Source organism: Thunnus thynnus, chromosome 19 (genome assembly GCF_963924715.1).
Source record: "Thunnus thynnus chromosome 19, fThuThy2.1, whole genome shotgun sequence".
NCBI classification, from domain to species: domain Eukaryota; kingdom Metazoa; phylum Chordata; class Actinopteri; order Scombriformes; family Scombridae; genus Thunnus; species Thunnus thynnus.
Window position 1 is genome coordinate 26,103,773 of NC_089535.1, and position 288,358 is coordinate 26,392,130.

At 38.8% G+C, this 288,358-nt stretch overlaps 12 protein-coding genes and 1 non-coding gene across 16 annotated transcripts; 9 read left to right on the forward strand and 4 right to left on the reverse strand.

Moving 5' to 3' along the window:
* Window positions 1-2,246: 2,246 nt before the first annotated feature.
* Window positions 2,247-4,985, reverse strand: LOC137171172 (tripartite motif-containing protein 16-like). The gene has a single exon (XM_067574960.1). The coding sequence runs from the start codon at window positions 4,835-4,837 to the stop codon at window positions 3,170-3,172; it is 1,668 nt and encodes a 555-aa protein (XP_067431061.1). The 5' UTR covers window positions 4,838-4,985; the 3' UTR covers window positions 2,247-3,169.
* Window positions 4,986-8,716: 3,731 nt separating this feature from the next.
* On the reverse strand, window positions 8,717-46,595 carry atp8b1 (ATPase phospholipid transporting 8B1). The gene is made up of 30 exons (XM_067574471.1): window positions 46,404-46,595; window positions 32,957-33,138; window positions 32,462-32,559; window positions 29,448-29,561; window positions 29,046-29,144; window positions 28,244-28,305; window positions 27,801-27,873; window positions 27,111-27,181; window positions 26,359-26,441; window positions 24,928-25,086; window positions 24,077-24,165; window positions 23,597-23,787; window positions 22,698-22,782; window positions 21,635-21,758; window positions 20,016-20,059; window positions 19,629-19,785; window positions 19,146-19,334; window positions 17,975-18,087; window positions 17,647-17,811; window positions 16,274-16,385; window positions 15,760-15,835; window positions 14,973-15,105; window positions 14,608-14,736; window positions 14,322-14,478; window positions 13,993-14,216; window positions 13,172-13,255; window positions 12,407-12,652; window positions 12,001-12,139; window positions 11,320-11,450; window positions 8,717-10,523 (listed from the first exon to the last, which is right to left on the reverse strand). Exons 2-30 carry the CDS (start codon window positions 33,117-33,119, stop codon window positions 10,290-10,292), a joined length of 3,744 nt encoding a protein of 1,247 aa, XP_067430572.1. The 5' UTR covers window positions 33,120-33,138; window positions 46,404-46,595; the 3' UTR covers window positions 8,717-10,289.
* Window positions 46,596-48,733: 2,138 nt separating this feature from the next.
* txnl1 (thioredoxin-like 1) lies at window positions 48,734-54,492 on the forward strand. Its single transcript, XM_067574555.1, has 8 exons — window positions 48,734-48,972; window positions 51,201-51,297; window positions 52,530-52,703; window positions 52,854-52,976; window positions 53,427-53,496; window positions 53,681-53,853; window positions 54,017-54,121; window positions 54,212-54,492. The coding sequence occupies exons 1-8, from the start codon at window positions 48,875-48,877 to the stop codon at window positions 54,239-54,241; spliced, it is 870 nt and encodes a 289-aa protein (XP_067430656.1). The 5' UTR covers window positions 48,734-48,874; the 3' UTR covers window positions 54,242-54,492.
* Window positions 54,493-55,377: 885 nt separating this feature from the next.
* On the forward strand, window positions 55,378-55,459 carry trnas-uga (transfer RNA serine (anticodon UGA)). The gene has a single exon. It is a non-coding gene; the product is annotated as a tRNA-Ser (tRNA).
* A 6,703-nt stretch (window positions 55,460-62,162) lies between these two features.
* Window positions 62,163-69,070, forward strand: LOC137170893 (micronuclear linker histone polyprotein-like). 2 transcript variants are annotated; one of them, XM_067574521.1, is made up of 8 exons: window positions 62,163-63,035; window positions 63,233-64,789; window positions 66,189-66,283; window positions 66,394-66,441; window positions 66,553-66,759; window positions 67,527-67,704; window positions 67,816-67,998; window positions 68,299-69,070. In XM_067574521.1, the coding sequence occupies exons 1-8, from the start codon at window positions 62,984-62,986 to the stop codon at window positions 68,388-68,390; spliced, it is 2,412 nt and encodes an 803-aa protein (XP_067430622.1). In that variant the 5' UTR covers window positions 62,163-62,983; the 3' UTR covers window positions 68,391-69,070. The 2 variants fall into 2 exon arrangements, with proteins under 2 accessions (XP_067430622.1, XP_067430623.1); XM_067574522.1 differs by having other exon boundaries at window positions 63,242-64,789.
* Window positions 69,071-72,162: 3,092 nt separating this feature from the next.
* LOC137170895 (serine/threonine-protein kinase pim-2-like) lies at window positions 72,163-79,695 on the forward strand. Its single transcript, XM_067574526.1, has 7 exons — window positions 72,163-72,246; window positions 72,501-72,553; window positions 72,840-73,046; window positions 73,147-73,324; window positions 73,436-73,618; window positions 76,906-76,946; window positions 79,478-79,695. Exons 3-7 carry the CDS (start codon window positions 72,870-72,872, stop codon window positions 79,508-79,510), a joined length of 612 nt encoding a protein of 203 aa, XP_067430627.1. The 5' UTR covers window positions 72,163-72,246; window positions 72,501-72,553; window positions 72,840-72,869; the 3' UTR covers window positions 79,511-79,695.
* On the forward strand, window positions 76,509-79,790 carry LOC137170894 (uncharacterized). Of its 2 annotated transcripts, none has more exons than XM_067574524.1 (8): window positions 76,509-76,613; window positions 76,772-76,922; window positions 77,216-77,251; window positions 77,529-77,735; window positions 77,834-78,011; window positions 78,123-78,305; window positions 78,849-79,402; window positions 79,702-79,790. In XM_067574524.1, the coding sequence occupies exons 3-7, from the start codon at window positions 77,216-77,218 to the stop codon at window positions 79,259-79,261; spliced, it is 1,017 nt and encodes a 338-aa protein (XP_067430625.1). In that variant the 5' UTR covers window positions 76,509-76,613; window positions 76,772-76,922; the 3' UTR covers window positions 79,262-79,402; window positions 79,702-79,790. The 2 variants fall into 2 exon arrangements, with proteins under 2 accessions (XP_067430625.1, XP_067430624.1); XM_067574523.1 differs by lacking the exon at window positions 76,509-76,613 and adding an exon at window positions 76,947-76,997 and having other exon boundaries at window positions 76,628-76,845; window positions 77,171-77,251.
* Window positions 79,791-85,851: 6,061 nt separating this feature from the next.
* On the forward strand, window positions 85,852-88,847 carry LOC137171227 (tripartite motif-containing protein 16-like). Its single transcript, XM_067575077.1, has one exon. The coding sequence runs from the start codon at window positions 86,150-86,152 to the stop codon at window positions 87,833-87,835; it is 1,686 nt and encodes a 561-aa protein (XP_067431178.1). The 5' UTR covers window positions 85,852-86,149; the 3' UTR covers window positions 87,836-88,847.
* Window positions 88,848-89,084: 237 nt separating this feature from the next.
* On the forward strand, window positions 89,085-92,754 carry LOC137171229 (E3 ubiquitin/ISG15 ligase TRIM25-like). Its single transcript, XM_067575080.1, has one exon. The coding sequence runs from the start codon at window positions 90,339-90,341 to the stop codon at window positions 91,971-91,973; it is 1,635 nt and encodes a 544-aa protein (XP_067431181.1). The 5' UTR covers window positions 89,085-90,338; the 3' UTR covers window positions 91,974-92,754.
* A 3,039-nt stretch (window positions 92,755-95,793) lies between these two features.
* On the forward strand, window positions 95,794-107,677 carry nars1 (asparaginyl-tRNA synthetase 1). Of its 2 annotated transcripts, none has more exons than XM_067575078.1 (15): window positions 95,794-95,988; window positions 99,115-99,197; window positions 99,397-99,462; window positions 99,798-99,890; window positions 100,054-100,143; window positions 100,359-100,437; window positions 100,538-100,608; window positions 101,408-101,494; window positions 102,376-102,597; window positions 103,289-103,488; window positions 104,823-104,958; window positions 105,213-105,326; window positions 105,654-105,785; window positions 106,031-106,162; window positions 106,459-107,677. In XM_067575078.1, exons 1-15 carry the CDS (start codon window positions 95,946-95,948, stop codon window positions 106,588-106,590), a joined length of 1,680 nt encoding a protein of 559 aa, XP_067431179.1. In that variant the 5' UTR covers window positions 95,794-95,945; the 3' UTR covers window positions 106,591-107,677. The 2 variants fall into 2 exon arrangements, with proteins under 2 accessions (XP_067431179.1, XP_067431180.1); XM_067575079.1 differs by having other exon boundaries at window positions 95,794-95,967.
* Window positions 107,678-111,144: 3,467 nt separating this feature from the next.
* Window positions 111,145-133,728, forward strand: fech (ferrochelatase). Its single transcript, XM_067575401.1, has 11 exons — window positions 111,145-111,384; window positions 113,127-113,217; window positions 116,941-117,060; window positions 119,384-119,532; window positions 120,147-120,281; window positions 121,877-121,983; window positions 123,536-123,634; window positions 124,635-124,742; window positions 125,800-125,964; window positions 127,368-127,427; window positions 129,389-133,728. The coding sequence occupies exons 1-11, from the start codon at window positions 111,345-111,347 to the stop codon at window positions 129,524-129,526; spliced, it is 1,212 nt and encodes a 403-aa protein (XP_067431502.1). The 5' UTR covers window positions 111,145-111,344; the 3' UTR covers window positions 129,527-133,728.
* Window positions 133,729-158,588: 24,860 nt separating this feature from the next.
* onecut2 (one cut homeobox 2) lies at window positions 158,589-191,754 on the reverse strand. The gene is made up of 2 exons (XM_067575014.1): window positions 190,266-191,754; window positions 158,589-158,878 (listed from the first exon to the last, which is right to left on the reverse strand). The coding sequence occupies exons 1-2, from the start codon at window positions 191,473-191,475 to the stop codon at window positions 158,589-158,591; spliced, it is 1,500 nt and encodes a 499-aa protein (XP_067431115.1). The 5' UTR covers window positions 191,476-191,754.
* An 18,597-nt stretch (window positions 191,755-210,351) lies between these two features.
* On the reverse strand, window positions 210,352-232,109 carry st8sia3 (ST8 alpha-N-acetyl-neuraminide alpha-2,8-sialyltransferase 3). Its single transcript, XM_067574533.1, has 4 exons — window positions 231,053-232,109; window positions 221,824-221,943; window positions 219,326-219,883; window positions 210,352-217,648 (listed from the first exon to the last, which is right to left on the reverse strand). The coding sequence occupies exons 1-4, from the start codon at window positions 231,310-231,312 to the stop codon at window positions 217,366-217,368; spliced, it is 1,221 nt and encodes a 406-aa protein (XP_067430634.1). The 5' UTR covers window positions 231,313-232,109; the 3' UTR covers window positions 210,352-217,365.
* Window positions 232,110-288,358: the final 56,249 nt, after the last annotated feature.

Consider the following 288,358-nt stretch of genomic DNA (forward strand, 5'->3'; position numbering starts at 1 on the left):
CTACCAGTAGTTTCAGACGATTTTCATTCCCAAGCAAAATATGGCATTATTTTTCTTGTTAATTTAATTTGAGGGAATTGTTCAAGCTGTTTTTATGTTTGCTGATACATATCACATAGTGCTATTCAACACAGACTAGTAGTTGCTAAGAAGGGTGAGGCTTCTACTCATTCCAAAGCAAAAATATCATTGTTTCAGTTTTTAATTAAGGGAATTGTTTGGATTATTTCTGTGTTGAGTTGTCCATGATGCTGAAAGTGCACATAATGTATTTGGGTTGAAGTCTGAAAATATACCATTATTGAGGAAAACCATCTTGAATCCTCACTTTTTTTCTCTTTCTTATTTGCTGATTCATTCTTTGCTGTGCCATTTCACCTCTCAGACAGCAAATGTCAAATAGTTTCACTTTCTCATACAAGAAAAAAGCTGATCCAGATCTCCTATTCTCATGTCCACTTGCTGACATGCACTGAATGCATATCAGCACGTCATAGCACGTTGGTTACACCAACCTGTAAACTTGCAGATCTGTGAGGTCACATGAAGGAGGAAACGTGGACTGAATGAGGCTGACTGTATGTGAAAGCAGATAGAAGAGGGAGGAGTTATCTAGCTCAGATACATTACAGGAAGAGAAGCTCTTTGAGCAAGTCAGCATGTTTTTATAGCCCCGATTTACAACATGAATTAATAGCTAGCAAATAATACAGATCCTGCTCTACAACAGGATTCCAGGACAATTTCAAAGTCCAGTTTCAATGCTTTTCCTTGCATTCATTGCTCTTGGTTAAAGACCCCCTCCAGACATGTTTTAAAACGTATATAAAATACTCTACTTATACAAATAATAAATTGTGTCTAGTATGTTTTTTCCACAAAAAAGTTCAATTATCTTGTTAAAATCCTTAAAATGACAACTCCTTCTCCTTATTAAAAAATCCATAATCTATAAATATGTAAATATATTTCATTTCAAAAGTTTTCCTGCTGGACAAAGATTTCTTCTAATTCAAAGTGCATTCTCAGTGTTTGTGCACTGGAGTTTCCACATCACACTTATGTAAGTTGAATACTGGACCCGGATTGGCTCCAAACTAGTTGTGATGTCACAAATCATGCTCATGGGCCTGCACCTTAAAATCTGATTTTCAGTGAGCATAGAAACTTTCCAATTTCAGCAGATCAATTTGAAAACAGCCTTCTAGTGTCAAACTCTGCACATCATTTTGCACAAACATACAGCTGTAGGAACAAGAAGAAAAACACATTTTTGAGTGGAGTGGAACTTTAAGAAATTTGTCTTTGTCTAACTATACAGATGGACCTTTCTATGGAATATTGATTTATTTGTGGCAATTACACTTTTCTGTATGTTGTTTCCTTTGACTTGTACATACATTTCCAGTATTGAATCATTTCTTGCACCTGTGCAGCTCACCATCAGGCACATATAAAGACGTGATACTGAAGGAAACATTTTTTGACTTGCCCTTTTGTTTTCTCCTCATTTGCTGCTTAACACTCAGGTATTCTGAGTATCAGCAGAACTTTCTGTTACCACTTTTGAACCCTGAGGCCCTGAATAAATAAACCAATATACTGTAGTGTTTGTTGTGCACTGAGCTAAATGAATGACTATTTGTGTATCTCTTCTCAGTTTAGCTGACTAAAATAGTTGAAACAGATTCATGTTGCTCTGTTATCAGTGGTGATAAAGTTGGCCCTATTGGAAATGTTTTTATAGTGAGTACAGGGAGTGTTGCCTTCACAACAGTCTCCACTGGAGTGTTGTGAAATTTAAAGGTAGACTTTGTACTTTCTACCCATTTTATCTTCATTTCAACTCATGATGTGACCTAATGAAGTCTGGTGTTGGTTTAAACATGCAGCCTAGGTTTCCATTTCAAACATGAAATACTGTAAATGCTAATTAAGTATGTTCCTTCAGCTGGAATCTCTCTCTGAAGGCTTTTGACTCCATGAAAAGTCTACAAATAAAAGCCTCCACACAGCAGCTCAGTCTTCTGTCATCCTACTGAGAGGATGGGCTGCAATTGTGATCATGTCTGTGACAATCTGACTGTGAACTACAGTTATTTGTTCTGAAGTTTCTTCTTCAAGACAGTCAACACCACATTATGCACCACTGAATCAAATTTGTTGTCATATTGTCTCTGTGTTACAACTGAACAAAACTTAAGACATTTTATGCAAATGAATGATTTAATGAATACTTCCTGGTTTTTAGGCTTTTCAATCTTGAGTGAGAAACCCTGTTTATTAAACAAGTGCACAAACTTGCTGTTCAGCAGCTCTGATAGTCTTAGTCCAGTATATTAACCACTGTGGACAATCTAATCAGTGCTATAATGATTATCACAATGATAATACAACTTTACAACACATATTAAAAATATGATCAACTATGATAATAATGTGACTTGTATTGCTGCTCCATTAAGGTCCATGCAGTGGAACAGAAAATATTGCAGCACCAATGCAAATATACATCAAACAGAAAAACTATAGACCTCATGCCAGGTTACAATTTCCAACATGAAAAAAAATGTTTCTACAGAGTCTGTTTTTTCAAAGAAATCGAAAAAATCATATAAGTTGTAAAATTTTGGGTTACATTTCAGTAAAATTGAGGTAATATATATACATGCATACATACATACATATATGTAGTGAGAGAAAGAGAGGGAGAGAGAAAGAGAGAGATGCACATTTTTAGTATCATTCTTTGTTTTCATACTTTCACCCTAAAAGATAAACCTGTACACTGTTAACACACATTTTATGTTTTAAATATTTCATACTATACTTACATTTTCTGAAAAATTATTAAAGTTCTTTATTATTATGTCACTTAACAGAGGAAAACATACAATCATTACATCCTGTTACTTTTTCGCTCACATAGATTTTTCTTGTTCTTCTTATCTATTTAATTGAACTTTTTTAACATATTTTTTTATACCTACAGAAACTCAACATCTCAGCCCTGCTGTTTGACTGACAGGTGACCTTCAGGAAGGGCAGTGCAGAAACATCACAACAAAGCGAGCTGAGCAACAATGATGGAGACAAAAATTTTGTTTGTAAATTTCAATTTACAAACCGAAAACTGATTCTCACCCATCACCTTGTTTATAATAACTGTCTATTTGAGCTCACACATTTCAACAGAGTGATTAAAGCCATAAATCCTGAATCCAGCATAGAGTGGCTTAGTGAATGTGGTCTGGACTCTGTGGAGGAGAGTCATGGTGTCAGAGACGCTGTAGAAGGACAGAATACCTGCTCTATGATCCAGGTACACTCCGACTCTGGAGGACTGAGGGCCTGAGATATAAGTTCTGACTTTATTATGAATGAATTCATAACTCTCCTCTGAACACTGTAATGCCCAAGACCTATCATTTTCTCCAAATCTACTTTCACCTCCTGTTCTGCTAATATCCTTGTATGTGACTGCTACTCTAGTTTCGAATTCTCCCTTCTCCACCTCCCAATAACAACGTCCCATCAGACTGTCTCTACCCAGGACCTGCTGCTGTTGGGTGAATCTGTTAATGTGATAAGGATATAACTGTTTCTCTGTCATCACTGTTGTTTTTTTGTTCCCCTCAGACAATAACAGCTGTACATGTACTGTGTTTGGATCCAGTTCGATTTGACAAGTGTATTGTAAGAACTCCTCTCTGGTCTTGGGCTCTGCTTGTGGAAGTAAAACATCCGTTGATATCTCTGTCAGTAAGATCTTAGTCCATTCCTCAGTAAAAATGTCCTGTAGTTTATCTCTGACTTGCGACACAGCCACAGTCACACCATCAAAGTACCGCAGTGGACAGAGTTCGATGCTGGGTGGGTTTATGGATTCACTGAGATGTGACAGTGAGGGGTAATTGTGTAAAAAATGGATGTGATCACCTGTGTGTGAAAGCTGTTTCAGTTCAGCATCTTTCCTCCTCAGACCAGTGATCTCCTGCTGCAGTTTCCTCTGAAGCTCTTTGGCTTGACTCACTTTAATTTTCTGCCTTGATCTGATCTGTTGTTTCATATCTGAGCTTTTTTGCTCAATGAGACAGATCAACTCATTGAAGATCTTCTCGCTGTCCCTCACTGCTTGATCAGCAGAATGATTGATGGTCTCTACCTCCTGCTGAAGTATCTTCACATCATTTTCTCTGTCCTGGATTCTCTGCTGGAATTTTTGCTGACTAATCTTTACGTCTTTCCGCTTCTCATTCCTTTCCTCTGAAGCTAAGACAGTGTCATGGTCTTTATGTTCATCCATGGAGCAGAGATAACAGATACAGTGCTGATCAGTGCGGCAGAAAATCTTTATCACCTCACCATGATGAGAGCAGATGTTCTCCTGAAGCTTCTTGGAGGGGTCGACCAGCTTGTGTTTTTCAAAGGCAGGAGATTCATAGTGAGGCTGGAGGTGTTGCTCACAGTAAGAGACTTGACACACCAGACAGGACTTGAGAGCTTTCAGTTTTCTCCCAGTGCAGACATCACAGGCCATGTCATCAGGTCCGGCATAGCAGTGATCAGCCAGAGCAACTTGGAGTTCTGTCTTCTTCAGCTCCTCCACTAAATCTGCTAACATGGTGTTTTTCACCAGGACAGGCTTCGGTCTGAAAATCTTTCTGCACTGAGGACAGCTGCAGATTTTCTTCTGATCGTCTCCATCCCAGTAGCTTTTAATACAGTTCATGCAGTAGTTGTGTCCACAGGGAATAGTCACTGGATCCTTCAGTAGATCCAAACAGATTGAACAGGAGAGTTTTTCCCGGCCCATCTTAATTTCATTCTGAGCCATTTCACCTCTCAGACAGCAAATGTCAAATAGTTTCACTTTCTCATACAAGAGAAAAGCTGATCCAGATCACCTATTCTCATGTCCACTTGCTGACATGCACTGAATACATATCAGCACGTCATAGCATGTTGGTTACACCCATCTGTAAACTTGCAGATCTGTCAGGTCACATGAAGGAGGAAACGTGGACTGAATGAGACTTTTAGCAGGTAGAAGAGGGAGGAGTTATCTAGCTCAGATACATTCCAGGAAGAGAGCAAGTCAGCATGTTTTTATAGCCCCGATTTACAACATGAAGTAAGTTTGGGACATCAAACTTTCCGAATTCCACCTAAAAATACATTCTGTTCTCAATACACAACCTAAGCTTACCCTGCTAAGATAATAAGTCACATTTTAGGTCAGTGTGTGAACCTTGTCCTCTCAGCATTTCAATCATTTTGTTCTAAATGGTCATGATTAAACAAATATGTTCCCTACACCAATATCATTACCTTTGAATAATAATATTGTATCATTCTAATAATATTATATATTAATAATATTGTTTATTATCATTAATAACTGACAAATAATACAGATCAGGACAACTTCAAAGTCCAGTTTTAATGATTTCCCCTGGATCCAGTGTTCTTGGTGAAGAGAAATTTGTCTTTGTCTGACTACACAAATTAACCTTTCTATAGAGTATTGATTTATTTGTGGCAATTACATTTTTTTTTTTGTATGTTGTTTCCTTTAACTTTTACATACATTTCCAGTATTTAATCATTTCTTGCACTTGTGCAGCTCACCAGCAGGCAGGTATAAAGGCACAGTAGTGATACTGAAGGAAAATTTTTTTTTGGATTTCACTGTCAGGCAGATTTATGATGTGCCCTTTCGTTTTCTCCTTATTAGCTGCTTAACACTCAGGTATTCTAAGTATCAGCAGAACTTTCTGTTACCACTTTTGGACTCTGAGGCCCTGAATAAATAAACCAATATACTGTAATGTTTGTTGTGCACTAAGTCAAAGTTAATTTTCAGACTACTTTTGTAATTCTTCCCAGTTTAGCTGAAACTGTTGCAACAGATTTATGTAGCTCTGCTATCAGTTGTGATAAGATTGATTATATTGGAATAGTTTTTTTATAGGGAGTGTTGCCTCCACAGCAGTCTCCACTGGAATGTTGTGTAGGTGTACTTTCTAGTCATTTGATCTTAATTTTTGACTTTCTATTAAAAGTCAGCTTGTTACAATCTTGGGTGTTAGTTTAAACATGTAACCTAGGTTTCCACCCAGGGAATACAAGTGGAAATTACAAGGAGCTTCTAGTTTTATTAGCTGAGATATATATTTGTTTAGCACCATCTCTACCAAATACAACAGCCTAGTCAAACAGGAAATACTGCAAATTCAAACCTAAGTATCCTCCTTCAGCTGAAATCATTACTCTAGGCTTTTAACTCCATGAAATGTCTACAGACAACAGTTTCCAGACAGCAGCTTAGGCCTCTGTTATCCTACTGAGAGGGTGAGCTATAAAGGATCTAGGGAATAGTCACTAGATCCTTTAGTGAGATCAAACAGTTGAGTTTTTGTATGTCTGAACTAAAATATCTGGACCAAATTAGACTCAATGCATTAAAGAACATTAAACAGAGGACTTATCAGTCTTTCATTCCTGGAAGAGGAGTAGTTTGAACTTTGACTGTGCATCTTAACTGTCCCTGACTAAAACATCAATTAAAAATGAAATAACCTTTATGATCATCTCACTGGTCTTTTTTTCTTTTTAGCCCATATGGAATAGGAAAAAATGTTATGGTAGTATTATCCTTTAATACTACACCTGAAAGCTAACAGATGTTTTGTTTCTGCTTTTCATTTGGGTTTCTATTTTCATTTCCATACCTTTGGGCCCCTACTTAGCAACTTTCTCAAACTTTCCCTAGCTCCTTCCTCCATGTGCTCAGGGACTATATGACCCTACAGTCAGCTTGTTATTATGATATTATTCCTATTTTGCTTCATTATCATTAGTAGACCTATTGCTATTATAGTTATTAGTGGTTTTGTTTGTTTAAACTAATGACAGATCGACTAGGATACACATCCAGTTTAGAGAGTAGCTTTCCAGACTGGCTGTGAAGCAATTCCTTCATAGCGTGACTACTCTGTAAAAAATGGGGGACAAAATCAACTGTCCTCGTTCTGTGCAAAGATGCATTCTTAAGTTCAGTCAGAGGCTTCAACAGTGTGAGCAAGTTTCTTTCCTGATAGTTGCATTTCCAGGACAGCAATAACGACTACCAGAATGCAGGTATCCACTCAATTTGGACTTGAATTGACACTGCTTAGGCTTTGGCTGTACTTTTGAATGCATGTTTACACAAAACATGGAAGGGTGTGGATTTTGTCCCCTATTTCCTTTGCTTTAGTCACGCCAAAAAGGAATCGCTTCACAGACAGTAGGAATGATTACAGTAACTAACCTTTCAACACATATATGGCATATGAATACTATATTTGGATCAGCTTGGAAAAAATCTGAATACTGAACAGCAGTTTTTCCTGATCCATCTGAACTCCTTGCTGTGCCATTTCAACTCAGAGACAGTGGATGTCTGAATTGAAAGGCAGTTAATAGTGTCATTAGGTCAGTCTTTGATTTATCGCTGGAAGTGTTTACAGTCACCATACAGCAAAGATAATTTTGTACATAAAACTGGATGAGAAAGTGAAACATCAGAAACATTTATTTCTCACAGTGTTTAACTGGAAACTTACCGCAAAGATGAATATTGCTATCATGTCCACACCCAGTTCTCTCAGCAACACAGGTTCGTCTGCTTGGAAAAGTTGAGTGACTTAATCGGATTAAAGTTATCTATGCTGCAGGAGACGCCAGTCAAGTTCTTAATAATCATGATTTCATCAAATTTGATGTTCTGTTTGGTGAGCATGACTGCTTGAAGAATTTAGTGTCCTTTACTTAGTGTTCCTAATGAATTTAGTGTCCTTAAAGTAAAACCACTGCTGTAACATTTATACAGCAGCAGTAATGATATATGTGACTCTCAGTTAAGCGCTGTGCACAGTTTACCCACACACAAGAGTAACTTCACTAATTATTTGTGCTTCTGTTGAAGTAAATAATTATTCAGGTGCATGAATCAACAGAATATCATGTTACACGGTCACATTTGACAGTGTGTGTATGTGGCACCTTGATAAGACTGTCAGGACATTAACAAAATAAATGAGCAAAAAACGATTCAGTCATGTTAAGGAGATTATTACAGGGAGTTTCCAGTGCCTGCATTATTGTGCACACTAAGACATACCCTTATACTGAATGCAACCTCTCTAGACTAGACTCTCTAGAAGTTAAGTGAACAGATAAGTTATATGAGTAATAATTATTAACCCCCTCATGTAATAAATGGCATTAAATGAATTTAGCAGTGACATCTCTTTCCAGAAAGTGTCTCTGTTACTCTGTATAATCCATAGAATAGACCTTACAGTTTTCATAGGAAACAGATTAGTGAGATCTGTGGGAATTCGGTTTACTCCCAATGTATTAATACTTATCTTGCTTTACTTTTTATTTCACTAGATATTGCAGATTTAATTTTAAATATAGTCTTCTTTTACACAGATTTTGCTTGGTCATTGTTTGTTTAGCTTATGTTGTCAAACAAAAGGGAGTATTTTTGTGGAAATACAGGCTTATATGCACCAAAATAAATTATGGATAAATGTATCATTTGGCCATCATAATAAAACTCTATTATAAGTTATATTATAACATTAATTATTATTATCCAAACCTTATGTTAAATTTAAAATCACCACAGTCTGACCAAAATGTGAGGTATGACACACCACAATAAAATAAACACTGGCTTTTATTAACAACCATATGATAAAATACCATCATAGACAGAGACCAAAATATCTGCTGGTACAGTCAACAGTCCTGATCTACTACCTCCATTCATTCAGTAATAAAGACATTATCTGTATACAGTAACATTAGTGTAAAGGGGATACAGTAACAGTCAGAACAGGAATGTGCTAGTTTTGGTTTAGCACTGTTTATCAGATATTCTAAATCTGGTTATAGGATCCGAAAAACACAAACATCTTCTCTGAGTTCATTGTAAACAATCAATGACACACACACACAGAAAAAGTCATTATTTTTGACAACTTAAGGAACAGGTGATTTAACATCCAACGGGGAAAAAAACCCCCAATAATCAAATTAGTCAAATGAAAATAAACTTGTGATTCTTTTCCCCATTAGAAGATGTACTTAAGAAACACCTGGATTTACTTTCTGCAAATTGTAAAAGCTTGAAAAGATGTTGTGACACTGCTGTTCAAGAAAGACAACTACAGCTCCTTACAAGTTCCCTACAGAGTGATAAAAAGGTGAGGTATTGTACAAGTGATACTAGAGTCCAGCATTGAAAGAGGTATTTAAAACATTTTAAGGCTGAAACAAAGTTGAAGTCTATAAAAATTAGTTATTACAGCACCCATCTGTAAGGACACTTGGGACACAGCAGAGGAAAAAGATCACTATTCACAATTTATTTTTAAATTAAGACACACTTTATAACATCCTACCACCTTGCATAGCCTGGCATAGTAACATCCAACTATTATTTATATTAAAACATTAAAAGAGGATACCATGACATATTAAGTTTTAGCCCATTGTTTTGAACATGAGGGAAAATGTTTGAGTTGTCATCTCAACGGACAAAAATAAAACTATAGAGGTTGCGGTCTGATTTCATGTAGCTTACACTGGTGAAAACACTAATATATCAAGTGCTCTGCCAACACTGGGCTAAAACTGAATGTCAAAAAGTATCACATTAAACGATGTTACAGCCAGGGGGACAAACTGACTAAAAATAAAGCTTTATTTTAAAAATCCTGAGTTAAATGACATTGTCAGTCACACTGTCGCTGTATGACCTCAAACCCCCGGTAACGGCGGTCGTCTCTTCGGTGAGCTTTGTGTTTATTTGCATTTTAACAGAGAGTCTGTGCATAAGAACTGGAGGCTGTGGAGACGGAGTCGCTGACTGGAGCAGAAATGCAGTACATTCAGTAGCGCTTCATGTAACTTTCTGCACATTGGCTGTACCTACTGTTTTACCTGGATTTACCTTGAATCATCAGTAAAAACTGGTAAACCAAGCTCTGCATTTCAATCATTTTCATCAAAAAGTTGAGGAGCGCTAGTTGTGTTGCAGCACCTTCTACAGCACTTAAATACACCAAAGGAAACTCCCAACAAACTGTTGATTCTGTGCTGAGCTTCTGATGTTGACCATTTCAGCAGCGTCTCCACAGATAAAGATGACAAACCAAGCGCTCCTTGCACTTTTCAAATATTTACAACCGCTCCTGCTACAGTCTTGCCCCGTCTTCCGCTCAGCCCCATCAGATATTTTCAGCCTCTCTCTGGGGAAACTCCCTGATGCTGTCCTGGGGTCCACCACGGGCCTGTGGCCGCCGCCTAATGCTCCGCCCAGACGAGATGAGGTCGGCATAGCCTCGGGAGTGAGAGAAGGCGTAGGCGGAGCGGCGGGAGCGCCGACCACGCTGGAAGGCTGGTGTCTTTTTCTTCTCCTCCTCCTCCATCTCCATCTCATACTTCTTCCTGTTTCTCTGAATCTAAGGGAGGATGGGAAACAAGCAGGTAACATTACAGAAACAATGTTTTGTCATTTTTTCATTTTGTGGGAAAGGAAAGGTGCTGGATTGCCTCTATTTAGCTAATTACATTTTATGACTGACTTCCATTCTCATCCTGTCCATATCTTAATTTGATCAGGTAATTCTGATACTTCCATAAAATGTAACAACTTCAGAAAGACACAGCAGACAGTACAGTCACAGTAAAGACTCTTTTTTTTTTGGTTTAATAGCCTTCAGCCTTGTCTGGTTTTGCCTATACAATCATTTGATTACAATTACTATACAATCTCCCTCTCCCTGTATGGAAGCCCATTTATGCAACTTGAAAAAAACCAAAAAAACATTCACATTCCACATTTTGTTTTGTTTCTTGTTTGAGATGATAATAATAATAATAATAATAATAATAATAATAATAATAATAATAATAATAATAATAATAATAATAGATAGAGACAATTTTTGATTATAGTTAACAGCCATTTAGGGAGATTCCTTCTAATATAAATTATGCATTTGCATATATGGAAAATTCTCCTCTATGATAAAAGTTTATTCACCAACAACTGCTGTTACTCCTATAATAAATATACAATAATAATTAGCCCTTTTTAAAATTGTTGACATACCGTATGTATATATATATATATATATATATATATATTTGTTCTGATCCGTTGGGTAAAGTATATAAAAATATAGTATGTACTATTTCAAGAAGTCAAATCAACATTTCCGTGCAGGCTGGTAGCTTGACTCCCAGAGGTCTTACCTTGTCTCCTACAGAGGGCCAGATGGTTTTATGGAGGAACTGGATGCAAATGACGGGCAGCAGGCTGATGCCCACTGTCAGGATGATGGTTAACCACAGGTAAGGCTGACGCAGTGCGTTCGACGCTGCACCTATAAACACAAAATATGCACGTTAAGAGAGTAGTGAAGAGGTTTGATGTGGTGTTTAGCGGCCCACAAAGACAGACCAACTTTTAATGGGAAGTCAACTATCAGTCCCAAAGAGCACTGCTTTAAGAAACATCCAATCAGAGATCTTCAAATTCTGTTGGTGGACAACTAATGGGAGAGTTGAGCTTGGCAGAACTTGGATAAATTAGATAGTTTGGATTTTAGATCAATTCAACAACAAAGCAATATTTTCTTTATCATAGAAACAGCTTATGGGTAGTGTTGTATTTGAAGCCATTCCAAAGACCAAACTGAGAAACCAAGGAAAAAATATGATTCGTCAGGAAGGAAGTAACATTTCTAACTAATGGCTAGTTGTCCAGGAGACTCTTTGGTTTCCGTGTTTGGGAACACTGAAGTTTTCAATAAAAATGAAACTGTAAAAAATTTTTAAAAAGATGCAAATTTACAGTGAGAACCTTGAGGTTTCAGGAAATGTGTTGATTTCTAATCAACTGTGCCACACTGTGGTGAATGGTTGGTGACTGACCGGTGAAGGTGAATGCTGAGGGGAAGATGACGTGGATCCCAGCACTGTGGATGTCAAACATGATGCCAAAGTAGATCGCTATGCTGCCCAAAACTGCAAAGCAGTTGACAAAGGTCCAGTAGGAGGTATCCAGAGATATCTGACAAACAAGAAGTGAAGTAGACAACAAAGGTCAGCAGGATATTTACATTAAAAAAAATCCATACTGTGAGGGTACCATATATGTATTGTGGATTTGATTCATATCATCTTACTGAATCTGAGCTGAATTACTTGTAAATCGCAGGTGAATCCAATCAGCTAATATTGGAATGCTGACATAAATGTTACAAGTCAAATGTCAGCATGTTATCATCAAAATATTTTTAAACATGCCTAACAGAGTTGTTAGAAATCTGCCCCTTACCTGCAGGTTGACGGTAAAAATCAGCGACGAAGCGGTGACAACGGCGAAGGACTGGTAGTCGGAGGGGGCTTCTCCATCTTGCCCCATGGTCTGCAGGAACGCTCCGTAAGGGATGAAGAAGATGATGAGTGAGACGAAGATGCCGTGGAACAAGCTGATGAAGAAGTTTCGGTAGTTGAACAACACCCCCTGCTGGCCAGGCAGGTAGAGTTTGGGGAATTTCAGGCTCAGCTTGTCGTTAACATCCTGCAGAGGATGAGGAGGAGGGGATCAGTTAACAGAGTTCAGGTTGTCACTTATTGAGCAGAAGAGAACGGAACAGATTTCCAAACTTTTATAACAATGCATTGTGAATTTCAAATCTTTGGTATTTATCACAACAATATATGGTAGGCTTTGAAAAAGCAAGATCATAATGATGGCCAGAGATAAATAAAAGCAATGCTTTACTTTTAGGAAAAGTAAGTTTTATTTATTTCAGGTATTTAAAGACAGTAAATGTGATCAACTCATTAATCCCAATATGTGATATGAACCTGAGAAAAGCCAAATGTCTTTATTATTATCAAATCTCAGCACATTAACATGTGTCTTAGCTTATATCTTATGTATTAACTGTCGGATCAACCAGTACAATTTTAACTGTACTTTGCCATGAATTTGGACATGAATTTTGGATTGACATTACGCTAAAACTGTAAATGCAAAACCAACAACAAGCTTTTTCTGTACTGTGTTTGTGTCCATAACAAAGCCTGTTTTTACCTGGTCGAGAAGTCCAACTAGTAGAACAGGTAAGCTGCTGTAACAGAGATTGTAGAGAGTGATGAACCAGTCCTCATAGGCGACCTGCACAGAGGGAAACAATCATTCAGCATTTCTGGAGATCACGCTACGCCATCAGCATCAAGAATTTTCTTGCCTTCTCTAACATAGTTTGACAACTTCTACAGTGTGTTCTGTGACGCTGACCAATAGGAGCACAGAGAGCTCTTCCACACACAACTGTAAACACTGAGAAGCGAAGGAAGAATGATGTTGTTGGAGCTGTCAAGTTGAACAGTGAAGTCGGTCCCTGGCACCTAACTAATCAACTTTTTACATTACGCAAGACAGCAAGCTATGGTTGGTTGGGGTCCAGCATGCAGTCTGTCATGTCCTACAGCCAAGTCACTGCAAGAAATTATGACCCTATGATTGCCTGATACCTTAATGGCATTAAACCATAGTCAAAATCAAAACTAATTAGTGTTTAAATGTTAATTTAAATATTACTTGACGTGATCTAACTCCTCTTGGGTTTTGGTGTTGGAAACTACTGGCAAGATCGCCATGAAATGTGCTTTGAATATTCATGGTCCTCATAAGATGCATTCAAATTATTTTAATGACCACATAACCTTTCTTCCAGCACCGCCTAGAGGCCAAAATTTAAAGTTACACACAAGAAATATAATAATCTAATGGTCAGGTTGCACTTCATGTGATTCTGTCCACCTGGATCATGTAGAAAAGTCTAATTATTTTGGCCTTAGATCACATGACTTGGATCATAGGTCAAACAAACTTGATGCTGTGCTGCTGACCTGTGACGAGTATCCGCTGAAGAAGGAGTACCAGAAGTGGACCAGCGTGAAGGCAAAGTTCTTGAAAAAGAAGAAACGGAGGAACTTGCACATTCGGATGTAGGACCAGCGTCCGTGCACCAGCAGGAGGCGCTGCAGGTAACGGAACTGGGCGAAAGCGTAATCGCTGGACATGACGGCCTGCATCCCCTCCTGACCACTGATACCAACACCAATGTCTGCAGCTGGAGGGACAGAGAGAGAGCTTAGATTCAATTCACTAAAACATTGCATGCAAAAGAAAATATTATATGTCTTTCAATGTGAACAGAATCTATTCATGAGCTTACTCTTGATCATGTTGACATCGTTGGCTCCGTCTCCAATGGACAGCGTCACAGCCTTCTTGTACTTCTTCACCAAACTCACCACATTGGCTTTCTGCTTTGGCGTGACACGACAGCAGATGACTGCTTCGCACTCGCAGGCCATGTCCACAAAGTCAATCTGTAGAGGAAAAAAAGACATTCCACTGTGTTTGTGATCATGTAAACCATCATGAGATGCGTTGTCCATTTAAATATTTAGCATGCAATCATGTTCCACTTTTACACTTTTGAATTTATTAAGCTGTACCTGTCTCATCTCCTTCTCCCAGTCGTTCATTGGCTGTCCATCCTGAGGGCTGCTGGGAGGCAATCGCTTTCCCAGGCGATGAAGACGTAGACGACGACGTTTCTTCTTCTTTTCATACAGAATCTCATTCTGAAATATATGTAGAACAAATAAGCATGTAAAAGTTACACCAGGCAGACAAGATGATTTTGGACAAAATACACAGTCAAATGATTTGCAGCCAACACAATGAATTATGGGAAAATGAGAAAAAAAAATCCTACGGAGTTTGGGACACTAGCTGCATTTCTAAATATTATAAAAAGCACTAAAATTACTCATTTATCATCATTTTAAAATGAGTGTTCATTGTGAATTTAACTCACCAGCCATCCTCCGGTGATGATGAGAGCGTTTTTGCCTGGCTGGGGGAAGAACAGATCTGCAGGTGTCTTTTTGCCTCGACGGTAAGTTGGAGGCTCATTTCTCCTGTTGGCCTGACGAATCCTCAGCTTCTGACTGGAGATACAGAAACAACAAACTGTGTCATTCACCACATTGTGACAACCTGAGACCCTCATGAGCTGTTAAGGCTGTCTTCTATTGAGATACAGTGTGTTTACATCTTATTTTGATTGATTATTTTTTGGCAGTTTGCCTTTATTCAATAGTGATAGTAAAGACACAACCAGGAAAAATACAGGGAGAGGGGAATAACAGGCAACAAAGGTCCTCGATTAGAATTGAAATGGGGATGTTATAGCTACCGTGTATGTTATGCACTCTTGTGATAAATCCATTAAAATGTTGAAATCTATGACACATGTAAACATAACAAATATTGATTACACAGCCTTGCCTGGATACCTTGCCTTAAATAAGCTCATGTTACCTTCAAACCCAACAAGTAAAACTAGTTTTGAAAGTCAAGTGTGCCAAATTGATGGTCATGTTTCATTGCTTATACATTCAGCTTCTTTTTTTCATTAATATTTTTTATTAAAACAAAAATACATGGGCTTTAATAAAATAAATCTTCACCTGGGTGCCTCATAAATACTCAGCTTAATGACAATCTCAAAAACTCTGATCACTGGAGGAAAAAAAAAAAAGGCTAGCATGCACCATGAACTCTAGTTAATTTAATAGCTTTCAAGGATTGGATTGACTCACTTGACGTCTTCTCCGTAGTGGATCTGCATGTCGTCTGTCAGAAGTGAACAGGAATATCCGATGTTCTCTGCCGTTTCTGGGGAAAAGATAAAACAGTAAAGAAAAAAAACAGGAAAAAATATGGCACATGTCCTTTCAGTCTTAATCTTTACTAGCAACAGACACAGATGCTTATGGCTGTTACAGCTGCATGACAGTGGTCTGATCAGATGATTCTATTGATTCAATGTGACCCAAAAGGGAAACTTTTTCAGTCACTTTTTAAATCATATTCCCTATGCATCAAATTAAAGAAGAAGCAGCATCTAAACCCTGTATCATAAAACTGACAAGGATTTAATTTTATCAAATTGCTGTCAATCCAGTTTAATGTGTGTTTGTTAAGAAGGCTGGTTCACTCAAAACTATACTGTAACCATTGTTATTTTTTCATTGAGACATGAAGCTATATTGTTTTTTGATCGACTAACATTATGACTCCACCTCTCTGCTCTGTAATCTGAGGTGACTGTACCTTTCTTATCTCCTGTCAGGACCCAGATCTTGATGTCGGCCTTGGCCAGTTTGGCAATGGTCTCTGGCACTCCGTCCTGCAGCTTGTCCTCGATCGCTGTTGCCCCAATCAGCTGAACAGAGGGACATTGCTGGTTAAAAATGGCTCTGCCTCCTCATTTTTAACTTTCATAGATTTGCATCAAAAAATGCCACAGAGTTTCAGTGACTTTTTCAGCAGGATTTTTTGAAAAGTGGCTCCTGTCAGAAGACACTTCACAAAGTTTGCAGGCTTCTCTGCTTTTTTTGTTGTACCTCTCTCCTCTGCTGCGCTCTGCTGTCTTGCTCTGTGACATGGATGTATAAATAGCTGCAGGTCTGTGTGTCTGGTGTAGCTGAACTTTGGCTCAAAAACAGGATTGTTACGCCTACTTCCACTTTTATTCGAAAACAAATACAAATAATTTTGCTTCCTCAACAAATACAGATACAAATAAAAATTCTGGGCTCTCTGCACATCCCGAACAGTGACACTGTTTGGATCTCTGGGAGTGAGGTCGAGTGAGGTCCAAAACCACACCTGCAATTACTGCTTAATGGTTCCGGCAAATAGAATGAAATGGAGATCTTCAAGTTGCCACTTTAAACTACAGTCCAACAGATTAGCTTTCTTTTCCAAATGAAAAACAAAAATAAGCCCTTACAGTAATGATTTCCATACCCCCAAATGTACACACTACCTAATCTGTTGAAATTGTCAGCAGAATTTGTTTACTAAACCCTACAATTCTTTGTACGCCTTACCTGGTCTGGTATGACCAGTAGCTTATGGTGGCTAATGTAATACAAACTTCAGGCAGACATTGTTGTATAGCTGAGTCAGTTCGCTGACTTTGACTCTTTGCTACTTGTACAACTGTAATGTTATGTTTTAGCATTTAAGATGATCCCATAGTTGTCTGTTGGGGCTACAATTGCAGCGGCTCAACAAAAGTTCCATAGTCTTATTTACTAAGAGTTTAACGCACTTAAACATTTGTCAGAGTGTGTGGGTGTGATGTGATCAGATTTGATTGAGAGTGGCCTTGCAAGAGAAGCAAACAACCTCACAACCATCTTCAGATTTTGATTCAAATATTACTAAATCCTGATTGGTGCACAGAAATAGTTAGAGGAGTCCCACCCCAATGAAAAGAGCACAGACACAAAAAGTACAGAAAATCTGTCATCTGTTTTGAATGAAAAGCAAAGTACAGCTACTGAATTCACATTTCAACTAAGCAAACTTCCTCAGCTGACCATGTGAGATGGTTAAACACACTGGAAAAAAGCTAGTAAGTGGACCTTGAGTTGGGATTTATCTGTCAAACTAAAGCTTAGTTGTTTTCGTCTCACCAACAGGTTGTTCTCGATCTGCTCGTACACGCGATCAAGGGCAGCTTCTCGGTCACCCAGGGACAACTGGGCATCTTTGTGCTTCCTGGACCAGGCTTCGTACTCGTCTATGCTGATGTCTTTGTAGCACAAGCACAGCGTCCGCAAGGTCTCGTTGGCAAAGGTCTGTAGCACAAAACGTGTTCATCCACAGAAATGAGAAAAAATAAGCTAGGTGTAAGCATGTCTCAACATGTACTGTATGTCAACTTTTCCACATATTTCTGCTGTTCAGTGATATACAGCGATGGAATACACTGGTGGAAATGAGAAAGCCATATGAACTCACATCCAGAGCAGTCTGAGTAGTGTCCTTGTGTCTGGAGTTGGGGGAAAGTCGCTCATAGATGACTGTGTCAGCTCCTTTACAGTAGAGACGAATACGACCATCAGGGAACCTCACTGAGAGAGAAGAGAGATGGTAGGAGGAGGATAGAGGATTAGAGGTAGGGCAAAGTCATTTTTTTTTGCAAGTCTATAGGAGTAAAAATTTGGAACCAAGGGTACTCCAGAGGGTACCTCTGCCACTGCTAGGAGATAAATGGAAAGATTGTGGACCAACTAAACTCATTTGGAAAAATAGAATTCATGATTTGATTTAAAAAATATATCCATATATTTGTGTTGAGGATGAAAATAACCATCAAAACTGGTGTAATGTTGATCTTTAGTAAATGTATCATCACAATAACCAGTGAGCTACCAACTATAACAGGCTGACTGCACAGTACACACCTGTCAGTTACAACACCTTAAAGCTACGTGTTGCTATTGAGCATGCATGAAAACTAATTGGCAATCTAGCAGAGAAGTCAAAATAGATAGATAAAAGTAATGGATAAATGGTTTAAATAGTTAGCAAGGAACACAATAATTAGCCAAAAGTAGTCAATAAGCATTTGAAATAATTAGCTAAAATTATTAGCTAATAGCTAAAAGTAACTTTAACAATTGAAATAGTTGGCTAAAAGTAATGGATAAACTGTTTAAATAGAAAGCTAAAACTAATGGCTAAACAACTGAAATAGTTTGCTAAAAGTAATGAATAAATAGTTAAAAAGGTTTCTAGCTTCTGACACTCCAAGTGGTTATTAGGAATGCAAACCTGACCAAACCGACCTCATTGTTGGTTTTGGTCTTTTCATGGGATTTGTTGACAATAAGAAAAATATAGAATATCAACACGCTTATCCTTTATCCACTAACATGGCAGTTTTAAGATTTTTTTTTTTTTTACTGTCAGCTTTCATGTGAATACTACACCTGCCTTGTTGTATGTACGCTATTGTACAGTCATGCTAGTTAGCGGGTTTTTGGAGAAGCTAGCATGTCACTACCTAGTATTACTATTATTTTAAGTTCAACAACAGACGTGTGTGTATATTATATATATATATATATATATATATATATATATATATATATTATTCACAAGTGTGTGTGTGTGTGTACACTCGTACAGATGATAGACATCCGCTTGCGGTCGGAGTTGAAGTCGAGCAGTGCCAACATTTCGTAGGTGGCCTCCTCCTCCATCTCCCTGATGGTGATGGTGTCCTGGGTACGAGACAGAAACACGTAACCGAAGTTCCTGGCTGCTGTCACTAGGGCGCCCTCATCAGGAGATGCTGCCTGATACACCAGTTCACCTGAGAGAAAGATATAAAGCATGCATGAGGAAGTCATGTCTGATGCAATACATGTCTATAACTCTATATTTCATAGTAATATTGTCATATTGTAAAATAAATGCAATATAATATAAAAAACAACATAAAAAATATATTGCTTAATGCAGCTTTAAGGACAACTCCTCTTTAGGGCATGTTAGGGTTGATTGACAGGAGCTGCAGCCTATCACAGCCAAAGTGTTTGCTTCTTACTCGTCCCACCTTCGCTCCAAGGCTTCTTCCCCTTTGACCAAATTAAGATTTTAGGATTACCATCTTGGTTCTCCGCCATGACAGTGTGGCAGAGGGAGAGCAGTTTGAAGAACTCTGTAGCGTCTTTATCCTTCCTGGATCGAACATAGGCGACCAAGGAGTGATCCATGAATTGAAACTTTTTGTCAGCGTCCCGGTTCCAGCTCCAGTCCACCGGCTGACGGGAGACAGGAAAATGGTTTTGAAAACTACAAATGCAGATTATCATCCATCATATGCTTCAGTATTGTGCACTTAGTACTTCATTAGTATCTGAAAAACTGCTTTGTTGAACAATATTAACTTATAGTTTGGCTAATTCATATTTTCACTTGCAAATGAAGCATTCGATGATGCTCAAACTAATATCCAAACATTTCTTCTAATGTGAGTATTATGATGTTTTACCCTTCCTCTGTCCAGCTGCACTCCCTCGGCAGTTGTCGGGTCACCTGTGGAGAGGAGAGCATAAACTTGAAATGACAAAACCGCAGATTTTCAATACTATGATTGAATTCTGGGAGTTATAACCCCGGCATTTCCTGGGATTTCTCTCCAAACACTTTTGGCATGAGACACCCACTTTCAGCCACTGTCTCAAGCCTACCCTGCCTAACATAAACTTATGACTATGGAAAAAAAAAAAAAAAACATCTGATCATCTAAAATGATTTTTATTCTACAGTTTTGTGGTTAAAATCTAATTTTATTTATGTAGAGAGGTCCTGGGAATCCAATGACATATTCCCAGGAATCATTTTATTAGTGATTATAATAATGATAATATCATTTAAATCATGGAAAATCCTTCAACCCTATAAAATGCAACAATGGATAACTGTAAAAACAAATAAGTTCATAGATTGCCATTATTAAGCAGACTACTAGAAATCTTGGTTTATTTTTTGATGCAGATCTCTGTTTTGATGACCAAGTGAAGAATACTGTCCATTCATGTTTTTTTTTTTTTTTTTTACCTAACTCATGAACATCTGATTTACAGTACATAAAGTCATACATGCTTTTATTTTTTTCCCCACAGACATGCTTTCCCTGTTCTAGACAACTTCCACTGGCTACCTTTTAATTTAAAATTTTGCTGACTTTCGAGGCATTAATTGGCCTTACTCAAAATATACTGCATCACTTTTTATTGACTCCTTATATGCCTTGTTCTGCTGGTTATTCCCAGATCTCACCCAGAGTTGAACAAGGAAGTACAGTGCCTATTGAGATCAGACAGACCACAACTGTTAAATCACTTCCATAAATATTGTTTTATACTTTTGAGGATATTTATTTTTTCTTCAAGTTTCACAAGTCTTTATTTGCTATTTTATTTATTATATTTTTTATTTATTTATTTTAAGTTTATTTTCTCTCTACTTTAACATAACATTACATCACAGTTTGTAAAACAGTAAAATCATTTGCAAACATATGCTCTTTGTATCTTTTACAACCATTACTCAACGATCTGTTTGTTCTGCTCTTATCTATAGTCCCACTCCTTCCTGTAACAGCCAGCCAGTTTCCCTAAAGGGATCATTACAGGCCCATTTCTCATCTTTCTGATAACACATTAATGTCAGCAGGTGCAGGCAGGGAACATACAAACCCTATATTCACAGCATAAACTTGATGCATGTGTGTAACATCAACTTATGTTAAAAAACAGAATCCTGCATATCCAGGTGCACTGCAAAAAGACAGTTGTCATTGCAATAATGAGCACCAGGTGTCCCTCTCTCACTTTCAGATCTCCTTTCTTCCTTCTCTGTTTACCTACACAACTACACCTCCCTGGGTTTACTGTATCTTTCCATTCTTCCTTCTCAGGTTTAATTCACTGACACTGCTTGGGTTAGTGTGGGAATTCCCTTGAGCAAGGCCACATTTAGAGATCAATATCTCTGAGTCAAGCACCAATACTGCCAGCATTAGAGGCAGAGTTCTCACTGGTTCACCGCTTTTAAGGTCTTTTGAGGAATTAATTTATGTTGGATTGATATAAAGCTAGACAGTACCGTAGCTGCGTCCGGCGATGGTGCACTTCTTGAACTGCATGACGTTCTGTGTCAGAGTTCCCGTCTTGTCGGAGAAGATGTACTCGATCTGTCCGAGCTGCTCGTTCAGGGTGGTGGTTCGAGCCTGCACAAGGGTCAAGAATTGATTTAATGAGAGGTTTATCCAAATGATGCAGAGGGAAAAGGTAGCACTGCTGACCTGCTGCTGCTACAAGTCCTACTTTTTACTTGGAGTGCTGCAGTTTGGCTCTGTATTGTTTAGACAGGTAAACAAAACCTAAGTGTGAAGAGTCATTCTTGACCTTGGGAAAAGTAGTTTGACAAAATAATGGTCACTCAGGGTCCACTTAGTAGCTTTTTCTGAAAAAAGCTTTTTCTGAAAAGCTAGTAGGAGGACCTTGAGTAAAGATAATGTTGTCATAAAAGGTTTGGCTCTCTTAAGCAAGAAGTTACATTATTAGAAAATAGATTACTAAAACTGATTCATAATATTCAATTTCAATAGGAAGAAGAATAAGAATAAGAAGAAGAAGAAAATTTTTTTTAAAGATATACTGATTTTTTTATTATTAATGTATGTTATGTGCAGTAAAAAATACATGAATATGAACTTTTACAATGATGACTCATACTCTCTTGCATAAATGATTAGTAAAGTTTCAGGAAAATAGAACATAAAACTAAGTATGTTAATTATCACTATATACTTAAAATCCATTCAACTAAAAATAAATAATTTGCAATATATTGTGCTACAGCCTACAGATGAAGCCACAGCTAGCCGAGTCCACTCAGAACATGTCTCTAATGTGTTATTTGCTGCTAACATGTTCATATCAATAAACACCTTTTTTGCTACTGTCCACAATTTTTTGTTACAGCACAACAGTTCAGGAAGATTATTATATAAACAATTTCAAAAAAAAGTTCTTATACATCAGAAAGTCTCACAGGAAAATAAAATAGTCCATGTGCAGGATGTGATGTGTTTGACATTTGGAATAAAGTCCGGATGAAATACCAGGAAGTTAAAACTGCAGTGATAAAAGCAGTGATAATGTACCTTAGCTGGCGTGTCTTTCTCTGCAAAATACATCTGCAGGTCCCAGTTAATGAACTTACTCTGGCCCAAACGAATCACCTCCACACTAAACACAAAACAGAAACAGAGATTTACACACTGGACTGTTGTCAGTTCAACAATTATTTCTAAATAATAAGATCTGAATGTGATTATCTGAGGTATCATCTTTTGTGTCTCTGCTAGTCTACATTGACATTCCTACTTTTCCCTCCTACATTGACAACATTATTGTCAAAATATATGCCTTGTCAGCAAAATGAAGAAATGTTCAGGACTTGATTCTGACTGGAGTCCACATCATGTGACTAGAGTCTACAATCCTTGTCAAAACTCAGTAAGTGTGGCCTGGAATCAATTGCTTTTCTTGCCAAGTAACAGACTGACACTCAGTGAAAAAGTGATGAGGACAGAGAGGAGTAAACAATAGTTCTGTCAGAATGTGGCCTCTATCTGATCTTCAGGCTACTGCTGCTCCATCTATATTTGTGTTGGTAATGTGAAGTTAAAGTTTGCACTTAGTAAAATCCTTAGAGAGAGAATGTGCTTTTTTAAACAACTAGAAGAACAATACATTTAAGTACTTTTGGGTGCAATTTTATTACTATGAGGAGCCAGAGTCACAAATTGTCAAATCCTTTTCCATTTCCACTAAATTTAACAGCCAGCTAATGGCACTTTTGTGAAATTCATCTCGATAACTATCAAGTATTCGTTGATTACCATTAACCAGTCACACAATTGTATATAACGTGAATCTCCTCTCTGGATCTTTGCTGCCATGGTCATAAATGAAAATAATTGTTTTTGGTGACATTAAGCAAAGTTACTCTCTGAAAGATTGTAGTTATCAGAGAGTATAGCACAGTGTATTTGCTAACCTGACATATAGTGAAATGGGCACCATGGTATTGAGGACAATGATGTATCCCCAGAAGCTGAGGAAGCCTCTGTAGGAGGCGTCCTGGTTTTTGCCGTCGTACAGATACCAGGCCTTGGAGCCGATCTCCTCGTACCAGAAGGTGTGACCGATGGCCAGACCTGCCGCCAACAGAATCAGCAGCACAAAGATCTACAGGGCAAACAGACACACAGGTACACAATGAGCAACTATTACAAAGACCAAGTAATATGAATAAAACAAAAAATCTATTTATGTAACCTGTTGTTTTAAAAAGTGAATTCATGGTCAGAAAGAGACAGCATGCAAGGTAAAATGCATCAAGTAGAATCCAACAGAGAAAAGTCTCTAGAACATGTAGCTGCTAGGTCTAAATGATAACAGACGATAAAAGCAGCCAAATGATGAAACTGAACATTTGTACTGATGGTGATGAATGTCACATCTGATTGAGACTTACAGTATAAACCATGTAGTTCATCAGCTCGTCAATTTTTGTCCTCTTGAACCTTGTCTTCCCGCCGTTCCTCATGATTTTGGTGTCGGCACCTTCAGGAAAATAAAACAGTGACATGTTGTTTTTATTTATCTCTCATCACTCATGAATTATTCACAATCACCATCAAATGTAATTCGCTGCGACTGAACACTTAATGTGGATTGGGGCTGCAATTAATGATTATTTTAAATTTTCTCAACTAATCTATAAATCATTTAGTCCATAAAATGTTAGAAAATAGTGAAAAAATCTCAGGGTCCACAGTGATGTCTTCAAATGTTTTGTCCCACCAACCGTCCAAAACACAAAGATACTCAATTTACTATGACATTAAACAAAGAAAAGCACCAAATCTTAGCAATGGAGAAGCTGGAACTAAATCATTTTTGGCACTTTTGCTCAAATTATTTAATTGATTATCAAACTGTTGCTGATTAATCTTCTGTTCATCAACAACTGATGAATGCACTAATCATTTCAGCCCAAATGTGGATTTTTTTTCTTGCATTAGGAAAAAATTATCTGAACCAACAGACTACATTTAAGGGTTATTTGATCCAATAATCGACTTTCAATCAAATTTGAAAATTATGTGCTATAATGTTTGTTTAAAAATAAAATTAATGTGATTACTTTGCTATCAACTAAATAAAAGCTCAACTTTACTTTGCACAACAAAAATGCTATATCCACATCTTCAGACTGCTCTGTCTACCAAAATTTCCTTTTCCCTCATTTTGAGTTCTGCTGTGATTTCCAATGAAGATCAGGAATGACATTGCCTCAACAGAAATGTGGTGGAGTGTTCATACCTGCAAAGATGACCACTCCATGGGATTCCTCAGTGTTTCTGATCTTGCAGCCTCGGAGCAGCATGTTGTCCAGATCCAGAGGGTAGCGCTCCCTGTTCCAAAGCATCGTCCCTGTGAACTTGTCCAGACGGTTGTTTGGTTCCTCGCACTCGATCAAAGCTTTGGGGGAGACAAGAGGAGGGTTAGTCTGAACAAAAGACTAAAACTACTAAAATCAAGAGGGTTCATCCTCTGGGGAGCATGAATTAGTTCAGTAAATGGAGATATCTTCATCTGGATCCAAGTGTTGGGCAGATTGACAATATCAGCGGTAATGGGGCAAAAATTACCTAAAACGACCAAAAACATGGACAAAAAAAAAAAAAATTTTATCTGCAGGGTGAAAGGAATTAAGAAAAAGTCTTTTTCATAAATCCAACAGATAGAGAGCAACATTAGCATTCATTTGGAATCGTCTTTTCTGGCCACCTGATGAATTTAAGTCCAACGTGCGTGTTCCTTTTAACTGTTTGGTCTCCAAAAACTCCTGAAAAAATATCTGTCTCTTTAGCTGCTGGATGTTCCACTATGTTCATCAGCTAGTAGCTAGCTTTGTCTGCTGGGCAGGAAGTGTACAGGGGGTTTATCAGAGTGTGTTTGGTGATAACAGTTGCTTTCTGCTACGACAGCACAGTTCAGAAGTTGAACAGTTGCAGTGAAGCTCAGACACCCATTGAAGGAACAAGAAGACAAGCACATTTTGAGTGGAGTAGATTTTACTATAAAAGTATTGATTTGAGTACCTTTAAGTTAGTTGAGAACTCATTGGAAAAACTACCCGTTCTAAATAAATACTGAAAAAGCACCCCTATTTTTTATTAAAAAACAAAAAATTAAACATAAACACCAGACATTGAGTAAAAACTTGCTTAAACTAAATTTAAAACTAAACAATGTACACTTATAGTATATCAAGAAGGATATAAACACAATAACACTACTTTTGAGAATCTCTTACATAAAATACACACTGCATATTGCAAACAGAAACAGACGTAATCTCAATTCTTATCTGTCTCTACTGTGCTTATCACTCTGTGTGTTTTAATGAAATTTCTATTTATTCATTGGTACTTAAACAAAAAAAGTCCTGCTATTCCTTTTTCAGGTTGTGGTAGATGGAAAAAATGTAGATATGTTTAAAGATATTAATTAATTGTTATTATAATTATTCCTCTCAATTCACCAAGTATAATAACTTTAAGATGTATATTATATCTTCACAATAATTTCTATTCTAAATTTATTCCATTTTTATTTTTTCAATTTAAAATAAAAAATGAGCTTCTTGTTCTCAGTCAAATGTTTGAGTGACTAAAAGCTGTTTAAATCTGGTTTGTAGTTTTGATCCATGCAGTTGTTAAAATCTATATATTACACAGAGGTGTTTACCATTAAACTCAGCCAGCTGACGCTCCTCCTGCAGTCTCTCATCAGTCACTCGAAGTCCCATCTTAAACTTCAGGTTCGTCTCTCTGCAAAGGAAAAAGACAACATACACAAAGGACTGAAAACTAACCTCAGAGGAAGGCAGAATGACATTTAACCAGAGCTGGATTCAAATTCATAAAATTTGGATCAAGATGGATACAGTCTGGGAAAGGTCTAAAGTCTATTTCTCTGCATGTTGTTGGGGATACCTAATAGCAAGCTTCCTTTATGAAAATGTATTGGTTTATAATGAATTACCTGGTGCAGTTTTCATGCTACAAAGCTCTGAAATACTGATGTCTGTGTTTTGTTACCATGTACTGGAAAATGTCCCATTAGAGACACCTGAGCAGGTCCGGTTTTATTGGTTTGTTTGATTTAAAGGCGTTTCTCACTCAGTCGCAGAATATAGGTCACACTGGCCATGGGGCCAAGCTTGGCGGAGGCTGTCCAGCAAAAGCTCTTTAAACATTTAGTCTTATCTTATCGGTGGGTAATTAGTTGAGAGAGCACTTGAAAAAAACGACATATCAAACAAAAACTTATTGAAGAAAAGAATACTGCCCAAGTAGTCACCACGTAAAAATATACTGTATTGTGTTTTACTGAATATAACACTCTAATACTGGTATTACTGTTCAAAACTATGTGCATAACTGTGTTCTTTCTTACTTTTTTAATGACAGAGAAGTTAAATTTAAAAAGTGACTTACCCGTCGAGCTCGGCTGTTTCTACGTAGCACAGGCTGTTTGGGTTGGAGCTGGATAACAGGAGGATATCAGCCTGAAAAGAAATAATGTGAAATGTATCAAGAATTCTGAAGACTTAACACTCAAATCTGACTACACATCTGCTGTGTGTGTTCCTGTCGTTAAACATGCCGTTGTCACACCACTTGTCAAAATCTACCATCCCCACCTCATGTTTAAATTACCATTCCTGTCTCAAATCATTGACAAAAACTGTTGCAAATCAGCTGATCTAATAACTACATTATACTAAGATTTTGTATGATTTTATATCTGACTGTACTAACAAAAGTACAGAAGCAGCTCATAAATATATTTCTGCGACCAAATGCAGGTAGTTAGTTTTAATCCAACTGGATCTTGGCAGAGTGCACCATCAAATGTAATTAAATCATGACAGGTGAGGTTCAGTGTCACTGTGTCTACATTTTAATGGTTCCAATTCTACATTTTAAAAATGTACCTTTTTGGTTAAAATACATGATTTTATCAATTCATCTCATCATATTGCTTATGGAGTGACTCAAGGTTCAATTTGAGGTCCTAAACTTTTTAGGCACGCTAGTGTATGGCAATGTTGGTCACTTGGTCAGTCAGGTATACAGGCACTGTTACACAGTCCTGCAAAAATTAGGCAGGCTAAATCATCCTACCGGAATAAAGTCGTTTTTCCTCAGACGAACCACATCTCCGACCTGGACGTTCATCCACTTTGACTCTTGAAACCTGAAGCAGAGAAGATTTATCATCATTTTTATATGTTGTCATCACCCACGTAATCATATACAAAAACAAAACAAAAAAAATGGCAACATTCACTTAAAAAGGACCAAACCTCACATAGAACACGAAACCTAACAGACATTTTATCCCTGTAGTTTTATAAGTTGTTCAAGCGTTTCATATTCCCAAATGCTTCATATCATCAGATTTTGGGGAACAAGAGTTATTGGTTCATCATTGGTTCAGTATTCAAATGTGTTGTCAAACAAGGACTTGAACTATTGCCATTTCTCAGAAACTGTAGGGGTCCATTTTTAAAGATGGTGGACATTTACATTAAATGCATAAATCAAAACTAATGGCAGGTTCTGACCTGCCATCCAGCAGGACCTCACACTTCCTGTTGTTGATCTCCTTGTCCATCCTGTGCCGGGCCTGAAACAAAAAAAGAAACCAATATTAAATACTTAATATCACATGGAAATACACTGTAGCTTTAATGTAGTCAAGATTTTTTGTTTGAAAAGTTGTGTTTTTTTCCATCCATCTTGGCATTAAGAAGTTGATGTCGCTGGCCAACAAAAGACAATTCATTGATTTACCCCCAACTCTAACAAGAACTAAAAAAAAACCCTGAACAAACCTCACAACTAAATAAATATTTGTATTTTGGTCATGTTGAGGATCAGAATGACCTTTCTCAGGGATTGTACTGTAGAACTGCAACATTTGTTGATTAATCAATTGACAGAAAATTAATCAGCAAGTAATTTGATGTTCAACTAATCACGCAAAATGTCAAACATTAGCTGGATCTGGCTTCTCAATTGTGATGATTTGTATATTGAATATCTTTGGGGTTCTGGACTGTTTGTCAAATAAAAAAAACAAGCTATTTTTGTACATTTTTAACATTTATACACAAAACTACTAATTTGCGGATCAATAATGAAAATAATCATTAGTTGTAGCCCTACTCCAAATTAAGACTTGAGCAAGGCACTAAAAGATGAATCATACAAATTTTATATAGAAAGGCACTAAACCAATATTATTGGCCAATTATATCTTATCACAGATATATCCTATATATATATATACTATGTTGGCCAATAAATAACAAGAAACATCAGTACAGAGTACAGTGTGTGCATTTCTAAAAGGAGAAGTCTTACAAGATCGTCCACCAGGTCTTTGATGGCAGTGACTCCCAGCACCACGACCAGAGGAATCAGTGTTGTGTACCAGGGCAGAGTGGAAATGTCTGGAATAACCTAAAAAACAAACATACATTTGATGGCATTTGTGGGTCCTTGTCTGGATATATTTTTAATCTACATGGCAAAAATCTCATTTTTGTGGTGGGATGTTTTCAGCCAACTTGCAATATTGAGGGTTATAGACCAGTACCAGAGGCACAATATACAGTACATTGATCCAAACATCAACAAAATTGGTATGTTAGGCTCAAAGTCTATTCTATTTTATAAAACACAAATGATACACACACAAACACTGAATTTTTGAGGCATCAGAGGACTGTAGACAGACGGTTGGTTAATTTTTTTTAGATGTACCTGTAAGATGAGCAGAGCCAAGAAGTAGAGGTTGGCAACTCTCCTAAACTGCTCGTACAGGTTGAGGGGGATGAAGGTGAGAAAGTTGTACTTGTATGTCTTGATGGCGTTTCCCTGCAGAGAACAAACATACAGCAGACAGAGTGATGAGCCAGTTAGTATTTTGTTCTTTGCTGTTAACTACAGAAAATATATTTCTCAAAGAAGGGCATTCCATCATTTTTACACATGAAAATCAGTTTACTGGCCAACGGGAGAACTGCTCAGCCTGTGAAAACAGTTGCATAATGACGTCTGGAGCTCTGGAGCTCCTTCTGAGGAGCCCTGATGATGTCATAGCAATGTCATCAGGGTTATCTTAGCTTGGGCTTAGAGACTAGAAATTTATACAAACTTTAGGTGTGGAGTTTGAATGAAATGGATGTTTTTGACCTTTGACCCATACTAAAAGACTAAACATCGACCCCAATCATTTTTTCATTTTTGCAACCCAATTTCAAAATCAGTTCGGATTTTAAAACTCCTGTAGTCTGAGCCCAGCTTTAGGGTGAAATTGCTGCAGCTATCAGTCCAGTTATCGTGATGTCAGTACTGAGGCGGTGCTGTGTTTCAGCAGAAGAGCCTTCTGAGCTCTGTCCATTACAGACTGGTTTCCCCTTGGCAGCATAGTCTTCCCTGCTGAAGTGTCCCTGAGCAAGACACTGAAGCCCAACCAGGTCAAGGTCTGTTCTGAGAGTTTGATATTACTGATATTGGGTGATGAGGTCTGGCTTGCAGTTTGGGTTCCAGTTCATCCGAAAGGTGTTGGATGGGGTTGAGGTCTGGTTAAGTTCTTCCAAACCAAATAGGGAAAACCATTTCTTTATGGAGCTGGCTTTGTGTACGTGTCTGAAATATCATTTAGTGCTGTAGCATTAACATTTTACTTCATTAGAACCGAGAGGCCAAGCCCAAACCATGACTCAAAAAGTAGTCAAAAGTGTGTGGACAGGGGTTAGGGTATTGCTTTACTGATATTCCTTCCCTACAACCAAAGGACTCATGAGAATACCTGGCTTCCAACTTAGCAGTCAGTGTCCTGGTTGACTGTGCAGGCAGAGGCCCAGTTTTTGGGGCTGGCAATAATAAGACAGAGGTGCATTTCATTACAGATAATCATCTGGTTCACCTGAAGGTCAAACAGGGATGGTCAAAAACATTCATCAGCTTATTAAAATATTTTCTCTCCACCAATGTATGGTTAGATTTAGTACTCCAATGTGAAGAAGATAAATATTTTAGTTGTTGAAAACATGTTCTGGCTTCAGTCTGTCTGGGTCTTGATGTGTCTAATGTGTCTATTAGGGAGACACACTTCAGCTCAGCTGGACGATCAGGTTTCAGGCTCCACAAAGACTGACGACACAGAGCTTCAGACACAAAAACATTTCAGCAGCTGCTTAAAAAAACACTGTCACACCAGCAAGTTTCAGCAGTTTAAAGTTAGCTGGAGCTTTAAATTAAAGAAAGTAATCCAAATTATAGTTTTCCACAAGTAGAGAGAAGTAAGTTAACAAAAGGAACTGGATGATAAACCAAAAAGTTACAGAAAACAAAGAAAACCAATAGTCTTTGCTGATTTGGGTATGAGAGCGCTCCCCTAAATCAAGTTCTACTCAGTCATCATTCGGTCAAATCCTTCCACCTCATCTCCCTTTCATCTACATCTTCATTTAAAACAATAGAGCATACAAAGCAACAGTATTGTCAAAGCATAAATAGCATATTTAAAACTTGACCTTTCAGCAGATCAGGGAGCCTTCATGGAGTCAGAAATGGCTCAGCAGAAATAAAGATGAGACATCAGGAGGAAGCAAGAGACAGACACGAGGAAAACTACCAAATCAACATAGCAGGCTTCCTTGTTGCTGTTGTACATCATGTTCATTCATTAACCTGGTAATCATGTGAGAGAGAGAACTCAAAGCTTTACCAGTCATGCAAAAATATTTGCATTTTTACTACTACTACTTACTTTTCTTTGGGAATGATGTCAAATAATGTACTTAGACCTGGTTAAAGTCCCTCACAGAAATGTACAGCATGAGTTCAACTATTGCTTACGATTCCCATCTCACATATGATTTAGTTTGTTTAGTTAAAGTTAAATACATTTCTGTTAAAGTACAGAGTTATAACCAACATACATTTTGGTATATTTACATTTTGTTGTAAAAATGACACTAATAATGCTATAAAGATATTTTTCATACCATTGTTGACTTTTTTTGTTACGAGACAGTAAATGATTGCTTTCATGAGAAACTTCTCTTTTTGTAACATAACATCACTTTATCTTGTTATATCACAAAATTTTCTCATTACTTTAATCCCACTTTGTCATGGTTGCAGCAATACTCTGCTGCAACCTTGTGGTTTTGGGGTTTTTTATGGTGGTGGTGGGGGGGCTCTCAGTTTTACACCTGTGCAGTACTCTACCAATGGTTGATCATTTTCCAAATCATCTATCATGTTCTGTCAGGTTGATGTGCTTCCCTTTGGGCAGTCATTAGTTTTAGTTGATTTCTAAGTTAATCTTGAAACTCTCTGAAAGTAGATACTCAATCACAATGAACAACAGGGTGCCTTTTTAAAAAAAAAAAAATCAATGTTGCATTATCATGTGATAATGTAGTTGAAAGTAAGGACTGTTTTTAAACTCGGGATAAGACTTAGCATTTGCTTAGTGTTTGTCTTGCAGGTTTGAATTTTTACCAGCATGACTTGTCAATGCAATGCTTTTCTCCAATCTCCAAATATCAGACTGAAGACAATAATCTCTGCCTGGGAAGTCAGTTGGGTAAATACATGAACAGTTCAAGGGCTACGACATGCAAAACACCTACTTGTCCTGCTCTTTGTCCAGGGTGTGCCAACCCTGCTCAGCTCTACAGTATATGCTCAGGGTTATATTTCTACCGGGACCAACAAGGACAGGAGGATAAAGGCGAGTAAATAGCTTTATATGAACTTACAGAGTATTTGCTCTTCTTAAAGCACAAGAAGACTTTTTTCTGAAACTCTGGCAGGTGGTGGTAAGGTCGGTCATTGGCTTTCACCTTCCAGTTGATCTCTGAAAAATAAAGTGTTAAACATAAAATAAACAGTTTCTTTAACATAAATTTAACATGTAAACTACTGAATAAAAAATGGTTTTGCGATTTATTTAAGTTATGCTCAATAAACAATGTAAATCAGTCAGCTTTTGGAGCTGTTCGAAGATATATTTTGCCTCTTTAGACGGCGCTTGGCTAACAGTTTCCCCCTGCTTCCAGTCTTTGTGCTAAGACTAAAACACATTTTGGACCTCTCCCTGTGCTGGACGCACAGAAATGAAATGGACATCCATGTTTTATCGTGTCTGTAAGAACAATGGTCTGACAAAAGGGATTTCCTAAAATATAGCTGAGGTTAGAATAAATAAAACTGAAATAAAGTTATTATCATTAGAAATCTCTGTAGTGCCTCACCGCTGGCTCTAGCGTCCACTGGGGGGTGCAAGGCTCCTGGTGTGTCCTCTGCTTCCCCGTCACTGCTCTGTGCCAATTCGTCATCCGTCTCGTCGTCACTGTACGGCATGACCTCATCGTCAGGCCGCATGGAAGCCTGGGAGTCTACCCGCGGCCGACTCATCTTAACACCTCAGGTATCTCTGAGAAAGAAGAAGAGATTCAGTCGATCAATAAATGTAATGTGAAATAATTCATATCCTCACAGGCGTTTTTGACAATTTTTGTAACAAATGTTTGGACGGTTTGATGGCAAAGATTAAACAAATGTATCAACCTCAGGCCTCAGATGCTCAATGATGGAAAAAGAGTGAGGAAATGCTGATAAAGATAAAAGACAGGAGGAAGAAGATAATTTCTAACAGCTTATGAATCTCATAAGCTCATGTCTGCTTCAGAAATGTTAAATTATTTTACAGCATTTAAATTTTAGAAGAAATTCATGTCACAACAACAGAACACCCACCTCGATCTGTTGAGTCATTCCAACCATCAATACTCAGTGAACAGATGCAGAAATAAAGAGCTGCAGTTCAGGTTTACTTTCTTATTTAACAGGCTGGTGTCTGCTAAATCCCCTGATGTAATGTGACGAGTGTGTGATGATGTTGCAATGTGTGTTTGGGTGTCCTGTAATTAATGAATATCTATAAATATGCGATTGAGGAATGTGACTACACCCTCTTGTGCGTTGTCATTGTGTACTCAGGACTCATTACAGTTCAGGGTGTTTACATGAGTTTTATTCAGCTGATTTGCTGTCTGTAGCAGAAACATGACACAAGATATGTTAGCATGAACAGGAAACCAGGTGTTTTGTTTCAGGTTAAAGGACTGAGAAAAAACCCAGTGAACACTAGTACATGAGATGGCGAGACCTCATGACCATGTAACCTGTGATCAGGTTTGTCAAAGTTTTAGTTTCTGGGAAAGTGTGACTGGAAGAGCAGGATGAAGCACCATGACAATAAAGACCACAATTCAGGATTTGTAAGCAGTCATTCAAAACATGTAGAAATGGACAGAAAAAAATCTAGAAGAAAGGCAGAATTTGGCTTTTTAAAGGGTGATATTCTATATTTTTGTGATTATATGATTATATTTGTGACTATATTTTATTGTCAACAAATCCTATGAAAAGATCAAAACCAACAATGAATTCATCCTACTAACAAGAATTATGTATTCCTTCATTACTATGAACAGACAGTGTCGTTTATTTTGACTTAAGTCAACACACTCCAGTAGGGCTGTAGTCTCTTGGTTGACTGGTCGATTAGTTGGTCGATATGCTCTTGTTTGACTAAATTCTTATTGGTCGTGCTACATCAATAGCTTTCCAGGATTAATCCATTATTTCCTGTGGTGGTAGGAACAAACTAACAAACTACCTGGTAAAAAATGAGGGTGTATTCAAAACAGCCCCGTTGTTTTCACAACTTTGAACGCGGCCAACCTAATGGAGACTGCTGGGTCTAACTGTACTCAACGTTTATTGAGTGTTTACTGAATCAGTGTTTCTCCTATAATTATAACAACGAGAACCCCTGACAGGCCAAAAAAACATTTTTAATGTCAAAAATAATGCCAAATAGCCATTCATTAGGAAATCAATAGTGTTTGGAAGCCTCTGTGCAGTGCTGTTCCAATACGTAAGTCAACCTCTGTGTTGTTGTCTGGGAAACTGTTGGTAGCGTAACTCCGTTAAGGAATACAGGATTGCGTAATATGTTTGTGAAGCGGGTGGGGAAAGAGCGATCGGCAGAAAAATGACAGTGAATGTGAGCGGAGCAGAGGAGAGGAAAGGTTAGCAGTAAGTTGTCGGTCTTGCAGTAAATGAACAGTACAAACTACAGTGTGTCAGTTAATAAATGCTGCAATTTGTCAAGACCCCCAAGTGCTGGAAAAGTAAAGGGGGTTAGCTCCAAAGTTAGCAACAATGGGTTAGCCTAACCTGAAGACATTAAACAGAGAAATAGAGAACGGAGAACTGTGTGGCTGCTGAATTCACAGTTCACTCTGTCCCGTAACATCCAATAATAACAAATTTCCATAAATTGTGAGTTGACTAAGACACTGACAACAGATCAGTTGGGTTGGTTGGCAGCTGTGATTCACATTATTTTGTCCATTTTGAAATGTAGGCGTTTAATATACAAGTCAGGTTAAATAGTGTCTGTTTTGCAGATATAAATGACTGACTTGATGATTTTTGATGTCCGCCTCGACCAACAATGTAATGAACCCACTTTCTCATGGGAAATCCCCGCGACATCCGCCTAACTGTTCCTGGTTAGCGGGTGCCAAGTTTGGACTGGCACTGACAGGCTGCTGAATGTTTAATGATGTAAAGGAGTCCATTAGCACAGCTGATAAGATTCATTAGCCCGGTTTCCAAGAATAAACACGCTAAAAAGCACTGAATGGGGCCAGACAGGAACCATGGCAGGATTCAAATTTGTGAAGTGTAGTGTTTAAATGGAAAGAAGGGGTCGTTCATGCAAACTGATATTTCTATTTCTGGAGTTAACGAAATCTTTTTCCCTTCCAGATCAGTTTGAGATTCATCACTGTTCAGTTTAAGCTTTCTTGGTTAGTAGACTTTATATTTTTTCTTAAAAATGCCGTGTTTATTACCTAGATACGGGACCATGAGAGGCAGAACTTTACACAGTCTCTTTACAACAGTCTTTGAGTACTCCGAGCTGATTTTATTTTTATATCAGCTTTTTCTGTGTGTATTTTTAATTGTATTTCTTTATCTACCTTTGCATGCATTTGACTGGCCAATGCACTGGATTGCGACTAAAATGTTTCACCACAGTGGTCTCAAAGGATGTGCTCTAAAACCCAGACCATCACAGTGCTGGTTTGAGCCGTTTGGCGTTAATTCCACTCAATTTTTGTTCGTCACTTATGCCAACAATACATAGACATACGACGATACAGACTAAACATATTTTTTATGGCTCGTCATGGATAAATTCAACTGAAAAAGGTACTTTAATTTCTGTTGGCAGAGAAATTTGAGTTCACCATGGCATCTCCACCAGCTGCTGGACATACAGTGCCAAGCCTGCTGCCTGATCAGCTGCATACATTCCATCCTAACAGGTTTTTCAACCTTTGCCACTACTGAAGTAGTACGTCAGCACGGCAAATGACTGAAGGGGCAGATGTCAGTCTGAACAGGAACTCTATGGATAAAAGGCTCATTTTGTTTGAATGTGTGTGTGTGTGTGTTTGTGTGCATCTGTCTCACTGACAGTATTTCGCAACATTAATGAACAGTTGCAGGTAAGTTTCCATCAGTGGTTTCATGCTATATCTTACAGTGACACAGAAACATGCTTAACACTCCACTACTTCAACAAGTGTTAGAAACAACACACTGTGTCCATGTTATCTTACAGTTAACGCACAATACAATTTAAACACCACATTCTTGCATTTTGTTGCCATTTTTTTTATTTGTTTGGAATCTTTGGAATATCACTGTTGTCAACAAGTTGCATCTGTCTAGACTGATGAAGACATGACGCGTGTTATCCTCTAACTATCAATGTCAACTGCAAAATATCACTACTCAAATATATGCCAACTCTTTGATAATAAAAGGAATAAAGGATAAATTCCAAACGTTTTTGCATATGTTGAAAAAAGAAAAGGAATCATGGGCGTGATCAGATGTTGTTGTTCTTCTACAGGATGGGAGTGTTTAGGGCGGGTTTGGCAAGGCAAGGCATGAATAACCACCAGTAGTGGTGTTTTCTGCTCACTCATGCAACATCATCAGGTTTATTCAGGCTCTTCCTCCTTGCCCAAATGAAGAACTCCTGGCTTCAGAAACAAACAAATAACACTTTACCACAGCAAGAACAGCCCACAACCTGCTGTTTCACCTAACCTGAACTTTTAAGAGCCTTGTGAGACTCTGATATTAGTGCCTTTCTTGTGTTTCCACTGTATTTTACAAACAGGGAAGTTTCAGATATATGCCATTAAAGAAGTGATAGCGGGGCTGAATACTTCATTTTTATGAGATATTGGGTAGGCGAGGGAAGCAAGCAGTGTGGGACAACAACAAGAGAAGTGGTGCTGATATTCCTGTTGATTGTCTTAAATAGTTCTGTTAATGGAGAATCCAGGGTAGAGGTGTGGCCTCCACCAGCTGGTAGGACATCCAGTGCATTTAACCACTTTGCAGTTTATGAGTGTTGTGATCATTAAAGGGGACATATTATGCTTTTTGTGTTTTTTTGTTATTTATATACAGTTACGATGTCAGATATCTATGTTAAACATGGTCAAAGTTCCAAAACATGAGGTTAACGCATATAAAAATGCTCCCTGTACATCAAAAGTCATGGCTTAAACCAGCTTAACAAGACTAGCAATCTCACCAAGCATTCAGTGCCCTTATGCAATTAATTACTAGGTAGATTAACACACAATACTGCAAACACATCTTGGTCAGTACTTACAAAGATTGGAGGTCCAATTCCATAGATGTAAGGTAACAATACACTCAAACTCCAGGCTTCAAAAATGTCCCCTCTGAAACCTGAAGTATGGCCAAATGTTTTTTACTAGGTTCAACTGGGATCTATTTATTTAGCCACCTTGAACTCCGGTCAAGTTCAAATCAAATCTGAGCAGAACAACCGATAAAACCAGACCAGTGGATGCTCCTCTACACAGTTTTAAAGGACTAGTGTGTAGGATTTAGTGGCATCTAGCGGTGAGGTTGCTATTGCAACCAACTGAATACCCCTCCCATTCCACTCCCCCTCCCCTTCCAAGCGTGTAGGAGAACCTATGGTGGCTGTGAAAGGCCCTCTCTAGAGCCAGTGTTTGGTTTATCCATTCTGGGCTACTGTAGAAATATTGCGGTGCAACATGGCAGCCTCCGTGGAAGGGGACCGGCTCTCTATGTAGATATGAAAGGCTAATTCTAAGGCAATGAAAATAACAATTCTTATTTTCATAGGATTATACACTAATTGAAACATACTTATGAATATTATATTCCATTTCTGCACAGTCTGTTCCATTAGATGCCACTAAATTCTACACACAGCACCTTTAAAGCAAACACTGCATCCAAAGGAACTGTGTTGTAATGAATGAGCTCTGCCTGGTCATACAAGTCTGCACATGCAAACTGAGTGGGAGGGGGGTGGGGGCAAAGAGTTTGAAAGACAGAATGGAATGAATGAGAGAAGGAATGAAACTTGGAGTGGAGAGTAAATAAGATGACTCAATCAAATAAGTCAACTCTCAGTAGGTAATTTAAATAAGTATTACAGGTATAATTCTACATTAAAAACCACAAATGATGTTTTCCTGTGTTTTTGGTTTGATTATTCTTGATGACAGTTCAGATGGAAATTAACTGTCTTTGAAACATATTTTCGACAGAAAAATGAACTTAAAAAAAAGCACAAAACTAAGTTTCTTCCCAAAGAAAGAACCTATCCAAACTTCCAATACTAACAGTAGTTGTCTTGACAGGAGTCCAGAAGGAGTGTTTTTAAAAGGGTTTCTGTCTGGATTTTCAGTTTGAGTCAAGATGGAAAAAAGATTAAATATCTTCATAAAGAGATAAATGTTACTACGAAGTGTGTCTTTTGTCATCCAAACTGCCATCATTATCAAGGTAAAAAACGTGCCACACCAAAGGAATATACAACAAAAGCACAAAAGCCCTGAGTCATGCCCGCACACTGCTTTAGAAACCTGTCATCACAGAAGGCATGCACGCTATTAATATAACTTCTTCCTTGACTGTGAAACAGACGAAAGTAAAGTGCCTATCATTTTTGCAGTGGACTAACTAGAAACCTAAGACCTTCATGCTGCATGCCTCAATACACAAGACATTGTGTCCCATCTTTCTTCATCGCAATTATTAGATGCTTTGTATCGTCACACCCCAATCGCTTAAGATTAGTCATTAATTGGATGATGCAGTTGTCTAGGGAGAAAACTGCATTTTTTTGAAGTTTCAGAGCTCCTGTGTACCAGAGAAGCTGCTGTTTAGAGTTTAGATTCACTTTTAGGTTTCTATTTAGACCTTCAGTTAACAGACAGCAGTATCACCGTTTTCTGATTTGCTCTCTCTTTTGCTGTGCTGCCGGAACATTAATCCATCACAACGTTCATCTACTGACAATACATCCCCAAAACATCTTGCAGCTGCTTGATATTAAAAGTTTTCCAACTGCAACCTGCTTTAGGGGCTTTTATTATGAAGCGGTCACAGGAAACACCGCTTCAAGTCACCACAGTTAACATCTGCCAACTGTAGGCCGAATTAAAAGAATATACCTACACACGTAGAAAAAGCACCAAGATACTGCTCCATCTGTGCACACAGATATTCTGGGCCAAGAATATTCTGAAAGCATAAATTCTGAAAAAACAGAGGCTCTTCAGTTGTTGGAAGTTTGCAGACATCCATTCTCTCACGGCTGCTAGACATACCAGATAGGACAGATCAGAAAGATTATTGGGCTTTACAGGGAGATATAACCGCATATGTGAATGTAACAATTCAATGCAACACCATTTTTACATAGTGTAGCCAAGGAGAAGCACATATAACAGTATAACAGTAATGGTCCTAAAACTGAACCCTGAGGGACTCCGCATGTTGTAGGTGCTACAGAGGAAACATCAACTGAAAGAAAAAAAAAACCTGTGAAAACCACTGTTGTGCCAGTTATACCAACCCAGACATACCAACCCACTGCTTATCAAGATTTAAGGATCTACAGTAGATAAAATGTTTTGTCCTTTGTTATTTCCGTGTATTGAGGGAGAATAGCAAACGAAATTCAACAAAAACATCAGTCAAATCTAAAATATGAAGACATCTATTAATGGCATGTCAAGAGAAACATGCATGGAAAGAAGCAGTTGATATTTTAAATAAAGTTATTTTATTGAATTTCAGCTTGGCTTATTGTCTAGCTGTTTCCCTAAAATTATTAAATGTTTGATAAAAATCAATTCTGTATACACAGGAGTGGGGGAGGATGGATATTTTCTCATGCTTTGCAATGAAAGAATACATTTGAGAAGCACTGTTATTAGCAGTAAACAATAATAGACAAAAGAAACTGCAGCCTCAAGTGAACTGAGGATATTAAAGAGGAAAGACTGTCTAAGTTTTCAATTGAAGTAGTAAATTAATTGCAATTTTTGCAACACTGCCTAATAGACACATGACCTGTTGACAGACATCAGTTCACTTCTCATCAGGCAGCATGAGCATAAACAAACTACATAAATAAATATATTTTTCCACTTTCAGATGAAGAAAAAACACGTTGACATCAACCAAGCCTGGAAACAGCCTCATCAAAAAGAAGAAATTCATCCATTTTCCTCCTCAATACTCGCTGCTCCGCCAAAAAACAACCAATTGGAGGCTCAGCAGCAATAGCAATGTGTTGATTGCCCGTGTCAGAAAACAGGTTTTGGTGTCTGCCCCTGGGTGTCACTATAGCAACAACAAAGAGGGAGGAGGGGGGAGGTGTTCACGGAGTAGGACAGAGGAGAGCATACGTACCTGGGCAACGACAGTGAAACCTGAGAGGGGAGGGGGTCAGCTCTTGCTCAGACAGCTGGGTTGAGGAGGATTTAGAAAAATGAAACAAAAAGCAAGGAGACTTTCTTTCTCTACTTGTGAACAAAACAATGAAAACCACATCATTGATCTGTAGGTGTTCATTTCTTTTTCTCCCTATGTAACTGACTCCTACAGTTTCAGGCTCTAGCGCTCTGACAAATTGACTGAGAATGTATTTTGAGTTCTTTGATGAGGTTTATCTTTCTATAATTCTTTTAAAGAGGAGGAAGAAAAGGAGTTTTCATTTTGATTTTTGGACTACTTGGGAGCAGTGGGAACAAATTGTGAGCACAACACTTACATATCAGCACCTTTTAAGTTGATAAGTTGAACCTGTTAGCAAACATTTGCCTACTTATACTTCTGATAGTTACAAAGCAACGCTATCATTCATTTGGAGTCGTTTTTCTGTCCACCTAATGAAAGTAAGTCCAATATTCACTCTCTTTTAGCTGTTTTTGCTCTCTACCAACTCCTGAGGGAAATATCTGGCACTTTAACTGCTAATTGTTCCACTATGTTCACCAGCTAGTCTACAGCTAACCATGTCAGTTTGTCGTTTCGTGCTGAGCAAGTAGTGAACAATGGGTTTTTAAGAGTTTTTTCTTTGAAAAACAGCTGCCTGCTGCAGCCAAAAACGTTACAGAATGCTAAGAGTGAACCAAAACAGTGAAGTTGCAGCCGGACAGCTAAACAATGAGCTGAAACTCACTATAAAGCCAAGGAGAGCTGCAGAGTTGCTGATAATTCTCTGCAGGTTCATCACTACGAGCCACGCACAACACATTGTCATTTGATACACTGTTGTAAAAATATTGATTGTAGATACTTTAAGGGGACAGGTCTGTGACAAAAACGTATGACCATATGTTTAAATTTCATTTAACCAACAGATGAAATGACATTAAATTTTGCAAGAATGTTTCTGTCAATTTGAATACCAACATTAAAGTTTACTGTAAATCTCTCTCTTGCAGACTCCTCCAATAACAATACAAACTACCTTATTGTTATTGAATGCAAATAGATTGAATGGCCATTACAGAAAAACAGCCAGTACCAACACAGTGGATTGCTTCTGATATTTATCTACAGCAGGTGGTATGTGTGGTATATGTAGGTTTGGAGAAGGCCTTTATCTTCAGTACATGACCACAAAAGCTCACACACATAAAAGTCACTAGAGGGTCCCCAAAGGCAATTTTGTAGGAAACAGTGGCAGACTTTGGTTAGGTTACCTGAGAAATTTGTGTGTTCTGACAATTCCCGTCAAACAGGGAATAAGAGAGAGGGATAAGAGAATTTGTCATCGAGTTATTAGAAAAAAAGACACTCAATTCAATATGCTCTGTACCAATGATAAGATGACATTTGCAGATGGAAAAAAGTAACAGGAAATTTACAAATTTAAGCAAATTATGTTGAACCAGTGCAGTCCAGGACAAAAAGATTTTTGTACTGAACCTGTTTTATAAATGGCCACAAGATTGATCTACTGGGTTGCGATCCACCAAATCTAATCAGTTATTTCTTGGATGTTGGACAAACCAAATTTCATCAAAATCTTTGAGGTACTTTTTTTAGATTCCCTGGTGACAATCTTACAAATATTTAAGACTTCCTGGAGTGAGCAGGTACTGTAGCAAGAGCTGGTAAGTCTAAGTTTGAAAGATATTTTACTTATTCATTATCAGGATTAGTTCCTGATGTGACAGAGGTCTGTCTGGACTGCAGTTGAGGGAATTTAAAGTATTTGTGTCTGCGACTGACCGTCCAGGCTGGGCGAGAACAGACACTGCATTATCAGTCAGATTAAAGCAGAGTCGGGTTTCTGCAGCACCTGAGGGGAATCTGTTTGAGCCGGTGTGTGTAATAAACAGGTGAAAAACAAAAAGGAACAATGGATGCCTGTTTTTTGCTGGATTCCCACTTAATACAGTGACTCTGCACACACAGCAGAACAAACCACAAACTATCTACCACCCTCCTCTTTTATTTACCGACATCTACCAGTCATGGCTTTTTAAGTGATAATAATTATATACACGTAAATAAGTGTAAAAGCACCAGGCTGTGTTCAGTTTGATATGAAAACTGTGTCCAAAAAAATCCTCATCATTCATTTCACTGCATGAGTACATTAGGGGCTGAACTTTTCTCACAAATAATACTGCGTCTGGTAAACCTTAAACGTCATACAGATGATTTTTTACTCAAATTGAACATCCTGGATCATATTTAATCTTTTTTTCACCTGTTCCTGAATCTTAGGGACTTTCCATAAATATATCAACATGTTCATGTGGGTGAACTGAACGTGAGCTGAGGAGTATGTCACGTAATTATAAAATATGACACTGCTGTTGTTAAGGCTGTGTAAGACATATTGTATACTATAACATTATCATCACCAGTCAGAGCGTGTGCCAATAAACTATTTTAGAAAGTTACAGATAAACACTCAACACACACCTCATATTTAAAATGTTCAGTTTGCACAAAAACTGACACTAAGTATGTTAATCTTATACTATCCTGATTATTAACGGACTGATTTTGTATTTACTAACAACACAGCAGGTGATGTGTGAATTGGTTAGCCTATAAAATGTCAGAAATATCAACTTACATCGTGGTTAACAGAAAACACAAATCCTCACATGGAGAATATGGACATATGCTTTATAAATAGAATAAACAATCAATTATCAAAATCATTTAATTGTATGCCAATCAACTTATTAATGAATCTACTAATCAGTACAAGTAAATATAGAAGCATCGTCACCTTCACTCAAATGCTATGCGTGTGTGTGTGTGTGCATGTGTTGGCTGTTATTGGAGCTTAATGAAGGATAATGAGTCGAGACCTAATTGAGATTCTTCAGTATTTTACTCACAGCAGGAGTCCAGGTAATGAAATCCATTCACTGACAGTCAGTCCACAGAGACAACAGATGCTAACTGCACACAACATGTGACCTCACACTGCCAGGGCCCCTGAGCAAGGTATTAATACTGCCAGAGTTAAAGATTCGATTCTTTTGTAGATGATGAGGATGGTCTCTAGATTTCTACTTTCCTTTGTTTAGGAGTTTTCTCCACCGAGTCTAAATTCACAGTCGTTATTTTTCACCACAGCAGACATCATTTAGACTTCACTTACACAGTGAAATCGTGCAGGCTTACTCCATCTACAAATACTCAAACTAACATCGTCCCTATGTAGTCAAATTGTATTTGACTCCTACTTTGCCTGTGTTGTATTTGTGGCATTTGACTTTGAACCTCTGCAGGGTTCAAGCTTGTCAAGTGAAAAATGTGTCTGACAGAAGTTATTTTGGCTGGATTAAAGGTGGATCAATGTGTTGAAATTCGGGTCTCTGTTTAGTTTATATCTCGCACTCTACTCATTATGAAACAAAAATTTCTTTAAAAAAAATCATAATGAATCCCTCAAAACCTTAAACTAGCCAGAAATCCCCTCATTTGAAATTGGTGAAAGCCAAACTCCTTAAAAAACACCTTAAATTGGGCGCAACGTCAAATATATTCCAGCTGAATATATATTCCCCTCTTTGTTGCCCATCAACCATTGCAAGATTAACCTACTGAAGGGCACCAGAACAAAATTGTGTTGTTGGGCCTCTATTGGCCCCCTAGATTTTGACACAGGGACCCTATACAAGAGCAGAGCCACATGATAAGGTCACGATGCAGCACCCATCTTTGTTAATATTGTACTTTAGCGGTGCAAACCCCTGATGAAATTTGCAATTGTTTCTAACAACCAAAAAATGCAATTGACAGTGAATTTGGGGCTTTTGAGGCCCCTAGGGGTCTGGGGGGGGGGGGGGGGGGGGGGGGGGGGGGGGGGGGGCATCAACTGTGTTAAACAGATTCCCCCTTAATATATACATTAATGTGAAATATTTGACAAATCCTGTCCAATCTAATCTTCACGTTACTCCATAGTTGGTGGACGTGATGCTCAAGCTAAAGGCGAGGAGGAAGAAGAAGACTGCTATGTTTTCAAGGGGCAGGACAGGAAATCATGTGAAACGACCCAAACTGACACGCTGACAGAGAGCTTCAGTCCCAAACAGATCCAGGAACTGAACCAGTCACACTGTCCATATGGGAATTATACAGAAAACCTAAGACAGCTGCCACAATGCCCTTACCTTAGCTAAACCTTTAATCCATTTCCCTCTCAAGTCACAATTCAAATTCTCTGTCAGTGTCTTCAAGGTTGACCATTTCCATAAGAGACTAACATTTCCCTATTCAAAGGACTGAAACTTGCTTTGTCTGCTGAAGAAGAGGCGCATTGCTTGTTTATGGAAAAACAGCCAGACTGGTTGGACGCATGTGTCCAGCAACCTCTCTCTGTGTTCAGACAACACCAGCTACAACTGAGACTGTGTTCAGAGCGTTAAAGTGGTTCAACAAGTGCAAATTCAGGTATTTCGATTTGTTTGAGAGCAGACCTTGAAGTCTTAATGGCTTCTGTTTTCTGTTAACACATTCATGTTGTGACAAGGTAAAGTGATACTACACCCAAAATCTCTCCTTTTACCATCAAAGATTTACCTCCTGTAGACTAAAAGGCGGCTTTAAAAGGTTTGTAGTTTGCTTTGATTCATGTACAGCCTGGATTATCAAATGTTAAAGACTCCTTCCAGACATGTAACATTTCAAAAATACGCTCTTGTAACAATAATAATAATAATAATAATAATAATAATAATAATAATATGGATTTCCCACAAAGTCCAATTACCTTGTTAAAATCTTTCAAAACATCTTCACTTGGCACCAATGAAATAATGAGGCTCAATACTACTTCAAACTTTCTACTCAAGGACGCATGATCAGAAATGATCCTGAAGCTGTGAGATTTTAGTTTGAAAAGGATTATCAAAGAGTTATTTTAGAGCAAAATTTGGGGGGGGTTATAAGAAACAGACTAGTCAGTCTTTTCCTGATTGTGACTCTTTTTTATTGCCACCAGTTGCTGGTTGTTTCATCACTGTATATCACTACTTTTATATGTACACTCAGCTGCCAGTTTATGAGGTATGCCATGCTAAAACTAATATAGTCAAATACAACAGTGCTGCCATAAATGCTGCGTTCACGAACATTAAAATGTTCAGTTGTGTCTGAATCTGTTTTAGAGAGGTGTTGATTCAACTGCTTCTTTATTGACAGCCTTTGAACAGGTTGGACGAAATATTAGAAACTATTAGAAATGATAACCCAACTTTGGCAACATGTTTTTCAATCCATGTGTCATATAAAGCCTCACTACATTTAAACCAATTGAGAGAGATTAAGAGAGTCAATCATTGTATATTTTTCTTCTCTATGATCAATTATGTGTATAATATTCCTTTAAAATGTCTGCAAAGTTCAAGAGAGTGACTTTTTCTTTTGAGCCTTACAGGAAGTCCAAGAGGTTTTGTCGGATCTGATAGGATTTAATCGGGAAATCCAAAAACCCTACAATACTATATGACTATAGATCATATTGAAAAAGTCAGAGTCTGCACCCAAAGGAGGTAGAAATTACCAGCAACTACAACACAAGTTGTACAGTGAACCTTTTCAGCTCCCAAAACAGCATAGGCTCTCGGCAGAAGAAAGGTGAGTTGAGCAGCAGCCGCCCAGGTAAAACCCTGAACCTGATCTCGGTGTATTTAAGCCCAAAAACTCAAAGCAAAACACTCCAACACATACAGGTACATTTAAATATTTAACTGGACTTACTCTGTGTCCTTTGAAGATTGATATAAAAACGTGAATCCTGTTGAATCCTCAGTCGGTGTCCGGGCGTTTTGTCACCGCACCATGTTTTCCTCTTCTTCCTGCTTGTAGAGAGCTCCGGCTGCGGCTCCCCGCCCTTCTTCCCCCCGCAGCCTCACCTGTTCTGCCCGCACAAACCCGTCGGACCGGTCCGACACGCCAAACGCTTAAAACAACAATAAATAGCCTCTTAAAAACAACGGCGTGGCATTCAGGGACTATGCAGCTGCGGAAGTGGGCGCGTTGGTACTCTGGTCACGTGACGTACAGGTAAAGGTGTGTAATTGAATTCTTAATTAAACCAGGTGTTTTGTTTTATTTTTTACAAAGGAGCTGCTGCGTGCTTCCTGTTGCTGTCGAACATGTCATTTTGTGGTTTTTACTAAGGCCTATTTTTGACTTTTTTAATTATATCAGATAGGTTAGAGGCTGACATGAAAGTGAATTAACAATAGTGCTCTGTGGGGACATAATCCCTTAATATTAACCTTAATACCTTTTTATCTTTCATTAAAACCACTTCACGTATGGGAGCAATTTAAACACATAAAGCTAGTGAATCAGAAAACATCTAACTGACCATAAATGTCAATTAATTGATCATGACAGTAAAAGCCCCAATTAACATTAATAACTAGCAACTTTTATGTAGTTGTTGTCTACTGTTAGTCTCCGTAATAAAAGACCTGTCAGTCAAATCAGGATTTATCCTGCATGTGTGGTTGTACCTTACCTTTTTTTTTTCCAGTGTGAGCTGCAAACAGGAATGATGTGTACACTGTTGTATATATATATTGTCATATATGAGCACAATTATTTGTCTGCAGCCAGCTGACTGATTTCTTTTCATGTGAGTCTTTACATCTTGATCTGGTGACATTTCATTTTTGTTACTTGCCAGCAACATGTTTGGTCAGTTCTCATGGACTCTGCTCCATTTACTGACCTGCAGTGCCACCTAAAGTGAATCCTGGTCAACAACTAGTGAAACATCATTTACATGTTCGAGTGAAACCTCATGTCAACACAGACCTGTAATGTTGTTTCTGATCGTCACTTTGTTTTGCTGCTGCTGTGGATCCTCTGAGGGCCCCGGTGAGTCACTGTGAGTCTCAGTTTAGTCCCTAGATGCACTGGGGAGACATGTACTTCCTAGCCCTGTCTACTAAATAGCCCTGATGATGTCATCAGTCAGCACAAACTCAGATTATCTTTGCCTCTGCTGCTTTCATTTTTAGCACTCTTTTTAAAATCTTTTTTAAATGAAAGTGCAATACTAAATTGATGGAGTGCCCTGTTTATTTCAACCAGAGATATAAAAGCATTACTAATTACAACAATACTTTCAAATAAAATCTGCACACCACCAGTGCTATATGGGCATTCTGCTTTGATCTGCAGATCACAGTAATACACGTAGACACAGGAGATCCAAAGCTCAACTGGACCTTATTAATGACATTTTCACTGTTCTGTTAGAGTTGGGAAGATGAACTGTGATATGAGTTTATCTTGGGTTCCTGGGCATCATGGCATGCTGAGGTTGAGGGAACAGAAAAAGCACATTTATTAGAAAATTAACTTTAAAGAAAGAAGAAATAGATGAGAGAGAGGCAGGAGAAAATGAGACAAGACAAGGACGTTACCTCTGCATTCAAGCTCTGATCAAAAAAGTAATGTGTTGCTCAGAGACTTGAAGGGATGTAATTAAGAGCCATGTGTTGAATAAATGTTTGCAGATTACAGGAAAACATGTTATGCTAAAGTGGTACTTCATGTAGTTTTAGCATGTTTTGCTAAAATGTGGGAAATACAATACTGAAAGGAGTGTATTGTTTAAGAGATTTTTAGTTTATCTAAAGATGGTAATATTGGTAATAATGGTAATAATAATAATAATAATAATAATAATAATAATAATAATAATAATAATAATAATAATAATAATTGCACACAGCATATACTGTTAACTCCTGGTCTATTTAAAATTTAAACCTAGCAACTCTTCTCACCTAGAATATATTTTACATATGTTTTATTGTAAATTCTTTCCTTTTTATATTATTTAGGACTACTTAATTTTGTGTCAATTTTTGACAGTTATGCACCACAAGAACACCAAGATAAATTGCTTGTATGTACAAATCCTACTTGGCAATAAAACTGATCATGAACCATTCTTTATCCTATGGAGGGCAGTAAAAGGTTTAGAAGCGTCTAAACTGCCAAAAAAAAACCTCAGAAGAAGATGAAACTTCAAGCCCCACCTTTCCGGTTGTTTGTCGACCAATGAGAAGTCCACATCCTGAATCAGAACCAGGACAGCTAGTGACAGAAAGCTGCAAACACAACACGTTTTATTTATCAAGTTGTTCAGTTTCCTGCCTTGAATATCACCGGGTAACCAGTTTACACCACAGCCCCAAAACTGTACCATGGTCGGTGTTAAAGTGATCGGGAGCGACCCGGACTTCCAGCCGGAGCTAGCGGCCGCCGGCTCCAGGCTCGCAGTGGTGAAGTTCACAATGGCCGGGTAAGATCGCCACCCGGCTCCGAGGCCGCGCGGCTACCACGTTAATGTCTTCTGTTAATGTAAGACGGGGGAAAATATTCTGAGCTCGTCGTTTAACTGTTTTGTGGAGCTGACATGAGCTGAATAGAACGGTTATCTTACTGGAGCTGCTTTCATTGCGAGGAAGACTAGGTTAGCATGCTGCCGTTAGCGCACTAGCTCTGTTGCTTACAATGACATAGCACTATTACAGTAACTTGGCTGTCGAGGGGTCCTGAGATTTAAACATATGTTGGTTTATTAAAGGGAGAGTTAGCTATCACCTCTAGTTTGTTATCATCAGCAGGAAAAGCAGCAACTTTGCCACCAACTTAATGTTAAACAGAGATCTGCTATATTTTACTCCAAACAGCAGCCAGTCTGTGTCTTCACACTTAAACTGTCAATCACCTGTGTTGATTTCTGTACATAGATATGTTGACTGTACTTACAGAACAAATATCTTTAAATTCATCCACTAAAAAAACACAAAAAACTTGTTGCAGTGCTCATATAGTTCTCACTTATTGTTATTATAATCTACTTTTTTCTATTTTATGAGTTATTTGTTACTTATCTGTATGTATATTCATTCTATGTACGTACCTTTTTTTTTTGTTGTTTTCAGTTCACACTTTCTTTGGCAATATAAACACCCCATGCCAGTTGAAATGAATTGGAATTCTGATAGTTGGACAGGTGAAGTAAACAATTTCAAGATATCACTGTGAACTCAGCTAAGCTGTGATGGGCGTTTATCTAAAAATTATGCATTTAAATGAAGCATAAATGTATTTAGTAATATACAGTATATAGTAATCAGCTGCTGAACGTAAACATTAAAGGACAGGTTCACAATTTTTCAATTCTGTTTTAAAACAACAGTCAGGTGAAAGAGGTTTTCCTCCCTGTAATCATTCCTCCTGTTCATACTGGCTATTAAAAGATCCCCTTCAAATACAATTCCAATGTAAGTGATGGAATCCAAAATCCACAGTGTGTCTACACTGTCATTTTGTGCAAAAAATGCATTTGAAATTTGATCTAAAGCTTATATGACGCTTCAGCAGAGTTAGTCATATCAAGTGGATATCTGACACATTTACAGTCTTTTTAGCATCAAATTCCCTCTTTATGTTTCCTCAGACAGTGTTTCCCTGTTGAGCTGTGGTGGAAGTATAGTAACAAAAAGAGGAACTTTGGCACTAAAAAGACTGTAACATTGAAAGATATCTACTTGATTTGACTCATTTGGACGACTGAAGCTTCATATTAGCTTCAGATAAACTTTTAAATGCATTTTTGCACTGAAGGAGGATTTTGCCCCCCGTCACTTACATTGTAAGTAAATTATGAAGGGATCTTCTAATAGTATGAACAGGCCAATGATTACAACAAGAAAAACATGTTTCAATGTTCATTTAAGCACCTGAGTATTGTTTTGAGACAGACTTGAAAAATCGCGAACTTGTCCTTTTAATACTTCCAGCAGCTGCTTACTATCAGGTTTTGCCGCTGTGAGTGAGGAAGAAATAAAGTAATACTAGAGAAGATGACACAAAGTACAGCTGTGGGTCCCGAGGAGTTTTTGAAGATTTGAACCTATGAATCGTTGGAGTCGATATCAGCTTGTCACAGATGTGACAGTCTGTATCTGTATCAGCAAACATGTTAGCTGATAAGTAACAAGAGATGTCATCAGAATCAGGGTCTTCATAGTCTGTCCACCAAAGAACACTGATAAGTTGATTTTTCAAATGTCCCACTCAGTTCACAATTCCTTTAAAAAAGGGATATCTAAAATATTGGACTATGTTATATGTTGATGGTTTTTTTTAAAGGAGATGATATAATGATTATCAGAATTTTAAAAAACTATGCCTGAAAAACCCACTTTCTGTTGAGCTATAGTCAGAGCTCTTTGGGAAATGACCAGTTTGCAATAAATCACTCCAATAGTGCAGAAACCCAAAATTATTCAGATTAAATTATTACTCAAATTATTACTACAATATTAAACAAGGATAAGCAGAGAATCCTGACATTTGGAGCTTAAACTAGCTAAAGTTTAGCTTTTTACTTGATAGATAACTGAAACATTTCAATGAGTATTAAAATTGATGTCAGTTTCTTTTTGATTAATTGAGTGTTTCCAGCACTACATGGAAAACCGGAGCAGATCAATAACGTACTCTCCTTTGCCTCCACAGGTGTCGGCCCTGCGTTAGAATAGCTCCAGCTTTCAACATGTTGAGTAACAAGTACCCACAGGTCGTCTTCCTTGAAGTAGATGTTCATGTCTGTCAGGTATGTCTGATCCTCCACGTACAGTACACTCACCCCTCCAACACAGCTGGAGAAAACATGAAACAAAAACAATGATATATTATTGAATCATTTTCTCTGAAAACCCAGATGTAGCATTGATATTAACATATATTATATTATTATTTTATGACTGTTCAAATCATGTCAGATAATGAATCAACAACAAAATACAACCTTCACTCCCTTTCTGTGTAATCGAAACAAGTTGGACAAGAAGCATCACAGAATCCCCCAAAGATAATTTCATCAGCAATCATCTCATGACATTTTGACTAAGTTGATCAATGGATGAGCAGCAGCATAATATTTGAAACGTCAGTTACATGTATCTGACACATTCCGTGTCTGTATTCTTATATCTGACTTGCTTCAAATACTGAAGGTCCACATTCAAAACTATAAGGTTGATCAGATTAAAATCCTGATATGATATGAATCAAAGATCAAAGTTTAACTGGAAAATTGTTTATGAGGTGATAATTTTTCTAGTGTGTTAGTCCATCTCCGTGGCTCTCATCTCCAAGCCTGCTGGTTCCTACTCAGGATGTAAATCTATAAAACCTGCGCACAAATGTAGTTTAATATTCAAACTACCCTGTGTGTGTTCATGGTAATGAAAGAACATGTCACCCAGTGAAACAGTGAGGCTCACTGACGGGTTTAAGAGTTTTTGGACAGCAGAGAGGAATAAAATATATCAGACTTACTTGTTTGTAGATCAATTCATTGATGTTTTGGTCTTTTCATGTGATTTGTTCACAGCAAGAAAAATATAGAATATACCCAGCACTTAATCCCTTAATTTGTCATTGTGCAGGAAGTCTCTACTTTAACCAGGGACCAGGTATCATTTGGGATGAAAATAAAACAGCTGGTTGGCTGCTTAAACAGTGACTGGTCCACAATTTCCGCAACTTACCGGCGACAAAGACATTCATTTCCTGTCTTGTGAAGCACTGCAGATTGAGTCAAACCTAAAGAAACTGATCTTCATGCTGATATAGAGATGTAGAATGAACACAAGTCACCAGACAGATGCTGATAGAGAATGAGAAACAAAGCTGCACGCAGGGAGAATCAGCATAACTTTAGACCAACAGTCAGTTTTAGACAAGGTTTCAGTGATTATGGTCTCAGATGTTACTATTAAAGAAAACTTGTAGATGGATGAGAGGCAAGTTTTACCAACCCGTCTCTTTTTTTCCTCTCAGGCGACAGCAGCAGCCAACAACATCTCAGCAACACCGACGTTCTTGTTCTTCAGGAACAGGGTTCGGGTGGATCAGTATCAGGGGGCGGACGCTGCAGGTCTGGAGGAGAAAATCAAACAGCACACAGAGAACGACCCAGGAAACAATGAGGACTCCGACATTCCAAAGGGATACGTGAGTAGACAATGCTCCAGACACCTTTCATCATTCTGTAGAAAAACTGCTCAGTTGGGAAGGTTTTGGTTGGCCATCAACATTTTGTAAGTTAAGTAAAAGCTGAAATAGACCCAGAGGTTGAGTTTGTCTTGTCTGGTTTGTTTTCAGATGGATCTCATGCCTTTTGTCAACAAAGCCGGCTGCGAGTGCCTCAACGAGAGCGACGACTGTGGCTTCGATAACTGCTTAATCAAAGACTCCTCCTACCTGGAGTCTGACTGTGATGAACAGGTAGGAGCTGTTAACTCTAACAACCTTTACCAGCTGTAATAACTATTGTCACTGGCAGATTTTATTAGTTGTAGGCCTGCAATTAACGATTATTTTCATTATTGATTAATTGATTAGTTGTTTGGTCCATAAAATGTCAGAAAATGGTGAAAAATGTTGATCATCATTTCTGTTGTTGGTCTGAATGCAGCCTTAAGTGCCTACCGTGTAACCACAGCATCTATGTTTTGAATCCAAACCAGGACCATTGTCATATATCAACCCTCTATCTCCCCATATTTCCTGTTTCTCCCTCCTGTGAACTGTCAAATGAAAGCAAAAATGTCACAAAACTAATCTTAAAAGAAGACTTTTCAGCCCTATTTTAGTTGATTGTGCTCTCTGTTTGCCTATTTAATCAGTTGAATTTGGTAACTTGTCTAATATGTTGCTGTTTCATATCTTGCTCAGTTGCTGATAACTATCGCCTTCAACCAGCCTGTGAAGCTCTTCTCTATGAAGCTACAGTCTTCAGATTTTGGTAAGTTCTCTTCTGCTGCTCTTTTCTTCAGTCATTAATCTGTATCTCTCATCTGAAGATATTGCAATGAAAATAATTGCAGTTCCCCAATAACTAACATCCTCTGTCCCTCCCTCCCTCTTTTCACCTTTCTTTCCCTCTCCTTTCCTCCCTGGCTTCATTTATCCTTCATTCTCTGTATCAGCCCAAGCTCCTAAGGTGGTGAAGGTGTTCATCAATCTCCCTCGATCGATGGGTTTCGATGACGCTGAACGGAGTGAAGCCACTCAGACTCTGGATCTGTCTGAGGAAGACTACAAAGACGATGGGTTGATTCCTCTGCGCTACGTCAAGTTTCAGAACGTACAGAGTGTTACGGTAAGGGCCAGATCACCAGCATTACGGCTGAAACGTTAACATGAACAAGCTTGAGACAAAATGGCTTTCTTTGTATGAGTTTGTGCTATGTATTACCTTAAAATTCTGCATATTGGTATTTAATTTCATGTTATTGACAGTGTGTCTTTTTTTTTCTCACCAGTTGTTTATCAAGTCAAACCAAGGAGACGAGGAGACGACAAAAATCAACTACCTGACATTCATAGGCACTCCAGTGCAGGCCACCAATATGAATGACTTCAAAAGGGTATGGACCAGTCACAGTGACCTGAATTGATTTTAGTTTAGGTGTGTTTGTTTTACTCATGGATGGTGGTTTTATTTTGTTGCCACGCAGGTTGTGGGAAAGAAAGGAGAGAGTCACTGAGCAGGAGAACGAATGGCGAGGAAGAGAAGAGGAAGAGGAAGAGGAGGAAAAGGAGGCTGCAGATACATCCAAGGACTTACCCTCAGCCAAAGCTGCCACACACACTCTACTGTCAGATACACACACAGCCTCCAGCAGCCCTCCTCAAGCTCGGAATGAATTCTCTCTATGGAGACTCTCAGTCTATAAATCATTTGTATTGTAATTCTGATGAAAGTCACTGTAAATAAAACAATCCTTTTTCAAAGGCATGTGTGTCGTGCCTGCTTTCTGTGGGAACCACAGCAGGTACAGGAGAAGTAGTAGAACTAGTAGTGGTACTGTCGTAACAGCCGTGAAAGTAGCACAGGGAACAGCTAGTACTGCAGTACAAACAGTAGCAGGGGTGGTTGTAGTATGTGCAGCTGTAACAGCTGTAGCAACAAGAGCGGCAGTGGCAGTAATACTTGTAACACAAAAGCTGTCATATTAACAGTAAAACATTTCAGTCAGCGGCGCGTTTGCTCAATAATCTGCAAGGTATGAGTATCATGGAAAGCCAGTTTGGCAACATTGTGTTTTGTTTATCTTGGCACTTAAAGTTCCTTGGCGTAGTCAATTTGGTAACCAATATGTCAGTTTACATCACACATGGTGGAAAGTAACTACAACTACTCAAGTCATGTTCTTTAGTCACAATTTTGAAGTACTTGCTTTACTTGTGTTTTTCCATTTCATGCTACTCTATGTTTATACTCCACTACAGTTCAGTTGTACTTTTTCCTCTACTACATTTATTTGACAACTTTTGTTATTAGTTACTTTCCAAGTTAAGATTTACATAAAAAACATGTTAAGTTTAAAATACAGTGCATTGTTTAAGATTAAACCATTAGCTCCCAACCTTTTTGGCTTGTGATGTGTGAAAAAAAAGTGTCTAGTTAACCCTATCCCCACCAAAGAGACATTCCCCCTCTTAACTTCTTAAATGTTCTTTTCAAGGCCTTAATACCTTCAAGGCTTGTGGTTTATACTGTAGTCCGGCTGTCTAATCAATCACATGATCATGTGAAGAGTCTATGGTACTTGCAGGTAACTGGCCAATGAGTGATTGTATCAATGACATGAAAGATATTAAGATATATTACAGGAAAAGAGCTGTGATGGCCGAGTGGTTAAGGCGTTGGACTTGAAATCCAATGGGGTTTCCCTGCGCAGTTTCAAATCCTGCTCACAGCGCTGTGCAACAGGCAGGTCCATAAGGCTGTCTTTGTTTAGCAGAACTAGAGTATTAGGTTGAGGAACTGTTATATGAGAAGTTCTGGTCAAAGGTAAAAATGCAACCATGAAGAGAAAGTTGGGGCCAATTTAAAATTGGAAGTTGGTTTTCTCTTGGTCGAATCAGTTAATGAGTTGGTCATCTTTCCCGATGATTTGATTTCTTTTCATACAGAAAAAAATTCAAGCAGAACAAAATGCATCACTAAAGGCATGTTCATCGGTTAGATCTGAGGCAGGAGCAACAAAGTAAACACAAGAAGAAGTGCGTGAAGAAGCTCCTATCTGCCAAAATATCTAGAAAATATACATTCTCCATTGCTAGTCCAGGTCAGACCTCCACTCATCCTTTAGCTAGCTGCTAGCAACTGTTGATTTCCCTCATCTGCATTCTAGCATGAAAAGTGCATCTGGCTTCAAGAGCCGTTTAGCTCAAACTTGTAGAGTATGCCTTGTAGTTGAGTGGATCAAGGTCAGATCTAGATCTTCAATGATTAGCCAAATAATCAATTAATTCCCAACTATTAAATTATTCACAGACTATTTTGATAATGTAGTCATTGTTTTGAGTCATTTTTCAAGATAACAATTTCCAATTTTTCTGATTCCAGCTTCTCAAATGTAAATATTTTCTGGTTTCTATAGTCCTCTATGAGAGTAAACTGAATATCTTTGGATTGTGGACTGTTGATCAGGACAAATAAAGACAAATGAGGACGTCACCTAGAGCTTTGAAACATTGATAGAAATTTTTCACAATTTTCTAACATTTTATAGGCCAAACAACTAATCGATTAATCAGTTATTAGTCAGTTGAAACAGGAAGTTGGCATTGGTTTCAAGGTGGTCTCGAACCGTGCTCTCTGCTGATTTCCAACTTGCTGCCAAGAAACTTACTAACCATCCGCCAACCCCTCCTCCTCCTAAAAGGAAAGTCAGCTCATATAGATCGCATGTGAATTACATCACTTTAGAAATGCTGCGATGATACGTTTTGTTGACATTTTAATATGATACGTATTGTTGAAATGTTAATACACTACGTGTTACACGTGTTGAAACATAGATATTCAATGTTTCTGTGGTTTGCAGAAACGTACAATGCCAACGTTTTATTTTGGCGACCAGGCTGCCTAGTCGGATCATGTTCCCACCAAAAATGGACCCTTGCAGAATCATTTGGGACCAGCCCAAGACCACTTCCCCAAAGGGTCTTGGTGCAGTTGTTTTGGTCCACAATCAGTGATAAAGACAAATTTTGCCATAGTTAGACAATAACAATCCTTTCTCTGTTTAATGGCTTTACTTTTCCCCATTACAGTAAACTTAGAGCTGTACAACCACTATGTCAGTTTACACTAAAGAAACACCAAATACATATAGCTTTAAACTGTGATGGAAAGTACATTTACTCAACTACTGTACTTAAATCACATTTTTGAGGTACTTGAACATTACTTGTGTTTCCATTTTATGCTATTTTATATTTCTTCTCAACTACATTACAGAAAAAAATATTGTACTTTTTCCTCCACTACATTTAATTAACAGCTACTATTACTAGTTACTTTGCAGGTTAAGATTTCACTTTTTTAAACATATGATCAGCTTATAAAATACAGTGCAGAAGATTCAACCAGTGGCTCCCAACCTTTTTGACTTGTGACCCTTGTAAAAAAGGATCACGTTAGTTAGTTGGGGCTCCCTGTGACATGTCAGATGTTTTAGTGTAGTCCAGCTGTCTATTCAATCACATGCTCATCTGAACATATCAGTCAACATATATGGAGGCTGGTCCATAGAGACAGAGGAGGTTGCTCCTCCTCTATTTTTGAGAGGCAAGAGGGAGATCAAAGTATAAGAAAGAATATTTGGTTGAAATAAACCATTACTAAATCTCAGTATTTTTTTTTTTTTTCTCTTTTTTGGAAAAAATCCGACGCCAATGACGCGACACCAATGGCGCGAATATGCAAAATTCATGTATTCATGTATGAAAATATTCAACTTCAGTGAAAATTTCACGTGTATCATGGGGCTGGACCGGGGGATTCAGCCACGGCTTGCCGACAGACAGCTGCTGAGAGGCGGCCAGCTCTGGAGGAGAGAACCGGGGAGCACATTGGTGGTGCTGCTGCTGATTTCTGGAGGGATAAACACACACCACCACACAAGTCGCACCGGATTCTGATGTAATCCTGAGCTGTTTACCGGCGGGAGGAGTTTATTTTTTTAATTTTTAAACTAATTTATCTTTTTGCATTATCACTTTCGCATCTCAACCTAACCGGAGCTAACACCAGAGTCACACACCCCCCTCGGCTGCTGTCATCAGTAACAACCTAAATGCCTGTGACTTCACATAATTTTAAATTTAAACTTGTAGATATCTGTGTTTAAACGTGTCACTGCTGTATTAGATGACATTATTTTGTGTGGATGGAGCAGCTACAATGTTAGCATAGCTCTGATTGATCCGAACTCCATTCAGAAAATAAGTATTTTAAAAGTTGTTTGCTTATTGTCTTGTGGACAGACCAGACAGGATGAATTCAGACTTTTTACAAATTGGCATCATGTTGTAGTTATTTCGCCATCCTTTTGATTTGTTTATTGCAATTAAATCATAGCAAAATCTAAGTTTATTTTGGGTTCATACCACTTTAAGGTCTGTAGTTGTTGTCTGGGAAGTGCAGCAAATAAACAAATTTTGGGGGGGGGGAGTTTTGTGGGTTAATGCAGTTTATCACAGCAAAACGAACAGAGAAGAGTTGATGTATTTGATGTATTTCTCAGTGTTTACAGAAAAGTTGGTGTGAATGTTGTTAGCAGGAGGACTGAGCAACAACCAAATTTCCTTTTTTCAGATTTAGAGGTTACGTTTCACTTCTTTTATCGAGTAGTAGATAGCTGCTTTCCTTAGCCAACAGTTAGCTTGTTGTAGCAGCCCTGAAGGACTGTTAAGGACTGTTGTTAAGCTAACTAGAGGATGGATTTGGACTGGACAGCGCAGCAGCGGCAGGACGCCACCGGGAGCAGCTGGGGAGAGAACCAACTGGAGAAACAACCAGGAGAGTTAGCTTGTTTGTCATCGTTGCTAATGATATCAGACTGGTTAACCAGCAGCCACAAAGTTCTGTTAACTAACAAACAAGATGACCAACAGCTACAAATGGATGTTATGACATGAATACTTCATCTCCATGAAAGAAAGAAGAAGACATCAGATAATTTGAGTCACATACAGCTTCTCTCTCTCTGTCTCTTGGGTCACTAATTTCATCTCTGATGGTTAAATGTCTTGTGGCTGTTGTGTGAATTTATCTCCTTCTGCTGCTTGTTGTAACAATATCTTCAGTTCGTTTTCAAGCTGAGTCGTATATTGAGTAATAAGCTTAAAGTTACTAGAATAACAAGGGTTAACGTGTCAGCTTTGTAGACTATATTTTGTATGTTGTGCATATAGATAAGAGTGTGTAAGTCATGTATTTGATACATGCATTAATACTTTCTGATGTGAACCTACACTTTTAGATCTGTGAATGTTTTAAGAGGTCAATCTTTCTAGTGTTCAGCACTGATCTGAACCTGTATCACATTATAAGCTTTGTGGTACTTCATATATTTCTGCATACTAAGAAAATGCATAGGAAACGTGTAAATCATGTGAGATGTTGTCTGTTTTCGATGAGAACATAAATCTGTTGTCACAATAAAACAATACTATAAATTTGAATTTCACTTTGTTGGTAAAATGACACATCCTGAACCACTCCACGGCTAAAATGAGCACTTCTTTGTTTAGAGACAATATGTATATGCTAAATGTATTTAAAGAAGCAGCCTTTTCACCACTCAAGGGTTTTTATTTTTGAAAGCAAATTGTTTTATTGGCATATAAAATTGCCCCCTCTGATTTCATCAGGTGGGGGACAATTATATAGTATGATGGGGTTTGTTGTAAGATTCCATGTTGGTTTTCCTCCTGTCCTCCCCAATGTTTTCAGTCACCAGCTGCCACTACATATATATATATATATATATATATACAGCACCTACTCATTCAAGGTTTTTTTCTTCATTTTTACTATTTTCTACATTGTAGAACAAAACTTAAGACATCAAAACTATGAAATAACATATATGGAATCATGTAGTAAACAAAAAAGTGTTAAGCAAACCAAAATATCTTTTATATTTTAGATTCCTCAAAGTAACCACTGTTTGCTTTGATGACAGCCTTGCACACACTTGGCATTCTTCAACCAGCTTCATGAGGTCGTCACCTGCAATGGTTTTCAATTAACAGGTGTGCCTCGTCAAAGTTAATTGGTGGGATTTCTTTCCTTTTTAATGTGTTTGAGACCATTGGTTGTGTTGTGCTGAGGTAGTGATGGTATACAGCAAATAACCCTATTTGACTGCTGTAGTAATCCATATTATGGAAAGAACTGCTCAACTAAGTAAAGAGAAATGACAGTCCATCATTATTTTAAAGACATGAAGTGCAGTCAATCCAGAAAATCTCAAGAACTTTGGTTTAAACTTAAGGTTTCTTCAATTACAGTTGCAAAAACCATCAAACACGATGTTGAAACTGGCTCTCATGAGGACTGCCCAAGGACAGGAAGACCAAGAGTTACCTCTGCTGCAGAGGATAAGTTCATTAGTTACCAGCGTCAGAAATCACCAATTAACTAGCATGACTACCACACCATTCTGCAACAACACGCCATCCCATCTGTTTTGCGTTTAGTGGGACCATCTTTTTTTTTCAACATGACAATGACCCAAAACACACCTCCAGTCTCTGTAAGGGCTATTTGACCAAGAAGGAGAGTGATGGAGCGCTGCATCAGATGACCTGGCCTCCACAATAACCCAACCTGAACCGAGAGTACTTTTCATTACACTAACATGTCTCTTTCCCTCACTGGCGTCTCTTCCTCACGTCTTAGCTCCAGCGAGGATGAGAGAGGAGGACACGAGGACAGAGGAATTTAATTCACCAAACGGGACGGACGTCCTCGCTCACTCCAGTGTCATTTTGAGGAGACGACAACTACTCATGACGCACAGCACCTCAACTGTCGGATATGTAGATGTCAGCTATTAATATGTAGAACTTAGTAAGTAACAGTTTAAACTCTAAAGTTTCAGCTTAAAAGTTATTCATATAATTAATTAATACTTTACACTGTTATTTAATAATTTATACATAGTGATTGCTGCAAGAGAATATGTCTAAATAAAATGATGCTTATTTAGTTTGTGAAAGTCTGATGTGCTTTTCAGGCTCAGGATGATTTTATAGGAGACGCAGCTGTGCAGCCTCATATTTTCCTGAAGGAGCTCAGACGCACTGAAACGTAGAAGGAGAAGCCTTTTGGCTTATGAAGAAAAAATATGTAAAGTTACAAGTGTTTTTTGTGATTGATTCACGATTCAATACTTTTCATTTTATGACTAAATATGATCAGATGCTGTTGGTGCTTTCTTTCCTGTTCCACAGGTAGTTTTGCTGATCTGCTGTATTACAACAGCCCGACTGTTTACTGTCCTGTCAGATGACCAATCAATAAACACAAATCTGGTCTGAGTGATCGGATCTCAATGTGTCTTCACACCTGTACTTAGAGCTGTCCACTTGTGAACGGATCACCCGAGACAGATGTTAATACCAGGTGTAAACAGGACCTCAGACCACATTCAGAGGTGGTCTGGGCCGCATGTGGCCACATTGATTTGGCAATGTAAACACAACGTGTCCTGGGCCACATTGTGGGACTGCCTATTCAACTGATGTCCTTTATTTTCCGACAGACTAGACACGGGACTTGCATTACTGCTTCCTGGTCCAAAGCTGTGTTCAACTTGTTTGATAACAGGATAAAGAAGTCCATTATTTTGTTTTTCCGTTTCTCATGTCAATTAAAAAAATTGTAATCCACCTCCTGTTTTTTCCTGTTTTCCCCGTTCCCCTATCTCGTTTTCATCTTCAAAGTTTTTCACTTGTCTGTCTAAAAACATATTTCAGAAGCTGAACATCGCTGGATAGTTTCCTCTGTCCTGTCAAGTTAACTACAGTTTTTAGTTTTGCTGCGCTGCTAATGGAGCTCAGTATTTATCAGGAGGACAGCTGCTTTACTCCAAACAGTATGAACCTGGACTGTGTGTGTAACAGCTGACCTATTGGATGTGTAGAAGAACACAGAACATTAATTAACATTTATATGCATATGCATATTACTTATCTGCTGCTGCTACCTACCTTATCTCACGCCTGGTGCAAAGGGGCAGCAAGTGCAATGCAAGTGTCTTTGCTAGTTTAACCGACGCAGTTGTCAATTTCCTGTCTAGCGCGTTGTTTAAATGGCAATTGTACTCGCGCCCATGGACTTGTTGGTCTTAAAGTGAGGTGTGGTCAGTTGCATCGTTGGCGCATTGCTGTTTTGAGGCAGCAGAGAGCGATTGCGGGATCGACGTACAAAAACCTGGTCTGAAGTCAATGGCGCAGTGTTTCAGTGTTACATTACACAATACATTACATTGCACATTATCAAGATAATAATATGCACCTACATAGGCGGGTGACCAACGCACGTAACTCTGCTTGTTACACACACACACAGACGCGCAGCAGCACACAGACGCGCAGCAGCGCACAAACAAGCAAAACATTACAAATAAAGGGATTACAATGTGAAAGATTATTATTGTGCACATCAACATATTTCATAGTCATAATGGTTAGGCATAACATTTATCAGAATTAAGTAATTGCACTAATGATGGATGAAATTGTCTAATTATTTGACAAAATCATGGCAATACACATCAGTATTTAAACAGACTGGTCAGGTTGAGGGTGTCTGTCAAGACCCAGCAAACGGATATTGACAAAGGATCAGACATGGATCGACTTTACTGCTACATCAGTACATGAGGACATGAGGAACACATGGAGAATTAAATGAGGTGAAAACAATGATTAAACTTAGTATGAAGAGAAAAGTATAACATATTGTTACATATTAGCATATGTAACAACTTTTTCAAAACCCAATCCAAAATATCCCTGCCATGATTAATCTGCAACTGGAATATTGGTTTGTGTGTGTTTCTACATGCACTTGTATACAGCACTGGACGACACTATCTGATGTCACCAATGTTTGTTTTTTTTAAATCAATATTTCATTTAAATTTAATTTAAAATTTAAATGATGCCCTACTTGTGTGTATCAATATGTAGATAATGTAAGAAATATGTGTATATTTAATGATGACTATATTCTATGAGTTTGGTGGAAGTGACCACATTCCATCTGTGATGCAACAAAGGAACTCTAGTCATCACATTCTGAGGCACAGTTAACCTAAAGGACAAACACACACAGAGACTGTTGACTAGATCTACACAAGCTCTGGATTTCACAGTGACTTTGTTTGTCAAAATATCCTGTTTGAAACTACTTCAACCATATGATGGCGTCTACGTACTCTCATGAACCTCTGCGCCTTGCGAGAGATCAAGGTGAGTGTGAAATCCAAAGTAAAGATGCAGTCTCCATTAAATGATAATCCATGATGTGGATTTATATGGGAGTTATAGCTCACATTCCTGTTTTCCTACTGTTTTTTAATCTTTAAAATATTTTTGTTTTCTAATGGGTTATCTATGGGTTGTGACTTGTAATTTACATGTAACAATGTCATCAACTAACATTTCAGTCTCTGCAGACACTCAGGGCAGTATTCAGAGTACCAGCCCCAGCAGCAGCAGTAGCAGCAGCAGCAGCAGCAGTAGCAGCAGCAGCACCAGGAGCAGCAGCACCAGTAACAGCAGTAGCAGTCCCAGCAGCAGCAGCAGCACCAGTAGCAGCAGCAGCCCCAGCAGCAGCACCAGTAGCAGCCCCTGCAGCAGCACCAGTAGCAGTCCCAGCAGCAGCACCAGTAGCAGTGGCAGCCCCGGCAGCAGCCCCAGCAGCAGCAGCAGCCCCAGCAGCAGCAGTACCAGGAGCTGGTGCTCCCGGTGCAGAGAAGGCAAGAGAAAAGCCAGCACTGAACGAGAGATCCAGAAGAAGAGGTACAGGGCCAGTACCAGCGACAGCACCAGGAGCAGCAGCCCCAGCAGCAGCCCCTGCAGCAGCACCAGTAGCAGTGGCAGCCCCGGCAGCAGCACCAGTAGCAGCAGCAGCCCCAGCAGCAGCAGCACCAGGAGCTGGTGCTCCCGGTGCAGAGAAGGCAAGAGAAAAGCCAGCACTGAACGAGAGATCCAGAAGAAGAGGTACAGGGCCAGTACCAGCGACAGCACCAGGAGCAGCAGCCCCAGCAGCAGCCCCTGCAGCAGCACCAGTAGCAGCAGCAGCCCCAGCAGCAGCACCAGTAGCAGCCCCTGCAGCAGCACCAGTAGCAGCCCCAGCAGCAGCACCAGTAGCAGTGGCAGCCCCGGCAGCAGCCCCAGCAGCAGCAGCAGCCCCAGCAGCAGCAGTACCAGGAGCTGGTGCTCCCGGTGCAGAGAAGGCAAGAGAAAAGCCAGCACTGAACGAGAGATCCAGAAGAAGAGGTACAGGACCAGTGGCAGCACCAGGAGCAGCAGCAGTAGCAGCAGCACCAGGAGCAGCAGCCCCAGGAGCAGCATCTGTAGCAGCCCCAGTAGCAGTCCCAGCAGCAGAAGCCCCAGTAGCAGCAGCACCAGGAGCTTGTGCTCCCAGTGCTCCTGGTACTCCTGGTGCTCCTGGTGCATAGAAGACAAAAGAAAAGCCAGCACTGAACGAGAGATCCAGAAGAAGAGGTACAGGACCAGTGGCAGCACCAGGAGCAGCAGCCCCAGGAGCAGCATCTGTAGCAGCCCCAGTAGCAGTCCCAGCAGCAGAAGCCCCAGTAGCAGCAGCACCAGGAGCTTGTGCTCCCAGTGCTCCTGGTACTCCTGGTGCTCCTGGTGCATAGAAGACAAGAGAAAAGCCAGCACTGAACGAGAGATCCAGAAGAAGAGGTACAGGACCAGTGGCAGCACCAGGAGCAGCAGCAGTAGCAGCAGCCCCAGGAGCAGCAGCCCCAGGAGCAGCATCTGTAGCAGCCCCAGCAGCAGCACTTGTAGCAGTAAACGCAAGGAAGTGTCTGCAGAGGATGTCCAGGAGCTTCTAACGAGGAAGAGGAAGGCCAGCACTTGTGAGGAGACGCCCAGAAAGAGGCAGAAGAGCTCTGAGCTCAACCAGAGCTCCTGCAGCTCTTCATTCTCACAAGGGAAGAATGGAAGCACACTCCCTAGAGTGATCACAAGCAGAGGTGAGTGAGTTAGACAAGTAAAGTTAGTATCTTTCTAAACTTTTGTCTTTTTAGTACCACATTCCCTCATTTCAGGCCAGTAAAGACAAAGACTACAGTCACCAGTGACCCTTTCAGTGTGTGCATGTGGATTATGTATAATGACAGACTTGAAAATAATCTGAAGCTCTCCTTTAAAGGAATAGTTTGAGGTCTATTCACTCTCTTGCCAAGAGTTAAATGAGAAAATTAATACCACTATGTAGCTGGAGTCAGGAGGTAATTAGCCTAGTTTAGCACAGAACTAGTGACAAAAAGACTACCAAAATCCCATTAATTAACGCACTGTACCCTCCTGTTTTTTGAGGGGGAGTTACAGCTACTTCCCAGTGAACAACATTTTGTTCATCTGCCCACCTGAACAACATCTCCTGGCAAGCTTGCAGCAATGACAAGAATCCAGGAAGTTATTGTGCCTAGCTGTTGTTTGACAAGAAACACTTTGAGCATGAAACTCTCCATAAAACCACACACTGTTTTTTACGTTTACATTTAAGTACAGACTGAGCAAACAAGATCCATGCAATACGTATGTTAGTGAGCTTTAGAAGGAGGAATTTTGTACCAGGCTAGCTGTTTCCTCCTGGTTGATGTCTTCATGCATAGCTAATTGCCTCCTAGCTCTAGCTACTTAAAACTCTATTGTTTTTTTTTTCTCTCTCTTTGGCCAGTTGGGGGAAGCACAACAAGCTGTAACCACAACACTGACAAATTATCACCTTATAAAATTGTTATGGTTAATATGTTAGCAAACAGTTGCCTATTTACACATACAGCAGAAACATTATCATTCAATTGGAGTCAGGTGTCTGTTGATCTGATGAACTTGAGTCCATTATTCACTCCTGTTAGCTCTGGTTTGTGTCCACCAACTTCTGAGAAAAGTATCTGCCTCTTTAGCTGCTAAATGCTCAAGTATTCTCCCCAGCTAATTTCAGTCTGCTGTTTGATGCTAGGCTATAAACTCAAAACAGTGAGCTGAAAGCTACTAAACAAGTCCATCATGTTGCTAAAGCTAGGTGCTAATTCTCCATGAATTCGTCACTATGAGCAACCCCTTTCACTAGTCGTAGTAATTTTTCTCTGTTGTTAATATAAAAATATTGATTAGTGCAGCTTTAACACACAGACATGAGAGGGGTGTCAGTCTTCTAACTTTCAACAAAACAGCAAAGAAGTGCATTTTACAAAACGTTGAACTATTCCTTCAAGGTTAAGAATACATTTATAATTAGTCTAAATATAAGAAGGCTTACAATTACAAGTAGTGTTATTAGTAATAAATTAGTTGTAGTATTTGCAGTATACATTTCTCAAAGCTACTGTATAGCATAATCAATATCTGTGTGTCTTTGTGCAGCTGATTTTGAGGAGCGGTATATGCAGTTCCGCCAGATCGGAGAAGATGTCTGTGGACCTGTGTATGCTGGTGTCCGATCAATTGATTATGTACCAGTAAGCATCACATACATGTTCCCTCTCCCATACACACACATACAAACACAATGAATCATTCTCCACGTCCTCAGAGTATAAACCAAAGTACTTGTGTTTTTGTCTTATAGGTAGCTATCAAATATGTTAAGGGGCCACATGTACCGTATGAAATGAACGTGAGTAAATTGATCTCTGTCCCATCAGCAGCACTATCATCTGAATGTTGAACTGCTCTTTATCATGGATTAGGACAACAACCAATCTTTTTTTTTATATGGGTCTCTCAGGCGTACAAGATCCCTGTAGAAGTGGCCCTCATGCACAAAGTTGCGGGCGGACCAGAGTCAGTCGGGAATTTTTCCACCGTCTCCCTCTTGGACTGGTACTATCTGGACCAGCAGCTCATCTTAATCACAGAAAGACCAGTTCCCTCTCAAAACCTCACGACGTACCTTGATTCCCAAGGAGGTGTCATTGAGGAACAAGAGGCTAAGGTACTGAAGCTGTGTGTGTGTGTGTGTGTGTGCATGTGTTTGTGTGTGTGCAATCTTAAAAAATGTTGGACCAGCCACCAAAATAAGTTAAATGTTATTTTTCCACATTTTCTATGTTAATTTAACTGCTGAAATATGTGTTCTGAAAATTTCAACTCCCTACATGATACATGTCTAAATGCTGTTTTAAAGCCAGGCTTTTAAAAATCCCAAATTCCCTGAAACAATACTAAGGACATGTCCTCAGTGACAGCAATGACCTTGCTTAAACATAAAGGACACATGGATTCACAATTAGCAATTGGCATATTATTGTAGTAATTTACATTATTGGGTCATCATCGAATAATATGAGTCTAAAGTTAATTTTATTATGCGGTGCTTACTCAGCATGAGGAACTGCTGGCTTTCAACAATCAATTAATTAAAACTTAAACTAACACAGAGCCTCTATGTTTCCAAAATAAGGTCGAGGTAGGGGAGAAATCTGATTAATGACATGGTGTATGTTTACTCAGATTTACAGTAACCAGGTTACTCTAAATGTGTTCTCGAAATACCTATGTAACCTGGTGTCTTGTATGCATGTGAACATACTGAGTGGGATCTGTTGGTACCAGCAGTGTCACATGTCTTTGTTCTTACTTGTCCAAACAGCCACAGAAGCCACATTGTCTACAACAGTCTGAATTTTGTTTTAAGGGAAATTTTTACAGCCCCCCCCCCCCACTTACCAGCTCATCTGTTTCTCTCTGTTTCTATCTCAGACCTTCCTGAATCAGTTGGTGGATGCAACTGATGAAATGCACCGTAAAGGTGTGTTTCACCGGGACATAAAATCAGAAAACATCCTGGTTGAAATTGGCTCCAGTGTCCCGCGTGTCCGCCTGATGAACTTTGGATGTGGCAGTTTTGTTCAGGAGAGACCCCACCATACTTTCTCTGGTATGATATCTGGCTTTTGCTTTTGCTATTCACTCATTGGCCAGTTTCTGGTATAATTACTTTCTTGTTTGAAGAAAGCTCCTCTTCATTCTGTCTCTCTGTGTATTCCAGGTACCCTTGCATGTGCCCCTCCAGAGTGGTATGTACGTGGGGAATACAAAGCTGGTCCCACTACAGTATGGCAGCTGGGTGCACTGCTATACCGTTTGCTGCATGGTTTCAGAAACAGCACCATGGGCATACTGTGCGGCAAAATGCAACTCAGCAGGGACTCAGCAACACAGCTATCCCAAGGTAAGTCATATGGTTTCTGTATGAGAGAGCAGCAATGCTAATGCTGCTATATTTCTGTTGACCAGACAGGACTGATGGCTAACAACCCTCTCAATTAGATTTGATGACTTACGGTTTATCTGCATACAATGTAAATGTGTTAAATCTGTCTTTAATTGAACTTACATAGAATTTGTGTTGACATCCGCCATGTCTGCATTCTAAAACAAGCCGACAGACACAAGTCTATCACTTAGTTATCCCATGGATCACTTCAGCAGTCATTATCATCTTTAATTTGTTTTCTCTACTTCATTCCAGACTGCCTCGACTTCTTGCAACTGTGTCTGAAGAAAAACCCTGACGAGCGCGCCACTCTGCAGCAGCTACAGCTCCACCCCTGGCTTAACTAATTCCACCAACACCGAAACCAGGCCTCTTCCTCACGTTGGACTCTTTTTTTTCCACTCATCCTCTAACTACCTCAAAACGTACCCCATCCTGTTCCCTACCCTTATCCCATCCTTTCCCCACTCATTACCCATTTTGCACCCCTCATCACCTCTTTCCCCATCTCCAACCTAATCCTACCTTTTCACATAATTATCAATCAGGACCCTTTTGATATTGGACTTGTTCCCAACAGCACCTCCTGTTGCACCCCCAGCCGTCCGAGGAGAGGGGATCTCTCTTTGAATTGCCTCTCCCGAGGTTTCTTCCAATAGCCTTATGGTTATTGAGGAGTTTTTCCTCGTCTTCATAGAGAGCTTTGGGCTGGGTCAGGAACTGTTGCTGTTGTGGCCTATTAAGACACTCTATATAATATTAAGCTATACAAATACAATTGAGTCAAAATTACTTCCAGTTTGTAGTCTTGATTAAAGCTTATATATGAATATATACATACATATATATATGTATATATAATATATGAACAAGAACTATGGACTTCAGTGTCTATATAAAGGAATCTTTGTCTATGTATGTATGTTTTTCCTTTGTATTTTTCAAGAACCTTTCATCCGATCTACTTCACACTTGGTGGGTGTATTGTTGGGGACACAAGGGAGTGTAATTTAATGCAATTTGGACACGCAACATTCAGTATTAATTAACTTGGAATAAACAACTGATCAGGAAGCCGCTCAGTTCTGCAGCAGCAGGGCAGGGCTTCTGGGCTCTGCATGTCAGGATCAGAGCTGCACCATCCTGCCATGAGAGATAGGAGAGGAGGACATCTATTTTTGTTTGATAATTAGGCCAGTCAGGCTTTGTTGTGGGTGTCCACTCTCATTTTAAAAAAGATGAGAGAAAAAATTGGGGGGGGGGGATAGTGAGCTGAGAGCATGAGCATGAATGACAGAAATACGTTATTTTCTGATTGTTTCACAGCTGTTACTTTCTAAAGCACAAATGAACAACCATCAAACACTCAACAGGTGATTTACTGTGGAGACAGATGTTCTTTTGGTGTAAGTTGGACACACGACACGTTTAATATTAATAAGCTCTGAATAAACAAGTGAACAGCGAGCTGTTCAGCTCCGTGTTTAAGGGGGCTGTTTGATATAACACTGTCACATCACAGCGGGGTGGGGCTTGTGGGCTCCGATTTGCTGAGCGGGACAAAGGCACGCGGCCTTGCTCAGTTAAACTGCCTGAGAGAGAAGGAGAAAAAAACAGTAGACACATTTGATTGGCAGCAGAATCAACCAATGGAAGGCCATAAACTGCTTTTCTGAACAGGCACGTTTTGAACGGGCACTGCACAAGTGACTATAATGCTAGTAGCTAACAACCGAAAAAAATGCTAATAACTGAAATTACATTTGTCAACACTTTGGTTCTATGTACAAGGCTGTCAGGTTGAACTGGAGCCTTTGTAACTCTTAAAGTAGTATTATCTGACTCCAGCGCAGATTTCTTTAACATTGTACAATATTTTGATACCTATAATGTTAGCTTTAAATGGCATTTGTAATCTTACATTATTATTTTACTAGGCTTTAAAAGATTCAAGCAATAGACATTTTGGGAAATACTCTCCTTTGCTTCTTGTCTGGAGTTTGATAAGATGGATCCCAATATCTATGGATATTTAGAAGCTGAAATGACAGTTACCAGTCACTTTGTTTGATTGGTGACACAATACAGAGCTCTGTTTCTTGTTGTTTCTTCCCCTTCAGGGATGTGAAACGTTAAAAACCTTTAAAGCTGTAGGACAAAAGGCTGAAAGTGGGCAATAGTCTTTGTAACAGCAAGGTTATATTTACTCAGGAACGGGCTCCATGCTGGTCTTATTTAACACAAATCAACTGCCACAGAATCTCAACCAAAACAACCGAACCATTGATCGATCCACACATCTCTCACAGCGGCATCTGTCGTCCTTTCCTTCATACAGAAAATATAACACTATATTTTACGAGAGGACTAATAACAGAACATCTATTATCTTGGAAGGAACAGCTTACATGCAAAGTGTGTACAGCAAACATGTCCCCACTGACCCAAGGCTTTGTGAACATGCAAATCAAACAAGTGACTGATCTGAAAACGAACACTTTGGCTGTTGGAAAGAATGTCCTGAATGTGAGTTGGATCCAGAGTGGTCCAGTGTGTGTGCCTCTTTCAGCTCTCGGCATCAAAATGATATGCATCATTCCTCTTTTACTTAGATTTCATGTTTAGATTCATTTGTATCTTCTTAACACAATAGGATAGTTTGAACTACATGACACTACTCCTCTTTAGGTAGCTGGACAACAGTGTTACATGGCAGTTTCTGAATCACAGTTATTTCAAAAAAATACACTTTAACTGCCTGATTTTCTAGGATGTAAGTTCTCTATGCTTTGCAGCCCTAACAATCAGTCAACTTGCACATTTACCAGTTGTTTACGTTTAGTTGGTCATCATGTAAATACATAAAAACTGGACCAATAATAAAGTCACTACAGGGTGTAAATGATGGATACCTTTGTCGTACAATCTCCACTGTTTTTGTTTGTTGCTCATTACAGGGTGCTGAAAGTTACATGAACACATTTATTTATTTATTTTCATTATTGATTAATCTGCTGGTTATTCTCTCGAATGATCCATTAATGATTTAGTCTTAAAATGTCAGGAAACTGAAGAATTTCTGACACAATTTCCTAAAGCCAAGGTTAATTTTTTTTGTCCAACCAACTCCCAACACATCATCTTGACTTTGCATGTAAATAAGGCTGTCACTGACCACTTTACATCATTTGGTTATTTAGATCATGATCTTATCCAGATAACTTGTGATAAACATCTCCCTGAAAGGGTCGATTGAAAGCCTTTTCTCACTCACCTCTGTTAGTGTCTAGTCATGCAGATAGTATTGATTTTATTTTTCCAGGTTTTGAGATATCTGTATGAGATTTCTGCCACCGACACAATGCAGTGGAGGTGAATCATTATTTAGTTTGTGGTGCTTACAACACTGAAAAATGTCCTTTAAAAACTCAACAGACCTTGTAGTTTACAGGATATTATAACTTAATTCTGCTGAAAACTGTTGACAATGGGCCTCATGCAAGAACATCTTCCTCATCTAAATCTCTGTTTTTTCTCTGTGAGATTTGTTCACACAAGTGTTCCAACAAACTCTCTTAACATCATAAATTTGCTATAAATTTCTGGTTTCAGCCTGATGAATGTCACCTGTTCATGACGAGCTGAACGTTCCTGAGATTTCATCATTAGCATCATCGATGCCCCTAAAATGTCCATTTTTAGGGGGTGACCTGTTCAACTCTGTTTGTGGGCAAGTTTCATTCACAAAAATGTTCCCAAAGAGTGAAAAGAAGAATCAGAAACCAGCAGACAGATTCTCATCTTGCAGGTGACGTTCGGTTGAGAGTTGTTGTCTTCATTATTAAACAGCCAGCTTCTTTGGGTTAGAATTACTTAAGTGTTCATCGTTAAGGATGTTTTTACTGGGTGGTGAATTATCCGCATAGGTCTCCTCCTCTCCAGAACAAACAGAGCCAGTGTTTAAAACAGGAAAAAACACTGAGTAAAGCAGTTTTCACATAAAAAAAATCAGTGCTTTTCTGACAATGTTCACCAGGTACAGTATGTCTGGTAGAGGCTGTTAGCTGAGCTGCTGCTAACGTTTGCTCAGCTTGTTTCTGTGGTAACTCAAGATCCAGACGTTCAGCAGGGATTTACCGGGAGCTGAATTATCCACAGAGGTGTCCTCTTCTCCGAAACAAACAGACCCAGTGATTAAAACAGGTAAAAACACTAAATAAAGCAGTTTCACGTAAAAAGTCAGTGTTTCTTTGATGCCTTTCAGTTGGCACGGGATGTCTGGTAGGGGCTGTTAGCTGAGCTGCTGCTAACGTTTGCTCAGCTAGTTTCTGGAAGCTGAATTGTCCACAGAGGTCCCCCCTTTTCTCCGAAACAAACAGACCCAGTGATTTAAACAGGTAAAAACACTAAATAAAGCAGTTTCACATAAAAAATCAGTGTTTCTTTTGTCTTTTTAGAAGATGTCTGTGGACCTGTGTATACTGGATTCCGATTAATAGATTATGTACCAGTAAGTATCACATACACGTTCCCTCTCCTATAAACACACATACAAACACAATGAATCATTCTCCACGTCCTCAGAGTATAAACCAAAGAACTTGTGTTTTTGTCTTATAGGTAGCTATTAAATATGTTAAAGGGCCACATGTGGCAATGTACCATATGAAATGAACGTGAGTAAATTGATCTCTGTCCCATCAGCAGCACTATCATCGGAATGTTGAATTGCTCTTCATCATGGATGAGGTCAACAACCAATCTTTTTTTTTTTTTTTCTTGTTTGGGTCTCTCAGATCTACAAGATCCCTGTAGAAGTGGCACTCATGCACAAAGCTGCAGGCGGACCGGAGTCAGTCGGGAAGTTTGCCGCTGTCTCCCTCTTAGACTGGTACTATCTGGACCAGGATCTTATCTTAGTCACAGAAAGACCAGTTCCCTCTGAAGTCCTCACAACGTACCTTGATTCCCAAGGAGGCATTATTGAGGAACAAGAGGCTAAGGTACTGACGCTCTGTGTGTGTGTGAGAGATTCACAATTAGAAGTTGTGAATCCTGCCCCCCCCCTACCATCTCATCTGTTCCTCTCTGTTTCTATCTCAGACCGTCCTGAATCAGTTGGTGGATGCAACTGATGAAATGCACCGTAAAGGTGTGTTTCACCGGGACATAAAATCAGACAATGTCCTGGTTGAAATTGGCTCCAGTGTCCTGTGTGTCCGCCTGGTGAACTTTGGATGTGGCAGTTTTGTTCAGGAGAGACCCCACCATACTTTCTCTGGTATGATATCTGGCTTTTGCTTTTGCTATTCACTCATTGGCCAGTTTCTGGTATAATTACTTTCTTGTCTGAACAAAGCTCCTCTTCATTCTGTCTCTCTGTGTATTCCAGGTACCCTTGCATGTGCCCCTCCAGAGTGGTATGTACGTGGGGAATACAAAGCTGGTCCCACTACAGTATGGCAGCTGGGTGCACTGCTATACCGTTTGCTGCATGGTTTCAGAAACAGCACCATGGGCATACTGTGCAGCAAAATGCAACTCAGCAGGGACTCAGCAACACAGCTATCCCAAGGTAAGTCATATGGTCTCTGTATGAGAGAGCAGCAATGCTAATGCTACTATATTTCTGTTGACCAGACAGGACTGATGGCTAACAACCCTCTCAATTAGATTTGATGACTTACGGTTTATCTGCATACAATGTAAATGTGTTAAATCTGTCTTTAATTGAACTTACATAGAATTTGTGTTGACATCCGCCATGTCTGCATTCTAAAACAAGCCGAAAGACACAAGTCTATCACTTTGTTATCCCATGGATCACTTCAGCAGTCATTATCATCTTTAATCTGTTTTCTCTTCTTCATTCCAGACTGCCTCGACTTCTTGCAACTGTGTCTGAAGAAAAACCCTGAGGAGTGCGCCACTCTGTAGCAGCTACAGCTAAACCCCTGGCTTAACTAATTCTACCAACACTGTGACCAGGCCTCTTCCTCACTTTGGACTTTTTTTCCCCCACTCATCCTCTAACTACCTCAAAACGTACCCCACCATGTTCTCTACCCTTACCCCATCCTTTCCCCACTCATTACCCATTTTGCACCCCTCGTCACCTCTTTTCCCATCTCCAACCTAATCCTACCTTTTTACATAATTATCAATTAGGACTGTTTTCATATTGGACTTGTTCCCAACAGCACGTCCTGTTGTACCCTCAGCCGTCCGAGGAGAGGGGATCTCTCTTTGAATTGCCTCTCCCGAGGTTTCTTCCAATTGCCTTATGGTTATTGAGTTTTTCCTTGTCTTCATAGAGAGCTTTGGGCTGGGTCAGGAACTGTTGCTGGCCTATTAAGACACTCTATATCATATTGAGCTATACAAATACAATTGAGTCAAAATTACTTCCAGATTGTAGTCTTGATTAAACCTTAAAAATATATGAGCAAGAATAATGAACTTCATTGTTTCATCTTCAAACATAAACTTTAAGTCCTCCTAGTGATAAACGTTAGCTAATTCTAAATGCTCAAGTACAATGACTATAATGCTGGTAGCTAAGAACTGAAAAAAATGCTAATAGCTGAAGAGTGAAAAGAAGAATCAGAAACCAGCAGACAGATTCTCATCTTGCAGATGACGTTCGGTTGAGAGTTGTTGTCTTCATTATTAAACAGCCAGCTCGTTTGGGTTAGAATTACTTAAGTGTTCATTGTTGAGGATGTTTTTACTGGGTGGTGAATTATCCGCATAGGTCTCCTCCTCTCCAGAACAAACAGAGCCAGTGTTTAAAACAGGAAAAAACACTGAGTAAAGCAGTTTTCACATAAAAAAAATCAGTGCTTTTCTGACAGTGTTCACCAGGTACAGTATGTCTGGTAGAGGCTGTTAGCTGAGCTGCTGCTAACGTTTGCTCAGCTTGTTTCTCTGATAATTTAAGATCCAGACATTCAGCGGGCTTTTACTGGGAACTGAATTATCCACAGAGACCTCCTCCTCTCCGAAACAAACAGACCCAGTGATTAAAACAGGTAAAAACACTAAGTAAAGCAGTTTCACATAAAAAATCAGTGTTTCTTTGATGCTGTTCAGTGGGCACGGGATGTCTGGTAGGGGCTATTAGCTGAGCTGCTGCTAACGTTTGCTCAACTTGTTTCTGTGGTAATTTAAGATCGAGACGTTCAGCAGGGATTTACCGGGAGCTGAATTATCCACAGAGGTCTCCTCTTCTCCGAAACAAACAGACCCAGTGATTAAAACAGGTAAAAACACTAAATAAAGCAGTTTCACATAAAAAATCAGTGTTTCTTTTGTCTTTTTAGAAGATGTCTGTGGACCTGTGTATGCTGGTTTCCGATTAATGGATTATGTACCAGTAAGTATCACATACACGTTCCCTCTCCTATACACACACATACAAACACAATGAATCATTCTCCACATCCTCAGAGTATAAACCAAAGTACTTGTGTTTTTGTCTTATAGGTAGCTATCAAATATGTTAAGGGGCCACATGTGGCAATGTAGCATATGAAATGAACGTGAGTAAATTGATCTCTGTCCCATCAGCAGCACTATCATCGGAATGTTGAACTGCTCTTCATCATGGATGAGGTTGACAACCAATCTTTTTTTTTTTTTTCTGGTTTGGGTCTCTCAGATCTATAAGATCCCTGTAGAAGTGGCCCTCATGCATTAAGCTGCAGGCGGACCGGAGTCAGTCGGGAAGTCCCTCTTAGACTGGTACTATCTGGACCAGGATCTTATCTTAGTCACAGAAAGACCAGTTCCCTCTGAAGTCCTCACAACGTACCTTGATTCCCAAGGAGGCATTATTGAGGAACAAGAGGCTAAGGTACTGAAGCTGTGTGTATGTGTGTGTGTGTGTGTGTGTGTGTGTGAGATTCACAATTAGAAGTTGTGGATCCTGCCCCCCCCTTACCATCTCATCTGTTCCTCTCTGTTTCTATCTCAGACCTTCCTGAATCAGTTGGTGGATGCAACTGATGAAATGCACCATAAAGGTGTGTTTCACCGGGACATAAAATCAGACAATGTCCTGGTTGAAATTGGCTCCAGTGTCCTGTGTATCCACCTGGTGAACTTTGGATGTGGCAGTTTTGTTCAGGAGAGACCCCACCATACTTTCTCTGGTATGATATCTGGCTTTTGCTTTTGCTATTCACTCATTGGCCAGTTTCTGGTATAATTATTTTCTTGTCTGAACAAAGCTCCTCTTCATTCTGTCTCTCTGTGTATTCCAGGTACCCTTGCATGTGCCCCTCCAGAGTGGTATGTACGTGGGGAATATAAAGCTGGTCCCACTACAGTATGGCAGCTGGGTGCACTGCTATACTGTTTACTGCATGGTTTCGGAAACAGCACCATGGGCATACTGTGCGGCAAAATGCAACTCAGCAGGGACTCAGCAACACAGCTATCCCAAGGTTTGCTCAGCTTGTTTCTGTGATAACTAAAGATCCAGACGTTCAGCAGGGATTTACCGGGAGCTGAATTATCCACAGAGATCTCCTCTTCTCCGAAACAAACAGACCCAGTGATTAAAACAGGTAAAAACACTAAATAAAGCAGTTTCACGTAAAAAAATCAGTGTTTCTTTGATGCTGTTCAGTGGGCACGGGATGTCTGGTAAGGGCTATTAGCTGAGCTGCTGCTAACGTTTGCTCAGCTTGTTTCTGTGATAACTAAAGATCCAGACGTTCAGCAGGGATTTACCGGGAGCTGAATTATCCACAGAGGTCTCCTCTTCTCCGAAATAAACAGACCCAGTGATTAAAACAGGTAAAAACACTAAATAAAGCAGTTTCACATAAAAAATCAGTGTTTCTTTTGTCTTTTTAGAAGATGTCTGTGGACCTGTGTACCAAATTCCCTCATTTCAGGCCAGTAAAGACAAAGACTACAGTGACCAGTGACCCTTTCAGTGTGTGCATGTGGGTGATGTATTATGACAGATTTGAAAATAATCTGAAGCTCTCCTTTAAAGGAATAGTTTGAGGTCTATTCACTCTTGCCAAGAGCATTCATTTGGAGTCAGGTTTCTGAGCAATATACATTTCTCAAAGCTAATGTATAGTATAATCAATATCTGTGTGCCTTTGTGCAGCTGATTTTGAGGAGAGGTATATGCAGTTCCGCCAGATCGGAGAAGATGTCTGCTGGTTTCCGATCAATTGATTACACACCAGTAAGTATCACATACACGTTCCCTCTCTCATACACACACATACAAACACAATGAATCATTCTCCACGTCCTCAGAGTATAAACCAAAGTACTTGTGTTTTTGTCTTATAGGTAGCTATTAAATATGTTAAAGGGCCACATGTACCGTATGAAATGAACGTGAGTAAATTGATCTCTGTCCCATCAGCAGCACTATCATCGGAATGTTGAATTGCTCTTCATCATGGATGAGGTCAACAACCAATCTTTTTTTTTTTTTTCTTGTTTGGGTCTCTCAGATCTACAAGATCCCTGTAGAAGTGGCACTCATGCACAAAGCTGCAGGCGGACCGGAGTCAGTCGGGAAGTTTGCCGCTGTCTCCCTCTTAGACTGGTACTATCTGGACCAGGACCTTATCTTAGTCACAGAAAGACCAGTTCCCTCTGAAGTCCTCACAACGTACCTTGATTCCCAAGGAGGCATTATTGAGGAACAAGAGGCTAAGGTACTGACGCTCTGTGTGTGTGTGAGGGTCACAATTAGAAGTTGTGAATCCTGCCCCCCCCTTACCATCTCATCTATTTCTCTCTGTTTCTATCTCAGACCTTCCTTAATCAGTTGGTGGATGCAACTGATGAAATGCACCATAAAGTTGTGTTTCACCGGGACATAAAATCAGACAACATCCTGGTTGAAATTGGCTCCAGTGTCCTGTGTGTCCGCCTGGTGAACTTTGGATGTGGCAGTTTTGTTCAGGAGAGACCCCACCATACTTTCTCTGGTATGATATCTGGCTTTTGCTTTTGCTATTCACTCATTGGCCAGTTTCTGGTATAATTACTTTCTTGTTTGAAAAAAGCTCCTCTTCATTCTGTCTCTCTGTGTATTCCAGGTACCCTTGCATGTGCCCCTCCAGAGTGGTATGTACGTGGGGAATATAAAGCTGGTCCCACTACAGTATGGCAGCTGGGTGCACTGCTATACCGTTTGCTGCATGGTTTCAGAAACAGCACCATGGGCATACTGTGCGGCAAAATGCAACTCAGCAGGGACTCAGCAACACAGCTATCCCAAGGTAAGTCATATGGTTTCTGTATGAGAGAGCAGCAATGCTAATGCTGCTATATTTCTGTTGACCAGACAGGACTGATGGCTAACAACCCTCTCAATTAGATTTGATGACTTACGGTTTATCTGCATACAATGTAAATGTGTTAAATCTGTCTTTAATTGAACTTACATAGAATTTGTGTTGACACCCGCCATATCTGCATTCTAAAACAAGCCGACAGACACAAGTCTATCACTTCGTTATCCCATGGATCACTTCAGCAGTCATTATCATTTCAGTCCCCTCATTTCATAACATTTCAGTCCCTGCAGACACTCAGGGCAGTATTCAGAGTATTAAGTTTTTGTTTTGTCTTGCGCTTCAAGTCAGTGCTGACCTCCTGAATTTTCAACCAGAGGTTTTTTAGAAACAATCTCTACATTTGGTTGAGATGAATGGATCTGCCACTTTAATACCAGTGGCCAATATGTGCCAGTATAGTTAACACAATAAGAATAAATGCAACCAAGAATTAAATGATTTTCACTAGGTTCTTCTTATATCTAGAAAACAAAAGCAAAAGCACTGAGTCAGGCAGTGTGAGCAGAAAAAGAAAAGCCAGTATTGACCTGGAGGCTCCAGAGAAGAGGTACAAGCATAGCTGCAAAACCACTAACACCAGTGAACCCAGCTACATGTTGTTTGAGGAGGTCAGCACAAGAGGAGGCAAAAGAGAAGCACTGAACAAGAGCTTCCTGGGAAGAGATACAAGGCCAGTACCAGTAGCAGCACCAGCAGCGGCACCAGTAGCAGCAGTCCCAGCAGTACCAGGAGCTGCTGCTACTGGTGTAGAGGAGGCAAAAGAAAAGCCAACACTGAACGAGAGATCCCCAAGAAGAGATACAGGGCCAGTACCAATAGCAGCACAAGCAGCAGCAAATGCAAAGAAGTGTCTGCAGAGGATGTCCAGGAGCTACTAACTAGGAAGAGGAAGGCCAGCACTTGTGAGGAGACGCCCAGAAAAATGCAGAAGAGCTCTGAGCTCAACCAGAGCTCCTGCAGCTCTTCATCTTCACAAGGGAAGAATGGAAGCACACTCCCTAGAGTGATCACAAGTAGAGGTGAGTGAGTTAGACAAGTAAAGTTGGTATTTTTCTTAAGTTTTGTCTTTTTAGTACCAAATTCCCTCATTTCAGACCAGTAAAGACAAAGACTACAGTGACCAGTGACCCTTTCAGTGTGTGCATGTGGGTGATGTATTATGACAGATTTGAAAATAATCTGAAGCTCTCCTTTAAAGGAATAGTTTGAGGTCTATTCACTCTTGCCAAGAGAATTCATTTGGAGTCAGGTTTCTGAGCAATACACAATTCTCAAAGCTACTGTATAGCATAATCAATAACTGTGTGTCTTTGTGCAGCTGATTTTGAGGAGCGGTATATGCCAGATCGGAGAAGATGTCTGTGGACCTGTGTATGCTGGTTTCCGATCAATTGATTACACACCAGTAAGTATCACATACACGTTCCCTCTCCCATACACACACATACAAACACAATGAATCATTCTCCACGTCCTCAGAGTATAAATCAAAGTACTTGTGTTTTTGTCTTATAGGTACCTATTAAATATGTTAAAGGGCCACATGTGGCAATGTATCATATAAAATGAACGTGAGTAAATTGATCTCTGTTCCATCAGCAGCACTATCATCGGAATGTTGAATTGCTCTTCATCATGGATGAGGTCAACAACCAATCTTTTTTTTTCTTGTTTGGGTCTCTCAGATCTACAAGATCCCTGTAGAAGTGGCCCTCATGCATTAAGCTGCAGACGGACCGGAGTCAGTCGGGAAGTTTGCCGCCGTCTCCCTCTTAGACTGGTACTATCTGGACCAGGACCTTATCTTAGTCACAGAAAGACCAGTTCCCTCTGAAGTCCTCACAATGTACCTTGATTCCCAAGGAGGCATTATTGAGGAACAAGAGGCTAAGGTACTGAAGCTGTGTGTGTGTGAGGGTCACAATTAGAGGTTGTGAATCCTGCCCCTCCTCCCCCTTACCATCTCATCTGTTCCTCTCTGTTTCGATCTCAGAATTTCCTGAATCAGTTGGTGGATGCAACTGATGAAATGCACCATAAAGGTGTGTTTCACCGGGACATAAAATCAGAAAACATCTTGGTTGAAATTGGCTCCAGTGTCCCGTGTGTCTGCTTGGTGAACTTTGGATGTGGCAGTTTTGTTTAGGAGAGACCCCACCATACTTTCTCTGGTATGATATCTGGCTTTTGCTTTTGCTATTCACTCATTGGCCAGTTTCTGGTATAATTACTTTCTTGTCTGAACAAAGCTCCTCTTCATTCTGTCTCTCTGTGTATTCCAGGTACCCTTGCATGTGCCCCTCCAGAGTGGTATGTACATGGGGAATAAAAAGCTGGTCCCACTACAGTATGGCAGCTGGGTGCACTGCTATACCGTTTGCTGCTTTCTTAAGTTTTGTCTTTTTAGTACCAAATTCCCTCATTTTAGGCCAGTAAAGACAAAGACTACAGTGACCAGTGACCCTTTCAGTGTGTGTATGTACAGCCTCCACTGCGTTCTAGTGAAATGTCAATCAAAGGTGCATTTAAAGACTTCTAAATTATTTATAGTGATGAATTCAAGTCATTATTTCTCCATATCAATAATCTTTCCATTTTATTCTAAATTGTTTGTAACATCTGTTTCAGTATGAGTGCTATAAAATTAATCATTGATCATCCTTCTGATGTTTAATAATGATGACTGAGATATCACTGCGATGATGGTTTATTTAATCTTTAAGTTAGATTATTGTATTGTTTTAAATCTGTAGCTGTGTGTAATGGTTGTGTGTAACATTAATGACAGCTGTTCTCGTGCTGTTGGAGAAAATCGATGAAATAAATTGCACTTCTTCTTTGACATTCTCCTGTTCCCTATATCTCATGTCATTATTACACTGTAATAATAATAATATGACACTTTGTGGGCCACATTTTATATAGCTAAGCAAGGCATCACAACCACATTTGTGTTGTATAGACGATGTGGATGCAACTGGGAGCTGTGGGAGGAAGATACTTAGACGTCTTCGTGGTTTTAGCTGTCTTTGTGGCTTTCTTCAGGGAGCTTACTTGCTTTACTGCCGGTGTTTTTCAACCACTTCAGCATTTTTTGACCACTGGCTTTTTACTACATCAGGAGTTAACTGGGTATCCCAGAAAGCATTTAAACCAACAGGTGATACACCGAATATGGTGAGCCTTTAGATTCTGTGATCTGCAGTGTGGGTTAGGTTGGTTTAGGCATGAGGACTGAGATGAATATCATGGAAAGTCACAGAATGTGATGGGTCACCAAATACGGTAAAACACCTGCAGCGATAACATCATGGTGGAGATTAAATTGTGTCAGGCTAAAAGCTGTTAAATGTTTGCTGTTAATATGTCACTTCATTAACCATTTTTTCAGGCAAGAAAGTAACCATTTAGATTCCCATATGTGGTCAGTTTATCCAAATAACTCCTATTTTGAAATTTGTTCAAGTGTTTTCTCTACTGTCCCAGACTTCGTATCATTGTGTCCCAAGCACGGATGTTTATAGAGAACTGGAGACCGCGTCAGGGCCCCATTCATTCCTATGAAAGTTGCTCAGTGGCACATGAAGCCAAAAAAGTTCAGCTTCTTCTGCATTGATTCCTCATCTGTGGGGGAGCAAGCACCCTAGTGATTTTCACCAACCAAGCCAGCTACTTCCAGTTTAGCCCTCCAGCTAACTTGAATGGGGATATAACAATTCAATCGTACAGCTCGTCTAGACTTTCAAAATGTGATTGGACCAAATGGATCAAATTATGATTATGATATAATATGATTATGATGATTTACAGATGTCTCTTTCACAATGTAAGTCCATGGGAAAAAGTATTTTTGGGCCAGTGCGCATCACATGACATTGTAATTACACAGTTTGGCCGCTATATCAAATTTGTTTCAAAGCCTGGTGATGTTCCTCTATCCAGTTCTCTTTATATATCCATGGTCCCGGGCGCTATTTTTACTGTCTCTGGGACAACAGCTCCTCCTCCTTCACTCCTGGAGCCAGAGCCACTGTTGCCACAGCCTCCTCCTCCTCCTCGTCTTCTCACCTCCTGAACAAGCCACTGGTGGCTGTGGCAGCAGCCTCCACCTTCACTCCTGGAGCAAGAGGCACTGCTGCTGTAGCTAGTCCCACAGAGAAAACCCATCACCCACAGAGTATCAGGTGTAGCCAAGCTTCAGGCATATGGTTTCAGCGCCAAAACGCAGAAAAAGTGAAAAGTATTCTATAGAGACTTTTTTTTATTAAGTTGCACTTATTGCTATTTAATCCTGGTGCTGTTTGTTTGATGTTTTTTTTCTGTTAAATGATAAGAGGCTCACTTAAGACAAAACATTGTTTTGGTGTTATAATAAGAAAAAGCACTGGAGATTTTTTTTAAAGATGCACTTATTGTCATTTAATCCTGGTGCTGTTTGTTTGCTGTTGTTTTTTTTCTGTTAATTGATAAGAGGCTCACTTGAAACAAAAACATTGTGTCAGGGTAGTGGGTGAATGGAACAGGTGGACCCAAATGCAGAGACAGCAGGCAGGTTGGATACGATGCTGAATATTTAATGAATGAACTCAAAAATCACAGGAGAAACTGGGACCAGGAAAAAACACAGAAAAAAACACAGAACATAAGCAGAACAAAAGCAGACGACTTGACAAAGAGCAAACTGAAAATTGGACTATAAATACACAGGGTGTGATTGCAAACTAGACACAGGTGAGGGAAACGAGACACGGGTTAAACACGAGGTAATCGAACACAGGAAGTAAAGGTGACAAGACACAAGGAGAAAATATTTCAAAATAAAACAGGAACTAAAGTAAACAGACAACAGATTACACAACACACGGGCAGACTGGGAGCAGATAAACTGGGGAAGACACAAGGAGCAGGGCTGGGCTATACAGGGTGATGCAGGGCAGGTGAGAGGAGGTGCACATAAACACAGGAGGAACACACAAGGGAAACAGAGAAAAAACTAAAACCAGGCAGCATAAATGCAACACTGAAACTCAAGAGAACAAAATACACAAAGAGTCTGAAGACTGCAGACTGAAACTGCTCTATGATTTCAACAACAACAACAACAAAAAAACAGTGTCATGAAATTACCAGACAGTCAATATTACAGTAGAGTTGACTTAATGTTGGATCTGAGTTGGTTTTCCAGAAAATAGTCATATAAGCCTGACTGATAATCAGGCTGGGAATCTATATGTTACTATTCAGAATGCTATGATTAGATAGCAAAATAAGTTTCAATACGTTTGATGCACATTCATTTTTGACTTTCATACTTTATTTCATGTATGACCATATTCAATATTTTGATATCCATTTTGTTGTTTGTTTGTTGTTTTATTCGCCCAGGACTCAATGGAAAGCAGTACTGATAATAAGTGGATTATCTCTGAATCGAATCTTGACATAATAAAATCAGTGCAGTTGAAATCTTTGCATATGATCCGCTTATTTTTTAGCAAGCTGTTTCCTTGTCACTCATTTTCTTTGTTTCACCCACACTGCAGCTGCCAAACACAGTTTACATGTCTATCAGAGAGACTAAATGATACATTATCTATGCATGTATGCAATGAGACAAGTTGCAGCACCAGGCTGACCACAATCCTGCTTGGTCTCAACATGGTTAAAAAGCTGCAGACACTGCTCAGGACTATATTTTCATCAAAAAAAAAAACAACAAAAAAACAAAACCATTCAGTCTATAAAGTATATACACATAATAAAACAAACACATTCTGACCAGACACCATGACTATCATAAATAATGGTCAATGTTTATCAAATTTCTGTAGGAGAAAGTCTTTTATTTTCTTCCAGCTATGGCAGTGCTTCATGCTGTACATTCTGTTGGGAAACTGGTCAGATATTTGCTATAATGAAGGTGCAAGTTGATCACAAGCAGCAAAAGTAAACAAACACAATGTGATACATTTCCTCTTCAGGTGTAGACAGGAAGTTAAAGGACAAAACATCAGAGACTGAGCAACTGCTGAAATGCATAAGGTACTTCCATATTTTCCCTCTAGCCTCAATTACTTCCAAATTGTGTTCTGCTGTTTTGTTTCAGGCTTTGTCTTCTTATTCTGCCTGCCTAAGTAGTTTTTAACCTTGGCCTGTTTTGGGACTGAGCCTTTACATCTCAGTCAAATGTGTATCTGTGAGGATAAACATACCCATCTCTGCAGATGGGATTTAGTGAAAAGTGCTTTAGGTAACTGCAGGTTGCAGAGGAGCAGACATGGACACACATCAACCAAGTTTGAAACAGACATATTGTCTTAAAAACCAAAATCATACAAAACCAATAATGCTAATGCCTCTATATAATACTAGCACACCTTTGCTTACGTATATATCCCAGCCTATTTAAGATTTTGGACATGTGCACGCCAGCTCTGCAGGCCTCTCTGGCTTACAGCTTCCAGTATAATTTGAGTTTGGCTGATCCAACTTCCTGTCAGGAGTTGGGTTTGATACATAGGCCTATATATGACAGCCGCGGTGGTCGGTGTCACCGGTGTTACACAGTGTGGGGACATATACCGATTACATTACTTGCCCAACGCCCATACCGTAGGTTTGCTTTTTATATAGAAACAAACCCATTGATGTCATTTTCGCGTATCAGCGCCCACGTTCATCATATAAAAAAACTCCAATTTGTAAAGTATCAAGCGTGTTATCAATACTTAGTCGGACGATGTGCAGCAGCATCAGCAGCAGCAGAAAGTAGCAGAATGAGACGTCTGTTCTCCATCCTGCTGCTGTAACGTAACAAACGTAACGTAACAAGCCGTTACGAGTAGCTGCTCTCATGTCCCTCCGGTTCCCGGTGCTTGTTTTCGGCAGCAACTCTCCCGCTCTCTGCTTGCTCAGCCTGCTCTCAGTTTGTCTGTCTCCGGATGGCAGGCGGTTCTAAGCGGCGGTCGTCCTCTAGCTCATCCCCGTCTGTATATGCCGCAACCCGGCTGTATGCGGAGGACGACCCGCTGGCAACAGCCTGAAGCCCGCTGTCACTAACTCTCATATAAGGGGAAGATCCACACTAAAAATCTAATGTTAAAGATCAAAGTAAGCGCTCTACGGATGAGCATCATTGACGAATATCTTATTTTGTAAAATGTCAACATCGGTGTTGTTACGTGTTTATTAGTCGGTGGGAAAATGTCCTCACCGTGGCATACCTAGTGTGTGACAGTTGTCTTAACCTGTTTATGTTGTTTATATTTTATTTTACAACAATGATTCAGTGCTGCCCTCCTGGCCAAGTCGTTCTTGAAAATGAAATTTTAAGCTCAACAAGTATAACAACAAATAAAAGGAAAATTTTAAAAAATGCATTGCTGTAGTCTACATAAATGCTCATTTAGTTTTATGTCTCACACTCCTCACTTTATCTTGTTAGTGGGGCTGAAAAACCTTGTTTTGCAGAAACCACTCCTCTTCCTGGGAGGAAACCAAATGTAAACACCCTCCCTCTGTTTCCTGCTGTCAAGTTCAGCCAGTCCCGTTCAGTTGAGTTGTTTCCTGCTTCCTGCCCCAATCGCAGATCTACCAGTGTACAGATGTGTATAACCGACATGCTGTGGAGTGCCATAACTGATGATCCCCATTCACTACAGATCAGCAAGTGAAAATGGAGCAAAGGAACTGAGATTTGGTTGGTTTGGATCATTTATCGCGAAGTGAAACTATTTGGCACTCACTGTCTCACTGCCTGAGGTGAAATGGCGCAGCAAAGAATGGACCAAGAAAAACTCTGCTGTTCGATCTGTTTGGATTTACTAAAGGACCCAGTGACTATTCCCTGTGGACACAACTACTGCATGAACTGTATTAAAAGCTACTGGGATGGAGACGATCAGAAGAAAATCTGCAGCTGTCCTCAGTGCAGAAACACCTTCAGACCGAGGCCTGTCCTGGTGAAAAACACCATGTTAGCAGAGTTGGTGGAGGAGCTGAAGAAGACAGGACTCCAAGCTGCTCCACCTGATCACTGCTATGCCGGACCTGAAGATGTTGCCTGTGATTTCTGCACTGGGAGAAAACTGAAAGCTCTCAAGTCCTGTCTGCAGTGTCTGGTCTCTTACTGTGAGCAACACCTCCAGCCTCACTATGAATCTCCTGCCTTTGAAAAACACAAGCTGGTCGACCCCTCCAAGACGCTTCATGAGAACATCTGCTCTCATCATGGTAAAATTATGAAGATTTTCTGCCGCACTGATCAAAAATGTATCTGTTATCTGTGCTCAATGGATGAACATAAAGGCCATGACACAGTTTCTGCTGCAGCAGGGAGGAATGAGAAGCAGAAAGAGTTAAAGGCTAGTCAGCAAAAAATCAAGAAGAGAATCCAGGACAGAGAAAAAGATGTGAAGATGCTTCAGCAGGAGGTGGAGACCATCAATAATTCTGCTGATCAAGCAGTGAGGGACAGCGAGAATATCTTCAATGAGTTGATCCGTCTGATTGAGAAAAGAAGCTCTGATGTGAAGCAGCAGATCAGATCCCAGCAGAGAACTGAAGTGAGTCGGGCCAAAGAGCTTCAGAAGAAGCTGCAGCAGGAGATCACTGATCTGAGGAGGAAAGATGCTGAACTGGTGCAGCTCTCACACACAGGAGATCACACTCAGTTTCTCCAAAAGTACGCCTCACTGTCACAAATCAGTAAATCTACAGACTCACCCAGAATCCATAACCGTCCTCTGAGCTACTTTGAGAATGTGGCTGCGGCTGTGTCTGGGGTCAGAGATAAGCTAGAGGGCATTCTTAGTGAGGTATGGACCAAGATCTCATCAACAGAGATTGAAGTGGATGTTTTACTGCCACAGTCAGAGTTCAGAACCAGAGGTGAATTCCTACAATATTCACAACAGATCACGATGGATCCAAGCACAGCAAACACAGAGTTGATATTATCTGAAGGGAACAGAAAAGTAACAGTAAAGGAACTAACATTATCAACTGCAGTGGGTTGGGTAATAAAGTCATTTGTTAATCAGCCAGAAACATCTGCTTTTCAGAAGCTACAGGTCCTGAGTAGAGAGAGTCTGAGTGAACGTTGTTACTGGGAGGTTGAGTGGAGCGGAGAAGAAGTTTCAATCGCAGTCACATACAATAATATTAGAAGAACACAAGAAGAAAGTGAATTTGGACAAAATGACAAGTCTTGGGCATTACATTGTGTCAACAAAAAATATACATTGAGACATGACAAAAGAAACGCTTATATTGTCTGTCGGCCCTCCAGAGTAGGAGTGTACCTGGATCAAAGAGCAGGTATTCTGTCCTTCTACAGCGTCTCTGACACCATGACTCTCCTCCACAGAGTCCAGACCACATTCACTCAGCCGCTCTATGCTGGGTTAAAGCTTGTTTATGATGCCACAGTTGAGTTGTGTGAGTTTGAGTAGACAAGAATTATTATTGAACAGGCGATGGGTGAGATTCTCTTTTTACTTTTAGAGTGGGTTTTGTTCCCATTTTCATTGTTTAACTCTCTTCGCAGTGTTGTTTTTGTGCTATAGTTTCAAGAGATCTCCTGCACAATAGTGTAGGCATGACTACCACTTCTGTTTCTGATTTTCTATTGATGCAGTGTGGCAATTTAGTCTCTGTCTTTTTAGCCACGGTAGCTATCACTTCTCATGACAACTTCAGGTTTGCTTGTATGTTGCTGACATTTTGTTAATATTTTTTCATTTTGTTGTTTTTTTTTGTAAAAGGAGTGAAAGTTGCACAGGAAACAAAACAAAATGAACAAAATAAGGGGAAATAATATAAATTTTCAATAATGGCTAAAACAAACAAAATACAAATGGATAACAAAAATAATGTAATGATGTAAATAAAATGTGATGTAAAATGAATAAATAAATGATGGAAATAAATGATGTAATAATGTAATGATGATTTAAAAAACACTTATCATTTTAGGAATTACCTTTTTAATCTGTGCAGTGAGATAATAATAAGGAACAATGTTTTTCAGCAAACTGAAGAGTGACCTTTGATTACTAAAGGTAATAGCAGCAAAAAGGAATTTCAGTGCTTTTCATGTACAATATTTAGCATGAATATATTGTATAGGCAAATAACCAGACTTTTTACCAATCTTAATTTCATTTTTGTTATGTAAGCTATAACCTGCTCTTTGGTCAATGTAGGTCTCCTGCTTGTTGTTTATTTGTATAGTTGTTGTAATATTTCTGCTGTCTCTGTTTCTCTTCATGGGCCTTAATGGAGCTGCAGTGCAAACATTCCTTTAATTACAGCTGAAAAGTTGATCATATGAAGATTTTATTCCTGTCAATTTTGAAGTTTTCCTCCACAGTGTTAACATACTGCTTTAACAGGCTGATATGTGTGAATATGGATATGACTGCACATGTGAACAAAGTCAATGAATAAAGCTTTTTTTTTTTTTTCAAGAAAAGTATTATAAATGCTGTATGTGCAAATGTATAGAGTAATGGTGTTCTGTTGGTAAAACTATTTCATTTATCTAAAAATAAATGTGATTTTGGCCACAGCCTCTGTAAGTGGTCAGCGACAACTCACGCACACCAGTGAACATGGAGGATGTCTGATGCATCATTTTGAAGTGATGTAGGGGACGTTTTACTTCAACTGGTAGTCATTAAATTTGGACAGCAGGCGGTGCTGCTGCAAAAGCAGTGACCTGAGAGCTGAGCTACATGTATTCAAGTGGTCATTCAGAACACATTAATGTTAGACTGTGATATAGTTCTAAACAAACTGACACGGATCTTCTCACTTACTCTGGATAATTAGACGTCTGCTCAGGTCTGTGTGGATGTGTAAAACAGTGATTGACTTTCTGGCGTGTGCTGTATTGTCACATCTGTAGGCTAGTAGCTTTTCTCTATAATGATGTAAGCACTTGGGCCCACAAGAGGGGCACCACAGAATAATCAGTTGCATGTTTTAGACAGCACAGAACCCATTGAATAATTTTATAGGTTTTATAGGTCACCAGGAGTACATTGTACATATGGGCCCTGATAAGGGAGACATTGATTCCCTAAATTCCTTGCTGTTTGTCACGGATCACGGATGGGCACTTTCCTCTTCTTCATTGGAACTATCTTCACGGTCACCCTCATCGGCCGCCTCATGACTGCTGTCTCTACTGATGATGGTCTCAAGATCAATATGGCTGTCATCAAAATATGCTTTGCTAAAATCTGTCATCAACTCAAAATATGTCATATCATTACTATACTATCATTACTATAAAAATTAAACCTTTCTGTTTAGTTAACAGTAATGAATCCTGGAAGATAAAAGGAGCTCTGCCAATGAACAGGACACACATTTTCTGCATGAGACACTGTTCACTTTTCTATAGTGATGAATTATTGATGAATGGAACAGATTTGTCTGAATCATGATTATTTAGAACATTGAACAGTGTCTCCTGCACCACAAATAATCTGAGCCCATCCCAGGAAAATGCCAGTTCACCGGTGCAACACTGTATGACACAAAAAAAGAGTCCATCTTTGTAGGGTTGATTTCAAATGTGTATTGTAAGCAAAACCTGTTTTTACATCGACCTTGTCCATTTTTGTCCTGTACCCTTCATTGCATGTAGTAAACTATGCGATGGCTAAAAACACACACTGCCTTGTTGAAATCGCTCCTCTCCCTAGAAGGAGTCAAACCCTGATAACCCCTCCCTCTTCTTCCTGCTCTCAAACAAAGCTAGACCACGTGTTGCTTGCTTACTTCCGCCTCCACAGATCTGGCACTGTACAGATGGGTGTAACCAACATGCTGCTATGTGCAAGAGCTGGCAAGCCCCATACACTGCAGATCAGCAAGCGTATATGAATTAACTGAGTTTTAGTTTGGATCAGAGGGCAACATTTATCACTGTCTCTGAGAGGTAAAATGGCGCATCAAAAAATGGACCAGGAAAAACTCTGCTGTTCGATCTGTTTGGATCTACTGAAGGATCCAGTGACTATTCCCTGTGGACACAGCTACTGTATGAACTGTATTAAAAGCTACTGGGATGAAGAGAATCAGATGGAAATCTGCAGCTGTCCTCAGTGCAGACAAATTTTCAGACCGAGGCCTGTCCTGGTGAAAAACACCATGTTAGCAGATTTAGTGGAGGAGCTGAAGAAGACAAGACTCCAAGCTGCTCCACCTGATCACTGCTATGCCGGACCTGAAGACATGACATGTGATGTCTGTACTGGGAGAAAACTGAAAGCTCTCAAGTCCTGTCTGCAGTGTCTGGTCTCTTACTGTGAGCAACACCTCCAGCCTCACTTTGAATCTCCTGCCTTTGCAAAACACAAGCTGGTCGACCCCTCCAAGAAGCTTCAGGAGAACATCTGCTCTCGTCACAATGAGGTGATGAAGATTTTCTGCCGCACTGATCAAAAATGTATCTGTTATCTGTGCTCAATGGATGAACATAAAGGCCATGACACAGTTTCTGCTGCAGCAGAGATGACTGAGAAGCAAAGAGAGCTTGGGGTGAGTCAGAAAAAAATCCAGCAGAGAATCCATGACAGAGAGAAAGTCGTGAAGATGCTTCAGCAGGAGGTGGAGAATATCAATTGCTCTGCTGATAAAGCCGTGAGAGACAGTGAGAAGATCTGCACAGATGTGAAGCAGCAGATCAGATCTCGTCTGAAAACTGAAGTGACTCATGTCAACAAGCTTCAGGTTGAGCTGGAGCAAGAGATCGCTGAGCTGAGGAGGAAATACATGGAGTTGAAGCAGCTGTCACACACAGAGGATCACACTCAGTTTCTACGCATTTACACCTTGCTGGCACGTCTTAGTGAATCTACAGACTCAGCCAGCATCAATATCCGTCCTCTGAGGTACACTGAGGTCATGACAGCAGCTGTCTCAGAGGTCAGAGATAAACTAGAGGGCATTCTTAGTGAGAGATGGACCAAGATCTCACTCACAGAGATTGAAGTGGATGCTTTACTGCCACAGCCAGAGCCCAGAACCAGAGCAGAATTCCTGAAGTATTCATGTGAAATCACCCTGGATCGAAACACTACACACAGATGCTTAAGTGTCGATGATATAAGAACAGTATCTTTGAGGCACTATAACGGTCCCTTATCTTTGACTCTGTTTCACCCAGACAGATTCACTGACTGGTTTCAGGTTTTGTGTAGAGAAAGTCTGACTGGACGTTGTTACTGGGAGGTGAAGAGTCATGGACAAGTTTTTGTAGCAGTTGCATACAAGAATATTAGCAGAACAGGATATGAAAGTATATTTGGACAAAATGATCATTCTTGGGCAATACAATGTTCAGATGATAGTTATGAATTCAGACATAACAAAATCAGAACTTCCATCTCAGGCCCTCAGTCATCCAGAGTAGGAGTGTACCTGGATCACAGAGCAGGTCTTCTGTCCTTCTACAGCGTCTCTGAAACCATGACTCTCCTCCACAGAGTCCAGACCACATTCACTCAGCCGCTCTGTCCTGGACTCGGTTTGTATGGTGATAGAGCCTCAGCTGAAATCTGTATCACAGATACATAGACATCACAGACCCGTATCAAAGTTTAAAAGCTACAGAGACAAACCACCACACATACGACAACTTATTTAGACATTCTATATGTAGTGATCTTTCTCTTTTCAGCCATGGTGTCAATCATTGCTCATGATGATTTAAGAGTTTTCATCTTTTTTCTTTTTCTTGTTTTATTAATTACTCTTTAGACTAAAACTTGTTATACTTGGTAAACAGTTGCACAGGAATCAACAGAACTGAAAAATACAAGTAGATAACCTGAAAAACATGTCAGGGATAATGATGAAGGAAGTTAAAAATTAGGTACGTTAAGTCTTGTTTTAAATCCATGTGGATCCAAGGATTGTGAGGCCTCTGTTATTTGAAGGAAAGCAGTACGGGATTAAAAATCATATATTTAGAACTGGCAAGGATAAATACAATATGAAAACTGACTTGTCTGACTTTGTTGGATTATTGGGTATTTGTTGGAAAATAATTTGATCCCAATTGATATGATCATATAGATTTCTTTGAAATAACACTTGCCTGTTGTAACAATTTTGGTTTCACCATTTAACCTAAAACATGTTGTATGAATAAAATTGTTTTTCTGTTGTCTGATATACATTTGTATAGTTCCTGTAATATTTTCTGTTGCCATTTTTCTGCATGTGACTTAATGGATCAGCACCATACTGTAAGTCTTCTCTTCATCACAACTGAAAAGCTGATCATATGTTGAGTTTGATCCTGTTACTTTGTAAATGTGTTCATAAAGATGTAATAAAGTAAATCATTATTGTACATTATTGTCCCAGAAAGAACTACTGTCATTAGTACTATTAATTAATTCCAATTCATTTTAATTGATAAGGTGACCTACGGAGTTCTTCAGTCTATGCAGCACAGGTCAGCTGGGCATGCAAAAATGTAAATTTGTCTACAGACAAGCACAGACTTCAACATATATGAAATTATATAAATATGTTATTAATATATGCAAATTTCCAACTGTAGTTGAAATATGAAGAAATAAAAGTGAGCAGTTCTTTGAAGAAAATCCTCTGGAAATCAACAATTGCTAAACTGAAAACAGCTAAACTCTTACCAAAATATCTCTTTGTTTCTTTACCTGTAAAATGAAATGTTGTAAATTTTGAGGGTCAGTGTAACACACTTTGCATTAAAGAACAAATTTCATGAATGCTACACCAAATTTTCAGGTTTGGGGCTGCTATGACAAAACTGAGTATGGTAGGTGATATAGAATGTTTTGGCATCAAAGCAGAGGAAGTATCTTAAACTTGTTGGGTTTTTTTTTTAATTCACCATTTGCAGTTTCCATGAAAATGACCTTTTTTGAGCGAGGTTCATTTTATAAATTGTTTAAAGTCATTATCAAATCCTGTTTAGGGTCCCTCAATGGGTTAGACCACCACTGACTGAGTTATGTTTTCATCTCTTTCAGACTAATACTTTTAGGTATGTGACATGGTCACAGGCCTCTAACTATCTCACCTGCTGCTGACAAATTACTGACTTTTTGTTTTCAGATCTGAAGTTCAGTCTCACAATGGAAGAGACCAAGTCCTCATAACTCTGATTCAAGTCCATAGCTCTATACTACTTTGCTGCTGCTATATTTACTCACTTAATATGTACTATAAGTGCTACATATTATTACTAAATTCAAATCATTTTGATTGTCAAAGCATGTTGTGCAGGGTTTACAATGTAAGCATGATAATTCTGAATGTATCTAAAACATCAAATGGTATGCATCTTATTAAATAATACAGTATACACTATACAACAATACATAACCTTACACTATACAACTATTTTAATATATTACATAGTATACCCAATGTAAGGGAGAATAAATTGTCACAAACTAATTATTTGGAAAAGAAAAGAATATATATGATATGAGATACAATGTAATGTAATGAGAACCAGAAAATCAAAAAGTGGAGTCTGAATTTGAATAATTTCATTACCATTTCATGTGTTACTCTAATAGTTTTCCCTCAGGATGTGACATGCCTACATATAATATATATGACATTTATATATTGTATATTACTGTTCATTGCTCAACAGTTGAATAAACACTGATCCAAATGTTTTTCCTTGGATTGAGGTTATCATTTGCATTTTATACAAAGGTTTTTTGCCAGCACTGTATTTTTAGTGTTTGTGTGTCGTGTATCAGTGTAAAACTGAATATGTTTTGCAAGTCTCTTTTGAAAGAAGTAGGCCTACATAAATTCAAAAGATAAAGGAGTGAAGAGGAGTCATTCCTAGTAATCTACAGTTCTGTCTGTTTGAATAAAATATAATCATTCACTTCAACAGATAATGAAACAATACATTTCTGCATTTGTAACACCTCACTTCCACATTCCTTTTTTTTGTTGTTTAGCTTAAAAACAGATTTGTCTGAAGTGCCAATTGATTTGATTGAGCATTTTTTTTAATTGACTGGGGCATACCCATGTTTTTACTGTCATGGAAGAAAACCAATGGGATTTGGATATGGAGGGATGGAGTTGCAAAATGGAGAATGAACATGGGAAATGGAAGGTGAGAGCCTCAGGGAAGAAAAAGAAACAGAAAGTTGATTCATCGAGTCATAGTGAGAATGAACATGAAAAAGAAACCTATATGGTTGGAATGAGGATTCGGGGTTTGAAAGAAAGTGCTGGATGTGGAGCTTTGTCAGAAAAGCACACTGTGGCAAGATGGATTAAGCAAAGTTAAACTTGATAGTCGTTGAATGTATGTCAAAGACACAGATGGAAAAAGCCTTGAATATCTTGATGTTGGCTTCTGGGATGGATATGTACCCAGTAGCATGTCAGCCTGGTCGCCAGGATAAAACGTTGGCATTGTATGTTTCTGCAATCCACAGAAACGTTGAATATCTACGTTTCAACACGTGAAATACGTAGCATATTAACGTTTCAACAATACGTATCATATCAACATTTCCACAAAAAGTAGCATATTAACATTTCAACAATACGTATCATATGAAAATGTCAATAAAACGTATTATGTCAACATTTCAACAAAACGTATTATTATCAACATTTCCAAAATACGTATCATCTCAACATTTCTAATGTGACGTAATTCACATGCAATCTATATGAGCTCACTTTCCTACTAGGAGGAAGAGGGGCAGGTGGATGGCTAGTAAGTTTGACCACCTCGAAACCGAAACCAATGTCCGCTTTCCGTTTCAACCGACAAAAGCGGGTGTTCTTATCGAGACGTCACGACTTTTGCAGCCGTTTTTCTGGCGAGAAAACCGGCTTTTTTTAGTGAGACATCGGCTCAATCATCGGCATGTTCAATGTTTCTTAGGTTTGCAGCAACGTTCAATGCCAACGTTTTCCTCTGGCGACTGGGTTGAACATGTTTTCCGCTCAGCAAGAAAGCACCAATAAAAAGTGTTGTTGATGGAGTCTCTCACAGAGTTGATGCAAGGAGATTTAAAGAGAAGAGAGAAAATTGAAAGGAGATTTCTGGGTGTTGTGGGAGTTTCTGGAGAGGGTGTGAGGCAGCTGTTGAGAAAAGCTCAACAAACACCAGAAATATAGCTAGAGAAATTACAGCAGAGTGGGAAATGGGTGGGAAGTGGTTATCATTATTTCATTTGGAGATTTTAGATTAATCCAGTAGATGGCGGTAATGCGATATTTTGCACGCCAACCGCCACCAAGTAAGAAAAAGAAGAACCAATGGGATTCGCTCTTGAGGAAGTGACGTTTCCATACCAGCCAATCAGCGCTGGTGATCTACCATGCGAGTCACCGCCTCCTCTTATGCGGTTCACGGTGTTCACGTCCAGATCATTGAAAAAGGGCTGATGCAAGTCTGCGTGTCCGAGTCCAAATATACAGCACCGGCAGACGCATCTTGGGTTTAATACCTAGGTTTGAATCAAAGTCTCAAGTCTACCCTGCGCAGCGGCACCTGGACTGATAATGGCGACGGATATAACTAAAGGTGTGGAACAAGTCTCAGTTGGTAAGGAAGAAATGAATTAAAGCCAGCTAGCTTTAGCTCAGCTAGCTGTAACGTTAGCTCCCAAAGACATGTGTGTCTCGCATATTGCATCAGTTGCAGGGACGATGTTAGCATGCGAGCTAACACTGGGTTGTGACGCTGGGTAGATATCCATTCATTTGGAGCAGATTTAGACAGGCACTAAATTTACGTGCGACTTTGAATGAAAGTCAAAAGTAAAAATGTGAGCCATGAAAAGAGAACTGTAGGCTAAGATTTATCTTCGACAGCTGTCAGTCGAAGGGCTGCGTCATTCAGTGAACCCGGTCTATGAAACCGACCTCGTTTTATGATTTTAGTGTTTTTAGAGAAACAGATCACGTCAAATAGGCAGCACGGTCACATCCTGTAACCGAGATTTCTATCATTTGTCATCCGTTAGGAAAAGCGGAAAGTGGTTTCACTTTCGTCTCTCGACTTGGCCCCATGTGTAAGATCAAAGTAGTCTGGATCCACCCAGAGACACCAATTGGGTATATTTAATCAATATCTAACGACTGGCCGGGGTATATTTTGATTATATTACAGCTAAGGGGCGTTTTTCCAACTTAAAGCTGAAATGCGACGAGCTTCAGTTTTTCAAATGTCTGATAGGTGCTGCCTCCCTAAAACTCTGACTGCAATGAACAAAAATGCAAAACAAATTAACTTTGATTCAGTAGCTATTATTAAAGTTTCTGCTAATATTGGTGATTTTGTGGTGTCTTTACAAAGACCTTAAGATTTACAGAGGGATACACTCTATGGCCAAAAATATGTGGACACGTTTGCTTACATACTTACAGATTATCAGCAGCAGATTGTTAACTGAAATGTATGTTTGCACTCCCACAGACATTTACAGTCTTCCTAGAATAATGTTTTCTTAGGAAGAAACCAGTGGTTACATCCAATATTTCTTCAAAGTGTGCCTGCCATAACTAGCACAGCAAAGAAGAAGAGCACAGTGGAGTCTGCGAAAATGTTGATATCCATTCATATACGGAGCAGGTTTAGACAGCCACTAAACTTATGTGTGACTTTGAATGAAAGTCAAAAATAAAAATGTGAGCCATGAGAAGAGAACTGTAGGCTTATATTTAGCTATGACAGCTGTCAGTTAAGGGGCTATGTCATTCAGTTTCATTGGTGTATGAAACAAATGTTTTCTGATTTCAGTGTTTATTCAGAAACTGACCATATAAAATAGGCAGCAGGGCCACACCCTGTAATCAATCAATGTTATATAAGCAGAAGGTGGTTTCACTTTTGTTTAATGTGGACACATATGTAAGGTCAAGATAGTCCAGCAATTATTAAAGTTTCTGCTAATATTGGTGGTGATTTAATGATGTCTTTACAAAGATCTTAAGATTTAAAGAGGGGTACACTCTATGACCAAAAATTGTGGGCATCTTTGCCTACGTACTTTTGCTTATTCCTCACTGATTTGGTTTTCCTAGGAGGAAACCAGTGTTTAGATCCAGAATTTCTGATAAATAGTGAGTATGTGGAAATGTTGATTTTAAACATTAGTTTCACCCCAAGCAAACATTTTTCAGCCTTTGCTGGATAACTGGGTGGAAAAAAAATACTCCCTGTAGGGTTTTTCAGATGGGATTTGGAGATTCTAATGCTAAGGCATACAATAATATGTTAGATAACAGTGTGCTTTGTGGAAATTGTTTTGGGAAGGTCCTTTCCTGCCTCAGTTCAACAACGCCCCAGTGCACAAAGCCAGCTCCATAAAGTAATGGTAAAATACGCCACACTACCTGTCTACATAGTTTTGAATGTGTAGTTTATGTTTTTGGGTGTGTTTGCCTTGATTGACCGGTGTAACCTTTTGGCACTTTGAAAAAATGTGGAGTTTTTGGCTCCAACAGCAGACAGAAATGGTAATGAGCAGTAAACTCAAACTTTCACCTTCAAGCGTTCCCTGCTGAAACCTGTGGGTGTCATCGCCAACACCACATTGATGTTAAGTTAAGCTATATTTATGTCTATCTATGTCTAGTCCGGTCACACTGCAGATGATGATGAGAAAGCACTTCAGTAGGCAAAACAGAGTTCAAAACCACACTCAAATGGAGAAATGGAAATTTCTGGACTTTTACTTTCACTTGTCTTGCCACTATGCCCATCAAGAGTGACCTTACGGGAACCGTTTTCTACCAAAACCAACAATGTGTTAGTCTGTCTCTTCAATCAATCAATCAGTCAATCAATTTTATTTAAAATGCCGAATCACCATGCAGTATGGTCCCAATACACTTTACAATTAGAAATAATACATAGGACAAAATATACAGCAAGCAAATAAAATAATTAAAATCAAACAACCGCATTTAAAAACTTCCAACCAGTGATGTTAAAGGGATGGTAAAAAACTGACTAAGGTCTAGCATAGGCTGTAATGAAGTGACTAAAGGTAGGTTTTCAGTCTTGATTTTAAATTAAAAATCAACAATAATTAGTAAATCATTGACTACTCTGATCAAGGCAGTTTCTTAACACTGTCGATGACACTCAGCACCAAACCCATTGGTTGCTACTGGAGGCGTGAATCTTTTTGAAAACGGCTCACAAATATTTTGAAAAGGCTCAATAATTTTCTAAAACAGTTGGAAATCGGTCTGTCCTGATAATTACGTTATTGATTTATCGTACGATATACGGACATGACCTCAATTGTTTTGCTGACCTCGGTATTGCCCATTGTCTTTACATAAGAATGTCGCTAACAGGATGACAGAATAAACAGCGTAATTTATTGTGTGTCTATCTATGGGAGGCAAATAATCTGTCTTCCTGTTTTTAATCACCACGCTGATTCCTGAATCTATATTTAATATTTACACTGAGTTATAAAATATATAATAACAACTAGCAGCTAACAGTTAGCCTGGGAACTTATTCTAGGACAATATATCGTCCAACAAAAGTAGATATCATGACGGACCTAGCTGGAAACGGTAGTTTTTCACGAACATTACTTAGTAACTTATCAAACGTATCAATAGTAAATACTCAAAATCCAGGGTTCCCACACATATTTTGTACATGCTGGGAGGGATTGCTGCATCTCACTGAGCTTCTGTTTCTCAGGTGAGCTCTATGTTTCGGAGAAATGTGGCAGCGACCAGGATGGAGACGGCTCGCAGCAGAAACCCTTCAAAACTGCCCTCAAGGTGAGCGGTCATGTTGCTTAAAGTACCTCTGTTGTTTTACTTTAATCATATTCAAGCATATCTTGTTCAAAATGTTTTGCGCTACAGGACTCATTGTTAGTAGTTGAAATAGTAGCAGGGATATAATTGATATTTGCTCCATTGGTTGATCCAGTCGCACTGAAATGTCTGTCTTGTGTTTACGATCAAATCTTTACAGGCTCTGGTGTTCGCTGGGAAGGAGCCGTTCCCCACCATCTATGTAGACTCACCGAACGAAGGAGAGGTTAGTTAAAATCTTTTTTACTTTCATATTCATCATATTTCATTCCTTTATACGCAGGAAATTAGCTCGTCAAGCTTCAGGATCTGTTTTCACTTATTAGTTTATCATCTCACAGTGGTCAGCTGCTGCAGTACAAACCTGCAGAATCGGGTGCTCGATACAGTAGAAAACGTTGACTGATAAATAAAAAAAAACGATGACTTGACTCTGGATGCCCGAGAAAAAACAGACACTCTGTCAGGTCAGAACCTGGTTAACATTTTGTCTTCATATAACATGAATTCACCTGATTTGTCTTTTGTCTCTTCGTATTTGCTCGTCTTTCTCTTCATCAGCGTTGGGCAGTGATCTCTAAGACGCAGATGAAGAACACAAAGAAGGCCTTTAACCGCGAGCAGATGAAGACTGATTCCAAGGACAAAAGGGAGGTGTGTGTGTCTCACTGTCTGTTTTTCTTGAGTCATCAAAACTCACTCCAGGATGTTTGAATTTTACAGTATGTTCTAGTTCAGCTCAGTTTCATAAGTCTGTATGACAAAGAGGGCAGTTGTAGTGTTTTTTTAAAATGTTTGCTCCATGTTTGTTGTGCAGGCAGAGGACATCGAGAGGAGAGAGAAGAACCTGGAAGAAGCCAAGAAGATCATCATTGAGAAGGACCTCAGCCTGCCTGAACCTAAACCGGTCTGTCTCTCACATCTTTCATTGTTTCTACCAGCAAAGTAGTCTTGACACACTCATTGCATGTTTCTTCAAATAACCAATAAAACTTTTCATAGCTTTGTATGGCTTAGCGTAGGAATGGAGACAGTTTTGAGCTGTAAGAAGCTCCGAAGGGCATCTTTATTACAAGGGTGGGTTTGTCTGACTGATGTGAAGTGTTGACTGTGTTCATACAGGTTAAAATCCATGAACTGGCATCAAAGAGAGGTCAGAGAGTCAAAGTGTTCGGATGGGTTCATCGCCTCAGAAGACAGGGTGAGGAGTCTGATACGGAAAAATAAAACTTAATTATTTTTTTTTTATCCACAGAAATGTTAACTCTTATTTTTGAACACTATATATTTTCTGTCTGCAGGGAAGAATCTGATGTTCCTTGTTTTGAGAGATGGAACTGGTTTCCTCCAGTGTGTCCTGTCTGATAAACTGGTACAGTTTTATAACTTTATCATTAATCTGACTGTTACAACTATTGCTGTGCTGTTATTTTTAGTCTCTAGTCATGCTATATAAAAATTAAGCTGTGAGAACTAGGCCTGCAACTAACTGTTATTTTCATCATCGATTAATCTGTTTTCTTGATTAATCGATTAGTTGCTTGGTCCAGAAAATGGTGAAAAATGTCCATCACTGTCTCCTGTGGTTAAGGTTAAGGTTCAAATGTCTTGTTTTGACCATAATCCAAAGATACTCAGTGTCCTATCATAGAAATAAACCAGAATATTTTAACATTTGAGAAGCTGGAATCAGAGCACGTTGGCATTTTTTTTTCTTACAAAAAAATTAAGTTATTAATCGATCATGGTGATTAATTAAATAGTTGGCAACTAATTGACTAATAGTTGCAGCTCTAAGTGTATATATGTGAAGGTATAAATAAGTTTTAAATTTTCAGTTTTTTTTAATTTTATAAAACAACTCAAAGCTTCTGAGTAATTTTATTCTGAAGTACTGACAGGAAAAGCAATTCAGTTTTTGTTGTGTATTCCACTCATGAGTTGAGTGTGGAGCACTTTAAGTCCCAGTGAAACGGAAGTTAGCGTCTTCAGCTTCTGTACTGTGACATATTGTCCAGTGAAACGGAATATCTGAGTGATGTACAGCTACAAGAGGGAATCACATCTGTTGAAGTTGAAATTGTCGATCATACAAAGACAAATGTAACGGTCGCATTCTTTCCGATGCTACGTACAGTACCACTGACTTCTTTTCTTGTTCTTGTCCTCAGTGCCAGTGCTACAATGGCATGGTGTTGTCCACGGAGAGTACCGTAGGTCTGTACGGGACTGTTACTGAGGTTCCTGAGGGAAAACAGGTAAACACACCTGCGGTACATGTACATGCAAACAAGAAACCAAGTTCCTCCAAGAAATCAGACATGTTTACAGACATTGAAGTAACCTGCTTATTGTAAAATCCATGTATACATGCAGCAGCTCAGAAATAATTTCTCACTTAAATGATGTTATTTGAACCACGGCTAACGATTTATATGATGTATTTTAGTGATACAAGTTATTATATGGCAAATAAATGTGTTAGAATTTTATAAATCTTTGAATTTAATGACATCAAGCGGCAACCTCCGGGGCTGAAAAAATGAAGCCGATGCGGAAGTGCCAAGAACTGCAGTTCCATGAATGGCCACTTGAGGCTCCAAAAGCGAGTCAATCCCCATAGACCTCCATGTTGATTTCCCCTTTCATAACAACTGTACGGGGGTGAATTTTTTTATAACTCACCCGTTTATATTTTATGAAGCCGTAAAGTTATGCATAATGAAGGACATGGCTGCTTTGAGTGACAGGTCCGCCAGCCGCTAGGTGGCTTGTTTCAGCCATTCGGCCCGCCTCTTTGCCTGTTTTTGATTGGCTGGGAGTTAGGCAGAGTCACGTACTGGCGACGGCTGGAGCGGCTGACGCCAAGCAACGGGTGACGTCACGGTAACCGCGTCCATATTTTTATACAGTCTGTGGAGAGCTGATTAGAAACTTGGTTACACGTATACATGACCAAGAAATCTGTGTTCTCCTGCAGAAACTTAGCTGGAGAAATCAGGTTTCTCTAATCTTCTAACGTGATCACAGAAACAAAGTTTCATCTTTGCTCCACATTTAAGAAACAATATTACAGCAGAAATTGGACAGCAACCCGTTAATGGATCTAACAGCACATGTTCTCGTCTTCCTCTCGCAGGCGCCCGGAGGCCACGAGCTGAACTGTGACTTCTGGGAGCTGGTTGGCTTAGCTCCAGCAGGCGGCGCCGACAACCTGGTGAACGAAGAGTCCGACGTCGACGTCCAGCTGAACAACCGACACATGATGATCAGAGGAGAGAACGTCTCCAAGATCCTCAGAGTGCGATCCACTGTGACGCAGTGCTTCAGAGACCACCTCTTCGCCCGTGGATACTATGAGGTGAAGCACTTTCAGCCCTCAGTGATTTGCAGATTTATTGTGAATATTGTTTTTAACTTTAGAGAGAAAGGGAAAAAAAGTCGTTGTTGGGGTTTGGTTCCATGTTGGATACGCTAAGCTCATCTATGTTTGTAGTCTTGAGCTTATCGTCTCATCTGATGTCTTTGAAAGAGTAAACAATAGTAAATATCAAACCTGAACCTATGACCAGATCTGCTTATAAAAGCTAAATCCCTTATAGAACATATCTAGGTAAAAGTTAGTTATTAATTCTCAGGATTTCGGTCGCAGTTGATAGCGTGGTAACAGGAAGTTGGGTTTAATACCACAACAAACGTTCTGTAAGCTTCACAATAGAATCCACACCCTGTTTTCCGGCGGAATGCTATCAATGTCCGGCAGAAGGAAGTGTTTCCTGTAACTTATCAGCCAATGGTGTCCTTGCATCAAAAGTTGAGAGCTGATGAAGTTTAATTTGAAAGTGAAAGTAAAGATAGCCGACTTAAAGCCTGCAAATCATTAGGAGGGATAAGAGATTAGATAAGAAGATTCGTTAGAGTTGAGGGTAAGTATTTTACCAACTATAGAACCCAAAGGTTGAATCTGATTGCAGACACACACAATGTTGTCCTCACAGGCCCTCTAACCCAGCTTTTTGGGGTTTTTTTTGTTTGTTTTTTTCCGGATGTAGATCACTCCTCCGACCCTGGTGCAGACTCAGGTGGAGGGCGGCTCCACGCTGTTTAACCTCAACTACTTTGGGGAACAGGCATACCTGACGCAGTCCTCCCAGCTTTACCTGGAGACCTGCATACCTGCACTGGGTGACACCTTCAGCATTGCACAGTCGTACCGGGCTGAGCAGTCCCGCACCCGCAGGCACCTGTCTGAGTGAGCATGCTATTCTACTCTTAGGTTTTTAGCTCTTGTGATGTCCCAGTGTGGTTTAACTAGCAGAGAAGCAGCAGAGAAACCTCACTTCAGGCATCAGTGAAAGTTGACAAATATAGTTAAACCCAGAGGAAAATTCTTCTTATTTAATAGTGTGATATTAAGGAAATTCAGGCCAAAATATCTGCGTTTTTTTTTTTTTTTTTTAAACGTACCCAACCTGAATCTGATGACAGTGGCGAAGATGCTAGAAGCTAGCATGACTTTGTGTGGATCACTGGCAAATAAAATATTGGAACTGTTCTATAACTGTTAGTTTGATCAGGTCCAAATGTTGTTTAATATTGTAATTAATGGGATTAGCACACACACCACTGTCAGTACATCACTACAAAACTTTACAGAGGACAGAACAGACGTAGTTGTCAATCGGGTCAGCTATGCTCTGGGTAAACTGGTGGGACTGGTAATCATGTTTAGAGGCACCCATCAGGTTTTACTACACTATATAATTAGTGGTTGGAGGTGATCACTGTGTTTCAGTGTGGACGGCAATGACCTGAATATGCACTTAGGACATTGTTTTACACACAGTGTTCTATACTGAAGCAGTGCAACACACACACACACACACACACACACACACACACACCCGCGGTGGAGCGCGAACTAGGTGAAGTGAAAAAATGTTAAACATTTTCCTCGATTTGACTACAACTGTGCTCATTACTGTAAGTGTAATAAATCCTGTGTGAGTAAAAATCCAACAAGTACTGAATCAAAACATCAGGAAAGTGATATTTTCACCTGCTTTGTAAAGAACAGTGCGGGAAGCAGTGATAGAGAAATATAATACGATCTGGCAACATCAATGTATTTTACTGCATCTTAGCTTTTATGTCTTTATAATCTTGTGACCTTACTATGATCATAAACTTTCTCCTCACTTAATCTTGACCTGATTCAGATTAATAAGTGATACATTGATGTGCTTGTAGCACAGAGCGACAAAAGGAAATTTCCCTTTTGACCGTTGCGGGCGGGTTCATTCGCTACACATGTATCATACCGACATTTAGAAAATTTCTAAATATTGGGGGAAATTGGGGTTTAATATATGAAAAGGTTTAGCAGCATATTAAATTACAAGTAGTACAGTAATGTTTGGCCAAATCTATTATAATTTTCTTATTAAAGATGGAGGCAGATTCCGCTGCTGGTTGAGACAGCTCTACACTGCCCCCCCCCTTTATCTCCTGAAACCTGAACATGTAACCCTCCCACATTCTGATAATTATTTATTGATGTCTAATGAATTAATTGTCTGTGTTCAGGTACACTCACATCGAGGCCGAGTGTCCCTTCATTAGTTTTGATGATCTGCTGAACAGACTGGAGGACCTGGTGTGTGACGTGGTGGACAGAGTGCTCAAATCTCCCGCCGCTGAGCTGCTGTATGACATCAACCCCGTACGTCACACTTGATTTGTTTCACAGAACAGACAGTTTGGTGTGTCTGGGTGTCTTTACATTTTTTTTTTTTAATGATTGATAAACGCAAGCTTTTAAGTTCATTCTTGACCGTGGAAACAGCAGTTGATTAAACCATCTCTTCTCATGGTCCGTTGTGTATCTATTCTGAAGCCTTTGATTACATGATCTTCACTAGGAGTAGATATTTTATATTTGATAGTTAATATTTTCTTTTTAATGTATTTTTCCAGACCTTCAAACCTCCCAAGAGGCCATTCAAGAGGATGAACTACACCGATGCCATCGAGTGGCTCAAAGCGCACAACATCAAGAAGGAGGACGGCACCTTCTACGAGTTTGGAGAGGTGACGACTGAACGAGACACATCCATCAGAATATCTAAAAACACACGTTCTCCAGAGCTCTCGACTCCTTACTGAACCGGCAGCCCACAGTTCACCTCCATTGAATATGCTGTCCGGTCCAGATTGCATCCAATTTAAAGGAGCATTTACAATGGAGAAGGAGAGGACGTCTGCAAGCTCCCCAAATCTTTATTGCTCAACCTATAAAATTGGTTTTATGTTTTTATTTTTTTTAATCCATGAACTCCCCTTTTAATTATTGTCCTCAGTTTGATAGTTAATTCTGTTTTTACATATATTTTTTTTTCTGGTTTCTTGTTGTCTCAGGACATTCCTGAGGCTCCGGAGAGGCTGATGACCGACACCATCAACGAGACCATCCTGCTGTGTCGTTTCCCCGCTGAGATCAAATCCTTCTACATGCAGCGCTGCCCCGAGGACAAACGCCTCACCGAGTCGGTACGAACCTCAAAGATCAAACTTGAATCTAGTTCAACTTTGGCCACAAAATCAGAAGGTATATTATTGGCTTAGTGGAGTGCGGCCATGTATTTTGGATGGATTATCACTTAAAAGCCGTGCAGGAAGCCCTGAGGTTGTTATCTGAATAACTGACTGACATTAACTCGCTGCCTTGGTGTGTGAGTGTGAGGCTAACTGACCGACCTCGGCTGGTGTGTGTGTGTGTGTGTGTGTGTCTGCAGGTCGACGTGCTGATGCCAAATGTCGGTGAGATCGTCGGAGGCTCAATGCGTATCTGGGACGCTGAGGAGCTGCTGGATGGTTACAAGAGAGAGGGAATTGACTCAACCCCGTACTACTGGTATACTGACCAGGTAACAGACCAGCAAGTCTTCTTTTTCATCTCCTTTTTAAGAATGACATATGTCGCGATGTACAGATGATGATATAGAGATGAGCTGTACAAGTTGCCTGAGTGAGGTGTTGAAATGAAAATATGAAAAATTGAAAAAAGATGCAGACAATGTTTGAATCTTTAACAGCGGGACGTCGAAGAGACCCTGCTGACCTGTGGATTCATGGATGAGAACTTGGCCTTGATGTGTTGCTGTGTTTGTGTAGTGGTGTGTATTAACAGGCGGCTCTGTGTGTGTGTTTGTGTGTGTTTCAGAGGAAATACGGCACATGCCCTCACGGTGGTTACGGTCTGGGTCTGGAGCGTTTCCTCACCTGGCTGCTGAACAGACATCACATCAGAGACGTCTGCCTGTACCCAAGATTCATCCAGCGCTGCCGACCCTGAACACACACCCATGCTATCAGCACATCTGGACCTGACATGTGGCAGCGCTCTTTGAGCCATCATATATTTCAAAATAAAAGAAATAGAAAACTACAATATGAAATCATATAACCCTTAATTCAATATTGCTACCTTTCGCAGCTTCATTTACTGTAATAGACTTCAATTCTGAAGCTCAGCTCCTGTCCCACTCACTCGTTCTGTCGCTTCAAAACTAAATCTGATCATTTCCACCTCTGCTCGTGCTCTTAATAATCTAACCAGTAATAAAAACACTGCAGTATCCTGTTATGAAAAATATAAGAATGTCTCAAATGTGGTCTTACATGCTGTTCAATAACCTTTTCCACCTTAAATTAAAAGTCTCTTTTTTTCCCAGTGTATTGTTTATTATATTCAAATTGTCCATAGGAATTGGTAGACAATACCCTAGAAATATAGTTAACACATGGAAAATTATAGAACATACAATTAAACAAAAATAAATAAGTTGAATGAAAAAAAATCTTGCTACACTGTCTGGCAGCCACATTAAATATATACCACTACTTCAATATTTGTTTGTTTTTTTCCCAGTAATTGGCATTTCTTCTCGTCATTAGCTTTTAAAAGATCATAGTCATGATTATAGTAAAAAAAAAAAATGCAGTGCCAAAGTTGTATCGACAAATCACACAAGCACAAGTTTCAACATGTTCTGCTCTGTATCATGATTAAAACAGCGCTGCCACACAGATACTCTCTTCACTGTACTGTATGACCATCATTCTAACTCTCGAGGCGGCTGGCTAAAGCTTATTTCTGTCAATGTTTGGATCAAACTCCAATCACAAAAACAACAATGCCGCTTTTGTGCACTTTTCATGTATTCTGGAATATGTAACTTCTTTCATAAAAGGAAAAAGAGTTGGCTCAGGAAATCAAAGATGGATACAAAAACGTGGGCAGCGGTCTGTCCATCAGATGGTCGTCATCGGTGGTTTAGAACTATGATGTGTAGGCTCTGATTCTCATCTGGTTGTTCCGCTGTGTCTTCTGAAAAAACTTCTCAACTCAAGCTGCACTTAAATAAAACCTGATTCAAACAGATGGTTGTCGGAGGGTTTTTCTTCAGGTTGGGTGTTTTACATCTTTGTTCCAAACATTTGCTTTTCCTTTTAATCATTTAGTGTGGGTGTTTTACAAAAGTAGAGAACAAGTCAGTTTTATAAAGTTGTACTCAAGTTAATGTAATGCAGGAATGAACAGTTTAGAAAAATATTCTTAAATGTATCTAAAAGTATATTTTTAAATAGCATACTTTCAATTAGTATACTTAAGTGTGCCGTACATAAAGTTGAAGTGAACATGTCATAATCAGCCCGTAAAACATTAAATACACTAATAAACAATGTTTTTAACAGTACTTAAGTTAACCAATATTTTTATTTATGTATTAATACAGGTACATATAATTAAAATGGTTAAATACAATTTATGTTGACTTGTAAATGTGCTTTGCAAAAATTTGAATACTATTATATGACTATTATTAGCTCTTCTCGCTTTGCTTCTACAATTTGCATTGTCAGCTAATAGATTGCATTGACCAAAATTTGTTTCACATCGTTATGACTTAGTATCTCATAACTGCAAGAAAGTAAATAATATATTTCATAATTGATGAATATGAATGATATGCTACCATAAAAGTATAAAATTAGTACGGAAAAACAATTTTTATTTTGGTAATAAAAGAGAAATTAATAATATTTATAGGGGAATTACAGGAAAAAATGATACATTTATTCCTGAATCATGTTAGTGTTATTATCATTCGTCTTTAAAAACTGATGAGGTTACACAGCTAGCTGTTAGCTCTTGGCTGTATTATCATTACCAGCAGTGACCAATCAGCACCTGAGTACTCAGCTGCAGCTCCTCTATTGGCCACTAGACGGTGCTCTAAGAACACTGACTGAGGCAACATTAATGGGAAACCCCCATCCCCTCAACCACAGACACAATGGAACCACACTGTCGGTGCAGTGAATTTTAGTGTTGGGTGTTTGAGCCAAAAATGAAACCAAAAAACTGTGTTCAATCTGTAAAATTATTATAATATTTGTTTTATAGTAGTAAAATAATAGTAGACAGTAGTAAAGTACATATGATAGACATACTGGGATACGTGCCAGAGTTTTGTCATTCAAGTGCAGTAGTTTGTGAGAAAATCTTACATTTTTGTACATTTTTATACTTATTATGTATTTTTTTTAAATTTCCAAATGAACACTAAAAGTTAAAGCATGTGTTCTTTTGGCTCATGGCCAAACTTTTCTCCAAATGTCATTGAAACCTGGTCCTCAAATTTACATATAAACACTTTTACTTTCACATATTTTCTTTGCTTCTGGTAATTTGTGTGTGTGTGTGTGTGTGTGTGTGTGTGTGTGTGTGTGTGTGTGTGTGTGTGTGCTACATATATTTCCTGGTTCCTCTTTGGCTTTATTCTTTCAAAATGAGTTTAAAAGGAAGAAGGAAAGGCATCTAGAATAACTGGTACCATTTAAAAGAAATGTGAGCAGTTTAAAAACAACACCCATTGTAAAGAAACTGCGTGAACAAATGTTTTCCAGGAAGACTCACAATGTCTTTTTTCAAAGAAGCTGTTTTGTGAACTCAGACAGTCACATGGGTGAATTGAAGTCCTGAAGTACTGCTTTATTTTCAGAAAGTCATCAGCCTGCTTGCCAACATCATACAGTATTTTTTAATTTTTTTTTATTTGAGCAAACATTGTCATATATACAATATTAGTATAGCTTCAGTAGTGTTTTAAAATCTGCCCAAAAGGGGCTGGATTAGTTAATTTATATCTAATTTAATTTAATTTAATTTTATCTTCCTTTACACTTTGAATTCTTATCAGAATCAGAATCATCTTTGTTGGCCGAGTATGTCAGAGTCAGATTCCTTTTATGTGTAATAAAAGGAATCTGACTCGGTTTTGTGGCTCTCAATGTACTTACACAGAATAACAACACAACAATCTTCAGAAATATATACAAGGAATGACTATATACAGCACAGTATATACAGCCTGTTCACATATACAGTAGTGAGTTAAATTTATTGCACATTTTGTATTTTAGACCACCATAAATATATATAATTTGTGGGTAGAGTGGGGTATTATAGTGTTAATTCATTTAGTTAATCTGATCTAATCTGATTACTTGCAGGTAGTTTCCTTTTAGAGCCAGATTTGAGGTAAGGAGGTAACACATCGCTAAAGCCGGAGGTAAACAGTGTATGCTTGTAACAGTATTACCGATAAAGTACTTTATCTATGAACACACACACACGCGCGCACACACACACACACACACACACACGCAGTCTCCGGTGTGGGCGTGTCCAGCACGGACGGGGGCGGGGTTATCGTCCGTTTTAGACCATCGTAGTTGTGACGTCATACTGAGATAACGCTGTGCGTCAAGCGAACCACAATCATCAAGTAGCATACCGGAAATGTGGCAATATTGTCTCTACAATAAAAGCATGTAAGCAATCAGTCATGTTCCCAATAAATCAAAGATGCGTATAAAAACACAAATGAATCTGAGGGATGTTCAGCAGAATAATCGGATTAAAGGTACAGGAAAACTGTAAGTGTAATACATTTTTGACAGGTCTATTGTAAATAAAGCACATTACTGGTATGTATTAGCCTCCATGACACTGATTAAACTGTCAGTGCTGTCACACTACTGTAAGCTTAGAAAATATTAGAAATATACCTCATATTTGTAGTAAGTGTTATTTTAGCTTAAAGGACTAGTTTGTAGGATTTAGTGGCATCTAGTGTTAAGGTTGCAGATTGAAACCAACTGAATATCCCTCCCCTTCTCCTTCCAAGCATGTAGAAGAACCTACGATGGCCACGATACTTGTGAAAAACGCAAAGGCCCTCTCTAGAGCCAGTGTTTGGTTTGTCCACTCTTGGCTGCTGTAGAAACATGGCAGTATAACATCGCGTGCTACGTGGAAGAGGACCCACTCCTTATGTAGATATAAAGGGCTCATTCTAAGGTAACAAAAACATGATGATTCTTATTTTCAGGTGATTATACACCTATGAAAACATACTTATGAATATTATATTCCATTTCTGCCAAGTCCATTCTGCTAGATGCCACTAAATTCTACACACCGGTCCTTTCAGACACATACATACACATATATACACCTAGATAGAAATTTGGAAACATGTATGTACATAGACCATTCAGAATACTTCCTATCCTAATAGATTCCCAACTGATATCAAATAAATTGTCAATGTGGTCTTTACAGTTTTATTTGTAAAATTGTATTTTTACTGTTATTTGTGTTTTATTGGAGCATTTTATTTTTCATTTTCCATTCCATTTATACTTAAACCATCATGCTATAATGTTTGCTTTTGTATTAATCTTCCAGCGAGAATCATTAGGTTTAAATCAATCTACACCTGCTCTGAAATGTTGCATCATACCTTCATTTTGACATCGCCAACCGGAAGTATTGCAGTTGAAGCGCGCGAGCTTAACAGTAGTCACTGACACAGCCAGCTGGTGTGGTGGCTGAAGGAATCTGGCTGACACATCGGTCAGAGACTCACTCAGCGCGGAGAAACACTCGTGGTTCTAGTCGCTGAGAGCAGAAGTATCCAACCTATATTTCAGCGGGGAGAGAGACTTTATTTTCGGCGGTGAAAACAGGAAACTACCATGATGGCAGTCCTGGGCAGCGCCGGTCGCTTGATCCAATGTGAGTGTGACTGTGCAGCTAAGTTAGCCTGATTAAAGCTGTGCACGGAAACCGTCAAGTTTCATTTTTTAACTCCGAATGTTGTGTCACGTATTCAACATTGCTACCCTGGTTGTTTGTCGCAGTTTAAATGCAGTTTCGAGTGATGGAGCGGCGTGGTGTAAACTCAGCAACACGCCGGTGACATTGGTATCATCATTTCGTAAATGGTTGTTAAGCTAGCAAACGGAAGTATGTTTTCCAGTCAGGATTTTCACAATAAAATCACCGCTGTAACCGTAACGCGCGCGCCCCTGCAGTATTATTCGTAATATTACATCGCTATCTCTTCTTGATTATTCCTAAAACTCCAGTATTGTGTTCCGTGAAACTGTTTGTCATCTGGGTGATTCTGAATCCTAATGTTCGCTGAACGGTGATTGTTGATGTGCTTTTATTTGACAGAGAAACTGCAGTGTTTCCGCTGCCAGCCAGTTGCTAACTCCCGTTAATTTGACGCAGTCGAACATTACTGTAGGTTACTGTTTAATATTATTGTTACATAATGGACTTATCTCGTACTTGTGCTGCATTTAGTAACAGCAAGGTGATCCGTAAATACTACTCGAGTGACGGTTTACGTTTTAATGTCGAGTGAGCGGAACATTTACTCGGAGTTACACAACTCAAGCATTGTGAACTTGCGTAATCTCAGAAGGCCTCCTGGCGGCGCTTCAGGGTACTGCAGCTGGGGTTATGAAGGCACAGTTTAGTGAATAGAGACCTTCTATTAGGAATGTGTATTTACATAAATCAGAAGAAATGTGTTTCTCGTCAGCTTGCAGCATATTATCTGATATATTTGTTATTTCACACACTGTTGTTGATTGCAGTGGTGCTTAAGTGTGTTTAGAATCATTTAGTGTGAGAGCAAAACAACTCGCAGTTTATGTAATTTCCCACATTCAAACCTATTTTCTCTGTGAGGCAAACTTTCATTATTTAAACAAAATCAACACTGCTGGAAACACATTATTTAACTTTACCTTTTGACATCCATTATTACAAGCTTGTGTTTATTGGTCTAATAATGTTCAGACTCTCAGCTTTATACGAAATCCTGGTGGAGATCCCAGAATCCAAAGATACCAAATGTGTCAGACCGAGTTTTGGTGTAAAACAATGCACATGACATCTAGAACATTTTTATTAGACAAAACTGTGCAGTTTGTAGACATAATCAAGTGAACCAAACTCAGACCTGACACCAATTCTTGTATGTATGTGGAGTATGTAGTGTCTTCACGCTGTAAAGTGACACAATAAAGTATACTTTTTTTTAGCCATGCTGCTAGTTGGCTGAAAAAAGTCTTGGGTTTGAATAATTCATTCAGTGTAAACATCATAATGCATCTATGGAGACTGGAACAAGATACTACAAAGTATACATGTGGTAGTGTCAGTGCAGATTTCGTTTCTCAAAACATCACAACAAACGTCAGTGGTTTAGGAGGTGTTATACACATTTGTGGTATTAATAACAAATAATGTGGTTTATAATAATCTGTAACAATTACTGTTCATTTGTTGTTAATAGTAAAAAAGTGAGAACCTGTTTGGTTCTACACTGGAAGTCTCGGAGGCTGACAGTTTTCAAGGCAGGAAATGTATGAATGTATGTTCAGCAATATTTATGTAACCTGGATAAAAGAATGTGTGTGAGTGACAGATGAATGAACAACTGGTTTCTTCTTCCTCTTCAGTTGCCAGGAGCAGCGTCAGTCTGAGTGTGAGGAGACGCTCCACTGCTGCTGCTTTAGCCCAAACTATGACTCCAGAAACACAGGAGAATAGGTGAGATACAAACACACACACACTCTTTTATTTTAAACTTGTAGAAATCATATGGGACTTCCAGTTGTACAGTAAGTGGATAAAGCATTGGGCTTTTTCTTTAATTCTACAAGCAGAACACTACAGTCTGATAACACCATAGCAAGTCAAAGCAGAACATAACAGATCTAGTTGTATCATTTCATCAGACATATTCTGTGTATTTCAAGAATGTGACAACGTGTCGTCACAGTGATGTGGAAATGGTTCAAAAAGAAGAGATCCATTGGAAACAGAGCAGGAATTATACAACGGCCAAACGGCCAGTGCCATGGATGCCCTGGAGTGTGGCCGTAATACCCCTTCTAAAATTAACTACCCACATGGTCAGTTTGGCATGCCCTGTTTTGAACTGGCTATTGTGCCCTTAAGAGAAAGATGCAGATTTACTCATGTAAAACTACATGCGACGCAGCAAATAAACAGACTCAATGTTTCCCAGTGTCTCTGTCATCACGCAGGACATCAACAGTAGTGCGAGATTTCTCCCACTCCTGCAAATATATGTGTAACGTTCACATAAACAGCTTAAATCTGATTGTACAAATACCGATCCATCATGGTTAAGTGACCTGTGTTGATGCATATATCAGAGTTCAGCAATGCAGTGTAGCTCACAGCAGGTCTTATTCAACATGACACACTCAGACACAATTTTTAAACTTCCCCCCTCTGATAAAACACAACAATAACAACAAGCAACTGCTTAAAAATCTATTTCTACAGTATATTACTACTATGAAAACGCTACAACTGACAGTCTCTTTAAACCTCTACCCACTAAGAAATCACACCCTATAATATTCAGCCAAACAGCAAACAGCTGCTTGATAAATTCAAATGGACTCACTGGTTTGTCTTGATGTGAGAGGAACAGACTCTCCAAAACTTGATCAGTGTTGCTGTTGATCCATCAGTAACAAAATCTCCAAAACGTCACAAAACAGCCTGCAAAGAACACAACCTCCAAATCTAAAGAGGGAGACATGAAAGTTGTTGTCAGTTGAAGAGAAAGAGGTGAAAGTAGTTGAACTGTCAGTTGAAGAGTAAGAGATGAAGTAGTTGAACTGCGAGTTGAAGCAAAAGAGATGAAAGCAGTTGAACTATCAGTTGAAGAGAAAGAGGTGAAAGCAGTTGTTGTGTAACAGCTTAAAAAGTAACGAGAAGCCAGCAAGTGTAAAACTGAATTTTTGTTGAATCTCCTAGAACAATCTGAAGAAGATCATGTTGATGATGGGAGGTGTTGCTTGTCATGGTCCTGACCCAACAGGCGGGGAACCATTCAATTAATATTTCGCTATTAAGATATTTAATTCAATTAATGACCAGATGTTACATTTATAAAGTGTAAAAGTGATAACAAATGTCCGTCAGCCGTTTCAAGACCCCGGTTTGAACACTAGCAAGCAGACAATGTTTGATAGAGTTTGTATAAAATCTCCTAAAGAAACTGCTTGCAGAATTCACACAGTTGAGCAGTTGGTGGACAGATGCCAGTCAATCCTGATTTAACCTGTCGGTGTTTATTAGAAAACTGTGGATTCTCGCCAGCTGTCTGTGGGCGATGTCTGCTTCCTGATGACGTCTTTTCACACAATCCCTCTCTGCCCTCATGTTTTTTGGCTTTCATCTGTCCTTCGAAGTTGAAGCCAAGCTGTAATTATGACTCAGACACCAGATTCTTCAGGGGCATTCAAAACTCAAGAGGTGTATAAAGAAGTTGAAGTGAGAGCTGTGCATGTGAGTGTTCATACAGTAAAGCCTGCAGTACTTAGTATCAGAGAGGATAAGATGCCAGATTTTGAACCTCTTGAAACCAGTTTGTACAAAACCTTCAAAAACACCAGTAGACAGATCATGGCAAACCTGTAATATATCTTCATAGGATACTCAAGATAATCATTGATGTGAAAGAATGATCTTTGTACCCATAATCATTGAAAGACAACAGTAATGTAGCATATACCTTACAGTACTGCAGCACTCACTGACAAGCTAATATTAGCTGGTGGTGCTAAAGTTTTTTTCACAAGCTGATATAACAAGCTAACAAGCTAATATTGGTGCTATGCATGTATTCGTTACTTGTTTTTATCAGAAACATAATGTTAAAGACTCCAGGGCTGTTTTTAGTGTTTTAGATCAAGTCAAGTCTTTAGAGGGCAAGTCTAAGTCAAGTCTCAAGTCTCTTAAGGCAGGTATATACTGTGTGATTATGGGCTGTCCCAGAAGAAAGATGACCAGTGTGAAAGAAATGTGGTGATATCTTTGGTCTTGGCTCCAAAACGGTGGTCCTATGTTGCACTGTGGGAGAGACTCAAAGATGGCCGTTGTCACAGTCTTGCGACCAAAGATAGCCTGGGACAAAATTCTAACAGTGTCAGAAATTTAGGGTAACCATCTCACAATGTGATTGCTACTATGACCTACATCTACTCACCAACCAATAGGAATACAGCATGAAATTACGCACTGATCAACGCGACACTGGCGCTAAACCCAATGATGGAAGTAAAATGTACAAAACGAAATGTTTGGGATTCCAACAAAGAGGAAAATTTTGTTGAGTTGTGGCAGCAGAAGCCTTGTTTAAACCTATTAGATTTCTGAAATCTCACAGTCTGTAGGTGCCATTAGCCCAAGTCAAGTCTTTTGGAACAAGTTTAAGTCAAGTCTCAAGTCTTTTTCATCAAGTCTATGTTAAGTTTCAAGTCTTTGTGGGAAAGTTGTAGATAAGTCTCAAGTCTTGAGGACCAAGTCAAAGTTGAGTCTCAAGTTTTGAGGACCAAGTTTTAGTCAAGTGTCAAGTTGAAGACAAGTCTTAGCGAAGTCTGAAGTCTTGAAGACCAAGTCTAATCCCATACACTAGAAGACTTTGAGAAGACTAAAGTTTTACACCCTCTCACATTTAAAGACAATGTGTCATAAGTTACTGAATTTTTAGTCACAGACTAAGATTTGCAAAAACTGGGGATCTTGCAGGGTCACTATTTGCAAGACTACAACTAGATTCCTTTTAAGATTATTTTCCAAACTGCTCCAGGTGGAAATTTTCAAGAAGAAAAACTGTTGAACAATGGAGCAGAAACAGAAGCTGCTTTTGGCCACAGCTGCCCTTGTGTGTACAGTGGTTTGTTCTGAAAAACCAGTCAAAAGAAAATGTAAATTAATTAATTAATTTAGTTGTAACTGAACAACAGCTGTGGGGAAACAACAGAACATGATAGTGTTTATTATACATAACTGTTCTTGGTTTTGATTTTTGACACATCTCTGCTTGGTCACATTAAAACCATGCTCGGTGATCCTGAGTGTCACTACTAACAGCTCAGCAAAAGCTGTAATAACCTTAGTAAGCAGCTTTATAAGGGATTAGAAACTCCTTTTATTAGAGACAAAATAAGCATAACTGGAAGTTAAGCTTGAGTAGCTGCTCTTGTCAGTACAACTAAACAATAAACGTCATTTAGAGTTTGTTTAAGTTCAGTCAAATTGGCGGGCTACTGTATGTTTAATATTAAAACTGATGAACACATTAGTAGACTTTGATAATCAGTGTACTGTAAAATTTCCTAGAAAGACCAAGCATGTAAACACTGTTAATAAAAAATAAGCCATGCATATCTTTGAGGGGGGTTGAGACATTGTTTGATATGAATCACTGATTATGAATCTTTTGTTCAGGAAACCTAAGACGGGCATCCTGATGCTGAACATGGGAGGTCCCGAGAAACTAGAAGACGTTCATGACTTCCTGCTGCGGCTCTTCATGGACACTGACCTGATGAAACTCCCAGTACAGAAGTATGCACTCTGGACACACACACACACACACACACACACGCACACACAGATACTGAAGGGACCTGTTGAGGAAGGTTGTTGTGTCACAGCGGTCTGCTGTGTCTCTGTTTGTTCACCATCAGTTGTTATGAAACACACATAGTGTTTCTTGTTTCTGCTGAGAAGTTCTTCATTTTTACATTTAATTTCTGAGAAACACTGATGCTTTTAAAGCAGTTGTTCCTGAGCCCTTTGGCTTGTGACTCCTCGAACTGAAGCAATATCTACTTGTGACCCAACATGGTTATGGTTTTAGCGTGGGTGTAAGTTATGAGCAGTTCAATCAAAGAGTGAATCTTATATTGTTTCATCTGATGTAGATGTATGCAGCATTTCACAAGAAAAAAGAGCTAAATTTGACTATAGAAAATATAACTTATCCCTTTAATCATGTTGTGGTGTCCAGGTGAGGAACCACTGTATTAAAGCACTGTATGTCTGGGCGCAGGTGACTTTGGTTTCAAGACTTGATCAGTCTTCAGTCACATGATACCATGCCTGTACTCAACCAAATAATTAGGAGGGTTTTTTTTTTCTTTTCTTTTAATTTTTTTGTTGATGTTACAGGAACAATCTATTTGTTCAAATTCACTTCTGTGTTTGAAACCAGCTATACAAAGAAGTTGTTTTGGTGTAGCAGTCCAGAAATATCATGTCAAATATTGGATGGGTTGCCATTAAAATTTTTCACAGATGTTCATGGTCCCCAGAGGATAAGTCCTAATGACGTTCCCATCAGCCTCAGCTGTACTTTGTATTTAGTGCTAATTAGTAAATGTAAATACATGTTAACTCACTAAACTAAGATGGTGAACAATTAGTGTTATGGAATTTTCCGTCTTTATGGGTTACAAATTGGGTTACATTGGGTCAAGCCTGGGCCTTCAGGTCACACTGTAATTCTTAAGCAGGATGGAGGCATCCTCTCCTCTCCTTGAGACTCCAGCTGTCTGTGATGTTTTGGGGAAACCAGAAACCTCTCTGCTAAAGGGTAAATCAGCATTGTCATGGTTAGCAAGGTCAGAGAGGGCCTTCCTAGACAACACAGATGGGTGGAATGCGTAGCCAGAATGTGCTGACAGTGACCTGAAGTTCCGTACAACGTGACCTGAACTGACACGGGTAAAACGCAGTTCCTTGTTTAGAAACTAGTGAACCAGTTAGACTAATTTTTCATATTGTAGGCTGAGGTTAAAGACTAAGGGTCAAACCTTCAGGGGGCAGATCGGAAAGAGACAGCATCCGAGTTGCAGAAGACTTCGATGTTCACTATTTCAGTTCTCCTTGATCAAGTACTTCAATAAACATTTTCAGCTTTAAGACATCAAAGGCTCGTGTCCGCTTTTCTTCACTGAGGTGCTGACCATCAATTAGGAAACATTATACCCGCCAATCATCTGCATGTTGACATTTTTATTGTGAGCCCGAGTCCAGCTTCACAGAATGGCCAGCGTGGCTGTAGACTGTAGACTTCTGCACAGTTATGTTGCAAAACATCCTGTCCTTATAGGACCAATAATGAGCTGTCAATGTGGAGCTGAACCAAAACCTGTTTTAAAAGTTTTGTGACTATTTGGATGGAAAATTTTGACTTTACCTCTGTTGACAGTATTTTTTAGCCATTTTATCTTATCGCTTAACCTTTCTAGCAGTGTGGTTGTGGGGACGGCAGTGATGGTCCGCTGGTGCAACACTCAAATCCAGAGTGAAATATCTCAAGAACAATTGGTTGCAGTATCATTAAATTTAGTTCAGAGATTCGTGTTTGCCAGAGGATTAATCCTAACGACTCTGGTGATCTCCAGACTTTTTAGTGCCACCAGCAGGTTGAAATTTTCACTTGTCAAACCCTGAAAATAAAGCCACCGTTGTTCTTTGAGATTAATGCAATACATGTTGTGCATGTTAGTATACTTATATGCCAACATCACTACCACTCTACTAGGCGTGGCTGTAGACTTGTTTAGTCCTGTTTTGATTGTTCTGGTCAGGCACTATAAAATGTTTTTACTTCCTGAGTTTTGCTGAAGCTTTTGATCAACATGCATGTCACATCATCTTACACTCTTTTAAAAAATGAATATTTGACTTTAATGAAACTTTGGGAAATAATGTGTCTCAGTGTTTTGTTTTCACTTTCTCAAAAGGACACTGGTCCAAGTGGGAAAAGTAGTTACAGGTCAATTTGTCTGTTGTTTGTGTTGTTTTATGTGTATATTAATGCAGTGTAATAAAGTCTATGGGCGTGGAAGTCGTAACTCTGTGATCTGTCTCTGCTCTGCAGTAAGCTCGGCCCTTTCATTGCAAAGCGTCGCACGCCAAAGATCCAGGAGCAGTACAGTAAGATCGGCGGAGGCTCACCCATCAAACACTGGACATCCATGCAGGGAGAGGGCATGGTGAAGCTGCTGGACGAGATGAGCCCTGAGACAGGTGAGCATCTACACCGCTACCAAACGGACAGACTCATCCCCGTCCCGCCTGTCAGAGGCCTCACTGCTTCTAAACTCATTTCACTCACAGTAAAGTGGAGAGTTTGAGTGTCCTGTACGCTTTAGAAAGTCCTAGTTTAGCAAAAGTATTCATTTTTGGGCCCTTATAGATTGATTTGAGAGCTCCTACTTAGATGGAGCATCAGGGAAGACACATCAGCGTAAACAGTGGTTTCATATTTGAAAAGTAAGCAGAGCTGCTGTCTTTCCTGCTGGTGGACCCAGTTAGCAGCAGGGTTTGTGTGTGTGTGAAGTGGAGATAGTGATGCAGTGAAGGAGTGGCTCTTCACACGCCTGCAACACACCTCACTGATAACCACACAACGCTGAGCAGTGGTCTGAAAAGTGACCATGTCCTGTGGTATACAAGCCTGATACACTTCAATAACATGTTTGACAAAAGCTTGTTCTCCATGACACCTGTCCTTCACGTTCCTGACAGTATTCATGACATTATTCAGCTGCAGGTTGTTTCCCAGGAGAATCTGAATAGAAATAAACAAATGAATAAAATGAATTCATTGGCAGCGATTGACTCTGTCTCTCTGTCATCAGCCCCTCACAAGTTCTACATCGGTTTCCGGTACGTTAACCCGCTGACGGAGGAAGCCATCGAGGAGATGGAGAAAGACGGGGTGGAGAGAGCTGTGGCCTTCACACAGTATCCTCAGTACAGCTGCTCCACCACAGGTAACAGTCTCATACTGAACAGATACAGAAAATGAGGGCTGCAACTGAGTTATTGTTATTACAGTTTTAATGTGTTGATGAATTAGTAGAAATGATTAAAAATAGTCATCATAATGTTTCCAGAGGCCAAGATGATGTCTTCAAATGTCTTATTTTGTCTGACAAACAGTCTAAAATAAAAAAAATCAGTAAATTAAATACTTAATGAATAATCCATATTTCTATAAATAATTGTCTATATTGTACATAGAGGAATAGATCAAATACATTTCAAAACACATAATATCCTCAGTGCAGCTGATGCAAAGTTCTTGCACCAGCGCTGTTCAGATGTAAGACACATTGTGCACACATGTTTTCTAAAGATCTGAAGAAGATGGAAAAAAAGATAAAGGAAAAATAAGTAAGATAAAAAAAGATGGCCGTTAGTGTCACCACACCCAGAATGTCACCCGCCCTGTTAGCCTCTGATAAATACACACACACACAAATATTCACACATACCAGTAAACTCTATTTAAATCAAATTCAAAAAGATTTTTAACCTGATTCTCAAGTTGCGACTGTTTTCTCTTCAGAGAGCCAACGACTGCCATCTTTGCATGGGTTAGAAAAGTTGTAACTTGGGAAAGAGATTAAAAATGTTTTCTTGTCATGTAGCAGATGAAGGTTTTTCATCCAGATAGTTAGAAGAGTCTGTGAGGATTCTTGAAATACCTTCAGAACAGCAGTAATTGTTGTTAAACGACCTTCAAACATGGACAAGGTCATTATTTTTTAGATAAACTGATGCTTAACTGTGTGACTTGAATGTAACACCAATTCATGAGATCCAAAAAGTCCAGAGGGTAGAAATTCAGATTCAGCCATAAATTTGTACTAAAAGGTAAATAAATGATATGCAGCCATATCAAATCACATGACACTGACGACCAATCCTCTTCAAATGTTTTAGTTTAGGATGAGATGAAAGAAGTTGTGGATACTTCTGAGAGGATCACCACTCTCCTGACACAATGATTAAACGCCAAAAAGATTCAATCTTGAGAAACATTTGCAGGTATTTAAATCAAAAAGCCAAACCCTTCATCTGGGCAAATATTTGACAAAAGGGAACCTCAGATCTTATAATACCACCACATAGAGCACACATGCTCTTTCATGCAAGTAATCATGGGACATGCAGTTCCCAGACTTGGAGGGTAAATCAGCACAGGAAGCAGAATGAAGTTGATGGAAAACAGTTCTGTCATCCTGTACACACCACAGCCAACAGCCACATTTGGTACTTCTTATTGCTCATGAGGTCATTGTACTGTGTGGGTGTGACAAACTGGATTTATTTGGAGTTCACCATCAGATTTAGACACGAAACTTCCATTTGAAAATCTATAAGATTCTTTGTTCACTTGCCTTTGACTACACCTACGGACATCAGGTGTGATTACTTTGGGAAATCCAACAAGCCCCAACTGACAAATAAAATATTTCCTTTCCCTAACAGTTTGACTGACAGAGGACTGCGGTTGTTCTGTAATAGAACATATTAATATTATTAATTAATGTGTTTGTTTGTGTGTTTGTTGTGTACACAGGAAGCAGTCTGAATGCCATCTACCGTTACTATACCAACAGAGGCTCCAGGCCGAAAATGCGCTGGAGTGTCATCGACCGTTGGCCCACACACCCTCTGTTGGTGGAGGTCAGACACACACACACACACACACACACACACACACACACACACACACATCAGACAGCAGACAGCTTCTCCTCCTCTCACAGAAAACTCAAGGCAAATGTTGGAAAGGAAATTGATTGGGGCAGTTTGTCGTCATAGCAACTTATGAGCTGGAAGTGGCCATGGTTGGTAATCATAGCAACTAACAAGCCTGAGTGTATATTTAGGTATGTATTATCCAGAATTGCAGAAAGCATATTGTTCAGAATCTGTGTACCTTCATCTCAATCGACTTCCTATTCTGAAACGAAAAGGGAAAATGAAAAACAGGGCTTTTTTAAAAAAATGGTTTTGTCACTCGATTTAAAAAAAGAAGGATATCAAAGCATTTTCTGACATGATATAGAAGTTATAGAAAATTTAAAAGAGATCATAGGAGCAGTCACAAAAATAAAACAAATAAAACACTTTTCACACGTTAAACATTAAACACTGATAAGAAACTTCTCAAGAATAGACTTGGATGAGAGCTAAGAGTCAAGTAACAGCTGACAGACTCTTCCTGATCTGTCTTAACTGTGGCTGTTTCTACTTACAGAGATATGGATGTGTATGTGTTAATGTCGCATTGTGCTGAAAAAGTTTTACTTTTTTTTTTTTAACTTGACATGGACATCACATTAGCAATGGAACACCAGATGCGCTGTGTTTGTAGCGAAACACTAAATTACAACACCTGTCTACAGGAGGCTTTTCTTATCTTTTCTGTTTTAAAGGTTGGAATATAAAAGTTAAAATGTAAAGAAGAAAAAAGAAAGATGAGAGGAAAAACAAGAATACATACACACATACATACATAAAAATCAGGTGTGTCTATACAGGGGTATTAGGTGTGAGAACAATGTTGTTTCTCTTTTAGCTGTGATTTAACACCTCTGTTTAAAACATTGAATTAAATAACACTATGCACCAATATCCTGGTAAACTTTAAAACATAATGTGTACTAATAGTTACACTGTACAGTGTTTAGCTGCTTCTGCTTATCACATAACGTTAATTGTTAGCTAATGTTAGTTAACGGGTTAGCTGTTAATTTTTACATGAACGGTACACATATATTTTCGGGAGTGGGAGAAATCTACTGTTGATGTCCAGCATGAGACACTGGGAAACGTGGAGTCTGTTTATTTTTGAATCACATGTAGTTTTAAATAAGGAAATCTGCAACTTTCTCTTCAGGGCACAATGGCCAGTTCAAAACAGGGCATGCCAGTTTGCCCTTTGGGCAGTTAATTTTAGAAGGGGCATTACGTCCACACTCTGGGGTATCCATGGCACTGGCCATTTGGCCGTGGTATAATTCCTGCCCTGGTGTAATCAGGGCGTCCTTGTAAAAGAGAGCTTGCTCTCAATGGCCCTCCCTGTTTAAATAAAGCTTCTGCATGTCTCTCCCATGGAGGGAAACAGTGATCAATCAGAAACTTCTTTATCAGTTGAGGAAAACAATTTCAACATTTAAATAAGAAATAAAATGGTCTGTGTGTGTGTGTGTGTGTGTGTGTGTGTGCGCAGTGTTTTGCAGACCACATCAATAACGAGCTGCTGAAGTTTCCAGAAGAGAAGAGAGACGACGTCGTCATTCTGTTCTCAGCACACTCGCTCCCTATGGCTGTAAGTAGCATGAAGCTTTACTGCTGATAATAACAGTAAAACTACGGCTGCTCCTTCTCCTGCTGATACTGATGATACTGATAGTACTGAGAGATGCTGCTGATAGTCCTACTGATACAAGTTCTAATAGTTCTACTTTTGTTGTTGTGTATTTTTAATGTGACTTTTAATACTGCTCATCAGTGTTTTATCAATACTTCTCATTGCTTCCTTTTGATTACCATGCACAAAAGAAAAGAAAAAAATCTAAACAGAACAGTTGGCTAGATAGATAGTTAGTTAGTTAGCTTTCATTTTTAGCTTGTTAGTAACAATTTACCTGCAGCCTAACAAGCTCCATATAACTGTGTAAAACACGCTGTCTGTGGATGAATTTGGGATTGGGAGTTTACTGCTGGCACAGTACTCAAAGACATCACATTTCTGCGAGTTTATTTTGATTTATTGATTGAGACAGTGTGCAGTTTTAAACATTAAAGATGCACCGGAGTTAGCTTGAAGCTAATTTGCTTCCATAGTCCCCCACAATCAAAACATACAACAGCACAACAACAAACAGTACAAAGCAAAAAATAAACCCACACAGAACACACCATACAAAATACAAAGCTACACACAACAGCACATCACATACACACACACACAATATCAATTAGAAATTAATAATGTAAACTTGTCAAATTAAAAGCAAGACTACCTGCGCTAATGAGAAGACCATAGATGGAGTTTAGACTCAGTGGTCACACAGTTGTTCTTATTCAACAGGTGTTTGATCAATTGCTCGTACCCTTACACTACTGCTGTAACTTCTAGTTTAACATGCAAACTCAAAGTAGCAGAAATAGAGGTGAATGGAGTGAATGACATCCTGTCAGGCCTCTAGTGTTTGAGTCTGTATATGTGAGCAGGGGTTACCTCTACTTGCTACACTACTACTGATACAGATACTAGCACTAGTACTACCATCACTGACAGCGCTACTGTATTGTAACCTGTGCAGGTTGTAAACAGAGGCGACCCATATCCTCAGGAAGTAGGAGCCACAGTTCAGAGAGTCATGGAGACACTGGGACACTGTAACCCTTACAGACTGGTGTGGCAGTCCAGGGTGAGTATACACACACACACACACACACATACACAAAAGAGAGACTGTAAACTGTCATATCAGTGTCATAAATAATCCAGTGGAACCATCTAGTGGCTGTTTACTGAAGGTACACTTCAGCGTCAACTGTTCAAATAAATAATGGACACATGAAACTGAACAGCAGTGATACAGACAACCAGAAGCGCTTTAACAGCCAGTTTGTGTGACGTCGGTTTAGCTTCTCAACCATTCTTTTACTTTTTTTTTAACTTATAAAGATCTAACAGCAATACTTTTGTTGTTTCTCACTCTGATATGATTCTCCAACATCACTCTGATCTCTTAAAGAAACTGTACAGTGTTTTTTTTATTACATTGGTGGACAGGTATAAGACAGAAATGATTTTATTTGTTCGTTTTTTCACCATTCATAATTATCTTCACAGTCACACGCTCAAGCTGTACGTCACTGATTGAGAGCAGAAACCTCTGCAGCATTAAAACCTTTTAATGCTGCAGAGGTTTTGTGTTGTTTTTTTTAAAAAAAAATTTATATAACTATAACTATATACAGTATTACTATACTGCTATGAATGGACATGTTGTCCTGCGATGACAGAATGTTTCTTTTTTTCTCACCACAAGATGGAGCCACTTGTCTATCTAATACTGCAGCTATATTAGCGCAGGAAACCTCACAGCTCTCGGTCCACAAGTCACAGTGGCTGACCGGTCACAAAATTTAAACACCACATGAAGCGTTCCCTCGCCCAATCAGCTGCTCACAATAGAGGAGGACTGGAAGTGTTGCTGGCTTCCTAGAGAGCAGAATAACTAACCAGACATGAGCTTTAGTACAGAAATGCACACACTGTCCAAAGCATACACAATGATTCAGAAGATATACCTTTGGTCTCAGAGTCTAAATTTGATATTGCCTCTTTAATATGTACATATCTTACCACACTTAAGTGTAATTTAAAACATATATATAACTGAAAATGGACAGAAGCAGTGTGAATTCTGAAGGCAGTTCATGGCTTAGCTGTATCATGTCTTGTGTTTGGTCTCTCAGGTGGGGCCCATGCCGTGGCTCGGCCCCCAGACGGATGAGGTGATCAAAGGTCTTTGTGAACGGGGGAAGAAGAACATCCTGCTGGTGCCGATTGCCTTCACCTCCGACCACATAGAGACTTTACATGAACTGGACATCGAGTACGGACAAGTGCTGGGAGAGGAGGTAAGGAAGAGGGAAACTCCTCGTTCACTTTCCCAGCAGCTGCAGGTGTTTCCTCTCTGCTCTGTCGATGTCGGTCTGCACAGTCTAGCGGGAGAAAAAAAGCCTTTGCACATGCTGGTGTTTAGGTGAGGAGAGACCGAATGTTGCCTAAAATGTGCAGGAGAGAAGACTTTGTTGGGTAAATGACCATACAAGTGATTGTGAATTGTGTTTATTTGATCATTTTCCAAATCACCCATCAGCTTTTTCTCGGATGTTTTTGTCCAGGCAGCTTTGGTTTCAGTTTGATGTAAATCTCATAAGCACTGATAAATGAAGGCAATGTTAAAAAAAAGTGGGGAATACTCTGATTTATAGCTCAAATCAGATAAATGGAGAAGTAGAATTGGTTGTCTAGTGGATGAAAACAGTATTTGTGTTAAAAAATAGAATCTGACTTCTTCAGTGGGTTAGTGTTGGAGTGTGATTTGGGATCAGGAGTATGATTAGAATTTGTACTGGGATCAAGTAAAGATAGTTGATCCTGATGCACAATAGATTTAATGTAGCATGTAGACTGTGTGTTAGGACAATTGTGTGTCAGATGTGTCACCAGCAGCCCAGTGTCCTGTCTGTCTGAAGGCACCAGCGAGGTGACCACAAATCAATGTGACTGGTGCCACAAAGACACACACACACACACTTCTATACTTGTGAAGACCATCACACAATTCATAAATCATTCCCTAACCTTACCTAAAAAAAAAAAAATTGTAAAATGACCCCACTTTCCAAAACATCTTCACTCTCTAGGTTTAAAACACAACCAGGTCTTCACAAAGATAGAAGTACCAGATAGCACACACACACCGTCTGGACCACTTCAGCATGTCAGTCAAGAGGAGTTTCACTCCAAATTGAAACCTGCTGTTAAAAATAATTGGAAACTCAGAACAAAACACTTTTATTTCTTGAAGTCCTCCACGGGCAAAATGAAAACACTTTTTCCCACATGGTCACTACCTGAAATGTTGAACTTCATTTTATGATATTTTTCAGTATGGGTATACAGTGTTTCTAATGCAGACGGTCAGTCGGTCCAACGCTTTGGCCTAGACTGAAATATCTCAACAATTAGATGGAAAAAGCATGAAGTCAACGTCATGGTGGCGCTAGCTGAAAAGTCAGGGAATCATCATAGTCAGTTGGATTCATCCTCTGGGGACCATGATTGTCTCTACACAATTTCATGGAAATCCATCCAATAGTTGTTGAGATATTCTGGTCTGCACCAAAGTGGTGGACTGACTGATTGACAGACCTTGGCATCCTAGCAGTGTTGCTGAAAACACAGGAGGGAGGTTTTGGCTTTTCAAACATGGTATAAACATGTTTGACAGCTTTTTCTTCCTTTCTTTCTTCAGTGTGGAGTGGAGAACATCAGGAGAGCAGAGTCGTTGAATGGGAACCCTCTTTTCATGAAGGTACGATTCACACACGCATCTTTAATTACATTTAAAATAGAAAAAGTAGGCAAGGATCATGTCTGTATTATACAAACTAGAACAGGCTTTCAGCTTGAAGAGAGATGAAGAGAGGGAAAAGGAGAAATGATAAAGAAGCAAATAGGAAATACATTTAAGATTGAATGATGGAGGGAACACAGAAAGCAAGCAGGGCTCTAATAATAGAAAAGGAGACCGCAGCAGAAGGTTCTGTGAAGTAAGTGAACTCCAGGCAGGAGATGGTCAATAAATGGATTCCTCCTTCCTTCCTTCCTTCCTTCCTTCTGTCCTTCCTTCCTTCCCTCTTTTTCTGCCTCGTTTCCTTTCCTCCTTCCACCCCGAGTGCCTTCCTGTCTCACCTCCCTCCTTCCCTTCATCTTCTGCCCTGCAACCTTTCTCACAACAGCCAACTCCTCCAGCTGTAACAGTTGTGTGTGTGTGTGTGTGTGTGTGTGTGTGTGTGTGTGTGTGTGTGTATAGGGTTTATTAAAGGAAGGGGGCAGATCAATGGGAACCTTTAGAGCTGACTACAGTAGAACTGAACCGCCCGGCTGGCTGGCTGGTCAAACCTGCCGCGCTCAGAGACCCCTCGCCAAGTCTGAGTGTGTGTGTGAGTGTGTGTGTGCGAGTGTATAAATCAATATCCAGAGGATGATTAGTTGGTAGTTACTGAAGGATGGTTTCCTTGGTGTGGTTTTAGTTTCTCAGTGAGCTGCATCAGCCTGCTGCCGTCTGCAAGCAGCAGCAGCAGCAGCAGCTGAAAAATCAAGAAAAAATGCGTTGATCAGATATTTTAACTGCAGAAGCCGGTTGTGTCAGGGGTTCATTTTTTGATAAATCCTCCCTCAAGTGACTAATTTGTACAATCAGTTAACTTAAGTCACTCCCAATTTGAATGACTACTTTCATACTCTCAGATTTGAATTGTCCCCCTCTCATCCTCACGTTGTGGAAGGCAGCAGCTGTTAAAGATAACACAACCTGTATAAAAAGCAGAAACCTGATGTACAGTATATCCACATACAATGAATTATCAAATAAAAGCTGCATTCAAATAATAGTCAAGACCAGCACAAATAAATGCAGGACATGTTCTAATAAAGGATGGGTAAAAAACAGTTCACATAGTAAATTTAGTATAATGAATATTTTTACATCAGTACAACACAAGGTCATGTCATGCTCACTGCTCTTTTTCAAGGAAATGTGCTTATTCGCTTTCTTCCTGAGAGTTTGATTAGAAGATCGATAGCTTTCTCATATGAAGCTGGTTAGCTTAGCATAGTGTAAGGCTTGGAAACTGGTGGAAACAGATAGCCTGGCTCTCTGAGAAGCTTTAAAAAAAATCTGCCTACCAGACTTCCTGCACTCCATGAAGTTGTTGGACAGAGCCAGTCTTGCTGCTTGCAGTCTATAAGCTAAGCTAACAGTCTCCTGGCTCCTGGGCTAATATATGAGTGGTATCATTTTTCTCACCTTAATCTGTGCATTTCACAAAAAAAACTATTCCTTTAACAGAAACACTGTTTTAATTTAATTATTATTTTTAATTACTCCCCCTTTGCAGTTTTTCAGAGTGCTGTTAAATTTCTGTAAATGAAACTCAATGCTCCCTGCAGATATTTCAAATTAAAAGCCTACCAGGAAACTGAGGGATTATGCCCTTTGAGTCACTGGAAGACTTTTAATTATCTGTGTAGGAAGTGTTGGGTATTATTTACTGTAGCTTTACATAGGTGGAAAATCTTCAAAGTAGAAGCTACGTGAAGTAATATGAGTGAAAACAGTATAAGTCAGTGTAAAACTTTTAAATCAAGGAGTTAATTAACCTAATAAGTCTGACAGCCAGAAACACAACCAGGTATTCTCAGAGCTGAAGAACAGAGGCTCTCGCTCTGTCGCTCTCTCTGTATTGACTTTATGTCGTTGGTCCTGTCCAGGCGCTGGCAGACCTGGTCCAGTCCCACTTGAAGACCAACGAGCCCTGTTCCCGACAGCTGACCCTGCGCTGCCCGCTGTGCACCAACCCCACCTGTGGAGAAACCAAGGCCTTCTTCGCCAACCAGAAACTCTCATAGAAACGTGCTCCACTCACACACACACACACACACACACACACTGATGCCCTTCCTGCTGTGAAGAAACATATGGCCTCCTTCAATTAAGAGAAGCATCGTGCACGCACACATAAACACACACTGTCTGTCCAGCAAGAGTGTCAGTTACATAGAAAACGTAACACGAAGAACAGATCAAACGGTCTCTGCAAATCCATTCTGAAGTTTTGTAAACTAAATTTGAGTAGACGAGAGAACTGACACTCCGCAGAAACCGCTCATATCACATCAAAACTACAAGAAAAAGCCTTGCACTAGTTTTTTTTTGTGTGTGTCTTTTTTATTACAGTTCCCTCGCTTACATTCCATTTGCTTGGCCCTGCAAACCTCAGTCAGAGACCCTGTTTCTCTTCTCGCTGGTGCTAGATAAATAAGTCAGCCGTTACAATGACACCACACACAAGGGATTTGGTTGGTTAGCTGTTTCTCTCCCGAGCCTTATCACCTGTTGCTTCACACACACACACCAGTCAGTAACCCCGCCCATCCTGCTGAAATCCCTGCAATGTGATTGGAGGAGGTGGGTGCTGCTCAAAATGCTGTTACCTGATGACCGTTTTAATATCCAGGTAAACGCCAGTCGGCTTAAGAGATAAAAAAAGGGCAAATTAGTAGGAATTGCGCAACTCTTTAGGAATTCAAGAGATTTAACTTTTGCTGTCTCGCATTTTTCACATCATTTATTTTAAAACTTAAACCTCCCTTTAAGTTTTAAAAAATGATGTGATTTGAAGCGTTGGTTATTGTATTAATCCTGTTTCTATTCCATGTTGGTGCTGTATAGAGCTAACAAAGAGCTTATAAACAACATTGCATGATTTCTACAATAAACCAGAGTGTGGCTGTAGTCAAGTTAAATTAAGAGAAATCAAGTGTCAGGGGTAAGGATCTCTCAGGGTATCATGAAATAATATTGAGGGATAGTGTGAGATGACTTCCGAGCAAGAAGAAATCTGTTGTAACAATACAAATTAAGTAATATGTTTACTTTTATATTCTTCAGAAAATATTGACAGTTTTGAGCCTCTCTGCCTCCGCTGATAACAAATTACGAAAACAAAAATTTAAATGTTCACCTCTTAATATGTGCAGCCTCTGGGGCAGTTGTTGCTTCATTTTAAGAGCCATCTGCTAGTTCTTCATTTTGAGAGAGACTGGCTCAGTAAATCAATAAACACAGCTGATTGAAGAGAAGAAGGTAAATTAGCTGGCGAGTTAAAACCAACTCAGTTATGTTTTTGCAGTTTTTGTTACCAAAAGTACAGGTGAACAATCATCAGAATGTGAAACAGGAAGTAGGTTTAACATAATAAACGATGCAGGTCCCAGTTTAGGTTCTCACACTGCAGAAATGTGCCACTGTATTGTAGCTTCAGGAGAGAGAAGTCACCAGTAATTTTTATGAGAATTCTGTCCATCAGGCCATGACTTTGGGAAGAACACATATTAATGGTTTTGAAATCTGTGTAAATGCTACAGTAGTTTTTTTTTCCCCAAATGAATTCCCAACATTGATTACTTATTTTTAGGTTGTGTATGGACTTCACAACCTGACAGCATGTGTGTCCTCAAAAATGTATTTTTCTTGCCCTATGATCCCTATTTCATCTTTGAATCCTCTCACTGATTACTTAATAAGTCACTGAATTTAATTATGTGCAGGTTCTACTTTTCATTACCAATTCTGATCTATCAATCTATCAGTATCAAAATTGATGTTTGATTTTGTAACATATTTAGCATTAAGCAAAGGCTTTTTTCTGTTCTGTTACTGTGAGCAAAATGTGTAGGCTGTACAGTTTCAGATAAAGGTGATAAGACAAAATGTTTTTATATTTGATTCATATAATATTGTACCAGGTGTGATGAGAGCAGAAAATGAATTGACTTGTGAGGCACTGCAGAAGAAGCATAAAAGAGAACTTCAATGAAACTGGACTTGTCCTTTTAATAACAGAATGCAGTGTTTACATTTTAAACATACAGTGTAAAGAAGTAGCACAGATGTGTCTAAATTTACATACGTTGAGTGTTAGTTTCATTTCAAGGTCGATTGACTTTGACCTCTGTCAGCTTAAAGCTCAATGCACTACATTATTATGTAACCCCCCTCCCCCCTCACATGATTAGCTAGAGTGCAGTAAACTAAATGTGGAAGCCTAATTTCATTAGTTAGGTTGAATATCTTTTGTTTTAATTCACTGTCAGAGGCTGCAATTCCAGAAAAAATCCTGAAGGTTGCAAGTCTGATCCCATCTGCTGTCCTGTTAGCTCGGTATGAGAATCTCCACTAATGTCAAAAATAACACCTGACACTTTATATGGGCGATAACTTGACCTTTGAGCGCTAACCCTGTTCCTCCTCTGCTATTTTTGTCCTGTTATGCCATGATAACGTGCCTTTTACACTGGCTTACTATAGACTGGACTTGTGCTTTATGTAAATTTTACATGTTAACCAAAATGCTGACTGGAAAAATCCACCCTGAAATCTGAATTCACATGTTCCTGCTGTGATCTGGGCCATCGACAGCTCCATGCCCATGCTGAAATCCAGAAAAAAGATCACGATTGAGGCGTTTGAACTCTGAGCTAGGCAATTTAGCGCTTTAATCTGCTAATAGCAACCTAAAGAGGTACAGGGGGAGCTAGTGAGTTAAGTAGTGCTTGTCAGTGGCGTGGTGGGCTTTCTTTTCACCAAGTACATTGTGGTTCATGCCTTCTGTAACCTGAGCGAGGCTGCTTTGTTGATAGAAGGAAAGATAGTGGGAATTTCTGACAGCTATGATATTTCCCAGTTGCTGAAAAGAACCACAAAATTGAACAAGGTGATGGCAAAATGGCTGCAAAACCTCCATCACTGGCAGTTGCATATAAATAACATGCAATAGTAAAAGTAATACAGTCAATTGAGCTAACTGAAAAGCAGCTACACACTGTTTGTATCTGGTTTCACTTCTTAACAAACCACTACGAATGTGATACATGATAAAAAAATAGCTAATGTAGGCTATTCATATTTTGTGAGTACAAGGCTAACAGCGGTGGTAACTATTTTGGAATAGTGCTTGAACGTTTCCAAGTCGGCAAGAATACAGCACTAAACATGAACAATGACAGCACTCGCTTGGTAGCTTATTAGCTCTCTTGCTAGTTAGCTACATAACTCACTTACCATCTAGTTAGCTAAATAGCTCAGTGACTTGTACAAGTGCAGCCATTCTGGAGATGAAAAACCACAATGATGTCAAACTGTCTCCATGAACTCTTGAGAGTTTTAATGAGTTCTTTCATTCAGTAGCTGTTCGAGTGACTCAACTTTTTGATAGTCCTTAAGAGTTTGACTTTAGAGCTTGTCACTAACACTCAGATTGGCCTTTTTCCAGTGAGTATAGATGGTGAACACAATACTTGCCACTCATGGTGGCCATTGGTTACCAACCATAGGTCGCCATGTTGGAAGGGAGATGTTAAAATTCTTGAGTCTTTTTCTCTCTAATGTGTAGCTTAACCTCCTACCAGCACCCAAAATTCCCAACTTTGACTTTTTCACTTTTCCAACATGGCAGCATGTTGTAACCGCTGGTAAACACCTAAATTACTGGCATGAATTGTACAGTTGTTTTGGTTGGTCCATTTCTCTGCTTCCACTGTGTAATACATACAGAAATAAAACACATCGTTACTTTGTGCTTTCAGTGCGCTTCCAAAAAACATCACTTTAATACAAATCAGTAAACTGGAAAAAGTTCAACTTATGCAGAAATAGTCACATTTTCAGGTCACAGCAGGACGACATGCTAATGCCTGTGAGGGGCAGATTTTTCCACCCACCTACATATTTTCTTATTTATTTTGATTTATTCTGTGAGTCAGTTTTGAAAACTCTGTCATGTTAAGTTTTGCTGTGTGTGTGTTAATCTGAAAAGTGCATTGAGCAGAGTTTGCGTTGTACATAGAACAGATGCTACAACTTTGTTACGTTTGGATTTATTTATTTGTTTTTGTTTTGTTGTGTTACAGAGCACACGAAGCATCTGTCTCCACTGTTTGAACATGTTTTTTTTATATATATATATGTGAGAGACATGGTAGTAACAGTGTGACCATACATAATGACAAGTCTTCCTTTAAAATAAAATACAAACTGGCTACAGGTTTAAGATGAAGTGTTTGTGTGGTTTCTTCATGTAAGGTCCCTATACACTGCAGTTTTGGGCTATCTCAGATGAAAGTTGATGATTGTGAGAGAAGACACATCCACAGACGTCCAATGAAAAGCTTTGGAGACCATAGGCAGAAATTTAGGACCAAATAGAGAGCCCAAGTTCTGACATCACTTCCTGGGCTAGCCACTGTCCTGCTAGCTTCTGTAACTCAATCCAATCTCTCATTCAGCATTTCTTTCATCTTTTGTTCTGGAAAAAAAAGGATGTTCCTGTTGTTCTGTTCAGACCAAATGCAAAGCAAATTTTTCATGCGGCATGATTACATACAAAGTCAACGCAAAGAAACGAATAAACGCGAATATGCGTACACGTGAGTTGGAAATGTTTCAACTTGAGTGAAAAATTTGCATGTATTGTGGAGCTTTGTCAGTGTACTTCATGGATGTACAGAGAGGATGGAGGGAAAGGAGAGAGACTGGAGGGAAACAACAGAAAGAAATGGAGTCTCTGGTGAGTTCTGAGTTCAGTCAGAGGCTGAACTGAACACAGACACATAGACATGCTCCCTCAGACTCGGTCAGTGCCTGCCGTTGCTAGCTAGCTTACAGCTAATGTACAGTAATGCATTTTGGCTGTTGTGGGCAAACAAACACAAATGGTCCAACGGTAAAACTTGCACGAGGCGAAAATTTGCTTCACGTTTGATGTGAACACATAAGACAACTTGGCATCCAATACAGCACTTGCTCTTAGAAGTTGAAATCTTCACGATTTTAATTGTTTAAGTTAACAAGTAGGATTTTAGAGTACAAAAAACTGGAGTTCATATGAAAATTTATCAGTGTGGCAGCTTGGGTACTTGCGTCATCGTAACTTGATTTTGGTAATAGGCTATCCATAGTATTCATAAACACGCGTCTGAAGTCAATTGTCCAACTTATTAGCTGTAATCTCTGCTGTCTAAAAATGTCTACACTAACATGTCTGAATCAACCACTGCCTCTTTTCTCCTCAACGGGCTAAATCCTAATCTAAATATATGGTGTGAACAACTTGACATATTATTGGTAAAAGTTATGTTCCGAGGTTATTGGTGTTATTACAAATGTCAATGGGATTTTATATGAGGTCTTTTTATAGAGTCACAACCTATGTTTACACCAACCCTTTCACCAGACCACACTGAATGCTAATGTTGGATGATTCGACAAAAACTTTCTTACTTACTCTCAATGACAGTGACTTTTAACGTTCACTGCCAACATTAAACACTCACCTCCACATCCGTACAGTCCATCTTACTACATAAAGTGCACACTTACATCCTGCATTAGCAATGAACATTTGCTTCTGGACAAATCATGCAGTGGAATAATAGTGGAACTTTTAAAGGCAATGACCAGTGTTGTAGTTTAGTTATGAGGACTTGTACTGTTCACTAGACATTTGCAGCACAATCAGACCTGCCTGAAAGGGACAGATAACAGTCTGACACAGACTGACACTAAGATTATCACAGACCCTCCTCACACAGTGTGACATGCAAGATCCTACAGAGCCAACCTGTATCTACTGTTCTTATCCTCTTTCTTAGTTTGCCCCCCCCATTTTTATTTCTTTCCCTCTTTCATTTATCATTTCTTCTTTCCTTTCTTTTTTCCTTTTACTTCTTGTTTGCCATTTTGTTTTCTCCTTGCTTCCTTTAATCTGCTTTCTTTCTATTGTTCATTTCCCTCTTGTTTTCTTTCTTTACCTCCCTCCATGTTTTCCTCACTCTTTCCTTCCTCTCTTCCCCTTTCTCTAAATCTCTCGCTTTCCACCTCCATCTTTTCTGTCTTTCTCTCCTTCACATATTCCTGTCTCTTTCTTTCTTTTTCTCTCCTTTCATTTATCTCTCATTCCTCCTCTTGTTTCCACTGTTTCTATCTTTTTCTACCTTTTCCTGCTTTTCTATCCTTGCCATCATCCTTTCTCTTCCTGTATCCCTTCTTTCCATCCCTCTATTACCTCTTTATCTCTTCGCTTCTTTTTTCCTCTTTCCTTCCCTCCACCTTTCCATCTCTCTTATACCTGTTTCTCCATAATTTTCCCACCTCTTCGTTTAACCTCCCCTTGCATCTTCTCTTTCTCTCCCCCCTCCCATGCTCCTCTTCCTTTTCTCCCTCTTATCTTTTTCAATCTTCCTCCTGTCCCTCCTCCCCCTCTCTCCCCGTCCTCTCCCCCATTTTTCCTCCTTTTCCAATCTTTTCCTCATCTTCCAGCTCCCCCTCCTTCCCCTGCCCTCCACACCTTTCCATTCATTCCTATCATGTTCTCCCCCTCCTCCCCTCTCCTCCCCCCCTCCCTCCATATTTTTTCCTAGCAGTCCCCTGCGGTGTTGCAATCACCTCTGCTGCTGTTGATTAAGCTGAGAGAGATTGGCTGTCCACGACCCAATAACCCCTGAGGGCGCCGGGCTGGGTGCCTCCTCCCCTTTTCTCCCCCCTACTACCGTTTGTTCCCTCCTCCCCCTCTCTGAGCCGGCTACTGTCTCTCCTTTCTTTTCATTTAGTTCTTTTTTTTTTTCTCCTCACCTTCTCTTTCCTCCTGTCCTCCTCCCTGACCTCCTTCTCATCTCTCTCTCTTGTCTTCTTGCCTCCTCTCCTCTTTTTTTTCTCTTCAAATTGGGTTTTCACTTTTCCATCTCCTCTTTCCTTCTGTCCTTGTTTCCTCGCCTCTCTCCTGCTCTTTTTTTTTTCTTGTCTCCTCTCTTCTCCTTCCTTGCCTAACCTTTCTGTTTTCTCTTCTGTTCTTGTCTTGTAGCCTCGTCTCTTTTCTCTGACCTCTTGTCTTTTCTTCTTTTATCTTCTTTCCTTGTCTTCTTTTCTTCTCTGTCTTGTTTCCTCTTCCCTACTGTCCTTGTTTCTTTTCCTCTTCTTTCCTCCTCTTTTCATTTATCCTCATTTCTTTTTTCTATTCTCCTCATGTCGCTCCTCTTCTCCATTATTACCTTTTTCTCCTGCCTCCTCTCCTCTTCTTTTCTTTCCTCCCCTGCTCACAATTCCTCTCCTATTCCCTCTCTCCTCCATTTCTCTTCTCTCTTCATCTCACGTCTCTTTTTTCCTTTCATATTCTTCATTCTCATACTGCTCTTCTTTCAGTCTCCTTGTCTTCTCTCCTCATTTCTTCTGCTCCCCTTCCCTCGACTCCTCTCCTCTTCCTCCTCCTCTCTGGTTTTCTCTAACCTTTTGTTCCCTCATCTTTTCCTTCTTTTTCTTTTCTCCTCTTTGAGGTCTCCTATCTTAGCCTCTTGCATCTCTTGATATCTTCTTTTCTCCTCCTTCCTTCTGTCCTTGTCTCCTTTCCTTTTCTGTTCTGTTTACTGATTCTGTTTTGTTTTCATTTAATGTCATATATATTCACCATTTCAGCTGACGTTTGATATGATACAGTATGTCCACTCATAAGGAGCCAAATGTACATTAGAGGCAGCACTATTGTACGTTAAACTCACTGAGAAAACATCAGTTTTAGACAAACCGATTTGACAAGAACAGTCACTAGATTTCAACTCTGAGACCAATTTTTTTATCTTCCAAAAGAAATGATATCACATTTTCAAAATGCCATGGAGACATCAGTGCCTTGCTCAGCATCCTCCCTGGGTCGACAGGATGCTGAGTGTATGTGCCTGTTGAGCAAGCAGGTCACATCTCCAAAAACATGGATTTGTTGGTGGTTTGTTTTATTTTTGATGAACAGACCACATATTTGAAATCCAAATGGTTTATTTCTTATCTGAAAAAAATCTCAGTTGCAGAAGAAAAATGATAACAACTATGTGCCTATCTCATATCCCCTGTCACTGCAACAGGCGTCCTCAATAAAACATGCAGTAAGAACACCTCCAGTCATTTGGAACTAAATGATGACTCTGAATAGTTACTCTGGTCGTGACTGATGATGTTTCACAAGTCCACAAGAACACAAGCATATATAAGAGAGCACACACTAAGAAAGGCTTCTCCTGCTTTTCTCCTCCTGTCTCCTCCTTCTTCAGATATACTATCAACTACTCACTTCAGCTCTTTGGCACAGACTGGCACCTGTCCTGGTGGAGGACATACAGTGGTGCTTACTGTATCTTCTGCTGGCAGTAGCAGGGCTAGATTTGGTGGTTTTCCATCCACCTGCAATCTTAAAATATTGCAAAAATTTTTTTTACTTTTGCTGAGGTGGAAAACTTGGTGTATAGATGAAAACGTATCTGCAACAGAAACAGACTTAGCCAATAAATCATGACATGCGTGAAGCATGTGACTTAAACATCACTCAAGCTTCTACTGAAGACATGAAAACATCAGGTCTGTGTGGAGCGTTGAGGAGTCTGTGAGGTTCCTCAAATTATTAAATAAAACAGAAACAAATTCCATATGTCCATCATATTTTCTACATTGTTTCTTATTGTCTGTGGTTTGACTGGTGCTCTTTTAATTGGATCATCTCACTGCGTCCTCTTCTTCTGAAATGGTTTGATAACATACAACTGGAGAATTATTGCCACTAACTGTTTATCTTGACAAACCACCTCCTACTATTCACATAACAACTGTTGATGGAAACGCACAATAATTCATGTTTTCTTTTGCTGATTTTCTGGAATTCAGTAGAAATTTGCACTAAATTTAGATGGAAACCTGACTTGACATCTCATCTAGGATTCTGGCCTTCTGATGTGGCAACATTACTGGTATCTTTGCACACTATGTACATATGACCCATCCAACAGAAACTTACTTCCCTAATAAACATAGTTATACATATTCTTTTTGCTTATTGTATATTATTGTTTAATGTTTAGAAGTATTTACAACAGTGTTACTACGCTTTTCTGTTATCCCTCTACTACAGGTATCTAATCTTATTTTTCTATTTTATTGCTATCCTATTTCACCATTTTGCTGCCCTGACACCGGCACCAAAACAAATTCATTGTACACATGTTCTTGGTGAATAAAGTCTGATTCTGATTCAGTCTGCAAATGGCAAAGAAAAGTTGGCTGCTCCCCAGAAAAGTTGGCCATCTGGTTAAACAGCTGCTGCCACTGCAATCAGATGGACCTGACTGGTTTGACTCAAGTCAGCGTTCCAGACTCCTAAAGCCACATAGTCTAACACCATTACACCTAAGACCTCTAAAACAGCTTCCTTGAGACTGCGGCCCTGTCCTCTGCTGGTCTCCACTCATATCTGCGGGAGGATGGCTGTTAATCGGGCCATTTAATAAAACTTCTGTTGATCTGCTGTTTTTATCTCTTCAATAAGGATAATTCTCTTTTTCTTGCTCCTACCTCTTCTAGTTTACCTGTCTCGTTTTCTTCTCCTGGCCTTGTTTCCTCTCCTTTCTCTCCTCCTTTCATGTCCTCTCAGGAACTCCTCATCTGCTTTCTTCTCTTCATTCTTTTCCTTCTTGTTTCCTCCTGTATGTCCTTGATTCTGAATTCCTGTATCTCTCTTTTTCTCTGTCTGTTCAACACTGTTGTTGTTTTATTTTGAATTCTTCTCTCTTTGCTGTGTTCTCTCTTTATGTTGGCCCGGCAGGTCAGGTGGAGAGGCTTTTCGGGATGAAAGGTGTGTGCGTGTGTGTGTGTGTGTGTGTGTGTGTGTGTGTGTGTGTGTTGCGGTAACTGCAGGCTGCTAGTAATTGAAAAGCTGGGACGCCAGCGCCTGCAACCCTGTGACCTCCTATTGAGAGAATGACCATTGATTTCTACAGAGGAAGCAAGAGAGGGAGGGAGTGAGGAATAAAGTTTAAAAAAAAAAGAAGAAAAAATTTGGAGGAGAGAGAGGAAGGATAAGGAAAGAGGACAGGAAGGAGTGAATGAGAGGTGTATAAAAACTAAAGGAACTTAATAGAAGTAAAATGTTAAGAATGAATGGAGGAGAGAGAAGGGTGGATGGAGACAAAGGAATGGAAGAGGCAGACAAACAGAAGGAGAGAGAGCGAATAAATTACTGATGAACTAAAATGAAAGAGAGCAGGAAGAAGAGATGATAGAAGAGGGAGGAAAGAGAAGGATGGAACTAAATAAAAAATAATAATTATACACTAACTGACATAGCTATCAAACACCTCACTGAAAATCATTATAACACTAACAAGACCTATTTTTCAATCTGAATTGATCATAGAGCCAAATTGTTACAGGAACTGAATCAGCCATAAACATTAACACACAGTAGGACTGAGCTGTATTACCTTAAACCTTACCTTACCTTCAAGTGATTTTTTTCTTGCCTTCCTCTGCGCAAAAACATCAATGTTAATAAAATCCAAGGCTGAATCATTTTCCACATGACTTTCCTGGGACATCAAGTTGAAAAACAAACGCTCCTTAACAGTTTGAGTGGACAGTTACTATTTTAACACTCATTGCCAATTCCTCCTCTTTTCCACTCTGCCTGTTTATACAAATTTTGCAGAAAAGCACTTTCTGTTGGCTTGCAGTCCATAAGGCATCGGCCCAGTTCAACATCAGTGCTGCTCACAGAGAAAACTTGGCGGGAAATAGGGCTCTCTTCCATTCCTGAGGCTCGATCAACATAGGTTCATGACATTGAGAAGCTTATGAGCCGTAGTAAAATGTCCTGGTGTTTTGGTACTTGGGCAGACACAGCAGTGTTGTGGGGGAGTCTGTATTAGAGGACATTTGAAATTGAAGCTTTCTCAACTTTCCCATGTTGCACCACTTTTTTTATCTTTGAGTAGTGGCAGTCACAGCCAGCATTGTTTTTTAAGGTTGAGTTTACATCAAGTCCCATCCCCAGTGTTTGAGTCTGAAGTTTTGGATGGGGCGTAAAGGATTCTAGGATATTTGTAAGAGTATGCCATAGAATTAGCATTGCACTACAATAAGATTGTCACTCACGATGGATGGTTTAAGAAAAAAATTATTAAAATTGATGCAGCAGAACCAGAGATATTGTCTTTTTTCATTCCCCGCACTTTTCTTCCTCTCAAAACCTGGCGCCTACATTACCCACAACGCAACTCAACCACTGGTAGGTCAGTTAAAGATTCAGGTGTGTTATGCTAGTAGCAGCTAATGTAGCCTGGAGCTGCTAGCCTCAAGCAGACATGAGGAGCTGGCTGCAGATGTCTGCTAACCTCACTTCTTTCTATCTGCACATCCCCAGATTTTTTTCATTTTCAAATTTGTAGTCTTCAGCTCCAACTGTCGCTGACCCAAGGGACATCACATGAGTGGGCTCTCGTACAATCTGATGCACCAACAGCAGCCTTGACATTCCAGGACAACGTAGAGGGCTGAATCAACTATTCTCTGATGGTGTCGACTATAATGTAGCTTTCTAAGCTTCACAAAGACGAGATTTATTGCAGGTCTGCTGTATGTGTGAGGACGTTTATGTCCCTGCTGATTTTTTATGAGTGTACTTATAGCAGTGAGAGTAATATATTATTTTCCACAGTAAACATTTGTCCCTGCAGGCTGTTGTGTCACTGCAGGTTGGGCTAATGAAGACCAACATTTTATAAACGTTCAAAGTGAGTCGTTCTTTGGTTTGCCATGCTTTGTCCTCTTTATCAGGCATCTGACCCACAGGTAATAAAAAGTCATTGTCAGCAGATTAACAGCTACAGAATGGACTGCTGTTTCCCTGGCAACAGAGAGAGGAAGAGGAGCAGGAGGATTGGATAGAGTGATTAAAACAGGAGAGCGGGAGGAGGAGGATTTTAAAGGAGAGAGTGACGAGGTAGATTGATGAGAGGAGATGGATGCTGGGATGATTACACAGAGGGAAAACAAGAGTAGAGAGACAAGAGTGACAGAGAGAAGAAAAGAATGAAGGGGCAAGAGATGTAGAAAGAGACAGAGGAGGTGATAGTCATTAAAGACAGAGAACAAAATAGACGGATTGATGGATGGAGTGGTTTAAATGGACTGGAGTGGTCTCCATCAAAGGCAGAAAAAAAAGAGGGAAGGGAAAAAGAGACTGACATGAGTTATGAAAGAAACTATTGGCTCAGATGAAACTTTAAATGAAAATAAGGAAAAGCAGATAATAAACAAACATGTTGCCCCTGGAGAATGATGCAACCAGGAAGTGGTAGCACCACTGTGCCCAAAGTAGGCCACATAATCATTTTTAACATTTGGAAACATGTAAAGTTGGAGTGATAACTTTTAAGTGCAGCTATAGCTTTGTCAAAAACCTCTTTGGCAACATCAAATATGGCCATTTTAATTCAAAGTGCGTAATACAAGTCCTCATACGTAAAAGGATAAAATAGGTATTTTGTCAGTGTCTTTCAAAACAGCCTATATGACCATTACAAAAACTTGTGATCAAAGTTTTTTAAGTTATAAGTCTTCAGAGCAAACGATAGACAAAAAATCTAGACTTGCAAGCAGATAAACCAGGGTCCAAGCAACAGATACAGTTTAGAACCACAGGAGGAACATGGTGACCAGGCAGCCAAAACAAAGAGATAAATATATCGTTGTAATGGTTCAAAGAGACCTCCATTAACTGTCGGTAGGAGATGGGATGTGAATTGTAATCCCTGCTGTCAGACATTTTACACAAATTGTTGCAAGTGTGGTGCTGTGAGCAAAATATTCCACTGTTGTGGTGTCTACAAATTCAAAAGCAGTGATCGTGGATGAGAGCAGTTGAGAAATATAACAAAGTACATTTACTCAAATACTCAACTTAAATACAATTTTGAGGTACTTTAGCTGAGTATTAGTATTATGTTAATTTATATTTCTTCTCCACTACTTTTCAGAGGGAAATATGTGTCTATAAAACCCAAAATATAAACATATGAATCTGCAGTTGTGTTTCTTATTAGGAGTTATTTTAAAAGAGAAAAAATAACAGGAGGGTCAGTTGTACATGGATAAGACCATTGTGATTTCTTTATTGATTTTTTTTTCTTCTTTTATACATAGAGTGGAACAACATTAATTCTCCAAATATCTCCTTCATGTTTGATCATCGTTTTATTCCACACCACAAGTTTTCAGTCACTTCTCTTTTTCTGTTCCAACCAAATGTAGAAAATAAAAATGCATCATTTGATTTTTGATTACTGTATGACAACTATGAAAGAAAATGGTAAAAACAACAACAGAAAAACAGACAAGAAAAAGAAAAGAGAAAAAAGGGTCAGTAAACAGAAAGGTATGGAATATTTTTTTGGGTTAGATTAAGTTTTGGCGGGAAAGCGTGTGATTGGATGATTTGGTCAAACTTGATGTTTGGGGAGGAAGCTGCTGTTGACATGTTTAGCTCAGGAGTGACCTGCTGTGACGCCATGAGATGCCTGCTGTAACGTAAAAACTGGACTGATTTTGATTTTGTTCAAAAACTGACTTCTTGGATCTGCCATTTTGACCTTTGACCCTTCACTAGAGGTGTTGCAGATTTTGGAATTAAAATGTTTTCTTGTGTTGTTCTGATTGTAACTCTGTCCACATGAGAAACACATCAAAATGCATCTGATTTGTTTAGTACAGAAAGATGATATCCTTTTATCTTGTTATTCAAATGATTCATCTTGTTTTTCATACAAATTATTAATGAGTGTGAACAAGATCCGAATTTTGTGCAAACAAGAAAAAAATATCATACATTATGGACTTCAGAGTTTCCGTAGCTGAGCGGCTTTAAAAGCATGTTTACGCAAGACTGTGATGTCATCAGATATATTTCAATTGCAGGCCTGTGGATTATCTAAATTTGAATATTAAGATACAATAATTTGATAACAAAGAGGTTCTTTAAATGAAACTTCTAAAATAAAAAAAAATGTTTTAAGTGTGTTTGTGTTGTCAAATAGCTGAATCCTTATCAACAGCAGTACACAGAAAAAGTGCACAATTTTTGAGTATTTAGCCCATGAAGCTTTGTGCTAAAATTCACCTGCAAGTCTAAACTTCATCACCATTCTCAAAAGAACATAACAAACAAAAACAACTCAAGCCCATATGACATTGCCATACTATATTACAAATCAGGAAAAAAACCCAATAAGGTTTCCTAAAGTCAGATTCAAATACTCTGAAGCTGATCAAAAATGGAAGACAAGTAGGGCTGGAAGTGCTCTGAAGTGTATTTTGGTTTTCTTTTAACTAACAGAGTTAAAGAGTTAATACTTGTTACAGTTTGATGTTCCTGTTTCTTTCAAACACTGAAGTAACTAAAGCATTAATTTCATTTAGGTGAGTCAACTGAGTTAGTGAGGTTGATTTGTGATTTTTCTTTGTTGATCTTGTCAATAAAAATGTTCTAATCTTCTGGTTGGTTGCTGGAGTAACAATCTGGATGAGATGCCTTTTTTTTTTTTTTTAGATTTTCATTTTTAATTTTGTTCATTGGCCCATTTGTTCTCTTACTCTTGCTGTGTTGTTCAGAGATGGGGTTCAAGAAAATATCAGCAACTTGTTTCAGCTGTGACTGCAGAGAAGCTGCATATTAAATTTAAAATAGTTTAAAAATTGTTGCTGCCCTCAGTTTCTGCCCTCCAGTGGCTAACAGTTTGAACTTTTGACAGCAAGCATGAATAAACCCAGAAAGTATAATTCATCAGTCCACTTTGGACTAAAATCTACCTGGAAGCAGTAACTCTCACTCAACTCTCTGGCGCCTAAGGGTTCCTCTTAATGAAAGTACAGGGCTTGTACATTTTTGATTGGACACTTGGTTTAAAATCAATCTTATTATTTTGCTAAGCCACAGGAAAAAATCAAATATATGAACATAAATAAATAACATCCCGCAAAATTATTCTTTGGGGATTTTTCATATTTGGGAGCTGGTACGTACAGGAGTGAACCTCGCTAAAGCTTGAACAGGCAAAAATAAATAAAGCAGGTTCATCTCAGAGCTGAACTAAGCTGCAGCTGCTGAGGGCCTGCCGTCACTGTCAGATGTAAACTAACGAGCTTTTCTCTTCTCACTTACAATTCAGTCAAAGCAGTCTGTTCGTCCCAGTCATTATGTTGCATTTAATTGTCACTGTCACAGGAACAGCTGGTGTCCAAATTAGCTGACAAACTTAACCGGAAACTATCGGAAGCTGAATGGAAAACCTCATGATCCCTTCTCAGTGTAGACACTGATGCGTCACTTTCTGAAACAGATTTAAATGTAAACATGTTTGCAAGTTTTATATCAGCAGGTCAAAGGTCATACTAATGCAAGATGCAAAGCAAGTTCTGTGTGTATGGCATACAGTGTTGTAAATGAAATGAGAAGATGATGATCATAAGGTTAATAATAAGAATCACAATGCATTACACAGCTAGCTAATCGTAAATATACTCATGCATAAAATCTGGGCTATAGCACTGCTATGGATGGTGTAACTGTGATGCTAGCATTATAACACAGGAAAGAAAGGACAACCGAAATAAGAGTTTAAAAAATGATGCATAAAAATAAATTTAACGTGGTTGGATGTAAAACAAAATCAGTGGATCAAAGAAGCCGGTATTATTCTGGGCTGAAACAAGTAAATTCTGGCATCATTTCAACAATGTTCCCAATCCCAAAAATATGCACACGAGGGGACAATGACCCCTTCAAAAGAACAAGAGACCAAAAAATGAATTAAAATTTAAAATAATAAACCCCTCAATCCTAGTCAGATGGGACAGAGAGAAAACGGTAATACATCAACAAGAAAGAGAGCATAGAAGAAGACAAGCATTTTTCATTTTTGGTTTTAGCGCACCTTTTTAACTATTACAAAAAAAGATCACAACTTAAAAACGTATAAAGCTTTTTCCCCACATTTGTTTCGTTTAAAGTTACAGTTACCAAAAAAAAAAGGAAGAAGAGCAAGTGAATAATTTATGACATACGCTATTATAACATCATCATCCTAACACTAGTGTCTATGAGGTATATCTGCAACAGTTTGGTAAAGAGAGCACGGTCTGCGCACAACGCTCACAAGTTTGTTCCTCTGTTTTCTTATCATTTAAAGCTTTACAACCATTTGAAAAAAGAGAAGGAGGTCAGTGAAATGGAATGAGCTGCATTTCCAACGAAGCTGGGTTCATTTATTTGTGTTAAATACTTAATGTTTGTTTTGATGGTCTTGCAATACGGGATGATACTGCAGTAAGCCTGAGAGGACATTCCTTTTTCACGTTTGTGAATTTAACATCTCAGACGAACAAGCTTTTTCTCTTGTGATCATGAATTTCATGATCTCAGAATCTTGCTTGTCAGCATCACATCATCATCATGGAGTCAACAAGATTTGACTTCCTGTGATCAGAAAATAATTATGTGATCCCAAAAAATATTCTAACATTATGTTGAGATAATAAAATAGTTATTTATTGTAATAAAAATCAAGACATAATAATTTCCATGATCGTTATAATGAGTTGAAAAAAATTGTCAGTGATCATGAGACAACTGGTTTGACAGCACATTATGTCAAGCTCACAAAATAATTATTTGTTACAGTGATCATGGCATAGGTTGCTGTTTTCTTCTGATCACAGAACAAGTATTTCATAATTTTGTGATGTAGAGAAAACAAGCAATTCATGTAGAATCATTTAACAAAAAAACAAAACTATTTAATTTCAATGTCCTTTTTGGTCTTCCGTATATACGGAAAGCTGCAATGTCATCATCTCAGACCTGTGTACATACGGAAGGATAATCACATTTAAGAGTTAAAAAAACAGATCTGTAATGTGGAAACCCAGCTCAGAAAGAAAGAGAGAAAGAAAAGAAGAGGGGAGAGTCACAGAGAAGAGTCAGACAGAACAGGAAACCTTTGGTATTTTCTCTGAATTTCTTTGCGTTGATTGCATTGCAAAGCACCAGAGAGCAGAGAGGAAACTCAGGCGCTGGAGCCGAGCAGTGGTGGCAGCGCTGAGGTATTTATTTTTCACAGGAATATTAAGTTTATAACACAACAGAGAGGTCTAGACTTCGCTTTGGTTCAAGCAAGGCACTCGTCCAAGGTTATCTCATACTTCGCAACAAAAGCGCTCTCTACGTCTTTGTTTTTGAGGTGGCCCGGTTTGGAAAAGCAAAGTGCAATAGCAGGAATCTGAACCCTCAACTCTAAGTGCCATTTGGCCTCCCTGGTTGATTTTTAAGTCCAATGCTCATAAAAAGGGAATCAAAATGGCACAGCTGGAGGTATAGATCCTTCTTGCATATTACTGTTATGAAAAAAAATGCTGATTTACCAATTGAATCAAATAAGTTTAATAGATAATTACATGCCTTTTAAGAGTCATGTCTATGACCTTTGAAATATGGGCTTATATGCAGATAATGTGACTCCTCAAGCCTTTATTCTCCATGCTCATAAAAACATCAGCCAACTTGGAGTTCTTGTCCGTCACTCTCCTGCATGATTTCAGTATGCTTTGCTTTTCCAACCAGGCGTGTGTGATCAGTATAAGGTCCATGGAGTATTTTAGTATCATAATCTATCACAGGGTTGTGATTTTAGTCTTGTGGATGCAGTCTAGGGCCCACAGAGCAGAATCAAGAAGGTTGACAACAACTCACATTCGATTTCTTGAGGTTTTTGTTATTTGTGTTTTGAGATGATGCTGATGTTTTGCACTGAAGCAGCTGAGGATTATTGTGGCTTTTTTGGGATGTTGTGTTAAATGTCAGCTTTTTGTGTGTGTGCATCTGTCTCCAGATGTCTATGGTCTTTGTTATCCTGTCTGTGACGTATAGAATGTAAGTCATATTCGTCTTCACTAAGGTGGCTGTATTTGTGCTTTTTCAGTATAAACGTCAATCAGAATGACTGCTGCTAGAACGGTGGGTTTTGGGATGTGAATGTCAGCAGGTCAGTTGGTTGGTTAGTTGGTCCACCACTTTGGTTCCACTTACTGTCTTTGTAAAAACTATTGGATGGACTGCTGTGAATTCTGGTGCAGACATCCAACAGATATTCTAAAAACTTGGGGAAACCCCTGACTTTCCATTTTGTGCCACCAAGAGGTAAGACTTTGCATGTTTAAATATCTCTACCTCTGTCTGATAGATTGGCACAAAATTTGGTGCAGACATACATGGCTCCCAAACAAAGAATTGTAATGACATCCCAGGTTTTCATCTAGCGCCACCAGCAGATTGTCAAGATTTGTCTCAGAGTAAAATATCTACAGATCTATTGAATTGCCATGAAATTTTGTCTAGATATTAGAGGTCCCTACAAGTTAAATTGTAATCGTTTTAGTGATCCCCTGACTTTTAGTGTGGGGCCATCATCAAGTCAAAATTGTTATTTGACCAATACTTTGGCTTGCTGTATGACAAGTAAGCCAAAAATAATAACCTGCAAAAATAATAACATTCCCATCAGCCTTTGCTGTGTTTGCTGTGTTTAATGCTAATTAGCAAATGTTAGCATGCTAACACGCTAAACAAAGATGGTTAAAATGGTAAACATTACCTGCTAAACAGCAGCACGTTAACATATATCACAGAGCTGCTAGCATGTCTGTAACTTCTAAGTCTAGTTTAATGAGACTTTCTCATGACCCTCATAAACTGTAGGAGTTTGAGGTCTGGTTATGTGAGATCTTTTTTTCCATTTTTAAGTTCTTTTTAAGAAAGCAGGGTTAGCGACAGGAGAACAGTTTCTGGAGGGACTCATTAATGTTGACAGTCCCTTTTTTTCCATTTGATTTGACAGACTAAGACAAGTATAAGGATCACAAAGTTGTTTGTTAGGCTCCCTACCATTCAAACAAAAAGCCTTGAGCCTTGAGCTCAAAGGGTCAGAGCAGCATTGCATCATTCTGGTTGCTATGCAGCACAAAGTTGGTAACAACAAGCCATCTAATTACTCAGCCTGGTCGCCAGAATAAAACGTTGGCAATTTATGTTTCTGTAAACCACAGAAACTTTGAATATTTATGTTTCAACACATGTAATACATAGCATATTAACATTTCAACAAAACATATCATCTTAACATTTCAACAAAATGTATCATCTCAACATTTCTAAAGTGACGTAGTTCACATGCGATCTATATGAGCTCTATATGAGGAGGAGGGGTTGTGGATGGTTAGTAAGTTTCTTGGCAGCAAGTTGGAAATCAGCAGAGAGCACATTTTGAGACCACCTCGAAATCAATGCCTGCTTCCCGTTTCAACCGCCAAAAGCAAGACATCAGAACATTTGCAGCTGTTTTTCTGGTGAGAAACCGGGTATTTTTAGTGAAACATCGGCCGTTTTTATTTTATTTTTTATTTTATTTTAACCCAAACCATGATCTTTCGCTAACCCTAACCAAGTGGTCTTTGTGCCTAAACATAACCAGACCTTAACCACATAGAACATCATTAGGGTAGAAATGTAAATATGCTATGTTTGTAGAAATGTTGATATGATACGTATTACACGTGTTTAAACATATATATTCAACGTTTCTATGGTTTGCAGAAATGTTCAATGCCAACGTTTTGTTCTGGCAATTGGGTTGAATTGCTGCAAGATAAGGTAAAATAGCAAAAGGGGGGATTGTTGTTGAAAATAAAAATAGCCCGGAGAAAGCTTGCTGTTGATTAAGAAACATTATGACAGGACCATAAAACTTCAGCTATCAATGAGGCTCCATGAATCTGCAGCTTTTGTATTTCAGTGCAAAACAGCATTTTTGTTTTCATTTTGCATGTACGTCTGCTTCGCTATGTCATACAACCTAGTTTGTTTGAAGCATACTGGGGCCAAAGCACTTTCCACTGGGCCCATCTTTGATCGTTATTGGTAACTTCATTTGGAAATGTATTTACCTGTTACATACATATTCTGTAGAACATTATGTGTCATTATGTATTGGTTTATAACGTCTACGTTTGTGGCTTCTTCTTAGTGTCCAGCTGTCTTTTTGTTTGTTATATTGCTGTTTGTTATATTTGAAATCAAAACTTGGCACTCATTGCCCAAAATGGCACGGGCCAGTAAATTATTTGAAGGCAAATGTCCATACTGTTGATTAAACATACTATTAATCAATTGCTATTGCATATTATTGATCAATTACTAAAATGTAAGTAATTGTGTTTTTTCTGCCTGTACTCCCTGGAATTCAGCATCCAACCGGACCCTACGCTATGCCTGCCTCTTTTCACTTCACACTTATTCTTTTTGAGGAAAAGAGACAAAACAAGGATAAGAGAGAATGAGGGAAAAGGAGAGAAAGAGAAATTGGAAAACAAAGAGGAAAGTAGAAACAGGACAAAATGTGGCATCATTGTGGAAAAGAGAAAGCACAAAAGCATGGAGCTGAGCGCAGACCGTACTGAAGAGGAAAAAAATCTTTGGTTTCTTTGGTTTCATCAACACGATTAAAAGGACAAATGGAAAGTCAGTGAGGTAGCCTCTCTGGTTCTCACTATTGAAATAGAAAGGTTTTTTTTTTCTTTTTACACACCTACAAAGTCAGTCTTGGAAGCAGCTAGCTTTAAGGGACTCCTCAGTTTTCCTTCCTAACGAGTGAAACAAGTCAGTGTGTTTGCATTCACACAGTCACACACACTGAAATCCTTATAACAAAGGGGAAACACAGCAGGTATTTAACTGTAGAGGTGGTGTATGTTAGCATCACATCCTGTTCACGATAACCTGGATAAGCTCTTATATCAACACGGAGAATCATAGAAAAAGTTGGAAATGAACAGATTATTGAACACCACATGTCATGCTTTATGTTGTTCCTCCAAAGCTTTTTTTTTTTTTTTTTTTTACAGAATATTGAAGAGGACATGCTTAAGAATACATGTATGTTTTGTTTTCTTGTGACCACAAAATAATTGTTTAGTTCAGACAGCTTGAGATAACAAAACCTTTTTTCTCTCGATTACAAACTAATTCTTTGGTCATCATCAAGATGACAATTTGACAATTTGTAAAGTCGAACAGAGCCCCTAAATGCGCACCAGATGGCAAACTGCCTTGGTTGTGCCCTAAAAACTATCAAGTTTATTCACCAGAAACTAGAAAGTTCAAGTTTATGGTGATCAGCAGACAGTATCTGATGCACATGGGACACTATCTGGTGTGTACCAGAAACTTGGGGGGACTCAGCGGGTTGTGATCACAAAATAAGTGAGTTTTTCTTTGTCATCAAATGATTAAAATGATCTTTACTCATGTCCTCTTTATCTTTCCATAGACTTCATAAGAGTATTTTAGATGTTTTAATTTTGTTAGGCAGATGTTTAAGACATGACATGCAGCTAAAATCTGTTTTATTCTAAAGAGTTGCTGTTGTGCAAGAAAATGCCCTTAAAAACCACTTCACTAAGAAACCACATAGAGCTTGGTTTACATGTGCAGTGATCTTATTTTGGGGGCACTTTTGAAAATGAGTATACTGTATAATTTTTGAAAGTACATGTACGAATAAGACCTTAACCAGGGTATGAGCTGCGTGGATGTAAACACACACAGTTTATTGGCCTCTCAAGGATTCCAGTTATCTTTGGTGAGTCTGTTTATATCAACGTGTGGCCCTTACTTCACCTGATCAAGTGTCACTAGAACATCAGTCTGAAATTCATTGCTTGTTCAACAATGGTCAGCAGGTTGCAAACAAATTAAAAACAAAACAACCAATAAATTAGCCACAAAAATCACAGGGAGGAAAAGAAAAACAGATGCAGTGCTCATCATTTGGTAGGCTATTATTTGTCAAAAAGAGATTGTTTTCATTTTCAAAAAAGAAAAATCATTACCAGGACAAAAAAACTAGATTGGCTAAAGAGTGAGAGCAAGTGTTGACATTCAGAAGTGTGTAAGTCTACTCTGACATTCCTACATTGTTCTGTCATTAAGTCTAAACATTCATAAAACAACATTTCATTTGCTTCTTAAAGTAAAGCTAACTAAGAATAAATTAACAGGCCTGGCATAAGCACTGCATCTTTGATGCAACTAACATTCTTAAATACTCATAAATATTCATCAAAAAACAATTACATCTAATTAAATAACATTAAATTATTATTAAGTACAAAACTAGTGTGTTCTAAAACACCTCATAAATAAATACAGCATCGAACAGAAAGAAAAGGGAACATACATGTAAACTTTGGCAAAGCTAATCATCAAGGGTAAAAGGGTTCAGAGGGAGATTTGGCAACAAAATTTGTTCGCTTAAATTAATTCACAATTAAAAAGAAAACATAAATTACATTAAATAAAAAAATCACATATTGCAAAAACCTAGGAAGGAACATAGTGGTAGTAATAGTAGACACATAAGTATTGGCAAATAATTTTTAAGTACTTAAAAACAAACAAGCAATGGAAAACCTCTTTGGGATGGTTTTTGGTTTCATACCCATTTTTGGGGGGGTTGGCAGGTTTAGCCTGTGTTACATCCAGACAGAATTGCAAGTGGGAATGGAAAATGGCCGCCACCCCCTAAGCCACAGGCCACGCCCCTCAATTGGGCATGGTCAACAGGATGGGTGGATCAGGTGGGCGGAGGATTTCTTTGGACTAGAAGCTTTACATACAGAAAGAGAGAGAGAAAACTAAGGATAAAGCTATTTGACCGATATTTTAGCAGTTTCTCTCAGCGGGTTTTGTTTTTTGGTTTTGTTTCATTTATTGTTGTTGTATATATGGAGCAGCAGCAGCGTTGTTCCTCCCCCCTAAAGAGCAAGCTAATGTGGGTCTGTTAAGCTACATACAGTTAGCATGTGCTGTAAGGGTCCTCCTCCAGCATCGCGATGTGGGCTACAAACAAATATTGTGTAATAAGTAGGTAGGTTGGTATATCATTTTGAAACTTTTCCACCCAAGCCAGCAGTGCTTTTTTTCGTTAGCCAAAACTCAACTAAACAGATTTTTGTTCCATGAATTGTTTCCAGTCCACTAATTTCTTGGTCTGGTACTACTATCTAGATTAGATTGGATTGGATGATTGGAATTGTTGTGACCCTATTTTCAAATTCATATTATCTTCATTTGTCTTTAAGTCTCACACAACACATCTCAAAAAAGAAAAGTGGGAAGACTATGTTTGATGACAAGTTTGCTTGTTTTTCAGTAGTATTTGGTTTGGTAAATTGTCTAAATCCTACCCAGGTCCCTCTGGTTCAGCTGGCTACTACTGGATTTGGGTAGAAAAGTAAAAAACTCAGAGGCAGTGAGCCAACAACACTATGAGTGACTTTATGTAAAGAAATTGATTGATCTAGATCACAGATTCAGTATCTGTTCCAGACCATACAAGGGGTATGGAGAAAAGAAAAGGTATCAGTGTGCTACTGCTTGTACAGCAGAAAATCTTTGGTATGTACTGTACGTTTCACATAGCATCACATTGTCACTCTCTCCGCAGTAGGAAGCATGCCAGACAGCAGTCAGCTTCTACATGAAGAGGTGGCCGGTTTGAATCCCCAGACTGAGTGGAAGCAAAAATGGAAGAGGGAAGCATTTCAGTAACAGACAACAACTACTGTTGAAGTTTTTTATCTTGACCTGCTTCCAGCTTGAATAAGTCAAACTGTATGAATATGAAGCTGGGAAAGATAAACCGTCCCTGTGCTGTTGTCTGGCAGCTTTTGTTACTACTGCTGGAGATTGTTGGAGGTAGACTGTGCCCTGTGGAGCAGGTAATGACTTGTGGCACAAAAAACCCACAAACAGCAGCAGCAGCCATCTGACGAACTCTTGAGTTTTACAAACTCCTATAAATTTTTTCTCTATTTGAGAAGTAGAAGTTGTGGTAACGTGTGGTCTTGGTCAAGTTTGTGGGTGTGAAGGATTTACTACAATGATGGCTGCATGTGTTGACGCCATGCTGTAGGAATGCCCATTCAAAAAAACAGATGTACACATTTTAGCTTTGAAAGATAAATATTGTACAGACTTACATGAGTGTCTGCTGTGGGAAATTAAGCTAGATACTCACTAGCTAGCTATCTAGCTTGCGAGCAGAATACTAGCAATTCTGAAAAAAACATCCTGGCTAAGTTTGTCGATTTTAATAAGGGTAAAAGGATGAAGGAAATGCTGCTAGCTTGAAAGTTAAATGACAAACAAGCTTGATTAGCCTAAATGCAAACCCAGAAACTTTTCATACAAAGATGTAGTAGAACAATATTTAGTCGAAAATATTGAAAACCCACAGCACACCACTCCCAGCATGGATGCTCATCATGCTACAGGTGTATACATGCTGATTAGCGAAAGTCGAGATTTTCCTTTTCGAGGGGAGGAGAACTGCTACTGGAGTTAACGGTGAATCTTTGGTTTGTTAGCTGATGAGGTTTCTGTTGTTCTTTTAACCATTTTTTTACTTTGAAAAACTGCATAGGCACACGTTAAAGACACTCTTCAACCGTGAGAGACACATTAATGTTCTGCCTTTTTGGGGGTCGGAGGGAAGAAGATTGTTGACGGCGTCCTCCGTTCATTCCTTCCCTCCTTCCCATGTGGTTTTACCCTTTTCAGTACCCAACTTGCTTCCCCTTAAAGATGGCCTGACGCAACATCAGGCAGAACAAAGCTACTTCTCCACTCCCATGATGTCATCCTTTCATCTATCCTCCTTCTTCGATCCTCCTTCTCCTCGATGTCGTCCTCCTCCATCTGCGACATCATCGCCACCACTCTTTTTTTTCTTTTTTTTTTGGTAATAATTCTCTTCCATCTTCAGTTAGTTTTTTTCCGTTTGTTGGAACAGTTAGGTGCAGAAAAAGGTTTTCTTTGGTTTCGATTTGTCAATAAATAGAAAAAGTCTCAAGTGTCCATTTTTTATTTTAAATCGTTCTTAGAGCCTTTGGCTTGCCTCTAACCAGGCTGGGACTCAGCCTGGGGTTTCTAAGGAGCAGGGGCTGCTGACTGACGCCTTTCCTTTGGTTTTGTTTCTTTTTTTGGTTTGATAGCTTGAGCGAGAGATGATTGATGAGGTGATTGCAGATGGTGAAGGCTGTTAAAACACAGTAGGAGGTGGTGGTCATTGAGGTTTTTGGGTGCATTAGTATTTACATCATGTGTAAAGGCTGTACAGTGTGACGGTATCAAAGTAAAATGAGTGTTGTGATAATTGGTATCAGTGGATGCTCAGTGAAGTTTGTATGGACACAAAGACAGTCAGAGTCAGATCTGTCTGTCTCTGTCTCAGTCCATCTGTTTGTCTGCTGCCCATCTTTTTCACCAAGCATCCAACTCTCCTACGCTGCAAACAAATTCCGTCTTACAGCTGATCTCTCCACTGTCAACAAGGAGCATTTTCTTATCTTGATAGTGTAAATTGACACAGTTTGAAGTCTGAATATACGACTTAAGACTTTATTAAAATCATTTGTTTGCAGCGTTAAGACCTGTCTTTTTGTTTTCCAGCCCACTGACCCTCTAGAAGAGACGGACCTGCCAGGCATCGTCTTTAGATTGTCCTCTTTAACTATTACAAAGGCCCTGATCCGCCTAGACAGTTCGTCCCCCGTGGGGTTCAGATGGTTCACTGGTTTTGCTGTTGTGTATGTGCATTTGTGGTTTGTTTTTGGGGGTTTCTGTGATGGCAGCTGGGGGTGTCCAAAAAGCATCTTAGTTCTACAGCTGGATTTACACCAAAAGGTAAAATCTGGTTTGTAAGTCTCTAAGCAAGTTTCAACCAAGAATCTCTTCAGCAGTGATCACCAATATGGTCAAAAATTTGTGAAATAAGCACAAATGTGGACAACAAAAGATTTTGTTGAACTTCAAAGATTATATTTTAGTTAAGGTGAAGATTTAGGTATTGATTAATATTAGCTAAAAACTAGATAGTGGTCATGTAAAAATGAAAACATCTTATTCCCAATGGGCCATATGCTTCAAATGAAATCCTCTTTCCAGTACAGGAATAAGAAGGAGCTGAGAATCAGACAATCATGGCCACTTAATGCAGCAATTGACCAGGTGTGCAAAGGTGTGAAAGTATACAGGGTTTTGATGTTTCTATCTTGAGCACTTTTTTTGGTTTTTCACACATCTACTTCCATCCCTTTCCATGCATACAAGAGAATGCAACGCCATGAATGTCTTTGAGGAGAGACTGTCTGAAAGTGTGCACCATTATCCCCATTTGCATGATTAGAGAGGGATGAGATGGACATCTCATCAATCTCTATAATGTGGCAAATGTGGCCATTTGGAAAGAGTATAAAGATTTTTGCCTTAAGACGTAGTTGAATGATACATTAGAAGCATACTAAGTGTCAAACTACCTCCTGTTATGTGCTTTTTGTACTCATTTCACAAAACTTTGGCAGAAAGAGTTCGAGAAACTAATATGTGTGTGACCATGTTTTGTAGCTTCTGCTGATTTATTGAAAGCCCAAGAGCTCTTAAAGCACAACACGTTCTTGATTTAATATGGAATTTAACTTTCAGTGATCTGTAATGTGAGCATCAAAAACACGCTTAATTCTTTCCATTTCCGTTTGAAATGATGGGAAACGAGAGTGCCATTAAGGCGATGCAGAATCTTTTTATAATTCTTGAAGGATTGTTAATTTTCTCTGGATGCTTTGGTTGTTCTCTATCCAAACTAATTTTATTTGTATGTGAACAGAAACTTTCTCCATGTGTAAGAAATGAATTTCAGGATTTTATACCCATCTAAATATGGAGAGGTCATAGAAAAAGCCTTTTGTCTTGTGTAAATCCAGACTGCATTTGGCGTTTTGTCTCTCAAAGAGAGCTGTAGCTGTAGAGAAGATGCATGTATGAGTTTTGTTTTAAAAATGATGCCTCAAATTTCAATTCTACCTTTAGTTACACTTTTGGGACCATAGATATGGCTGAGTCCAATTAAAATTTCAGTTACAGCTCTTGTCATTAAAATGCGACAAATGCCACCGGTTTTCAGCGGTGTAAATAGCATCTTTGTTCTACTCGAGAACAAAGATTGTGCTAATGCCAAGATGCTAGAAGGAAAGCGCTGCCCTGATGGATGAATTACCATGGTAACACAAATGATGGGTGGGTGAAGCCAGGGTAAACTGGAGCTTATTGGTTTAGCTGACAATGGGTCGGTCAGGGTGGAAATTCTGGGAAACATTCGGGAAATGACTCTTTTGTGTGTGTGTGTGTTTGTGTGTTTTATGTTAAGCAAGTGCATTTGCTTGGCGGCAACAGTGTGTGTCTGTATGTGTGTTTGTACATTCATGCATTATAGTGTGTGACGACAAACGCAGAGTGGATTTCAGCCACTGTTTAGAAAAATGGCATCCTGAGTTTTCTAAGATGTGAAGACCACTCGGCTTGGCAGAGAGCCCCGGTTCTATTGCAAAGAAAATGTGCTTCAAGATTGTGCTCACATACATTGTATATATTCATATATAATACACTAATACTCAACCCAACGCTAAGTATGCTGAGAAAGCTTGTAATTCTACATGTCGGCTCAACTTATGAGGAAAGTTGCATGTGCCTTGGTGGATGTTTGTGTATGTGTGTGTAGGTGTGTGTGTTTGTGCTTGCATATTTTGCCATTTCCTAACTTTAAGAATCCTCACTGCCCCATTTAAAGAGTCGAATCATTACATGTTCTCTGTCTTTGGTAAAATTTGAGAGAGTCTTGTCCAAAAGTAAGTTTTGTCATGGTCTAAGAAAATTATTATCCTTCCACAACCTGGATCATATATATATTCCAGAGAACTTCAGGTACGTATTTCCCTTTTAAAATGGATATAAAAACATTTTGGAAGCCAACTCTTCAATTCTGATCTCAGGGGGAAAACAGACTTTGAAGATGGAGGCTGCAAGGCCAAAATAACACAGATGCTAGACTGTTTTTTGTCAATCACCCAGCTATTAACTGGCAGATATATAAAATGACCAGTTTCTTGGGCAAAATATTGCAACCTCAATCTGGTGAGTCAGATGAATAAATCATTCTTTGTTTGACAAAATAATCTTAACACCTCTTAGCACACTTCTGACTCCTTCCAAGCTAACAAGTGGACCTTAATGTATTAAGATTATTTTGTTTCCATGGTCAAAAAGAACTTTGAAGTTCAATCACTGTCAGGTTTTGTCTTGACTGAGAAATCTCTCTGTGTCCCCTCCAACATCTTTGGTTTAGCAAAAAAAAAAAAAAATCTACAGTCTGACCCTTGGCCACACAAATTGACCTCCATTTGTTTCAAAATCCCAACACATCTATGACAGCTTTCTAAATTTGGCAGTGCAATCTCCAAAACCTGACTTCTAGATTAGAGTCTTCAACTCTGCCCCAAACGGATGTGTTATTGTCGTCTTTGGCCATTTGAAGGTAATAATTTCCACTTATCCCAGAGCTTCTAGCACATTCTGCAGTCATAAAGCTTTCATTGGTTATTTGGTTGGTTGGATCCTAGCTTATATTGCATAATAGAAAACATACATGGTCTTCTAGTCTTTGGTATTTGGGCTAGTGTGTCAGCTTATTGTCCCAGAGGAGACATCAGCAGTGAAAGTCTATGATTCAAAGGTTTTTCCTTTAGTTTGTCCCTCTCCCCCAGTGAGGTTTGTATGTGTTAAAGATGAGCTTACCCTTCAGCTTCTTTATGGATTTATGATGGATTTGAAAAAGGCGGTTTGGCTACAAACAAGTCGTCGCAGTGAGCAGCCCCTCTCTCAGTTTGTCACCCTCGACAAAAGCAAAACAGACAAACAAACAAAAAATGTAAAAAGTTTGGTTTTCCTCCTCGCTTCGACCGGACGAAACCTCGACCCGCGCCCTCAACCCCTCCATCCCTCCCCGAGTTAATCGCCCCATGTCTCCATCGCCCCTCCCCCACCCCAAGACGACCCTTCCCTGTTGCTTCCCTCCCCTCCCCCCTCCTCGACATCTATTATCACGCTTTGGTACAAGTGCTGGACGCTGAAGATTGGGCGCCGGGGCTACTTCCGTCGTCTGTCCATTTGTCCAGGCTCCGGCGGCGGGCGTTCATGAAGAAGTTGCTGACGGTGGTGAGTTCGAGGCCCAGCTGCTGCGAGATGGTGAGCTGCATCTCCTTGGACGGCCGCTTGTTCTCCTTGAAGATAGCCAGCAGGGTGCGCCGCTGCAGGTCGGTGAAGACCAGCCGCGACTTCTTCGGCGTGCTGTTTCGCTCCTTCGCCGTGTCCTGCTCCTTCCGTTTGCAAGCTGCAAGGAGGAGGGGAGGCAAGAAAGTCGGAGGAGAGAAGACAATGAGAGAGAAATGAGAGAGAAGGAAAGGAGGTGAGGTGGGGTGAAGGGAAGAGGAGACAGAAAATAAAAGTGTTAGCGTTGTTTGTATTATTATTATTTGAGTAACAGTTATATAGGAGGATTCAGCAGCATCTCTCATATGAAACACAAACAGGTCTTGTTGACAGAAGTTTATGCTCCTGTGCACATCTGCTATCTATTTACCTGCTGTCTTCCTGAGTCTTCTATTGTGCCATTACTAAACCACCAATACACTTCAGGCATTTCACAGATTAGAATTCAAAAGAATCATATGAGAAGTGAAAAACATTGTGAAATTTTGAGATGCAGAGTGAAGCTTAATGATGAACATTTAGTAACTCGGTGTGCTTTCACCCCAAACCTCCTTGGTTTGGATCAAACAAACAAATGGTGCATTTTCTTGTTTGGTTTAGGCAGTGAGATACAGCACTTATAATTGGGTGCTGACCAAAACAACCCAGTTATATTCTTGGTGGATGTGGTGGAGCAGTTAAGTTGGGCAACTGCCCCCCTGGTGCACCCAAGGCCAAAAAAATACTGCAGTGCCCTCTATGTTGCCCACACAAAGGAGAAAACATGCCAAAGTTCTGTAATAATTATCTAGTTATGGGTAAATCAGGATGAAATGCCCCATAAAGGGCCTTTATATGTGACAATCTGGAATTAAGTGCCCTCACGGTGCCCTTTCAGTGGAAGAAAATGTGATAGTGCCGTGTAAAGAACATGATATGCCCTTTAAATGAAGAGGTTGTAATGCGGTGTCCTATGATGCTGTGTAATGGGGTGAGCTGTAGGTTCTTGGTGCCCTTCCAGTGAAGAAAAAAAAAATGGAAAAAGCGCAATTTAGTGTTCCCCTAAGTCTAACATACTGTGCAGAATTGGGTGCCCTTTCAATGAAAAAAGGTGCCCTATAGGGTGCACTGTATGGGAGAAAACACTGTGAAGTGGGGGCCTATTGAATGTATCAGGTGCCCTTTATATTCTTTCACCCCTGCTCCTGAGACAGCCTGAGTCCACCACTGCTGCCCGTAACCGAGTGTGCTTTGCATGCTAGGGTGGGGATGAGCGGAATCAGCAGTTGCTAGCAGCTAGCTGGAACATTAATCAAGGTCCAACCTGGACTATAAACAAAGTTGCCTGCTTGATATTTGGGCAGACAGGACCTTCTTCCTGTGTTTCCTCTAGTGAACTTCCTCATATGACTTTTAGTGATGCATTTTGGATCACTTGAATTTTTTTCTGTGTGAAAAGAAACCGAACCAAGAAGACTGACTTCAAAAGATTTTTAGAAAATGCAAATAGTAAATTTGATTCAAGGCCAACGCCTGTCTTGAGCCCAGAACTCTATGGGTTCATCAGTTAGGCTTTAACCTTCACGCTGACGGATGCTTCACCTCTGCTGTCTGTATTTTCATTCCAGGCTCTGACAGGACAGGTGTGTCAGCTATATCACAATCTAATATTTCAGTCTTGATCTATCAAGCTCCTTCTTCTTCTTCGTCTTGAGCTCGACAGGATGAGGAAGAGAAGCTCTGTGATCTCAAATAATCCGTTCCCTCACTGTTCATCTATCTCCAACCAATAACATCCGTATCCTGTCTCTAATCACAGAAAATCCCTTTCAGTGTAATAACATCTAAAACGTGTCTGTCGGTGTGTTTGGCAGCATATATGTTTGTGTACACCTGTGTGTTTCTCAGTCTGTCTCTACAGTACAGTACAGTATATAGTATACTGTAGTACAGTACTACAGTATGCTGTATTTCTTATTGTATTTCTCTCTTCTCACTTTTTAGATGTTTGATGCTTCAGAAGACACAATCGTACATGAGTCAAATTTGTGGCCTCACTGTGATGTTTCAACTGTGGTTTTAGTAAAACATGGTGAGGGATTATTACACTGTAGTTGCATTATAGTTGATTTTTTACTTCTTTTTTTAATTAGTGAGGCCATCATTGTGGCGCTTTTTGATGCCTTTGGCAAAAACAAGTAATTTAACAAAGAATTCCAACTGACCTTGGAATCTTTCTTAAATATACTATTATTAACCGTTTTACAATTTTCTTCCTTTGCACCCTGCACTATGCCTATAAAATAGCCCACACGGCTGTCACTTCTTATTCTAAATTCAAACTGCCAGTCAAACGTGGGAAAAATTAAATTAATAAATCTGTAATAAGATGTCAGAATTTTAAAATTTACGGAGTATAACCACACCAGGCCATGTTAGTACTCCACAAGCAACGTCCATAAGTCTTTTTTACAACTGACATTTTAACTTGTCATAGTATGAAAAGCACAGGTGTTACTAATCACATTAACAATGGCTCTGCTCAATTCAAGTGTCCCAGTAAATCATGAGTGACAGTGAGCCAGCATGTGTAATACCAGGACCCTGAAAATGAAGCCGCTAAATGGAATTCAGCCATCATTCATTTTATTATTTATACCTGAGCTTTTCCTACTGTGACAAGTCAACATGACAGTGGAAAACGGCCTCTTCTACAGCGTAGTTTAGGATTACGCTGTTACGCGAGTTGCATTTAAATTAATTCAAACATCACATCTTTCAAACTTGATTTCAAACATGGCTATTATTATACAATTTATTACTTTAAATTGTTTAACAAAGTAGATAAAATAATCAACAGTATTTCATCCCTTTATTTATTTAGTACTACAGTAGGTCTATAGAACATGTGATGTATGAAGTCTATCCAAAATGCTGAGTTATTCATGCTTTCTCGGACACTTTGATGATTCTGAGCTTGAAAAAAAAAATTGAACACACACACACACACACAAACCCACACAACGACAATAACAATAAGAATAACAGCCCCTCTAATGTGTCTGCTGTTGTATCTCAGTCAGTCGAGGGGGAGGAGGAGGAGGTCTGGGTGCGTTTGATTTGATTACCTCCCTGAATTAAGTATGCACGAGTCAGAGCCCGGCTGATCAATACGAATCAGGTTAAGGACTCAATTCAGTAACAAAACTATTATGTAAGGGGAAACTCGCTGTAAACACACACACACACACACACACACACACACACACACACACACACACACACACACACACACACATACACACAGTGAAATCCCTTCTCCTGTCTCCTCTCAGCTTCTTATCAGTGCTAAGCGACCTGACGACAGATGCAAATGTAAGATAGCAGCTTTTTGTTTCGCTGCTGCTCTTTGTCTCATGAGAGCTGGTTGGGGAGTCTTTGAGTCTGATAGTTTATATTACACTGAGTGACTCCATGGCTATTACTATTCCATCAAATGGATTTGCGCATCATTTTTACACACATTTCAAAATCAAGTGTTACATGTTATGTTATATACTTGAAAATATTGGGATCTCCACTAGAATTTAAATAAAGTTCTGAGGGCTTGATGACCGCTTGTGTGCACAATATGAATTTTTAAAGCTAGATCTGATAAAAAAACACTGTGGGGGTGGAAAAGTAAGAAATATACAAACATCTGCTGGCCATAAAGAGAGAGAGTCAAGTTAACTACGACTTCTTGGCCTGAATTTAAGGAGCTTCAGAATACAGTGTGTATACATGACCTGCTTTAAAATTTTCTTGTGTTTTTTTTTCCAAGCAACTAGCCACTTTAATATGAACCCTTTCAAGGGTAAATGTCCCTTTTGTTTATAATGTAGGAAGTGGTTCTTTTGTTCTCTGGGTAAATTTGTGAAATTTTGTGGAGTGTCAGGGATCACGCCTGTGGTTGTAGTTACAGTTTGTCACTGAGAGGTGGCACTATTGATCTGTGAATATGGAGAACACTGAGACACACACAGAGAGAGAGATAGAGAGAGAGAGAGAGAGCAAGACAAGTCTGTTTTGAATCATCTTAACTTCGAAATCGAAACACATCAAACATGACACATAAAATTACAAGAAATTGTAACAAAACTGAAATAATACTAGTCTAATAATAATAACAGCACCAGAATCAGCCCCATCTTTTAAAATCACATATAAAACCTGCTTTATGATGCACCTGGTCTACATGTTACACCATTTATTTGAACCTCCTCATTAAACCTAATAAATAGATTTTATTTATTTATTATCGATTTATGATTTTACTATTTTCTTTTTCATCTCATGTTGTTCGCAATTTTATTTCAGAGCACTGGTTTGTATTTATTATTACAGGATTTCAGGTCTAACTGTCCAACTCATGTTTGTAGTAGATGATACATGAGCCAAAAAATGTGTCAGTTTTGCTTTTGTTTATTTAACATCTAAACTGGAGACAAATCTTGGACTCTGGACCTGACTATTTACTGGATGGTCTGTGTGAGACTGTGTTTTAGCTGACGGGCTGACAGCTGAAGTGTGTTTAGATCCAACTGACGTGTTAATAACTGTTATTAACGGCTTCCCCATTGTTCTGTTTCTGTGTGCAGTGTTGATTCCATGTTCCGCTAAAATGTCAACTTCTTTTTTCTCTGAAAGCCGAATATTTCTTAAGTAACTGTGAACGAGCTGTTTAACATGACAGACAGACGGCTGTTATGTTCAGTTCAACTTTTATTTAAACAAGGACAAAAAACATCAAACTGAAACGTTGGTGGCATCTGTCCTGCTGAAGTGCCTCTGAGCACCATTCTGAAAACTAATACTGAAAGCCACAATACATGTAAAACTGCAGCTTTCTTCTGCCTCCACAGTGAGCTTTACTACCACTGTTACCAAAGTGCCTAAACACTCCATTAGGTACGCTTTTCCTGTGAAATTCAAGCTGTTTCGACACTAACTTGTCAAATGTGTTCCTTCAATTATGATGACATGAGGAAAGCCTTTTCTTCAGCTTCATAATAATAAAATGATGAGGGTAATAATGAAATAAAACAAAATAAAAATAAATTAAGATAATAAAACTATAAGCAAAGGCAAATGCAGACAACAGCAATGTTAAAACAAGAGCTGAATGGTAAAACCAGCATTCTTACAAAATAATGTTTTAATAATAATAATAATGTTTTTTAAATATAATAAAAATGATTTGGTGGTTTTTAGGTCAAAACACATCTAGGCATCTGGGTTCAAACTGGGCTTAATTTGATTGATAAACAAATGATTTTTATACATATACATATATACACATTTACATATGAATATTGTTTCAATAGTATTTTAATGACTGATTTTCCAGGGTGTATTTTGGACCTGCTTCACATTGAAATATAATGACTGAAATGCTGTTGAAATAATGATTATGTGTAACATATGGCTGCATACTGAACATCAATGCTTTTTGGTGGTAACTGACATGTATCTATTACACCACGTAAACCAAAACTGTCAAGTCCTGAAAGTTGGTATTGAATATTTGGTCAGATTCATTTCCATATTTAGACAAAGTTCTTGTCCTGCTGCTTGTATTCAGACAATATTGTATCAGTATTGTATCAATATTGAAGTAAGGTATCAAAAAAGTATTATGGTCTGGTCTGATGTTTGTTCAGGGGGGGTTTTCTCGCCTCTTTTTCCTGCACAGCAAAGTGAAAATATCATTTCTATCAACTGATCTGACATAAGAATAATCTCCTCAGCAACTTCAAATTGTTTCATTCACAGATCAGTTTATTCAACGGATTTTATTTTCTTTGTGTATAAATAATGTCAAATCATTCAATTCAGACTCTAACTGTTGTCACATTTACATAACGAGGTGCATGTCTGAAATACATACACACCTAAAAACAAACAGTAAATATGTGTTTAAAATAGGGCAACAAACATTGAAATAATGAAATCATATTTAAAATAGTGTAAATAGATTTAAATTGTACTCTCTCTCTCTCTCTCTCTCTCTCTCTCTCTCTCTCTCTCTCTCTCTCTCTCTCTCTGTATCTATCTCTCTCTACCCTGTTTTCTTGCTTACTGTAGCTCAATGAAAAGCAGCTCAGCAGCAGTTCACCCCAGACAAGGTTTTTTTTTTTTTTTTTAAGTGCAGACACATGTATGTGTAAAAAGGAAGCAATCAAATTGCCCACCCACACACACAAAGTCTGCCGTCAATGGAGAAAGCGCACGCTTGAGTGATTCAGTCAGGCTTTTTTTTTTTACTCTGGTCGAGGTTACAGTACAGTACAGGATCAAATACGCAATTATATTATTCAAAAGGGGTTTACCGGTTTGAGGAGGGGAGGAGGAGGGGCGAGAGTAAAGAGGTTGGTGAGAGTAAGGGGGAGGGGGGTGTATTCTTTAAAGGTAAGGGTTGAATCAATAGGATCAATAAAGCAGGGTTCCTCTGTCTTTCATCAGCTCTCTCAGTCTCTATCGTAAACATCAGTGAGCTGCTAAATGCGTCTCCAACTGCAAACGAGATCAGCAGAAAATACAGAGAATCTTTTTTCACTCTGTGTGAGTCAGCTGTCGTGTTGCTCTGTCACAGTTTGCCTCCCTCATCTTTATTATTATACACATCATGGAAATTAAACCTACAATCACAGTCATCATAATTATTCCCCCCATCAGCACAGTCATCATTACATTATCATTATCTGTATAACCATTATTAGAATCTACATAAAAGCATCTTACTTATTTAAGATATTTAACATGATACTAATTATCGTCTCAATAATTAGTATCTTAATTTGGACTTTGAATTAAACCACAGTACTTTTTTGGTACTGACCAAAATGTGTCAAAATTGTTCCTGATTAAAATGATAATTTTGCTAGTTTTATACTCTTATTATTATATAACTATTATTACTATTATTGAGGCAAAGTTCTTGCTCAGATCATTGTGTTTAGATACTTCACATTGGAGAGCTTTATCTTATCTTTATAGAGTTGCTGCACACAGCTTTAGAGGTGTTGGTAGGTGTATTTTTAAACTTTGGACAGACTCAGGCCAGCTGCTTGCAGTCTTTATGCTAAGCTAGGCTAACCCCCTCCTGACTCCATCTCTGTACTTAACACACAGACATAAAATTTGAAATCGATCTTCTCACTCTCAGAAAGAAAACGAGCAAAGTTATCCCCCAAAATGCTGAACTATTTCTTTGACAACTTCATCAGCATCATTTTCTTTGTGCTCAAAGTCATCACCAGTGTAATCACTCACAACACAATAACTGCTGTTATCATCAGCTTCAAAATCATCCTCATCACATCACAGAAATTCTCATTACAGATAAGGTCACTCTCGTCATCATCATCATCTACCTCATTATCATCCCAGCTATCTGCCAGTCACAATCACTCTTTGTCACATGACAAGAATACGTCCAGTCACTGTTATTTGCTATTCTGCTCATACTCACAACTATTATAATAAAATAATAATAAATAATAATAATAAATTAACTTGTACCGCACTTTTCATTCATAGTGAAACTCAGTGTTTCAGTGTTACAGTATTAATAACATAGAATACACAACATAAAGAAAATAGTAATAAGAGTTAAGATGAAAAAAATTCAGTCCACCTCCTCAGCAGTGTTATTCTCATCACAATCAGTCTCTTGACAATCATCATCAGACATTGTCACCACAATTATTCACCCATCTATCACAGTCATGTCATCACTGTCATAATCACTGTTATCTCAACTGTAACTATGCTCATTATCATCACAATCATTCTCATCATAGTCATTGACGAGTTCATGTCATATGAGATGGATGGATCTAAGACTCCCATGTTTACAGCCTGTGAGTATTCATGTCAGCAAACAATTCAACATGGTTGTATGATTGCAGAATTGGTTGTGTGAGGGTTAAAAATACAGTGTATTGACAGTATAACACCATGTCTATTTAATTTGGGTTTAAACAACTGCCTTTTGCTGATGTGAGAGATCAGTGTTCATTTGCCTTTTCAGTCACATTTTATTGAACACCAAGTTGATATAGTGGAGCTTTCAGATTTCACAGTCGTGATTATAACTTATATAGCCTATAGATGTGAACAGTAATTATAATAGTATACTGTATATTATGTTAAGTCTGAAACTAGTAATTACGGTAACTCCAACATGACATAAGTGCAGAATTAGGCCATAAAGAAAAGTAGGGATTTCCTCCAAGGTGCATGGGGAAGGGAAAGAGTCTTAAGAGGTTAAAACTGTAGCAACAGTAAAGCTGTTCTTCATACAAGTGTTGCTGTAATTTTGACCCATTCACAAAAGTAACAAAGGACTTGGTTGCACCAGCAATTTGAAAATTACTGCTTGTGCGTGAAATCCGTTTTAATTTAGTGATGTGTGAATCTCCACTTAGTAAACATGTTATAACTATGCTAAGTTTGAACTTCAGAACAGCTTTTGCAACTGTCCGAAGACCTTTTTAAAATGCTGTAAACATTTGAAGATGTAAGCAAACCAGGCTACATCACAGATGAAATGATCTTTTTCCAGTTAGAAACAGAAATAACCACATACCTACCTAACCACACACAAGACGCACATTTAAAACACACAATCAGCTGTTCACCACCACTACCGACCAAGAGGTCAAGTCTACCAATATGGCAGCTGAGAGGCATTATTCCAGCTTGAAGCCTTTTCTCTGTTCACTTGTATGGAGGCTTGAGTCAAGTGCTGAGCCTCAAGAGCTGCTAACACTCAGAAAACACATCAATGCATTTTACACGGGTTTAAATAGTCAAGGGCTGCTACACATCAATAGAAACATCAAGGTGATGTTTTATTGAAGCAGCCATTTGAAGTGAATAAAGATACACAGAGAACTAAGAGCAGAGAGGATTGAGGATGGGGAGAGAAGGTGGAAATGGAGTGGAAAAGATAGATAGTGGAAGAGAAAAGGAAGCAGAAAAAGAGAAGGGATGATGAGAAGCATTTAGATAACAAGAAAGAAGGATGAGAAATAGAGGAAGAAAGGAGGAGGGTGATGCAGAGAGAAAATGGAGAGAAGTGGAGGAAACAAAGGGGAGAAAATATCAATACGGAAGATGATGGAGGGGATGAGGGAGAGAATACAGCCAGGGAGGGATAGAAAGGGACGAACAGAGAAACATGGAGGGAAGAGAACTCCCACAATGTAACATTTCAAAGTTTAGCTAAAGCCTACTTAAATGTAGTTGTTTGATAAGTCAAACTGTTGTGTGGACTCCATCCCTGTCACATCCCCTGAGCCTTTTTGCAACAAAAGTTGCAAATATATTTTCTGTCAATAAATTAATTGACTAATTCTTTTGCTGCAGTTGTAATGCAACACTTGAGAAATCCCTGTCACCACATAACTAGTTGATAGTTCACTTGGCCTCTCCTTAGATAAAATAGATTTTTCATGTGGTGTCCCTCAGGGTTGTATCTTAGGCACACTTCTTTTCAGCCTGTATATGTTACCACTCAGCTATAAGAAAGCACATCAGTTTCTATAGCTATGCAGATGATACCCTGCTGTATATCTCTGTATGTCCAGATTGTCCTGTCGACAACTTTTTGGCATCCTTCATTTGTGATATGATATATTGATGAGTCAGAACTTACAGCTGAATCAAAATAAAACTGAGATTTTAGTTATTAGCAAAGGCGATGAAAGAGAAACTATCAGCTCACCAACCTATTGGATTCTTTAATTATCCACTTTTATGTACAGCAGTTTATGCTGCATTAAATGCATGAATTGTGATATACTGTAGAAATAATGAGTATTATTAACAGTTAAAGTTTAAAGAAAGGAAATTAGTGAGCCAGTGAGCTTCATTTGATTTAATTTTACAAACAGAGCAGCACATCCTCATAATTAAACAATAGTATATGTCTAAAATTCAGCTGGCAAAAAATGACCTATAGTTACGTTTATGCTATCTAGCCATTGTAGTAAGAACGACCATAGGATTATTAAACATAAATGTTACCATCTGATGTACTTTACCAGAGTTAGTTTACAGCTAATTTTCATCTGCAGTCCCTTGGCAGGTCACAATTAAAACATCTAACAGTAACAATAACAGAACAAAAGGCCACTTAAAGAAGAAATATCAAATAAATATCGTAACATTGTTTTTTAAAGACAATGTTATTTGGGTCTGCCTTTCAGTGGTCACAGTGAGAAAGTGTAAAACAATTACAATTTGTGACCAATACTAAGAACTAATATCAGTACAATCCTTATTAATATCAGCACAACTCACTACTAGTGTGATTATCACAACTATGAACAGTAAAATCTGTGTTGATGATAGTGTATTTCTAATAAAGAGCTAGTTCAATAGAAATATTCATACCAGCATCAAGACAGAATACCTACAAATGATCATGTTCATTATTCTCCAGTAGTCGTTGTTAGAAACTACAACTCCACATTCTTCAGTGGGAATAATACAGATATTTATACTGATTATAATTATTCTTTAGAGGTATCATCATGAGGCTATTAGTAGTAATTCTAAGTCTAAAAATACATACTGTTGTGAAATCATGTGAACCCTCTCTACACAGGCAGAGTGAACCACATGACAAACTGTTGAGTAAGATGATGCTGTAGAGTTTTTAGTAATATGTGTTAATGTACAAACGTGATTTTGAATGAGGTTTTCTTACTTCTGGAACAGAAACTGGAGGTTCTGGTTTCAATTGAGGAGCAACTCACAAAAGTATGACATTATGTGACAGCTCAGAAACCCCCCCCCCCCCCCCCCCCCCCCCAAAACATTAAGACAATTGTGACTATAAGATTAACCTCAATTCTGTTTTTGAATAAAGAGTGTTTACAGATGGGAAACACTAAATGAAATGAGACAGGCACACACACACACACACACATTGAAAGAGGTAGAGCATGGGCGATTGAGATGAAGAGCTAGAGACTGAGAAGTAAAGACAAACTGCCACAGACAGATTAAAAAAGAGAGGTATGAGTTTGGGAGTCAATATAGCTGAATATAAAGCCATAAGATGATACTGCAGTCTGTCAGGACTCTACAGGCTTCATTCTGTAAGAAAAAAGGATTTATAGCACAAAGGGCCACCATCAACTAGAGAGCTCTATCTCTCTCTGCATCTACCATCTCTTATGTCTCTCTGTCTCAGACATTTTGTATTTTACTGCCGCTTCTTTCTTTTGTCTTTCATCACTATTTCCTCAATCATCTTCTTTTCCTCTCGCTCTTCCTTCATCTCTCTTCTCTATCATTTTTTTCTTTTCCGGCTTGTCTTTTGTTCTTCTCTGTCTCATCCGTCACCTTTTGTCTCCTTCCTCGTTTTCTCTTTCATCATCTGTCTTTTGTTTCCATTATGTCTTTACAGTAACTCTCTGCTCCATTGTCTTTCCTTTCCTCTCTTCCTCCCTCACTCTTTCTTCTCCTCCATCTTTCTTCGTTCTTCCTGTCTCCTTGCCTCTCCTTTCTCTCCATCTCTCTGCCCCTCCTACCTTTCTTACTCTCTCTTCCCTCCCTCTTTCCTCCTTGCCTGTATCTTTTTTTATTGCACCATTACCACTTAAGCCTCGGTATCCATTACACAGAGGGCATATAAGTGCAGTGTAAGTAGTAAAGTCGCCCTTCAACATACACTTCACTGCTTGTGTGTGGCGCCACATTTGGGTGCTTCGACACTCCGTCATGAGCCGGCAGGGCTGAGCGATGCTTTGATTAAATCATTAATCAGCTGTGACATCGTTACATTGTTAATGTTCAGTACGTGATGTCGGCGTGATGTCACAAGTGACTCTTTTTTCCCAAAATAATCACAACTGTTAAATGTAATCTAATTCTGCCTTCCGTCTCTGGTTCTGAACAGGGCAGGTCCAATTTCAATTTGCATCCAGATACTCTGATGCAGCTACCATTATGGGCTCACTCACTGACTGACTAACTGTTGCTGGTGACTGATCACTGCAAGTCTCCACAGCTTCTGCCTGAGTCTTTTTTTATGTTTTATTACTGTAAAAACAGTACGTCAAGTGGACAGGATGTGTTAGTGGTTAACTCGCTTTGCAACAGTCTCGGTATAAAAGTTATTGTGTGCTTATTTAACAAGCATCTCAGCTGTCGTGAACTTTATATCACTCTATTAAACCAAAAGGCCAAAACGTGTCCTGCAACATTAATACCATGTATCTACAATGATGTAGCCAGGTGAGTAACTTCTATGTTATCAGAACTTAGAGGAATGTCGGCCAAAACGCAGTTGGGAAAAACTGAATATTTCTTGTGGTACAGCAGTTGGAATATTGTAGTATATTACAGTCTGCAGACTTCAGCTCAGCATGGCAGCCTGGCAAACACACTTGATGCATAATATCTCAGCACTTAAACTCACACACACACAGATGTATGTAGAGACACACAGCATTTTAGCACGTAGCAATCAGCACTTGTGCTTGTGTATGCATGTGTGTGTGTGTGTGTGTATGAGTGTGAGTGTGAGTGTGGTTGTGCTTAATGCACCATGATGCTTTCCTCTTTCCGTTTTGATAACCGGAAATGGAACAGACAAAAGACTCTCTCTCTCTCTCTCTCTCTCTCTCTCTCTCTCTCTCTCTCTTTCTCACACACACACACACAAACATACAGTAGTAACCAAGAGCATGAATGAAACTATAAGAATAGTTATATTCTGATTTCTCCCAATCTTTGGAGTATATGTGTATCAGCTGAGAAACAAGGGAGCAACTAAAACCTAATGACAAACTCCTGTCATCTCTATTTCCAGAGACCAAAATTAGACCTTCAGTCTATGTACATTGTCAACATTGTCAACATTGTCAACACTGTCAACATTGTCAACATTGTCAATAGTCCAAAACTCAACAGACATTCAAAGATACATATGAATCCTAGAAAAGCAGCAAATCTGCATCTGAGTAGCTTTGACCTGCAAGAATGACTTGAACGATTGATGATTAATTTTCAAAATTAATTAACGTTTTGTCAGTTGGTTAATCAATTAATCAACTAATAGTTTCTGCACTATTCAGAAATTAAATGTACTGAATGCAGACTGAAGAAAACGTGATTCTACATCCATTAAAACAGGCACCAGCATCTTATATATACCTTAAAGGATAAACTTGGTGATATTTTGTTTTTTGTCATTGTCAAAAAATCCCATGAAAAGACCAACAATGAACTGATCCTAATAAACATTGTGTGTGTGTATCAAAGCCTTGACTCAATTCAACATGCACCGTCCTGCTGCCAAAAATACTCACTAGAGCACTAAATGTGTATTAATCCGCTTCTTAAAGTAGTCCCCAACAAATTCACATTCAATTTACTCCTGTTTCCTGTAACGTTTCCTAAAAACTACACTACCCAACTGTTTAAGGAATTACTGAGCTTTAAAAAAAGATATTATACATTTGTGACCCATTTTTTAAAATATTTGATCAATATTAAAAGGAGCCAATGAGCTTGAGAGCCACAGGCAGGGTAGGGAAGTCAGAAAGTGATGAGTGACCGACCAACACATTGTTGGTTTAGATAGAAAAAAAAAACCTCATCCTGTGAAATTTAGCTATTAAACCCCGTAATCATTAATGTAACAACACAGTGAGGATCAGGAGCAACATTTAACCCTTTACTGTTGTCCACATTCAACCTGAGCATTAAAGCATTAGAGGTGTTGTTTTAGTATAAAATGTAAGGTTTGTGTTTTCTAGTGATATTTAGTTGAGTACATGACACACTGCACTATATCACATACAAAGAGAGAACGGATAAATCGGTTTTTATGAGTGAATGTGGCGAGGAACAAAGAGGGACAGAGAGAGCCAGTATTCAGAGGATGCAATCACCGAATCACTGTGTGTGTGCGTGTGCAGAAAGATGCTTTATCAGTGTATAATCTGTATGTCCACACAGTATGTGGTGACATCACCGGACAAAGGTCTCTCTGCCCACTTACACACACACACACACACACACACACACACACACACACTGTAATGTATCTCCACTTGTTTACCAGGAGAAAGGAGCTGACCAATCACAGCCGCTGGTGGCTCAGTGATGTCATTGAGCTGATGAGGAAATGGCCTCAGAGGAGTTTGATGTCATCCACCCCTCTCTTTCTCGCTCTCTGTCTTCTTCTCTCGTGTTTCATTTTGTCTCATTCAGTTGTGTTTTACTTTAGTTTTCATCTGTTGCTCATCAGCTGAGAGGCTGATAAACAAACTTTATATTATTACAAAAACAACATTTTTTTTGATTTTTCCTGCTCAGATATTTTCATTTTAAGGGTTTTTAAAAGCTTTAAGATTTAGGATTTCAGAACACAACTGCTAAAATGACAGAAAATTAAGAAAAAAATCAAGATAATTTTGTGCAGCAAATGTTTTTTCTTTTTTTATTCCTTTCATCATCTCGTGAAATTATTTTTAAATGTGAAATACAATAATAATTGTAGTAAAACATTATTTTTATAACTCATTTAATAAATAAGAATAAAGAAAGTAAATAATGCACACAAGAACACTGTTGCAATACAATACAGGATTGAATCACTGGATTTCCAGCAAAAGGTAGTGTGCATGTCATGAGCATCACCTCTGCTCCACTGTGGGACACTGCCGGGGCTAAACATAGTTGCACTAGGTAACAAATAGGCCTTTCATTTTGATGTGTTAGTAAAAAGCACAGGTGTAAATAATTAATTAACTGTCACACTGTTGTGGTTTACTGGGACATTTGAATAGAACGGATCGTTCATTTTATTAATAACACCTGTGCTTGTCTCAAGCTGTGTCCCAAATCCATTCTACACATCTTCACACGGTAAGGTTACAAAATAAAATAAAATCAAAACTGTTATTATGCATACTAAAATATATTGTATAAAAAATGTATATGGTTAGTATGCAGTATGGATTTGGGTCACAGATTAAATGTCTGCTATATGCCTGTAGGGAGTGATTTCGGACACAGCCACTGACACCGTGGCAACATTATCTTTCCTGTTTGCATTCCACAAAGCATGATGTGCCAAATTCAGAATATCCCAAATATAAATAAGACAAGAAAATAATTATAGAAACATGTCTCATCAACATGTTTCACATTTCCTTGGAACACTGACTCTGTACGTGTACTGAACCACTGACATGTCACGTTATGGCATTTCTAAGTAGCCTAGTATATTCTGAAAATAACCATATATGGCATTCTTGGCTAAGACATGTAGTGACATAAGCCGGTTAAAAACGGGAGTAAAAATAATGAAAAGTTTGATTTTAGAAGCCATCGTCTCTGGATAGAAAGTTTGAAAAGCTTCAGGGAAAACAGTCAGTAACCTTTAACCTGCTGAATGTTTACAGTGTGGATAAGTCAGAGGGAAGCTCTGTTTCACACACACATACAAAGACTAATAGATGATGAGTTAACCAAACTCTCAGTACTCTTTCTTATCAGCAGTGTTTTTTGGCAGCATGAAGCCATCGCCGCTCTGTCTCCTAGCACACACAGCTCCAGCAGAGAACAAACACGGGCAGAGAGATAATATTCTCCAATCAATAGATTGTATTGTAATCGGTGATTGATCAGAAGAAGGTTGGGCAGCTATAAACGGACATCCTGGCAAACTGCTCGCCGCTGTGCTTGTCTCCAAACGATCAGCGGCAGGCGATACAAGTTGATCAGGTTTCCTGCTCTGAGAGATGAAAAGCAGCTCAGAGATGAAAGACGCTGAAGGCGCTAAATAAAGAGGAGAGGGGGTGTCTACATACTTTTGGCCATGTTTATAGTCATGCTTATAGTTTATTATTTGGTTTGACTTTTTGTTTTTTAGGTACAGCTTATTACGTCTTCCATTCTTACAATACATAACACATCTGGTGCCAAATGTAACAGCCAAAATAAATTACAATATTCCTTATAAATATACCATTCTAATTATATGTTTTTATATTTATTCAATAAATTATTGTTAATTAAATTGATTTATTTCTGTTTTATTCCCTGTAATTCTTTGTTTCTGTCTTTATCGTTTTTCTGCAACGTGTTTCTGCCCACTCTCTCCTGGTAAACCTGTCTCCATTAAAGGCTGTAATATCTACAATTGGATCCCATCCATCCAATATGAAACATAATCCAATAACAGACAGATTCAGCTAAATGAATCCAGTTATGTGGCCCAATCAAATAGAGGAGGATTCCCCTCAAACCCATCTGTCTGATACACATCAAACTGGAGCTGCTTTTAATGCTTTTACCACCAAACCTTCAGGAGGTGAGCATGGTGGAAAAATAAAAACAATCTGACCCTCAAAATCTGCTCTGTTGTCTTGGTGATTTCAGGTTTGGTTTTGACTTATCAGCACAAACAGTGCAAATGATAAGACAAAAGGTCAGCTAAAGAAATACAAACTCTGTAGGTGAGATAACAAAACCCACACACCATCCCAAAACTAAAAGAAAAAGTATCTATGTCAGTACCAACCTGGAGAAGGAATATAAATAACATCCAAATTCAACATAGGATGAAATTTTACTTTATAATTAAAGTAAACTAAGTAAAATTATACATAGACCGTAAAGCATGAGAGAAACACATTCATTCAGCTTCCACATGAGTGAGGTAGCACATAACTGCAAAGTTCTGTGTAAAGGCTCGATTACACCACTATTAAAAACAGAGAAATTCTGCAATCAAATCAATTCATTTCAGTGGAATCACAGCGATCAATGGATCTGAGTAAATGAGCACAAATCTTTCATGTGGAGTTCAATATTGGTGAACTTTAACGTGAATTTGAAGATTAAAAAACAGGAAGCTATCAAATTAGCTTGGCACCATCCAATTTTATAACTACTGTATGCTCTGCAGGATTATAAACTGCTCCACAAAAGAAGAATGATTTGCAGACAGTTATGAGACAGGAGACGATACGACAAATACATCTCAAATAGCTGCCACCTAACTTGGAGAACTATTGCGACTCACTAGTTTGTTCCTGGCTGCATAGCATGTTAGCAGTTAGCTCGCCAGCTACAGTAGTTCATCAACTAGCCCCATCATCAAGCTCCAAGCACCACATAATTTACAAAGACACACTGATGAACTTGTGTGCACTGTGCTGCAAAAACTGCATCACAAGCGAACAGACAAAACACAAGCAAATGAAGGCAACATCAAGTCAGTTTCAGCGTGGGAGGCTTACTTTTGATACACAATAGGTTACAGATTACTAGTTACCCTTTTAAAAAATTAATAAGTAATATAACTTAATTACTTTGTCAAAGTTATGTCATTTATTATATTTGATTACTTTGTTTTAAACTGAGCAATAAAGCTGAAAAGTCCTATAAACATCAATTTAAAGCAGGCAGAGTAAACCTGACAACAGACCTCAACATTGATTACTGTCAAACTTTTGTTAAAAGTTCTTCAATATAACTTGAATTAAGATTGGAATATTTTGATTTTAAAGCACAACCACCGAAACAAATCACCCGTATGTAGATCACAAACAACAAACTGTGACTCAGACAAGAGGCGTAGCAAATTCAAACAAAGAACCAATCAAGAACAACCCTCACAATTTGAGCTCATACCGCCAAATAAATGGAGCCTGTCTAGACATACAGACAGCTCCTTGTAAGCCATCCTACCCTTGATGGTGTTGCACTCAAATTTGTCCCAACAGCTTTGCTGACCTGCGTTGTCCGGAAATATGCCAAAAGAAGACATTCCTGCACAGCGAAAAGATGCAAAGCAACAGAATGAATGTTATATTCTACATATAAGCTTTTCACAGAAAATAATATATCCAGATGTGACCCCTTTGTAATCACCAACATTTTGATTAAAACTGTAATTTAATTACGTATTTATTCTCAGTAACTGTAACAGATTTGACAATACATGTGCAACTTTTAGAAAAAATTCTGCAAAGAAATGAAACAGATACAGTATATTTCATTCATAAATGTAACACATATGCAACATAACAAAACACACTGCAAGCACAAACAACACAATTACCAGGAATTATTCATATTGGATGCTAATGTTCAGTGCCAGTGCAGGAGGTGGTGGGTTAGAGTTGGTAGCAGATGAGTGTGTAGCATGTCCAGCTTTCATGCAGAGAACAAGAGTTTGCAATCTCATCACTGTAACTGTAACTCGCTCTAACTGTAACCACAATCTAACCACATTAAGACGATTACTGCTGCAGAGTCTCACTAACACCAGCAGAGTGGATCACTTCACTCCACTTCTTAAATCTTCACACTGGCTTCTTCTGTTGGTTTATAAAGCGCTGAATGGTTTCTGATCTGCTACTACGTTACGGACCATCCAGACCTCTCATGTCATCTGAGACAGGTCTGCTTTCTGTCCCCGCAGTCAAAACTAAACATGGACAAGCAGCATTTAGTTTTTATGCTCCACATATCTCCTAGAAAACTGCAGGTCTGTTCAAGGCCTTTTATTACACTCAATTTGGGACAATTCATTCATATCTTGCATTGCACTGTCGCCAATATCAACGTTCTCTTTTTGGTGGTAGGGTTGAATTATAGGACAGTTTGCGTCCTTTAGCCGTATTACATATTACATATTACTATTGTTATTATTATCATGAGCCATCGAGATGCAGCTTGTCTCTCTCTCTCTCTCTGTTTTACACTGTCAGCTCCCCCCCCCCCCCCCCTCTCTCTCTCTCTCTGTCTACACCCCCTCCCCCATCTCTTCCAGGAACTGGTCTGGATCAGGTTCCTGCAGATCAATGGAGATCTGGGTCCGCACCGTTTACGTTATCGTTGCCAGTATTAATGCTCTTTTAATCTGCTCGGGATTACAGCCATCGATCCACATCATCCATCCACACGCACAGCCGAGCCCAAACTGCTGCTTCACACACACACACACACACACATTTTTTGTAAAAAGACATACTGACTCCCAGACAGAGAAAGAAAAACCAAAAATAACAGGAAACAACAACATGAGGAGAGACAGGAGCAGAACAACAAACAGAATATACGTCCACTTCCTTGTTTGTGTTTGGACTCGGTATCTGACCATCAGAGTATTGATCGGTTATAGATACACATCAGCACATTTACATACAGAGAACTCAAGGCTGAAACGGCAAACAGAGAAACACAGACTGGACGGAAGTACGAAAGATTCAAATGTGGTTTGGTGTGTCATTATTTTGATTCTTCTAATAATAATTTGTTTTCTTTTTTATTTAATGGTTTTATTAATAAAATTTTAATTATAATAATTAAGTTAAATATATGTATTAATTTATGTATTTATATTTTTATATGTATTAATTTATTTCCATTGTATAAAGACATTGTTTGATTTTTCAATAAATAATAATTGTTATGAGTGTTAATATAAATATAATTGTATTATTTATTTTAATAATAATTAATAACAGGCAATCAGTTAATGTATTACATATATCAAAAGCTCTAATTAAATTTTATTGTTGATGTTTTATGTTTCAACTAATAATATTAATAATAATAATAACAGCAATAATAGTTATAATGATCATAATAATTCAAGTCTAATACAGAGATCAAATTATTTATTTGTTTGTTTGTCATCCTCACAGGTAAATACATGATGTTTGTCAGACACGAGGTCAAACCAGACCTTGTGTTTATTTTCCTTTTTTTAAACACTGTCTTTCACCATAAACCCTGCCTAGGGACTGACGGGTCCGTCCCGCCTGTCGTCGTTCATTACGCCCCCGGACAGAGTTATTTCAGCCGCGCTGTGACACCAATACTAATGAACCTGGAGGAGGAAGGGGAGACAAGAGGAAGGAAACAAGACAGCAAAGACAGAAGGAGAATGCAAAGGAAAAATACATTTAAAAAAACTGAGAAAATAAACAAATAGCGACAGAGAAGTATTCCCTGCTCGATGGGGATTGGGGAGGGATTGAGGGCTCTGTCTGTTTAAAGTCGCTGTTATGTGCCTCATATAAACTTCAGTAAATCAATTACAATAAATCAATGTTTGAGACATATCGTGAACAAATAATCATCCTCTGTTCTACAAGTCCCTACATCCTGCATGACCAAAACAAGGTCTCAGATCCTTCCTCTGTTCTGGGTCAGGTCTGACCTAATTTGCTACTAGTCTCCAATATTGATTGAGCACTCTGCTACCATGTTGAAATACATACTGGTACCATATTTTATCTTTCACAGGATAAGCCCCTTAACATGGGTCATGTTGTTTTCAAGAGGGGTCCTGGTGAAACAATGCATTTTCACAAAACTATCCCATTCTGTACTGTGCACAGACAAAAACAAAGAGAGAACGATGGAATAATACCAAAATTATGATAATAATAATGTAAAAAGCACAACACTGCAGGCTAACTAAAGTGCATGTGAACCGACCACTATAACTTTGGAATGGAAGGTGATTTAATATTGTACTTCCATGAAAAGATTTTTACTAAAAGAATGGCAAAAATATCCTTGTTTTAGTCCCTACTGGATCCTACATTTCCCATAATGCCACTCAATTGTGTCTTTCATTAGACCTTCTCTGCCTGGTAAACACCTGTCTTTCAAACTCCATATCCCCAGTTAAAAAGTTAAAAATTTCCAAGCTCAAAATGAGATAAATCTAATGACATCACTGTGACATCATCAGGGTTAAGAGCTGGCAGTTTTGGTATTAATCAGCTTCACCAAACTGACCAAGTTTAAGTGGAATTTCAGCACTCTGATACATTCTGGCATGAACACGTGAGCCAGCTCGGCCCAGTTTGAAGGATAAGGCAGGTGTTATTTTTTCCTCTTGTCAACAAATCTATCAGTGTGTTAGTCCATCTTTAAATACACTTCCCTATCCGGCCAGTGGCACTCAGCTCCAATTGGTTCCTACTGAGGACATACATCTTTAACAATGGCTACCAAATATCTATTTTAGATACATTTTTAATTTTTAATAAAAGGCTCAGTAATTTCTTAAAACAGCTAGTCACTGTAGATTTAAGAAAAACGTAAACAAATAAGACGTGCATTTTTGGGCACTATTTTCAGTGGCGGACTAACACACAATTGATTTATATGATGCATTACATCATAAAGCAAATAGGGGGCGCTGTTCTTCCACATTGAACTGAGCATTGAGACTTTCTGTTGATAGCTAGTGGTGGAAGGAGAGAAAAACTGATGGAGAAAAATCACCTCTGGGACGTTTTGTGTGCCTCCGAAGCAGAGGCACACAAAACTACAGGACTGATGGGAAATGCAGTCTTTAATTTGAGAAAGATGAGTTTTTAAAAACTACTGTAGTGACATATTACCACTAATGCACTACTTTCAAAATAAATTGGGTAAATTATGTAAAAAACTATGAACCATGATTGTGACTTTCAGTTCAGAGTTGTGTTCATGTCCTCCCTGCTGCTTCCTACCTGCAGATGTGTGTGTGTGGTATTGTGTAGCTCTGACTGATTGTTCGGTGTGTATTCTCTGAGCGCTCCGCCTCGATGAGCTCAGAGTCCAGGTGTCACGTTTGATTTGACCGCCGTAATAAAACGGCGACAGGACCATTTTCTCTGAACCCGAGCGGCTCAGTCGGCCCGGCAACAGTCCTCTACCGCTCCAACATCGCCCGGGCGTCATAATTGGTGTGGACAGTCTTAATGAAAAATCACTACACTATACCTCTGATATTCTTATTGGGAGCTACAGTGAAGGTTGTAGAGAGTCTGAACGCACAAGGCTGATGTTTGGAGTTTCAGATTTGATAAAGAGCTCTTGCTGAATGGATATGATGCAGTCAGTGCCTTTGCATTGTTATTAATCAACACTCTTGTTATATTCTGAACACATCTCAATATGCAAATTAGGTAGACAAAGCTGGCGGGCTTGTTAACAAACATAGTGTGTTTCAGATCAAGGAAAGGCTAGGTGACATACTCTCGAGGGACCACTTCAACGTGCAAAGTGAGGGTCACGTGACAGACAGCCAAAGGCATCAACAGGCCACTTTACGGATGCCTTGCTAACTAGGCTAATATTACCTCTTGTTAGCGCTAGCTCGGCTACCTAGGATTTTATTGCATTCTGATTGATCTCTGAACAGATCATAAGTGGAGGTCTTTTATGTTGTAGCTTCACAGACTTAGAAAGTAGCAACCCCAAACTACATAATAAGTGATTTGTCAGTGCGTTCCATAACACTTTGGTGCATAACACTCGTTAAGTTTGGTTGGTTAAGCAAGTAGCACAAAAACTACTTGGTTAAAAGAAGAAAGGCAACCAAGAGAAACACACACCACCATACATTCTTTGCAGGTGCTCGGTAACAGTTGTCATCACAAAAAAAGGATCTCAAGTCATTTTGATCTCAGTTATTTCACTCTGAGCCAAAGTGTCAGACAGACATACCAACAAAACTGTCATCTCAGTTTCCAAAACTCCTAAAACTGCTATGAAACCTGACAGGAAAGACAGTACATAACTGTTCCTGTCAAATCTTCTCACGCTGACACACAAACAAACATCAGAAGTCTCCACTCAGCAGCCTGAAATCCATTATTACAGATCAATAGCAGCCTGCGAATATGCAAGAGGTCAGAGCAGAAACCCTGAAAACGGACACAAACTGTATTCCCACAGTCTGAAACTGTAAGACCAGGTACACACACACACACACACACACACACACAGAGTAACTGCTGTTAATCTGTGTGTCATAAAGCAGAGTCCAGCTCATTAATAATGCAGTGCGTCTGCTTGCAACAGGACGCATAAAATGGAAAATATTTAGGTTCAGTCATTCTGATTTTCAGCACAATTTGACGCTGAGTGGGCTCTTCTCTAATATTCTGCTCTGCAACACAGAAGACAATTAAAGTTCAACAAGGTCAACAACTGCCATGAAAACCAACAAAGAATTGACCCTCCTGACAAGTGTGTATCCAAAGCCTGATATATCTCATCCCACTGTGATAGATGTCCACTGGTGTCCAAAAACTATTAAATACAAATAAATGAGGCGTGTTCCCTTATTACCATGAAAATCCCATGACTTTCACTGACAGCAACTTAACAGCGGTAGACAAAAAAAACAGCAAAGTGGAAGCAGTTGCAGTTAATTACTGAATGAAAACAGTGAATAAACTGTTGTATCAATGGTATTGGTGCTACAGAAATGGACGATATCTATTTACCACGTGAACTATTTAAGTACATGTTTTTTACCCGGCATTTATTTGCTCATGCCACCGCTATTATTTGCACACCTGTTTTTACATGAGCTATTCTATTCTAACACTGACTTGGGCATTGTTTTCTTTTCATCTATAATTCACTGCAATCACAAGCAGGCAGCGTCCTCCAACCAAACAATGGACTCCTCCTTCTTTCTCTCCCTCTCTCTCTCTCTCTCTCTCTCCCTCCCTCCATTTTGCCTGGTTAACCCGGCTGCGAGGTGAAGACGAAGTGAAGTGAGCAGACCGAGGTGGGTCACGCCGAGATTCCCATCAATAATTCATCGGGCCGCTGCTGCCTCTGCTCTTGTGTTCAATTCCCCCGACGATCACATAATACCTCCCCCCAAAAGAGAAAGAGAAAGAGAAAGAGAGAGAGAGACAGGTCCCAGGAAGGAGAAAGATAGAGAGAGAAAGAAACAGATTCAAAATGAGGTAGTGGGAGAGGAGGAGGAGGCGAGGAGGAAAAGCTCAGAGACAGCTAGAGAGATTTTTAAAGATTCGTTTTTCATTAATTGTAGTAGTGATGTGCATATCATTTGTTGTCTTTTTCTCAGGAATTTTGTATTATTACAATTATATTGTAAACCTTGTAAACCCAGCTAAAAAACAGATACCTCTGGACTAACGTATATGAAGACAAGCAATAATAGTTGGACATGTCATTCCAAAACCGAGGAGCTTCAATCTGATTCTATAACAGCATCTATTCTCCTGGTTTCAGGCTTTCCACCAGATGTTGGAACCTGGCTGCAGGGATTTGCTTCCATTCAGCCACAAGAGCATTAGTGAGGTCCAACACAGATGTTGGGTGATAAGTCCTGGCTCACAGCTCGGGTTTCGGTTCATCCCAAAGGTGTTAGATGGAGATGAGGTCTGGGCTCTGTGCCGAACAGTCAAGTTCTTCCAGACCCATTTCTTTATGGTCCTAGCTCTGAGCACAAGGCGGTTCTTCACCAAACTGCCACACAGTTTGCACGCTATTGTCTAAAAATCAATGTATACTGTAGAATTAAGATTTCCCTTCAGTGGAACTACTAGAATTAATTGGCATTTAATTTCTCTTAATTATTCAGTCTGTACAGCTGCGTTCACCTCATTCTCACCATTTTTCTGTTAATATTCTTTGTGGAGGTAGCTAGGTCGCCTTAAAGGAAGACAACATCTTCATTCTTAATCCCACCTATAAAACTCTGATTGGTTGATTGTTATGAGCACAACACCAGATCTATTTGAATTGCTGACTGAAAGAAAAACATCTCCAGACCTATATGTACAGGGTTGTCCACACACTCTTGGCCCTATAGCGTAATTATGGTCATGCCAATAAAGCAAATTTTAATTTAGAATTTAAGAGAAAGAATACTTGAATTTATTTAACTATGAAAAGCTGGAAGTAGTGAATGTTTGTCCTTTTTGCTTTTTTTCAGCTCTTAGCAGGACTACAAGTGGAGAAAGGAAGGAAACTAAAAGAGAGAACCTTAAAGAACTGAGGGAGAAATGTGTTTCACTTATGTAAATAAACATAATAATTATAATTGTTGCAAACATACAGAGCATGAATGTGGATAATGTAACTGCGGACAATAAACCTGTCTCCCAGCTCTCTCATTTCTTTCTTTCCCTGCATGCGGTTCCTGTCTCTCCTCTCTGCTTGTGTCAGGGTCAGGGGGAATGTTTGCTCCATCTATTGTCTGAGTGTTGCAGCTCTGACCTCTGACCTCAGCTCTATTGCTTGCTTGTAGCGTTGTTGATCTAGGAATTGAAGCTCCTTCTGTTGCTACAGTCATTTTAAAGCCACTGTGGAGAGAAGCGAGGGCAATGAAATGCGCCTGGAAAAGAAAAACTCAAAGTACTAGTGTAAGGAATATCTTCACAACAATCTGATCTATATGCATGTTTCTGACGCCATAAAGAGGTAAGAACCTGGACAATATTGACCCAGTATCAGTAAAACCACAGGACGCCGATTTCAGTTCCGGAGTCAAACTGAAAGAAAGAAAACCATTCATATTTCTGCTCTCATCTAAAAATATCTTAAACCTGCCAAACTTCCTGATTTACATGATAGAGATATAGGTCCGGTACATGTTTAGCCTAGCTTAGCACAAAGACTGAAGGCAAGGAGAAACCGCAAGCATAGCTCTTAACAGAGAAAAACACACCATGTTAGCTAACTATGGCGGATCATTTACCTAAAATGAATATTAAAAGGGGAATGCAAAATTAAAAGGCAAAATGGCAAATAAACTATTACAATATTTTAGTCCTAGATTAATTAAATGAAGAAAAACTGAAAAGAGACATTAAATAGCAAAATGGCAAATTAATACTGTGAAATAGCAATTTTAAAATGAAGTGACATTTCAAATGCTGAAATAGAAAATAGAAACGCTTAAATGTAAATGCTCAGATTAAAAGCTTGAAACCAAATGGTTAAACTGAAAACTGTAATTGAAAAGGAAAATGAAAACATATATAAGCAAATCTGAAAGAGAAAACAAACTATTTGGCTAGTTTGGTTTTGTTTTTGTTTCTCATTTTCCACCATCTGTTCCATTTTAAATTCATCATTTCCCCAAATAAAAACTTGATGTTATCGAAAGCAGTTTTTTTTTTCACATTTCAGTTAGTTGCTCCTGCTTTCAGTCTCTGTACTAAGCTAGCTAAACACATCCTCAACCAGATATCAAAGACTTCCCAATATGTCACAATGTTCCTTTAGATAATGACATTATTATGTTTTTGTCTTTGACAAGCACATGGCTTAGTTAAATCATCTGTTAGCACAATATACTGGATACAACACTTTCTAAAGTTTGAGATAAAGCCATAAACAGAGTTAGCTCCTACATCCAATTAGCTTAGAATTGGCTTCTATGCTGTAGCCTAGCACCTGGCTTTAGCCAACAAAACTGACTCTTGACTCTTTGATTGCTGACACACCATGTAAATCAGACAGCTTCAAGTTCTTTTCTTAAATGAAAAAAATAAATAAATACACAAGATAAAAAAATATAAAATTATTTTGTTAATTGTACCACAACTCAAGTACTGTATTGTATTGGCACAAAAAACTTGATTTAAGCTTTGATTCATGCATGTTGGACTCTTTAAAAAAGAAAACAGAATCCCACATGCAGCAGCCAGCGAGTGTGTTTGGTTATCAGAGGAGAAGCAGATGAGTGCAGCTCCATCAGACAGCAGTATTAGTACGAGGCTGTGCAGTGTGTGTCTGCACGCTGACATTTTACAACACACAGGGGAGCACAGATCACATGAACGCTACCCTGCTCTCCTCCAGCTCCACCCTCCATCCACCCTCACTCATGTCATATCCTATGAACCTGTATCGTCAAATATCAGCCCCGAAAATCAAAGAAACCTTAATGAAATGACGACGAGACGATCTCATCCACGAGAGCATGTGCACCAATTGGAAATATGAAGGTCTGAATCGAACCAAATCTATCAACCAAATCTAATCAAATACAGATTACCAATCAATTTTTTTTTAGAATCAGATGTGCATGCTGGGCTGTTTTTCAGAAGGATCTCCATTAAAACGCCACCTATTTGCATTGATTAGTCTTTAAATAGTCTATTCAGCAGAGACTGTTCAGCTTCTTAAAACCATGTTACATTTTCACTGTCAGAACTCTTCAGCCGCTATTTAAAATGAGCACAATAAATCTCACAACCAAAGTATGAAAGACTACTGAGCAGATATCACAACTAAACATCACAAACTACAGCGGGATGTGTCATATGGAAATGGCAGATTTGTTTTTCTTTAAAGTAACTTTAAATATGATTCAATTTCCATAAACTCTTCCAATATTAAAGCACCACAAACACACTGAAACACTAAAGATTTAAAGTAGGAACATCATAGAGGTTATACAGGAAATAAAAAATGCTACATTGTTATTATGGTGATATCATGAATTATTGTTTGAATTGAATAATAAAAATGACTTAAAAGTTTTGGGAATAATTTAGTAATATTATATATTGAAGGAAAAAAATGCATTATTTTGTTTTATTTACCTAAGTTTTAATACACTATAGGAAATAAAGGCAACCTCTATTTGAATACAATTATTAATACAGAATATAATGACACTACTGTTTAAAAGAAAACTGAAATCCTTTCTGTTTTCTCAGGTTTATGACTGACCAATTTATCAACTGAGTGTGTGGTTGGACAACTGTTCTACAACTTTTTATCTTTTTTTCTTCTTTGTGTGAATGTGTGTGTGTGTGCTTGATTTGGTGTTCATTTTTGGTTGTGTTTCTGCATTTTTAAACTTTGCTTTAAAACAATTTATCATGTTGATGAATTTCATGCTGATGTTAAGCGCCTTGAACTGTCATTGTGTATGAAAGGTGTAATACAAATAAAATTAACTTATGGTGATATTTGAAGTGTCTCTATAAAAAATATTATAGAAATACAATATTATACTTTGTAGAATATCTATCTTCACGAGTAAATAAAAACTTTATACAACTATATATTTGGACTATTCTGTATTATTTCTTATTTGCATATATTTTTAAGGCGTATCTCTGATCTCTGGCCTGTGCTGCTGTAATGCAAAACCTCCCTCCTGGGAATCAGTGAGATTTTATCTGATCTTTTAACTGCAAAATGATGGATACTTAATGAAATACAATGACAACAGAGTCAGGTATATTTCTAAGATTATTATAGAATTAATGTGGCCATTTAAATAAAACAGCAGGCACAAGAACTCGCTTTTTAGGAATAATTTCGGAATGGCTGTACACAGTGCACTCCACATAGGTTGTGTCTGTTAAATTAATAGTACATTGTATCATTTTATCGGGTGTGTTTGTTAAAAAAGTGCGTGCTGGTTCAAAGAAAACACACAAATATGATAAAAGCGAAAAACTGAAAGGAATCCATTTCAGTCTACTTGGTTTCAGCAGGATATTGCTGTCCGGGGAGTCATGGGTACATATAAAACAAACTGTATATAATTTAATTTAAAGTAAACGTATTTTACTGAAACATAATGTCGGACTCTAGACTACACGATCAATATTTACTGTAATACACTGTCCAATGAAAACCGTGTATCTCCTAAATGTAAATTTTTCTTGAAATAAGAAAAATAGCCTTGTTTTGAGTGTATGTCAGCTTTGTGACAGTATATTGATGATAACTCAGTGGGTTTAAAGAGGTTCTTTCACTTAATGTGGAAGCAGAATTTTCTCAACTCAAAGCATTCGATCCAAACGTTCAATTCAGTTTAATGGAAAACTTCAAATCAGCAAATAGAGATACGTATAGTTTTCATGAAATAAAATGAAAGTTTTCAAAGGGAATTATCACTCTACATTATTTCAAATACTTACTTCTCTGTAAACTGCAATTTAATTTTTTTCTTGTTTCTACATACTTAATCAGAATTAGTTCCTGTTGACAGTATTATTTGAAAATGACAATTTTCACAATTTTGCACTTCTTATATACAGCATATACCAACCAGACCACAGCCACTGTATATACATTTTTCAGCAATAATTTAACCTGTATAGATACTGTATGTTTAGCGTCTAGTTGTTTACAGTAAATTTATCTATTTTCAACCCTCTTGTCTGTACAAAGTGTTAGTCTGCTCTGCTTTGTTTTGTTTGTGTGTCTATATTTGTATCTTGAGAGCTACACTGACAACCGGAGTCAAATAAAATTGATTCTGAAAATGCAGCAATGGCTTAAATTAATTGCTGAGCATCAACAATGTCCTGAAGCTCTGATAAATGATGGATGATGCAACTTGATTCAGTTTCATCATTTTCTTTCTATGTGAGATTTTAAGCCTAAAATTAGGAATATTAAGAGTTTTCACACTGAAACTGAAAGCAGGCTCAAATACTTGAATAAGTCTGTTACTTAAGGATATGAACAAGTACTGATAGTGAAGAATGTCTGCTGTCCAAGATCAAACTGCTGCTTTGATTTTTAAAAATGGAAAATAATTGAATTTTTGAAATTTTGTTATAAATCCTACTAGTGACCTCCATTACATGTTTTACAGTCAGATGTTTATAACCTGACCGTACCTTATACAACATATGGATTCAAAAAGTTTTTCAACTTTATGAGATGAAGAAAATATCATTATTTACCGCTGTCCAGTGAAAACCATGTATATCTAAGTATTTGTGATTTTAGATTTTTTTTGGTAAATTTCTCTAACTTCTTCTTCTACTATTTGATGTAAAAACTCAATAGATTTTTAATTTTTTTTTTTTTATCATGGCTTAATGATGTGTTTAGTCACAAAGCTGAAAACAGGGCTGGTTTTCTTGGCTCATGACAGGTTGACATTCAGGAGATACATGGTTTTCACTGGACACTGATCATATCCACATGGGCTCCAAAAGCTCAAATTTATAAACAGTTGGAGTCCTGTGATGGCTTGTTAATGTAACAAGATTATTCTTTCACTAATTATGTGCCATATATTTCTCTCTGTATCAAACAGGCATACATAATCTGCTTTTGTTCTTCTAATGTGGTTTTTTGTTTTGATCATCTGTGTGATTTCTTAGACTTTTTAAAAATGTATTTCAAGCTTAAATTAATGGATTAAGAAACATTCACAATTCAAAATGGGAAATTGTATTGTAACTGCACAGTATAAGATGCTGAGCTCAAAATGAAACATATGTTAAAAGAGGGAGAGTAATTTGAAAAGAAACATGGACACAGTGCTCAAATCCACCCATCATATACTGAATGAGGCCCATTAACGTCAAGCGACAGAGAAATAAGCAAAAACAAAGATTTACATCACTGATCTGGTGTTATCTCTCTACTGATTCACACTAACTGCATGTTAGTGCTTCTGTTTGAAAATATTTGGCAATTCCCTTGACCCAACTATTTCTGTTCACACTGCTTATAATCTAACAATAAATCAGGTTTTGCACTTGTCTTGTGCCTTTTATAGACAAACATGAAAATAAAGCATTCTTATTGTAATAATAGACCTACAGATCCAAATGGACATAAAAACAGCTCTGTTAAATACACCAAATATGATCAAATCTTGCTGAAAAACTCACCACAGACATACTAAACCTCAACAGCAACATTAAACTCTGTTTATGTTACAATATTCCTGCAAAACTGAATATAATCTGCCCTCAACCTGATCATTAAAAGCCACCTGATCCTTCTTTATTTTTGCTCCGTCCCTGCTGCTGCTGCTGTCCCCTGCAGACAATAGATGCTTGTTGTTGGGACAGAAACCAGGTTCCTCACTAGAGGGGGCACCAGACCCACTGATGCTACAAACCTTTATGTCACAGCCTACTGATCACTTCAAGCTCCCCACAACCAAACACAAATCCTCCTCCGACCCTCTCTGTCTGCTTTCAGTGCTTTCTCACACCTCTCTGCCTGCTAATACCATAAGACCACAATAAGCCTCTAACAGGCTAATGACAGCAGTAACACCATCTGAATAATACAATCCCTGTTATTATAAAAACACTCATTAACACTGAGAATAAACAGTGTCACCCCCTTGATTTAATCAAGTCTTAACATGTAAACTTGCAAATTGAATTAATTATTTTCTACAATGTGTGCAAAATTTTGAAATTTAAAGAATTCGTTTCAAAGAAAGTATTGCTTCCATTTTTGTCCTCTTTCCCTTTGTTTTCTTTTTCATGTATTAAAATGCTGTTTTATTTTGAAGCGTTTGATCTTAATTTAGATTTAATTCTGAGCCGGATAATCAACTGATTGTTAGTGAGAGCGCAGTGTTTCCCACTAACATGCAGGGAGAGAAAATAACATCTGGGTTACTGCACAGTGCACAGAGACAGGCGACTGTTGGAGGGAAATCCCGTGACCTTGTCATTTCGTATCGATCCCTTTTTGTTATTGATCAATAATGGTAATCATAACACCAGTGATTCTACATAAATTTCATTCATCTAAATTGGAGCGCTGTGCTTGAGAGAAGACACGAGGAAAAACCAAAACAAAGCCAGCAAATAAATAAATAAATAAATAAAAAGTCAATGTGTTTTATTTGAATTTATATATTCCTAGTTTCGTCCTGGTGCGCAAAGCAAACCCAAACACCAGCCTGGCACCGCAGATAGTTATTTTTCTGCTCTTACCTGCCAATCTGAGGGCCGACATCCTCTGAAACTCGGGCTCCTGCAGCCACTTCCACATCCTCCTGAAGGTCTCCCGGCCTGACTTTAGTTTACTCCAGGGTTTGGGGTTCCTCAGCAGGTCCGACAGGGTCCCCTGGGAGCGGCACAGCACCCTCTGGGCGAAGATGGCCTGGGGGATGCTGTACCTCTTCAGCTCCGCCGTGATCCTCTGCGCCACCTCTTTGGTGTTGATTTCCTCCAGCTGCCCCGAGCTGTTCACCCCCTGCGTCCCCGAGGAGGAGGGCGGTCTTTCCCGGGTGGAAGCCAACACGGGCCCGTGGGATGGAGACTGGAGGTGGGGGTGGGTGTGGTGGCCCGCCGAGGATGCGGCCGGGTGACCCGGGTGGTGCATCCCGTTCAGGTGCGGCATCATCCCGGCCGCCGGGCCACCGAGGCCTCGGTGCTGGTGGTGGTCCCCTCTGGCCAGCATGGAGGCGGTGTGGTGCGCGTCGAAGTTCAGCATCTTGTCGTGGCCTCCGTGCGTCGTGGTGCCATAGTTGTGGAGACCCTGCTGGGTGTTATGGATTGAGCCCAGGCCGTTGCCCAGCACCGGGGAGAGGCTCTGACCCATCCCGGACATGTGGTCCTTGTGGTAGGGGCTGTATAGGTTGTTCATGCCCGGTAGTCCCCGCTCGTCCCGCATCAGGGTGAAACTCCCGCTGACGTTCCCGGGGAGCCGCTGGTGGTGGTGGTGATGGTGATGATGGTGAAACTTGTCCGACACGGTGGAGATGGGGGGCAGCGGCTGCAGCGGGGTTAAGGTGGTGTAGGTGCCGCTCATCCCCATCCCGGGAGAGGACGTGTCGCAGGGCACGCTCATGGCGTGGTGCAGCGGCAGGGACAGCTCCGGCCGGTACTCCCCGCTGCCGTCCAGTATCGTGGCCATGCCGGACACCATGGCTGAGCGGGATGACGCGGCGGCGGCGGCCAGGTCCTGGTGTATCCGCAGGGCGGACGCCGCTGCCGCCGCCGCCGCCCCGTGTCCCCCCGACGAGCTCCCGCGGCCGTGGTGCGGGCTGTGGCTCATCAGCTCCGCATCAGGGGCCACGGAGCTCACCGCCACCCCGCCATGCAGGCTGCCAATGCCGTCCATTGTCATGTCCGTGTTCATGGCGTAAGCGTCCAGATCCTTGGCCAGGCATCTATAGGCGTTAGTGTAGGCAGTCTTCATTCATCTGTCCTCTCAGTCCATCAGGTCGAGCGGAATTATCTCTCCTTCTCCTCCTCCTTTCTCTCGCTGCTTCTCCCCTGATGCGCCGGGATGGGTCAGTAGCCGTATCCCTTCTTTTCCTTCACTTCCTCGGTTGTTTCCCCGTCCTCCTAAGGCCTCTCCAGCTCGGTGTCTTTGTGTATTTTCCCCGGTATGTGCACATTAAAAAAAAAGTGTTTTTATCTCGATCGTACGGGCCTGTGCGGTGGCTCCCCCATATCCAGCCCTCTCCTCCTCCTGTGCTGCTCTGCTCCTCAGACGGGAGCTGTCCACGGTCCCCTAGCCGACAGCTCAACCCAACCTGCTGCGAGGGGGAGGAGAGGGGGAAGCGTGCAAGGCTGGAGGGGCGTCACCCGCCTGACTGACGGTGCAGCGGACCAATCAGAGCGACGAGCGGGGATCCGGAGGGCGTGGCGAGCTGCCCTGGAGAGCGTGTTTGGTGGATGCAGCTGTGTGGACAGTGAAGCTGCTCTGGGTGGGATTTGAGCGAAAATTCATTATTGCAAAGTATTCCTATGATAGGGAATATTACTACAGTGATTTATATGCAGGACTTGAATGTAAGTGTAAAGGGTCATATTCTGTTCTGTGTCTCCTATTAATGTTTAAATATGATTAGAAATAGACCCTAAAATCCGCAGAATCCGTGTATATTCCTACAATGGACTACTTATATGATATCATTATAAGGATTTATGGTGTGTGTATAGCTAAATTATCTTATCTCATGTAAAGTCCTTGAAGGAGATCACATATTGCATTCTTATATAGGGACTAGTAATCATGATACATGAAAAATAAATCTATAAGAATACAAAACATATTTAAAAAGTAAAATGAATGGAAACAACAAAAATGAATGAACGAAACAAATAATTAGAAATATTAAATAATACATTGAAAATTCTTTCTAAAATTTACAAAAATCAATAGTTTTCCCATAATTTTGCTGTATTATTAGTCTAGGTATTTTTCAGTGTGCTATATCGTAAAGTCTTACTTCTTATGGTCAGATTGAGCAACAAGGTGTGATGAAACCTTTCCAGTCTACTTAGGGCAGAAATGAATAAACACTGAAATGAAAGGGCAGATGACTGAAATTCAGTCTTTATACAGAAAGGCACAGTGTCTGAAAGTGTCCAGCAGTGTTTGTGCAGAGAGTCAGTGATGCAAATTTACATCTTGCAAATGTTAACATGCACTGTACTGTATGTGAAACAGGAAAAACACATAATTTATTCTGTGAATTCTTTGTAGAAAATCAAGGATTCTGTTTTTCCCCTCGGCTGCTGCTGCTGCTGCTGCTGCTGCTGCTGCTGCAAAGAAGCAAATTGCCCACAGGGATCATTAAAATTTGATCTCATCTCAGCTCTTACCTCATCACCTGCTGCCCCTGATTGTTGAGATAAAATAAGGTGACAGGAAATAACACACGATAAATCTGTGATAAACCCAGAACTGACTTGATAGACAACAAAACCTCCCATTCTGAAGAACTGTTCCTTTTCCTTTTCTTTACAAACTGCCAGCCACATCTTGAAGGTTGGACTTTTCCACAAAATAATATGCAAACACAACACTGATTAATCTTAGACGCCTTGAATATCGGACTTTTCTCCTGCACATGAACGCAGCTTAAGGACAGATAGAAAGTGAAACCCATTGAATAGTAGAAATCACTGGTCCAGACTGCTGCTGAATCTTGAATAACAATAATACAACACCAGCCAACATGATGCAGGATGCGTCATTATTAACACATTTATTAACAAAGATAATGTTTAATTAATACATTTATGGAGTTTTTCTTAGTTTACTAAGAATAGATTGATGATAAATCTGACATCACAGTTTAAAATGGCATTAAATGACAAGCCATAGCACAAGACTTGACATGACATTGACATAATACAACATATTATGACGTGAAATGACATGAGCTGATCTGACAGGACATTAGATAACATGATGCGAGATGAAACAACATAATGTGACAGGATATGAATGACACAACACACATGGCATGGCATAATATGATATGACACTACATGACCCAACACACTTTAACATGACATCTTATGACATGAGATGAAACATCTGACAATGTATGTGAAGTATCACGACATAATATCTCATGATGTCGTGACATAACATGAAATATCATGATATATTATGACATGAGATGGATCAACATCTCCAAATGTGATGTGACATGAATGAATATAAATGACATACTATGACATGATATGTCATGAGATGAGATCAAACATCTCATAAGTGATATCGTGACATGACCTCATCTGACATAACATGAGAAGACATAGTGTGATGTGAAATTACATGACAATCACATTACATAACATAATGTGATATGACATGTTATGACGAAGTGAAACAGGGCAACGCAGACAACATGATATGACATGGCATATCATGACATCATATGACACATGGCATGACTTAATATGTCATGATATAACATAACAGCATACTGTGACATGATATATGACATCGCATGTTATGACAGAATTTCATGTGATGTGACATGACATAATATGACATAACATCACTCGATGAACAGCGTGAAGCTACATACTTTTGTATATCATGGAATTAAGTGACACAGCATGGCACAACAAAAACATGATGTCATGATATATGTCGTGACATGCTGTGATGTGTCATGATATAACAATGACATGGCGTGACATACATGGCGTGACACAAAATATCATGATATTAACATCATATACAAGCAACAATACAATAAAAACAAACAACAAAAAAAGATAAGCAGTTTTTCTGTGAGTGCAGTTGTGTGGTTTCAAACAGATGTTTGCAGCTGTGTAGCTTGCAGTGTTGAGTGCAGATTGCTGGGACGTTATCGACAGTCTCTGGGTGGAGTGATGAGCGTGGGAGCTGCACTGAAAGAGCATTATGGCCTGTAGCCCGTTCACTTTACAATTCATTACACTTCCAAGGACAAATGACTGCTAAATAACTCTCTCCCTCTCTCTCTCTCACCGATCCATTGTCATAAAATAACAAGAATAAAGACACAACAAAAACAATCAGACACCCCTTTTTTATATTAAATTACTAATAGTTTTGTCTTCCCTTATCATTGTAAATCACAGTATAATACAGCATTTTTTAAGACAATGAAATGACCTTCTTCTTGCTCCATTTTTTTTTTATTTTTACCTATAAACAGATACAACTTCTCGGTCAAAATAGTTTTTAGTATTCTGTTAAATCAGGACAGATATTTTGAGTAATAGCTAGAATGTGGTGTAGGTGGTTTGGTTTTATTGCTCTTAATGTGGTTTTGATGGGTGAATGTTTTTTTTCCAGCCTGTTAAGCAGACTGATTTGTCATTTTGTTTCACTTAATTTATTCAGTTTGACATTGTCTTCATTTGAGCAGATTTCTAACCAACCAGTAGCAAGTATCTGTCCCACTAACAATTTTCAGTTGATACAGAAGCTGCAGCAGTGGCTGCTGGGAGCAGTTAACTGTATGTTTCTCATGTCAATCAAAGAAAAATGTCAATTCAAGAGTTGTTAATTTGTAAGTCGACACACATCAACCTGTACAGCTGCATTGATCTCTTCCACACTTTGGCTCTGGCACAAAAAGAGGATGTCCCTGTTCTTAATCCCACCTACAAAGCTCTGATTGGATGATTATTTCTACAACTGAGGAAACAGTCGTCAATTAGATCAGATCTATTTGAATCACTAAAACAAATCAGAGATGCAGGAGGTCATTCAGAGGTCTGGAAGCAGGCTAATTATTTTTCTGTACTGAAATAACAATCCTCAAAATTTCTAGCTCAACATTCTCAGAATATCTTGACACACTTTTGCAGGGAAGAAAGAACAAATCTGTAATCTGTTCTATGGGCAGTAAAATAGTTCCTGAAAGAATGCTCTGTCTTTGTTTACCCATGAGACTTCAGGAACATTACAAAAAAGAATTTTATTATAAACCTTCAGAATTTGAAATAACATTCACAAAATGTCCTGTGCAAGTTACAAATCAGTTGTTTCCTCCAGAAGTTGTAGGAAAGGTTATGAAATGTTAATAGGAAGCTTCCCTCCTATAGCAGCAATAACACAAAGGTAAAAATTAAAGCCATTCATTGTAATGCTTTATTCTTATTTATGGGTCTATAATTTCCTAATAATTTTGTAGGACATTTCCTGGAAAGAACTGTGTCATTTCTTTGTATTTGTGGGAAAAATAGGAATTTCCCTGGAGAAGAGCTTCATCTAGCTAAAGTAAACATTCATTCATTATTTAATTATTACTTTAAACTTCATTCTCCATATATATTGAATTGTGTGCTGACAAATTTCCAATTTTTGCATGTAGAGCTGACATGCTGTTCATTGCCTAAAAAAAAAAAACAATGAATTGAAATTAATTATAGGAGATGTAGCAACTGAACACTGGCTTTACAATCCCTACCAATTTTTATAGCTCTTTTCAATACGGTGTCCTGGAAATTGTTAGGTAATTATTCTGCAATTACGTAACCCCTAAAATTAAGTGTTGCCAAATCCACTGAACCAAAGTGATGAGAAGGAGGATGAGGGGATGTAAAAAGGAGAAAAGAAGATGGAGGAGATGGAGGAGGAGCAGGATGGGTAGTTGGGCAGATGTTGCTTTGTTTAAAGACTGTTGTGTAATTAAGGACAGAAGAACAGAAGCCTGACCCATTTTCTTCTTTTGATCAGCTGTCAGAGAGACAGGCAGGGGGTCTGCTGAGGGACGACCTGTCTGTCTGTCTGTCTATCTGTCTGTCTGTCTGTTTCTCCTTAAAACTTTCAGCTGTCTTACTGAGAAAAGACTGTAGAAGATGCCAATTGGACAGGTGGCTGCTATTTGGTGTTCCTCCTGACGTTCCACAATGCAGAGAGAAGAGCAAGAAAGAGGAAGGAAGAAGAAGAAGTGCCAGAGGAGGAGTGTGGTGCAGTTGAATGAGGGAGAGGAAGTGAGGAAAAATGAGAAGAAGCACAAAAGTAGATGGACAGGAAGAGATGGACAAGGTGGTAAAGAAAGAGAACGAGGTAGAAGAGGGGAGAAGATGAGGAGGAAGGGAGAAGAAGATGATGAGGTAAAACAAAGGGCAGGTGGAAGTGGTAGAGGATGAGGTAATAAAAAAGGAGCTGGAGGTGAAGAAAGAGGAATTGAGAAGTGGAGGTAAAAATCTGAGGGATAAAGAAAAGAGAGCTAAAGAGGTGATGGAAGAGGATGAAAGGAAAGAGGATGTAAGGGATAAAACGGAAGGCAAGGTGGAGGGGGCAGGATCAGGAGGCAGGGGAGGGAGGCTGTAAAGGAACAGCTGCAGGAGGAGAAGGGGGAGGAAGAAGAGGCGGAGGAGGAAGTGAAGAGTTTTTGGAGTCAATATGGTGATGTAAACAAAAACGCTGCCATCACTGTTAGGCAAAGATTAAAGCTCCGCCCCCTCACAGAAAGAATTTCATCATTTTAAAAAGAGTTTTTATAAACACGTTTTTGTTTTTAAAATTTCAACATTTTCATCAAAGATAAAACTACAATTATCTTTGCTTCCATTAACCACAGTTCCCTTGAGTCTTAGCCACAAGTTTTCCTACCAAGGCATCATGGGAGCTGTAGTTGTTGAACAAAGTTGCAAAGTTTCCCAACACTTTTCCACATTAATGTGCGGCTGCAAATACTGAGAGGCTGAGAGACACAACTGACCAGTTATAAACAAATCAAAACTATTTTTTTCATCCATCTTTCAATACTTTCTGACTTCCCTACCCTGTTGATGGCACTCAATCCCAAGAAGACTTGAATATTCAATAACAGCCCACAAATATATAGTTTCACTTTTTAAAAAGGCTCAGAAATTCCCTAAAACAGCTGGGCACTGTAGTTCTTAGCAAACGTTACTCAAACAGGAAGTAATAGTCTGTTTGTTGAGGACTATTTTCAGCTGCACATTAATACATGTAGTTTTCTAGTGAGTTTTTCCATCAAGCAGGACAGTGTGTGTGGTATTGAGTCATAATAAACTTCAGTGTGTGTTCATGGTCATGAAGGAACATGTGCAACAGTGTGGCTCACTGATGTGTTTTTAATAGTTTTTGGACAATAAGGGAGCTCTAAAGCACAGAGATTTGTCTAAACTAAAACAGTCAGCCATATTCTTTAAATTGCTCACAATCAATAAAACATGAAAACAAGAAAAGACCAAATGCATACAAATAAAATACATATATCCACATATCCATTCAATTAATCTGCAGTTTGAGCACAATGCAGATAGTCTGAATTCATGTTTGACGTGCTCAGACAGCAGTGTTGTGTGTGTATGTGTATGTGTGTGTGTATGTGTGTGTGTGTGTGTGCGTGTGTGTGTGTTGCATTCTTTCTCGGGATGTTTTGGAACATGACCATGATGTGAAATAATAAGTACATTTATTTATGTAGAGAAAGAACATTTTTATTTAAGCATTTAAAGATGGGATATTGAACATGGAGGTAAAGGTTTGGCCACTTGGTTGCTTGCAGACATCATGGCATTACAGTAGCACATTAGCTGACTGACTGTCTGTCTGTTGAGATAATCATTAGCCTGTTTATCTACACTCTGTGCAGTCAGGAGTCATGTTGTGTCACAATTGCAGAGAAATTACCTTTGCCGTGTGTATTTCCCAGGTTATTTATTTATTGTTTTTCTGCTTGTTTTCTTATTTAAGTTGTATGTTTCAGATCTGCATTATAAGGTAGCTGTCTGTTACATTTGTTACATTATGTACACATTTATTTTAAGCTGCATTATTCTTTATTTTGTGCCATTGCCATTTTCCTGTTTAGATCATGTTATAACAAGTTAAAGAATCATAAACAATATAGCACATAATGATCTCAAAATTTTTAAGTATGAAAGAATTGATTTTGATGTTTGATTTGCAGTTAATGGTTCAATTCTGTGTCAATGTTTTGTAGCATTCAATATAAAATGTCCCAAATGTCTGTAAATAACTATCATTTTTAGTTTAATATGTGAAGATCAATGATCACCAAATAAAGTCTTTTTGGAAGTTCAGCAGCTGAGTGTATAATGACAGGAAAAAGCATCTGCATATTTAAATCGGTCTAATGTTCCTGTCTGGGACCTTAGACAGATGCTTTTTTTCTATCATGCAAAAGTATCATATACAACTATTATTTATACTGTTTAAATGTGTGTGAACATTTTACACAGTCTAGTAAAATGTTACATTTGTTTAAAGGTTTCTCAGCATTACTGTGCATCATCATTCAGGAACGATTTCACTTTATTATGTAAGCTTTATTTTGATTTTCAATCATTTAATTAAACACTTTGAGAGACACACTGAGGAACAACTAGATTAGAATGAATACTAGAAATAAATCAAAGACAAGACAATGCAAATACAAATAATTAAGAGCCAGATGCATTAAATAATGAATGATTGTCAAACAGGAGAATCTTTGTTCAACTTGTGAAACAGTTTTACAGAGAAAAGAAGAGAGAGACAAGCAGAGTTGGAGTCAGAGAGCTTGCAGGTTCCTCTGCTGTGGTTCCTGGTGAGTGGTATTTACTGTGGTTGAAAGCAAGCGGCAGGTTGTAAAATGTGAATAAAGCTGCAGGCTGATCAGGACGTTTTCTCCTCCTGCTTCCTCCTCTCAGTTCTCTCTCTCTCTCTCTCTCTCTCTCTCTCTCTCTCTCTCTCTCTCTCTCTCTCTGTCCTGGGCCATCTGCTGTGTACAGAGCAGCAGTATTGATCTGCAGCTTTGTGCTGGGGACCACATGCTAATCCATAGCGTTAGTGACAAACACTGCTCCGCTTTGCCTCGCATCTGTCCCACTGACTCTCTCGCTCTCTCTCTTTTTCTCTATAACCAGTGTCATCCTCCTTCCCTCTCTCTCTCTCTCTCTCTCTCTCTCTCTCCTCTCTCTCTCTCTCTCCCTCTAAATGACCCAGCAGTTTTTGGACGGGGGTCCATCTGTCCGGCTGTAAACTCTTCCTCCTCCTCCTGCAGTGGTTGGTTGCTGGTGAGTCCTGTTCTGTGTGTTTTGGTGTTTCATGGCAGCCATATTTGCTCTTAAATATAAATGACATGTTGATAAGCTGTGTGGGAGACAAATTGATAGACATTATGTTGAGTTTTATGAAGATAAATGCAGATAATGTACACATTCATAGAGCTATCGATGAATACAAACAAGTATATGAGGATATACTGTAGAGAGAGAGAAATATATTGATAGTGGAAATACATAAAGATAACATTCCAAGCTATGTATATCATATTACATATATTATGAAGATTTATATAGAGATATACTGAGATAATGTACAGAAGTGACAATTATACCTATATAGAAAATTATGTGCAAATGTAAGTGGAGATCATTTAGAGATTTAAAAAGTAGGTGAAACACATAATATGCAATGCATATGCAGAAAAACAGTAATGTAAAGATCTACATAGTGCTAAAATAAGATATATGGAGATGATATAGACTTTGAGTGATATAGAGAAATATTGTAGAATTTTCTGGAGATATGGAATAGATCACACTCTGCTCATATATCATGTAGAAATGTATGTAGAGATATATTAAGATAATGTAGAGCTTAATAGAGATGAATTTGTAAAGATAATTCTTGTACATATTGTGCCTAAATAGAGGTTTATAGACATATATGAGATAATAAAGATATAAAGAAATACATATTCAGATGTATTTAGATTTTTAAAAAGTCACGTTGAGATTTTATAGATACAGTAGATAAAAAGATTAACAAGTTGTAAGTACAGATAATATAGACATCAAAATTAAAAATATATGTATTGTGTACACATACACATGTATAAATATAAATGACATATATTTATATAGAGATAGACTGAGATAATATATAGAGTAATATACACACAGAGAGATACAACAGATTTATAGGGATATTTGTAGGAGAAAATACAGAATTGTACTTAAATATATGGAGTTTTATAAACATACAGTATAAATACAATGATAAGAGGTATATACACAGATATATTTAAATAATACAGTTATAGATAGAAAAGTTAATTTAGACATTGAAATGAATACAGTGTATAGAAAATATACAGGGTTTTGTACAAACATGTAGTTATACAGAGAAAATTCAATGTTGAATTGTAAAATATAAAGAGAAAAGACAGAACTGTAATTTAACATATGGAGATAAAATAGAGCTTTTCAAACATCTAGAATTTTTAAAAAGATATGTTAAAATGACAGGACAGAGATGTAAAGATTAATATATATAAGTATAATAATAAGTATAATTAAAGACATACTGAAGTAATATATTGATGATGAAAATGGTTAGTTAGTATATAGATATATAGATTTATATAAATACATGGATGATAAATATATGGAGAACAAATAGAGCCTGAGAGAGAGAAAGACAAAGATAAATGTGTTTACAGGAACAGGAACAGGAAGAAGTTTGACTTTCTAAAGCTGTTAAAGGATTATGTTTCTGTCTGCCACACACACACACACACACACACAGACACACACACACACACACACACACATCATTTAAATGCAATAATATCATAATAAAAGTATAGCATCTTTAGAGTTTTGGGAAAACATTGAGAAAATGAAGAACACTTCCATCATCTTCCTTCTTCCTTCTGTTCTTCCTCCATTTCCTCCCCCTCTTCACCTCCTCCTCTTTCTCTTCCTCCTTTATTCTCTTCAAGTCTTTTCAAACTTTTCGGACCTGCTGCCTCTTTTGTTGCAGTTCTGTTGGCCGTGAAATCAGCTTTTAATGGGAACACAATGGCCGCGTGCAGAGCCGACCCGCTGTATTCAAATGTGACCGCACGCCATTATCACTGCATTTCCAACTCTAAATAAACACTCATTTAATAGCCTTTCATCTCACGCCTGTATGAATTTATATATTACAGTACATTCTTGAGCTCTTTGCTAAAGCCCAGCCAGCTGCGATGAAAGAGTCATTTTTAAAAAAGAGACTTTTATTGTTTTGTGAATCAGATTCAAAAATACATCATAATTTTACAGGCAGCATTACAGCTAATGTTTTATAAAGGATTCCTCATCACAACAAGAAAAAAAAGAATAAAAAGCAAAATCAACTGAACTTGTAATTGTCATGAACATTCATAAACATGTGAGGTTTGAATATTTTCACTGTTTCTGCTGTGAGTAATGTCAATATAAATCATAATTTTGCATAATTTGGGCCACAAACATTAAACTCATCATGAAATTTGTAAATATAATGTATTTCAAGTGTATTATTATTTAAACAAGGAATTAATTTCTAGTAATTTATTTCTTTTACACTGTATTTTTAAAAATACTGTGTAAAAATGCTGGAAATAGCCTATAAATATGAGCTTTAAATGTAAACATATATATGTTTACCATTAAACACATATATAATAATAATAATTAATTTGCAGATACATTTTTTTAATTAGCCACTGTGTAACCACTGGAAATCTTGTTTTATTCATTAAATGTTTTATTATACCATTAATGTATTTTAACCTAAAATAAACAGTGAACCTTTGATTTCATGAAACATTTAAAAATCTCACAGTGTTCACAAAAATTGAAAAAAAAAAAAAAACAGGGTACATCAAATGTAACAGTGTAGGGATTTATTCTTATAATTTCCCACTGACTGAAAAAGACGGCGATAAGAGGGTAAATAAATATATATTCTGAAATAATATTCAGAATGTTTTTCATAATTCACATCATTAAAGGGCCCATCGTCTCTTCTCATTAAACTCACTTCAGTCACACAGCAGCTGACTGTTTGAGTGCACAGACACACACACACACACACACACACAACCCCACACATGTATATGTTTTAGCAAACATCAGAGAGAACATGGCCACAGGCAGAGGCAGCTCATGCTAATTCAGATCAATATTAGTGATGAATTTCCATGTGAGCTGAGTTTCCTCTCATAGAAGCAGCTCAGTGATCTGAGGGCAGCTTTATTTCTCATCTGTGCACACTAGTTAACACTGCCCAACACTCTGTGTGTGTGTGTGTGTGTGTGTGTGTGTGTGTGTGTGTGTGTGTACAGTATAACACATACTTTATATATACATATGGATAGACCAACGCAGCTGAACATGTAAAAAGCAGAGACCTGAGAACACAGAGGCCAAAGAGTGTTCTGTGTATTTGTGAATTTGTGAAATTTCTGAAGAGTATAATTTAAATGTTATAATGTTTAAGGTTGCAAGTTTTTAAAAGAGAGATACCTTTTTTTGCATAGAAAAAAAATATATATAAAAATGAGAAAATATTACATTTTGTCCACCATAATGTATTATACTCTAGTTTGAGTTCATATGAAACTTGATCTGGTTTATTCCAGTTTCTCACTGTGTTTGAGCAGCTTAAATACAACTCATGACTGTGCTTTACTGCTTTGTACCGCCAGGAAATAATACAAAGCATCAATGAAGCAGTGCTGCTGGTTACAAATCTGAAAAATTCACAAAAAAGCACAAAGCTCATTGTCTACAGAGAAAACTCCAAAAAGGCTGAAATTGCAGAATATTTTCATTTGTTTTTGACATCATAAAGTGAATCTAACTAAAGTCAAAGTTTGAAGTTATTAGTAATTATTAAGTTTGGGTTTAATTTATTGAATTTATGTGAGTTTCTGTGTTATAAGATCAGTCATTTTAAAACTGATAGCAGCTTTATTTTTTGATGGTGGGGAAGATTCATTCATCTGTGACCTTAAATGTTTGAAAGATAAAAAACTGTTTAACTGTGTAGCGTTTTAGGAAATGTTTTTAATGTCTTGTATTTATATTTAATTTCTCTTCTGTCTGCGTTTGTTGTTTGTTCTGATAGGAATCACTAAACATTTGATTTTTAAAGACCATCACGGTTAAATCAAGGTCAAAACTTTCAACTGAAAGTTTGACTCTGTGCAATATTGATAACTAAACACAAATAGAACTCGATATGATGTTAATATGAAACTTAATATTAAATATAAACTTCTTGTTAATAATTTGTTATGTTATCTGTTTATCTCACATGACCGCAACAAATACCAGCAGATCTACCACATATACATACTGCCATGTAAAATAAAGGCATTTTCATTTTGCACAAACCCTACAGTGTGTCTTGGATTGTTCTGGGGGAGGTTTGCATTTTACACTTTTGATTGAGACATATATCACCCATACAATGAGCTCTTCACAGTATCCAAAGAGCACCTGTATGTGACCACCACAAAGACCCAGCAGCACTTCTACTCCGCTGTCTTCACCAGATCTGATCCTGGAAATTTTTTTCATGTAACATACAGTAAATGCTACTCTGAGGAACCAAGAATGCAGATTTTAGATTTCAACATGTTTTTTTTTTTGTCAAAAAAGCAAAAGTGAATATTAAGAAAATTGAGTTCAACAAAACAAAGCTGAATGCAAAATACAGCAAACTAAAATGCAAAAAAACTAAACAGGAAACAGTGGAACATTTATACTGGCTGGACAAATCATGACGACATGACAAACTAAAAACTGACTACAAGTATTCAAAACAAAGACAGTTTAGCACCAACTCAACAAAGACAATCTCTAAATAAGTTCAAATACACAAACAGAAGAGTCCCCCCCGCCCCCTCTTTGGTTCAGTTCTGGCCCAGGTGTGTATGTTTAACACTGCATGTTAAAAACTTTCTCTGCAGCCATGTTCTCAGTATAAAAACACATTTACTCTGTTCAGTCACTCAGCTGTGCAGCCTGATTCATCTTCTACAACATTATTTTATATTTTAAACATATTACAAAGCAACAAAGATGTATGTTTTATCATATACCTCCTTGTCAACAAAATAATCCCCAAAATCACAGCTAATGAAGAAAAATAATACAGAGCAGCAGGTTAGTTTAACAGTAAGCACAGAGGAAGGGGGGGGGCTCCCTCCCTCCTCCTCATCCTCCTCCTCCTCCTCCTCCTCCTCCCTGCATGATTATTTAATGTCCTCTGGCGTGTTGCTCTTTTAATCATAACATTTGATTTATTGATTTCCTCTCGGCCTGAAGACGGCGCCGACAATCAGCACGACGGCTGCAGACTGAGGCCGAGTGTTTCTGAGTTCTCAGACTTCTGATCAAAGAGAAGAAGAAGAAGAGGAGCCGCATTAATATTTCACATCTCCACATGGTCGAATCGGAGACGACAGCAGATTAGTAGAGCTGCTTTATGTGCCAAAACAGATTCACAAAGAATTTTTTTCCCTCAAAGTTAGAGATGTACCTTATTAATATTTTTCCAGCATGTGATGAAAGTAATTATTTCTCATTTCAACCAATAACCTCAGACCATTTCTATGTGTTCACACAAGTGATAGCTTGTTACTATTGTAACTAACATTTTGCCTTTTTGTTGGTGGATTTTTAATACTTTCCAGCATGTGAGACTCACTGTATTTGCTAATGAATGCATTAGTGCATTTTTGTAAACTTTGTCATTTTCAAATATTTAGAATCAGTTCTACTCTTTTTTTCCCTCAAACTTTAATATTGAATTTAAAATTGGTATGAGCAGCAGATGTAGATTCCTGCTTTGCGGTTTCATCACTTAACCACTCAAATGTTTTTCTATTCTGATTTTCACTCTGCGTTTTTTCCTGTCATTTGATTTGCTTGGTCTGAGAGCTCTGATTTTAAATACTTAGTTAGTATAAAAATCAGTCAAGTAATTGTAAACATTGCATAATCTCATTTGTTCTCTCATTTTTTAGTTGTCAGCATGGCTTCTCCTTCATCTACAGTGGTGTGATCTGTACCTCATTTAACATTACTGTGGACAAAAGCCTCATCCAAATGAATGAATGTACATGTTGTTGTGTTCTTCACTGACTCTCACTAGTCAGCTAACAGTCATGTATTTGCTGTTTAATTAATATTTATATAAATTAAACAAAAAATAAAAATTGCATATTCATACATACAGTAGTTAAATTGTTTTTGTTGCTTATTTACCTATTTCCGAGCAGGTGTGCTTATTTTTTTGACTTGCTTACCTATTTGAGTATTTACTTACCTCTTTACTCGCATTCTTACTCATTTGTTTACTTGCTTTCCTGTTCATTTGTTTGCTGTGTATCTGTTTGTATTGTCACTGCTGGATCTTTTCACTCTTCACTGCTGCAGTGACCTCATTTCCTCCTGCAGGAATCAATGACGATTTCTTTCTTGTTTTGAAAATCCGACAGTCACAACAATGTGAAGTTGAACATTTCCAGTCAATATGCTGTCGTATAATATCTTATTTTTTACTTAAGTCTTAGTGACTTACTGTATATTCCCACACAGAACAATAAAAGGTAAATCCACCCAAACATCATCTTTGCTGCTGGATCATGAGAAAATTTATTTTACACTGAAAATTGAAAATTAGTGAAAATAACACTTCAATATATAACTGGATTATATATTATCTACAAATAAATGTATGTACGCAAACTCAATCAAATGCAAATATGATAGAAATAAGTATATTACATATTATTATCTTGTGACAAAATTTATATTTTTTATATACGTCTAAATACCAAACTGAGAAATATCAAATGTGAAATTTTACAAATTGCTTTAGTCAAATAAAAAATAATCCCAACAAAGGTTTGATTTAAATCCAGCGGTTGACTCCTGCAGGTTTTCTTTTGTTCCCAGCTGCTGACATAAAGCAGCGGGGCTGAAGGGGTCAGAGGTCAGAGGTCAGCCACCTCTGGCGCGCGCCATCTGACCTCTCTCATTTGCATACACGCTGACCTACATTCTTCTGGCCATTGTTAATTTTTCCTTTAATAAAAAAGCTTAAAAACGTTTTTTTAATTAAATGAATTTTTTTTTACTGTAATTTACTATAAAGTGAAATATGTAAAAGACAGTTAAATATAAAATATAAAATGTTAAAACACGTAAGTTTAACTAAAAGAAAAATCACACTAAATAGCAACTGATTTGTGGATATTCATGCATATATTTATGGAAATTCTTAAATTATATTTCAATAACTTTTTTGTCCAGTTATTTTGATTTAGTCATTATCATTGTGATTATTGATCATTTCAGTTCTACTTGGTGTAGAAATGCTGACATCATTGATCAGTAGGAGATATTGATTCATTATGAGTTCGGGAAAGGGACAGTAGTTGTAAATGTACAAGTAAGTAGAAGCTATTAATACACACACACACACACACACACACACACACACACACACACACGTATTTATTATCAGAGGACAAAACAAAACTTTTTTCAGTTTCAATTTAAAAAGTCATACATAATTTCAATTCAAGTATATTTTACCGTATCATATCCCTGATTTAGAGATAATTTTGGTTTTTAAATGCATCATAATTATCATTAATTGTTCCTTCAGATTTTTGTGTTCGCTCATTTTGTGAAAAAGTATAAAAAGGAAGTTGGCAAACTTATTAACATATAAAAAAAGACTCCTTCACTGCAGAGGATGATTTTGTTGACTGTGTTGCTGCATCTCTAAATATTACTGATGTGCGACGGCTCTAGAAGACAACAGTCAATTGTTGCTTATAAAACTATGAAAAAAAAAGAAACAACTAAAAATATGTCTACTGATTTTGATCATTTCTGACCAAATTGCCTTTGTCTTATCCCAGTAGTGGTTCAGAAAACGTTCCCTGACCTCTGACCTCTGACCTCTGACCTCAGAGACTGGAGATTTCACCACGCTCTCTAAAAACCAGCAGCACAGTATCGACCTGCAGGCTGCTGGTGCCTGACATCATCTCTGTTTGCATTTCAGGGGAAAAACCCTCTGTGTGTGTGTGTGTGTGTGTGTGTGTGTGTGTGTGCATGCACACTCTTGTGCTCTATATCTTTGTGAGGACCTGAAGCCCATTGTGGGGTTTCCATGTGACTTTGGGATTAAAACACTGACGTGTATCTTAATGTTTTCAGTTCAGATCCAGATCTTTGATGTATGCCGTCCCATCTCTCTCCTTCATTTCCTGTCATCTCTCTACTATTGCTACCTAATAAAGGCATTACATGCCTCAAAAATTCTTACATGATGACATTTTTGACAAAAGAGGACATTTTGGAAAGAGATGACAGTTTTTTAAAGTGAGGATGTTTTTGAAAGTTTGGGAATTTCTGCAAAGTGAGGACATTGTTTCCAGTCCTCACTTCTACAGCAGGCTTTTGGGGGGTTAAGAATAGTTTTTAATTAAATCAGGGTTTGGAGATAGGGAATAGATTGTGTCATGGGGTTAGATATAGAAGAACAAATATATGTGTGTGTGTGTGTGTGTGTGTGTGTGTGTGTGTGTGTGTGTGTGTGTGTGTGTGTGTGTGTGTGTGTGTTTAAGACAGATAATTTTGTTTATTCAAATGAACATGTAGTCACATCAGAGTCTTCCACTGAATGTTGTTGAAGGAAAGAAAAATACACTGTCTCTGTATATACAAAATGTATGAACACACACACACACACACACACACATACACACACACACACACACACACACACACACACACACTAACAGCAGATGATGTAGTTTGGATGTTACACAACATTTCCATAAAAATAGGACATGAGTAATACAGTTTACATTACAGTTTAATTCCAGGACAGGGTGATCACAAGAGAAAAAAAAATAAATGAACAGGTTAATTTATTAAAAATTAATTTATTAAAAACAATATGTATTACTATGATCAGAGGAAAACAGCACCAAAAGAATGAATTGCAATGTTGTTGTAGTTTAAAGCATTTAATTAAATACACATATCAACAACTGTCTATATTTCATTGTTTGAATGACATGAGATGAGGTCATTAAACTGATCAGGTAAGATAAAGTGAGATGAATTGAAAATACACTGAGATGTGATGAACTGCTTCAAGTGGAGATATGATGAGATTAAACTACGTCAAGGTAAGATGTGCTGAGATAAGTTGAACCAGATGAAGTGAAGGTAGAAATTATTCACGTGGAGCAATGTGAGGTTCAATGTTTTGCTCGAGGACACTTCGGCACATAGAGAGGAACCGGTGACTGAGATAAAAATAACTTGAATGATCCCTGTGCTTGAATTGCTGATAGAACCTCACGTTCTCTTCTGTTCTATCTCCACATGTAACACCATATGGATCTCTGCCTCCTCCCCTGTCACAAGGTTAAAGGTCACAGAATGTTGTTTGACCCTTGTGCAACGTGGACAAAACATGTTTACACTGACACACACACACACATTCTTATACACACACACTTATTTTGATACACATTATCGTTATCACCTTAATCCGAGAGCATGTGACAGAGAATGACATCATCTACTTTTAAAAGTTTTTCTTGGCTAACATGCTGACAGTCTTTGTTTGGATCACTACTTTAATATTGAAAGTTACTTTTACATCACAGAAACAGGTTTGTGATTCTGTTAGTGTGTCCAAACTTAGAACTTAAGGTCATGGGACACATTTGGCATATTTGTAATGTCCAGCTGAAGCCAAATCCAGTTATTAGTTCTGAGCCATATGTACATTATCAGATAAAATGGGCACACAACTGCACACGACTGTGTTTTTGGTCTGATGCTGATATGCAGAGAGCTGCACAGAGCTGCATACATTTGTTTAACTTGGACCCGAGCTGCATTGATCTTTGTAAATACAGCCAATGGCTGAGGGCTACTGCTTGTGCTGTGATCAAAGATGGCAGAGAAATTGATAAGGAGTGTTTCTGAATGAAAGTGTACAATAACAAATAACCCCATATTGAGGCAGAACTGAAAATGTTCAGCAATCAAGGTTGTTACAAAAAAGCAGTTCCAGTAGTAATCTATGTGAAATGTCTTTGAAAATGTCATTTTGACCTATATGCATATATATACATATTTACTCACCAGCCACTTCATTAGGTACACCTATGCAATCCAGTAGACAACTCTGCCATAAATTCTACATTTACGAAGCTTATACATTTTCAGGTTTTGTTGACATTATCAGAAAGGTGATAACTCTACTTTATGTCTAGTGGGTTGTGGTGGTGTACTGGGGAGCAGTATATTGAATGGTGTTCCTAATATTTTGCCCACTCCATTAACATACATGAGAGGGGCAAAATATTAAGAACACTTTTCAATATAATGCACCCAGGTACACCACCACCACACACTATGACCTCAATAATAAACAAAGTAGAATTATCACCTTTCTGACAATGTCAACAAAAACTGAAAATGTATAAGCCTCGTAAAAGTAGAATTTATGGCAAAGCTGTTGTATTGGACTGCATATTTGATTTGGATTGTTCCTACTAAAGTGAGTGGGTGTGAACATACATATATATATATAAATATATATATATACATACACACACACACACACACACACACACACACACACACACACACACACACACACACACATATACATACACAGTATATTGCCTCTGGCCTTCTGTTTTACGAGTATAATTAGGCAAACACACATTAACTCTCCAGAAAAGCAGCGATTTGATCACATTTGCTCCCTGGATCAACACTCCTGCTGCATCTTGGTTACTTCTTCTGTGTTAAGGGCATCAAATGATGTGTGATGCGTTCACAAGAATATACATTTTAAAAAATCCAACAGTCAAAAGAACAATCCTCAAATTTTAAAGCACATACAAGACTGTGTTAAACAGACTTCAGTCTTCAGAAACAATCAGTTAACATTCCCTCAAAACAAGACAGGACTCGCTTTGTCAAATTGATAATTTCATTCTTTTTAATGACTAAATGATGAAATAAATACAGAGTAGATATATTGTCTTTCAAGTTTTGGAAGAATAAAAACTATTTGTTAATCTAGAGCATATTGTGTATGATATCTAAATGTGGTTTTACAATGTTACAATTTCCTTTTGCAGAAAAGATCTCAATCTTTTTGCTGTTATGGAACTAAATGTGGTTTTAGTATATATTACTCCCCATAGAATGATCTCTAAAGACATATTGATATGAAGCAATGACAAATTTCTTTCCAAATTGCAAGAAATACATTCTGGAAAAATGTTACCTGATACGTATCTATATTTTATATTACAAAAATAAGAGGTGGCAAAAATAAAATACAATTACATCCTATTAATTTTGAAGAGTTTGCAGGTAATGTGCTCAAGTCAAAAAATAACACTATTATTATTAAACAGTGACTTAACCTTCACCACCAACAATCTTTTTGTCAAAGTCCTGAAAACATTTCAAGTCATAGATATCTCATTTTAGAATGAAACTGTATGAGACTAAAAAACAATCAAACAAATAAGAGGCAACAAAAGCACAGCTGAAATTCAGCCGCAGATTATAAAAATAGTCTCAGTTTCTGTCATTTTCGTTCTCATTGACACATTGCAGCATATATGAAAACAATGAAAAAAAAGTCACTTCCTTGCAAAACAAAGCATGTCAAATACAATAATTAACATTTGAAACGTCCGAACAAAGTGTGCGTTTGCGAGTTTATCACATGTGAAATGTTGTTTCGCATTTGATACTACATGTAAAATTGTTATTTTCACATGTAAATTCTTACATTTCATACCTGAAATATTGAAAATTCCATGTGCCTACATGAAATGTCTGAAAACCATCCAGAGAATTTTTCACGTGTGAAATGGTTTTTCGCATGTGAGAAATTCATTTTTGCTTTAAGGGATGGGTGGCCTGGTGGTTCAATCAAATGCTCTGTAACTGTTGAATCACAGGTTTGATCCTTGTTTTAGGATGAATGCACCTGGCTTATGACCACTTGATAAAAATAATGATATTGATAATGATAACAGATATTGATATCAATGATTATAGCCTTGTTGAAGAACTGTCTCTTTAACTACCAGACCACCTCCCTTGGCTAAGTTTATACTGAATGTATGTTTGTGTTTCTTTGGGGAAAATGCCCAGACGCAAATTCCTGATTATAATGTGTCGGACATTCTGGATATTGCAGGATATGATGGAAAATACAGCAACAGAAACATATATTGGTTCCCAAGTAATACCATCGGAAACCAAACATCACATCACCGTTTCAAATCAGTAATACAAATTCATTACAAATGACAGATACAAGATGGACCTGCGAAACATTAACATATCACATAACACACATAAATACCTTCCTAAAACCCACACCAAAGCAACGATAAAAGTAATTTGTATGAGTGTAACCATTCACAAAGACCTGAGCATACAAAAACACACAGGGTCTATGGAATGCCAAGAGGGCCAAAATTCACAAACTTACCAAAAAAATTGTGTTGGATTTTGTCATTGAATTGAAAGAAAACCTAACCAAAACCTTGACCTAACCTCGACCAAAATAATTTAATTCAATTTCAATTCCCCCAAATTGATTTGTGTTGTTTACTGTTCGGAATAGAAGGGCTTCATGATACAAAAAAAAGTTTGTTTGTTTTTTGTTCAATGTGGACACACTGGAATTCATGGCTGTGACAATATGTTGTATTGTTATTTTAATTACCTAAGATTGCTCTTGAAGTTGGATATATCAGAATCACATAAACAGGCCAACAAAGTGGGATTAGGACTCGAGATTGAGATCTTTTCTTGCTGTAATTTCTTCCTAAACAAGTCCCTTAACAAATAAAACGTGTAATGTTCACACACATTAAATATAGCTCTTTCCTCCAGATAAAAGCATTGTGCTGCAATATGGGGCAAACATCTGGTGTACGGCCTTTTATTTTTAGTTTAAAGGTAAACTATTGTCATACTGTCATATATATAGTCACCTAAAGTCCCTTTGACCTACAATGAGCTGCGGACTGTAGATTCACACTTTGTTACATACTGTGAGTTTTAAATTCCAGCCCAGTATCCCTAGGAATTATATTCACAATGGATGAATCTATAACGTATGGTTTAAGTCCAGTGCTAACATGAAACATTAAAATGTAGGAAAGGAGGAAAGCAAGGGTGTGGAGGTCAGGTGGTAGATGGGGGTGGGGGACCAGAGTTTGTGTCCCGTCATTTGTCTCCTTGTAGATTCACAATCCAGCAGCAACAATCTGCACTCTTTGGCCTTGGTCCTTGTTGTTGATTATGTAATCATATTGAGCTAATTAAGGATCTCTAATATCATTTAATTTTAAAATATATAATTTTAAAAACATAAAATACTGATTTAGATGTTTCACGCTAACCCAAACAAGATTTTTTTTTAATTTTAATAAAATTTACATGCTGATATAAAATGTGAAACATGCCACAAAATAATTATTTCTCCCAGATCACCAACCAATAATCTTGATTGAAATATCCAAAACAACAAAACAATCAGAATTACAATTTTCACGGTTGTGCAGCCTGAGTCTCAAGATGAGAGACAAATTTTAGGATCTGTGTCTACTAGGCATCTTTTCTAGATACTATCAAAACTAATAGATGAATTGTGCCTGCCTCACAGTGCCTCAGGTTAAAATAATGTGTCTCTCTATTCCCTCACTAGCACTATCTAGCATCAGCAAATAAAAAAATTAACTTGGTGAGAATGGAGCCACATGTAGTGATTCGTGGGACTATGGGACTATGAGCCTATATTCTAATCTATATTACCTATTTTCTGTTAGGGGTGTCACAATTCTCCAAATCCACGAATTGATTTGATTTTTGATTTTAAGGTCACGATTCGATTACATTTTTGATTTAAACTTTTTTTTCAGCACTGATGGCTACTAGGGGTACTTAACAACAACAGCTTGAGTTTCTTGTTACAAGTCCTTGCACACTTGTCTCACAGACAGATGTACATAGAGACCAATGTTATTTGTCCAGCTTGGAGGATGGCTCATTTTGATGAAAAAATAGGTTGTAGCTTGTCTACCTTACAATGGTAGGGCCTTGTTTGTGTTTTAATAACGTTTCGCTTACGAGTTATTGATCCTAGAAGTTTGAAGTGTGTAGCATAGCCTTCAAACTGTAGTTTTTCTGTCAACTATGCGTTTTTTGTTTACATAATTCACAGGGAAGGCAAAATGTTCCCAAACCGGTGACTTTAGAGAAACACGAGGATATTCCAGTTCTGTTGTTTCTCCATCATCTTCGACTCCGGCAGTGGCCATGGTGTCTCAAAAAGTAATGCAGCTGCAGGCTTCTGGTAAGCTACGCTGTGTCATCTTTGAAATGATGTTTTTTTTGTTTGCACGTGCACAAGTAGGCAGGGGTGGAGAGAAAAAAAATATTGGGAGAATCGCTGATCCTGCTTTTGAGTTCGAAGGTCAAAATCGAACACTCATTTCAATCGATTTTTGATTTAGAATCTAAATTGTTACACCCCTATTTTCTATACCTGATATTGTTGTTGTAAACACACAGAAATGGAGGGAAAAAACACAAGAAGAAGACAAGAAATGGGAGCATACTGCTAAAAGTGAATTTTCCTGATAAGTTGGTGGTTGCATAATGCTGACCTTTCAACCAGCTAGCTAACAGTAATGTTTACAAAGTAGTAAGGGCTGTCACTTTAAAAAAGAAATCAAGCTCAAATGAATGAGAAAGAAGCACATAAATAGTTTGAATTAATTCAAACACATACATAACCTAATTCTAATTCTAAACTAAGCTGCCAGCAATAGGTAGCAAGCTACCATGATTGCTCAGCTGCATTTCACAAAGCTGGAAAATAGCCTTACCTTTATCCACAATTTTGACATCAGTGGTTTTGTATCTCTATGACTAGGTAGTTTCCTCAATTTTCCATTGAGAAAGAGGGCAATAGCCTAGTTTATTAAGGTCACAGAGCATGCAATAGATTAAAGAGACAGTGTACCCCCCGCTGGAGTACAAGGCATGGCCTCTTGCGCTTATACACTATGACGGTTTTGTATATGGACATATAATTACAGACTGACTTTCTCAAATACAAACAAGATTTCAAATATATCAAATAAAAAGTGACAGCCTTATTAAAAAGTGTGTGAACAGCTCTTGGTTTTTCATGTTCTTGTTCTCACACACTTTCAGTGCTTCTCTGCCCATTAAAGATGCCACGTGGACACACAACCTGACTCAGTTTAGTCCTCACAGTTTATGATTGTGCCAGTTATTGTAGTTGTAGTTGTGCTGTAGTAAAGTTTTCAGCTTTCAGTAACAAACAGCTAATGATATTCAATAGCCTTTGCTCTTATAGTTATGCTCTTTTGCATGTTGTATGTTCCATACCCTTACCCTTACATAGCACACACTCCAGTGGCCATAGTGGAGGTCCTCAGTTCTTGATAGTGCCATCAAAGAGGTTCTGTTGAAATTTCTGGTTTTAATTTGTCAAACTGAATACATCTGAGGTCTCTTGACAGTGGGTTGATTTTAAAGCTGCACTTAGAAATATTTTTCATATTAACCATGAATCAAATAACTACGTGTAATATGAATATGATGTCACTCATACTGACAAACGCACAGAGAATTATCACCAAACTCTCTTCGGTTCTCCCATCAGCTCTATGAAACATTTTACTCTCTTTAGGATAATTGTTTGTTGTTGCTGTTTTCCAGCCCAAAGCTCTGCTCTCATCAACCTTGTTTCTAGCAGCTGCAGGCAGCTGTTTTCAGCAAATAAGCTCCAGTAAACCACTGTACACTTCCTGCCCAGCTGACAGAAAAGTAAGCAACTAGCTAGTGAAGAAAGGGGAACAACGAGCAGCTAAAGAGCCAGATATTTTTTTCAGGAGTTGGTGGAGACCAAATCAGAGCTAAAAGGAGAGTCAATATTGGACCTTTAATCATCAGGGCGACACACACAACTCCAACGTTACTCTGTGTCTGCTAGAAGTGTAACTACTGTTGACAGCTGGCATTACCCATAACAATTTTATGAGATGATCAAGGTTGCGGTTTCAACTTGTGCCCCCAAGTGGCAAAAAAATGAAAATAAAAATAATAATAAAAAAAAAATCAGTGAATGCAGCTTTAAAATGAAATGCACTGAAATCTGGGTAACAAATTGAAATTTTCTATAATCATTTGACTAAATTACCATGCGTATGACTCATCTATGGTTAGTTTATTTTAATTTTGCACTCATTTTAAGTTGTATAAGAGCCAAATGCGTAAATTTAAGATGTATTTAATTTAAAGTGTACCACTGCCAAATGGAGCAAGCACAAGCCCTATAGTATTCTCCTATAAAACAATCATTTGTAAACCAAAAAGTGCAGCAAAACTGTTTCTGGTACTGACACATGATGATGACACATCCATTTGACATATGTTAACTATTTTTTTGGTGAGTCCTGTTCTGAAATTAAAGTCAGTGACAAGGTTTTTCTTTATTTGAAAGAAGCTAACATCATTGCTCTTTGTTTTCAGACTACAGATCAGTATGACTAATGCTAGGATCAGACTACACAAAATCAGCCTGATAATGGCCCTACCCAACAGACATGGGACCTTGGGAACAAAAAGTTAGCGTAGGGGGCAACTGGCCTAGTTTGACAATTTCTATGATATGTACTGTGACATTAACCAACAGGAGCACAGATCACTCTTCTGTGCACAACTGTAAACAAGAAGAATGGTAAGAGCAATGATGTTGTTGGAACCATTCGGTGGAACAGTGAAATCAGTCTGGGACCTCCTTCCTGACCGCCCTTGAACGTCATACATGTTGTGAAAGAAATCAAGCCATGCCAACAACTGACATGTGTCCCGGGCAAGTCACGGAAGAATTTATGACTCTGTGATGACACAAAGACCATCTAAAAAGGCAAAAATCACTGTGTAGTCTGACCCTGGCATAAGAAAAGTTTAGGGTAAGTATGAGTCAAACTGCGAGCAACCACATTACTGTCTTACAAGACGTTCAGACCGAAAACAGCACTGCATTAAAAAAACACAAGGGACCGTGATGTTATTGGTATATTTCTTTAGGAAATAAGTCCAGTTTGGATAAAAGACCAATGAGTTTAAAGGTCTATCAAACACCAAAATACTGCACAGCTGTTCATAATAATATGAGACAGGATTTATCAGTCTGGAACGTTACCATGGTGACAGTCATTTTATCCTCCACAATTGCGTGGTACACAGTAGAATTACCCTGTTCATAGTACAGAGTAATCTACCAGGAATGAGCTCTTGCACATATCTACATAGCACCTTGCCAGATGATGTTGCATTACATTGCCTCAAAAGTGGAGCCAGGTTTGCCAGATGACCTGTGTCTTTTTTGCTGGAGTCCTCCGTGTCAGGACATTGCTGTGCAAAAACAGTGCTCTCATTGAAGTGAACGAGGGGTCTGCGTTTTTTTCACACAGTCTGAATGTCGGCCTGAACACTGTCATGATGTTACACAAGCAATCTGTTGATTTGATATAAACACCATTGAGCAATACAAGCTTGTGATATTCTGCTGAGGAGCAACACTGCTTAAAAGTCCAGCTGCAGTCTCCTTTTTCAACAAACAAACTGCAGTCCTCATCACCTTAAGTTTCTTGAGCAGTAGAAAATGAATAGACTCCTTGTTTCTCAAGCTGCTGTTCACTTTGAGCACAGGATTATGGGCTTTTGCTCAAGGATCTTGGGCTAAAAACAGTTTAAGAACCCCTTGTGCCAAGCCAGCCTTATAGCCAAGATTTTGCTTTTGACAAAACCACATAAATCTTTTGCTTGTCTGTTTGGTAATTTCTATAACTCTGGCCTGTGGAAGCGTTGGAGAGGAGTTTGAAGAAGCGCTGTACTTGCTGCAGTACTAGCCCTAAGCGCAGTGGGAGAGGGAGAGCTTCAACAGTCCCTCCGTATGCATCTTGTAGAGGAGCTTGAACTCGGCTGGGAGCTGATGAGACTCCTGCCATTTGGTGGTGAATTTGGTGCCCTTCTTGTCATAGTAGTGGTATGGCAGCTCCTTACCCGTGTTTGGGTCCCAGCCAAAGGGCCAGAAGCCGTACAGGTGGATCTGGTCACACATGGAGGATGCCAGCGTGTACATCAGGATCCCGGTGCTGAGGCGCTTCGGCGACAGCTGCTTGGTTTTCCAGTAGCTGTTGAGTACAAGTGAGGAGAACAATTTAAAGAGCTGTAAATTTTTCATATAAATATTAAGGTGGAATGTAAATAACATAAAGGAATAAAACAACTAAATTCAGTCTGCTCTTACACTGATGATTCAGTGTAATTTTTTTTCCATCGTTTTGAATTTTATGTTTATTTTGAGTATTAAACATGTGAAGCTCTGGCAAAAAATATTTTCATATCCATGTGAAAATAAGATTTTACTATAACCATTTGCAAAAATAAAAATCAAAGAGATAACCTTGGACTGTGTGCTTGTGGCAGGTTTTGTCAACATGTTCCTACATGCCATTCATAAAAATTATGGGACTAAGCTGTTACTGAAAGGAGTGACTTCAAATATATATATATATAAAAACTAATTTGACCACTGCTGATGCTTTCAGTCTGCAGCGTCACAGAGGGGAAACTCTCCAAACTGGCCTCAACAAAAGCTTCTCCACAAGTCCTCGATGTGCTGAAAGCCGTCTGAGCTGCTTAAACGTGGTAATTCTTCCAGAGCAGGTAGATTTAATGGGATTGGTAAAGATTAGGGTACTGTACGAGGAGCCTATTCTACCACTACATCACTATAAGCACCAGACTTAAATCCCTCTCCACACACAGTTACAGCTCTGTGCCATACCTTTCACTAAATAGCTGTTTCCTTATAATCCAGCTTTGGAGTCTAAATCTCCTCTTTGCCATATAGAGCACCGCTCAATACAATACAACCACATGTTTGTCACTAACAGTGATATACAGGGACATTTAAACAGAAAGACAGAAATAGAGAAAGAGGGACGAACTAAACAAGAGACAGACTGACAGGTGCTGACATGTTTGTGTCCTGAGTAACACGTAATTTTTCGGAGACAGAGTTGACCAGCCTCACCAGGTTTAAATGGGGACTTATTGTGTGTGAAGCAACTTTGACAAGTAGAAAAGCACTGAAAGGTGCAGGACTCTGAATAAAAAAATGTCAACTATACACCCTGAACTACTTCCCTACGACCGCTGCGCAGTGCAAGAACATACTAAAGCACTTCTTGGACTAGAAAAACCGTTGCCAGTGATCATATCAATCCATGCAGCAATAATGTTTTGTTCCAAAATGTAATCAGCAAAAACTACTGAGTAGTAATTAAATTAATTTTTATGAAACAGGGCTGGGCTTGAGAAACTGTGAAAATCAACAATTCAATTCAATCCAATTCATCCTACAAGCAAGTATTATCTGTGTATCCAAAGCCTGATATACTGTTCTTCTGTGCTGTAGAGCTCCCTTGCTGTCCAAAACCTATTAAAAACACATCAGTGAGTCACACTGTTGCACTGGGTGATATGTTCCTTCATTATCATGAATACATTCACATAGTTTATTTTGACTCAATCCAACACACAGTCCTACTGCCAGAAATATTCACTAAGCACCATATGTATGTTAGTCCACCACTGAAAATAGTTCCCAACAAATGCACCTTTTGCTCATGTTGAGGCAATGTTTCCTAAAATCTAGAGGATAATTAGGAGTCTTTTTAAAAAATGAAAGCTACAGACAACCCTTTAGCAAAGGAAAAATAAATCACCTGCATGTGGGGTCTTTGTTGTTAATGTACTGCATGATGATATTTGTGGATGTACTGTAGTATTGTAATTTATCTCACTTGTTGATGTACTGCATGATGTTTCCAGGCCAGGCCAGCTGGACCTTCAGCTGACCTCGATGTTCCACAAAGAAGTCAACCAGTGTCCTGGTTACTGTGGCCGACGTGTGGAAGAAAAACGCCGGGATCCACAGGATGGCACCATCCAGCTTCTTCAAGCTTAGGAAGAAGTTGTTCCTGTCCTGCACAGTCAGTAGATTGTTGTAGTATTTCTCAAGGATACTCGGGTTAAAGGTCGTCATGTTGGTCCGCCGCCCAACATCCTTCTTAAAGATTTCTGTCGGCGCAAAGTTGCAGCGGAAGACAAAGTCAAACTTCTCAATTTGGGTACCACAGCGAGAGCCAGTAAGGATGCCGCTGTTGCCGACCACTGCGCAGACGTTGTAGTGCTTGTTGAGGATTGGCGAGACCTCAGGGAGGAGTGAGCGGAAGTTCTCGCCAATGGAGAAGACATACTTGTGGCTCGAATAGTCATAGTGCATCAGCTGTCCAATTCGCACTGAGCTTCGTGTCAGCGTGAAGTTGTGGGGAATGTCGATGTACTGAGAAATCTCATTCCTGCAAGATGCAAAGATGTTTTTGTTCATTACTGTGGCCTTACTGTAAGCTTCCACAAGCTTCGCACATTGGGTTTTTTCATATTTACCATAGCACAGGGAAATTTACAGGGTTTGGACAACTGTAAGTTGTTCCAGGTTGACAAAATAATATGAAACTAACGATATAAAGAAACCCAATATAAGAAAACCACAAAAAATACCATAGAGTTTAATCAAATCTTTATTGCATTGGATGCACTGTATACTACAGGTGTTGCTGTTAACATGTCCACCTCCTGCAGGGTAATTTAGGTAATTTAAGGTTATTTTACAGATTTGCTCTTTATGCAGTCATTACTGTGGATACGACAGCTGGCACTGTGACCACAACAAAATGTAAAAGTAATTATAATAATGACAAACAGTGGACGAAGGATTTAAACCCCATACTGCACAGATCTGATTAACTATAAACACAATAAAACCAGTTAATACCAACTCTGCATTTAAATTATGTCCTTCAGTCTAATTGGAAACAATGATTATGATGATATTATGTACTGTATATAATTCTCAATCTGCATTAAACATGATTTGTATGCATATTAATGTTTGTGGATGATGGAGGAGCAGAATGTTGCTGTGGATGCAGTTCTCTTGTTTTGTCGCTGCTTTGTTTTCAACCATTTAGCCCCATCAGACCTGATTAAACCACATTTTGTGATATTAAAATTCATCAGCATCAAAGTGTTTCATTTTCTGATGCTTTTTTTCCTGATGATCTTTTAATCTGAACATGATTTTGGCTCTCTGGTTGCACAAAAAACACTTCTGCTTCCACAAGGGCTTTCATTATCATTACTACTAATGGATCTGTTTTGACCAAATAGACAAGTACACTTATGGACTAAAGACAGAGATGTAGAATTGAGACTCCATAACAATGAGGACTTGAAACTTGACTTGAACTTGACTGCTGAGAGACATGACTTACTTGAGATTTGACTTGACTTGAGGCTTGAAAGCAAAAACAAGAAAGCGACAGGCAGGACTTGCATCATCAACCATCAATATGTATTTATTTGGCCTCTCCACTGAAAGGACTTTGTCTCTGTGATGTGATGAACCACTATCAACAGCTTCAACTGCTTCAACTTGAGATTTTACTTGGATTTGCCCTAAAAGACTGGAGACATAACGATTAGCTTTAACACGACTTGAGACTTGACTTGGATTTGCCCTCCATGACCTCAGACTTACCTTGAGACTTGCTTTGACAAAACTTGTCAAAGACTTATCTAAACTGACTCAAGACTTAACTTGGACTTGCCATCAAGGACTTGAAACTTTTTAGATTGGGTTTGACAAGACTCAAGCCTTGACTCGAGACTTGAATTGGACTTGCCTTCAAGGACTACTTTGTAAGGACTTGAGACAAAGTCTTGACTGACTTGAGACCCGCTTTGACAAGATTTGAGACTTAAGACCTGTCCTCAAGGATTTGAGAGTTGACTTAAGACTTGCTTTGTCAAGACTCAAGACTTGATTTGAACTTGCTCTCCAAATTAGACGCTCATGCGTTTAATAAAAAATAAGTCAAGTCATAAGTCATATATAAATATAGTAACTTACATTGTTGAATGATTAACCTAAATTAATCCGATAAGGAATTCAAAAGATTTTATAATGGATTCAGATTTAATAAAATGCTTTCAAACCCAAACACCACAACAACATAAGCCATCTGTTGTCAACATTAACTTATTTGTAAACAATACATGTTCTATGTGAATGCTGCCTCATTTTTTGTTACTGTGACATTGTTGTGATCTTTGCTCAAGATAACTGAAGCATTTTTACTACTACTGCTGTAAGTGCTAAAAGCATTCTAAGCTTTCAGCACCCGAGGAAAACACGATGGAAAGAGGGAGATTGTGTGTGTGTGAGTGTGTAACCTACCTCTGCTGTATAAAAGCAGTGCTGTTGTACCTCCATTTAGAGGAGTTCTGCAGGTCCTCGCTGAGAGCGTTTGTCAGAGGAGTGAAAGCTGGATCCAGATACTTCATTGCCAGCTGGGAGCTACACAAAGGAAGAGGAGGAGGTAAAAAAGGAGGAGGAAGAGACATGAAGGTTAACCCAGTCTTCCTGTGTGAGGAGGAGGTTGGCTTCATCCACTTGCACTTCAAAATGTTTTTGAGAAGCGTTTTAGCTCCTTTAAAACAAGGTCTGTAGGAAATGCCTTGGGCGGTTGAAGGATAATTCATTTGACAGGGATAGGAGGACAAGCAGTCAGACTATCAGACATGTTGTAAACAAGCCAATAGCTTAGCGACTCAGTTAAACCATGTTTTCTGACCAGACCTGGTTTGAACATGCATAAATTTGCATAGGAACAGTCAAAAATTGGAGACAAAATTGTACACGTTCTTTTCATCCAAGCTGTTGCAGCAATGACGATAGTTTGTTGTTTCTTAATCAGATAAAAATAAAGTATTTCTATTGCACGAAGATGCCTCTTTGTTACTTGAAAAATACCTTAAAACCTGAAAGTGAGGGCACCTGAAATGTCGCACAGGAAAGCTGTGTATGCTATGCACATAACTATGGTAAGTAACATAGGTCAAATTTGAAGTAGGATTAGGTCTGTAAACTGTGATGGATGTTTACACCTGACAGTTTGAATAATCATTTTACAGTTCACCTTTGTTTTCTCTTCCAAATAAGTTTGACTAACTTGTGGGTCTGACTGCTTGTGTTTCTTGACGTGTCAAACTTTGTTATAGCAATGTTTTAGATATCATGGCCAAAAGTACAAAAATAAGACTCAAGATGTAATAAAGAGCTAGGGCTGGGTGCTGCAGAAGATTCATAATTACTGATATTTTGTCTTTTTCTCCATCAGTCTTCACAAAGCTAAAATGCCTCCAAAAGAAGAAGCTGATTGAAATGTGCAAGTGTTTGAGGAGCCATTCAGAAAATATGTTTTGTTTCTTTTAGAAATCCGCTGCAGTGAAAAACTCATTCAGACAGTTTCATTTACACTATCAGCTCAGTGTAAACGCAGACTTTGAGCCCTTTGTGTACTTGTGAATCTAGTATAGTCTTAGAATAAAATCACCTCAGTGGACTGTGGGGAAATTAGCAACAAGGCCAAACTGTTGCAGCAATTCTGTCCATCTTAGCAAGTTGTTCATATTTAATTTGAAACACTGTATATGATGTGAAATATTTATCCTTCATTCAAATTCAGTTTCATGTACTTCTTTCAGTTTCAAGATGGTTTGAAAAAACTGTCGGCATCTTGAAATGACGCCTTGTAATTGAAGACTTTCTAAAATATTTTAAGATTGAAGATGAGGTCAACATACTTGTTAAGATGAACACTTTTTTTTGCAGTGCAAGAAGCCTAAACTCTCCCATTCCCCTCTAATGATAATCCCCATGAGTGAGTATAAAACCTTAACCAGAGGATTAACCATGTATTCCTTTATCTTTTAAGCCTTTCCATATGCCTGCTTTATGCACAGAAACCTTGACATTTTAAATGTATTTGAGTTTTTCTTGTCCATGTTGCTGTCACCTGGTCGAATAACGACCCTCCGAAGTCAGGATAGCATTCGGTTCACATTTCCTGTTACAGTAATAGGCCAACATTTTGGGAAATCCTCTCATTCTCCATCTTCCCCAGGGTCAGATGAGAAAATGAATCTCTGAGTATCCAGTACAGAGATGTGATCCAGGTCCAGGATGTGTTTAGCCTAGCTTAGTACAAAGACTGGAAGCAGGGGGACACTGTTAGCTTAGCTCCCTCAAAAGAGAGAAATACACCTGACAAATACAAAGCTATCTGATTAAATGTTTTATCTTGTTTATTATACAGGTGTAGGTGTGTACAGGTGTACTTGATGACCAATGACTCCTGGGCACAGTAACAGCATGTAGCATCTCAAAAGTCCAGTTGTTACTGGAGGAATGTTGAAAACACAAACTCACTGGATAGTAGGAAATCTTTACATGAACATTTTCAGATTAATTCCAAAAGAGAGCAATAACTTCCATTAAAGTTATAACCCTTAAGATTTTCATGAAATCAAACTCCATTTTGATATTATTTATGGTAGCGATTCAATGTATTTACATGCTGTAATTATCTCTCTGTATGGTAGTTTTTATGAGTTGTGGCAGGGTATGCCATTCCCGCACAGGATTCAGATTTCCTTCCAAAGCATGAGGGATTCACAGGAAAATGATGCATGCATGTAATCTAATGCAGTTTAATGTCATTGATATCAGCCTCACTGTTGGCTCTCTTTGTGTCAGAGCTGAATTAAGCTTTTGTTGTGAAGCAGCCATAGGAAACACAATCTTTAAAATTGGACTGGACTTATCTCTGTACCAGTCACACAGAGATGAAACTGATATCCATCTTCTCATCATTGTCTGGGGAAGACGGACAGCAAGAGATTTTCCCAAATGTTGGAAAGCTAGTTTAATGAGAGAACTTGCCTCTTTAACACTACTCTACTGAATTTGACTAAACACCAAAATGTCGAGGTTTCAGGTCAAGATTCTGCTATGGCAGACACAACTGGTCAAATAGTATTTGCAAGTAAGTTGAAGTTTGGTTCATCCTGCATGAAAAACCAGGCCGGTGGAGTTTACTGCATCAGGAGGTTCGATCACCGAGATTTTGACAAAACCCAACACCAAAATCTGTGATCATTCAAACATTTTGTAACCTATCATACTGTCCTGAACGGCAAACCCCACCTCTGTGGTGCCTGGTCAGTCTAACACCAACTCTTAAAAGTATTTGTAAATACTGTTTGACCTGGATCTGATGGCAGTCAGACCTCCAGCAGCTTTATTTTGTGGTTGCAGCGTCCGCCATCTTTGTAGAAAGTGAGGCTCAGCCAGAATGGTGCAGCACTGGATCAGGATCAGCATGAAATATTGATTAGAATTTGCCCAAAAGAAAACTGTGGAAATACTAAAAATGAACAAATTGGTGTTGGGAAAGCAACTCACTTCATATCAAGACTTCTGAGTTGTTAATTTGGACACATCACTACAAATGTATATTAGGGAGCCCCTAAAGTCCCCAAAGATCATGTATTTTTTATCCCTTACATGCACACAAGATACTAACTTGTGCAGGCAAATATTAGATTAAAAAATGTAATCTTTTGGGACTTTGGGGGCTTTGTGATGAAATAAAGTGACATATAATTCATACTTGCTAAAAGAGAATGTTTTTACTAGTCTCTTGACTTCTTTATTTCATGCTGTTTCAAATCCAGCACCAAACCATCAAACGGCATAGAAAATTTAGTGTCTTAGACTCGATGTTGCTTCTCGTCTTTATAGCAACACAAACAGTTTGATGGCTGCAGGTTTCAGCTCGGCTGAAAACAGCTGAAGCAGAAGCTGCAGATGGTTTTATAAGAAAGACAACTGCTGCTACAAACGTCAAACAAAGACTCTCCCACTTCAAATGATCAATAGCAGGAAGTAAGTTGTTTGTCAGACCATGGATAAATAGATAATTTTCTTGAACACGTCAGCACTCTGTATTCACCTCAGGTCGGGTTTGCGAGGCGGCCTCTCGCTGCAGGAGGAATGTGAAACAAAAACATGAAAAAAGACTCATTCACTCTTATCTAAATCATCATTTAACTGACAGAAAAGAATACAAAAAATTGACTCTATGAAAACCTGGCATGCAGAGGTTAAGTGCATTCAAATCCTTAGTATATATCATATCATAGCAACAGTAATGCACTTATAATGGTGATATAATACAGCTATAAAGGTGATTACCGTATCTTCGCTGTATGAAACTTTTTGCACATTTACAAAGTGCTGCTTAAATAAAAAGACAAACATTTGACAATTGGACACAGTAAGAGATAGATTTGGTCTAAACACTGGATGAGTCAATACATTTGTTAAAAAACATAAATATATGACCCCCAGAGACTGCAATGTTCATGACATTTTATCCTGTACTTTAATCAGCAAAAATATCAAGGGGAGGGGCAGGGGGATGGGGTGTTATTATGAAATGAAACTATGAAAGGTCTCAACAGCTATTGGATACATTGCCATGAATTCGGTACAGATATCCAGGATGCCCAGAAGATGAATCCTAATGATTTTGTTGATCTCCTTACTTTTCCTGTAGCGCCACCAGTAGGTCAAACATAAAATGTAAAATTTCATACAGACATTCATAGTTCCTAGGTGACGTATTGCAATGACTTTTGTGATCCTCTGACTTTTCATTGTGCCACCATGAGGATGGTATTTGTGAGTGAAATATTTTGCAACTATTGAATGGATTGCCACGAAATATGGTGCATACATTCATGTTCCCCTCAGGATGAATCCTGATAACCTGAGTGATCCTCTGACCTTTCATGTAGCGCCATCATCAGGTCACATTTTCATTGCTGTAGTACTTTGCTTTATGACCAAATACCTGCAAAACTAACATTCCCATCAGCCTCAGCTGGACTTAATATTTATTACTGATTAGAAATTGTTAGCATGCTCACACACTAAAGTAAGATGGTGACAATGTTATCATTGCATTGTGAGCATGACACCATGCTGATTATAGCATTTAGCTCAAAGCACCACCTCAATGAAAGCATTGCACATGCAATGAAGGACAAGTTACATAAATTGGGAGGTGCATGACCATGCACTACACAGGGGACGTTTCATTGACCTTAAACGAAGCATCAGTGTGGCCAATCATTTTAAGGGAAACCTAACCATTAGAGTCTAGTGGAAATTTTCCCCCAGCTGGTGGTGCTACAGTAAAGGTCAGTCAGTCACCAAGATCATTTGGAATATTGTCTTCTTCAACTTAATGATGGCAGATGGACAAACATGTTCTCCATCCACTGGCTGCACCGCAAACAGAGCAAAACCACAAATTTCTCTGAATCACCATCTTGCAACAACACAGCAGGAAACTTATACAGATTTGTCCACCAGCAGAGTATTTTCTCTTCAAAATGCTGCTCTCCACATCTAACTCACTCTGAGCGTAACCTTGGCCTGTGGTGACAGCGAGCCAGGAGGAAAATGATTACAGGCGGGTGGAAAATGAATGCGGCTCTCGTGCCGTAAATCTGAGCCAAGGACGGCTTGCTGGCCTCCAGAACCTTCATCAGACCGACGCTGTTTTAGCGTCACACTCCGGACCTGACCGAACATGTCGGACAACGAAGATTTACAGAATGATTTTCCATGCAGTTGTACCGCAGTGACCCTACTAAAACCTGTTTCAAGGTATCAGAGCTCTGCTGGTGTCAACAGACATCCTGTTTGGACTGGAATCTGAGGCAGTAAAAATGCAATAAATCCAGCTGTAAACATACCTCACACACACACACACACTCAGGATCTGACCATCTAAACTAGTTGTGGAGGTCATCAGACATACAGGCTCATTAACAATAACCTGTAAATGGAGAGCCCATATCCTTGCTCTACTCTGTTCGCCTCTGTTCCTCCGCATTTTTTTTCATCAGTCTCTCTGAAAAGATAAAACATTTTTCTGTCATACAAACACAGTTCTCTGTCCATACCCACTCTATCTATCCAGAGGGGAAAAAATTAGCAACGTGCAGTATAATCCAGCACTGTGTCCCGTCCACTATGTTCTCCTTGTCAGAGTATGTAAGTAAATGTGAAAGTAATCTATGTACTTTACCATTTTGTACTAACAGGAAATGATACAGGAGGTGTACTGACAGATATCAATCAAACAATGGCTTTGGTTAAACTTCATACAGAGAAAACAAGATGCTTCTTATACTTCTTTTTACTTTATAATATACTATACTATTAAAATGAACACTTTTCTGAAATTTGGCTGGAGCCGTTGCATCACAGCTCACAATTCATTTTAATGTTTTGCAGCTTGGAGAAGCTCCTTCGTTTCCTTTGTGCATTGCATTGTGGGACAGCAATGTGCATTACCAGCACACACAAAATGCAAGTCTATTGAGTCTGCACACTGACTTTTGCAAGGATTTCATAACGTTTCAAATATTTGCCAGGACCTACATTTACTGCAGAGAGACCCAAGTCTTTTTTTGAAACTTCCTGTATGTTTACCTGTTGTCTTGATAAATTCAGGATAATGTAGCCTACATTTCCATGTCACTAATTCCATCAATACAGTGTCATGCTATACTCACTACTGTTACTGTTAAGTCCAGTTCCTTCTGCTTTGCTGTTGTTGATGTTAAGTTATTGTCAAGAAAATTCAACCATCCCACACAGATGTTGCACATTAAAATCTTTCCATCAACTCAAAGAGCATCATTTTTAACAGGACGGGTTGAGTTTCATTAAGAGCTGCTTAACACCAATAGAAAGAATGTGACTTTGTTGTTGTACTGAGGGAAATGACGTGGTGGAAAGCAAGACACAAACTTGGCTTTTATGAGAATTTATAATTAATTTTGTCACTTTTCCACTGTGAATCTCCTTAGAATTAGTATAAAGTCTGGAATTGGGAGACAGGCCAGATTTCAGGTATCCATTTATAATCTCAGTACATCATGATCTCATGATTATTTGCTGAAATATGTAAAATAAAAGGCTTATTCATCACCCAGATGTCCTCCTAAGTCAGAATCAGTATGACTGTTTGCATCATGAGTCATTCACAAAATGTGTTTTAAAAGTCTTTTTTTTTCAACAAAACACTTCACAATATGCATAAACTAACACTTGGACAGAAACATGGCTATAAAAGGACTAAAGAAGAGACACAAGAGCTGTGAGTGAATGAGCTGCTCTAGTTCACAGCTGTGGGATTAAATGACAGATGCCCTGTTTTCCTTCAGGCTGATACAAACACACACTGAAAACACATTGACATATACCACATTTAGACCACTTTATCAGGGCTAAGGATGTCTTCTTATTGAAGAAAAACATCAGCCAATTAGTGTCATCCATTATTGACATATGGTGTAGTTTGCCTTATTATACTGTATATTCAATACAAAATTTATCAGTAACACACTGGCTATCTACTAGGACATATAAATCTGCACAGTCTTCTGCTGAGACACTGTGATCAGATTTAAAAGCAGAATGAATGAAAACTGCTTTGTGGGGGCAGCAGCAGTAATTGAGATATTCTACAGAAAGGAAAACATCAGTGACCCCTTTTTAACTGAAGTTGTAGTAGCGTAAAGTGCTCATAATTTGAGGTGTATTAGTACATCTGTCAGATACTATTCATATAAATATACTTACAGCTGCTAGTGGTGGTAAGACCAACAGTAATAGCGGTAAACAATAGTAGTGGTACTGTAGTAGTAGGAGAAGAATGCTAGTAATAATAGTAACTGCAAAATCAGTAGTAGGTAGAATTAGACATAGTGGGAAATCAGAAATAAGTATAGTATGACCCGTACACGTTGTAGCAGTAGCAATAATACAACTCGGACAAAGGACAAAGGACACCCGAAAGGGGCTGCTAGCTGATCTGCTGCTAACGTTTGCTCTGCTTGTTTCTCTTAAGATCCAGACTAGGCTAGCTGTTTTATGCTAAGCTACGCCAACCAGATCCTGACTCTAGGTCTTTACTAAAAACACATGAGAGAAGTTCTGATCTTTTCATTTCCCTCTCAGCAAGAATGCAAATAAGCGTACAAGGTGTCAAACTACTCCTTTAATGTTTTCCACAAATGATATTATGTCAGCTATCTTATTTTTTGCATGAGGATTTTAATATCAACACACATCCAATATCTATCAGCAGCTTTTGTCCAAAACTGCATGTCCATTTCAGCCCTCAAAAACAAATATGAACAGAACATGGACTGTATGTTGACTCTTTCTTTGGGTAAAGTAACTTCCACATCCTAGTTTGAATTGATAATGCTTCCAGTAAAGATTGGTCAAATCTTTGAGATTCCCTTCTACCGGGAGATCAGATGTCAGCTGCTAGTTCTAATATTTTGTCCACCTCTATTTACATTAATTGGTTTAGGCATCTGTAAAAAGGCCCATCATCCCATCATGTGTTCATGGTTACTGAAAAACTGGTCTCTTTATTTGAAACATCTGCCTATACACTATGCTGTTATTGCTGCATATACTTTTTCAGTAAAAAGCTTGTTTACATGAGAACTGAGCTACTGTAACTAATGCTAGCAGCTGGTGTCATGGTGCCAGTTCATCCCAAAGGTGAAAGGTCAGGGTTCTGTGCAGGTCAGTCAGGTTCTTCCGCACCAAACTGGGAAAAATAATTTATTTATGGAGCTGGCTTTGGAAAGAAGCGGTGAGTCCATGGCGTAAAGTAAGATCGAGCATCAAGGTTTGTGTCCCGTCACAATCCACCATTTAATGTGTGCTTTTTTTCTACAACCATAACCACAAACTTTTCCCCAACATTAGACACACTATAGATACATGGATAGATATTACAGAAAGAAATCATTTTAACAATGTGGCCTTAGACATTAAAAAATATTGTCATTATACATAATCTAGTGTTTTGCAGAAATGTCCAATAGCAAGGTTCCATCTTACAACAGGTTCTAAAATATAATTGTATGCTGTAGCATGAAGATTCCCCTTCATTATAACTGAGGGGCCTAGATAGAACAAACAATACAAACAGCCCAAAAACAGTACCAAACATACACTAAAGTACGTGGTTAGGTCCACATACCTTTGGCCATTTGGTATATAAATGATTAGAATGAACATTTTAATAAAGTCTGGTCTGAGAAACAGAACATCTGCTCTTACAGTGATTATATGCAGCAGTATTTGTCATTTACAGGCAGGTGAGCACAGCAGTACAGTGTGATCTGTGAGGCCTCACACAGCAGAGAGGCCTTCACCTGAATCTGAGCTGCTCACTGCATCACCTTCATGAGCTGCTGTAAACATATTTCAGTAAACAGCGTTTGGGTTTTTCTGATATGGTTGCTCCATCCTGGAAGAGGGATGACTTACTGTCAAACTATTAAAAAAAACACCAGTGATTGCTCTTTAACAACGTTCATGAGGATTTAAAACCATTTCAAAACATAAACAGTCATGCTGCATCAACTCAGATCCAACTGGTTTTCCTGCCCTGTCAGCATATAGCCTACATATGAAAACACTGTTCTGATGCAAACCAAGCCTGGCCTAAACTCACCGAAAGCCGGCGTGGAACATATACATCCTGGGTCCTCCATTAGGTCCGTATCTGGGGGTGCTGAGCAGGAAGTCCTTCTTGATGGACACGTAGCTGATGAGCGACAGGATGAGCAGCGCCACGCTGAACATGACGAGCCCCAGCGCGCTGGCGATCCGCACCATCTTGCCTCTCTGCGGGCAGCGGCCCCCCCGGACCAGAGGATCACTGACCGGCCAGGTCCAGGACGAGGAGACAGCGAGCACCCAGGCGCACCGCATCAGCGGCAGAACGAGGGCGGAGGCGCGGAGACTACGAGCTCTGCGCGCAAGTTTCAGAGTCCATGTGGAAGGAAAAGCAGACGCGGTGTCGCAGGGATGTAGCGTTATCTTACAGTGGGTTTCATCAACTGAATGGCAGACAACGCGGCGGCGGCGGCGGCGGCGGCGACGCGTCAGCGGCAAAGACAGGCGCAGAAATGCAAAAGGCCGGACAAGCGAACAAGGACGGGCAGACCGCAGATTTATCGACGCTTTTATCAGAGGTCATGAAGGCTACACAGTCCATGTGTAGAGCTGGAGCGAAAAGCCGGGTGTCGCGTTTCTGCAGCAGATTTCACAACCAAAATATCAGGCAAGAAGGTAGCGACACGTCTGCGGAAGAAAAGACGCAGGAGGAACGAGTGTGACGCATTGAGGGTCCATGTATCTGAGGATGCGAGATAGGAGGGAGGAGAGGGGTCGTGGAGGGGTTTCTGCCGGCACGCAGGGTCAGATTACAGCCGGTTTCATAACCTCAAGGCGGTGAAATGCAGCGGCGACGCGCGGTATCCTGCAGGGAGGTGATGGAGGCGGCCGGCGGATGCTGCTCCCCCTCTTCATCTGCATCCTCGCGTCTCTCTCCCCCTCTGTCCTCTCCGGTAGTCTGATTAATTAAACCGGAGTGTCGCTTTAAGGAGACGCAGCTCTTGTATCGCTGTAATCAGATAAACAGCAGCAGCATCCGAGGCGGAGCTCTGCTTCCTGTTTGAGGAAAAGGCGCACAGGCAGAGGACCGCCGCTCAGACTGAGCAGGAGGGCTGCAGGGTGTCAGTCTGAACTCACACATTCAGAAACATGTGAAATTATATATATATTTTTTTAAAATAATGTTTTTAGCGCATGTCAAAACTTGAAATATGTATGTAGCGTTTGCAGCGTATGGCAAACTGTATTTTTAATGTAATGTTAAATAATGGATTTACTATATGTTCACATATATGGACAAATCCTTTTGACCCTTTATCTGTGTTGCAGTATTAATTACAAGAAAATTCCACATTTGGGATATTTTTCAAACCTACATTTTTGTTGTAGCAGCACAAGGTTATTGGTCTGAATGCACCAGCTGCCTGGATGAAGGATGTTTAATTAATATAAAGACCATACAGATATCATATATATCAACATTTATGATACAAAACTGTGTTATATATCTGTAAAATTACATTAGATACTGAGTGAGATACATTTTACAGTATACTATTTACTGTATTTAGTTTACATACATAGCCGTGCATCCAGTTTTAGTATGAGGGATTTACATTTTTATTATTCTAATAGTTTGGTTGACCTGTGGGATTAATCTTTATCTGTTCAGTTAACACAGGTAGTGAACTGTTATAATCTAACCTATGAAGCTAAGTGGAAGGATGCTGAATTATCCTCAATGGACATACAGAAAGTGCTGTGCTGCCTCAACAGGGTAAAGGTGATATGATACACCCATAATATTTTTAATTATAAGTAATGGGTTCAACGTGACATCTCCTCCCTCCATAGGACTGTATCTAATTCAGAATTTGTTGTCTGGATGTCAGTGGGATTAAGTAGCTTCAGTCAGAGGTAAAGAAACATACATTCTACTGTATAATACTTAACGTTTTCTTAATGTCAATCATCAGTTATTTCACATGTTTTCACCAAACAGAAGGCAGACAGCAAGAGGCTTTAAACATCAGACAGACAGATAGACAGACAGGCTGTCATGGCTGCTGGCAATTCAACATAGCAGTGACCTTTCTACTGGTCTTAAGGCCTGATAGAACCTAACACAAACACACAAACACACACACACAGAAAGAGAGAGAGAGAGAGAGGTCTTAAGGCTTTGTAAAGCCTGTCAAACAGACACACAGATTAAAATCCTAAAGCTTCAAATCAAATGTCTCTTTCTCTCCCATGCAGTCACCATGTGTCACTTGTAAAGTAATGACCAAAAGGTTTCCAGTGTTTTAGTTTTCCAGTTAATGTGGAAAATATGTCTCGTCACACAAATTACACATTTGATCATCTTAAGTAGAAAAGTTGAAGCGACGAATTGACAGTTGATATGTGGAAGAAGGTGTGTTGATTATGTTGATGAACAAAACGTGAACATATCATATATAAGACCTGTGCTTTTCCTACTATGACAAGTTGATCTGTGGTGCCCTTCACTCAGTCTTAAAGGGGACATATAATTCACATTTCCAGGTCTATATTCTTATTCTGGTGCTATATTGGAATATTTTTGCATGAATTACAGTTGAACTTATTAAACTGATACTGGCCCTTTATGCTGCACCTCAGCCTCTGTCTGAAACAGGCCGTCTTAGCTCCTGTCTCTTTATGGCTCCTCTTCTGATGAGCCCACTCTGTTCTGATTGTTTAGTTTTAGGAAGCTACTGTTCAGAAGAATTCCAACAGTTCCAGAAGCTATGTAAACAAACAGTAGTAGCCGGATTTTACTTCTTCCCATTGTTTACACAAAATATACTTCTTAAATACATCCGTAACTGTTCAAGCCTGAATCCAATCTGAAGTATGTGAGTGGACAACACGAACAACTCATGGAAAAACCTTAGCAACAAATGCTACGGAGATGACGACTGTTTGTGAGCAGACGCGAGCAATCTGTCTCAGTTCAACGGGGACGTAGAGTTAACTTTACATAAGAAGTGTTCAGAGCAGGCTGAAGCCCTGGCTTTTGACTTTCAGGCAACATTTTTACATACATTCACCTCAAGTTTTGGAACTTTGACCATGTTTAACATTGATATCTGACATTATAATAGTATATACAGTACCTGTTTGGACACACTTTCTCATTCAAGGGAATGGGAAGGTGTGTCCAAACTTTTGACTGGTACTGTAAATCATAAAAAAAAACATTAAGTCCCATTAAAAAAAAAGATGTTCACACAAACTGATCTGTTAACATGATATTCTATAAGACCAGGGTGATACTGTTGTGGCTCAGAAAAGAGCCAAGAATGAACCTAACAAAGGCCCCACTTACACTTGTCATTTCAAGTGTCTCATATCTTAATAAGAATCATTTACACTTTGCCACTTACAGTTTATGTCTTGGCCAGATCACAAATCTGACTGCAATCCGTCTTGGTTTTCCAGGGCTATATGGAAATAAATGTCAGCCCTAAAAGTGAAAATGAAAGATTACGACTTTGTGAGATATAAATGGCTTTGAATATGTGATTAAAACTCCAAACAGCCACAAATGGAGTCATGAGAGGCCAGAGGAAACTCTAAGTGTCTAGTTGACTTTGCTTTACTTCACTGGACTTCATTGTTCTGCACTGCATTGCACTTGCACCCCACATTGCACCCCAAACATCCAAATATGGTCAGTGGTATAATGAGGTGCTGCTATCACAGCCATGAGGTCAGAGGAAGTGAACTCAGAGAGAGAGAGAGAGAGAGAGAGAGAGAGAGAGAGAGAGAGAGAGAGAGAGAGAGAGAGAGAAGGCCAACTAGAAAAAAAACAAAGAAACAAAGAGAGAAGGTAAGAGGAGAGGATTTGGGAATCAGTTAATTTAAGGAAACAAGATGAGGGAAGAAAAGGAGTGAGGGTGGGAGATGTGAGTGTAACAGATAGACGAGAAGTAAAATGATACCGAGAGGAGAGAGAGGAGGGCGATAGAGAGATGAGGAGAGATCCAGGATGAAGATATTGGTGTATCAGCTTCCGATAGATAAAACACCATCAGGATTTGTTTTTTCTTAGGAGAGAGACTGATTGTGTAATGACCTCCCTTCATCACTCTGAGCCCTAAAGAGTCACCAGCTGTCACTATTTTACACTCTGTCAACCACCACTCTACCACCACTACTGTCATATTCTAGTATAGAATCCAATAGATAGATAGATTTTACTTGACTATACTTCACTTTATGTCATTGCACTGCATGACACTGCTCTTCAATTCACTACATTGCAGTTCACTGTAATTAACTGCATACATTATTTTACATTGCTTTATTTTATTTTACCTCACTTACTGCACTGCACTTCACTTCACCTTACTGCATCGCATTTCAGTTTACTTTACTGCACTGCTGTTGACTTTAATTTACTTTACTTCAGTTTATCTTCATTCACTTCATGAGAGATTCACCATGAAGACATGCAAAATTGCAAAACAAGCAACACAAATATTGTTGTATGATTTTAGGCAGCTGAAGCCTCTCCTCTCAGGGGTATAAACAGAAACTCATCCTGTAAATAATGATTTTGACTGACCATAATGCACCTGGCTTTGCATAGCGCTGGTTGCTCAAAGATGATAGATAACACTTTCCCCCCAGCGTCTCACTGATCTGTTTCACAATGTTTTGCCACCTCTATCTGGTCTATAGTATTAGATTTAGATGTGTTTTTCTGTCCTCAGCTCTCTTCGTCATGTGTTTCTACAGTTACACTGCAGCTTCAAAGAGTGAAGGAGGAGCTTGATCTGGCTGAAAATAAGAGCAGTCTGTGAAGTACTTTTGGGGCACAGCGAGGAGACAGATTTAGAATAGGGTAGAGCTTCACTGCTGCCCCACATTACATAAAGATGTTTTTTTTTTTTTTTCACCATTTTTCATCCAGAGAAGTTTAACTGAGAATCAGTTTATCATAAACAGCTGTGCGGTCAGTGCCTTGCTCAGGGACACCTGGACAGCAGCTGTTCATAACAAGCAGAAGAAAAAATGCAAAAGGAAAGATATGGAGAGAGATAGAGGAATTATTGGATGGATGGATGCTAAAAGTCAGACATTTTAATCAAAGAAACAACTAAATTCACATTTCTGTAAAAAAATTTTCTTGGTTACATTTCCTAATACAGCTCAGATATACAGCTTTTCAGAAGATGACTCCAGTTTCAACTGTATCATCCATAAAGTCACCACAAAGTACAGTTTTCCCACAACGGTATCACCATATGATATAATTTCATTGTCACAAAAATGTAAATTAACCTAAAAACTGATCACATGCTAAAAAAGCTATTATATAAAATATACAGATTTTTAGGTAATTGGCTGAAATGTGTCAAACTCCTGATGTTGTCTTTTAAGCACAGAGAGACAGGCCTGACCAGCCTGTCCTTGGTGTGGCGTCTGTAAGACTCCAGCTCCAGTGTCAGCACGCTGGACAGCAGTCATTAGACTCTGCCAGGTTTATTAGAAGTGACTCTAACACTACTAATGATAATATGACTAATAATGATTGTCATAACATCCACAAAACCAAAATCATCAAACAAAACAGTGAAACTTTTACAGTGTGGTTTTCCTTTGTTCTCGCACGGCTGCAACACTCCACTGAGCGCTTCAATAAAAAGCAGAATGAACTCATGAATCAGGTTGATCAGATTTTCATGTGAACTCTGTGATATGAAACCAATCAGAGGAGCTCACATCTCATGAAAGAGCCAATTAATAATCAATAGTCATTAGAGCAGGGAGGAGGGTGGGCGATCAGAGGCTGCAGCTCCGCCTGAGGCAGAGGAGCGTGAAATTGCTGCACTCTGTGTACTGTACACACACACACACACACACACACACACACAGAAACAAACACTCATAACAAGACCAGGGTAACGTCCCAGCTCCAACTTGAATCTGCCAAGCTGAGGCCAAATGTAAAAGGAACAAAAATACTCTTCACTCAGTTTTTTTTCATTCTGATCTCACTTCCTTTACAGTTCACAATAAATTATGTCTTTAATGATTTAATGTCAAAGCACAAGTAGAACTGATAAAATGATTTGTTGTTACTTTCAGGGGAATTTATTAACACAAAAGCATGCGGCAATACTAACAAACTACTACATACATACTGTATAGTATATATACGGTACATACATACTGTGAGTGTTTTTAGTTGCAAATGGACAAAATAATGACAATCTGTGACCATGACGATAGATATGAACAGTGCAACATAAATTGTGTGTTCCACATTCACACAGTGCTGATGAAGCAGACTAGCTGAGTTTTTAAATGTCAAATTCTTAAGAAATAATACCTAATGATGTTGTTCTTTGATTGTTGCCTATTTAGTCATGAATATTCAATGTTACAGAGAAATACATCAGATTTGGAGTTTTCAGGGTTTTAAGTACAGTCCACATGGCAGCTTCAGTTTGATTAAACACAACTTTCATTAGAAATATGCACCATGTGAGCAGAATATAAACTTCAATAATCAAGATCATAGAAGATTTTGACATAGGGATCCAGCCCCATAACATTAACCAATAGTGCAATACCCACCTTAGTTTATATGTACAAACAAATATGCAATTAATCAAATGATTATTACCTATAGATAAGCAGTAAACCAGCTGGTGATTCAGCTTTGCACAGATTACAAGTGGAGAACACAGTCAAACCACAAGAAGAGAGGATAGTACTCAATCACAAGAAAATAAATGAAAAAGCAACATTTGTGGTTCAACACATAAATAACTGAACAAAAATAACACTGAGCAATAACATTTAAAGAGTAACTTCAAAGCCACAGAAAATCTTGTTATTTACTGACCTTGCTGCAGTGATTTTTTTGTTTGTTTTTTAAATTATAAGAGCTTTAAAGAAAAAGTTTAAAAAAAAAAAAAAAAAAAAAAAAGACCTGCATATCTTGTAAAGCTTACAGTAATTATATTTTAACAGCTTTTTTGTTCATATATTCAGATATTGATTCAATGTATTGTTTGATATGGACAATCAACTCTGAAAAGTTTGGCTTTTTGCTAAAAATGTTTGATTTGTGAATATAAAATTTGGTCAAAATAATAAACAAATGAAATAAATAAAACTGAGAGCAGAAATTCCCGTCATAGTCAGTGAATCCAAACAATACATGTTTCTATAGTAATGTAAAGTGAGGATAATTATGCAATAAAATATGACAATTTACTTCATAGTTGTTTTGTATGTGGGCAAAACCAATGAAATGTACCAGCGTTTCTCTGAGCTCTCCACAAAAACTACAACTTACATCAATGTCTTTCTTGAGTTTCTGTAAATAATGATGAGTTGGATAAAACTTGTGCATTTTAAGCAGATAAAAGTTATGGCTTTGACTTTGTTAGTAAAAAAACAAAATGTATTTGCAACAAAGCACACTTCCATCAGTGATGCTGTGTGTGTGTGTTCAGAGGTTTAACAGAATTCAAACTTTCAACCAGAGAGGGCAGGAAACACTGATCTGACACCTGGCTTTAAGTTACTCTGTAAATGAAGGTAAATTAAAACCTTGATTTTCAAATCATGGCCTGTTTTTCATTAGTCAGTCAGTAGTTTATTATTGAGTGTGGATGTCAGGTGAGGTGGAGCTCAGCAGGTGAAGAACAGACAGTGTGTGTAAATGAAGCCTCAGCTGAATGTCCAAGGTCACATTGAAGAATCCAGTTTCCACATTTCATAATTCATCATCTCAACCTCGAGATTGAACCTGTTCCTCTCTCAAGATGAGGTGTGTGTGTGTGTGTGTGTGTGTGTGTAAATAGACTGGACTGCAGTGCTTTGTTATGTCCACTGTATCGATGGAGGACAGCAGACAGACTGTTCATCACTCATAGTTCAGACAGCAGACAGCAATGAACTGAGCCCTCTTAATGTGTGTGGCGCGTGTGTGTGTTTGGTGTGTGTGTTCACATCTGTGTGAACAAGGCCGAATAAGCCAAACTGAAGCCCTGACAGAGTTAGATCAGGTTCTGCAGCGTGTATGACGAAGCATCATAATGTTTTTTATGTGATTACAGAGACACTAAATCTGTGGTGTATGTGACTGAAAAGAAGAGTCATTCACCTTTATTTGATTACTTTAGTTGTTATGGGTGACCCTCAGCATGAGGTCACTAAATAAAATGTGGATTATGTACTGTAGGTGGAGAAATTATCTCATATACAGATGTATCCACTTTGGATGCTGTTTTCAAAAAGCTAAATTTCCAGGTGAGAAAAACGTTTGTGGACAGACGGCATTTACATGAGAGATATTATCATGAAACCAAGCAATCCTTTATTTGTGTTTCTGCTGCTCTGAGGCAAATCAAAGCTTTCTGGTTACATCATATGATCTCCACAGCACCAACAAACAAGGTTAAAGTTAAATATGATTGAACATTGAGTGTAAATTCCAAGCTGAAACGCACGTCTGAAAGCAGCAAAGAAAATCCAAGAAAGAGCCAGACTCCAGCAGCTGAACTGTGTCTCTGCAGGTCTCTGAGTCTGAGTCCAGCAGCTCTACATGTCCAGAGGCTGAAAGGTCAATTTCTTTCTATTTCAGAGCAGAGAAAAGATAAATGGGAGAATTAGGTGAGAGGAGATGGTCTCTGTACTGCAGAACATATTCACTCTCCTCCTTATTTCTACTCCTCCCTCAGTCATCCCTCCATCATTTCATCCAACCTCTAGCCCCTACATTTTATCTCTCCTTTTGACTCTTTTTCCCCATCCTCCCTCCATCCCTAACTCTATCCCGTCCTAACATCCTTCTCATTCTTCCCTTCTCTCACTCCTCACCTAATCCAGTCTTCCATCTCTCCCTCTTTTCTCCTCCTCCAATCCTCTCTCTCCCTTCACTCTCTTTATCATTCATCTTTTTCTTTTTTTCTCCTCTTTCTCCTTTCACACACACACACACACAATACCTGGCTGAGAGCGAGGGGGAGAGAGAGCAGCTGTTGCCAAGCAACCCGGATGACCAACGAGGTGCGGAGAAGTGAAGGGGGTAAAGGCGAGTAGGTAGGAGGATGATGGGGGAGGAGATGAGGGACTGGGTGGGAGAGAAGGGATGAAGGAAGGAGAGGAGGGAGAGAGGCTAGATGATGAGAAGGAGGAAGAGGAGTGAGAAAAGAGAAAGGATATGAGAGGAAGGAAAAAAAAGGGGGGGAGGATAAGGTGGTGGTCACTGCCCACTGATTGCAGGAGTCGCTCCGGCCAATCAATTTCAGCAGGTGCGTGACCAGAGCTATCCAGCATCAATCACACACATGTGCGCGCACACACACACACACACACACAGTCGTGTTTCTATCACTTCAGAGGACATTACATTGACTTCCATTCATTTCCTGGAGACTTATCCTAACCTTAATCATAGCCACCAATTGCCTAACCCTAACCCTAACGTTAATGTAACCCTAACCTTAACTTTAAACCAAGTCTTCACCCTAAAATGAATGATTTACGTTAGGGGGACTTGCTTTTTTGCCCACGTAGGGAAGGCGAGTCCCCACAACATGACTGTGTAAACAGATTTAAATCCCCACAGCATGAGGAATACCTGGACCACACACACACACACACACACACACACACACACACACACACACACACATGCAAGGGAAAACTTCATTACAGAGGAATTTGTGAAAGTAACAAGGAGAGAAAGAGAAGGACCATAAGTGCAACAGAGAAAAAGAGAAACCAGTGGGGGAATAAAGAAGGAGAAATCATCTGAAGAGAGTTTTGCAGTCCAGGCCTCAGATCAATCTGTGTGTCTTTAAAATTTAACTGCCGCCATCTAGCTGAGCACCACTAATTCAATTTATGTTTAATCAATCACGGCCATAACAATGATATGAATAAATAATCAGGTAGAGGACAAACAGTAAAAGAAAGAACAACATAACATCATTAGCAGTGGCCATAATAGTAACAATAGAAGCTGTAGAAGGAGCAGTAGGTCGCATTGAAGAATCTTAAGGTAGTAAAAGAAAAAGATGCACTTTATTGAAGTGAAGATGTTCTGTATCAGCTTTAGCTAATTGCCTTCCATCAGCAGTCTCCGGGCAGATTAGTGCAAGTATGTAGTAGTTACAGAAGAAGCAGTGCCAGCAACAACAGGACTACACTGTAAAACATCAAACAGGAATTTAGTGGAATCAACTAATCTTTTGGAATTAGCTTAATGTAAATATATCAGTTTTGTTTATTTTAAGTTAATTCAACTTAAAATTTGTATAAACATGAGTTCAATGGATGAAAATCTTTTGCCTTGAAATGATGAGTAGAATGAATGTACAGCTGAGAGTTCATTCAACAAACAAACATGATCAGCATATTAGCAGACTTCCCAGCATGCATTGTTGTTGTTTTATGTGTTTGGAAAAAAAACAAACATGATGAAAACTTAAAACGATGCAATCCATGATGACGGTTTGTATCAAATTCAGTCCACGTCCACTTTTAATTTAACAGGGTCAGTGAGAGCAGCCTTGCATGTTGTATTTTTTCTGACTCTGGTGCAAAGTGCAGTGTCTCCAACAGCAACAGGCACAGCTGTATGTTCTTTAATATAAATGAAGAAGTGACTCTTCTAACTGAAAAAATAAAATGGAAAGAAAATCTGACTGTGATATTTTTCAGTGTGACTGAACATTTGTTGATCCCTTAAATTGAACTTGTTATCTCTAGTTGAGTTGACTCAGTTGGTTTTACATTTTCACAACTCACAACTTTGAATAAATTATTCAATTTAAGTTTAGTCTACTCACCTTTGTAAAGCAGCAGGGAAACATGAAGCGTTTTAAAGTTCAAATGTTTTACAGTGTACCCGGCAGTGACAAGCTTTTGCAGCAGTAGTAGTAGTAAGGCTATAAGACACAAAGAAAAGGTGTTAACTAGAACCAGAGTGATGTCAAAGAAAAACAATTTTTAAAGAACCTCTGTAAATGGTACTTAAACATCCCTCAAAGGTGCTTTAAAGTACCACAAAAAAGGTTCTCTAGGGTACCGTCATTCCTGGTGCAATACTTGGATAACGGACACCAGGATTGGGACTCTGAGTCCTGCGTGTAGTGAGCTTTAGGCTACTAAAACATCTTGGTTACAGTTGACTATGAATAATGACTTTATTTGCTACAAGTTGGTATTGTAGTTAAGGTCTGTCGTTCATTTATTTATTTAGTTGCAAGATGTAGAAAGAAAAGTAGCACTAGTAGCAGTAGCAGTAATATAAATAAATAAAATAAAACAATAAATTAAAGTACTTGTACTAAATAAAAAGTACAAGTACCAGAAACAGTATTAACCATGATCGTAGCAGAGTTATAGATAGAACTCCTCATTTCTTGTATCCCCCTCCTCTTCCTCCCTCTGTCTGTCTCTGGCTGTCTCCTTCATTAAACTTGAGGCTCCCAGACATCAGAACTCGCCAGTTTCACTGATCAGTCTGTCTCTAAACAGTATTGATCCGTCCTTATACGAGCCGCCATTGATCTGATCTGTTAGGATGATTTTACCCCATGGGATGAACACTGTAAAATATGACAAGGCTCACAAATCACTTCACTCCATCTTATCCTGTAGTCAGACCAGATATGACGGTCAGTAAAGTGAAGTACAGAAGCTTCTAAACTCTGTTACATCTGTCCTCAGGACCAGCTGTCCTGACAGTACCACAGCTAAAGGTCTTCACCAGTCTGACTTATAAACTTGTGTAGTATGGAAGAGTTTTCAAGCATCCAGGGTACCTGAAGTAAAAGTCTGGTTCTGATTGTGGACAATGTTAGGTGACTGACAGTTGGAGGTACACACCTGTAGACATAGAAATAGGAGGAGAGAAGTCAACTACAACTTCCAATGTGCATTTTCATACAAAACAGCTTAAAATTCTGTGCTGCTAACTAGGGATGTGCCAAAATACAAATACATTATTCGGCAAAGCACAAATTGTGTTTTTTTGTTTGTTTGTTTGTTTTTTTAATATTATAATTAAATATTAGTTTCATACAAATATTTGTAAAGAAAAAAAAAAACCATGTCAAATACCAGCACACAGGTCGGTTACATATCTATCTCAGTCTTTCTCCTTTGCTCCGCTGTTACGTCTATCAGCAGGTCCCAATGAGGGGTGTCAGCTGTTTTCTCCTTCTCCTTTCCACAAAGTTAGGTTGTAAAAAATAGGCAATAAATGAAAAATTGCAAAGCAAGAATCGCCTTTGAAGTTCCTCCCTACACACTGTGCTGTCTCTGTCTTATGGGTGTATAAATAGGTAGAGGTCTGTCTGCAATGAGGTGATGAGTGAAGTTTTAGCTCAGTAGTCAGCACAGTCATCTATGATCTGGGAGACTCCAGTTTAAGACCTGGTGTGGGGACCTCCTTCATAAGGTACACTTATTGTAACACTTTCATTTTCTAAAATTAAAAGCGTCATAAAAACAAAAGCAGGAATTTTAAGCCTCAATTACAATTACAAATGTGAATGTATACTCAATGTTGAGGAACACTGAGGAAATCAATGAAAGAAAACTTTGAAAATGGTTTTTGACAGTATACAAAAAACACATTTCAGAACCTGTAACAGAGAATGCATTTTGTCATAGAGAGTTTCATTCATCAGTCTTTTTGAAAAGATGGAATAATGTATTGCACATGGGTCTCTGTACATATTACACATAATTTGTGTTAAAAATTAAAAAATATACAATTAATTGTTATCAATACCAAATTAAATAAGTAATATTTGAGTACTGCATTGATTAGTATGTTTGTATTGAGCTTAAGTCTCCTTCTCCACCTGTGTTACCTCACCTTACGATTTTGGCATTCACTCTGTGTGACTCATTTTTTACAGTGTGCCATCATTGCAGCTCATCAGGTGGGATAAACAGGGACAGTCCAACACACAAGGCAGAGTGACTGAACATCTCTCAGTTCATTTCAGAAAATGTCATCTGGGATGTTGATTATGAGATGATGAAGGTGAAAATGAAAGTAAATGTGATGGAGGGAAAGAGAGTGATTGACACTGAGTGGGTGAGTGGAATAGATAGTGGCAGAGGTATCACAGAGATACAGAGAGGAGATTAAGTAATTCAGTAATTCACATTTTTACATTTGCTTCATTTCCATCAGGTATTACCCAGAATCCCTGAAGAAATCTACTCATAATAGAAGATACAATCAATTTGAGTTTGACCAGAATACATAAAAGGTTGAATTGTTTTAAATAGAACAATCCCTCTTCTTCATAGCTTTATATTTTTCCAGATATTCATTAAAGTTCACGGGAACATTTGTTTCATCTCTCGTTGATTTCAGTGGACTGGATTGGAGATTTGACTGTAGCTTGCAGGCTAACTAGCTCACTGGCTAACTTGTATTTTGGACATGTTCGGTACCAGTGATGACACTCATCAACTAGCATATGAACATGCTAACATTTACTAATTAAATAATTAGCACTAAACACAAAGCTGATGGGAATGTACCAAATCTGTTGGCAATATATAGTTGTTTTGTTATATCTGATGAAGGTCAGACAGACCGAAACGTTGTACACTAATAAATAGTCCAACAATAAATGAGACAGTGTTTGTCTGTCCATATTTACCAAAACATTTCACTCCCAAATCAATAATGATCTCATGGTGAGGCTAGATGAGGTTACGTGATCACCAAATTGAAAGACATGATACACTGTCTGGAATGAATGGTTGTATCAAATTGTGTGCCAATCCATCCTGCAGCTTTTTTGTCGGATGAGTGATGTCTTTTATTCGGTAGGCTCACAAGTCAGTCTCTCAACACTTTACTCGTCTAGAGACTGAAGACAGTCTCCCAGCTTTCGTTGTTAAAACTGGGTGGAAACAATTAGAGAGTGTAAGAAAAACCCCGCATTGCAGAACCGATCCAAAGTCTTTAGGATGGCCCTTCATACTGGGAGGAGAATGGGGGGAGAGCATCATTTCTGGTAAGGCATATCCTTGACACATTGTTAGGGGCGTAGGTTTGTTAGCGTCTGTACTGTTCAAGCAACTTCCGTGCATTTAGAAATCCCCAGACGATTGGTAGGCAGGGAGATCTCTGAATGTCGGGTATTGTGAGACTATTTATCTGGTGACACTGCATCAAAGATCAGGGGATCACAAAAGTCATTACAGTTCATCCTCTGGGGAGATTGAATATCTTCACCACAACTCCATGGCAATCCATTCAATAATTGCAAGGATATTTTAGTCTGGATCAAAGCAATGGAATGACGGACTGATATTGCCATTCTTAAAACCTAGCTACCAAAAAAGGAAAAAAAAATGTAGCCACTACTGGCTGAAATATACTCATCCTGTGTATTTGTGTGTCATTATGAAGCACTAATATGGTGCTGCAAATTTATTCTAATAGACAAAACTGGATGATGACTAGCTGTGTAGTACACTTTGGGAAGGCTCAGGGGTTTCACAGTAAACTAGATGTTGTCAAACTGTATTAATGAACCTCTGCCACTGGCTTAGACACTTACAAATTAAGTTTATATAACACTAAATGTTTTTGCCAGGTTTTGCCAAATATAATTTGGTGTAAACATAATAGCTGTGTGGATTATGTTCATTGGCAACATTTAGTCCAGTCCAGTCCATGAAGTGCAACAATCTTGTACCACACAGAATTCATAGGGAGGAGTACAAAGTAAAAGACTTTGAGATTGTGGTCCTCATTCTGTGTTAAATGCATGGTTAAGTTTAGGCTACTAAAAAACTAAAAATATTTCCCAAATCTTAACCAAATGATTTGATTTCCTAAACAGAACAATAAAATGAATCATGCTTATGTTGTGACTTCGCAGATACATTCATTACAAACATTTATGGTTTGAGAGGTTTAAGTCAGCTTGGTTTCCTAAAAAGTATTCTACCAATTTGAAACAGCTAATACATTTTGTAAGAATGCCACCCGGCTTATATCTATTTTTATCTACTTAATGAAACAATAACTGACAAAAATTACCATTATCAAAGGCATTTAAAAAGACAAATTAGAGAATTAATGTAGCTTATTGCAGAGAAAAAGATTTTGTTTTTCTAGAGAGACCTTTTCCATCCATTATAGTACACTCTTTTTTTATATTACTACAGCCAGTATTTGATATGTCCTCCAGTGGATTCAAACTAACGACCCTCTGATCACCAGTGTTCCTCTGTGTCCTAAGGCAAAGCTGGCCTGGAGGTTAAATACCAGAGACTGTAGGATGATTGAGTAACAGACATATTAATCATCTTTAAAGGAAATGACCTGTAAAAATGGCAATCAATATCTATCCAAATATTAGCTCACACACCCCATCACTGCTCTGACTCTCAGGCTTAAGTGTTTAATCATTGACTGCAACTCAGTAGTACATTTGAAGTGGATTTCAGTCAAGAGTGGGTCTGTCTGTTGACACACATACACCCACTCTTGTAGCTGCTTTGTAGTTTTCTAGTTGAACCAGTTTAACCATTGATGTCGTGGCTGTTTACTGACTGATTGTTGCTATCGCTGTTTCTTTGGGAACAATGGCAGATAACAGTGCAACTGATGTTAGACAGTTATACTGTAAACTACACTGATAGCAACACTCCCTCTGGCGACCTGGAGGTCCTCAGCCCTGTAAACACCTGGCAGTTCTGAAGATCATTTGAAGATCATTTAATCATGATCACTTAATTTCGAACTGGGGACATTGTAGTTCATGATTGGTTGGCAGCTGTCCTCAGCTTTATCCACTTGAGTGTAAGTCAGCAGATATGGTTTACTTATGTCTGTTTTAACTCAGGTCTGATCATTCAATCATGATCATTTAATTTGTATGAAGTGACTGCTTCCCGGGCTTGGCGAGCTGGCTGGCAAGCAAAATTGTAACATGCTAATGCTAGACTTGTAGGAGGAGTGTGCTGTTGCTACTTTACCAGCCAACTATGTGTTCAAGTAACAAAGTAACAAATGTGAAAAAAAACATGTTAGTGAAATAAAGAAGATTCTTGCAGAAGTCAGCTTAGTGTTGCCAAGTTGTTTCAAGCATGCTAGTGCTAGACAGCCACAATAGCTTGCCAGCCAAGTTTGCTATATACCTGTCTACAAGCTAGCTAGCTATAGCTTAGCCACCAAGTTAGTTAGCTGTTAGTTAATAAGTTATCTGTGTTAACTTACTGTCTGTGGACAGTAACACAGTTCATTTCAGAGACATATTTGACTCCTGTCTGACAGCTGACTACAGAATATGCTAAATATTTGTTGTGTAGAAGTTTATAATAGGATTATATAAAATATAATGTTGCAAGACAGCTAACTTTTTTCTGTTTGTTGCCCACTTGGTGGCAGCAGAATGAGCTGTGAACACAACACTGACATTTTATTATCTTTCAGGTTAATATATCAAACTTGCTGTCATTCATGTGGATTGGTGTTTCTTGTGTCCAATATTCGTTCTTTTAGCTCTGTTTTTGGTCTCCACCAGCTCCTGAGGGAAATATCTGCTGGTTGCCTCCATCAGTCACATGACTCTCATTTATCCCAGTGGTCTCATCTGCTATAACTAGACCACTTGTGTTTTGTTTTGGTATTTATTTTGTTTCAGTACAGTCCATCACACAATCCAGCTGCTGTCATTGACATACAGTACCGTATTGTTGTATTTCTGTTGTTTTACAGCAGTGTAAAAAAATGAGTGACGGTTACAAATTGCTAACTGGCTCACATAGTTGTTAGCATCATTTCAACATCTGTTCTTACCCCCCAAAAATGAACTTTCAAATAAAGACACAATTTTATTCGCATACCCAGCAATGTTAACAGCATAGACGTGACATTTCCTTTCATCTCCTGTCACCTCTTTTTTCTCTTCTCCTCCTCCTTCCTTTGATTTCTCATCCTCTACTCTCCTCCTGATATGTAGTAATATGTAGAGATGATGACCTATTGATTTCTGCTGGAGGGATGTTTGACAAGCAGGCGGCAGCTGGAACACACTCAGGTTGTAATCTCACTTGTTCTGTAATTAGCAGTTGACTTATTACACTGAGACTGAGGCTGTGGCATGCAGGAAATTCTAAAAAAATTCTGAATATCAGCAGCTGAAAAAAGCTCTGAAACTGCAACCAAACCATCCTTGAACCTTTAAACTCTCCAGTACTACAATGGACTACTACTACTGGCACTGCTAATCCTACTATTGTCACAACTACAAATACCAATAAGTCTACTACTGCTACTTAAGTCAAATAACACTATTGCAGTTACTACTACTATTAATTCTAATATTACTACTTAAACTACTGCTCTACTATGAATATAGTACTAATGGCAATGTAAAAGTATTAATACTGCTATTAATTCTGCTACTACTATGACCATAATCACTACTATCACTGCAGCAATTACTACTATAATCAAGAGTATCATTACTGCTGTTGCTACTACAGTCACTGCTACAAATACTGACTATGATTCATATTCTGTAGATCAGTGGTTGAGCATGTTATGCATCTTATTGATTTTGTTCTGTTGTAGCTCTTAGAGTACTTGTGTCTGGCATACATACATTTTTCTATTTTAGCTTTATTTTTTTCAATATATGTCATTTTACAGTAAATGTGCTATTTACACACCTGTATTTAGACTGGTGTGTAGGAGAATAGGAGATGAGTCCAAGTAACAAAAATAAACTCTTGCAAACTGTTGATATGGATTATACCAAAATGTAGCTACTGATAAACGTTTATCAAGCAACCATTGCGTGACGAAGGTTGCTTCACTAATACTTTCCTTTTCAATGATTTTAACATAACTGTTGACATCGTGCAGAAGTAGATTTTTGTTAAATGTACATTTAATTTCAGTAACGGAGTAATGGATATTACAGTCCGACTACATCAAACAGATACTTTGGAGTCAGTTCACATTAATTTCTCCTCATTAACTGTCAGTGCAGAATAGTTAAATTCATTCATTAAATACAGTATGTGATCCATGAAACTGCATCAAATCAGAGGCTGAAAAGATGATCTATTTAATGAAAGTAAAACAGTATCTGCTCTGTTTACAAGTACCTTTTAAAATGATGGAAAAAGAAAGTTTAAGAAAATATAAAAAAAACTCTTAAACCAGGTGAATCTGTGTGAGACACTGAGTGGAGTCAGATTACTCTCTGGTGTTTTGAGGACATTTTAAATGCTGTGAAGATGAACATTGTAGTGACAAACAGAGTCACACCAGCTGTATGCTCATCATTACTAATTTATACTTGATCCTTTCTGCTAAAACCCCAGAGACAAACACACACACACACACACACACACACACACACACACACACACACACACACACACAGATGAATGAAATTAAAGGGTAATTCTATTGTATTGGAATGATATTGGCCAAGTTGCCTTACTAACAGATGACTCTTATTTCTTTTCTTCTCACTTTTTAGCCATACTTGCTGATAATAAGTCCACCACTTTGGTCCAGACTGAAATATCTATACAGACATTCATGGTCTCCAAAGGATAAATCCTGCTGACTTTGGTGCCACAAGCAGGTTAAAGTTTTCACTTATCCTGTGAATATCTCAACATCTACTGAATGTCTTGGCACACAATTTGGTACAGATATTAATGGCTCCCAGGACAGGAATCATTAGCAAGGCCAACAAAAATTAGCAAAGTGTAAATAAATTTCCTTAAAATTGTACAATTATTAAGTCAAGTTTTGTACAGTACTTAAGTAAATGAGCTTATTTTTAGTATTTATTATTCAGTTACTTTCCACCAACCAGTGATACTACACACACCCACACTCACACACACACACACACACACTACACACTGTGTGTGTATATAAGAATCACTGTGTGAATGTGTGTATATTTAGTATCTTCACATGTACATTGGGCTGTAGATGACAAAATGTGTGTGTGTGTGTGTGTGTGTGTGTGTGTGTGTGTGTGTGTGTGTGTGTGCGTGCGTGCGCACGTCCTCTAACTAAATGGACGGGTCTAATCACCTCAGAGGGAGGAACCTCTTCCCCTTCCGCCGCCTCTTAACATTAACGGATATTAACGGCCCCCAACGCTCCTCTGTTTCCTACTGAGAAATGAAATACATCACTAATGGTTTATCACAAACACAGCTAATGCTTTATGCAGACCTCTTACCATTAATAAATGATGGCATGTAAAGGGGGGGAGGGGTACTATAAGAGTTGATGGGGCCTAAAGGGGGGAGTTGGATCAGTTTCAGATATTAAACAGAAAAAGGGGCGCTTGATTTGTCTCATTTTGTGGCGATGAGGTGATTAAATCTGTTTTTACAATCAGTGGGTGCTCAAGAATTCACACTGATAAATAAAAGGGACTTTTTTACAAATTTGTGGGGAACAAATTTAATACTATACTACCTTTATGAAAACAGATTTTTGCCCACAAATTGTACAGTGCAAAAAAACTAATTGTTCCCTCAATTTAGTAATTTGTACCCTTAGTTCATTTGTTCCCTTATATAAATGCTCTCAAATGACTTATTAGTTCCTTTAATGAATAGAGTTAATTTCACTTTTTATTTATATATAATCATTTTTTGCCTGGTGTGCGAGTCAAAGATTTTTTTTTCTTCAGAAACTTTGTTTTTGCCTCAACAGGCCTTGTTCACTGTGACAGGTACAATACCACAGAAGATCACCTGATCAAAGAAGTCAGTGTACGGTAGCCTTGATGTGCCAATCAAGAGAGAGTGTCTGAAGAAGGCTGTTTTTTCAAAGCTAGTATCAATGTCAGCACTGAAAAATATGACAGAAGTAAATTCCAAAACTGTCCTCAGACAAATTAGTCCAAACTGCCCAGTGAGCATTTTGGTGATCTGTCATTCAGGTGGGAGGACAAACACACAAAAAGCCGTACTGTTTTTTTCTTTTTCAAGTTTAAGCAACTAAAGCTTGGATTAAGGTTGGGGTTTTAATTGGCAAGTAATTTAATGATATTTTAGTTTAATTTGACTTATCACCTTCAGTCTGGTCTGTGTCATGTCATAAACAACTCATAGTCTGGCTTAGTCTGTAAGTGAGTTTATTTACATGCACATGAGTGTCCCTGTTATAAGTTTTATCCCGATTATAATCATCATCATATGATATGGAATATAATAAATGTTGTGTACTTATAGGCAGACTTTTAAAACTAGATTGGGCAACTAAAATTGATTTGTAAAAGTGTCTTCCTCCTCTTTCATCCTAGACAGTCATATCTAGCTCATCTATGCCTAATGGTGTGTTCACACCAGATGCAAAGCAAATTTTTCGTGTGGCGAGAATACATACACAAGTCAATGCAAAAACGTGAATAGACGTGAATTTGCGTCTTTTTGCACCAGGCAACATGAATGACACATCAACAAACAAACACGCCTTCTTTGACAAAATAATTTCTTTGTTTGATAAAATACTCTTTAACACAAGGCCCACTTATAGGCTTTTGTCCAAAGCATTCATCCACACATCATGGTCTTCATCTCCATGGACTCCAGCCACTTTCATGTGATTTAAAACTCCGAAAAAAAGGTTATAATTGGACCTTGTGGTGACATTATTTTGTTAAACTATTTCACAGCGCAACAATAAACTCGGGCAATTATGCTTTCTCTTTGTGAGGTTTAATTGGTGTGGGCTCCATCTTTCATTCCCTGTTAGTACAAAACACTAAAGTACATATGTTTCTTGAATACTAACTGCACAAACATCACAAGATGAAAATTGGTTTTAACTCTAATCAGCTCCTGCAAAGAGAGGAAAACCGGCCAAAAACTCAGCTTTTATCCATGAACCATAGTATTCACACACACACACACACACACACATACACACACATTTGACCCTCATGTCCAGTATCCTACATACTCCCCTGTGTCCTCATTAACCCAACCTCAGAGGCTGCCATTCATCTCTCTGCTCTCGTCTCATTCACTGTAATAACATTCTCGCCCCGTCGCCTCGTTTAACTTTTTCAATTAAAAGAGGAGGATCACTCTATTAACCCCACGCCTTCTCCTGCCATTTTTCCAGCTTAACGTTGTTTTGGAGAGGGCCGCGGGGACGGTCCAGGCGGCCGTATTTCACCCTGAAACTGGCGAGGGTCTTGTTGCGGTGACAGCAAGCGGCAGGCGCGGTGGTGAGTTATGGAGCCTGGATGGGGAGGGCAAATCATAAGTTTGTGTCTTGTCCTGCTGCTGATCTGTAAGGAGGGAGGTAAGTACATGAGGAGACACCGCAGAGGTCAACATCTGTAACTGTCTCTCTACCTGTCTGTCTGATACTGTGTCTGTCTCCACTTACCTTCTACTCTCTGTTGTTGTAACTGTCTTATCTTTCTCTGACTCTCTGTAGCTGTATCTTTTATTGTTAATCATTAATTAATCATCTCATGATCCTTCAGAATTTATCTAGTGACCCTTTGGAGGGTTGGGTACCACTGTAACCTGACTGTACCCAACTATATATAAAGTGGTTAAAACTAGCAAAGTCAAGAGGTTGTGTTATGTAGCACAACAAGCTAGCAAAACATAACCGTAAACGTAACCGCTTTCCTGCACATGCACAGTGTCTGCTGTACAAGGAACCACTCTCCTGTGAGTTACAATCTTATCGCTGTTATTACCCTTCGGAGCAGTTTCTAAACAAGCTACAGTAACCACTCTCTTCAAGGACGAAGGAACATGTCACCCAGTGCAGCAGTGTGACTCATTGATGTGTTTTTAATAGTTTTTGGACAACAACAGAGGTCTAGGGCACAGAGAAATAATATATATCAGACTCTGGATACACACACAATATTTGTATATTGTAATGAGTTCATTGTTGGTTTGGCTCTGCACATGAGATTTGTTGACAGTAAGAAAAAAATATAGAAAATTGCTGGCCATATCCTTTAAGCATATCTTGCTGATAATACTTCTACACTTTTAATTTAGTAGGATAAAAAATGCAGAACTTTTACTTGTAACTAAGTATTTTTACATTGTTTGTTTTGTCCTTTTATTTAAATGCATGATCTGAATACTTCTCCCACCACTGGTGTTGAGGGTGACGGGGGTATATAGTATTTGTTGTCATGTCTCACACAGTGTCTTAAGATATGTTTTCTTCATTCCACATTTTTGTTGCTTGACTTCCTGTTTTATTTTGTGTTACTCACCTCTCCTCTAGTTTCAGATCCCTTCTTCCTGCCCTTATGTGTTTCCCGCTTCTGTGATCGTCTGCCCCGCTCTAATGTGTTCCACTTGTGTCCAATTATCCCTGCTTCCTTTGTGTATTTAGTCTGTGTATCTCCCAGCTCCCTGTGCCAGTTCATTTTCATCCCTAGTGTCAAGCATTCCAGCATTTTTCTAGCATTTAGTGTTCTTCCTCTAGATCTCTGCTCATGTTTTGACCTCATCTTTGCCTAGTGCTTTTCTGGACTGTTGCGTAACTGACTGCCTTCTTGTGTACCGAACCCTGTTTCTGAGTAAAGACATTTGATCTCACAACAGAATTGTCTCCAGAGTTGTGCACTTGAGTCCTCAATCTTTGTGTGCCAATTTTGTCATCTGTATCGTTGCAAGATTTTTTTGTCATATTTTCACCCCACTTCTCCCAGGTCCCTGTCACCTGCTATATCTTTTTTTTTTTTAATTATTTCAAACAGTGTGAGCTTTCCAGATGGTTCCTGTTTATATTTTGTACAGGGTGCTATAGTGTTGTCTCTGTTGTGAGGGTGAAGGTTTGGACGGGATTCAGAAAGAGGGATTAGAGCGCAGCATGACCACATATGTTCCCACTGCTATGTATTTTGGTAGTACTTTCTAATAAAAGGGCACCCTTTATAAAAATGTTATGAAAGGTTCATAAGTTGTACATACTAATATTTATGGATCAGTTTTAAGCAACCAAGAACAACCATTGGGTTGCCATGTTGTGAAAAGTTGATCCTTTGTATTTGGTAATACTGCAATTATGTTAGTAATCTGTTAAATAGAGTTCTCACTTTCTAATAAGCTATCAAGTTGACTGTTAGTACTGTTAAGTCATTAACAAAAGGTTTTTAGTCCATCTTCAGTAGTCTGCTGTTGTAAATACTTTGTAAAGGGTAAGTGGTCAAAAGGCCTAACCAGTCAAAGGAACTTTTCACAATTTTTGGAAACCCAAAAGTCTTAATGGCCTATGATTGATCTAAAAGGCTTTAGTAAATGATTTATTTAAGTAATATTACACAGGAGGGTGATGAGGTGATGCTTACGGAAGCCGGTGCAAGCAAAGCAACACAGTACAGAAACATCAGACAGGTTGGACCACCATATTTAACTATATATATTCAAACGTTACAGTTATGGCTGAAAAATAACAACAGAAATCAAAACAAAAACAAACAAAAACAAAAAAAAGTTTGCTAAGTTCACATATCGCCGCAATTCAAACCAATTGCCAGTCGTCTACCCAGAAATGACTGTTGTTGTTAGCGTGATGTCACGGTCTATTGTTCTAATGAATGGCGGAGTAATATTTTTAGTGATGAGGCATTTATCATTTTAGCACGGTTAGGTGTGCTGTCATGCTGATTTGATCGCGTTCTAAATATCTAGTTGACCAATCAGATTGCTTGGTCGGAACTACCTGTCATACAATAATCATTAATAAATGTATAAGCCCTGTATAAAGGGTGTCTTATTGGGAGGTGGTACCCTTATTTTTTCTTTCACTCTGTACCTGTCCTCCATGTTATTCTGTGTCTGCACTAGTCTTCTGTCAGTTTTTCCTCTTCCTCTGTCAGTCTTTTAGTTTCTGGCCCCGTTTCTCTTCTTCATCTTTGTCCCTACGTTTCCAAGTAGATCTCTCCACCAGGGTCTGCCTGCCTGTCTCTTTCTGTAACAGATTGTGGGTCAGGCCAGAGCAGACGATATCCTTGATGAGCTGCAGTTATTAAAAACGTCACTGCACAATTACCTTCCTGATAGATGACATCACCATGACATCATCATCATGTGTCCCGCCCTGTCTGATGCTGAAGGTCACCTTGCTTTCGACAAACTGTCCAATTCCACAGCAACAGAGATTCACTTTGGGTGGAAACAAAAATAATTTCTGCAGTTCATCTCTCAGGGTTAAACTGTGCCATGATCTAATATTAATTTTCACATATAAATAACAATTCACATTTAATAGAAGTACTGCAAAACGGGCATAACCCATATTGGTATCAAAGGTCTTCACTGTTATATTTAGGTTTTTTATTTAGATTCCTTTGATACACATACTGTATCCTAAAACTGTTCTTTTAGCCAATTATTTTGTGGTCTTTGGTGCAATGACACAGTGTTCCACTAATAAATAACGTTTTGAGAGAGAAGGTCTGAAGGAATAAATTTTCATCAAACACCATCTTGTTTTCAGAATTACTGTAAGAGGAAACTAATTATGTCAAATCATTTCCAGCCAACACATTTTATTGGACAAATCAAAGGTGTTTACTTTCAGCAAGTGTTATACTGCCACGACATATACAATGATACCAAAAAAATGTAACATCTCTTGTGACAGTGAAGCCATAAACTGAATGCAGATTCCTATCTTAGCCTTACCTTACCTAAAAGTCAGTTAAACTGCAACTCAACACTTAGCTCATACTTTAAATTGAATGTTATTTTATACATAACATATAACTGGCTTCAATGGCTTCAAACTTACCTATAAATATTTTTTTTAAAAAAGAAAAAACTGTAACTGAACTTAACATGTGACCGGCTGCAGAAGAAGTATTCACATCTTGTACCTACAGTAAGTAAAAATAACTACTATGCAAAATTGTGTTTTCTTAAATCTGCCATAACTGATTTTTTTGCCACTTGGGAGAAGCAGAAGCAAGTTGCACTATGAGCCTCTGACATAACACATTGTCATTTTATACATTATTGTAATAATTTATATTATTATTGTAAAAAACACTTTAACTTAAAACCTCATACATATCTTAAAACTTAACTTTAAAACTTTAAAACTAAAACTTTATTTAACTTAAAGGTTAGCTTAGCTCATACTTAGCTCATATCCAAACTTAAAAGTTACTTTAACTTAAAGCAGCAATAATCAATATTCAAACAACGCAGGGTCTTCCAGCAAAAAAGTTCCAGCTACAACTTTTGCTGCAACACAACATCATCCGACAAGGCACTGCGTTGGCTAATTACGTACATACAAGCGCACATTCCTTGTAAATTACTTTGTAACGTGAATGCTGTGTTTCTGCTGTTTACTTCCCAATCACTGCATCAAAAGTTAAAATAATTGCTGCTGCAATAACTTTTCAAGAGTTGGGGAATTTTACCCATGGGGTTTTTCAATAGTACATTACTATGTTTTAATAAAATATTCCCCCAGTCTTTGACTGAGAAAAACTAAAACTGTGTTGATTAGTAGCTTAGATATATGTCTATATGTGAGTGTGTGTGTGTGCATGTATATATATAAAGCTTAAACATAGCTTTACATAATAATGTTATAATAAGTATGAGCATTTTTGAAATAGACTTAGTCTAAAGCTCTCTTATTATTTATAAGTGTCTGCTGCAGAGCCATCACTAACAGTCCAAGAGATCGGGAAAGATGGCACAGCATGGACTACCATGGAGTCTGGCGCAGGCACAGGGAGACAGCAAGTCCAAAATATTCTGACAGAGTCAGCTGGCCCCACACCACACGCAAGGCATAACATTTGCAACAGTCAGCGTTTTTATGTCTGTCTGATGAAGTGATGTTGCAGCACATCCAAGAATGTACAGTGGCTGAAGCGTGCAGAGCAAGTGAGAGAACCTGAGATGTGTCTGTGTGATGTGATGATGTGATTGAAGGTCTTTATTGCACAACAATGAGATTGAAAATTTTTGGTCTGAGCAACAGGACATTGCATTTTTCATCTCAACATTGTTGAGGAACTGGTTTCAGGAGATGATGTGCTTACTATGCTTTGATCGAAAAGAGACCGACGATACCATCTGACCATTGACAAGACTGAGGTGTCAGAGCCTAGATGCCAAACACTACTGCTGTACATAACCTACATTTAAATAATAATCTATTTCAGGTGAGTTGGGGTTCAACTCACGTGTTGGAAATACATTCAATTCAGCAGCACTCTTTTATTTCATGTCATTTAGGTAACCAAATAATCCGCAAGCAAGACACTCAACAAAATCCAATATAAAACACAAAAAACTCCAAAGGTATTTTTTTAATGTCCGTGCTGGTGATGCACACTACCACATTTGCTAGATGACCAGCTAACTATGTACGCAGTCTCTCCATGTGCGCTGCTGTCGCAAACTGTTGTGCCTTGAAATGGATCATGTTAGGGAGTGAAAATTGTACGATCCACTTTAGAGATGTGCAATATAGTTTTAGATGCTTCTTTAGGCCATGAATGGGAAAATATATTTTAATATTTATGATTGAAGTTACGAAGGATGTATAAATGTTTCGACTCCCAAACCGTTATTTTCACCTTCTTTGGGAGGGTCTTAATTGGGTCTTCATTGTCTTAATTGGGTGGGACCCCGTAATTCATACCATGCCACCATCTTTCATGTTAAACCACTGGTTTTAGTTGCTTTACTTGAAGCAACCTTAGCTGTCTTGTGTGGATAATGACCAACAGAAAAACATCATGTCGTCATCACATGTCCTCCTAAACATATTTTACAAATTGCAAAATAGCCACACATGAATGTAACTTGGAAGAGATATGGTTGTGCACTCAAAGACGTTTGCTGTACTGTACGTGCACATGGACACACACAAAACTGTGTAGTTAAACCTCTGCATTTTACACACACACACACACACACGTTAACACGGCCTCTGGTCTGTTCTCTACTCACAGGCCAATCAATAGACAACATGTTGAGTTCTATACAGGCAGAGTTACTATGGATCCAAGTCCTAATTGCATGACTGTACAGCAAACTGAGTGTCTGTGTCTGTGTGTTAGAGAGAAAGAGAGGGCTGGAGGAATAGGGCCAATCAGAGTTAGTAAAGCATAAGAGTGGCAGAAACAGAGAGATGAAGAAAGACGTGATGGAGACAGAAAGGAAGATAGAAATAGAATCACTCATATGTATTTTAGATCAGTGAATCTCTGTGTGACACGGCTGCTCATTCACACTCACTGTCACCTGTCTGTCTGTTTTTATGTCTTTTCATTAGATTTTTAAACACATCAGTTAGTCCTCACCTTCAAAGCCTTTTCTTGTTGTAAAAGTGAAACGTATTGTTTGAAATACAACCACTAAAAAATAAATCTAACCTCTGTGTGGCTTGTCTAAGTATATTTTTCTACAGTATATGTCTGATCTCATATTCTCTGTATAATGCTGTTCTGTAATATCTTAGGGCTGACTCAATACCCTGCAACAGTAAACCCATGCTGCTCCTTTATTTCCATGTCCTCTACATTAGTCACCAACTGGTGAGGATGCTGACTTTTTGCATGGTCTGTCAATATAAGAACATGATTTCTAGATTTCACGTTCGGATTTTATAACGCTTTCCCTCAAAACCCTGCCTTTGCACTCGAAATAGTCCCTGCTCGTTCACAGATTTTCTCTACCCCTGCTCAAAACTGTATGCCTGCACCAAGCCCCCAGGAACCGCGCTGGGCTTTGAAGTCAATTTGACATATTGGCCAAACCATGTAATTACACCACATGATGCTATTAGGCCCAAAAAGACTTTTCTCCCCATAGACTTATGGGGGGGGGGGTTGAGTGTCACAACCCCTGCCAAATGATTCATTTTACTATCAGCATTTGATCCATTCAGTCCAATCACATTTCCTAAGTCTAGAAGAGCCGCACGATTGATTTGTTTTATCACCATTCAAGTTAGTCGGAGGGTTAAACCAAAAGTTAGCAGTCTCAGCTGGCGGAAGTCTCTAGTGAGCATGCTCCAGGGGTGCATAGGGCCCAAAGAGCGTGCGCAGTATGTTTTCATTAAGTGACATTTTTGGCTTCACGCTATGGATGTAGTTCCCTATGCAGTTAGCTACATAATGGCTGCTACAGGCGACTAGTTCCCGTCTTTACTTTCGTTCAGACTCCGAAACAAACTTCTGAAGTGATTCATGTAAAAATCATGTTTATTCGGAAAGAAGTAGGAATTTCAGCAGATTGCCCCGATGGTTGTCGTTTTGTGATTTTGAATGTCTTTTTGTGAATGGCTGGAAACTCTATAACGGAGCTGGAGAAAGCAAAATTAGCATGACACATAGAGCCACAATGGCCACGTATATGGGAAATACATCAACTTGAAATAAAGCCAAATTTTCTTTTAACGTAGGCCAAGATAAAAATAAAACCAGCCAAGTCCAACAGTCTCTCAATTCAGAAAGAAGTCAGGAATGACAACGTCTCCTTCTCATTTCTTGGAGAGGCAATCTCTTGGGATGCTGTTGTTTCAGAAAAATAATAATATAATATCTTTATTTGTATAGCGCTTATCAAAACAAAGTTACAAAGTGCTTCACACAGAATCACATAAAAACAGCAATGAAAAAAATAAACGTGCTAAACAAACAAAATAAAAAAGCCAGCCTGACAATAATTAACTATATATATATATAATAATTACTATTGATTAACAGTAATAGTAAAACAGAATAAAACTAGAATCAAGTGAAATCAGGGAAGGCGGTTCAATAATAGTATGTTTTGAGCTTAAATTTAAGAGAAGCCACAGGCTCAGCCTGCCTTATTCCCTCAGGCAGGGTGTTTTAGAGCCTCAGGGCGCTTATAATGAGGAGTCAGACCATTTAGTCCCTTGTAAGTAATTAAAATAACCTTGAATTCAATTCTATAACATACTGGAAGCCAATGTAAAGAGGCCAAAACCGGTGTTCAAATCTGTTTACTCTGGTTAAAAGCCTGGCAGCCAGGTGTGATGAGATAAAGGCATGTAAAACTGTTTCTGTATCTTTGAAACTTAAAATAAGTTCAATTCTGGCAATGTTCTTTAGTTAATAAAAGCGTGTTTGTACAAGTTTCATGATGTGCTGCTCAAAGTTAAAGTTAGAATCAAACAAGACGCCAATATTTCTTGCAACAGGCTTAATGTGTTCAAACAAGTAACCAATAGATGGCAGTATTTGAATCTTGTTATTACTGGAGCCAATTACAAGGATTTCTGTTTTAGTTGAGTTCAACTGAATGAAATTCCTAGAAATCCAGTTTCTCACATCTACTAGGCACTCCTTTAAAGAACTCAGCATACTGAGGTCAGTGGGCTTAACAGGGACAGACAGCTGTGTGTTGTCAGCATAACAGTGAAAGGAAATGCCATGTCTACGAATAATGTGACCTAATGGGGACATATGAAAAAGAGAATAAGATTTGTCCCAAAATTGGCCCTTGAGATACCCCACTCTTGACTGTAGGCAATGAAGACACATGGTTATTAATGAACACAGGGAAATTTCTGTCTTAAAGATAGGACTTGACCCAATTCAGTGCAGTACCCAATATGCCCACCCATTACCTCAGTCTGTCTAATAAAATGCTGTGACTGATCATGTCAAAAACTGCATTCAAATCAAGCAGTAAAAGAATGGAACACATGCCAGCATCATTGGTCATCAAAAGGTCATTTGTGACTTTGAGAGGGGCGGTCTGTTGCTGTGATGCTGATGGAAACCAGATTGAAAGGTCTCAAAAATGCTGTTTTCTTCCACAGCAGCAAGACAAAAGCTTATTGTGACATAGGTCTGTAATTTTCATAAGGCTTTTTGAGGAGTGGTTGAGCACTAGCAGTTTTGAAGTAGTCTGGGACACAACCCGTGAATAGAGAACTGTTCAAAATTGAGCAACCAGCACTCAATTGTTTCAATTACATTAATTAAAAACTTTGTTGGTATTACATTCAATGGACAAGAGGACACCTTCATGTGCGAAACTATATTAAAAATTTCAGTGAGGGAAATCAGGATGAAGTGGCTCAGGGTGTCCCATTCTGGGAGATCCTCATCAGTGAACATCACACAAGGCATAATACTGACCCTTAGAAGCTCCATTTTCTCTGTGAAGTAGGTTTTCTTTTCATAAACTGTATAACATGAAACATATATATATTTATTGCCTACTTTTCTTACAGATCCTGCCTAGATGTCACATCTCGCAGAGAAAGCAAAACAAAATTCAATACATAGTCAATCGTCCTAACTCAGACCTATCTTCACTTCATGTGCATTCATGAATTAATCCTGATTGACACACTGGCAGAGCAGATACCGTTGCCTGTGAATTGGGAAAATGCCCTCAGAGAACTGTACTACCTGGTTAGATGTCAGGTGGAAAACAAGGAACATATTGCATCTGTTGAGTTAGAGGCAGTGCAAGGGGTGAAGGGAGCAGATTCATCATCTAACAGGAAAAGTTACAGGTCTGGATAGACACCCAGTTGCCAGTTGTATGCAAAGCAAAACTGCTGGGAGTCAATGAGATTACAGTTCTCCGTCGCATGATGGAATTTAGAAATATCTATGTCAGGGTCCTACAGTAAAATGTCAGACCAGGAGCATGACATTTTAATGTTTGACATTAAAACTCAGATGCCCCATATATGCTATAGGTTAGTAATGGAAAGACTGAAGTCCTCAGGTCACAGGGTACAGTGGAACAGAATGAAGACAGCTGTGCACAGAGTTGATGCAGCTGGGATTCTTTCTTGTTGACACAGTTAGGCTGCGTTGTGAGGAGAAGCTTAAGAGCATCCCTTTCTCTTGTTCATGTGGATACTAAAAACAAACTCATAAGGTTAATTGCTTTTAAATGCATGCAACAAATACATACTGTACATACACTTAGGTCTACTTTCTCCTAAACAGGTAGAACATTGTCATCTTTGGCATTGATGGATTCTACAGAAAGGTACACTGATATATAAAAATGATATATATTTTTGTGAGAGTGACAGTTATCGCAGGGAGTTTTGGGATCATTTTTTCCCATGTTAGCTGGCAGATAACATTATAAAAGGGATAACACAAGGCTGACAGTGTCCTAGATTTAAGGGATGCTTATATTTATGTCCAGATCGTGTACCTGGAACCTGCTGAAAATAATAACTCATCTTCTGGCCTCACCTTTATCCTGACCTCTTGTGAGGAATGGTTTGCCCGCAAGGTACAGTATGTACAAGAGGTCATGCAGTCTGATATGCAGCACATGCACGTCATCCTGATGTTTTACTACTGTATCAGTGCTGAATTTCTGTAGGAAATAACTTTTCTGCAGTTACTGTACGCAATGATCAGAGGTGAACAAGGAGTGATGAACATCGACACAGCAGTTGTATGTCAAGGCTTTTAACCTTGCATAAAGAATTTAGTAGACTGATATGTAGACTGATGTAGCTGAACTACAGTACATCTGACATACCTGTCAGACAAGCAGCCTAAATGCAAAAACAGTAACATGAGAAGACAAGAAAACTACATTAAATTTGAAGACTTTAACTGATTGCTATTGGTTGCATGACATACCATTTTAAATACCAGGACTGGTGTTAAATGTTCTTGTCTTACCAAAATTGGCTTCACAGTTGTGCTTTGTAATTTGTTTTTAAGGTCCCTGGTGTGGATTCTGTTGAAATGGTCTCAGCAAAAATTGTTACATCAGGACTAAAATAACAAGATATTAGTGGTTACTCTTGTAAAATCATTGTTTAAAATTTATCAAGCAAAACTAAAAGCTGCTCAAATTTTGAATTAACCCTCCGTTCTTGTCAAAGACATCCTCTGAGGATGGCTGGTCAACACGGGACACACAGGACAGTCAACGCTGCAATGGCATACTACATCTGCAGATTCTCCAGGTTGCCTTAGTTGCAGCTTTTGAAATTCATGCACATCTGGAGAAAGAGGGGATGTATCTAGTTCGTCCTGGATTGGAATTATATAAATGGTTGTCCTCAGTGGGCATTATAACATTCAGCTTCTGGGGGGGTATCCACCTGAAATGAGCAATAAGTGTATTTAGAAGTGTTTAAATATTAAAGGATATGGCTGGCGATTTTATCTTTTTTTCTTATTATCAACAAATCTCATGTCTCAATAATGAAGTAATCCTACTTACAAATGTTATTTGTGTATCCAAAGCCTGATGTATCGTAATACTCTGTGCCGTAGACCTCTGTTGTTATCCAAACACATCAATGAGCCCCACCGTTGCACTTGGTGACATGTTCCTTCACCAAGAAGATTACGGTCATGGTAGTTTGTTTAGAAACGGCTGCAAAGATGAATAACAGCAATCACGTTTTCAGTTTCCAGAGAGTAGTTCTTGTATGGCAGATGCCACTGCACATCCACAGTTCCGTTTAGCTTTGTGAGCTTGTTGTGCTATATATCTCAACCTCTTGACTCTGTACTATATTGTACATTTCTCAAAGAACTTCAGTACAAAGTCAAGAGGTTGTGATATGTAACACAACAAGCTAACGAAGCAGAAAATGGAATTCTCCATCCCATCTAGGAGTGTTAACTCGCTGCTTGCTTTTGGTGTCTTTTCTGTGTAAATACTTTAGAACTGCAGGGTTATAGTCCTCCCATGGGTGGTGATCACTTTATACAGCTAGAGCTAAATCTTTTTCTTTCCCTTGCGGGGGCGTTTAAAAAGAAGCCTGGAAATGACCTATGGATTCACATAACAGTATTATCAGTGGCAGGTTATTCAGTAGCCCTGGTCTTAATTTTAATCCAGGGTATAATTTCATTGATGGAGTTAAGATTGCATTTATTTCAAGGCTAAATGAAACCCTTAGCTTTTACTGTTACATGGACACCAAAGGTATTTTATTTTCCATGTACTGTGTGGATTTTAGTGAACATGTATTGCAAATTGAGTGCTTCAGTGCTTACTGGCTTATCTTTTATACTGTGCTGTACTGTATGTTTTTAATTATTCTGTCAAAATATTATTTGTGTAGTGTGTAAGTAGCATATGTACATCCGTAGCAACAAGATTTACAACATCTGAGAAGATTTTGTTTTTCTATAACATGACAGTTGTTCGGCATGATTTATTCCATGATGCATGTTACTGTTACACAGGCTGTCATAAACTTTCAATGCACAATAATGAATGAATAATGAATGAATATATACCAGTATAATGAAAGGAAGGAATAACTCCGATAATTTTTACACATGTAAAAAACCTGGTCATTTTCTTGTTGAACTCTGTCTGCTGTTGTGGCATCGTCTGCTGTGGACTGTCGGCTTGTAGCTGGCTGCTCAGCAAAGCCATCCGATTTCTGGCAGCCTCTTTGATGGAGCTTCTCTGTAGGTTTAAGAATGTGTCTTACTAATGTGAGTCTTTTTTTTAAACCATATTCATTAAACTTAAACAGGATATATGCAACAAATATGGATAAAGGGAAAGGTCACCCCTTACACAGTGGCATAAATTACTATGTCACGCTGCAGCAAAATAAGCTGTGGGTACCTGTGGGTACAGGTTGCACCCTGTGACAAAGATGTAATAATACTTCTTGCTAATACTGATGTCGTGCTACAAAACACAGATCACTAACCTTAACATGTTATTTTAATGGAAAAACCAAACACTGCCAACAAGAAATGGTTATCTTGCTGTATAACACTATGGCATAAACTACCTGTAGACAAACTTACTCTGTACGGTAGCAGCCAGTAAGTGGTATCTGTGGAACACAAGTTTTTATGTGCCATAACCTTACGCCAGTAGAACAGCAGTGGCATACCACTAAGAATCAGCATATGACACCACAAATGTAGCACACCATCAGTAGCATCATATGCCATTGGAGAGAAGTATCTGTCAGTTGCACACGAGCTGCGTTTTTATGTGGCACACATCAGTAGCATATCAATCAACACTAGTATATGCCATTGAGAATCTGATAATTGCATATTGTGAACAGTAATGGAATAACTCACAATTAAGTGACACTTGTAGCAACATACTGTAGAGATATGGGTGATCTCCGGGGAGTCGTTAGAGATGAAGGGATGAACACCAGACGAAAATACTCTACTACTACACTTCAGCTGCAGTTTTATTGAGGGCAGACGTTATTGTGGTACAGATCACGGTTTCAGCATTCAAAAAGAGACTTATAACACAAAATTAGTGATCTTCTCCACACAGAAGTAAACTCCGCCTTCACAAAAGTGGAAGTGTGACGTCACTATATAGAGACCCAGGCAGCAGTCATTACAATATGCCAGTAGGAATCAATTTATAAGGGAATGGAGCCTGTCAGTGCAACACGAGTGTCGTGCCGACCTCACCCACTTTTGTCAAGCCATGGTGGATCACTGCAAAGCTAACGTTAATTGTACAAGCTGGCTGAGATTGAATACAGAGCATTTTTATGATACTATGTTAAATTTAAGTTTGGAAGGAACCTACAAAACTATAGCTACAGCTAAGTAGATAGCTTTATATGGACAGACTAGGCCAATTACTAACTCAGTTTAGCTAGCTAACTGTATTTTCTTGTACGAACAGTCATACAAGAAAGGGAAGTACATATCCATATATCCATGTCTCTGAGCAGCTGTCAATGATAATGAAGTGAAGATAGTAAATAAAGCAAAAAAGCAGAAAAAGTTGGCTCCAGAAATGGCACCATTGAATGAAAAACTTGAGGCCCTTGATTTTGGTGATCCATGTTGGAAGAAGAACCCGCTAGATTCTCACTCCCAAGCTATTTATCCATCCATTATGTCACAAAGGTGACATCATTTTCTCCTCTTGCAGGACAGGAGGCCACCGTGCAATAGACAGAAGACTACTGTATGTAGCTATTATTTCAAAAAGTACAGGGAAGTGGTGGATATATCAACTGTTATTTTATTCCAAAAGTCGTACAAGAACTGGAAGTACATATCACAAATTCCTGGTGGACAGGAGTGGATGAACTCAATTAAAGGGAGAGTAACCACCCGCTCGTGAGGGACGTTCTAAAAAGTAAAGCTAATGTGCTTGCAAGGAGGCACTGATACTTTCATTGGCCAGCACCATACCTGGTATTGTATTGGTTTGGACATTTTGACAGGGATATTGCCCAAAAATCAGAGCAAGAGCAGAAATCTGAGAGCAGAGTTTCACAAGAGCACAGAAGCAGCCTGAATGCAAGGAGAGGGACTTGTGCAGGAGCACAAGAAATCTGAGCAAGCAATAATAAATCTGAGTGCAGATGTTCTACATAAGAAAACAAGACCATCAGCGAGAAGATTGGCTATTTCTATATAATTATTCTAAATGCCTGCCACCAGGTCAGATTCCCCGTGAAATCAGATGAAACAATTTACGTCACGTAGACTGGAAGAGCCTATGTTTCCATTACATGCAGCATTGTAGCATGAGGGAGTACAAAACATCTCTAGGATGAGGGGAGGACATTTTTCTTCGTTTGATAACTTTACTCTTAAAGTTAGATTTGTTGTTTGGTTCCTGACTCATTTTAAAAAAGACAAGCGAAAAAGAGAGAGCACGAGCGAGCTGAGAGCACCAGCGAGAGAGAGAGAGAGGTGGTGGTCAAGCGAGCTAGAAAATGAATGAAGTGAGGGAGCAGCAGTGGCAAGAACAAAACAGTAAACCAGAAAAATAAAACATTATTTTCTGATTGTTTCATGGCGGTTACGTTCTAAAGCACAAATAAACACACCCACACCACCGCACAACCCTGCAGTGAATGCAGCCTTACGCTTAGGATACACTACCTGCGTGAGCAGCAAGTGTGTCACAGAACCTCTTGCTTTTCATTTTGATGCCCATGTTAACAGATTAGAGCAGCCACAGAGCCCACGTGAGTCATCCAGAGATTCAGCGTCTCACTTGTTTTTTCCACGTGACGTGAAAATGATCTGTTGATAGTCATATTGATATCATGGTACAAAGCAGCAGTGCGCTCATATTGACATCATACCGGCAACATTACACCTTTCACTACAGTTTCAGTCTATGGGAATATGTCACAGACATGAAAAAATATAAAATGCATCACTGCGGGTCAGCCTGCATGGTGCACACCGAGGCAAGGAGCCTCTCTGGAGGGAATCTCCAGCGCAGAGAGTCTGTGACACACAGAGATTCTTTTCTCGATTCCTACTCGCTTTCTGTAATTAGATCAAATCAGGACTCCTGCCTGTTGTTTTCCCTGCTTCCAGGCTGAGATTTGGTGTTGTTATTTTCCTTATTTGTTGACAGTTTCCCTCCTGACAGTTAGTTTGCAGGTTGGTTTGTCGGAGTGTGTTTGGCTCGTTTGGGGAACTTGGTGTCGTCTGGAGGGATCTTCTTTTTTTGGAGCAGTGACAGCAGGGGTTTAACTGGCGGAATAATCAATACAGTCAATTTGTAAAAATCCTGTCCTGTGTGAGGAGTGTATGTGGCTGACACAAGAGTAACCCCAACCAGACCCCACCATGCCCGTCAGAAAGAAAGCCACACACGCGCTGCTCACGTAGAGGTGGGCTTTCACTATCATCAAATTACAATTATTAATCTTACATAGCAACAAATAGACATTACCTCATCGCTGTGCATCCTGCATACCGCTGTGTTTAAAAAAGAAAAATAGTATTAAAAATAAGTTGCCTCTTTCTTTCACTCACTTCCAAAACAAATGCACACACAAGCCAGATTAAATTTTTTTTCAATTCAATTTTATTTATATAGTGCCAAATCACAACAAAAGTCAAATCAGGGCACTTTTCACATGGAGCAGGTCTAGACCGTACTCTTTAATTTACACAGAGAGACCCAACACTTCCCCCATGAGCAAGCACTTGGTGACGGCGGTAAGGAAAAACTCCCCTTTAACGGGAAGAAACCTTAAGCAGAACCCGGCTCTGGGTAGGCAACCATCTGCCCCGCCCGGTTGGGTTGAGATCACGATCTTTACGACACAAGGAGGTGGTGCTCATGGGAAATGCAGTCTTCATTCTAGGAAACACTACCGCTTTTGCCCACAGGGGCCACCAAAATCAACACAAAGTGAAAGATCCTTGTAGTGACTTTAAGACCCTCTAACAGGGTTCTCGTCTCCAAATGAGTCACCTGAAGACAGTTTCAACCAACTCACACAGATAACGCATAATTAGCAAGCTAGTTACAGCTTCTAACATCTGCCAGTGACGATCGTCTTTCCAGTCAGCAAAACCGACGGTCAACAGCCAGAAATGAGAAACCTGCTTTAGTATGACTCTGACTGAAATTAAAGAAGCACTGTTCCAAAAAGAGATGAATTTCGAGTGGTTAATCTGCGGCTGTTATCATTGTAAACTGCATACCTGCCAAGCTAGTTTGGAAAACTAGACAGGCATAGCAACAGTAACTATATGGGTGGGGCTTTGCGAGGGGTTAATTAGCTTGACTAGTACAATGTTATTAGGCTGCATTCATGCCAAATCCGGCAATGCAGCACCTTCCTGCAGGGTTGTGCGGTGGTGTGGGCGTGTTTATTTGTGCTTTAGAAAGTAACTGCTGTTAAACAATATGAAAATAACTTTTTATTTATCTGATTCACTGTTTTGTTCTCGCTACGCTGCTCCCTCTCTACATTCACTGGGGTTGCGTTTCAGCATAAGTTCTGGTTCACTTCTTCCCACACAGCTGCTGCGGTATTTTGCTACACTTCATGCAGTCCCCATGCAGTCACCCACCCCAGCCTAAACACACTACTACCATTCAAATGAGTGGGAGGACTTGCGTTTTTCCCACATTGCCGGATTTGATGTGAATGCAGCCTTACTGATAGAAATGGGCTACAAAACTACAAATAAAAGTGGAATTATCCTGTAATGGAGCCAGATAAAAGCAGACTGTGTTCATTTATGATGCCTCTTAGTTTTTGCTTCACTTTGGTAAATGGACTGCATTTATGTTGTATCTGAACGTGCCATCAGACTCGTCATTTCAGGTGCTAATTTCTCTTTTCTCTCTAACGCTGTGAGCTGGTGGAATAGCTGTACAGCTGTTTGAAGGTGTTTGAGCTGTCAGTCATGTGGAAGCAGCATGTTTCCTCTATGGGGCTCTGCTCTGTTCAAGCAAGCTGCTGTTCAGAGCATTATCAGTGTGTGTGTGTGTGTGTGTGTGCGCGCGCGTGCGAGCACTAGCTAATTCCCTATCAGAGAGAGAGGGCATGGGAACGGGGCAATGGAATCAGTGCAAATAGAGCATGAGGGCTGACTTCACAACAGGAGAGAGGGCAACACACACACACACACACATCTCCAATGTGCTGGTTTGTATGTCAGGCGCAGAGGCTCTAAAACATAGTTTATGTATTTTGTGACTTGTGTCAATGTGTTTTCTTTTTTTTGACATGAATTGTTTGATATTCCATCAATCAGGATCTGATTTTCATTTATTGATCAACAAACAACAACATTGAGCTGAAATGAAAATCAGTAAATATGTCATTAGTGTTTGTTTTGATTTGTTTGGTCAAAAATTGTAATAGACCCTTTTCACTAAAGACAGCAGGAAAATCACAGGTTAAAATAATAAAATAAACGATGGTTGAATTCCATTTAGCTGCTGCAGTTTCAGGGTCATGATATTGTTCATGCTGGATCACTGTCATACTGTCATGGCTTACTGGGACACTTGAATAGAACAGAGCCATCGTTAATGTTACTAGTAACACCTGTGCTTTTCATAATATGACAAGTCACATTTTGTATAGTGGCCCTGAAAGTTCAATGCATTGCAACTTAAGCAAACACATGCAAAAAGATACAGGACAAGCAAATGAAAATAACATCTTCATCAGTGTGACAACACATGCAGAGCATTTAGATAAAAATGCTGCCAAGTGAGAAAATACAAACAGAAATGTGCTGCAAATACAGAACCAAAAGCAGAAAACGTCTTCAAGTCGCACAGAACACAACGAAAATGAGTTAAGTACAGTTCAGGGCCCTGCCTTTAAACAATGCATAATAATAAAATCACCCTGCATTAATTATATTAAATAAAATAGGAGGCACACTATGATATTGAGAGTATTTTAAGAGGCAATAATAATGTGAAAAGAAATTATACAGTATACCCTATTATTTGAAATCTTTGCTGATTTAGATTTTTCTCTATTAGAGAGCAGTCCTTTATTGACCGGCCTGCTGCCCTCAACCCACCTCTGATCATGTATGGACAGGTGCTGAGAAATCTGTGGGTCGTAGCTGTGGTTAATTATATGTTATTGAATATGTTGATGGTTGTTGTATAGGAAAATACTTTAGGGAGAATTTTTAATATTTCAGCTATTTGGTAAAGATTTGAAGATTGTGGACTGTTTGTAAAGTTTTGGATATTTCTACTATGGATTAACACTGATACAGTTTTGCAGAGTGTCTGTGCTTTTTTGTCACGTTTTCCTCTTGAATCAAGACAAATTAATGAGTCGATTTAATTTGTTAAGTAACTGCTTGTTGTTGCAATTAGCTCTCACTGGTGAAACTAACCCAACCATGAGGTAAACTGATATAGAAACACACTTGATGTAAAACCTATAATACATTCCCTGATGTCCACACCTCATTCTATATTTTCTTATATCAAATTACCTCGGAAAATATGAATGTATGTTCAAAAGCTTGTCACATGCTTGTGTATTTGTTTTGTGTTTGTGTGTTTTACAAGTCTGAGAGTGTGTTCTGTCCATGTGAGCGCATGTATTAGAAAGGTTAAAATGGAGGCATGGATGGAGAGAAAAACAGAAAACAAAAGAACCCACAATAATAGCATTTCTCGCCTTGTGTGTGTGTGTGTGTGTGTGTGTGTGTGTGTGTGTGTGTGTTAGCCCGTGTAGAGATGGGCTGAAAACAACAATGGATCAATAGGTTTACTGTGGCCTCTAGCCAGCGGCTCTAACACCCTGCTTCTGTGTGTGTATGTGTGTATGTATGTGTGTGTGTGTGTGTGTGTTTCTCTCTCCTCTGCTCTCATCAATACTTCCATTCGGTCGGCCCGAGGGCCCGGGCCCCCCCACAGTGATCACATTTATTTTTAGAGGGCCGACAGTTTCACTGTAGGGCAGATTACGGCTCCATGTGTTTGTATTGCAACAGTACTGTATACAAGGCAATGTAAAACTCACTAATGTATTTCTATGGATCCATCTATTACAAGGGTTAACAGTGAAAGTACACGATTTTCCACCAGATTCACAGCAGAAATAACACAAGACTGCGTTAACGATAATCTGACTGGATTGCCATTTTGTTTCACTTCATCAGTCAGTCTGACATTTTGTTCCTGGTAGCTGTTTTGTTTGGGAGATGATGTTATTTCAGATTATATTTTGTTGTTTTGATTATTCTTCTTCATTCTACTACTGAGGGGTGGGAGGACGATCTGAAGAAGTGGTCATGGATAATGTACTACAGTAGTTTACTTAGCTACTTTATTGATTCCTTTGCCACCGATCTGAAAATGAGGTGGGACACAACCTTGTCTACCTGAAAGCAGACATACTGTGGAGCCAAATCAATTATTTTGGATTCGTCTTCTTCTTTATTATGCAATCAAACAGAATAGGTTTGCAATCAAAAATATATATTTTAGAGCAAAACTAATGACACTGCAATCAAAAGATGTTTAAGTATCTACTGTATAACTATCAGGGATGTGCCCGAATACAAATATGTTATTCAACAAAGCACAAATAGTGGGGGTTTTTTACGAATATTTGTTCCATACAAATATTTTAAAAATTATATTTTTTCGGGAAGAAAAAAAAACATATCTATCTCAGTCTCTCTCCTCTGCTCCACTGTTACGTCTATCAGCAGGTCTCAATGAGGGGAGTCACATCCACCTGCTACATGATGCACATTTCCTAATTTAGACATCACTCCCAGAGTTGGGGGTGTTCCCCAGAGATAAAGCTGAGCTACTGACACACACATAGTGCACCCCATTGACTCTCCATAACCTGTTGTTTTCCTTCTCTTTTCTACAAAGTCAGGTTGTAAAAAATGGGTAATAACTGAAAAGTGCAAAGCAATAATTACCTTTGATCACACGTTACACGGTATGCTGTCTCTGTCTTATGGGTGTATGAATAGGTAGAGGTCTGTCTACAATGAGGCGATGAGTAAAGTTTAAGCTCAGTAGTCATTGCAGTCGTCTATGATCCGGGAGACTCCAGTTTGAGACCCAGAGTGTGGACCTCCTTCATAAGGTAGTTTATTCATGAACTCTTATTTTAACACTTTAAATTTCTAAAATTAAAAGCATAATAAAAACAAAAACTCTTTCCACTTTTATTCACATACAAACACAAATAATTTTGTTGCCTCAACAAATACAAATACTGGCCTTCTGCACATCCCTAACATCTATCTACCATATCTCTCATTGAGCATTTTTTCATTTGTATGCCTATTAGAGTGAACTGTGTTCCTGAAGTTTACTATCTATATTTTAAGATAAACAATTATCTACTACAGACCTTGCTGTTAGTATGGGGCCCTTCATGTCAAAGTAAATCAACAATTTATTTGTTAGCATTTTAAAAAGCCAGAGAGTTTTACCAGTATAGTGCACAAAATTAATTACGTCTAAACTAACAGCAGCACTTAACTTGCCAAAGGACTCAGTCGGTCAAGGTGGTGATGCTTAACCTGCAATGGTGTATGGCTTACGGGAAAACTGTGTTTGTTTAAGGTCAAGAGAACATAAATATTAAATATATGTACGTACATATTAAGTCATAAAATTGTTGCAGTGATCTGCACTGATTGAAGTGCAGATTGTTAGGGCAGTGCATCAATGAGAAGGTGAGTGTAGTAATCTTACAGCCTTCACAACATCATAAAAAAAATAAATGAGAATAATGGGACAAACAAAAACACCTCATTGTATGTGAACTAAGAAGAAATATTGATGATATACTGATATATTTATTCATTAAAATAATAAAAATGACACATCAGTGGGACACATCAGTGAACTGTCATGATGGATCAGAACCAGGACCAGAGTTAAGTAAGCTTTTTTTATTCTGCAATTTTGTAACATCTGGTAAATTTTCACTTCACACAAAGTGATGGAAATACACTGATTCACATTTTTGTTTGTGCTTCAAATTTGGATGGAAACTGTTTCTCTCGATCGATTTCACTCTCACTTTCTCTTTTGCTCTCTCCGTCAAGTTAACTCATTCCCTCTATCACACACAGTTTCACCCCGAGTGGCTCAGGATATTACCTATCAACTGGAGCTTGATTAATTAGTCCTTAATTGGTTGTCATGTCACTGACCAATCGTGTGACAGCACCCCTGAGGGCCGGGTGAGACAGAGGACACCAGAGAGAGAGAGTAAGAGAGAGAGCAAATGTGTGTCCTCAAGGAGGAAAAACCATCCATACTCTACCGGCTAAAAGAATCACAAACACAATCATGTATCTCATGGTCTCTCTATGTGCATGTATCTCAGAAATAACTACAAAAAACAGTAAGTATGAAAAGGAAATATTTTTTACAGAGAAAGTATCCAAAGAGGACAATTGTTTTTGAAAGACTAACTTAACTTCAGCCAGGAGACACAAGTGAATGAAGCAAAAAGAATTGTGTATTATACAGATGATATTGATGATTAAGTCTTATCAAAGTCTTTGGCTCTTAAACTCTACAGGGAGATTTTGAATGGAAGGACATCAGTCCCAAGCAGCAGCAAGATAAATCCCTCCATGGAGTCCAGACACTAGTGGTGGTGCCTGATGACTTCTGAGACTGATAAGACTGATGAGGTTGATGAAGTGATGCACTGATGAATCTGCAAAGACTGAGTGGTGATGGGGAGGTGGTGAAGGTTGCATAAGGTGTGAAAGCACTAAGGCAGAGAGGGACAAAACATATTTAAAAAGAAAGCCGCAAGATGATAGGCTGACAATGCAGGTGTGTCACCTGCTATTGGTTAGATGTGACCAGCTGATGTGAATAGCTGAAGTCTCTGAAGGATAACCAAAACTACCAGCATTGAGTGACTAAAAGGTTCTAAGTTGGATGTTTGGAGAACATTTAAAAACAGATAATGCTACCAACAACCACACTTAACACTTCTCCACAGCTGACAGGCTCGTCATACTAAAAATCTGACTGCTGACTGTCATTTCAAATCCATGTCATCCTGTAAAATAAACGGGGCCATTTGTCCAAAAACCCATAGTCTGACGGCCTGTTATCCCAAAAACAAAAGCCTACTGCTCTGATAACCCATTGCTCCAAAAAAACACATGGAGTTAGAGTTCAGTGACTGCCGGCCTTACTACTTTACAGACACCGTTAACATATTGTTCAATTTAACAGATAACGTATAAATCATAACGTAAATCATAATGTATGACTCCTGAATAAAGACTTTTCATTTCAGCTGATATTTAACAGCTCTTCTGTGAACTAAGTTAAATAAACTAAAGCAAGATGTGTAACGTTACTGTTTGACTGCCAGTCAGCACATCCACACAATTTTTAAAACATGATTTCTTTAAATCACTTTGTGAAACATGACAAATTTATCAGAATTAGAGATTTTCTTTTAATTAGAAAAGAACTGAGTGAATTGTGAAAAGTCTGTTTGACACAGACACAAACTCATTCAGCAAACATGATTAATTCAGTATTAATTGTAGCTCCATGTAAAGTGAATAAACGTGATGTTTCCCAGATAATGCTTGTCTGCCTTAACAATGCAGTTTACACATTTTTATATTTGTAATATATAATATTTATTAAATCGGAGTTCTACTGAGTGAAACGTGACACCAAATTTAGCAGAAGACTTGAAAAATCTTTTTTCAGTTAACAAACATTATCAGTGTCTGATAACCAAGAATGATGCACTGCCATTATTCATGGTTAGGCTTTCCGATTAGCCTACCTCTGTCACCTTTTGCCTTTAGTATCTTTTGTATTTTGACATGCTTGTTAAAAAATAATTATGTTTTATGGTGTGACAAGGTCTGGTTAGGTTTAGGCACAAAAACCACTTAGTAAGGGTCAGAGAAAGATCACAGTTTGAGTTAAAATGATCAATTGCATGTGAAGGCAGAGTGTGTTGGTCTTTGTTTACAGGATAATGGGCCATTGGACTATGGGCTTTCGGTCCAGTGGGAAGTTTTTTGAACTATTGGGGTTTCGGAATAATGGGCCGTCGGACCACTGGCCAAACAGACTATAAACAACATCAACACGAGGCCTGACAATAGGCATATAAACCACATGAAGAGACTGCTCTGTGGTACAGGCTGCGTTTATTGGAGTAATGTCTATTTTTTGTCTTTAATCAGTGTTTTTATGCCTGTAATGAAAATGGCCCTGCAGGGAGACATAACGTCTATTGAACTGAATTGAATTGTTCTTCTCTGCGATCTCTGGCTACCAGGCACAGACAGGCCGTTAATAAAAAGGCTATTTGTCAGTCTGTCAGCACTCGCTCCTCCAATCAATGAAGACCCACGAGTCTGTAAACGCAACTGTAGGAGTACACAATGAGGAGAGGACAACAAGAACAAGGAGCCTACAAGACAGGGCCAACAATGAGAAGACTACAAGGAGAGGTCAACAAGAAGGACACAACAACAAGAAGGAGACAACATAGAAGGGTCAACATGGAGGAGACAACATGGTTGAGGCACCAAGGACAGACCAAAAAACCATGATGTATTAAGAAAAACTGGATACCACGTTCCAAGATAGCGCCCCATTTGTTCCTATGACAGTTGCTCACTGAGTGCATCTACTGAAAAAGTGGACTTTCTCATGCCTCAATGTTTTTGGGCCCACAGAGCATACACACTAGAGTCCCCTAAGACTTTAAGAGTTACGCTGGCCGAGTTGGCTCCCTGCACATGTGAGTGGCATGAAATAATTCAATTATACAGCTGTTCCAGACTTTCAAAATGTTATTGGATGGAATACATCAAATCCGGATCATACAAAGAGTCATTTAGGGGGTTTGTGATTCTCAGAAAAATGTATTTACTGTTTTACAAAAACTCCTTTTCTATGTGTATGAGGAAAATTTAGGAGGGTTCAACAAGGAGGCGACAAGGAGACATCAACAAGGAGCGATCAAAGCCACAGCTATGAGGAGACATCAAACCTACAAGAGGAGACAGCAAGGAGACATCAAGCAGCCTCATAATACTAGAAGCCCAAAGCAAGGAGTGGTCAAAACCAAAAAAACAAGTGCTTCATACTTTTTTGTCCTTACCTACTTTTTCCCCTCTCTCCCTGCCTCCTCCTCATAAATATTTCATTTCCAGGCATAAATATAGAGAATTAAATATTTAGAGCAAACTTTTGAACTTAATTTCATTTGAAATTTCTTTTTTAAAATTTCCTGGACTGCAGTTCATAATAGGAATATGCATATGTAACATTGACTTTCCTAGCTTCCTCCAAGCAAATTCTTGATTGGAAACAAGTGAATTTAACATTTTAAAAACTCTCCTTTATTGCCAGTGCTCAACTATATACTGTACATTTACATTCTTGAACAACAACAGATTACAAACTTATCAAAAGAAAGACACCAACAGAAAGTATATCAAAAATGAAACACCAACATGTTGCCTTGAACATAGCAAAGTACCTGTCCAGTGCTTAAATAGTCCATAAAAGTGCCCAAGTTCGTCCATTCACAATAAATAAAGGGGACCCATTATGCTCATGTCCAGCTCTATATTTTTATTTTTGGACTCCTAGAGTAGCTTTACATGATTCACAGTTGAAAAATCTCCCTTGCCTTTTCTTTGTACTGTATTTGAGTCTGACAATATATAATTGAACATTGAAAAATTGTCCTATCCATCCCTCAAAAAGTGTAAACAGCTTTCCCAGCCTGTGACACAAAAAGGATGATGATGAGAGGCACCCTATTTCCAGACTATTACCTCCATTTTTGTATGATTCAGCAAAACACCAGATTACATTCCATGAAAAAATGTCATTGTCAAAATGTTGCTTTCTTTGCTTTATAGTTGTTATAGCAAATATACTATGGTTAAGGTATGGTCAGGGTTAGGCAACCACTGGTTAAGTTTAAGGAAATATCATTGTAAATAAATTGCAGGTCATAAACCCTTATCTTCTACGTGGAAGTCGATCCACCACTCCAACATCCACAACTTTCCACTTCGCTACATGAAAGGCACACTACCACCTGCGTTGGTACTTACTGTAACGATGGCATTTGATATACTGTAAATAATGAGGTGCAGAATTGTCCAATATGGTACTATAGTGTGCCAAAGCCTCATGCATAGTCCTCCGCTTAAGGGGGGTTGGTACAAGTTCAACTTAACCCAATAAACTCGTGACACACATTTTTTGAATGACAAACTGAAAACTGTCACATTTTATGACACATGAAGATTTGTGGGTTTTCTAAAGCATAAAATAAAGCACCATTAGAACATTATTACAGACATTAAAACTGAGAAATATCAGGACTCTGAAATGGAGGGATGGGCACCGATGAGGATGGTGAGGGGGAGGGAGGTTGGGGGGGGTCAGGGGAACAAACGGAGTGAGAGAGAAATCCCAGGAAGACTTTCTCTCATAATTAATAAATGAAAGATGTTGTTAGTGCATCTGATCAATAGAGTTGTTAGGGAGAAGGAGCGATTGATCGGACGGTGGGATGAAGGATGGAGGGATGAGGGGATAGAGGTGGGGGGTGAGGACGTGGGGTTATGCTATTCGCTCTTGTGGCTGTTTCGAATTTTCACCCTCATTGAGAACAAAGGAGTCTCCTGAGCCTCATCAGCACTGATAGACACTTAGCACCATCCTGACCTTAATAGGCTGGAGGGAGGGAGGGAGGCGGGATAAGGGAGGGATGGATGAGAGGAGGGGGAAATGTGAAGAGGAGGGAGAGAAGAGGGAGAAAGAGAGAGAGAGAGAGAAGGAGGAAAAAGGAGGGAGGAGAAGAGGAATGCAAAAGGGAGGAAGAGGGGAAATGAAGAATGGCAGAGAGAAAAGAAGCAAGAGAGGAGAGAGTGGAAAAAAGGGGGAGGAAGAGGATGGATGAAGCAAAAGAGCAGGAGGAAGATGTAATAAGTAAAAAGAGGGAGAGATGAAAGGAGGGAAGGAGGATCAAGGGAGGGAGAAAGAAAAAGGAGAAGATATGCAGAGAAGGAAGAGGGGGAAGGAGGTGGTAGAAATGGATACAGTATATGGATGAAAAGGAGGGATTGTGGAAAAAACGATGTAAAGGGGGAGAGTGTGAGGGAGAGAGAAGTTAGAAAGGGGGAGATCAAAGGGAGAAAATATTTGGAGAGGAGGCAGGGAAGTGGAGGCTGATTGAAAGAAAAAGAAGGAGAGGAGAGAGAGGGAAGACAAGAAAGGAGGGAGGAGGGTGGAGGAGAGGGAAAAGGGAAAAAAATATGGAGGAAGAGGAGGGAGAAAAGGTGGAAGGGAAGACAGTGAGGGAGAGAAGGGAATAATGGAGGTGCGATGGATTGAGGGGGAGGACAAGAAGGGGGGACAACAACATGGAACGAAAGAAGGAAAAGAGAAATATGGAATGGAGAAGAGAAAGGATGAGAGAAGAGGGGAGGCAAACATTCACAGACAATGTATTTCATTTGTTTTCCCTACAATATTCACTCAATGATCCTAAAGCATGATTTAGCCATTCAGGCAACTTAAAGCATTTAGTTTAGGTTCAGGAAAGATCATTTTCTTAAGATGTGTCTCTTTATGGCCCCCCTCTCAATGAGCCCACTCTGTTCTGATTGGTCAGCTTTACATATCAGAGTTGTGTAACTTTACTGTCATTGCAAACCAAACATTTCCTGCTTCATGCTTCAAATTAAAAGCTTTTAAATGACTAACTAATGGAAGACTTTTATTGTAAAGAATTTACAGGAAGTAAAAACAAGTTCCTCACTGGTTTAGCAAAGCTTTGTTAGCGGCACTAAAAACTGGTCAAAACAACAACATATGGAGCTATTTGAAGCTATTTGTTCAGCGGATCAGTTAGAAATGATGCAGGGAGGACTAGTAGAAGCAAAAACAGCCACAGTGAGATGTTTATGAAGAGCTGCAGACAATCAGCACACCTCCAAAAGGTAAACTACTTATTTTACTTTGCTGTGCTGTGTAATGGCGTCGTGGCTTGGCGTAACTACTCTTGGAGTTGAGCAGCAAACTTGCGCACTGTGCACATAGCAGATGTCCATATAAAGAAATCCGTCACGAACTGACATCAGCTTGGGCCAAAAGTAGAAAAAAACTGTTGGAAACTTAAGAGTTCAGAGCAGCTTGAAGCTGCTTTTTGCTCACAGGGATTACTGCTACATACATTTACCTCATTATTTGACACGCCAGCCACTTTTAACATGAATATCCAACATTGTGACATTATATATATGTCTGAAAATAAGGAAAAACATAATACCTTCCCTTTAAGTGTTTCAGTAGCTTTAACCAGTGGTCCCAAACCTTTTTGGCTTGTGACCCTTAAAAATGTAGCAATTTCTACTTGCAACCATGGATGTATAAAAAGAGCTGGATAGGGCGCCACCGCTCAGCCTTGCAGCCAGTTTTTCCCAGTGGTTACTCGCAGTATTGCAATGAAAAATCCCCCTGCGGCCCAAAAAGCATTTTCCCCATAGGCCACCATTGTAAAAGAAACATCTGTAAAACTGTTGACAGGATACCTTGAACTTCAAACAAGGTCATTTATAACAATGTCTATGGACCGAGCGGTAACTCGCAGGTGGGGCCAGCGGGGGAAATACTACTGCACATATTCAGTGGGCCACACAATGCAGAAGCAAACCCGGAAGCTAGAAACTTTTTAGCCAGAGCAATTCCTATAAGACTGAATAGGTGCCATTTTTAGTCCGGTATCCAGCTCTTGTTATACATCCATGCTTGCAACCCATGGTTAACAGTTGCATATGTTCATGGGTTATAAGCAAGTCACAAATCACAAGCAGGACATGGGGAGGTGTCATATTCTAGCAAACAATCACAAAAAGAGCTTGCAACAAGAAAACAAGTCACACTGAACATAAATATTAATACAGTATCACAAAATGAGCAAAACAATCAAAAATTAAAAGTAAGTATTTGAGTGTTTTTATAGACCTGAAGAGGTAATATTATGCAGGAAAAGATTGGCTGACTGTCTGGAAAAAAAATGACAGAATTTTGTGTAGATATTTTTCTGATGTCCTATTGTTTTATTTGTCTCACATCCCTTTTTATTGTGTGACCCCTTGGAGGGTTGTGACAATGTGACAGTGGCAACAACACACATTTCCAATATACTGGCGTACTGCTATTGCTATCATACAGTCTGACATAGATTGCAACCAAGACATTAATGTATTTAAAAGTCTACTACTGCTGTCCAATGTTTGCATTGTGGAAAAAAAGCTTACACTGCACTAAAGGCCTGATGCTGAGAGGAGTTTGCAGGCCGACTCTGTAGAAGGACACTCAGCTGTCATATCATTAAGTGAAACTGTTGGCTGCATCTTATTATGTGACCCTGCATTTAATTTGCTCATAGCGCTGTAGAAGAATCATACATGTATAATACTCTATGCAAACATCATGATAAGACTCCTAACAGGGATACAGATACAGTATCTGCACAGGTGTGACCTTAACTCCTACAGTATTAACTAAGTGAGTCATTAAGTTTAACAAAAAATAAAGAAGTCCCAAGCCGATCCACGGGATCAAGATCAAGACAAATACATTTTGACTTTTATTAATCAGCTATAAATCCAGATGTTTGCTCCTGGAATGATAGCTGTCAAAACATTCTGTTAAAACACTGACAGCATTGTGAGCAAGTGAACAGGCATTGAGTGAAGTTAAATATATAGTAAAATATTATAAAATTATCATAACTACCATAAAATATAATGAAAGGATCAATCCACTCGGGCGCACAAGTGGATGTCTGGACTGGGGCACCAACATTTCCAGAAACGACCCTGATTAGACCCATTTAGCACAGTGTGACATGCAATAAAGACTGCTGTTATCACACAACATGAAGTGACTTGACTGTAGCTTTGTACCAGTATTAATCATGTACAGGTGGAATGGTTTTTCTCATGGAGGCATGTTAGCTTATCACAAAGTACCCAATAACAGATGAGAGCCTCTGGTTTAGACCGCCGTGCTTACACTCTGCCTCTAGTGGGTCACAAATACAATAAGTAGAACATGTACCACTGAGGATGGAACACATTTTCATCTCGCTAAAACAGATTGTTGTACTGACTTGAATGAGCTCTGACTTTACTGTGTGTGTGTGTGTGTGTGTGTGTGTGTGAGTGATAGAGAGAGAGAGAGAGAAAGGGGAAGCCTGCAGTGTGGTTGTGTGTTTGTCCATTAACAGCTAATAGCAGCTCTGTTTCCCCATTATCACTAATGGATGGAACTCTCTGGACGCACACACACACACACATATTGTCTGCCGGGACCATTACTTACTCTCTCATTCCCATGCTGTCAAAATTAGCCATGCAACATAAAAACTACACACGCACACACACACACACACACACACACACACACACACGCACACACACACGCACAGCTCTCTAAACGTCTCAGCGGACAGGAAGTGAGGGCGTTAGGGCAAACAAGGAAGTGTTTCCCGCGGCAACCAAAGAGCTTCGTGTCTGGCTCGTCTGTCTCACTTTGCCTGTAAACTGTATGTGTGCGTGTGCGTGTGCGTGTGCGTATGCATGTGCGTGCGTGCGTGTGTGTGTGTGTGTGTGTGTGTGTGTGTGTGTGTGTGTGTGTGTGTGTGTGTGTGTGTGATGTAATGATGAGATGCAGTCGGGGGAATCCAAAGTGCCTGTTGACTGTTTTAATTGTCTTCTCACCTCCCTTCCCTCCCTTGTCCCTTCATCCATCCCTCCTCCCCCTCCTCTATCTCTTTTTCATCTTTCCTTTCCTTCCTCCATCTCTCCTTCTTCCTCCATTCCCACTTTGCTATCTTTATCTCCCTTTTAACACCTTCCTCTCTACTTTCCTTCCTCTATCCCTTCTTTCCTCCAACCTGCCTTCTCTAACTATATCCCTATTTCCTCCTTTTCTCCTTTCTCTCCTCCACCTCCCTCACTTAGTCCTTCATTCCTTCCTCCATCATTCTTTTCCCTCCTTTCCTTTCTCCATTCCTCTCATCCTTCTTTCCATTTCATCATTATTGTAGGTCTTGTCATTCTTTCATCCCTCCTTCTCTATTCGTATTTCCACCCATTTTTCTCACTTTTACTTCCTCCATCATTGTTTCCTTCCTTCATCTCACCTTTACTTCATGTTTTCCTTCCTTCTTCCCTGTCTTCGGCCTACCTTTCCCACCTCTGTCTCCTGTTCACCTCCTCCTTCTCTTCTTTCCTCTTCACCTTCTTCTTCATGCATCACTTCTTTCCTTCCTCCATCTCTCCTTTATCTTTCATTTCTCCATTCCTTGTCCTTTAAAACCATCCTGTCCCATCTCAGACCTGCAATTAACTTTTGCTGATCTTTCCATCACCTTAACCATTCAGTAGTTGCCAGGCGAAGAGGAATTCTGAACATGTTGCCACTGAATGCGATCCAGGGTGTAGAGTCGTTCCACATCAACATTCTTGTCCGGTAATAAGGTCGTTATGAAGGTGTAGCTCAATCTACACTCAACTGTCAGCTTGCTGCCTGTTATGATATTGGTGGAAGCAAGTTTAAGGAAGTAAATTTTGATCAATTTAGATAGAATGAAAAAAGAGAGAGGATAAGTAACAAAGAAGAAGAGATGTTTAACACATGAAGAGGTCAAAATTCCAGCAACACTTGAAGTATAAATAACAACTTTATTGTTAGACCCTGAAGAAGACTGAGCACAACACATTACAAATAACCTTTAGATAAGCAGGAAACAAAAAAAATGGTGAGGTTAAAAAAAACACTTCAGGCCAATCACATTCCTAAACTGGCAGGGAGGCAATGGGTGGGCCCAATGATGGACATGGACGGTCCATAAACAGGAGAAGAGCATCATTGCAGAGGAACCCAAGCTGGTATAGAGGAGATCTTCAGTGTGGCATAAAAACACTTCACATTTCATTGTAGGCTACATGTCTTAAAGACATAAAAGCTGAAAATGGTAAATGGTAAAGTGGCTGCATTTATATCACGCTTTTATCCAAAGCGTTTTACAATGTTTCTGTTGCTCACTCACCCATTCACACACACACACACACACACACACACAACAACAACAACCAATGGCAGCAAGCTACCACCACTGGAGCAATTTGGGGTTCAGTATCTTGCCCGAGGACACAGGCAATATGCAGACGGGGATCAAACCACCAACCTTCTGATTAGTGGACGACCTGCTCTACCTAAAGTCAACAAACAGAGATTCCACTCAAAAATGTGTTTTTCTTCTTGTTCATTCAGTTGGATGTTTGAGCTTCACTGTGCAGAATGATGTATGTTGAGAGTTTAAAAACTAGAAAGCTGTTTTCACATTCATCTGCTGTGACATCACAACTAGTTTGGAGCTAATCACCGTCCAGTATGCACACAAGTTTGATGAGGAAATTTGAAGCATCCAGTGCACAAACACTGAGAATGGACTTTACAGTGAAGTAGGAGGCGTCTTGTATCCAGCAGTTAAATGTCTGAAATGAAAAATATTCACAGAGTGGATTTTTCAGTGAGGGAGAATGAGGAGATGTAATTTTCAGGATTTAAATGAAGTAATTGAACTCCAAGCAGTAGATTTTTCTCTTAAAACATGACTACAGGCGGTCTTTGATCCCCACAGTAAAACTCAGGAACCGTGGAATCCTCATTTATGTTTTTGCGGAAAAAAACTTTTGATATTAAAAGAAAAATCCAAAATGATTCTCTCTTTTTGGCTGGACCAGCCACAGACCAGCCCTATAACCACAGTTGTCCTTCAGTGAGTGAGTTAGTGAGTGCCTGAGTGAGTGATGTTACACTGTTGGTCGGTCGGCTGAGTGTTGGCGTTTCCCCATCGGCAGTTACTCTTTCAAAATGAGTTGGCAGGTAAAACATGAGACTCATGTAGCAGTTATATCAGTTCAGGTGCACTTGATTTGACTGTAACCGCAGTAACTGGGTGGAGAAAAGCCTCCTGAATTTGCATCCAAAATGCTGTCAAAATTTTCATTTAAAATTTCCACCACATCCTCCATGATCGTCAACCGAGAAAGAGGCATAAAAAAGGTGCATAGAGGCATGAGAGAGAACGCCCGGTTACTAACAATCACTGAAATAACACTCAATGCAGAGTGAAAAACGAGAGACATCCGCAGAGTGAAACAGATGAAAGAGCAGGGAAAGTTACATCCCAATATATGAGTGTAAAGTCTTGTTCTTGCAACTGCATTTATAACCTTTTTTTTTTCCTCATACGTACCTTAACCATGTCAGGTGATATGTTACTTCAGTACACTTTAACAACAAATATTACTGGTACCACTACAGACAATTGCAGATGAACATTTAATATCCAGGAATTCACATTATAGACACTACCACTGACTACCACACAATTTCACACGTTGACCATACACGGTCCAGCCATATACTAGGTTTGACCTAGTCTTGTTTCCAAGAGTATTGACACCTCTTTGGCTGGGCTTAATCACTTCTATACCTGAAAAATAAAGATGAAATGTGATGTTTCATTTCATTCAAATGTCTTGCAATGGGGCTTGTTACATCTGGACACTTCAGGAGGATCTGATAAACAGGCTGATTTTTGATAAATAATCTTAGACTGTATAGAAATGACAGTCTGTGTTTGTCAGCTTAGAGTTTTGTAATAATTATATGTTTAATGTGTTGTCAGATTTAACGTCCTCTGATGTAAGATCGTGGTCATATGTACTTTATCTCTCTGATATGAGATCAGTAACAACCTTAATTGCAAGAAATGTGTTTATTTATCACACTTTCTATCAGTCCTCATCCTAAACCTCCATCTGCCTGTCTCACTCTCCATCTCCTCCCTCCTTCCTGTCTCCTCTAACTCAACACACACACACACACACACACACACACACACACACACACACACACACACACACACACACATAGTCCTTCCAGTCCACTGCTCCTCTCTGTCCAATCAATGCAATATTAATGAGCCACAGCCCTGCTGGCTACACTGGGCACTGTGTGTGTGTGTGTGTGTGTGTGTGTTTGTGCGCTTGAGTTTTAGACCTGGGAAGTGAGGACATTTGGCCAGTCCTCACTTCCTGACACACCTTCAAAGGGCTGTTTAAGAGTTCAGACTTGGTTTTAGGGTCAAGGGTAGAATAGGAAAATAGGTTCAGTTTAGGGTAATGGTTGGGGTTTGGCATATAGTTGTGATGGTTAAGGTTAACAGGGTTAGAGAATGCACTGTCAATGAATGTCCTCAGTCAGATAGCTATACCTACACTACTCTGTGTGTGTGTGTGTGTGTGTGTTACCAACAGTATCCTTGATTATTTTTATCTGTGTCCTTATGTATGTGTGTGTGTCTCTGCATCAGTGTTACACTTATGTGTATTTGTGTGTGAGTGCATGTGTTAATATGTCTTTATGTTTTTCTGCTTGTGTTTATTTGAGAGTGTTTGTTTAAGTGTGTGTGTGTGTGTGTGTGTGTGTGTGTGTGTGACCTTGACACTGACAGATCTCTAGCCTTAGGCCTGTCCTTTTGCTGGGGGGAACACACACACACACACACACACACACATACATATACACACTCGCCTCTGTTTCATTTGTGTCCTTTAAGCTCTTTGAGACCAACTATACAAAACACTAATTTTCCGAAGAAGACAAAATGCACCTTCACTGTCTAATGCTTAAGTGAAATTCAAGTAAAAACTCTGAAATGAACAAATAATAATCACAACCTTCAGCAGACATGTTGGTGTGGTACAGGACATACAGTGCTGCTTGAAAGTATGTGAAGCTCTTGACCATTTTGAGTTTTCTGTTGTTTTACCATTATTTCTTTATTTAATCAGAACCAGTATTTTTTATATGAAATAACAGGCATACACATGTTACCTTTTACAGGTGCAAAAGTTACTGAACCCTGAGCTTCATTGCTTAAAACAAGCAGGTAAATATATTCAGGTGGGACAAAATTGGTGGCTAAATGAACCAATGAAATGAGAGATCTTGAAATTGAAATTGGGCAGCACTTATTTAAAACAGAGATCAAACCAGGTCAGTTTAGTCTTACCAAAGTGAACCCATACAGGTCAATCATGCCGAAAGGAAAAGAAATCTCAGGGGACCTCAGGAAGAGGGTAATGACAGAAAATTTGTCTGGGGAAAGTTATAATTTCATTTTGATAGAAAAATCTGTACATTGTGTAATCTGTACATTGTGTAATCTGTACATTGTGTACCATGCATGGATATATATATTAGACTGCAGGGTCCCGAGGGTAACAGCAGGACAAAGTCATATGGATATCATGTGGAAGGGAGAGCTCTGTAAAGCTTTGTCTAGGTCTGGTAGGAATCTGTAAACAACTAAACGTGCCTCCCAAGGGCATCAATGCCATCTATATATACCAGTGAATTTCTTTTCTTCTTCAGAATTCTCCACGGAGACTCTGCAGACTCTCTGTGTCTGTAATCTGTACATTGTGTACCATGCACGGATATATATATTAGACTGCAGGGTCCCGAGGGTAACAGCAGGACATTTCAAAAAGGTTTGACCTCCATAGGTCCACTGTGAGGCAGATCATCTACGAATGGAGAGTACTGAAAACAACTGCAACTCTGCCTAGAAATGGACAACCTTCTAAAATATCCACAAGAGCTGCAAGAAATATGATAATTCAGGTAAAAGCCAACCCAAACATAACATCTAGGGATTTGCAGACCTCTCTTGCTGCATCTGGGACACATGTGCATGCTTCCACAATAAGAAGAAAACTCAATCAACATGGCTTGCATGGGAGGGTTGCTAGGAAGAAGCATCTGCTCTCAAAAAAGAACAAATCTGTCTGTCTCAACTTTGCCAGAGAGCACCTGGAGAACCTTTCTGGAAGTCCATTCTGTGGTCAGATGAGTCCAAAATTGAGCTGTTGGGTCACAACCAAAACCGCCATGTTTGGGGAAAAGTCAACACTGCATACCACCAAAAGAACCTTCTCCCAACAGTGAAGCATGGTGGTGGGAACGTTAAGATCCGGGCCTGCTTTTCTTCCTCAGGACCTGGACAATTCCACATAGTCCAGAAAATCATGAATTCAGAGGAATATTGTAAAATCCTGGAAAATAACCTCAAGCCGTCAATTGTTAAGTTAAAACTGGATCATGCAACATGATAATGATCCGAAGCATTCCAGCAAAAAGACTTAGGAATGGCTGAAGAAGAAGAGGATTCATGTTCTGGATTGGCCCAGTCAAAGTCCGGACCTGAATCCAATTGAAATGCTGTGGCAGGACCTGAAGCGGGCAGTTCATGCCAGACGCCCATCCAACCTCACTCAACTGGCTGTGTTCTGCAAGGAGGAGTGGGCAAAAATCCCCCAAAGTAGATGTGACTGATTAGTCATTACAGAAACTGCTTGGTTAAGTTTATTGCTGCGAAAGGAGGTGCAATACCCTATTAACTGAAGGGGTTCACATATTTTTGCACGCATGAAATCTAAGTTTTTGTTAAATCAGCCACTTTTGTTAAATAAACAATGGCAATATATCTTTTTTTTCATTTGGTTCCATTATTTGGAATGTCAGTATTATGAATTGGGGTATAGATTAACATTTTATATGGTTATTTTAATGTTTTTCTTCTCTCTAAGGTTCACAAACTTTCAAGCAGCACTGTACGTTGTAAATGTTGTAACTGACACTCAGCAGCTTCATAGTAAACACATTCAGACTAGAGATCAAATGATTTAATCAAACAACAATTTGATGTTTTTTTGTCATCAGTAGGATGATGAGCCACTAAACTATTTTCCAATGCTTTAGTTTGTTCTTTTAGAGACAACAGCAGCCATCAGATGACTTTGAAAAAGTAATTTTTAACCCAATTTAGAATAGAAAATAATGTAAATAGTCACCAGATCTGACAGAGCAACGTACTTTTTGGTTTAACTACCTTTTGGTTTCACTGTGTTTGTGCACCTGCAATTTTACAGAGCAATGGAGGATTACAGACAGACGACTACAGTCTATTTGG

What these genes read in the sequence shown, in the direction of transcription:
- LOC137171172 (XM_067574960.1), bottom strand. Translation starts at nt 4,837, where the DNA reads ATGGCTCAGAATGAAATTAAGATGGGCCGGGAAAAACTCTCCTGTTCA.
- atp8b1 (XM_067574471.1), bottom strand. Translation starts at nt 33,119, where the DNA reads ATGAGTCGGCCGCGGGTAGACTCCCAGGCTTCCATGCGGCCTGACGAT. An exon ending in CTACTCAGACTGCTCTGGAT is followed by an intron (nt 17,812 to 17,974) that starts GTGAGTTCATAT and finishes TTTGTGCTACAG; the next exon opens with ACCTTTGCCAACGAGACCTT. An exon ending in GGGAGAAGGAGATGAGACAG is followed by an intron (nt 14,479 to 14,607) that starts GTACAGCTTAAT and finishes TTTCCTCTACAG; the next exon opens with ATTGACTTTGTGGACATGGC.
- txnl1 (XM_067574555.1), top strand. Translation starts at nt 48,875, where the DNA reads ATGGTCGGTGTTAAAGTGATCGGGAGCGACCCGGACTTCCAGCCGGAG. An exon ending in AGTCTGACTGTGATGAACAG is followed by an intron (nt 52,977 to 53,426) that starts GTAGGAGCTGTT and finishes TATCTTGCTCAG; the next exon opens with TTGCTGATAACTATCGCCTT. An exon ending in AGAACGTACAGAGTGTTACG is followed by an intron (nt 53,854 to 54,016) that starts GTAAGGGCCAGA and finishes TTTTCTCACCAG; the next exon opens with TTGTTTATCAAGTCAAACCA.
- LOC137170893 (XM_067574521.1), top strand. Translation starts at nt 62,984, where the DNA reads ATGATGGCGTCTACGTACTCTCATGAACCTCTGCGCCTTGCGAGAGAT. An exon ending in GATCAATTGATTATGTACCA is followed by an intron (nt 66,284 to 66,393) that starts GTAAGCATCACA and finishes TTTGTCTTATAG; the next exon opens with GTAGCTATCAAATATGTTAA. An exon ending in ATGTACCGTATGAAATGAAC is followed by an intron (nt 66,442 to 66,552) that starts GTGAGTAAATTG and finishes TGGGTCTCTCAG; the next exon opens with GCGTACAAGATCCCTGTAGA.
- LOC137170895 (XM_067574526.1), top strand. Translation starts at nt 72,870, where the DNA reads ATGCACAAAGCTGCAGGCGGACCGGAGTCAGTCGGGAAGTTTGCCGCT. An exon ending in TTGAGGAACAAGAGGCTAAG is followed by an intron (nt 73,047 to 73,146) that starts GTACTGACGCTC and finishes TTTCTATCTCAG; the next exon opens with ACCGTCCTGAATCAGTTGGT. An exon ending in AGCAACACAGCTATCCCAAG is followed by an intron (nt 73,619 to 76,905) that starts GTAAGTCATATG and finishes TTGTCTTTTTAG; the next exon opens with AAGATGTCTGTGGACCTGTG.
- LOC137170894 (XM_067574524.1), top strand. Translation starts at nt 77,216, where the DNA reads ATGTCTGCTGGTTTCCGATCAATTGATTACACACCA. An exon ending in GATCAATTGATTACACACCA is followed by an intron (nt 77,252 to 77,528) that starts GTAAGTATCACA and finishes TGGGTCTCTCAG; the next exon opens with ATCTACAAGATCCCTGTAGA. An exon ending in ACCCCACCATACTTTCTCTG is followed by an intron (nt 78,012 to 78,122) that starts GTATGATATCTG and finishes TGTGTATTCCAG; the next exon opens with GTACCCTTGCATGTGCCCCT.
- LOC137171227 (XM_067575077.1), top strand. Translation starts at nt 86,150, where the DNA reads ATGGCGCAGCAAAGAATGGACCAAGAAAAACTCTGCTGTTCGATCTGT.
- LOC137171229 (XM_067575080.1), top strand. Translation starts at nt 90,339, where the DNA reads ATGGCGCATCAAAAAATGGACCAGGAAAAACTCTGCTGTTCGATCTGT.
- nars1 (XM_067575078.1), top strand. Translation starts at nt 95,946, where the DNA reads ATGGCGACGGATATAACTAAAGGTGTGGAACAAGTCTCAGTTG. An exon ending in AGGTTCCTGAGGGAAAACAG is followed by an intron (nt 101,495 to 102,375) that starts GTAAACACACCT and finishes TTCCTCTCGCAG; the next exon opens with GCGCCCGGAGGCCACGAGCT. An exon ending in ACTACTGGTATACTGACCAG is followed by an intron (nt 106,163 to 106,458) that starts GTAACAGACCAG and finishes TGTGTGTTTCAG; the next exon opens with AGGAAATACGGCACATGCCC.
- fech (XM_067575401.1), top strand. Translation starts at nt 111,345, where the DNA reads ATGATGGCAGTCCTGGGCAGCGCCGGTCGCTTGATCCAAT. An exon ending in GTACAGCTGCTCCACCACAG is followed by an intron (nt 120,282 to 121,876) that starts GTAACAGTCTCA and finishes TTGTGTACACAG; the next exon opens with GAAGCAGTCTGAATGCCATC. An exon ending in GGAACCCTCTTTTCATGAAG is followed by an intron (nt 127,428 to 129,388) that starts GTACGATTCACA and finishes GGTCCTGTCCAG; the next exon opens with GCGCTGGCAGACCTGGTCCA.
- onecut2 (XM_067575014.1), bottom strand. Translation starts at nt 191,475, where the DNA reads ATGAAGACTGCCTACACTAACGCCTATAGATGCCTGGCCAAGGATCTG. An exon ending in GTCGGCCCTCAGATTGGCAG is followed by an intron (nt 158,879 to 190,265) that starts GTAAGAGCAGAA and finishes TCCTCCTTGCAG; the next exon opens with CTTGCAAACGGAAGGAGCAG.
- st8sia3 (XM_067574533.1), bottom strand. Translation starts at nt 231,312, where the DNA reads ATGCGGTGCGCCTGGGTGCTCGCTGTCTCCTCGTCCTGGACCTGGCCG. An exon ending in ATGTTCCACGCCGGCTTTCG is followed by an intron (nt 221,944 to 231,052) that starts GTGAGTTTAGGC and finishes TCCTTTGTGTAG; the next exon opens with CTCCCAGCTGGCAATGAAGT. An exon ending in ACTGCTTTTATACAGCAGAG is followed by an intron (nt 219,884 to 221,823) that starts GTAGGTTACACA and finishes TGCATCTTGCAG; the next exon opens with GAATGAGATTTCTCAGTACA.